At 40.3% G+C, this 278,767-nt stretch overlaps 1 protein-coding gene, 1 long non-coding RNA gene and 1 pseudogene across 2 annotated transcripts; 2 read left to right on the top strand and 1 right to left on the bottom strand.

The window, feature by feature from the left end:
• Window positions 1–70,469: 70,469 nt before the first annotated feature.
• On the bottom strand, window positions 70,470–179,125 carry KLHL14 (kelch like family member 14). Its single transcript, XM_055559418.1, has 8 exons — window positions 178,185–179,125; window positions 146,264–146,385; window positions 92,093–92,182; window positions 85,528–85,606; window positions 75,958–76,148; window positions 75,718–75,876; window positions 72,471–72,628; window positions 70,470–70,610 (listed from the first exon to the last, which is right to left on the bottom strand). Exons 1-8 carry the CDS (start codon window positions 179,123–179,125, stop codon window positions 70,470–70,472), a joined length of 1,881 nt encoding a protein of 626 aa, XP_055415393.1.
• Window positions 122,105–147,616, top strand: LOC129636142 (uncharacterized). Its single transcript, XR_008706684.1, has 3 exons — window positions 122,105–122,226; window positions 122,752–123,377; window positions 147,184–147,616. It is a non-coding gene; the product is annotated as an uncharacterized LOC129636142 (long non-coding RNA).
• Window positions 179,126–268,806: 89,681 nt separating the features above from the next.
• LOC129636226 (60S acidic ribosomal protein P1-like) lies at window positions 268,807–269,141 on the top strand (annotated as a pseudogene).
• Window positions 269,142–278,767: the final 9,626 nt, after the last annotated feature.

Below are 278,767 nucleotides of genomic sequence, written 5' to 3'. Positions count from 1 at the left end.
TCCCAGCCCAGGGATCGAAACTGTATCCCCTGAATTGGCAGGTGGGTTCTTTACCACTGAGCCACCTAGGAAGCCCATCTTAAAATGTGCATAGCATAAAATTTACCATTGTAACCATTTGTGAGTCTATCATTGTGAGTTCAGTGCATTAAGTACATTTGCATTGTGCAATCATCACCACTATCTATTGCCAGAACATTTTCCCATTCAAGACTGTTACTCTACCCATTAAACACCACTTCCTCATTTTGTCCTAACCTGATCATTGATAATGACTGTTTTACTTTCTGTCTCTACGAATTTGACTATTCTAGCCACTTCTCAGACTTTCCTGTAGCTCAAATGATAAAGAATCTGCCTGCGATGCAGGAGTCCAGGGTTTGATCCCTGGATTGGGAAGTTCCTCTGGAGAAGGGAATGGCAATCCACTCCAGTATTCTTGCCTGCAGAATTCCATGGACAGAGAAGTCTGGCAGGCTACAGACCATGGCATCACAAAGAGTTGGACACGACTGAGCGACTAACACACACACACATAACAGTCACTTCTTATAAGTGAATAATCTAGCCCCCAGTTTAAGAAATTAGAAAAGAAAAGCAAAATAAATTCAAAGCAAATAGAAAGAAGGAAGTAACAAATATAGGAGAAAAAATTTCAATGAAATTGAAAACAGAAAACAATAGCAAAAAAAATCAGTGAAACAAAATTCTTATTCTCTGAACGATCAGGAAAAGAAAAATTCCTAGCAAGTTTGACAGAAAAAAAAAAGACATAAATTGCTAATATCAGGCATGAAACCATGGAAATCACTAAAGACTCTGAAAATATCAAAAGGATAACAGGAACATTGCAAACAACACAACACATATAAACTCGATAACTTACATGAAATGGAACAATTCCTTGAAAGCACAAACTACCATAATCACCTAATGTGAAATAGATAATTTAAATAGCCCTATAACTACTGCAGAAATAGAATTTGTAGCTAAAAATCTCTGGAAAAAGAAATCTAAAAGTCTAGAAGGAAATTTTTATTAACTATTTAAAGACAAATTAAATGGCAAATAGATGGGGAAACAATGAAAACAGTGACAGACTTTATTTTCTTGGGCTCCAAAATCACTGCAGATGGTGACAAAAATCCTTAAAATATTAGCAAATGGATTCTACAGTATAAAGCAAATTATACACTGCAACCAAATGGAGTTTATTTTAGGGATGTCATATTGGTTTAACATTAAAAAATCAATTAATGTAATTAATGTACCATATTAGCAAGGTAAAAAATAAAAATCACACAATCATATACATGAATGTAGAAAAAGTACTTGACAAAATTCAACCTCTATTCAGGAAAAAACTCTTAGAAAAATAGAACTAGTCAGAACTTCTTCAATTCGATAAACAGCAACAACAAAAAAACCTACAGACAAAATTATACTTAATGGTAAGATATTGAATGCTTTCTCCATAAGACTGGGAAAAAGGCAAGGATGTTTGTTTTTATCACTCTTGCCCAACATAATACTGGAATTTCTAGCAATACAATAAGCAATACAATACAATAAGTCAAGAAAAGGGAATAAAAGGTACACAGTTCAGAAAGGAAGAAATAAAACTAGCTCTATTTGCACCTCACATGGTTGTCTTGGTAGAAAATCCAAAGAAGTCTAAAACATAGTTATAAATAATTAGTGAGGTCATGGGACATAGCATGAAGATACAAAAGTCAGTTGCTTTTCTTTGTATTAACAATGAGCATACAGACACGTAAATTTAAAATATAATACCATTTACAATCACTGAAAAAAAAAACCCACATGAAATAAGTGCACCTCTTTTAAAACATGAACAAGATTTGTCTCCTAAAAAGTACAAAATGCTGATAAAGTATTTCAAAGATTTAAATAAATGGCGAGACTGATTGTGTTCACAGATTGGGAGACTCAACATAATAAAGATGTCAATTCTCCCCAAATTGATAGACATGTTTTAGGCAATTCCTTTTAAAATTCCAGCAAGATTTTTTTTGTAGATATAGGCAAGATTATTCTAATCTTTATATGGATAGGCAAAGGAACCAGGGAAACTAAAACAATTTTGGAAAAGAAGAATGAAGTAAGAGGAATCATTTTAAATAATTTCAAAACTAACTATAGAGCTATAGTAATAAAGACTATATTGATAGAGGCATAGACACCTAGACCTATTGAACAGATTAGAAAATCCAGAAATATACCCACACAAACATGCCCATCTGATTTCTGACAAAGCAAAAGCAATTTCATGGTGCTGATACTCTTGTACATCTATAGGTGAAAAAAAGACTCGACCTAAATCTCACACCTCATACAAAAGATAACTTATAGTGCATAACTGACTTAAACATAAGACACGAAACTTTTGGAAAAATCTGAAAAGAAAATCTTCAGCATCTTTAGGAAAAGAGTTGTTAGATTTGACACCCAAAGCAGAACCTATAAAAGGAAAAAATGAGAAATTGGACTTCTTCAAAAGGAAAATCTTTTGTTCTGTTAGGAGAATGAAAAAGCAAGATACAAACTGGGGGAAATGTTTTGCAAACTATACTACTGACAAAGAATTAGTATCCACAGTATATAAAAAATTCTCAAAACTCATCAGTTAAGTAAACGATGATCCCCAAAACTGAATACAATAAAATAGGAAAAATATCTGAAGAGACAGTGTCCTGGAGAGGATATATAGAGGTAAAGTAAGTACATGAAAAAATATTCAACACCATTAGCCATTAAGAACATTAAATTAAAACCACAGTGAGACCTCACTAATCATCTATCTCAGTGGCTAGAATTAAAAAATAGTGACAACACCAAGTGCTGTCAAGCGTGTGGAGAAACTGGATCACACACATTGTTGGTGGGAACATAAAGTGATGCAGCCTCAGGATTTCCCTGGTGGTCCAATGATTAAGAATCTGCCTTCCATTGCAGGGGGTGCAGGTTGGATCTCTTGTCAGGGGACTAAGATCCCACATGCCTCAGGGCACATGAGCCTGTGATCCACAGCTAGAGAGAAGCCTGCGTGCCTCAGTGAAGATACCGTGTGCCACAGTTAAGACTTGACTCAGCGCCCCCCCCCCCCCCCAAAAAAAAATGGTATAGCCTCTCTGGCAAACAGTTTAGCAGTTTCTTAAACTAAGCATGCAACTACCATAGGACCCAGCAATTGCGCTTCGGGTGTTTATCCCAAGAAATAGATGGACGTGTGCGAAGCTGCTTCAGTCACGTCTGACTCTTTGCGACCCTATGGACTGTAGCCTGCCAGGCTCCTCTGCCCAGGGGATTCTCCTGGCATGAATACTGGATGGGGCTGCGATGCCCTCCTCCAAAATGGGATACATACACACAAAAACCTGTATACAGATATGGTAGCTTCATTCATAATAGGCTCGAACTGGAAACAACCCAGATGTCTTTCAATGGGTGAATTTAAACACTTTATAGAACATTCATGTGTAGATACTACTCAACAGTAAAAAGGAATGAACTATAGGTACATAGAGCAACTTGATAAATCTCCAAAGAATTATGCTAAACGGAAAAAGCTCATCCTCAAAGGGCTACATACTGTATGAAGTTGTTTATATAGCATTCTTGAAATGGCAAAATTATAGAAATGGAAAACAGGACGAGTTGCCAGTGGTAAGAAACGGGTGGAGCTGAGGGAGGAGGGAAGAAGAGAGGAGGGAAGTGCGTGTGGCCCATGGGATCCTCTTGACTATGTCAATGTCAGTGTCCTGGTTTTGATAATGTTCTATAGTTTTGCAAATATTACCATTGAGGGAAACTGGATAAAGCGTACATGGGATCTCTATAATTTCTTACAGCTGTGTGTGTGATTGTACAATTATCTCAATATAAAAAGTTTAAAAGTTTATATTTGCAGATCTTACTTCCAGAGACTTTTTTATTTTTAAAAATCTTACATATATATATATTTTAATTCATCTATTTGATTAAGTAACTGTCAAGGGACCTAGGAATCTGCACTTTCAAAATACTGTATATGATTACAATGTAGAGAGACCATGGGACTCACTCTGTGAAACCCTATTCTATTCCATTTCAATAGAAATAGCTAAAAAATGTTTCTCTAATATTTCCAATTCAAATTAAAAAAATAACATATTTCTTTGTTTGGTTGCGCTTGGTCTTCATTGTGTGGGCTTTTCTCTAGTTGTGTCAGCTGGGAGCTACTCTTCACTGAGGTGCTGGGGTTCTCATGTTGGTGGCTTCTCTAGAGCACGGGCGCTAAGTTCACAGGCTTCCGTAGTTGCTGCATTCAGGCTCAGTAATTGTGGCCTGCTGGCTTAGCTGCTCCCTGGTTTTCGCAATCTTCCCTGACCAGGGATCAAACCAGTGGTAAGTGGGTTTTTATGCATTGCACTGCCAGGGAAGTCCATCCAATTCAAATTTAACACCACAGCATCACTTTCTTTGCCATCCTTTAGTTTATGTTTGTTTTTTTCCTTGCATATGCTTTTTCCCCTTACAGTGAAAATCTGTGTTCCTAATAACATTAATGGATTTCCTTAATTATTTTATTCTAAAATAGATGTAAAACAATTAGAAAAATTATAATACCAATATGACTCTAGCAATGAGTCCACTAAATAATAGGTTATTTTGTAATTCTTTGTCTTTAGAATATATTGTATAAAAGTTTTTGATTAAAATACTATATTCAAAATTTACTTGAATTGACTCTTTCCTCTCCTTTAGTTTTCTTGACATTCATTTGTATCTTGCTTTTTAAGTTAAAAAAAAAAACTTGAAATATATCAGCTTGTAGAAAACATGCATTCTTAATAAATATTTGATGATTGAAATCTGATTGAATATCCTCTCTCAGGGACTTAATGAAAAAATACAGAAAGATGAAATCCAAACATCTTGCACTGGAACACTGAAGAGTATTACTTTATTCTCTGCTCTATTCCATAAAAACTTCAAGGCAGCTAACACTGTGGGATAAATTTTAAGGGCAAGGTAGTGTCCCCTAAGCTATCAGGTACCCTTTTCTGGGAAAAGGTTTCATTTTGAAGCAAATGAATTTTACACTGTTGGGGCTTCATTATTTTTTAATAATCCTAGGTTTTTTCCTTCAAAATATTAAGGCAAATTCTTCAAAATAATTTGTAGGCTACTATATATAGCTTCAGGCTTGTGTTTAACTTGCATCTTTGCAAGTATCTACCCCCTGAGCAGTGACATCTTTCCTCTTGTCATGAACTTCAGGGCAATCTCAAAACTCTTTTCATGGCTGACTTGCCTACTCCGGGGACTCTATAGGCAGAATTGCTTCACAAGAGCCTCTTCAAGTAGCATTATCTTCTGGAAAAACTTGTACCACTCACAGTTGGGGTGCTTAGAAAAGTAGTGGTAAAACTTGAATCAGTTTTGGATGTGCTTGTTTTCCTTTAGCTTTCAAAGCAAAAGAAGGTGATCTTATCAGTTGCATGCAAAATGTGTGTTGACTAACAGGAATGGACAACTGATCACAGTTACTTTAAAACCCTTGTACAGAGCAAGGAACATCACCATAAGTTCTATAATTGCATCTTAATTAACTTTAGATAGATGAACATAAAGAATTTTAAAGGGTAGTGAAGATCAGGGATGTTACCCCATCTTGAACATCACTTGGTCACTCACAGGACATTGGTATTCACGTAATATGAGGATTCCTTTATGCTTGCATAGTCCAAATGCAATACTGAAAATTTTCTCTGTGAGATATTCATAAACAAATAGAGTAGTTTAACAATCATAATCAGGCAACAAAATCATGATGGTAGCTATTTTATATTGATGATCAATACAATCTTCGTTTTATCTCATATTTTTTCTCTGAAATTTTAGGACTTCAGTCCTTTCCCACACTAGTATATTTTGGTTTCACATACGCTTTGGAAATAAAATCTATAGCACCACTTTTAAGTTGTACAAATTTGTTCAACTACAGTCAGAATAAAGATATTTATTTGCTAGGCATTTATCAAAGTTAACCTATAAAGCAGCAGTGTGTGAGTGTGTGTGCTTTGCCATGGGCTTTATATTCATCTCATTTACTCTCAAGCTCATTCTCAGATGAGCAAATAGCCTTGGAGAGGTGAAATAACTTGTCCAAGAAGGTTGGACACATATTAACACAACTCATAAGAGGCTGTATGAAAACAGTGGCAGATTTTATTTTCTTGGGCTCCAAAATCACTGCTGATGGTGACTGCAGCCAAGAAATTAAAAGATGCTTGCCCCCTGGAAGAAAAGCTATGACAAATCTAGGTAGCATATTAAAAAACAGAGATGTCACTTTGCAGGCAAAGGTCTGTATAGTCAAAGCCATGGTTTTTCTAGTATGGGTGTGAGAGTTGGACCATAAAGAAGGCTGAGCGTTGAAGAATTAATGCTTTCGAAATGTGGTGCTAGAGAAGACTCTTGAGACTCCCTTGGACTGCAAGGAGATCAAATCAGTCAATCAAAAGGAAATCAACCCTGAATCTTCACTGGAAGGACTGCTACTGAAACTCCAATATTTTGGCCACCTGATGCAAAGAGCTGATTCATTGGAAAAGACCCTGATGCCGGGAAAGACTGAAGACAGAAGGAGAAGGAAGAGACAGAGGATGATGGTTGGATGGCATCGCAAATCAATGGACAGGAGTTTGAGAAAACTCTGAAAGATAGTGGAGGACAGGAGAGCCTGGTGTGCTGCAATCTGTGGGGTCACAAAGAGTTCCACATGACTGAGGGATAGAACAACAGCAATGAAGATTCCAAAGGCCAGAAGACAGCAACCTGATAGCCCCAGGCAGGTCAAGTTGTCATATTCTTTAGAATGGCTATTTTCTGCTCATTATCATTATGCAGGTCAAAGGGTAAGTGTCTTTCAAATGTTTATATGTAAATATAGCTAGTCCTCCAACAAAAGTCCTAGTAAAAGCTACGGTTTTTCCAGTAGTCATGTATGGATATGAGAGTTGGACTATAAAGAAAACTAAGCGCCAAGAACTGATACTTTTGAACTGTGGTGTTAGAGAATACTCTTGAGAGTCTCTTGGGCTGCAAGGAGATCAAACCAGTCAATCCTAAAGGAAATCAATCCTGAATATTCATTGGAAGGACTGATGCTGAAGCTGAAACTCTAATACTTTGGCCATCTGATGTGAAGAACTGATTTATTGGAAAAGACCCTGATGATTGAAAGATTGAAGGCAGGAGGAGAAGGGGATGACAGAGGATGAGATGGTTGGATGGCATCACTGACTCAATGGACATGAGTTTGAGCAAGTTCCAGGAGTTGGTGATGGACAGGGAAGTCTGGCGTGCTGCAGTCCATAGGGTCGCAAAGAGTCAGACACAACTGAGCAACTGAACTGAACTGAACTGAACTGAAGGGGTAAGCTGTGGGAAACTCAATCTCAATCAATAGATCATGCAGCTCAGTTTCCTTGACCAAGCATGGAAGAAGAGACCAGTGAAATAACCTAGTTGACGGAAAAGCTGATGGACAAGAAACAGAGGTGATTCTCTTCCATCTTTTCTTACTAGAAAAGTTTTCTGATGTGTAATATATATATATTCCAAGCAGGATGGAGTCATTTCCCGTACTATAGTTACACTGCTCCTATTACACTTAAACAGCCATATTACAATAACCACCACAAGTCGTCATGGTAGTTGTTCATCACTTCTCTTTCTTTTGTTGTGACATTATTTGCTGGAGATAATGAGAGAATAAGAACCAGAAGCTAGCACCAATTGCAGTAAAAAGCAGAAAGAAGAATGAGTTTTTCTCTTTTCCTTTCCTGAGAACAAAGAACATAAAGAGAACAGTGAGCAGGCCTGAACATTCTCAGATTTTTTACTTTAACTGCTCCTAACTCTGCATGTCTGTAACTAAGTTTGCTTTTCTGCCCCCTAACTCTACGGAAGCTACAATTCCCATTTTTTTCCTTTGACTCTATGCTTAATACATCCTATATCTGGTGTTTACCCTTACAACACCCTTCCCTTTACATATCAGAAACTTACAGATCAGAAAGAAGGCTGCAGAGCCCCCAACTGCCAGACTCAATCACTGGCTTACTGACACCAGTCCATGACTGTCTCTGAGACAATGCAAGAGGAAGACATCATGACCCTATCACCTTTGTTCCTCATCACTGACTCCTGACTGCAAGCCCTTGCCTTAAATCAGCCCCTAGATTCATGGAGGGGGTGCACAGTTCTTGAGGCATGAGCTTATTGTCTTCCCCTCTCCACTGGCTGAGAATTAAAGCCACCTTTCTGTTTCCCCCAAACTCGCTTTATTTTTTTATTTGACTTCGGTGGGCCGAAAAGGCCAAGATTTTGGCCAGCAACATACCTAATACAATGTCTGAGACACACACCTAAAAAGCTAGCTTCATCGAGGTGGAGCAAGTGCTTGGGGCAATGGAAAGATGGTATTCAACATCGGATAGCAGGAAATCCAGCCAGGTAGATTTAGTTCTTTAAGGAGTGTAGTGACGGGCAGCAACGAGCAATCCTGGCAGTTGGTCTCTTTCAAGAATTCAAAGTAGGATTGTGGTTTCTTTGAAGGAATGGTGGTAGATTAGCTATCAAATGAAAGACAGTTTGCAGTTAAGAGGAACGGAGGAGGTGGGAAGGCTATAGGGAAAGGAATTCAGACACAGGATAAAAAAATGGAGACTCAGTAGTAGAGCTTGGTTCTTTTCAAAGCAGAAGTCCAGGGAGACAGGGAGATAGGGAGACAGGTCCTAGAAAAAGTAGCAGTTAGGCTGTGTTAATGCTGAAACGACTGAGGACACATGACAAGAAATCCAGTATTGTCATAAAATGCCCTAGATAAAGATAAGATTGCCCCCAAAGTCCAGGGCATATTCAAGCCTGCGATTTGGGGGAGTATGTGCAAGCTAAGTTGCTTCGGTCCTGTTCGACTCTTTGCAACCATATGGATCGTAGCCCACCAGGCTCCTTTGTCCATGGGTTTCTCCAGGTGAGAAGCCTGGAGTGGATTGCCTTGCCCTCCTGCAGGGGATCTTCCCCACCTAGGGATCGACCCCCTTCTCTTATCTTCTCCTGCATTAGCAGGCAGGTTCTTTACCACTTGTGGCTCAGCTAATAAAAGAATCCGCCTGCAATACGGGAGACCTGGGTTCGATCCCTGGGTTGGGAAGATCCCCTGGAGAAGGAAAAGGCTACCCACTCCAGAATTGTGGCCTGGAGAATTCCGTGGGCTGTATAGTTCATGGGGTTGCAAAGAGGCCGACACAACTGAGTGACTTTCACTCACTCACTCTTTACCACTAGCGCCACCTGGAGCAAGATTGCTTAACAACACGTCAGACAAGATGAAAGGATCAGGAAATGAGAGATACCCAGAAAGAAGAATTTATGGTGGGGGAAGGGATGGGAGACAGCCCCTTCTGCCTCCAGGCTCTGGAATCTGAAGTCAGTTCAGTTCAGTTCAGTTCAGTCGCTCAGTCGTGTCCGACTCTTTGCGACCCCATGAATTGCAGCATGCCAGGCCTCCCTGTCCATCACCAACTCCCGGAGTTCACTCAGACTCATGTCCATCGAGTCGGTGATGCCATCCAGCCATCTCATCCTCTGTTGTCCCCTTCTCCTCCTGCCCCCAATCCCTCCCAGCACTTCCTAAACTCAGAGGGGAAATTCAGGCCCATTGACCCTTGTATACTTCTATCAACAGTACCGAGTGGTCTTTTGAACTGATCATGTCAATTTCTAAATGTCATGTCTAATGTTTCAAAGACGAAAAACTGGAGATTCTGCTATAGATTCCTAAGGGGAATCAAGAAAGACATAGTATTGGTTTGGGGACTATCCACTAAAGTATCCCAGCAGCAAAACCCAAAAGAAACACAGCTGGAATCGTTTTGTGAATTGCAGGCAAATTGTAAGATTGAATTCAGTCAGGATAACTGGTTTTTAAGTATGTCCTTTTCTCTTTCTCCTATTTGATATTACCAACATGAAGTCTTTTGAAATGTCAATAATTTAATTGTAATTTAATTTCTTTAATGAAATTGTTTAATATTTTGAGAATATAAGAATAGCTTTTGAGCAGTGGGAGAGGCTGGTGGAGGCAGGAGGATGCTCGGCCTCCAAGGGGAATGAAGGTGCCTTCCATCTCTCCAGGGTGACTCTGGCTGATGCCACTGGAGTCTCTTTGAAAGGCTTTCTGTTTCAAGTTCCCCCAGTTGAATGCAAGGGGTGTGTGTGTGTGTTTGTGTCAGTCATGTCCAACTCTTTGCGACCCCATGGACTGTAGCTCACCAGGCTTCTCTGTCCATGGAATTCTCCAGGCATGAACACTGGAGTGGGTAGACATTCCTCTCTCTAGGGGACCTTCCCTGCCCAGGGATTGAATGCAAAAGGTACTGTATGCCAAATGCCATTCAGGAAATATAAACTGTATTAAAATAGACAGAAATCAAATAGTATTAAATATGGTCCCCTTGCCCTCAAAATGCTAGGATTTAAGTAAAGTTGGAATCTGGAAAACAGATTCAGTTCAGTTCAGTTCAGTCGCTCAGTCGTGTCCCACTCTTTGCGACCCCATGAATCGCAGCAGGCCAGGTCTCCCTGTCCATCACCAACTCCCGGAGTTCACTCAAACTCAACGTCCATCGAGTCGGTGATGCCATCCAGCCATCTCATCCTCTGATGTCCCCTTCTCCTCCTGCCCCCAATCCCTCCCAGCATCAGGGTCTCTTCCAATGAGTCTACTCTTCGCATGAGGTGGCCAAAGTACTGGAGTTTCAGCCTCAGCATCAGTCCTTCCAATGAACACCCAGGACTGATCTCCTTTAGGATAGACTGGTTGGATCTCTTTGCAGTCCAAGGGACTCTCAAGAGTCTTCTCCAACACCACAGAATGGACAGTCATAACTCCATAGCTTGGTATTTAAAGACCTCCACAGCTTACTTTTTTCAAAAACCTTGAATCAGATTCTACTCTGAATCATTTTCAACTTAAAAAAAAAACAAGGAAAACCAAGTCTTTCTCTTTCATGTAGTTTATGAAGTTAAACTTTTGGAACATAGAGCCAAATAGAAGACTTTAAATTTATTCCTATTTAATGTGATCTTGTGATTTTGAACTAGACCAACTTTCCAGGCTGTTCAAAATTTTTTGAATACTGATTCAACCATCTAGTATATTCTCTGTTTCTCCCAGCTCTGTGCCATTGGCAAATATAACAATTGTGTTGTTGACACCTTTATTCAGATAATTGATCAAAAGTGTGGAGAGGACAGAGTTTGAAGACAAATCTCTCCAAGCCTTCATTTTCTGTGGGTTGACATCAATTAATTAACAGGGAGTTGGGAGGAAAACAACTTTTATGGAATATCCACCATGTATGTGATACTATAAATGATTCCTTGACTATATTAGCACATTTAATCTTTAATTCTAGTAACACAGCTAGACTGTACAAAAGTTGATTTTTGACTCTACATCTAACTCCATGCTCTTACTAGTAAACCTTCTTGCCTCCAGTTAATCAAAGTTTTTACTTGCTTGTAAAACTTCTTGCCAATTTGCCAAACTGCATTTTCTTCCAGCCCACATTTTGTATCTTGTCCACAGAATACCACAATGGGCCTTATTAAACATGTGGCTGAAATTAAAATACTCTATGTGAATTTCCCTCAGTCATATCGAGAATAAGATAGTATTAGGTGTGGTGGTAAATTAGCTAAAAGAGTTTGATTTTTTACAAAAGGTGGTACTTATATTTGGTTAGTTCCTTTTTGATAAGAAACATATTGCATATGACACAAATATTAGAGTAAATAGAATGTGGTTTTTCATAATTTTTGTAGTATCGTGTATCTATGATTTATTTCTCCAGTTGCTTTCTTTTTCAGAGTTTGGGAGGGGGTGGTCCTAAGATGGCGGAGGAGTAAGACAGGGAGACCACTTTCTCCCCCCAAAATTTATCAAAAGATCATTTGAATGCTGAGCAACTTCCACAAAACAACTTCTGAATGCTGGCGGAGGACACCAGGCACCCAGAAAGGCAGCCCATTCTCTTGGAAAGGAGGTAGGACAAAATATAAAAGACAAAAAGAGAGACAAAAGAGTTAGGGATGGAGACCCGTCCAGGGGAGGGAGTCGTGAAGGAGAAGTTTCCAAAGAGCAGGAAACCCTCTCACCGGCGGGTCTGTGGGGAGTTTTGGAATCTCAGAGGGCAACATAACCGGAAGGAAAAAAAACAACCACAGAATAGAGTTTGGAAATTAAGGATCGAGTTGTAATGGAATTCTGTGACATCTGAGCATGTTCTCCTCAATACTGCTAGCTGTAGTGCTAACAGGAAAACTAATAATCACATTTAAATACTTATTCTCTATCGGATGTTGTGTAAAGTGCTTTACGTGTATTAGGTATCATCTCTCTTAAACACAACTCTTTGAAATGCTTCCTATTATTACCTTCATTTTAGAAATTAGAAAACAGACAAAGATGTTATGTGATCGAGAACTGTGGGTTGAACCCAGGGAGATGGGCCCCTCCAGTGCCCGTGGCTTCAGCCACTGCTGGGAGAGAATTCTCTAAGGATCTCTTGTATTTCTGTTTGTATTGTGAACAGAGGAACTGACTGCCCTATTCTGAATGATCTTTACAAGGAGTTTAAATAATAAATAACCTTAGAAGATGCTGTCCAGTATAATAATAATATGGGTTTCCCTGGTGGCTCAGACTGTAAAGGATCTGCCTATAATGCAGGAGACCTGGGTTCAATCCCTGGATTGGGAAGATACCCTGGAGAAGGGAATGGCTACCCACTCCAGTACTCTTGCCTGGAGAATTCCACGGACAGAGGAGCTTGGTAGGCTTTAGTCCATGGGGTCACAAGAGTTGGACACAATTTAGAAACTAAGCTACCAGATAATAAGATAATGTCTCATAATAATTTATCTTATATTTTATAATAAGAAGATAATGTCTCTCTCTGGGCCAGAGGTTAAAAAGGCTTACTGTCCACTATAGAAGATGCAGGTTCCCTAACCTCAGGATTCCTCTCCTGTAATGCAACTCACTGTGTGTGTAGACATCACCTGGCCCTCATTAATCACCTTCTGGGAATGATGGTAGGGTAACTGGTACAAATGCTGATCCTCTGGCTACTGCTATTGCAGACAAAATTCTTTGTCTTTCTCCCAAGGTGTTCATGTCTTTTTCTATGAATCTGTGGTGGGCTCACTTGTTGTCTTGTGATTAGGATAAAAATCTCAGACCCTTCATGGTTCTTGACTGTCTCTACTCAAGACTATGCGATTATCTCCTCCATAGCCCAGCAACACTATCCACCACCCCCCCACAAAAAAAGTGACCTTATAAGAGAGGACTCATTGATTTGCAATGATCCAAACATCTTTGACGATGTATTGGATTGGTCAAAAATTTGTTCAGGCTTTTCCATAACATCTTCCAGAAAATTCTGAGTGAACTTTTTGGCCAACTCAATACTTCTGGGTAATAAATCCCAGGTAGTGGCTTCTCTTCTCCCTTTCTTAGATAACAAATCAAGCATATGAGAATCTGACTCTCCTTTGTTGTTGTTCAGTCACCCAATCATGTCTGACTCTTTGCCACCCCATGGACTGCAGCATGCCAGGCTTCACTGTCCTTCACTATCTCCTAGAGTTGGCTTAAACTCATGTCTATTGAGCCAATGATGCCACTCAACCATCTCATTCTCTGTCACCTGCTTCTCCTCTCCTTAGGTAACCTAAAAGTGTAGCTCAGATTAAGAATATCTTGAAGCAGAGCTTCCAATTTAAGATGGCAGAATAGAAGGATAGTTTCCTGGGTTGCCTTGCTTGGTGCCCTTAAGGAATATGAACTCATTTTGATCGGAAAAAAAAAAAAAAACACGGAGAAAAATCATTCAGTCTGGGTTTGTTGTCATTGTAGAGCTTGATATGCCTCTATCAACAGCAGACTGATCTAGTGTCAAGAGGTACAGGATTTCAGGAAAAGAGCTGTTCTGGAATGAATAACACTTACTTGAAAAAATCTTAGAGATTTATTGCTGAAGCTATGCTTTTAGTTTGTTCAGAAAAAGTGATCAGTAGAGTGTACAAAGGATGATAATTTTATTTTTACATAATGACTAAAATACTGTGCATTTTCAAGTTTGGGGTAGAAGAATTTGGGTTTTCAGTAGTTTTCAGTAGATTTTAGGAGTGTTTTCCTAAGTTGCATGCAAGAGATATAACTCTTGAAAGGTTGAACCCAAAGGTTTTATTCAAACTATTTAAAATTTCATGCACATATCTAATCTCTCCCAAATTTTCTGCTTAGCTTACTTGGGACACTGTGTAAAAAATAGCCAAAGTATGCAGGCTCCCAGGCAGGGTCTGGTCAGTGTCACGTTGGAGCACAGATTTCAAATATGGGTGCATGAATTTCCTTCTTTCTAATTTTGCAATCAAATTAATGGTGATGGATGCAGAGAACAAGCTGGTAGATGGCTAGGAATAATGGAAATATTGGCTGCAGCTGGGCTGTCCTGGCCAATTTGCTATAGAACCACAGACCAGTGAGCTTCAGAATTTCCAGAGAGCTTGCTGTTTTTGTCTCACACCCCACCTCTAGAGTGTCTGGGGTGGGCCTGAGAACTTCATTGGTGTTAGTAGTAATTAGTTCCTAGATAGTGCTGATATTGCTGGTTTGAGGAACACACTTTGAGAACAATTGTCTTACACATTTTCTGAGGGACAAACAGCGCCTCTGGTCTAAGATGGAGGAGGGGAGAACTCATTAGAAAGATTAGTCTTACAGAAAAACCTGAATGAATATTTTGGCCAATGCAATATTTAGTTTTTTTTCATATTTGCCTTGTCCTTGCGTGCCTGCTTAGTCAGGTCCAACTGTTTGCAACCCCAAAGACTATAGCCCACCAGGCTCCTCTGTCCATGGAATTCTCCAGGCAAGAATACTGGGGTGGGTTGCCATTCCCTTCTGCAGAGGGTCTTCCTGACCCAGGATTCAAACATGCATCTTCTGCATTGGTAGGCGGATTCTTTACCAACCGCGCCACCTGGGGACATATATTTGCCTGAGGAAAGATAGCAAGTGTAGTTTCCCAGGGGACTCTCCTTCTGCTTCACGCTGATTTTTGTTTTCCTTTATATTTCTCGAAATGAAAATGAAATCCTGCATAACATATTCTGACTTTAGTTGCAACTGTTCATTCCTTTTTTCTGCTTTTCTTCCGTCACCTTTTTCCTTCACATGTGAAACCATACACATTCATCATTAGGTGATTTTTCTGGACAAAATAAATGCCTATGATGCAGAACTATTCTGAACTGCAAACAAGTGACCACTTGAATTTCTTATGGAGAAGGAAGGAAACTGTCTCCCGTTGCTCTTAGTTTTTATTTGTTGGATTTCTGAGTGTTGTTCACCAACAAATTGCGTGGTATTTAAGGCCAAGCCCCCATCTCGATTCATACTTCTAGTAAGTGTTTGCTTTTTCTATAATAACAGTCTACTTGGCTGTTGTATGTTTTTCTCATCATGTTGAGAAAAGTTTTCATCCCAGTGTAGCCATATTTGTCACATTTGAAATTTGTCATATGAGGCTCAGTATACTGTAAGTCCCCTACATACGAATAAGTTCCATTCTGAAAACACATTTGTAAGTACAATTTGTTTGTAAGTCCAACAAAGTTAGCCTAGGTACGCTACTAACACAATTGGCTATATAGTATAACAATAGGTTTATAATGTATTTTTTCTACAAATAATACATAAAAACAAACAAAAAATAAAGAAAACATTTTTGATCTTATAGTACAGTACCTTGAAAAGTACAGTAATATAGTACAACAGCTGGCATACAGGGAGGGGCTGGCATCAAGAACCAGCCAAGAAGAGTTACTGACTGGAGGAGAGTGAGGAGGTGGGAGATGGTAGAGCTGAAGAATTGTCAGCAATGGGCGATGGAGGGCAAACTGCAATTTCACTCTTGCCTGATGTTGATGGGACAAGTTCTGGTTCCTTGTTGGAACCAGGTGCATGTTCCCATCTTTGAAAGTTTGCAACTTGAAGGTTCATATGTAGGGGACTTATTGTATTCTTATTTATTTTTTATTGAAGTACAGTTGATTTACCATGCTGTGTTACTTTCTGTTGTACAGCAAGGAGATTCAGTTTTATATAGATATATATAAGCCCACCTTTTCACTTAACTATCCTGTATGCTTAATCTTGCTGAGTTTTATTTTCCTAATCTATAAAATAGTCATGAAATGTCTATTTCACAGGGTTTTGATAATTAAATGAGTTAATAGATATAAAGAACATGGCTTATGATAGGTATTCAATAAAGGAGGCCATTATAAATGAATTACTGGTATTTAGGATGGGATATTTGGAAGAACCATTGTTAAAGATATTTGAAATTGGATGAGTGAAGATTTTGTGTGTGATGAGTGAATTGGGGCCAAAGGATGAAAATTATACCAGGGAGAATTACAGTCAGTGAATATAAGGATGAACCCTCCAAGAACCAAATCTAGGCAAGCAATGGGATGGGCTTCCGCATGAGGCAGTGAGTTACCTAACCCAGAAAATATTCAGAGAGAGGCTGCAGAATTTGGATCAGATTGTGCAAAATGATTCCCACTTTAGACAGGAGGTTGAAGTCTATAATATGAGAAATTCCTCAAATTCACTTATACTGTAAATTCACCCCAGTTTCTTTTGGAAAAGCACCCTCTGTGCTCCTATTTCATTTACATTACCGCCAGTGATGACTCTGGGATTCCAAAGAATTTAGATTTCCACAAAGATCCAAGGGGTTTCAGAGATTACCAGAAGAAAACTCATCAATGTCAGTGTTTAAAAGCCAACACACAAAATGAGACAACAGGTATCCATTTCTTTTCTTTGCTTTAAAAAGAGTAATAGGTGCTTTGCTTACCCAGGGGCCCAAGCGTTGAACACACCCAGTTAAGCAGTCTAAGGTTGACAGTGCTAACAAGAGCACTTTTTCTGAAAAAGCACATCAGGACACGGCAACTGAGTCCGGCAGCCCCGGGAAGACGCACATTACTGTGGCTGGAGGTTTCTGGTACAGTGATCAGCAGTGAAATGATTAACAGTGTTGGCATTTAAGTGATCATAATTAGGTTTCAAAGTTAACAGCCCATTGAGATAAATAGTGGAAGTTCACACCTCTCTCAGTGCTATTGTTTATCAGGCTGTCAAGTTGCAGATTCAGGAAGACAACATTAATGTGGCTTTGGACACTAATTGCCCAAAGCCAAGTTACATCCACCTGGGAGGGTCCTTTGGGCATTTGTTCAACTAAAATGTCAGGCAATATGCAGTGCTGGGGTTTTGCACTGCCTACCAGCGTACAACATCTCATGGATATTTTGATGCATAGAGGGCAAATGATATGAAAATATGTTGTAATGTTTGAGAGGAATCTCCTTGTTTCCTGGTATATTTTCCTCTGTTTCTCCTCTCCAATAATAGTGAAACTACTCACTTAGACAAAATGGTTTCTGAGAGAAATTTAATGATTTAAGCAACAACGGCAAAATCCTTTACTCACATGAATTAGATTTCTTAACCCATGTTATTGTCCACAGGGAGTCATAGGCATATTCCATCAATACAAAGACATGGTGAGCATAATTAAATGAATTTTCATAAAATTCTGAACTATTTGTTCACAATTCAGTTTCCACGCATGATTGCATGCTGCCCAAGTCTCAATAAGGTGGAGATTGTACAGTTTCAGTTTGCAAAGGACTGATTTTCTTTTTTCAAAAGAGCTTCAGTAATTAAAGACAGAAAAACTGGGGAAAAAGAACCCCTAAGGCTTAAAAAAGAATAGCATTGGTTGTCTTTAAACTTTCTTAAAAGATCAAAGTCATTGGTAGTTCATTATCATCGTCAACATGAAATAATTATTGAACTAGTTAAAAAATTACACCATCAAATAAGCCAAAGGAAAACTGAAGTTTAAAACTTCCTACTTCTTACCGTTTCACCTTGAACAGAGTTTTCCTTTTTTTTTTTTTTGCCTCTTTTCCCCATCCCTCTACTGACAAGTTAGAAAATGGATCACAGCATGCCCTTTAGCTGAGGCTGCCATGGGACTTGACAGTGACCAAAGACATGAGGACGGGGGTCCCAGGCTTAACAAGGCAGAAGAAAAGGAAAAAGAAGAGAGGAAAAGAGAGGTAGAGGGACTTCCCTGGCAGTCCAGTGGTTACGATTTCACCTTCCAATGCAGGGTGTGCAAGTTTGATCCCTGGCCAGGGAACTAAAATCCCACATGCTTCATGGCCAAAAAACCAAATATAAAATAGAAACAATGTTGTAAGAAATTCAGTAAGGACTTTAAAAATGGTCCACATCAAAAGAAAAAGAGAGAGAGAGAGGTAGAAAAGCAGAGTGGAAGAGAAGCTCAGGAGAAAGAATATAGAAGAAGGGATTAAAAGCAGTTACACTGGAGGACAAGGAGGGATCATGCTTTAGCTCAGGTGCTGGGCCTCTTGTTTTCTTATGTCTCAGAAACAGTTGTCTCACTTCTGCTGCTTTCAAGGAGCTCTTCTTTGGGAAGTGTTTCTTGAAAAGAATTACACCAAATGGCTCTACTCTTTCTGAAAGAATAGGAGGTGTTTTCATGTCTTACTATTTTCCAACTGTTACACCCTGCTCTGAAGTTGGTCAGTAGAGGCAATTTACACAGACAATTGAACCAGGGTGGGCTGTCCGGGATGCTCAGATTCACACTGGCGTCTCTCGTCTTGTGACTGGGGGAGAATCATGTTTTCTTGTTTGTGGAAATAGGAGTAGACTATGAACTCCCTGAGGCCAGGTGTTGCGCCTTATTAATTTTAATATCCTCCATCTAAGCTCAATGCCTTGTACATGAATTCTTTTAAAGGGTAAATGCAGAGTGTTAGTCTCCATCGCTGCCTCTGCTTGCTGCCTTCCAGGGCTGTGCCTATTTTGTATGTATCTACTAAAGTAGTTGCTTGTCATCTGGCTCTTCCCAGAGAGCATGACTCCCCTGGGGAGGGTGAGTCCCCAGGCCTCCTGCAGGGCGGGCAAGGGACCGCCAGGAAGATGTCTGTGGAGCCAGCAGCCATGGGCAGAGGAGCGAGATGTCTGTGGAGCTGAGGCCGGTGGAGGGCTCCTCCCAGTGGCCTTGTTTCTCAGAGCTTCCTTTCTGTGGTGAGGCTGGCTGGACCCCAGTCACCTTCATTCAGACTCTCATTCATGGTCCCCTGGACCCCTGGCCCACACGGGGCTGCTGCCCTCCCCTCCCCTTTCTTGGGGCAGGATTACCTCTAGAATTCCCTCAGGCCGTCTTGCGTGGGGCAGCTAGGTGGCCCCAGGGATGTGGCATGCTGAGCCCTACACTGTACCTGGTCTTAAGAGGCTCCTGGTCTAGTAAGAGGGTCTTCACCCCGACTTCGTTCCTTCTGAGGAAAGAAATCTCTTCTCAGGAGCATGTGTTTGTTCCTCCCTTTGCAGTTTCTTGGTGGTGAGGTCTGGGTGCAGTTGTTTAGCTGCTGCTCTGTGAAGTGGGGAGCACAGGGCCTGCCTTTTGGTGCTGCCGTGAGGGTCAGGTGGGGTGCAGTCCTGGGGGATGGGCCAAGTCTGGAGCACTGCCTCTGCTGTTTCCCACAGGGGGTGGGGATGGGAACTGTGTTTAACATCTGTGACCCCCACTTTCCTCCTCTGTAAAATGGAGCCAGAAGCAGTCCTCACCTCCCAGGGTTGCTGTGAAGATGAAGCCAGACAGTGCTTATGAAGGGGTCAGTCCTGTGGGGCTCCAGAATAAGTGCTCAGTAAATGCCAGGTATCTACCCCACACCTGACACATAGCAGGCTTGCTATTCATGTCATCTGCTTCCTTCATGAGCCAAGAAGATGGATGCCATTCACACGTGTGCCCCTGGGGTGTAAGACTGTGGTGACGAAGGGTTTGTCACCCCCACCCTCTACCCTGCTCAGTGTTTCGTCTGACAATCCAAAGCACCACCAGAGGACCCCAGGAAAAAGATAAAGCCAGCCCGATGGAGCCATCAAAATTATGGAATGTCTACTTTGGAAGCTGTGAAACTTAATTTATGCTTCTGTTACTTCTGCTACTGTCACATCAGGATATTACATCAAGACGGAGAAGAAAACAGAAAAATAACCAGTGTAAGTCACGGAGAGACCCACCATTTGAATACTCGTGAACTCTGTGCTTGGCCAAGCATGAGTCGGCCCCCCTTGTGAACCAAGTTTCCTTTATCAGGAAGTCTTTGACTAGAGGTCAGAGCAAGTATTTGAAATGACCTGGAGGCAGATCCTAGGAGAGGAGGTGTCCCGGAGCCATAATATCTCAAGAGACTAACTAAATGGCAGCCGTTTGTGATACAGTCTCCCCAGATCTGTCTCAAACATTTTGGAAACCATTTCTGCTTGCTCTCATGCCCTCTCTTGGGAGTTATTAGTGCCTTATGTCTATTAACCATTGTGTGATGTGGCTTTTCTCTCCACACTGTGGCGAGGCAGCCATGAAACCCCTCCCTTCCCAGGGGAAGCAGAGACTCTGGCTTTGTGAGGAGGCCAGAGTGAGGCATCTAGGGAGGTGAGGGCAGCTTCTTGTTAGGGGCTAAGAATGAGAGTGTCTGGTGAGTTCCCTGTCCTCAGAGGGTGTGTGCTGTCAGGGGCAAGGTAATCCCTAGTGGGAGGCGGAGGGGCCTGGAGACCAGGAGATTCGGGAATGGAGCAAAGCCACTCCACCTCTACTGGTGATCAAAGAAGAGGTTGAACTGGTGCAGTTGAACCTGAAGGAAGATGGGATTTAGACCTATATTAATTCAGTTCAGTTCAGTCGCTCAGTTGTGTCCAACTCTTTGCGACCCCATGAACTGCAGCACACCAGGCCTCCCTGTCCATCACCAACTCCCGGAGTTCACTGAGACTCACGTCCATCGAGTCAGTGATGCCATCCAGCCATCTCAACCTCTGTCGTCCCCTTCTCCTCCTGCCCCCAATCCCTCCTAAAGACTTTTTTTGGCGGGGGCATGTGGGATCTTAGTTCCCAACCGGGGATTGAACCTGCACCCCCAGTGCACAGCGCTTTAACCACTGGACTGCCAGGGAAGTCCCAGGAAGGACTTTTTGAGTCAGTGGATTTACTCAAGGAAGAGATGGACTAATGGGCTATCTTGATAAATTGATGGGTCAGAGAACTCATAACTTTACCAGGACAGCTAACAGACTGAACGACAGCTTGACAAGTCCCTTCCAGCCCTTAGGTCCTGTGAGCTTTATCTCACACCTCATGTTCTCACCCCAACCTGTCCCTGACCCCTAGCCCTTATTTGATGCTAATTTGGCCCAAAGGCAGAGCTCAGAGGTGAGCATTTGGGAAACATGTTTTGGAACATTGAAAATCAAGCTCGTATGTTTCTGTGATGAGCATACAACTTTTGTTTCATTGACCGAATTTGATTCTGAGAGGTAATAAACAATTAGTGAAGAACTGCTTATAATTGTCGTCAAATCAATTTTTAAAAAATACATGTATTTTAAAATTAAAAAAAAAAATAAAGGGTAAATGCAGAATTTATGACAGATTTTCCTGGTGGCTCAGATGGTAAAGAATCTGCCTGCAATGTGGGAGACCTGGGTTTGGTGTCTGGATTGGGGAAGATTCTCTGGAGAAAGAAATGGCAACCCACTCCAGTATTCTTGCCTGGAGAATTCCATAGACAGAGGAGCCTAGCGTGCTTCAGTCCATTGGGTTGCAAAGAGTTGAACATGACTGAAGTGACTGACACTTTCTCTTTTTCACTTTAAAATATTTACATTAATCCTCATCTTTCATTAGGAGAGATGAAAAGCCACTGGATAATTATTATATTAATACTTATACATGTCACTGTGTAGTCTGAGGGGTCGCCAAGAGTCGGACGTGGCTGAAAGAGTTTCCCTAGTAGCTCAGCTGGTAAAGAATTTGCCTGCAATGCAGGAGACCCCAGGTCAATTCCTGGGTCAAGAAGATCCCCTGGAGAACAGATAGGCTACTCACTCCAGTGTTCTTGGGCTTCCCTGGTAGCTCAGCTGGTAAAGAATCAGTCTGCAAGGCAGGAGACCTGGGTTTGATTCCTGAGTTGGGAAGATCCCCTGGAGAAGGGAAAGGCAGCCCACTCTAGTACTCTGGCCTGGAGAATTTAATGGACTATAGTCCATGGGGTCACAAAGTTGTACACGACTAAGCACCTTTCACTTTTACTTTTCATACATTTCATACCACACGTTATATATAAAAAAAATTTAATTTTTTTTCCAAAATGCTTCCACAGTACTTTGGGACGCTATTGAATGTCTTGTGATCTGAATGCATGTCTGTATCTAGAATAGGAAGAAGGTGCACCCACAACATAAGCCATGATGTGATGGTCAGTTTTGTGTGTCAGCTTGCCTAGGATACGGCCAGTTATCCAATCAAGCACTAATTTGTGTTGCAGTAAGGGTATCTTGTAGCTGTGACTAAAATATATCATCAGTTATTTCAAGTATGAAAGATTATTTTAAATATTCTGGGCAGGCCTAATTCAATCTGGCTGTTTTTTTTTAATTGGAGTATAATTGCTTTATAATGTTGTGTTAGTTCCTGCTATACAACGAAGTGAATCAGATGTGTGTGTGTGTATATATATATATATACACACATATCTCCCCTCCTTCTTGGACCTCCCTCCCACCCACCGCCCCCTGCCCCACTATCCCATTCATCTAGGTCATCACAGAGCAGCAAGCTGAGCTCCCTGTGCTATACAGCAGCTTCCTACTAGCTATCTTTTACACATAGTAGTGTATATATGTCTAACCTAATCTCCCAATTCATCCCACCCTGCCATTCCCCCATAGCTGGCTGTACCCTAACCAAGTTGACACATAAAATTGACCATCACATCATGGCTTATGCTATAGGTATCCACACATCTATGTCTCTATTCATACCCAGAACTAGGCTCATCAGTGCCATTTTTCTAGATTCCACATATTGTGTTAATATACGACATTAGTTTTTCTCTTTCTGACTTACTTCACTCTGTGTGACAGACTCCAGGTCCATCCACATCTCTGCAAATGACCCAATTTCATTCCTTTTATGGCCGAGTAATATTCCATTGTACCACAACTTCTTTCTCCATTCATCTGTCGATGGACATTTAGGTTGTTTGTAACTTGTAAATAGTGCTGCAATGAACACTGGGGTACCTGTGTCTTTTTGAATGATGGTTTGCTCAGGGCATATTCTCAGTAGTGGGATTTCTGGGTCATATGGTAGTATCATTTTTAGTTTTTTTAAGGAACTTTCATACAGTTCTCCATAGTGGCTGAGTCAATTTACATTCCTCCCAGTCAGGCTTTAAATGTGAAACAGGCTTCCCTGAGGGAGAGGAAATTCCCCTTGAGGATGCGGTTTCAGCTCCTGCCTGATGGTTCCAGCCTGCCCTTCTTGGTGGTCTGCCCCAGAGATGTCCAATTTGCCTAGTCAGCCTCCATAAATGCATAAGCCAATTGCTTTTGATACATTTCTTTCTTAAAAAAAAAAACCCATTATTGAGATATCATTTACATACCATATAATTAACCCATTTAAAATATTCAGTTCAATGGGCTTTGATTATTACATTATTAACTTTTGAAAATTGTGGCTGAGTATATATAACATGAAATTTGCTGTTTTAACCATTTTTAAGTAAACATTTTAGCGCCGTTAATTCCATTCACAATGCCATGCAGCCATCATCACTATTTTCAAAATTTTTCATCACCCAAACAGAGATTCTAAACATTATGCAGTTACTTCTCTTTCCCTTCTCCTTCCCAACTCCTGGTAACCTCTAATCTACTTTCTGTCTCTATGAATTTGTCTATTCCAGATATTTTATATAGTGGAATTATACAAAATTTGTCATTTTTTGTCTGGCTTATTTCACTTAGCATTAATTTTCAAAGTTCATCCTTGCTGTAGCATGTATCAGTACTTCCTTCCTTCTAATGGCTGAATTATATTCCATTGTGTGTATGTATATATTGCATTTTGTTTTTCTTTTCATCAGTTGATGGACACTTGGGTTGTTTCCTTCTTTTGGCTGTTGTGAATAATGCTGCCATGAATATCAACACTCGAATATCTGTTCAAAAGTCCTTACTTTCAATTCCTTTGGGTCTGTACTGAGGGTCATATGGTATTTCTATACAATAAATCTATATATCTATATCCATCTCCTCTATCTATCAATATTTATCTCTTCTAGTTTTCCTCCTCTAATTGAATCTTGGCTGATACAAAGGTATGTGAATGGGGGAAAGGAGAGAAAGAACACAACACATTTGCAGAACTGAAATTAATCTATGGGCATGTTTACTATATTTGCTCCAGTTAAAATATGTTTTCAGATATAACAGGTACAGTTAAAGCTCTTACAATCCCATCCTTCATTCTCTCACTCCCCACCTTTCCTCTCCCAGGGTAAAGAACATTCTACAGCTGGTGTGTACCCTTCTCTGCATGGATACATTTTCAGATACATGTAGATGAAACATAAACTGCTGAGTATTATATTTTGAGTTTTAGAAATTTACATAAATTCCATAGTACTTTATCTTTTTAAAAATTTATTTTTAAATGGAGGATAATTGCTTTATGATATTGTGTTGGTTTCTGATGTAACTTACATTTTGTGCTACTATAATGTATTAAACATTCATACAAATTTATATATATATAAATCTAGTTCATTTATTTTAACTTCTGAGTAACATCCTATTGTAAAAATGCACCATTATTTTTCATACCCTTGCTTACTAGTTCTAATTTTTCACTATTTCATATGATGCTAAATGGATCCTTTTGCATGTTTTCTTATAAACCTGTGCAAAAATTTAGCATACAATGAAAGATGGAATCCTGATCTTTTATCTATGTCTAATCTAAGTTTCAGAGAAGGCAATGGCAACCCACTCTGGTACTCTTGCCTCGAAACTCCCATGGACGGAGGAGCCTGGTAGGCTGCAGTCCATGGGGTCGCTAGGAGTTGGACACAACTGAAGCAACTTAGCAGCAGCAGCAATCTGAAGTTTGAGCTTCCCCAGTGCCTCAGCTGTAAAGAAGCCACCTGCAATGCAGGAGATGCAGGTTCAATCCCTGGGTTGGGAAGATCCCCTGGAGAAGGAAATGCAGCCCACTCCTGTATTCTCACCTGGGAAATCCCACAGACAGAGGAGCCTGGCAGGCTACAGTCCATGGGGTCACAGTTGGATGCAACACTAAACAATTTGATGTTTAGGATATCTGTTGAGTTAATTCTAAAACTACTTTTTTTGGAAAAGTTTTATTTGGCTCCTTTTTCAAATTCACCTTTCTTTATTTTATAGATTTTCCTGTTCTATTATTATGCTGTTTCCTCCATTCTGGGCAAAGGCAATTGTATGAAAAAAGAGCATAATATATGAAAAGAAAGTTGTATTGGAGGACTTGGTAACTGACTAAACATAGGAAGTAAAGAAGAAAGAAAAATACACGTAAAACAATGAACATTTACTGAGCACTTAGCATGCGTTGGGCTCTGGGCCAAACATATCACATGCATGAACTCATTCATACTTCATGCAGTAAAAGATTTGACCCTTGACAGATGACAGATTTAAGGATGATAAGAGTGTATGTTTACTGGGAGACCTTGGGTTATGCCAGATAGTCTATGCTAACATGTGACTTAGGGTCAGGGTTTGGGCTATGTAGTATCAGCGTGGGGGCTTCCCTAGTGGCTCAGATGGTAAAGAATCTGCCTGTAATGCAGGAGACCCAGGTTCAATCCCTGGGTTGGGAAGATCCCCTGGAGAAGGGCAATGGCAACCCACTTCAGTATTCATGCCTGGAGAATCCCATGGACAGAGGAGCCTGGCAGGCTACAGTCTATGTGGTCGCAAAGAGTTGGACACAACTAAGCAACTAACACTTTCACTTTCTTTCACTTGACATTACAAGAATGAATGTCATCACCAAGGTTGAGAATATAGGGAGAAAAGATAGAGGCTGAGAACAGAATCCAAGATCTACTGATGTGAATAGACGAGATTGAAAAAAGGAGCCAGTTAAGGATACTGAAAAAGAATAGTCAGCAGGAAAGGAGGAAAACCAAAGAATTATGCCAAGAACACCAAGGGTGAAGAGTCTTTCAAGGAGGAAGGCATGGATAATAGTGTCAAACTTAAAAGATATCACAAAAGTTTATAAGTAAATAGCATCTATTGGATTTGGGAACCAAGAGGCTGTGGCAAGAGCCGTTTTTTGTTTTGCTTTGCTTGTTTGTTTCATTTTGTTTTGGTTGGCTGTGGCGCATGCAGGATCTGAGTTCCCCAACCAGGGATCGAACCCTTGCAGTGGAAGCGAGGAGTCTTAACCATTGGACCTCCAGGGATGTGCCAGGAGCAGTTTTGGATGAGTGGTGGGGGCAGAAGCAAGGCTGCAGTGAATGGAGTAGAAGGGAGAGATGAGTGTGGCAGTGGGGAGGTAGACAGTTCTTTCTTTGTCATCTGCATTGTCACTTGTCATTTTCTTGATTGCTTGGAATGTGAGTTTTTGTCTCCCGGGGGACTGTTGCCTTCATCGGGATCCACAGTCTGCCACTGATCCCTGGGACTGGCTCAGGAATGAGCCCAATGCAGATGCAAGTTCCTATTTCGTAAGAGTTGGTGTGCTGAGGAGCAGAATCATGGTGGGGGTGGGTGGGGCAGCTATACCATATACCATATACCATACCAACGTCGTATAGGATTGACGTTTCTGCTGGGGTTCAGAGCAACCTGGCTAGGCAAGGTTCATGGGATACAATCGTGCTTGGCAGTTAAGCTCTGAGTTAGACAGACCTAGTCTCAAATCTTGGCTCTGGTATTTTCTGTGTGCATGCGTGCGTGCTAAGTCACTTCAGTTGTGTCTGATTCTTTGCAACCTCATGGACTGTATACCTCCAGGCCCCTCTCTGACCATGTGATTCTCCAGGCAAGAATACTGCAGTGGGTTGCCATGCCCTTCTCCAGGGGATCTTCCTGACCCAGGGATTGAACCTGCGGCTCCTGCGTCTCCTGCACTGGCAGGCAGGTTGGTTCTGTACCACTAGTGCCACCTGGGAAGCCCTTTCTGTGTAACTTTGAGCAACTAAGTTTCCACTTTCTTATCTATACAAAAGGTGTATTAGTTAGCCAGGTGGTCATAACAAAATCCCCACAGTCTGGGTGACTTAGACATAATTGTTTATTTTCTCACAGTTCTAGAAGCTAGAAGTCCACGATCAACGTGCAGGCAGGTTTGCCTCCTGAGGTCTCTGCCTCCTCTGCTTGCGGATGGCCGCCTTCTCGCTACATCCTTGCATAGTCCTCCCTCTGTCTGTGTTGCCTTCTGTTCTAATCACCTCTTCTTATAAGATACCAGAGACATTGGATTAGGGCCCACCCTAATGACCCCATTATAACTTAATCACCTCTTCAAAGTCCCTATCTCTAAATATAGTCTCATTCTGAGGTATTGCGGATATTGATTTCAATATATGAATTTGGGTGGGGGACACAATTCGTAACAAAGAGGATAATCTTACAACCTACTGCATATAGTTTGAGGAAGAATAATTGAGAAAATATATAGGATATATTTAGTACAGTATCAAGGGCTTGTGCTCAGTCACTCAGTCATGTCTGACTCTTTACAACCCCATGGAGTGTAGCCCGCTAGGTTCCTCTGTCTATGGAATTTCCCAGGCAAGAATACTGCAGTGGGTTGCCATTTCCTACTTCAAGGGATCTTCCCCACTCAGGGATCAAACCTGGGTCTCTTGCATCTCCTGCTTTGGCAGGCAAATTCTTTACCACTGTGCCACTTGGGAAGCCACTGCTGCGGCTGCTAAGTCGCTTCAGTCGTGTCCGACTCTGTGCGACCCCATAGACGGCAGCCCACCAGGCTCCCCCGTCCCTGGGATTCTCCAGGCAAGAACACTGGAGTGGGCTGCCATTTCCTTCTCCAATGCAGGAAAGTGAAAAGTGAAAGTGAAGTTGCTCAGTCGTGTCCAACTCTTAGCAACCCCATGGACTGCAGCCTACCAGGCTCCTCCATCCATGGGATTTTCCAGGCAAGAGTATTGGAGTGGGGTGCCATTGCCTTCTCTGTGGGAAGCCACAGTGACTAATAAATAAATGACCTAGGTGAAAATAAAACATGCAGACTTATCAAGGATGTGCTTGCCTAGCTCCAGAAAAAAGTAGAGAGGAAAATCCAAAGTTCACATTCTGAGTCATTTTTCCTGCTATACAGCCCCCTAGTCCTCTTGTCTCAGAGAAGGCAATGGCACCCCACTCCAGTACTCTTGCCTGGAAAATCCCATGGATGGAGGAGCCTGGTACGCTGCAGTCCATGGGGTCGATAAGAGTTGGACACGACTGAGCAACTTCACTTTCACTTTTCACTTTCCTGCATTGGAGAAGGAAATGGCAACCCACTCCAGTGTTCTTGCCTGGAGAATCCCAGGGACGGGGGCAGCCTGGTGGGCTGCCGTCTATGGGGTCACACAGAGTTGGACACGATTGAAGTGACTTAACAGCAGCAGCAGCAGTCCTCTTATCTGTAGGTGGGTCTCCTCTCAGCTCTGGTCCTGTCTGCCTGCTTCCATTATGTCCCTCCTGTCATGACTGTTTTCCCCCTTGATGATGATTTCTTCAAAGGCAGAGATAAAGTCTATCTTGTCTATATCATTAGTATAGAAGCAAGACAACCTGCACAAACATATTTATTGAATAAATGAATGACAACATTTTTCTGAGATAATGCAATGACTCACCTCCCACCCCCACCCCTGCCCCCGCCCTGACCATCTTTACAGCAAAGCAGTACATTAAAAAAGCGAAGATTTAAAAAGAGTAAAAACATTGCTTTGATTCATGGGTGTTTTGAATCTCTTTTATTGAGTAAAGTTGCTGTTTAAGTTTCCCCCTTGGAATAAAGGAAACCCTGATACATTTGCTGGGCACGCAATCCAATCATGGTTATGCTTTCTTAATATTTAGCTAGCTTTCTGTCTTTCTCGCCACCTCACTGGAGCCAAGGCTGAATTTTAATTTTGTCATTTTAGACCTAAATTTTAGCTATAGCCTTTACACAATTATAAGTATGTAGAACCACCCCCCACCCCACCACCACCAAAAAAAAGAGAAACATCAAAACTCAAAAAATGCTCTATGTAAATTTGCCTTCTCCACTTCGGCACCTGAGCTCAATGAGGCTCAGAAGAATGGTTGCAATTTGGTTAATGTTTTCCTTCTGACATAGAATTTTAATTTGGAATTGTATTTCTGGAAAGGTGGTACAGTTTAGGAGGCTGACAGTTTAGGAGGCCATTTACGATGATGCCTTCTCTATTAAGGGTCGTAGGAGGGCTTCTTCTCAGGGATTAACTGGGCCGAAAGTTCACCAGGGTCAGAGAGCAACAAATGTCCTTGACATTGAGAAGGTCTGTTTGGAAATGTGAGAGAGATTCAGAGCCCCAGTTGTTGTTTTTAATGCTGTTAATGGGAGACAGAATGCTAATTAGTCAGATTCACTAAGTGGCTGAGTCATGCTGTAACCCTTCTTAAAAAAGAAGTGCCCATTTTGAGATGCTAAATGAGGCCATAAAGGCAGCCAACCATACTGTTCCTAAAACAGAAGAGAGTACCAATGAGGCTGTTAATGTAGCCAGTGAATTGAGTTTTTTGTGTATATCTGCACCTATATGCATCTCTATCTATCTCTGGGTCAGTTTTCACATCTAGGGTCAACTCTAATAAACACTTAAATAAATCCTGTAGTAAACTTGGGTTTCCAAGACATTTAATCAGAATCAATTTATTCTTAAAGAAAATCTACTCACAGTTTTTATTTGAAAAAAAATCCTAAAGCTTAAGAATTTAACCATTTTCTTCAAATATGAACACATATACATGGAATCTAGAAAAACAGTACTGGTGAAGCAATTCGCGGGGCAGGAAAAGAGAGGCAGATGTCGAGAATGGACTTGTGGACACAGAGCGGGAAGGGAAGGGTGGGATGAGCTGGGAGAGTAGCGTTGACATATATGCACTGCTATGGGTGAAACAGACAGCTGGGGGAAGCTGCTGCATAGCACAGGGAGCTCAGCTCTGTGCTCTGTGACGACCCAGAGTGAGGGACGGGGTGGTGGGAGGGAGGCTCAAGAGGCATACATGTGGCTGATGCACCTCATCGTGCAGCAGAAATGAACACAACACTGTAAAGCAATTATAATCCAATTAAAAATAAATTAATTAAAAAGGAACTGAACAATTTTATTGAAAATTGTGGGTTTGGGGTTATCCAAAGAGGGGTCAGAAGGGTAGAGACAGAACATTCTGAGGCAGACAAAGGAATGAGACATGGGACTTTCAGGAATCAGCCACAGTTTCTTGGGAAGGATTTCTTAGATGGGCTTTTTTTTTTTTTTACTTCCTTCAGGAGAATCAAATTTCCAAGCTAATTATTTGCTTTTTTTTTTTTTAACAGCCTCTTGCTCTCTCTCTTGGTCGGTTCAGAGGTTACCAAGATAAAGTATTTGAACTAGAATTCTTCCTAGAGGTGTTGATAGGCAACCTGAGTGGTGTTTGTTTTTCACAACCGAGACTATGTTTTAGTGTCTCCTATTCCTGGTGCCGCAAGATTGTTAACAGGAAAACCAATCCAGGGTTACCAGTGCTTGCTAACCAGAAACAAAATACACTGGAGAACTTGCAAAAGTGTAGCTCTGAGGAGACAAGCAGATCATCAGGGGTTGTCATTTCTCCCAGCACACTGATTAGCGCCACTGAGAAAACAATGGCTTTTGCTTGGGATGATCTAGGCGAAGGGTATGATTAAGAAATACCATCTCACACTGGCCAGAGTGGCCATCATCACAAAACTACAAACGATAAATGCTGGAGAGGGTGTAGAGAAAAGGGAGTCCTCTTGCACTGTTGGTGGGAATGTAAATTGCTACAGCCACTGTGGACAACAGTATGGAGGTCCCTTAAAAACTGAACACAGAACTTCCGTATGACCCAGCAGTCCCACTATTGGGCATATCCCCTGAGAAAACCATAACTCAGAAAGACACATGTACCCCAGTGTTTGTTGCAGCACTACCTATTAATACAAAGCCAGGACATGGAAGCAACCCGGATGTCCTAGACGAATGGATCAAGATGTGGTACACATATACAATGAAATATTAGTCATAAAAAGGAATGAAATTGAGTCAGTTATAGTGATGTAGATGAACCTAGAGCCTGTCTTACAGACTGAAGCAAGTCAGAATATGGAATCTAGAAAGATGGTACTGATGAACCTATTTGCAGGGCTGGAGTGAGGCGCAGACATAGAGAATGGACTTTTGGACACAGAAGGGGAATGAGTGGGGGATGAATTGAGAGAGTAGGACTCACATACATACACTACCATGTGTAAAGCAGATAGCTAGTGGGAACCTGCTGTGCAGCACAGGGAGCTCAGCTCTGTGATGGCCTAGAGGGGTGGGCTGAGGTGGGAGGGAGGCTCTAGAGGGAAGGGATGTATGTATTCATATGGCTGATTCACAGTGTTGTACATTGACAGTGTTGTACAGGAACAAACACAACATTGTGAAGCAATTATATTCCAATAAACATATTTTTTTTTTTCTTTCTCCCTCTGTATCTTTAATGCTCTCTTGGGAAAGGATATACATTCGTTTTATCAAAAGCAAGAGAAGATAAAAATATGGAGCTGGGACAAGCTAGCTTTGGTAACAATAGATGGGGGCCTGTGCCGTGGGGAGCTGATTTCAGGAAATCACCCAGGAGAGAGCCTCCCGCTGGTGTCACCACGCTGACCTCCTGCACCGACCACCACTTGGTGTGGTCCTGAGCATCTTCAAGTTTCCTCTGATGGGAAAAGAATGCCTGGAGAGATGAACCTGCACTGGCACAACTGGGGATGAAGAAACAAAGCAAAACACATTGGGCCTATTATACTCTGTCCTTGTATAAACCATTTGGGTTCTGTTTAGAGTTAACTGAGGTTCACAGTCAACATTATTCTGAGTAAAGAGTGATACACTAAAGTTTCAGAAACATCATTTAGCAGCCAGCAGAGGAAGGAGGCTGAGGAGGGAACACAGGGAGAGAGACTGGAACAGAGCAGGACCCCATGGTCCTTCCCCTCCCATGTCCTCTGCCTGCCTCTTGTCTGTGGAAAAATTTTAGCCAAAGAATAAATTTCATCAGAGAAGTGAGAACATGCAGAAACAAAGAAAAACAGTCAAAGGAGAGCAAATTGTCAAGGACCTTTGGTTCCTCCTTAAGGGATGTTGAAGCTGAAGTTCCAATACTTTGGCCTCCTGATGTGAAGAGCTGACTCATTGGAAAATACCCTGGTGCTGGGAAAGATTGAGGGCAGGAAGAGAAGGGGGAGACAGAGGATGAGATGGCTGGATGGCATCAGTGACTCGATGGACATGGGTTTGGGTGGACTCCGGGAGTTGGTGATGGGCAGGGAGGCCGGGCGTGCTGTGGTTCATGGGGTCGCAGAGAGTTGGACACGACTGAGCGACTAGGCACGCAGCACACACACACAGGCCCTGCCTGACTAGCGCATCCAAATCTCTGGGGGTGGGGTCCAGGAAACTCTTCACATGCTTGCTAGTAGATTCTTTTGCTTTGTTTTTTTTTAAACTTTTCCATTATATGTATTTACATTGATACATCTATCACATACAAAGATGAAAATTATCCTCCACTGTCATCTTTTCTATACGTTCAAAATACAAAGAAAAGGACTACTTCAAAATAAAACAAAGCAAAACTTAAGTAAATTATGTCTGTTTTAGCATTTAAGAGGTCAACCTTTCCTCTCTAGCTTAGCAAGTTCATGGTTAAGCTTGGGCATGGAGTTCTTCCACAGTGGATTATGGTTCTTAATAAGTCCTCCACCACGTGCCGATGGACTGCAACCCTCCACAGACATATGAGCAATTTGTGATTCAGGAGTGAAATGAGTCTGGGTTAAAATCTCTAGTAGATTCTGAGGATGCTGCTGGACAAAAAACCATGGGGGAAATGCCAAGTTCTTTGGGCCCACCTGGATGCAGCCTGGCCTTCCTGCCCTGCAGACGTGTACTCTGTAGGGTTAACTTTCCATTCTAAAGCAATGAGGGAATGCCTTTCAACCATCAGGGTTCCACTTGGAAAACCACAACTTCCAGGGAATAAATCAGGCCACCTGGGAATAGTTTAGTCTCTTTACTTGAGAGGAGTGTTTCATCAGCTTCATTTCATCAGAGGATCTGGCCTGCATAGTAATAATAATCATTTTGATGACAACCAGCATTTGTTTAAGGAGGGATGGATGATGGCAGGGTATGGAGGACTTAAGTGTGGAGCAGCAATAAATCCTCTCTCTTTGTCTTTGTGGGCTAGGATAGTACTAATCATTTTCTTCTTTCCTTCCTCCCAGGGCTCTGCCTGGGTAGAAAAAAGCAGGCAGCAGCTTAATGGGGGTGATTTTGGGCATACCACAAAGACCTCCGGGAAGGCCTAATATCCTTCCTGTCTGCCAGTGTTCCCCATGTATGGGTCCCTCTGAAATTCTATTGCTTTCTTTTACCCATCGAAAGCTTAGTTGCTTAAAATATGAATTTCCTCTGAGTGGGTTGTAATTGAAGAGTATCCTTTAAATGACTTTGAAGAGGAACCCAAATATATTTATCTTAAAATATACATGTTCTATACTTGTTGTTTAACCACTAAGTTGTTGTCCTACTCTTTTGCAACCCCATAGACTGTAGCCCACCAGGCTCCTCTGTCCGTGAGATTTCCCAGGCAAGAATTCTGGGGTGGGTTGCCATTTCCTTCTCCAGGGGATCTTCTCGACCCAGAGACTGAACCCGAGTCTCCTGCATTGGCAGGAGGATTCTTTACCACTGAGCCACCAGAGAAGCCCACATGTACTATAGTACCAACATTATACATATTATACTGATGCAAAAATAACAATGAATATATAATTGCATATGAATAATACATTTCCCCCAATCTCCAACTGACCGAGTGGCAAATCTTGCTTCACAGAGTCCTGCTCTAAAACTGAAAGTCTTAATCTGAGGAAATCCATGAATGGGCTCCAAATGGTGAATCAACTACATAACACATATGCAAATCAATGGGCATTTCTTTTCTGGAGAGGGGTACCTATGGTTTTCCTAGAGGGATTTTTAAACTCAAAACATGTTATATAGTCACAGGTAAGGGAAAGAAGGATCTCCAAATAGGATTTCACATGGGGTGAGGAGGGAGAAAGACAAGAATGGAAGAAATGGAGTTATTTTTAATGAGCAGCTGCTGTAAGTTAGATACTGTCTCTGAAACCCTGACTTCCCTTCTCTCACTTGATTTTCACTTTTCTTGCTGAAGGAGTCATTGTTATCGTTATTTTATAAATAGGCAAACTAGGACTCAGGGAAATTAGATGATTTTCTCAGGTCTTAGGATGGATGTGAGATTCAAGGGGGGAGAACAATGGGTTAATGAATTCAAAGGGCTTCAAACAGGGAGATCAGGGATCTCAAAGAGATGCATCCCTTCTTCTGGCCTCTGAGACAGATGGAGCACTCCCCTTATCTGGGGCCAACCCTTCCAGATACGCTGAGGGTTCTTCCCCCTCCTGTCTCTTCTGGGACTATCTCTATCAAATGTTTTCTCTCCCTTGTATACCTTCAGTCTCTCCTGCTGCCTTGAGGATCCTCAATAAGAATAGAAGCACAGAGGTAGTGAACGGAGGGGTGGACGTGGGGTAGGGGAGGTGAGATGAACTGGGAGATTGGGATTGATGTCTGAACACTGCCATATGTAAAACAGATAACTGGTGGGGGCCTGCTATGTTGGGCAGGGAGCTCAGCTCGGTACTTTGTGGTGATCTAGAGGCGTGGAATGGGGCTGGGGTGGGAGGGAGACCCAAGAGGAAGGGGATATATGTATACACATTGCTGATTCACTTTGTTGTTCAGCAGACTCTAAAGCAACATTGTAAAGCTACTATATCCCAATGGGGGGAAAAAGTGTCAGAAAAGGGCAAGGAATGGGTAATGAAAATAAAACCAAAACCTCTCCAGGTAATTCTACCCTCTCTGTTTCACTGTCCCCTCCCCAACTAAGAACTTTACTCTCTATTTATTCTTTACCCTCCTGCATCCCTGATTACAATAACTTTCCCTTGAAACTGACATGCTTTTCCTTCTCTCAGTTTCCCTCTTCTGTCCTCTAGTACTTTTAAAGCACAGCTCTGTTCCTGTAGCTTTAGTGCATAAACACCTTCAATGAAAGTACATACGGTAAGATTCGTTGCCTACCCCTCTTTCTATCATGAAAGTCTGTAGTAGAATGTCATTTTGTCTTCCTGGGCCTGACAGAGAGCTAGGAACCACATGATAATGCAGATACGGTGAAGGAATGACTGGTTTCCATTGTCAAAATTCACAGATTAAACTCCATGCTTTATATGGTGAACGACTATGGTGGTCTTTCCAGGGCTAAGGGGTTTCTTAGGATGCAGAACTTTTTGCTCGAAAGCTGGGCCAAATTGGTTGTCCTATGCCTTGACTTGATGGTCCAGACCAACTTCATCTGGCCCCAGGAAGCTTTTCCAAGCTGAATGGCGTTAGTTCCTCACAGACATCCTGTGTTTCTAAAAAGAAAACAAAACAAAGCATATCCTTGAAGATGGATCATTTGCTAAACCTGCGCTGTGAATGCAGGGCCTCAAACCAAGTAGCTTGAGAAGCCCAGGGGTGGGGGAAGAGAGGCTATTTTGGTTGTACTTGGCTCTGTTTGCAACTAGAGGTCATGGGAATGGAACTGACCCAGAGGGATATTTGGATAGGAGTGGGGGTGGGGGAGGGATGGTGAGGAAGGAGTCTGCTGTGGTGCGGGAGTTATCCACGTGTGGTCCCTGGGACAGCAGCGACGGTCTTGCCTGAAAGTTATCAGAAATGCAAATTCTCAGCCCTGCCCCTCCCCCTGCCCTCCTGAATCAGACATTCTGGGGGTACGCCCAGCAATCTGTATTTTAACAAGTCACCCACGGCGCTGTGATGCACATGCAGATGAGACTGCCGCTGTCAGGAGAAATGAACACTTCCGGGATTCAGAAACCTGGCTGGTGGTGCCAACACTCACACAGATGATCCGTGAAACTGGGGGGCTTCCAAATCTCTCGGTATTAACTGAGGGGGTTGGCATGGATGCTCTCTAAAGTGTGAGGGAAAGTCCTACCCTGCAATAGCTCTAACTTCCTCTTTTAGCCTCTGAGCAACTATCATCCTATCACATCTCAGACTGTGTCAAACCTTGATTTAATTAACTATTGTCTGCCCACTGCTTACTGATTGTCTATTGCTACATGGGGTGCTCTCCTGGAGGAATGCTGTGAAATGACTTAAGCTGATTTGATCAACCCTATTAAGGTATTTGGGGGAAATATCGGAGGCCTGGTCGGGGTCCTAGATCTCTCTTGGATTGGGACTTTCGTGATACCACGTTCTTTTTCCGTCACGCCACACAACTTGCAGGAACTTAGCTCCCCAACCAGGAACTTAATCCATGCTTTCTGCAGTGGAACACTGAGTCCTAACTATAGGACCACCAGGGAATTCCCAACACCAAGTTTTAACACTACTGTTTGTTGTTTCTAAATCGTGTCTGACTCTTTTGTGACCCCATGGACTATAGCCCACCACGCTCCTCTGTCCATGGGATTTCTAAGGCAAGAATACCAGGGTTGCCATTTGCTACTCCAGGGGATCTTCCCCATCCAGGGACTGACCCTGCGTCTCCAGCATTGGCAGGCAGATTCTTTACCATTGAGCCACTAGGGAAGCCCCTTCGATGATAGCAAGGCTCAAATCTAATGCTGCCACACATAGAAACATTTTAAGTCAGGAGACACAAAGGAGTCACATAAGCTGTTCTATGAGCTTGAGACAGTCCCAGCTCTGGGTCCCTTTGAGTGTTCCAACAGCAATTTGCCTGGAGGGTTCACTAGAGGCAAAGAGGCAGTCATTGAGCAGCAGGGTTCAGCTAACATTCCAGCCCGATTCAGACAAGGAGACTCCTCGGAATCAGCGGCTAGACCCAGGACAATTTCCGAATCAAGCCTCAGGCTGGGCTCCTAATTGCACAGGCTATCAGGCTCAATGGCTTCTTAGCCTCGTTCACGCATGACTGGGATGCCTGTGTACTATTTCAGTCAATACACACATCTTGATCACCACTCATTTCACCAATGAAAAATCATTTCTCATATCCATTACTCTAACAAAGAAAGCCTCTGGAGTCTATCAGCCATAAAGATAGCTGAAGTGTTGCTGGAGCCTCATATGGGAGGTGAAGTTTCCATTAGAGTCTTTTAGATTCTAACCACCCCAACAGAGAGAGCCAATGAGGGGGCTGACTCTGCCTCCAGCAAGATGAAAACTACCTAACAAATACTGTTTATGGCTAAATATGCAGAGAAACACAATGTTATAAATTTCAGAACATGTGAAAATGCTATATTTTTAGGTCCACAATCGCTGTTTACTTAAGGTTAGGAATTTTCTATGATTCAACCTAAGGACAAAGTCCTGGAACACTTGAATACCTTGTTTGTCTCTTTTTGTCTCATCTGGTCTCCTTGAGTGTCCCACCTTTATCTCTTCCCAGACATTGACCTTGGTTCTCTGCCTGAGATGGTTCCATCTCAATCTTTTTTTCTGCAAAATGCCAATTTTATCTGAGATATCAACTTATAAAAGGGACACTAGACTCCTCAAATATACCAGTGTTCTCCTGGGATATCTTTTTTAAAAAATTATTTTGTTTTTTGGCTGTGCTGTATCTTCTTCGCTGAACATGGGATTTCTCTAGTTGCAATGCATGGGCTCCTCATCGCAGTGGCTTCTCTTATTGTGGAGCACAGGCTCTCGAGTGCTGGCTCAGTAGTTGTGGTGCATGGGATCAGTGATTCCACAGCATGTGGAGTCCTCCTGGACCAAGGAATCAAGCCTGCATCCCCAACATTGGCGAGCGGACTCCCAACCACTGGATCACCAGGGAAGTCCATCCTAGGATATCCTAAACATCCTGTGCTAACTGCCTTCTGAGCACCATATTGTATTAATTCCTTTTTCCTGGCCTGTATAGTCTGTATAGTCAAAGCTATGGTATTTCCAGTAGCCACGTACAGATGAGAGAGTTGGACTAAAAAAAGGCTGAGTGCCGAAGAACCGATGCTTTCAAACTGTGATGCTGGAGAAGACTCTTGAGAGTCTCATGGACAGCAAGGAGATCAAACCAGTCCTAAAGGAAATCAACCCTTAGTATTCACTGGAAGGACTGATGCTAAAGCTGAAGCTCCAATACTTGGGCCATCTGATGCAAAGAGCCAACTCATTGAAAAAAAAACCCTGATGCTAGGAAAGATTGAAGACAAAAGAAGAAGAGGGTGGCAGAGGATGAGATGGTTAGATAGCATCACTGACTCAGTGGACATGAATCTGAGCAAACTCCGGGAGATTGTGAAACCTGGTGTGCTGTAGTCTGCTGCTGCTGCTGCTAAGTCGCTTCAGTCGTGTCCGACTCTGTGCGACCCCATAGACGGCAGCCCACCAGGCCCCGCCGTCCCTGGGATTCTCCAGGCAAGAACACTGGAGTGGGTTGCCATTTCCTCCTCCAATGCATGAAAGTGAAAAGTGAACGTGAAGTCGCTCAGTCGTGTCTGACTCTTAGCGACCCCATGGACTGCAGCCTACCAGGCTCCTCCAACCATGGGATTTTCCAAGCAAGAGTACCGGAGTGGGGTGCCATTGCCTTCTCCCGTGCTGTAGTCTATGGGGTCCCAAAGAATCAGACACGACTGAGTGAGTGAACAACCTGGCCTGTAGGTGGTGTGCTCCCCGACAGCCTGAGCAGGACCCAGCTAGTTGCCAGGACAGAACAGGAAGGCAGCAAATAGTGCCTTATGTTCCACAGAAAATTGAAGAAGTTTTCTTGGGAGGAAAAATGAGCTTAACCTGAGTGACAATAATGTCCCCAGTGGACAATATAAGGCAGTTTACAGTTGGTGCTAAATGTTGAGATGTGGTCTGTAAGTGCCATAAGCAGTTAAGGATAGAAGATTGAAGGTGAGGCTGGTGGAAAGCCAATTGAAGACATTTAGGAGATGGAGATTTGAGCCCTTGTCCTAAGTTTCCTGGAGACAACACAGGCCACTCCGATATCATCCACTGGGCTCACCCTGGACCATTCGCTGTGGGGCAATGAGGCTTCCATGCACTGAGAGAGAACTCTTGGCATCACCAGATATATGCAAGGGCAACAGAGAGAGGGGGTAGGAATAGCAATAGCAGTTATACCAACAACACCAGAACTGATATCGTCTGGGATCGCTCAACCAATTAGCATACAATTTAGTGTAATAAGAAATCGGAGAGAAGAGAGAGAATGAGAACACAAACCCATGCGCCTATCAAGGATAAGCGAGGAAGCAAAAGACCGAAACTGCTGGCTTTGCGTGTGGATAGAGCTCTCTCATTTGCCAGCAAGAATTCCATCCAAGAAAGAAGATGACTGTGTCCCAGCCATTTTGGAGTCCGGTGTATTATCTGTTGCAGATTTTGATATCTTACTTAGGCTCGTGCCAGTCTGATTTTAGGAAGAGTGTACATTATTTACATGAAAACAAATATGAGCATTTGGAGGCATTTTTTCCCCTGCGTGCAATTCCTACTAAAGAATTTACATTCTTCTAATTTGCTGCTTTACTGCATCACTTAGTATCCGCCTGAGATGAGCACAATGTCCTCAGTTGGGAAGGTGCAGAAGAAATTTACCCTTTTTGCACCGAATCACTTGCTCTTCTCCTGGAAGCTACCAAACCCTTGCTCATTTGAAACGCCCTTTACTAAGCACCAGCCTCTGCAGGTATCAGCTGACCCGCAAATTACGATGTAGGCTGGGGAAGACATTTGATTTTAACATTTCATCTTGAGCGTCCTGTGCAGTATTTCTCCTCTGATTGAAAATGGTCTTCTCGATAACAATGCAGAGGCATGTGTTTTATCGACGCTGCAATTGATGGATTCATCTTGCGAATGGAGGTTCTGAATGAATTTTAGCAACACACAAAACGTGAATACCATCTGGTGGGGCTGCTTCCTGCAGAGTTAGGGTAAACATCATGAATAGCATTAATGTAAACCACATGTGTTAGTGGTACCCACCCTACCAGCTCAATAGACTTACAGACTGAAACTGAACCAGAAATGGTCTTTGGAAACCAGACACTGAACTTCTGAGTTCCTCTAGGAAAAGGAAGACGCATTTAGAATCTTGGTTTAAACACACTGGAATTCTAACACCCATGCTTTTGCTTGCTGCGTTTTGATTTTTAGGACTAAGAGGAGTCCAAGAGGCCAGTTCCGAAGGCAGCTTTTGATGTGATTGTGGAGTTCTGTCACTTACCAATTCAATTAAAATTGAAAGAAATACAGAAAATCCTTGGAAATCTTTGTGGCATCATGGCCCCAAGCATTTGCAGCTGTGCCCATCGAGCTTAAGCTGAAAGAACACTGGCTCATGACGAGTTTTTGTGTTTATTGAGAACAAATTGGTGGTGTTGATCATCACTGGGATAGAGCAAAGGCAACGGAGAGCCTGCTGGAATCGTGTTCATGGAGACTGATCTTTGTAGCAGTGCTTTATTTTCAAGTATCAGTAGGGAACAAACCTCTGCTGTGTGGTTTTTGCTCAACATTTTCTTGATATAATATAGCTTGGCCAGATTATTATAATCTCTGAGGACTGTATGAATGACTGCAACCTAGAATTTGAAGTCTTTTCCAAAGGGTTTGTTTTTACCATTGTGTCTGTCTCCTGCTGCTTAAATCCTTCACAGATGCAGGGAGATGGGAATAGGATATTCTTTGCTCTCCACTGTCTATCCCTCTCTGCCTTCTTATTTATTGTCTTTACTATATGCCTGCGATGCAGGAGACGCAAGAGATGTAGGTTCAATCCCTGCTATTTAATCCCTGGCTCAGGAAGATCCTCTGGAAGAGGAAATGGCAACCTGCTCCAGTATTCTTGACTGAAAAATCCCATGGGCAGAGGAGCCTGGTGGGAAACAGTTCATAGGGTTACAAAGAGTTGGGCACGACTGAAGTGACTTAGCACACACACAAGCACAGAGGTCAGAAACTCTGAGTTGTTGGCCCCTGCCTGACTCTCTTTCTGCAAGGCCAACATTCATGCTTTATTTCAGCACCAGATGCCTGGAATTCCATTTTTTTTCTTTCCTGAACCCCTGCAATGACCTTTGGCTAGTCTCCTTGCCACCATTTTTGCTCCTCTAGGGCTCGTTCTTCATGCAGTAGAGAGAATGAATGTATTAAAATGAAATTCAGGCTTCCTCTTTTCCTCTTTTGCCATTTCAGGGATGTTATGAATGCTTTAGTCTGAAATTTTGCTCATCTGCTTTTGGCAGAGCTAGCTTCTCATCCTTCAAATCTCATCTCAGTGGACACCTTCTCAGAGGGGTCTTCTCTGATCAGCCTAAATTGTTTACATCCTCATCTTACTGTCTGTCTCAAGCCCTGTTTTTGTCCCTTGTAGCTTTTATTGAAGTTTGTGCCTGTTCTATTTGTCTTCTCCTATAGTATTCACCTTCTACAAAAGCAGGGATCCCAGTAGTTTTTGCTTCCTCCCCATTAAATCTCTACTACTTAACATGGAATCTTGCTCGTGCTCAATCGCTTTGGGGTTGTGTCCGACTCTTTGTAACCCCATGGATTGTAGCCCACCAGGCTCCTCTGTCCGTGGGATTCTCCAGGCAAGAATGGGGTTGATTGCCATTCCCTTCTCTAGGGCATCTTCTCGACTCAAGGATTTAACCTGAGTCTCCTGCATCGCAAGCAGATTCTTTACCATCTGAGCCACCTGGGAAGTCCTAGGGAGATGATCTAAATGAGAAGCAAAGGGAGAACTGCCCTTCTCCAGGGACTGCACACAAACCCAGGATTTGGAGCTGCATCTGGCTGCTCTATCTCTGACTTATATGTGAGAGGGGTGGAACCACTAAGCGTTCAGGTCCGCAGACCCAAGATCACAAAATACTCATGAAGTCTCCCATTCTATGCACTTCTACCTTCTCTGCAAGCAGCACAGATCAGAAAACTCATCCCCTTCTTATACCCAGAGAACAGAACAGATGTAGAGAGAGATGAAATTGTTTGCCAAAGGTCACAGAGTTCATCATGCTTGAGGACAAGGACCAGGAACTCAAACATTTTTTTATTCCAAATTCAGAGCTTTCTCTAGCAGATGCTTCCGCCTGAAAAGCTGGTGTTTCAGTTCTTGTATGCTAAGCTCTGTTGCAGCATTTCTTCTGATGTATGGCCCAAATTCTGCTTCAGTGGGTCTTGCTCAAAACTCATTTCTTTGGTGAACCATCTTCTAATCTCAAATGACCACAGGCTCTCCTTAGATGGAAGCTCCCAGACATGGTCTTTGAAAAATTACATCATAATCCTAAAAAGAAATGAAGGAAATTGAAACCAATCTTTGTGACGTACTGTTTTTATTTGGTTGCTTGTGCTATTTAGATGAAGGGGTTACAGGATAAGGACTATATCTTTTCCATGTTTTATACCATGCTTAATAAGTTCTCAGAATATAATAAATGTTTCACAGGCCAATGAAAGATTCCAATGCACATAACCTACCAGAGAGGTTATAAAATTATTCATGGCTGACATTGATGAGAGGATCAGAGCTTTTACCCTACAGGGAGAAGACTGTGACTGAGAATCCAGGAGTTATTCTCAGGAAAACCAGATATAGTGTATTTCAATAAAACCAATTTCCAGCATGAGTTTATTAAGACATATAGAAATGTATATAATAATAAAGTGCTAATTTATGTTACTCTATGAGAAAAATAATAATTGGTGCTGGTTATTTATCACATGATGCACTCATTTTGGAGAAGGAAATGGTGACCCACTCTGGCATTCTTGATTGAAAAATACCAGAGAGGAACCTGGTGGGCAACAGTCCATGAGGTCAAAAGAGTCAGACACAACTGAATGGCTAAGTACACAAACACACACACACACACACACTAATTTTAATATGATTTTCAAAAGAGGATAGATATTACTGATTGAGCAAGGTAACACATGGGGAGGAGAGCACGTATATAGTAAATATCACATATATGTAAATGGTTATCTTGATGGAATTATTTCAGATGTCTGAACAACCGAATAAGCATTGTGAAATTACTGGAAAATAAAATTTCAAAGATGTTGGACAAATAAAATTTGAAATGGAACCATCTACCCTGTATGACAGTTGCATGGAATGTCAGAGAAAATATTACCTGGATTGAGAGGTAGGAGAAAAGATTATCTGGAATAGGAGGGAGGAGAAAATCCTTTAGTAATTTCTGAACATTTGCTTCCTTATTAGTTGTATTTTCCAGAAGTCAATTTTCATTGCAAATAAAACCATTTACTAATGTGCATGTTACTGAAAGGCTTATGTGCTTATGTGTCCTGTAATAGTTCAAGAATACTATAGAAGGTGAATACAAAGAAACTTGGGGGTCAGGGAATGAGTATATAGAACCACTGGGAAGCAGAGGCTGTGAGGGACTGAAGGTGAGGTCAATGGTCAAGGCGGGTACGAGTGGGTGAGAGCAGACTGACCTGGAGGAAGATGTCCTCAAGTAAGAGCGAGGTAGGGGCATGGACTCTCTCAGTTTTGTGAGAGAGACTGCTAAGTTAATAAATGTAAGGTGCTAGAGGGATGATTGACTTGTTTGATCATATATTAGGTATCAGGTATATATTTCACCTTGGGGCTTCCCAGGTGGCTCAGTGGTAAAGAATCTGCCTGCCAATGCAGGAGAAGCAGGAAAAGCAGGGGAGTTTGGTTTGGAGTTTGGTTTGATCCTTGGGTCGGAAAGATCCCCTGGAGGATGAAATGGCAATCCACTCCCGTATTCTTGCCTAGAGAATCCCACGGACAGAGGAGCCTGGTGGGTTACAGTCCATAGGGTCACACAGAGTCGGACATGACTGAATGAGCATACACACACACACACATTTTACCTGCATTTCTGTGTATCAAAACACCTTATGTGAACACTCTAACAGACAGGAGCAATTATAAGGTGCTCTGAAATCACATTATGAGGGATCTCTAACCTAGTCCAAGAGGATTAGGTTAGGTTTCCAGGAGAAGGTGAATGTCTTAAATCAGAGTGGAGGGGAGGTGGGGAGTAGGCTGGAGAGAGGAGGGCATTCAGAGGGCCCATCAGAATGGCAGAGAAATAAGGTGAATCCCTCTCCTTCAGACCTTAGTCCTTCTCATTAGGGTTATCTTCAAAGTAATTGCCAGCGAAAGAGTCATCCCATACTTAACCAGAAAAATTGAGTGTCCCCTCCAAAGTTTATGGTACCTATTGTTCTTGGTCGTCAATATATCTGGTCTCCTCTCCAGCCACAGAGAAGGCTAAATTTCCCTTATCCCCAAGACATAGCCATGGAATTTGCTTTGGCCAATGACATATGTGCAGAACTCAGCTAGGTGGAGGCACATAAATGCTAGTGTGCTGTTCTCTCTAATTCTCCTTGTGTCACCAAACCAGGAGATCATGCGCTCCAGACAGTACAGTGACAGGAGGGCAGAGCCTCTGTCCCTCTGGATCGTCACTCAGTGTCTCAGAGAGGCTCTGGGGGGTCCCCTTGACCCACAGCAAGTTTTGAGTGAGAAATAAATTTCTGTTCTGCTAAGCTGCTAAACTTTTTTTTTGGAGAGGGAATGTTCATGACTGCAACATAACACTGTCTGTACTGTTTGACTTTATCTCTGTTGAAAACTTTTTTGTTTTTAGATTTGTGTCTTGTTTTCATATTCTTTGACTCAGTTTTTACCTTAAAGTATTGTCTAAGGGCTCTTCACGGCATCTAGATTTTTGCTGGAATGAAATGGCTTTTGAAAATAGCATATTATTATTTACAAATCTTATGGTAAATTTGAGATGAATGTGGAAGTGTCAGTTGCTCAGTTGTGTCTGACTGGACACCATGGACTGTAGCTCACCAGACTCCTCTGTCCGTGGAATTCTCCAGGCAAGAATACTGGAGTGGGTTGCCATTGCCTTCTCCAGGGGATCATCCCAACTCAGGGATTGAATCTGGGTGTCCTGCATTGCAAGCAGATTCTTTACCAACTGAGTCACCAGGAAAGTACAAATTTCAGATGGGAAATGCTTCTATTAAAATCCTAAATGGGGGCTTCCCTGGCAGTCCAGTGGCTATTTGACTCTGCAGTCCCAGTGCAGGGGGCAGAGGTTTGATCCCTGCTCAGGGAACTAGACCCCCACATCCTGCAACTAAGAGTTCACATGCTGCAACTAAAGATCCTGCATACCACGACCAATACCTGGTGGAGCAAAAAAAAAAAAAAATCCTATATGGATAATATACTGCAAAAATACTCAAAACTATACTGTTACTTTCTATGTTTTCATGCTTGTTTTTTAGTTTTTGATTTTGTTTTACTGGTATAACACATTCTACATTTTTCCTATTGTCACTAATTAAAAAAGAACTTAATTTTCAAGTAACATGACAGTCATATTTATTAGGAAACTTGAGTTAAGTCCATATATCCTTCTGGAACTATTTTTCTTTTTATAGAGAATGTTTCCACTACATTGCTAGATCTCACAGTCTGCATTAATTAAAAATATGCATTCATACACTTCACCGAAGCCAGAATTTCAATGTTAGGCTCTTTTGGATGGTGTGAGAAGGTTGGACCCAAACTTGCAAATTTGGCCCAGCTTATTACCTGGAATCTACTATCAGTTTTGTTTCTCAAAGTAATTCAAATGCAAAGTTAAAAACAGGTTAATGAAAATTCAGGTGCAACTACATCAGTAAACTAGATGATTAAGATGGGTTGTTGACCTGAAACAAGGGCAAAATTTTCAGTGAAATTCTGTTTATTATGTAATTTGAGAAGGATAAAGGGAGCATAATCTTTTCTGGGGTGTTTTAATTTGGAGACCCAGAGAAAGAGAGTAGGAAATTAGAAGATTTCCTCCTTCCTCTGTCCAAGGGATTCTCCAGGCAAGAATACTAGAGTGGGTTGCCATGACCTCCTCCAGGGGATCTTCTCATCCCAGGGATCAAACCCACATCTCTAATGTCTCTTGCATTGGCAGTAGGGTTCTTTACCACTAGAGCCACTTGGGAAGCCCATAGAAGAGCTTGCTCGCCACCAAACATAGAACAGATTGCTCATTCGACTTTTTCTTTCTTCTTTCCCTTCTTTTTTTTTAAAGGAAAAATAAAACTACTTTTTATTGTAATATTTGATGGTTTCTTATTGTAATTTGAAACATATCATGGGATTTATAAAGTGAGCTGCAACCCCTGATAACTTTTAGGAACCTAAAGGACTTGTTTGAGATATCTTCAAACCTTTCTGTGACAGCATTTACGTAAGAGCTGTATTTCTTATTATAATGTGTTTATCCTCCTGGGCCCAGAGAGTTTACTTACTAAGAGATGAAGTGATTTATGTGCTTTATTGATGAGACTCATCTTATCTATGTTCTATGATGATTCAAGGACAGTATTCAAAATAAATTTCCAGTGTACCTTTTTTTTAGTACTTGTTTATGCCTTTCTGTACCATTTATTTGTGGGCTCACTTTCTAATTTTAAGAAATCCATTCCTTCCTTTTTTGGATCCCCTGTCCTATGATTAAGCACAATGCTATGTTCTACAGGAAACAGTGGAGATAAATGTTGAGATGACCGAGATGGCGAAGAAATTGGCTGTGTATCATAAACTGGAAAAAACAGTCTTTGTCCTGAGTCTGTCTACACTTTTTCTTCCAGATTCTGTCACATTTCTGCACGTTAGTTCTTCACCTTTCTCTCCCACCCCTATTCCTGCCCTTCCCTCCTTACTTCTCCCTCCTGATACAGCCCTACCTGACGTCCACTATCATGCTCTTAGCTTCTTGAGGGAAATAAGATGAGATGTTTTAAACTTCTTTTGACAGAAAGAGGCATACTGATCATCCTTTCCCAACTCTTTGTCATGCAGGTTACATCATTACTTCTCCACGTCAGGCGCTGACCGAAGAGAAACAGAAAATGGGAATGATAAGATCTACTCTGGCAAAACAGTTTAGCACCAGACTGTTTCACGTAGCACATATAGCTTACTGCTATATACAAAGGTCTAAATTACGTGGTGAGAGAACTAGAGATTAAAAATTGTGCCTCAGAGATAATAAGTGCAAAATAAAGTAGAATGAAGAAAGAGTCACTTGAGAGCAGAATTGCGCCATTACCAGAAAAATTAAATTCTGTATCTTGAGATTCAGCTTTCCCTTGTGGGGTTCATCCTGAGCGCACTTGTTTCTCTTTCGTTCGGTTTCTCTTTCCTGGTCTGTGTCCTCTGAGAAATCAGTGTCTTCAGGTAGCTTGCTAGCAGAGCCACTGGGACTCTGAGCAGGAAATCAAAGTCAAGCACACAGACTGGATTGTCGAAGATGGAGTTTGTGGGTGGTCTCTGCAGTTCTCCTCCAGTGATCATTTCCAATGCATCCTGTGGTCTGTAATAGCTACTTGGTGGAATAGAATCAAAAGCTTCAAATGCATATATTCAGTTACTTCAGGGTCTATGCATGTTTACTTTTTTGATTCACACATATATATAAATAAACTCACACACATATGTATGTAAACACACGCACAGTACCCTGTTATCAGGATACCATACAGGGCATGCTTGAATTAAACAGCGAAACAGATGGTACTAGTGACAATGAACACTACTTTCAAAACATGGGCAACTCACTTACCATTAACATGGTTGATAGAAATTACTCAACTATTGGGTTAAGTCCCCAAATAAGGACACCTTGTATGTTTTCACCTTTGCATACGAGTTGTTTCAATATGCACCAGGACAACAGAGCCATGAATCCTCTCAAACAAGTTATATTGGGATTTTTATGGTGATGGGGTTTTTGTGCTCGAAACGATTCTTCCGCTGCGCTGTCCTATATTGGGGTTTAGAATGTACTATAAAAGTGTACTTATTTGTAAATACTGCTGCTGCTGCTAAGTCGCTTCAGTCATGTCCGACTCAGTGAGACCCCATAAATGGACTCCCACCAGTCTCCCCCGTCCCTGGGAGTAGTGTATTTCCTATTCTAGTTATAGTTTTACTATCACTGATGGTGAAAATTTATATTTCCTGACCACAGCTGAAGTTGGAGAAAGGTAAGGCTTCCCAGGTAGCTTAGATGGTAAAGAATATGCCCACAGTGCAGGAGACCTGGGTTTGATCCCTGGGTCAGGAAGAGTCCCTGGAGAAGGGAGTGGCAACCCACTCCAGTATTCTTGTCTGGAGAATCCCATGGACGGAGGAGCCTGGTGGGCTACAGTCCATGGGTTGCCAAGAGCTGGACACAGCTGAGTGACTAACACACATACATTGAGTGCAAAGGGAAAATGAGGTGGAGAAAAATTTGCTTTGGACAGAAATTTCCATTTTTTTGGTGATAGTAGAAAGGAGAGCAAGAAGGATTATGAGCACATGGATAACTTACATTTTTTATTATGAACATGAACTTATCCACCTTATTTTTTTTATAGGAACATTTGGGACTTATTTTTTATTAGGGGAGTAAAATATGTTTTATAGGAAAAAAATACAAATCAGCACATCCAAAAATTCACCTCAGTTTAAAAATACATCGGGATTAGATCTGCACTAAAAGATCTGTGCCACATATTAAGAGTTATCCCTGAGGAAAGATTGTTAGTTCAGTCATTTCATTTTTATGATTCCTTTGGAGAGAACTAGAGATGTGCTTTAAAAAGTTGTATTAGACTTGTGTCAGAGATAACTGTAAATTGCTTGAAAAAGAAGAAAAACAACAACAAAAAATTTCTATAAACTTTTCTTCCCTTTAAAGAACCACACTGGAATGGTAGACAGCACGACATGGGTGTGTGTAGATACACCCAGCTCTACTGATATTTGATTCTCAAAGAAGAGCCTATAGCATCAGATTAGCAAATAAATGTGCATTTGTATATTTTAAATTACAATAAAATCTTTAAGGTACTTTGTGTCTTTTTTCTTTTTAACTTTAATTGACTGGGACAACTTGTCCTAATCTTCTTTCTATCTTTCATTCGGTGCATGATCAGTGGCTCAGTCATGTCTGGCTCATTATGACCCTATGGACTGTAGCTCAGCAGGCTTTTTTTTTCCCTTCTGGTCCATAAACACGCTACAGCTTGCTATGTATTTAGAACGTCGATATCTTTTATCAGTGTTTTTTAGTTTTCAGGTATGTTTTGTTAGATTTAATACCTAGTGTTTTATCTTTTTTGAGTGACTGAAAAAGTATTATGTATTTTTTTTCTGTGTCCATGTGCTCACTGATAGTACAGTGGGGTAGTGTGTGCTCAGTCCTGTTTGACTGTCCTGTTTACAACTCCATGGACTGTAGCCCACCAGGCTCCTCTGTCCATGGGATTTCCCAGGGAAGAATACTGGAGTGCTTTGCCATTTCCTCCTGCAGGAGATCTTCCTGGCCCTGGGATTGAACTTGCGTCTCTTGAGTCGCCTGTGTTGGCAGGTGTGTTCTTTACCATTAGTGCCTCTTGGGAAGGTATATAGAAAAACAGTTGTTTTTTGTATGTTTATCTTTTCCTGTTATCTTGCAAAATACACTTATATGTTCCAAAATTTTTGGGGGTAGATTTTTGGAATTTTATCCATAGACAATCATGTTTGGTACAAACAAGGACAAATCTATTTCTTCTTCCTATCTTTGTCTTTTCCCCTCCTTACTTGCTTTACTGCACTAGTTACCATTTTCAGCACTATAATGAGAATGGTGAGAGCTGATATCCTTGCATTGTTCTTGCCTTAGGAGAGAAACATTCAGTTTTTCATCATTAAATACAATGTTAATGGTAAGTTGTTGGTGGGTTTTTTTTTTTTTGGTAGCTGTTCCTTCTTAAACTGCAGTGTTACTATTTCTATTTTTCTGAGAGTTTTTATTATTAATGAGTGGTAAATTTTGTCAAATCCCTTTTCAGTCTCAGTTGATATGATCACACGAAGTATGATTAGTTGTTTTTCACCCTCAACTACTGGGAGGGAATTCGTTCTTTAGGACCATGGCATATATATGGCTATTGCTGTCTGCCGTAAAGCTGACAGTCTTGCAATAATGTCTGGTCATCAGGTCCTTGCAACTAATTCTGTATCTTTCTTAGGACATTTTCTAATGATGTTCTTTCAGCTCCTTTTGCTTTTTAAGCTCTCTTGGGAGTATAGAAAAATCTAGAGGCTCTTCTATATGAGTCTTGGGTGTTTATTGTGGTAGCATAATAAGGGTGGAGAAACCAAAATTATATTGACAAGTCTCAATTCAGGCCTGTTCTTGACATATGTGGGACATGAGGTGTCTTAAGTCCAATTATAAAAAAGCTAATAAAGAAACTAGCAAACTCTTAAAGATATGTCCAAACTCTTACCTTAATAAAATAGCTCTATAGTGACAAAAAATGAATACAAATGTGGTTTGTATATGACTGAAAGTCAGAAAAGTATCTAAGGTCATTGAATTTAATTATTATTTTGCATTTACATGTGTGTGTGTGTGAAGTTGCCTCAGTCATGTCCGACTCTGAGACCCTATGGACCATAGCCCATCCAACTCCTCGGTCCAGGGATTCTCCAGGCAAGAATACTGGAATGGGTTGCTATTTCCTTCTCCAATTTTGCATGTATGTGCATTTTATTGATAGGCTAGTGAGGTTTACATAAGTAAAGATAAAAGCATACATATTTATATATTCAGTTCAGTTCAGTTCAGTCGCTCAGCTGTGTCTGACTCTTTGCGACCCCATGAATCGCAGCACGCCAGGCCTCCCTGTCCATCACCAACTCCAGGAGTTCACTCAGACTCACGTCTATCGAGTCAGTGATGCCATCCAGCCATCTCATCCTCTGTCGTCCCCTTTTCCTCCTGCCCCCAATCCCTCCCAGCATCAGAGTCTTTTCCAATGAGTCAACTCTTCACATGAGGTGGCCAAAGTATTGGAGTTTCAGCTTTAGCATCATTCCTTTCAAAGTATATGTTTATTTCATAAAACTTACTTTTTGTATGTTCATTTCAGTAAAGTCACTAGTTATGTTGCTATTATCAAGATTTTCACGTAACTTGTATTCTGTTGATAACAAGGATAAATTTTACAGCCTTTGCAAATGCGTAGTGCTTCTTATGTAGTTTTTTATTAATTTCAATTTGTATAAACTTCTGTGAGACAATAGTAAATAAAATCAATAAAATTTTTAAGGATATATCTATATTTCTACTTCTGTATTTTGGTGTAACCCTACCTTTTATGCTGACAAAAATAACAAATTGTAATATGCAATGTTATTGCCATATTTAAAGGTGGTTATTTCCATCTTTAAATTTGTGTCTACTGCCTAATTGGATTGTTTTACCCCTTGAAGTTTTGCCCCTTTGAAATATGCCTTCAAAGGGGCAAAACTTCAAGACTCGGGTGTCAATGCTTTTTACTCTAAGGGGAAAATATATCACGAAGGGCTATTTTTGAAACAGTGGAGTTTACTAGCAAGTGAAATCCATACACAGGTGGTCAAGAAGGGCAGGCTGGAACTGTCCAGCATTAGCTGAAGATGAAAACCACAGGTGGAATTTCTTATTTTTCTTCTTCCTCCTTTTTTTAAAAAGCTTTTTTTCTTTTTTCTTTTTTTTGATGTGGACCATTTTTAAAGTCTTTATTGAATTTGTTACAATATTTCTTCTGTTTTACGTTTCTGGGTTGTTGGCCATGAGGCTTATGGGATCTTAGCTCCCTGACCAGAGATTGGACCTGCACCTCCCTGCATTGGAACTCTTAACCACTGGATGCCAGGGAAGTCCTTCTCCTTTTCTTATGGTATTTCAACTGATTGAATCAAGTCCAGTCCCATAACTAGAATAATATTTCTTACCTAAAATAACCTGACTATAGACTTTAATCACATCTACAAGATACCTTCACACAACATGCAGATTAGCGGTCGGGTAACTGGAGTCTTCTTGACCTCCATAATTGTACGAGCCACATCCTGTAATAAGTCATCTCGTAATAACTCTTCCTGTAATATATATAATATATATATATTATATATATATGAGAAGAGTATATATATATTTTTTTCCTCTTGACATATATATATATATATTTCTCCTCTTGGATCTGTTTCTCTGGCGAGTTCTGACTAATACAGCAGTTTTTAGAAAGTATATATATTACATTTACTCTATAAAGATTCCATGAAAATACAGAGTACATCACACCAAAACCCAACTTTGGGAGTGAATTCAGTGAGTCTCATTTGTGCATGTTTTCTGCTAATCTCTGCACTCTACAAGGGAGACCCTGAGTCTTGTTCACCTTTGTACTCGAAAGTTCAGCACAGTCTTGCTGACAGAGAATGAATTCAAATGTCAATAAAAGAAAATGACAATAGTTAACATTAACTGAATGCCTAAAATGTTCTAGGCAAATGTACTAGGAACTTCATATGTAGCCGACTCATGCGGATTTGCTTGGGACTGAGGGGTTTCTGAGATATGACACTTTGAGTGGTAAAACTGTAAAGATCCTAGTCAAATTGGGATAGTTCATCATTCTGCCACATGTATTAACTTGAAGCAAACTGTAGAGTAATGAAGAGCCATTAAACAATAAAACATTGTGCACTTATGAAAGTATTGTCCTTAAAGCACTAGAGTACTGAGAAAAGTTCACTAGCTGTCTTTAGTCCCACTAAAGACAGGTCTTCAGTGAATTCCTTATAAGCTACAAGTTCTTTACAAATGGCTTTTATAGGCTTCCCTTGTGGCTCAGCTGGTAAGAATCTGCCTGCAATGCAGGAGACCTGGGTTTGATCCCTGGGTTGGGAAGATTCCCTGGAGAAGGGAAAGGCTACCCACTCCAGTATTCTGGCCTGGACAATTCCATGGACTGTATAGTCCATGGGGTCGCAAATAGTCAGTCATGACTGAGCGACTTTCACTTTTAAAAAACAAACTTTTTATTTTATATTGGAGTATAGAAGAATTGATGCTTTTGAACTGTGGTGTTGGAGAAGACTCCTGAGAGTCCCTTGGACTGCAAGGAGATCCAACCAGTCAATTCTGAAGGAGATCAGCCCTGGATTTCTTTGGAAGGAATGATGCTAAAGCTGAAACTCCAGTATTTTGGCTACCTCATGTGAAGAGTTGACTCATTGGAAAAGACTCTGATGCTGGGAGGGATTGGGGGCAGGAGGAAAAGGGGACGACAGAGGATGAGATGGCTGGACGGCATCACCGACTCGATGAACGTGAGTCTGAGTGAACTCTGGGAGTTGGTGATGGACAGGGAGGCCTTGCGTGCTGCAATTCATGGGGTCGCAAAAGAGTCAGACATGACTGAGAGACTGAACTGAACTGAACTGATAGTTTATTAACAGTGATGTGTTAGTTTCAGTTGTACAACAAAGTGATTCAGCTATACATGTATACATATTTATTCCTTTTCAAATTCTTTTCCCAATTAGGTTGTTACAAAATATTGAGCAGAGTTCCCTGTGCTTACTTGTGGAATCTAAAAAAAAAATGGTAAAAATGAATTTATTTGCAAAACAGAAACAGACTCACAGACTTAGCAAATCCAGCGTTATCACTGGGAAGAAGAGTAGGGGGGACAGTTAGGGAGTTTGGGATAGACATGTACACATTGCTGTATTTAAAATGGATAACCAGTAGGGATCTACTGCAAAAGTGCTTTTTTAACATTACAAAATCTGTGTTTCCTCAAAATGTACAATAGGACAAGATTACAGAGCACTCACTTTATTTCATTATTTGGAAATATAGTTACTATTGGTAGAGGCTTCTCAAGCTGTTACATTATCTCATTTAACTCTGACAACAAACTTTTGGGGTAGAAATTACTATTCTCTTTTATAGATGAGGAAATGGAGGCTTGGAAGAGTGAGATAATCTGCTTCAAGTCACAGACAAATAACAAAGCAATGAACAGTACAATTGTAGCCTTTGCTCTTTCTAAGGGCTTGCCTGATGGCTCAGCAGTGAAGAAGCTGCCTGCAATGAATGAGACTCAGGTTCAATCCCTGGGTCAGGAAGATCCCCTGGAGAAGGAAAGGGCTACTCACTCCAGTATTCTTGCCTGGGAAATCCCATGGACAGAGGAGCCTGGTGGGCTGCAGTCCATGGGGTCGCAAAGAGTTGGACACGACTTAGCGATTAAACAACAACAAAGGCTGCACAAACTGGATCTCAAATAATAAATCTGATGTGAAGAGGGAATGCCCAAAATGTATATGCCAATGGTTCTCCAACCAGAATCCCACCTCCTGGCTCTGTCAGCATAAAGGAAGGCGCTGTCTGCTCCCTGGTCCCTAATCAATGGGAACACATATTAGGTTCTCCAAAGGGTGCTCTGGATTGTGCTTTGGAAGCAGGACAGAGCAGGCTCAGTGTTCTAGAGCAGGAAGGTATCTTTGCTAGTTAGCAGAGATCTTAGCTTCTACTCAGTCAAATAGCTTTGATTTCCATGAGTGTCTGGAGAGTAGTAAAATGCCCCAGCACTCTTGAATTCTACAAATTCCCTTTGAAAATCTCTAATAAATTTACAGTCTTTGCTTCAGAAGTGTTGGAAGGTTTTAAGTTACTGGACCTTTTTACCACTTCAGCAAGTCCTCTGGGAATATGACCCTCACATAAGAAGACATGCACATCCACTGCTCAGATTTCCTGCTGCAGGGAGCTCGCTTGACTGACAGCCCCAGTGGCTGAGCTCTGAATTGGTCACTGTGTCAAAGCCACTGTCCTCATGGATTCTGCCAACCAACGACCAAGTGGGTCACGCGTACTGATACAGACCTGTTCCCTTCAAGTAGGGGATTTTTCTGATGAGTGATGTTGGTTTTAGAATTTCTGACTGACCTCCTTCAAGCTTTAGAGGCTAAATGGAGGCTAAGAATCTCCATGTCCACTCTCCTTTCTTCCCTTCCTTCTTCACTATGGTCAGACCTGAATTGCACTTTTTTTTTTTTGGCCACGTTGCGTGGCATGTGGGATCTTCATTCCCTGGCCAGGGATTGAACCCCCACCCTTGCATTGGAAGCTTAGAATCTTAGCCACTGACCACCATGGAAGTCCCCCTGAATTATATTCTCAAAGTTCTTCCTGTGTCTGCTATTGCCTCCCCCATCTCCCAAATAGGCCTTTTCTTCAATACATGTTTTTTCACATCTACACCTATCATGGTGTTTGCCTCTCAGAGGACCTAAACTAACACATATTGATACTGAATACCCACTGTCTTCAGTTTTGAAAACTTAGCCAAAGTTCTAACCTGAGACAATAGGAAAAATTGCATTTAATATCCTGCTATGTATGCCATGAGTTCAAATTTTAGAGTATTGGATTTCATACCAGATATCTGAAATCAAAGCATTTTGGGAGGAGGTAAGAGAGTAGACTTGTGTCAATGGAGCACTTGAAGACCAATCATTTAGTCTGGATAATTCCCCAGGCTTCCGGCTCAGTTTACTTGTATAAATGGAAATCATACCAGCCATAAAGAAAAGGGAGTAATGCTAGAGGATGGTTGACTTGGGACACTGAAGCGAGTTATGTGGCTTCTGAATTTCTCCTTCTCTTACTAATAATGGTCTTGAGTACAACCCTTCTGCATTATGCTGTCTTCACTTGAAATGTGTAAAATTTTTTCATTCTACTCAAGAGAAAAATATCTTCACTCCCATTTTGCAGATAACGAAACTAAGGCTGAGAGAGAAGACTGTAACTTGCCCAAATCACCCCAGCTAGGAAAGAATCGGATCAAAGTTTGGATAGGAGGATCGGTGGCTACAGTCTTTACTCTTTTCATCCATTTAAAACCCTACTCAGTAATCTTTAAGGTGTTTCTAGTTATTAATTTTATGGATTTGTGCACCTGAAATTAAAAGGTAACACTTTGCCTAAAAGCACATTTTAACTGTGCATGGGTTTTTTTTTTTTTTGTCAGTGAAGGGAACTACCTTATTGGACAATTGTAGTTTATTTTTCATTGGCTGCTTTACTGAGCCTCATCAAATGTATTTGCTTTGCAGAGCTGCAGTGGATTAATCTTGAATAAGTAATTTGGAAATGTTTTTATTCATTTCTATGGAAACCATCTATCTGGATTTTCATATATCAAGATCATAGAGATTTGTCCCAGTCCAATTGCAATCTTAGTTACAGCAGGGTCGGCTTACATATTAAGGGCATAGTTTTGCTCTGATGGCCCTTCAGAAATCTGTAATTGGTGTGGAACACAAACACGAACAGAATGTGTCTTAGGAGGTCCTGTGAGTTAGGCTTCAGCAGATTAGCTGAGTCTTTCTTGATGGAACAAGCCCTTTGGAATTTATTAACACTCTGCTTCGTCCATTAACTACTCATGTCTTAAAATCCACTTGGTCTGCGTTTGCTAGCGTTTTAAAGAGTCAAACCTGAATCTGAGACTTAATTGACATCCATAGTGATATACACCAGACAAATTCCTTCACTTTTTATCCCCAAACAGGACATTTTTTTTTTCCCACTTTGGGATAACAATACTACTTTTATATATTTTCCTTCAGCAGAGAAAGCATTTTTTTTTTTTTTTTTTCGTTCTTAGAATACATCATCCTGCTTCTAGTTTGACTTTACTCCCTACCCCTCAGTGGTTTTAGGGCTTTTGGAGCCATATTATCTTTTTTCTTCTGAAGATTACTGAGAGAGTTGTGTATTTGTGTGGGGGTGGAGATTGGGGGCTGTGAAGGGCAGCCTGCCTGGAGATTATGAACCATGTTTAAAGAATCATTACTGTGAGAGAGGGCCTATAAAGCTACGAAGTATGGTAGAAATTCAAGCCAAAGATGTTAATCCTGGGAGAGTGTGTAACAAATATGCAAAAAGATATGTCTCTTATCTATTTGCTATCTATATGTTATCTACCTATTAATCATTTTATCTACCATCTATCATGTCCATTTGCCTATTTATCTTCTTTTTCTCTCTGTTTTTTCTTTTTCCTTTCATGTCCAATAATTTCTTAAATTTCTTAAAATATTGATTAGCTACAACTGATTTATAATATGTAAAGCAGCACCTAGTATGCAAAAGTATTATCAACCTAGAAATGCTAGGCTTTTAACGTAGGAAGAAGTCATACTCATTTTCATGAACTCTGTTTATATACATATTTTTAAATTTTTACCATACTTACTGCTATGGTAGCTACATCAGCTTTCTTTTGGTATGTCCTTGTATTTAAATTTTGTCTCCTGTTAGGATCATATCGGAGAAGGCAATGGCACCCCACTCCAGTACTCTTGCCTGGCAAATCCCATGGACAGAGGAGCCTGGTAGGCTGCAGTCCATGGAGTCGCTAGGAGTCAGACACGACTGAGCGACTTCACTTTCACTTTTCACTTTCATGCATTGGAGAAGGAAATGGCAACCCACTCCAGTGTTCTTGCCTGGAGAATCCCAGGGACAGGAGAGCCTGGTGGGCTGCCGTCTATGGGGTCGCCCAGAGTCAGACACGACTGAAGTGACTTAGCAGTAGCAGTAGCAGGATCATATAATGAGCTGTTTTTAAGCCAGTCTGATAATCTTATTCTTTTATTTGGAATATTTAGTCCATTTATTTTTAGGTGTGTGCGTGCTCAGGCATGTTTGATTCTTTGTGACTCCATGGACTGCAGCCCAACAAGTTCCTCTGTCCATGGAACTTTTCAGGCAAGAATACTGGAGTGGGTTGCCATGCCCTCCTCCAGGGGATCTTCCCAACCCAGGGACTGAACCCACATCTCCTGTGTCTCCTGTATTGGCAGATGGATTCTTTATCTCTGTGCCACCTGAGAAGCCCCATTTATCTTTACTGAACTTACTAATATATTTAGTTTTATATCTCTCATCTTATTTGCTTTTAATTTGGTCTGTTTTACATTTTCTTTTCTCTTCCTTGCTTTTTATACAATTATTTCCATTATTCTACTTTCCTCCTATTTATTTGTTAATTTTGCATTTATTTTTTAAAATTTATTTATTTTTAGTTGAAGCATAATTGCTTTACACTGTTATGTTTGTTTCTGCCATACTACATTTATGGTCGGTGCGTGCTAAGTCTCTCCAGTCGTGTCCGACTGTTTGCGATCCTATGGATGGTAGCCCGCCAGGCTTCTCTGTCCATGGGATTCTCCAGATAAGAATACCTGAGTGGGTTGCCATGCCCTCCTCCAGAGGATCATCCTGATCCAGGGACTGAACCTTGAGTCTCCTGCATTGGCAGGAGGGTTCTTTATCACCAGTCTTCCCTGGTGGCTCAGTAAACTGTAAAACTGTTTGATTAAACTGTTTGATTAAACTGTTTGAAAAACTGTTTGATTAGTAAAAATCAGTAAAACTGACTGATCTGCCTGCAATGTGGGAGACCTGGGTTTGATCCCAGGGTCATGAAGATCCCCTGGAGAAGGAAATGGCAGCCCACTCCAGTACTCTTGCCTGGAGAATTCCGTGGACAGAGGAGCCTGGTGGGTTACAGTCCACGGGGTCACAAAGAGTCAGACACGACTGAGTGACTAACGCTTTCACTTTCTTTATCACTACTGCCACCTGCTAAGCCTGTTATTATTATTAGCAGCAGTAGTTTAATGGTTAACCTAGAGATCACAACCAGACATGACTTATTAAAATTATTTTTTATCTCTTCCCTAATACTGCTAGAAACTTAAAACATTAAACTCTGCTCCATCCCTGGGTCGGGAAGATCCCCTGGAGAAGGAAATGTCAACTCACTTCAGTAATCTTGCCTGGAGAACCCCGTGGACAGAGGAGCCTGGCAGGCTACAGTCCACGGGGTCTCACAGAGTCAGACACGACTGAGTGACTAAACCACCACCACCTGTCTTTCGAATTATTCTTGTTACACATTTTAATTATCTCTACATTTTAAATTTCACAATAATTCCCAATTAATTTTGTATGGCCAATGTTTATTTATAGTTACCCACATATGTATCATCTTCTGTCTTCTTCATTGTTTTTTCCATGTTTCCAACTGTGATCGTCTTCTTTTTCCTGAAAATCTCTCTTTGGCATTTCTTTTAGTGTAGGCCTACTAATGATAAACTTCTTCAGTTTTTATTAGTCTGAAATTCTCTACTGTTATTTTCAATTTTGAGAGGATTTTTAAAATCAGATATAGAAATCTGAGTTGGCTTTTATTTTCTTTCAATTATTTTAAAAATAACATTTTTAAAATGTTATTATAAATTCCTTGGGCTCCTATCATTTCTGTTGAGAACTAAGTTGAAAATCTCTTTGTTGCTCTTTTGAAAACAATATAACTCATCTCTAGCTGTTTTTAAGATTTTTTGGTATAAAATAGATAACCAACAGGACTTATTATATAGCACAGGGAACTATATTCAATATTTTAAAATATCCTATAAGGGAAAAGAATCTGAACAATATTCTGTGATAAACCATAATAGAAAATAATATAAAAAAGAATATATATATATGTATAACTGAATCACTTTGCTTAAACTAATGCAACATTATAAATTATACTTCAATTTAAAAAGAAAAGAAAAGCATACAATGACAAAATATTTTTGGTTTTCAGGAATTTTACTCTAATGTACCACGTGTGTTGCTTTGTATTTATCCTGCTTGGGGTTTGCTGAGCTTCTTGTAACTGTGGGTTGATGTTCTTTAACAGCTTTGGAAAATTCTTGGCCAATATACCTTAACATATGGCTTTTATGTCATCTCTCTTTTTTCTTTCTAGAACTTAGTGATACATATGTTAAACATTGTAAGTGCTTACCAGAAGTCTCTTTCTCTTTGTCCTTCCTATTCTTTTTTCTCTTTATGCTTCCTTTTGCATGTTTTCTATTAATCTTTCTTCAAAGTTTATTAATTTGTGTTCTGCTGTGTCTAATTTTCAGTCAACTCCATTGACTGAGTTCTTAATGTAAGATATTAATTTGTTTTAGTTTTAGAATAACCATTTGATTCTTTTTAAATTTTTATTTTATATTGGAATAGTTGATTTACAATGTTGTGTTAGTTTCAGGTGTAGAGAAAAGTGGTTTCGTTATACGTATACCTATATCTATTCTTTTTCAGATTCTTTTCCAATGTAGGTTATTACAAAGTATTGAGTAGAGTTCCCTGTGCTATACAGTAGGTCTTTGTTGATTATGTAGTGTATATATTTTAATCCCAACCTTCTAATTTATCCTTCTCTCTAACCTTTTCCCTTTTGTAACCATAAGTTAAAAAACAAAATAGATCCTGGTACTCTGGTGAAATTCTTCATCCTTTCATTTATTTTGTTCACTTTTCCTATATTTTATTTAACACATTGATTATAGCTATTCCCTTGCTAACTCAAAAATCTGGATCAGCAAGTCCATTTCTATTCTGTTTTATTCTGTTGGTTATAAAGCATATGGAGCTGTACTTTTCTCAAGTCTAGGAATTTTTGACTAAATGCACTGTTTTGTGTATTAAATAATGTATGATAGTGGCTGGATATAATTTTATCTTCCATTGGAGCATGTGTCCTCTTTTTCTGTTATGCAGATGGAATGAGGAGGTGGCTATCTCAATTCAGTCATGGATATAGCTTGGCTAGGGTCCCTCTTCCTAAGACAGGCTCTCCCAGGCTTTTGCTTGAGAGCCTGTTCTTTGTGTCCTCAACCTTGAAGTCCAAAGAAAATCCAGCTCTTCCCTTTAGCCATTTTCCATGTAACTATTCTTCCTACTCATAAAACTTTAAAATTTGCAAATGTCCTAAGGGAGTGAGCAGTCATGTATTTGAAGCAATTCTTTTCATCTGGCAAGTCTTGAGATTGTGGGAACTTTTTCCTGCTTTCTAGAAGTTTTGACCTAGTTCCCCATCTTCCTGTACAACACCAGAACTCCAGAAATTTCCTTCCTGGCAAAGTTGGCTGTGTGTTTAGGGCTCCTCAGGTTTTTCATTCTGTCACTTCAGTTCTGTGTGACAGCTAACGTTGGCTGGTTTCTCTTTCCATTGGATTGATCCTCTGCCTGGGCTAAGGTTGATCAACATGTGGCCAGGGCTTGAAAACATCCCTAGCGAAAAGATACTGGCCATCATAAGCTCACCTCAGAACACGTTTCCCTCCCTAGAACTTGAGTTCATTTAGTCCTAGTTGCTTTTATAGCTCTCTAATGCCTTGAAAAATATGGAAGTCTTGGCCTGCTGTGGCTTAATTGGCTCTATCTAAACATGAAAATTCCTTGACCTCACACTATTACATTTTCTTCATCAATTATGTATTTATCTAGTAGTTTTCTATATGAAACTTGCTTAGTTGTTATTTATTGTATTTTCAGAGATTGTCTTTACAAACATTAACTGAGAAAAGAGCCATTCATTTTCTACTTAGTACTGACTTCGTATACTTCCTCTGACCCAGCCTGACTCCCTGGTTCTCCTAGTTGGACATCAACTCTTTTCTGGAATTCCCACTTTGCCTTATGTGTATATCTTTAGAGGACGAGATGGTTGGATGGTATCATTGACTTAATGGACATGAATTTGAGCAAACTCTGGGAGATAGTGAAGGACAGGAAAGACCGGCATTCTGCAGTCCATGGGGTTGCAGAGTCAGACACAACCAAGTGACTGAACAACGACATTGCATGTATACTTTGCATTGTAGTTACTTCAGCTCAGTTCAGTTTAGTTGCTCAGTCGTGTTTGACTCTTTGCAACCCCATGAATCGCAGCACGCCAGGCCTCCCTGTCCATCACCAACTCCCGGAGTTCACTCAGACTCACGTCCATGCCAGGCCTCCCTGTCCATCACCAACTCCTGGAGTCCACTCAGACTCATGCCCATCGGGTCAGTGATGCCATCCAGCCATCTCATCCTCTGTCGTTCCCTTCTCCTCCTGCCCCCAATCCCTCCCAGCATCACAGTCTTTTCCAATGAGTCAACTCTTCGCATGAGGTGGCCAAAGTACTGGAGTTTCAGCTTTAGCATCATTCCTTCCAAAGAAATCCCAGGGCTGATCTCCTTCAGAATGGACTGGTTGGATCTCCTTTCAGTCCAAAGGACTCTCAAGAGTCTTCTCCAACACCACAGTTCAAAAGCATCAATTCTTCCGCACTCAGCCTTCTTCACAGTCCAACTCTCACATCCATACATGACCACTGGAAAAACCATAGCCTTGATTAGATGGACCTTTGTTGGCAAAGTAATGTCTCTGCTTTTCAATATGCTATCTAGGTTGGTCATAACTTTTCTTCCAAGGAGTAAGCATCTTTTAATTTCATGGCTGCAGTCACCATCTGCAGTGATTTTGGAGCCCAAAAAAATAAAGTCTGACACTGTTTCCACTGTTTTCCCATCTATTTCCCATGAAGTGATGGGACCAGATGCCATGATCTTCGTTTTCTGAATGTTGAGCTTTAAGCCAACTTTTTCACTCTCCACTTTCACTTTCATCAAGAGGCTTTTTAGTAGTCACTTAGGGATATGTATATCCTATGCAGGGACCATCATAGAGCTTTGCCCATAGTGGAAGGAATACATGAACAAAACACCAACAGCATAAAACATAAAAATGCTCTAGGGATACCAAGAGAATTCTTACATACTCATCCTTGCCACTGGTGAAGAGATCACCCAAGAAGCAGTATTTGTGTTGTTTTCTGAGCTGGGGGCCAGAATTACACCAGTACCATCCCATTTGTGTACTGGGGCAAAGAATTTCATAATAATAGGATGTTTATACGAATAAACAAGAGTTTCTGCATACAAATTCTGGCTTTCACAGTCATTAAATAGGGGGGACATGGTTAAAATGACAAAGGAAACTAGCTTGCACACACTTAGACCAAGGCTATTTGCAGGGTTTCATATTAGCAACAGTTAGATTGTCTTTAAAAAAATCCATGTACAACTTACATTTTCAATATGAGGTGGAAATAACTCCACTACTCCAGGGATTCTTATACTTCTAAAGTCAACCACTGCTCATTCATGGAGCACATTGGGAAAAGCATTGTGGAGAAACATACCATTTCAGGCATTGTCCATTGTCCACCAAGGGAATTAGTTAAAACAAGCCACAAGTACATCATAATACATCATCAATATAATAAGATATGTGGTAGGTAAACTATGTGAAAAATATAGATAGTCAATATTATAATAAATATTGTAAGGATTTAGAAAAGAAGATGACCACCCTAGTGATGATCTAGGGAGTCTTGGATTATATTTTCTCATCAGACACATAGCCTTAAGGCCTTTGGCTTTAAACTTCTTTCTTTCCTTAGAGTTGGTTTAACATGGCCAATCATGTTGGAAAAGAAATGAATAAATTTGACATGGCATCCCATCCCAGCTGGTTTTAATAATCTGAATTGCTTTTAAGACAAACTTGTGAGAACAAGTAAAGAACTTTCTGCCAAACTATATGAATGTCATCTGGCCTGAAGTGAGAGCTTGGTGGTGGTCTAAATCCATTCACAAGGAGGGTACAATTTACCACAACTATTCTGGCAGAGCTTGGAGGTGGGGGAGTTGCAGCTTTTCTCATTACATGTTAATTGAGGACAGGGATCAGAGATGGCTGAATAAACAACATCTCTGGAGAGCTAGAAACTTTCATGTATTTCAAAGAGTATGTTTCACCATATTAGTAGTTGAGAAGAACATGAATTGTGGAGTAAAACTGGTTTGAGGAATCAGAAAGAACACAAAGGAATGTTGTTACATGTGACACCAGTATATAAATTGAAATTTGCCAGTGTTTGAATGTTTGTTCAGCATACTATGATTATTAAAAATTAGTATAGAGACCACCTTGTCACATGGAAACATGTTTATGAAATGTTGAAGATTTAAGAGATCAAGATATAAATTCAGGGACGTTCCTGGCAGTCCAGTGATCAAGACTTCGCCTTCCAGTATAGGGAGTGTAGGTTTGATCCCTAGTCAGGGAGCCAAGATCCCACATGCCTTGTGATCAAAGCCCCAAAACGTAAGCCAGAAACAATATTGCAACAAATTCAATAAAGACTTAAAAGAAAGATATAAATCCAGTTGTACAGAATGCAAAAGTGCAAATGAAAAAGATGGGGAAGAGTCTGGAGCCCAAGAGACAAGTCATTGTGTTAAACGTAATTTTCTTTCATCCCTCCGTATTTCCCAAAATGTCTATAACTCGATTATATTAATCATTCAAAAACACAGGACTTTTATTCGAGAAATATTTCATGACTTCATGGTTTTTTTCAAAGACATATTGCTTATTATCTCTACCCTCAAGGAACGCTGAATCTAGTAAGGGGGTAAGACATAAAATCTTATAAATAGTATGGAGTATAGAAAGTAAGAGAGCCAAGGGAAGTCAGATGAAAACCATCACACAGGACTGTTGTGATCACGAAGGCTTAATGAAGGCAGTGAAGTTTGAACATGACCTTTAAAGACAGGATTTTAATAGATTGTGTTGAGCATGAAATGGCATTCTCTGTGGAGAAATTGCACAAGCAAAAAGGCAAAGATGGAAAAGCATAGCTGTTTATGTGGAAAAGCAAGGATTCACAATGCTCAATGAGCAGAACAGCAAAGAAAAATGTGACTTGAAAGCGAGACTGAGGCCAAATTTTAAGGTATCATTGCCAGGCTAGAAGTTGGATTTAGTCATTGCATCGTAATAGCTGATTTGTGTATTTTTCTTCAGGGTTTACAAGGTGCAAACTGTTTTCACATTCTTTACATATGATTTTTTCAATAATGTTCTGAAGATGAGATTATCACTCTATCTGCAGATGACAAAACTGAAGTTGGAGGAACTGGAGGATGCCCCAAGTTCACAGAGCAAGTTCCTTCTGCTCATTCTTCCCAGTGGTTCATTCACAACAACCATATAGCATTTGCCATAATGCACTATTGTTAGTTCTTCATTTTCCCCTCCAGCACATCCTAGTCACTTATGGAAAAAGCAGCCAGTTCACCAGGATTTCCTACATGATTTCAAATGATTGATCTAAGAAATTAACTTTGTTAGCAGGAAAATAAGATGGTTGGAGGTTGGGCTTAGATTAAAGCCTTAGGTTGAATCCTAGTTCTGCTGCCTATGAGCTGTATATCAAATAGTTTATCCCCTCTGAGCGTGTGTCCTTACTTTTCATATATGATTAACATTTGCTTTATAGAGCTGTTTAGAGGAGTAAATAGGAAAACACATGAAATGCCCAGTAGTGTGCCTGATCCATAACAAACACGAAGTCAGTGGAAGTGTTATGTTGTTATAATATTGCTCATATAACTTTGAATCAGTAACTAAATCCTATTCCTTTATTCTACTTTCCTAATTTAGTTCGATCAGTTTCCAGATGACCCAGATTTGAGGGTCTTGACTGGGAGTCAGGAGCCTGCCATCTCTCTAAATGTAGGGTGACTTCATCCTGTAGCCAAATGTTCCCCTTCCCCCTTGCCTTTTCCCATATGTCACTTTGTTGTACAAAGGGGATTTGGAAGGTCAGAGAGAAAGAGTCAACCTAATAAGTGAAAAATGGAAGAAGAGATCACAATCAAGGACCACTTTACCTGAAGTGATATAATTATTCTGAGCCTGAGTAGACAGTCCTAAATGTCAAGTCACTCAAGTATTGAAACCATCTTGTTTTCAATAATATCAGTGAGCTAAAAACATTAAGGTAATGCTACTTCTGCTAATGTTAAGAATTGACATTTACTGAGTCTTTAATATATGCTAGGCAACAGCCTCGGAGAAGGTGATGGCGCCCCACTCCAGTACTCTAGCCTGGAAAATCCCATGGGCGGAGGAGCCTGGTAGGCTGCAGTCCATGGGGTGGCTAAGAGTCGGACACGACTGAGCGACTTCACTTTCACTTTTCACTTTCATGCATTGGAGAAGGAAATGGCAACCCATTCCAGTGTTCTTGCCTGGAGAATCCCAGGGACGGGGGAGCCTGGTGGGCTGCCGTCTATAGGGTCACACAGAGTCGGACATGACTGAAGCAACTTAGCAGCAGCAGCAGCAGCAGACAACAGCCTAGAATAGAATAGGCCACTCAAGCTTCAATTTGTAGACGACTTTTTCCTTAGTCCTACCCCATTGTGTTGTATTCTTGACACACATTCTCAGTCTGCATCTCTAGATAGAACTGAACATTTTGTTTATGCACCAAACCTGAGAGTCAGCCAGTGTAGGAAAACTTTATTAAGAAACCCAACCCAATATATGGCTTCTCAAGTGGTGCGAGTAGTAAAGAATCTGCCCGCCCATGCAGGAGGCATAAGAGATGTGGCTTCGAACCCCTGGAGAAGGAAATGGCAACCCACTCCAGTATTCTTGCCTGGAGAATCCCAAGGACAGAGGAGCCTGGCGGGCTACAGTTTGTGGGGTCACAAAGAGTTGGACACAACTGAGTGACTTCACATGTGCATACAACCCAATATAAGGCCCGTATCTAATGCACAAGGCAGAGTAGTGCTCTACCATTGTACCACACATACTAAGTATTTGGATATTTTCTCCTCATATTGACCTTTCTTATTTTTTCTCACTGCCATTTTATTTTCCACCAAAATTTCAGCATTCTCTAGGTCAGGTGCTTCTATGGAAGTCAGGCTTGATCAGTCATGGTCTTCCTTCTACCTCATCCACAGGAACTCAGTCTATTAAGATACTCACCAGTGTGTATTAATTGGCTTTGCTATGCTTTACCAATCCAATTTTAGCTGGTTTGCTTGTTCATTTAAAAATATTTTGACCTAGAGAACCAAGTTTAATCAGGATCCTGGAATTTATAGTGATGCCTTTGAGGATATGCTCAATAAATACTTGATACTTACCATGTTGATAGTGATAAGTGATATGTCAGGCAGCTGGGAAATTGGAAATTTGGCCCTCAAAGGGGAGAACAAACACAGATACTAATTTTAAGACCACAGACACAGCCTAATTAATTTTTAAAATCTGGTCCTTATGTTTTCTCTTCCAGTTTTAGTCTAGTCATGGACTTAAGGAGAAGGAAATGGCAACCCACTTTAGTATTCTTGCTGGGAAAATTCCATAGGCAGAGGAGCCTGGTGGACTATCGTCCATGGGGTTGCAAAGAGTTGGATATGACTGAGCACACACACACATGGTCTTAAAGTAGGTGGACCCTGGGATTAGCAGAAAGCCAAGTATAATTGCTTAACTGATCATGATAACTGGTCAGCTCTAGAGCTTTTGAGGCTTCAGACTATTGGAAAGAAGTTCTGCAACAACTGGCCATTGGCTCAGGAGGAGAGGAGGCTGCTATAGAGAAGGGCCTTTCCTGCTGCCACAGTAGCATGGTGAGCTGAAGATTCAGTGGGTAAAAGAAACCCTATTGCTCTCGCTTCTGTGGAATACTGGGGAGAGTCAAATGACCCTTTAATTACCACCTTAGTCATCAATAATGGAAGATTTGCCAGGGGAGGATTAAATACTTTCTAGTTTGCAGGCTCTTTGCCTGGAAGTTTGCCCAAAGCTGCAATCACATGCCTCAGTTTCTCCTGCTGTCTTCCAGAGCCCCATCCTTTCCTTGCCCTGCATGACTTCCCCCCCCCCCCCCAGATTTCTAAAAATAAAATGAACCACTGTATATTTAGAGAGTTGACTTAATTAAATATGTGATTCATTTAGGGTTAGGGTTTAGGGTTAGGGTTAGGGTTTCTAAGGGGTTACCCTTTAGAAAGTGTGCAAGTATTGTTTCATGCATAAGGTGCTTCGAATAATTTCTATAAGTACTGTTATTAGATCTTGGATAAGTATGCCTTATTGTAACATTTTTACAATGGAAAAACCAGATTCAATTCATGATTTATAACTCACAACACTTTTTCTAAAACATTCTGTAGTTTTTAGCATTAATACTACATACATATATGTAGGGCCAGGAAGCTAAATAAATTGATAAAGTGTATCTGCAGAATAAAAATATTTATGCATTTACAAATTACAAACCCTCAAATAACTTAGTGGGTAGATTTATACACATGCTTTATAAGTCAGAATATGAGAGACAGTTGAATTAGTACATAAAGTTTTTATTTAAAGTTTTCCCCTTCCAAGCAAGCTTCATTTACACATTCTAATACTGTACAAAATTTACATTTTCTGTGATTTATTTATTTATTCACTCTTCACTTTCTAATAGCTTACGCCTTTCTGAAATACAGAAAGCTTTGCTTATAGTTCTCATAAATGCTTTTATTTATTTTGGCTAGAAATAAAAAATAAATGAAGAACAAGTCCAAGGAAAGCAAATACCCTTGTATAAACTGACTTTTGGAAGAGATGGGGACTATTGACGATAAAAGGTTTTGAAGGAGACCTTGAATTCTTCATGACATCAGCTGGGAATTCTATCACAAAGTACTGTAACCTTTCTTTCTATGTATTCATATGTGATCAAGGAAAAAGAAATGAAAAGCTGATTCCACTGGATATATATATTTATATATATATATTTTTACAACGGATCCTTTGGATCTGAACATACAAATAAATACAAAAACAACAAGGATTGCACTTTACTGTAGAAATGGCATTGGATTCCAGTACACCCATCCATCTTGACATGCTCCACAGTGAAACCTTGTCACCAGGGCAATTTTAATTGGTGGCTTCCCTATGTGGTTATTTCTGAACGACATACTTGTTGAGGGATTTGAAAACATCTCTGGGTGATTCACAAAATATTTTAGGCTTTGATTTGTTCCTAATTATTGTTGTGGCAGCTCTGAAGAGCTTGAGAATCAAATCCACGTTTCTGCTAGTTTTTCTCTATTGTAGGTCACACTGATATTGTCTCATGCTTTTCTGACCTTCTGCTCCTAAATTCCTTGTGCTTCTCAAGACAGCTAGTGATGGCTCGCTTCACTGAGCCCAGGCATCTCTGCTGACAACAAAGAAATGTAATGAGTTGAGGGGAAGGAGGGTTCATCAGGTGCTTTTCTAGAGCCACATCTAGAGTCTTTTCTAGAGCCAAAGGTGTGGAAGAGGGAGAGGTATTGTTTGAGGAGTTACAGTTAGCTCCTTAGGCTCTTTGTGGCCGCATGGACTGTAGCCTGCCAGGCTCCTCTGTCCATGGGATTCCCCAGGCAAGAATACTGGAGTGGGTTGCCATGCCCTCCTCCAGGGGATTGTCCCAATCCAGGGATTGAACTCATGTCTCTTAAGCCTCCTGCATTGGCAGGCGGGTTCTTTACCACTAGCTCCACCTGGGAGGCCCTGTTCGTTCCTTATATGCTGCCCCAAATGAGAAAGCCTGAGCCTCTATAAACTGAATAGTGCATTTTGTTTTAATCTTTTGGATAAAACTGAGGACACAGAATTTATGACTCTGGCTAGCCTAGAACTGACAGGGCAGAAAGAAGTTGCTACAAGAGCCAATATCTTTTTCTTCTCTGTTCCCACGAGGTGCTATAAGGGGCAGAAGGTATATAAAATGAAGTTCTATGGAAGCAAAAACATTCCTCTTCAGTCTTACATGATTTTCTATAACTGTATTGCCTACAGAATCTGTGAAGCTGCCACAGGTTAGGAATATAGAATCAGTGGCCATTTCTGTAATGTAGTATGAGTGTTTGGGTGGGTCAAATTTGGAATCATTCATGAACACAATATCCCCAAAACTTCAACATAGATCACATGCAGGTAAACTACAATGCACAATACTGATCTCAGGTCTCTCGGGGGGCACTCCTCTGTATCTTCTTTCTCCTGTTGAAAGTCGAGATCCACGTGAGGGATTTCGTAAAGCTGAGACAAGTTAAAACCAGTCTGCAATGGAAGAGTCTGTCACCACAGGAAGTTTGATGTGATGCGAGTTACAGACAGAGTTTCCGTTCAAGAACAGGTCTTTTCCTTTTGTAGCTTCTTGTAAATCACCAGACACTAAAGTGGGTTTTGGCAGATGTACCATTAGAATGCATTGTTCTGGCTACAATAGGGATGTCACTTGTCACTGCTTCCTAGAATGTGTCGTTCTGGGGTTTCCTGGTGTTATTTGTTGTAAGGTACACAGGCAGGCAGGATAACTGTTGCACAGGCTGGCCCTGCCAGCGGTTCTGCCACATCTCCTTCGAGTTCTGTCCAGCTGCCTTTTTCTGGACAATAGCATATTGTGGATGACTTGTAGGCTCCCTGGAATGGAGAGCAGAGAGCCTTAGGGAAGGCTATTCAGAGAAGCACTATGGCAACCTTATTTATCACATCTACATTGGGATGGTTTACAAATCCTTTATGATAACTTAGCCCATGTTGGAAATTATCCTTGTTTAAGTTTAAAAAAAGAAATAATTATCTTAAATATTCAAATAATTGAAGTAAATTGGATTTTAGATTATCACCTCACTTTTCCATTTCTTATCTTACTACTATAGAGAATCAGAGACAGAGGGTTCAAAACCAGTTTAAAATAAACTGGAAATGAAGGTTTGTCAACTTCTTCACATGTTGATTTATTTGTTTTCAAGGGGCCACACGAGAAATAAAAAAGTCTTTGATCCTCTTTCCTTTGTCAACCTCAGCGGCTAGTGCTTGTATAGTTCCCTTTATTAACCAAAGCAGCCTTGTTTTTTACCATAGGCAAGGAAAAAAACCCCAAAATCCCAACCAACATAATCATTTTCTGGTTCCAAACATACATACGTTTGCAGCTAGCAATGTACACCAGCAAATAAGGATGTAGATGAATATCTAGTGATATATGTCAATACAGTTCGCTTCCACAAGACTATAACTTTTTAAGGCTCTTCAAAACTTTAAATAACAATCTTGTTGGATGCAAAAGAAATGAGGCCAATTAATATTATTAAACCCCCAAATTAATCTTATAAAACCAACACACATATATATAGGAAAATACAGTCATCATTTCAAAGGTGGCTGTGTAGACCATTGGACTTATGTGCCTTCTGATATGTCATTTGAATTACACAGCCCCCTTTCTGTATGTTCTTGCTATTAATAAAATAAATAAATTAAAAAAATTTTTTTTAAAGCTGAACTCAGGTCCTTACCAATAACAGTATATAGGAACTATGGAGACAGAGGACTATTTTTAAATGTCAACACAAGGAAATCATTAGCCAATACCAGAATGTCGGATATTCTATAAGATAACTGACCTTGCTGTTTCAACAAGTCAATGATACGGGACAGAACGAGGGGCAGGCGTAATTCTCCAGATTGTGGGGGATGTATGAGATATAATAGCAAAATATAAGTGAGGCCTTTTGAATCCTAATTTGAACACGTCAATTTGAAAAGCAGATTTTTTTTTTTCCAGATCAATGGGATAAACTTTAAAATGGATAGGATATAAAGGAATTACTGTTGATTTTATTGGGTATAATAATGATAATGTGTTTATATAAACAAGTGTTTTTTTTTTAAAAGAAATACTGGAGCATTTAGGTTGAAATAATATGTCTAGAATTTGCTTCAAATTGCTTCAACCAAATATTTTTAGAAGCAGGAGAGATAAAGTAAGTATTGCAAAGCACTGATAGATGTCGAAGTTGGATGGTGCACTAACAAGGGCCCACTGAGCTCTCAGTTCTTGTGTATGTTTGGAATTTTTATGGTAAAGAGGGGGGCAAAGTGGAAAGCAATGGCAAATTACATAATCCTAAATAGAATCTGTGGATAACTGAACAATTATTTTCCATTTTCTACGCTTTGCTGGTCAGAAACTTTTCAGACTCTCCTAAACAGATTTAACAGACATCTGTAAAACCACTTCAGCCCTACTTTTAACTGGAAAGCATGAGGACGGGAGAGAAGCAGAGACCTACCGCATTTTGTGATACAACTGACCAGATAGCAAGCCAGTTCTACAGCAACCACACTGATTCTACTTTACTGCTTAAAGTAATTTACTGTGTGCATATAAACATGATACTCTTAAAAGGTATTTGTGTGGGTGGTAACACATTTGGAGGGACATGAAAAGTAAGCACAAGCAAAAAGGAGGAAGAGGAGGTAAATGTAGACGCGTACCATACTCCAGCTGTAGCCTCCCACCAGGTAAATGCTGTCATCAAGCGCTGCACAGCCAGGACCACTGCGACCCTCTAAAATGGGTGTCTGGAGAATATTCCACTGGTCACCTTTTGGGTCATAGCATTCCACCAGCATTACATCGAGATGGGAGAAACCTAAGTGACATAGCAAAATGGAATCATCAAAGAATAAGCTCTTGGGGTTCCATTTTAAGGCTAGGGCTTCTTTTAAAATAAATGACCAGAGCCAAGAAATAGAGAGCTATACCTTTGAAGACGTATGTATAAATTTGCGGGTGAAATCAGGAGTTGTCAGAAAGACCTAATAAGCAAACAAATAAAAAATCCTCCCAAACCCCAACCCTTGATGTTTTGGATTAATTTAAAGCAAAAATGCCTGGCTAGATGTCATTGGCAAAGGTTGATTTACCTTGGAGTATCAGTAAAGATTTATTTAAATCTTATTAAAAAGCTTTAGCAATATGTGAACTGTGAACTTCCAGATGTTCAAGCTGGTTTTAGAAAAGGCAGAGGAACCAGAGATCAAATTGCAACATCTGCTGGATTATTGAAAAGCAAGAGTTCCAGAAAAACATCTATTTCTGCTTTATTGACTATCAAAGCCTTTGACTCGGTGGATCACAATAAACTGGAAAATTCTGAAAGAGATGGGAATACCAGACCACCTGACCTGCCTCTTGAGAAACCTGTATGCACGTCAGGAAGCAACAGTTACAACTGGACATGGAACAACAGACTGGTTCCAAATAGGAAAAGGAGTACATCAAGGCTGTATATTGTCACCCTGCTTATTTAACTTATATGCAGAGTACATCATGAGAAACGCTGGGCTGCAGGAAACACTGGCTGGAATCAAGATTGCCGGGAGAAATATCAATAACCTCAGATATGCAGATGACACCACCCTTATGGCAGAAAGTGAAGAGGAACTAAAGAGCCTCTTGATGAAGGTGAAAGTGGAGAGTGAAAAAGTTGGCTTAAAGCTCAACATTTAGAAAACTAAGATCATGGCATCCGGTCCTATCACTTCATGGCAGATAGATGGGGAAACAGTGGCTGATTTTATTTTTCTGGGCTCCAAAAGCACTGCAGATGGTGATTGCAGCCATGAAATTAAAATATGCTTACTCCTTGGAAGGAAAGTTATGACCAAACTAGACAGCATATTGAAAAACAGAGACATTACTTTGCCAACAAAGGTCTGTCTAGTCAAGGTTATGGTTTTTCCAGCTGTCATGTATGGATGTGAGAGTTGGACTATAAAGAAAGCTGAGTGCAGAAGAATTGATGCTTTTGAACTGTGGTGTTAGAGAAGACTCTTGAGAGCCCCTTGGACTGCAAGGACATCCAACCAGTCCATCCATAAAGGAAATCAGTCCTGAATATTCATTGGAAGGACTGATGCTGAAGCTGAAGCTCCATTACTTTGGACACCTGATGTGAAGAGCTGACTCATTAGAAAAGACCCTGATGCTGGGAAAGATTGAGGGCAGGAGGAGAAGGGGACGATAGAGGATGAGATGGCTGGATGGCATCACCAACTCGATGGACATGGGTTTGGGTGGACTCCGGGAGTTGGTGATGGACAGGGAGGCCTGGCGTGCTGCGATTCATGGGGTCGCAGGGTCAGACACAACTGAGCGACTGAACTGAACTGAAAAAGCTTTAAAATAGTAATAGTTAAAGCAAGCATTTTATAGACTGCTTATAATCTGGTTCTTTCCTAAGTGTTTTATATGAAGGAACTCATTTAATCCTCTCAACCACCCTTAGATATTTCTACATTATATTCATTTTATAGATGAGAAACTGAGGAACAGATGGAATTTTAACCTAAATAAGTCACATAGCCTGTAGCTAGGCTGAGATTTGAAACCAAATGAATAGGCTTCAAAAGTCACTTTTACAGACTAAACTTTATTGCTTTGCTTAAGTGAATATTCAATTCTCTCAAAATCTTTTACTTTTTTTAACAGTCTGATTATGTAAACACCTGTGATGATGTGCTTTAACTATTATAAACTTGAAAATACTTAAAAATGACACTTATCCAGTACTTATTACATTTAGGGGTAGATATGTATTACTAAATAACAGAAAAAATGTCCATATATAACCTGTGGTTTAAGAAGGGTATATGATTGGAAAATAAATTCATGAACAAAGGTGAAGTTGCTTAGTCATGTCCAACTCTTTGTGACCCTATGGACTGTAGCCCACCAGGCTCCTCCATCCATGGGATTTTCCAGGCAAGAGTACTGGAGTGGGTTGCCATTCCCATCTCCAGGGGATCTTTCTGATCCAGGGATCAAACTCGGGTCTCCCGCATTGCAGGCAGACTCTTTACCATCTGAACCACCGAGGAATCCCATATATGGGTATATGATTGGAAAATAAATGCATAGAATGGCCTTATGTGCCATGCCCAGATGGCCTGTATTTCATTTCATTCAGTTTCAATAATCATGGAAAGTCAGAGTTGAGGAGATTTGAGAGACCAACTTGACCGGCTTCTTCATTTACAGATGAGAAAACTGAAGCTCAAAGTGATTCCACAGTGTTCTCAATATCACAGCTCTCTCTGCTTCCCTGTAAAATTTAGTGCTACACACATGCACACGAACTACAAAAAACTTGCTGCCATATACATAATAAGGAGGGAAAAGAGCCATATATGGTTCCAAAAATACTATGTTACTTATTAAATAAGCAAATGGAAAGAATTTGAGAATCATAGATGGTTTGATATTCAACTCTTCAAAGAAGTAATTCTAAATTTAGACATGAAATTCTGTTTTCTTTAAGAAAAATCACATTCATTTCTTTGTGCAGCTCTAAATTAAAAAAAAAAAGTTCTTTACGATGATTACAAAAACAATTTTCTGGAAAAAATCCATTACTATAATTTGGTGATAAGGGATAATTTATTTTACTGAATTCATTGTTACAACCAATTGTTTGTGCTTTTCAGTTATTAATGCTCTTGTTTTTTATTTTCTGTAGACATCATTATTCACTTATTTAATGTGTGTGGTAACTTCAAAATAATCCTATCTGCAGGAGAGCCAAAATAAGTGCTTGCCCAAGGGTACTGCTAATTTGCAAAGAGTAGATTTTATTTGGTCAACATGTTTTATACTTGGTTAACTATGATTATCTAACGAGAAACCCCCTTAGCAAGAAACATGAGATGCAAATGTTATTGTGATTTAAAAAAAGAGGACCTTTCAAATGATTTCCTCCAATTGCATATAAGCGATCATTCATTACAGCCAAAGTGTGGATAGCGCGTTTTGTGTTCATATCTTGTTTTCGAGCCCAGACATCCATGACGGGGTCATAGCAATATAGCCATGGGACATACTCTCCATTGTGTACACCCCCTGTGAATTAAACATAGACACACAAGTCAAGAAAGTGCCTTGGAACTGAACTTTGCAGCAGAAAGTGGAGGAATGACTTGCCTGAAATGTATATTTTCCCATTGTGCACTGCTCCTGCATGAGCTGCCAGAGGCTGTGGCAAAGAAGACACGTAACGCCATTCATTTGTTTCCAGGTTATAGCACTCCACGCTGGACAAGTAACCGGTTTCATTCCGTCCACCAATCACATATAAATGTTTGTCCAACCGGCATGCATAGAAACTGGCTCTTCTACAATGAAAACAACAACAACAACACCCCTCTGTAAATACAAAGTAGCCCAATCAGTCAGGGAAAGTGGGGGCATCCTGCTTCAGAAAGGGGTGCTGTGTGTGCTCAGTCACTCAGTCGTGTCTGACTCTTTGTGACCCTTTGGACTGTAGCCCACCAGGCTCCTCTGTCCATGGGATTCTCCAGGCAAGAATACTGGAGTGGGTTGCCATGACCATCTCCAGGGGATCTTTCTGACTCAGGGATCGAACCCTTATCTCCTGTGTCTTGTGCATTACAGGAAGATTTGTTACCTGCTGAGCCATCAGGGAAGCCCCAGAAAGGGTACAGAGCTTTGGACATTACACATATGACTCCTTGCTAAATCAGAGACCTTGAATAGTAATCATCCGTAATCCCCATCCTGGTTAACATTATTGACACTAAACTCACAGTAGAGGGGAAATTTACAACTCTTTGTTTCAGCTCTTTTTATCTTGCTTTTATACACTATTCAAGTGTTCACTAATGTTTGGGATATTTGGTACCTTGTAAAGATATCACAGCTCAGTAAGACAAAGTGAAAAATGAGGTAGATAATGTAACAATAATAAATTATCTTGACATTCACTTTCTTTATGGCCCTTCAAGGGTCATTGTTCCCAATTTATAAGAGAACTACATCATCAAAATTTTTCTTCAATTATCTTTTTTTTTTCTTTTTTCCCCCAGTATGACTGCAAGTAGAGAAACTTTTCGGACTTAATATAGTGTTGAAATTTTGCTCTTAGGAATTTCATCCGTGTAGCTTTTGATGTTCTTACAAAGCCATAGGATATTTTTAAATCTCTTTTCAAGAAAGACTATTTATTAAATTACCCCACCTTCCCTCAAAGGCAAAAGACATGCAAGTTGTATTGAAAGGACTGGAGACAGGAAGGCCTTTCTGGGGAGAACACAATCTAGGAGTCAGAGATTGAGGACCTGAAGTAGAGTTCTAGCAGAAGACACAGAAAGTGGGGATGCGAGATATAGGAGAGGAAGATGTAAAGCTTAGCAACTAATAACATATAAGAGCTGAGGGAGAAAAGAAATTAGAAGAGGACTCAAAAAGTTAGAGTTAGGATGACAAGGTCGCAATCTTAAGCGACACTTTAATCTTTAGCTTCTTTTTTTCTAATTGATGCTCCTGGGATAATGTACTTCACAAGGATAATATGTGGGTCAATACTGGAAAAGAATAATTGTGAAGTGCCAAGCCCTTCAGAGGCTTCCCAGGTGGCTCTTCCCAGGAGGCTTCCCAGCGGTAAAGAATCTGCCTACCAATGCAGGAGACTCAGGAGACACAAGTTTGATCTCTGGGTCGGGAAGATCTCCTGGGGGAGGAAATGGCAACCTGCTCCAGTATTCTTGCCTAGGAAATCTCATGAACACAGGAGCCTGCAAGGTTATGTATGGGGTTGCAAAGAGTTGGACACAATTGAGCATGCGTGCACAAGCCTCTCAGAGAACATAACTTATGTTTGATGAATTAATGGTCTTTATAAAATTTTATAAACATTGATGCCAAGACTCTTGGGCAAAGTCAATAGCAAAATAAAGAGTCCTAGAGGTTTTGAATCAGGTAAACCTATATTGTTTGAAGATTTTCCAAGCTGTGTTTATAAAGTGTCAAGACCTCTGAGAAGCAGTATATAGCCTCTTGATGAACAGTTAGGACTCTGGATCAGATTGCCTGGCCATATGACATACTGTAAAGTGCTTGTCATAGTGTCAACATTTTGTTCACTCTCATGAACTGTCAGCTGACATTATCCGGATAAAAATTTTTAAAAAATCAGCCATTGTGATGTTTGCATATAAACTTCTAACAGCATTTTCAGTGATGACTAAATTCTTTAATTTTTAAACACAATTTAGTACCATATACATGCACACTTAGTTGTGAGGTCATGTCCAACTCTTTGCCACCCTATGAATGCTGCCAGGCTGTAGTTCATGGATTTTTCTGGCAAGAATACTGGAGTGGGTTGCCATTGCCTCCTCCAGGGTATCTTCCTAAGCCAGGGATCAAATTTGCATCTCTTGTGTCTCCTGCATTGCAAGAGGATTCTTTACCACTGAGCCACTGGGAAAGCCCATATACATATGGCATATGTTATAGATGGTGATGTATTCAGTTTTTTTTTCCAGTTTTATTGAGGTATAATTGACAAAACTATAATAAAGGGAACAGTGTGATGATTTGGTACATGCATACATTGTAAAATGACTTGCACAATCAAATTAATTAACACTTCATCAGCTCACATATTAACCTCTATTTTTGTTTGGTGAGAACACTTAAGATCTACTCTCTTACCAAATTTCAGGTAAACAATAAGTATTATTAACTATAGTTATCATGCTGTAATTAGATCCTCAAAACTTACTCATCTTGCAATTGAAAGTTTGCATCCTTTCATCAGTCTCTCCCTATTTCCCTCACCCCTATCCCCCGGAAGCCACCATTTTAATCTCTATTTCTTTACTTTTGACTTTTAAAATACGATTCTACATATAAGTGATATACAGTATTTGTCTTTCTCAGTCTGGCTTATTTCACTTGGTGTAATCACCTTCAGTCTCATCTATGTTTGTCATGTAAATGGCAGAATTTCCTTCTTTTCTGTGGCAGAATAATATCCCAGTATATATATGTGTGTGTGCAGGCTTCCCAGGTAGCACAGTGGTAAAGAATCTGCCTGCCAATGCAGGAGATGCAAGAGACATGGGTTTGATCCTTAGGTTGGGAAGATCCCCTGAAGGAGGAAATGGAAACCCACTTTGGTATTATTGCCAGGAAAATTCCATAGACAGAGGAGCTTGGAGGGCTACAGTCCATGGGATCACAAAGAGTTGGACATGACTGAGCAACGAGCACATACTTGCATATTTATATACACACCACATTTTCTTTATTTGTGTGTCAACAGACACTTAGTTTGTTTCCATATCTTGGCATTTGTGAGTAATGCTGCCATGAACATGGGAGTGAAGGTGTCTCTTTAAGATCTTGATTTTGGTTCCTTTGGATACACTGTATATGCAAGAATGGGATTGCTGGAATATCAAGTTCAATTTTTCTGGATAGTCCTGGACTTGTTAGCGTCATTGTTTATTTGAGAGTAGTATTTTGGCTATTTTTTTCCTATATTTTCTTGACAGAAATTTGTGCTGTAGAAAACTCAGAAAGATGATGAAGAGAGCAATAATGGAAAAATAGAGAATGTTACAAAGGAGAATGAAGAACAGGTGAGATAGATTTCACTAAATAAAATTTGCTGCTAACCTGGGCCATGTCTTCTGAGGGGTATGTGAAGCTCTGAAATTGTAAAAAAGTCTTTTAAATAAAATTATATATATATATATATATATATATATATATATAGTGAATATGCACACACACACATAATGCTTTTGTTTAGTTGTAAGTCATGTCAGACTCTTTGTGACCCCATGGACTGTAGCCCACCAGTCTCCTCTGTCCATGGGATTTCGCAGGGAACCATACTGGAGTGGGTTGCCATTTCCTTCTCCAATATATTATAAATATGTGTACATATATGTTGTGAATGTGCATTTTTTTGGAGGCATATGTTTGGAGAAAAAGATTTTGAGGGGAATTTTTAATCAGATTATTAAGGGAATTGAAAACCTGAAAATTTGAAATTTCTTGGTATAAGGATATAAAAACTCATCTAAACATAAAATTAGGTTTAAAAACAATAGCAAAATTAAGTGCACATAGGTAGACCCCTAGTTCCTTCCCTTTCTCTAACCAGATTTCAATTGCTCTTATTGAATATGATGGGTCAAGGTTGCTTTATTAGTGCTTTTACCTTCTCAAGTTAAAATATTTCATTGAGAAGACTGACATGTCTATGAAAATTTGTACTAAAGTAACAGATATTTCTTTGCATCATTGACACAGGGTAGGTCAATATCCCTCTTCTGTATGAATCTATTACAAGTTTTGGAGCCTCTGAAACAATTAAGTTAGTAATTTTACTAACAAACCATCTTTAGTGGGCCAATTCCATAATTTGGACCATGTTAGTTGCAATATACTATATTCTAAGTTCTTCTGTGTATTATATGTACTATATTCTGGTCTAGAAGAGAAAAAATGCTAGTCATAACAAGCATGAAACTCTCTATTAAATTAAGTTTAGGTAGTGGAAAATCAGAGATAGATCTTCTTCTGGCAGTGTCTGGCAGTGTGAACTCCTTTTATCTTGTCTACAGTTTAATTTTCTCCCTCTTTTTGATCTTGCTCCTTCCTTCCTCTCTTCACCCGAGGGAGCTGTCAGAACTGTCTTTCTATCCCCGGCATTCCTAATGTGATGTTCCGTGTGTACTCCTAGCTTTATCCACACAGTGTCACTGTTAGGTTCTGAATGGGGGAAAAAAAAATCAGTAGGTTTCATTTCCTGATGAAAAGTGCATTTTTATGTAGAAATTTTAATAGCTAAGGTTCTGAGTCTCTGACTTATTCCCTTGCATGCCCAAAGTGAGAATTCATGAAATGCATTATAGAAGCACTGGATAGTTAATGGTCTATCAGCAACTGTGAACACTTGCTTGAGGCTAAAATTTTACCACACCAGGTCTCTCCTGGGAATGCTTCCTGCCCCTCCTCCCCACATGAAGAGCACACCTGATTAGGCTACTTTATTTGGGGGCAAAAGGAAGCTTATTGAAGATTTTTTAATGGAACGACACTATCTGTATTTCAAGTTGTTGCTCTGTCCCTCCTCCACCCCTCCACCTCCTGTCCCAATGCCAGAGACAATATTCAATGAATTGAGATAATTTTAAAATGACTATCGATGCCCTCTACAAATACACTTTGAACCTGTGTATAGTACAGATTTTTACAAGCCTTTTCTGAAGCTTGAAGTGGTCAGTTCATATCCTCAAGAGTCATACTGAGAGGGCTTCCCTGATGGTTCACTGGGTAAAGGATCCATTGGCAGTGCAGGAGACATAGGAGATGTGGGTTTGATCCCTCAGTCGGGAAGATCTCCTGGAGTAGGCAGTGGCAACCCACTCCAGTATTTTTGTCTGGAGAATCCCTTGGGCAGAGGAGCCTGGCAGGCTTTAGTCCATGGGGTCGCAGAGTCCAACATGACTGAGCCACTAACACTGTCTTTCACTACCTCTGTTTCAACTTTTGAATTTTACCATCAGGTTAAAAATTACAGATTTTGTCAAACAGAATATTGTTTCTCATTGTTTCCTGTAAGGCTGCTAGAAACAAAGTATTTAAATTTGGAAACTTCTTTGATGTACATGCTTCCTGCTTTTCACTTACTCTGTGAAACTTAAGCTTTGTTACTGGTGCTTCCCAAGTGGTTTTCCTTTCTCCCGCCCTCCCTCTATCCTTCCTTCCCTCCCCTCCCTCTCTTTTTTCTTTTTCTGTTTCCTAGACTAGCTGCTGCTGCTGCTGCTAAGTTGCTTCCATTGTGTCCGACTCTGTGCGACCCCATAGACAGAAGCCCACCAGGCTCCCCCGTCCCTGGGATTCTCCAGGCAAGAACACTGGAGTGGGTTGCCATGGCCTTCTCCAATGCATGAAAGGAAAAGGGGAAAGGGAAGTCGCTCAGTTGTGTTCAACTCTTCCCGACCCCATGGACTGCAGCCCACCAGGCTCCTCAGCCCATGGGATTTTCCAGGCGAGAGGACTGGAGTGGGTTGCCATTGCCTTCTCTGCCTAGACTAGCTAGCAGGTAATATTTCCATAAGAATAACACCTAAAATGTCTACTTTGTTTTGAAAACAAAATTGAAATCACCAAAGCATTTTTATTGATCCAATCATTCATTTTTGCCCTCTTCTTACTGAAGAATCAAATCCTAAACCTGAGACCAAAACAACTCTTGAGCTTTACATTTATCTTTGTACTTTTGTCTAACCCCTTCTGTCGACAACCTCTTGGTAGCACACATACAATTCATGAGTTGACCTATGGTTGAGTAAGCCTGGAGGTCATGTGCCCATTTCCTTGATGAACTGGGAGGGTGTTCTGCACGTTCATTATACTCCTTTGGAAGCTCTAATTAGGCAAGATATCTGAGGAATTTGCCCAGCCAGCTCTGTAAGAGTGGGTGACCCTAGAGGTGACTTTCAATGTGTTTCCATTATTCTTAATCTGTTTGGTAACTTCTCAGCATAGTAACAACTTCTCAGCAGTTTGGCAGCAGCTGAGGGTATGAGGGGGATTCCCTGGTGGCTCAGCAGTAAAGAATCCGCCTGCAATGTAGGAGATACAGGAGATACAGGAGACACAGTTTCAACCCCTGGGTTGGGAAGATATCCTGGAGGAGAGCTTAGCAGTGCACTTCAGTATCCTTGCTGGGAAAATCTCATGGACAGAGGAGCCTGGCGGGCTACGATCCATGGGGCTGCAAAGAGCCAGAGATGATTGAAAGGACTGAGCACACAAGCAGAAGGGAAGGAGGGAGGTGGGGAACTTCCGGTGAGTCTGATTCATGATCTATACAATGCAGAGCTAACTCAATTAAATATCTCAAGAAATCTCTTTTCTAATCTGAAGAGTATCTCATATATTTTCAATTTTTTTCCTTCTTTGTTTAATCACCAATTAAACCACACTGGTAGCTAACTGTACTTGCTCGGGTGAATGGAAGCTTGGCAATGACAGAAGAATTTCATTTTAAGTTATGGATTGCTGCCCAGGTCAACCAACCCATAGGAGATATGGAGCTAGAAGATTGACTGGGCATTTGTGAGATCTGCCTTTTCCCATTCAGCTCGGGAAGGAGCTCTTTATTTGGTCTATCGAGTTGATTGTTCAAAATCTAAAAAAAAACTTCTTTTACTAGGGACCTGACATGATATACCATAATGACTTGGAAAGAAACGTTAAACAGTCCATCCTGTCAACGGTGGCTGCCGGGCGCCGACAGACCATGGCAGGTCTTTTTATCAGGTCAATGAGCTGCTAAAAATTGTCTAAGTAGGACCCTGCCCTGATAGGCTATAGTGCCTCCGAGGAAGTCATTATAGAATATCAAGTAAACAATACACATTTAAAAAAATTACTAATTAGGTTTTGCAGCAATACTTCTCATCCTTAGGGGCTCTACAGTGAGATAATTGACCGCGACGTGAGTTATGCCTCCCAAACCCAAGGCATGAAGGTTAATTATTGTGGTGAACAGCCCCCAGCAAAGGAGACCATGGTGATGAGATGCTGACATCTCAAACATGTTTTGATGTATATTTAATTTTTTTTTAAATAAAACTTTTGGAATAGTTTAGATCAAAGGTTAAAGTGATACAGCTAACAATAACAGCAACCAGAAAATAACCCCAAAAGGAGAGAAATAAGGTATGTTGGAGAAAGAAGCTTTCTCCAGGAAAGAAGCTCTTCTCTTAGGAAGCTTTTATATATACATGTATACACAACAGGAGGATTGAGAAATTTGTCTAGATATTAAATGAGCCAGAATAATCCCTTGAGGTACCTTTGAATTAGACAGTCCTCTCTGTGGTCCTTAGACTATATTGTGCCTTGAAAATGACTAAAATGTCGTTTTCAGTGTATAACTTTTAGTCCCTTGAAAGAGAGTTTCCATATCCTTATATGGAATGGGACATTAGATACTAAGTTTATAGCAGAAATTCTTACTCTCTTTTGGCAGTAATGTACCTTTTTGAGTGAATGGTATGATTTGAATTTTTTTTAACTTGGAATTTAAGATTAAGGATTTAACTTGATCTCAGTGTAATCTGTGGTGCTGGAGAAGACTCCTGAGGGTCCCTTGGAATGCAAGGAGATCAAGCCAGTCCATCCTAAAGGAAATCAGTCTTGAATATTCATTGGAAGCACTGATGCTGAAGTGGAACTCCAATACTTTGCCCACCTGATGCGAAGAGCTGACTCACTGAAAAAGACTCTGATTCTGGGAAGACTGAAGGCAAAAGGAGAAGCGGGTGGCAGAGGATGAGATGGTTAGAGAGCATCATTGACTCAATGGGCATGAATTTGAGAAAATTCAAAGACAGTGGAGATAGTGAAAGACAGAAGAACTGGTGTGCTCCAGCCCATGGGGTTGCAAAGAGTTGAACATGACTTAGTGACAGAACAACAGTGTAATCTGACTGAATGTTTAAAAAAGGGGATGTTAAGGTTATGAAGGAATAAGAACAAAAATTATTTCTTAGTTCAATTGAGAAGAGAAAATACATTGCAGCTTATTGTCACTATTATATCAGAGAATTTGCTCATGAGGATGTTGAGATATTATTTGAAAAGAACCAAGTGTTCAAGATTTAGTATGTGAATTTGCATGTATATATTACGACATGGCCTCCTGCCTAAGTAATAGTCAGGAGAACTGAATATGTACAAACACAGTTGCCTTATTGTCCTTCGATGTTAGAAAACTTTGGTGAGATAAACACTGCATACATTAGAAATGAGAAGACATCTTGCAAAACTGACTTTTCATTAGATAGCAAATCACCTGTTTTTAAACGTCTGATGGGGAGATGCTTGAGGAAGTAGACATAAGGAATTTGAGGTAGTGAGACTTGGAAACTTTAATATGGAAATATCTGCATCAAAATACATACATTGTGAGAATGGTGTTCTATATTTCAGTGATAAGATTTGAATAAATTTCAACTGTGAAGAGTGGAATAGCCATGAAATTGTAGCTCTGCTTGTCAAAAAAACTAGCGCAACATGGAAAAGGAAGACAAGCCATGGATGGGCATTATGCTAAGTGAATAAGTCAGACAAAGATAAATGCCATATGATATCACGTACGTGTGGAATACGAAAAATGCAACAGACTAGTGGATATAACAAAAAAGCAGCAGACTCACAGATACAGAGAACAAACTAGTGGTTACCAATTGGCAGAGGGAAGTGGGGAGGGGCAAGATAGGGATAGGGTATTAAGAAGTACAAATTATTAAGTATAAAATAAGTTACAAAGATCTATTATACAACACAGGGAACATAGCCAATATAAAACTACAAATGGAGTGTAACCTTTAAAAATTGTGACTTTTTATATTGTGCACTTATATAATACTACACAGCAACTATACTTCAATAAAAAAGTAAACTTTAATGTGAAAAAAAAACAAGGAAGACAAGTTATATAAATTCTTTCTTCCTACATTGGAACAAATACTTGACCTATTATTTTTCTCCATCGAGTTAATGAGGCAGTTAATCACAGTTGGCCAGGCCAGTTTTGTATTTTGCCTCCGGTGTCATTCATTGGCTTTCTTAGCATACCTTATCATGGAAAATCATTCAGTATCCTTCCTTCAGGTAAAGCGGCCACAAATGTTTCAGACACGAGAGATAAACACTTACCGTTCTTGCATAGGCGGAAGTTGTATCCAGCTATTAAACCGGGGGTCATATCGGCTGACAAAATTTGTACTGTGTTTTCCTGTAAAGATATATTTGAGACACTTAAAACTTAGATTCCTTTGTTGTTTTGCACATTGAATAGTGTTTTATAAGATGCCCCTGTTCTCTGGTTTAACAAACAGATGAAAGTTAGGGGGACTATCTAACCTGGTATGAAAATGAGGAGTCAGAACAAAAATCTATGTGCCACTTTAAATATTTTTCTCCTTTTTCTTCTTTTCTCCTCTACTTTTTTTGGGGGGGATGAGTTAGAATAAAAATAGTGAAGTGAAAGTAATAATAAACATAATTCAACCATAATAATAAAAGCAGATATATTTATCAAACTAGTTTTATCCCAAAGTTAGGGTAAAATTTCTGTGTTTCTGTATTTGTGTTTTAAAAACATGAAGTTATTATCTAATCATAGATAATCATTATCTAATCATTTATTCCAGAGACTACCTTGAGTGATATCTCTGGTTAAAGTCTTTTTGATTTTTTTATGTGATTCAAGAATTCTAGTGGTGGTGGAGACCACTCTGTCTCCATGGAAATGATAGCTTTCACTACAATAAGAGTTTGCATATGAAACCAGATGTAGCCTATGTCTGTCAAGTAAGTTCTGCTTTTGCATTTGGGGAGCACACAGTTGCTGTAGCAGGTAGGTTTGCTGAAATGTGAAACATGAGTCCTCAGAGCTGGTTATTTAATAACCAGGTTATTTCCTCTGTTGAGCCTAAGAAGCATAGTAATGTCTCCAATGTGTCAAAATGAACCTTATTGTACATACAGATTGACACCAAAGCAAGAAATACAAGCAAAGAGTGTGTTACATTTTCTTTGTACCATTTGAGATGATAATCATCTAAAATACCTGAGGTCTTAACTCTAAAAGTCTGTTTTTTGTTAATATATGTAGAACTAACCATTGAAATATAGGTACTAAAATTCACTGCAGGAATAAACAGATAGGAGTGTGTGTGTGCGTGTGTGTGTACATGCACTCACACAGGCATGAATACACCACACAATTATTAATTGCACAAATACACACTGAGCACCCACTATGTGTCTTACCTATTCTAGGTCTGGGACTATATTGGTAAACAAAAAAGACAAAGTTCCAGTACTTACAAAGGAAATAAATACAAACTTGTAAATTCATCAAGTGAAGATGAATGTTATAAAGAAAAATGAAGGGGGGATTGATAAAGGGAAGCTCCGTTTCAGTATTATGGGCACCTGTTCACAGATACACTCTGAAAGTCATGCAAATATCTGCAGAATTAGAGTTTCAGACAGTAGGGAAAGTGAGCATAACCTCTCCCTGGGCTGGCCACGGGTTCAAAACCAGCAAGACTGCTGGGGCTACTTGGACAGAAGTCAGAGGTATATGAGGGTCTGGACACAGTGTGCCTTGTGGACTGATGCTGATTTTTGTCGTTTCTTCTAAGAACATCAGGAAGTCACTGGAAGGTTTTGAGCCAACGAGGAACGTGGCCTCACTTCTCTGTTAGCGTGACCACTCTGGCTGCTGTGTAACAGATAGACTGTAGAAGGGCTGCTCTGGAAGAGGGGGACCTGTCAGGATGCCGTCACAACAATCAAGGCAAGAGCTGGCTTGAATGAAGGTGGAGGCAAGATATTGCCATATTGGGATCTACTGTTTGGGCACAGCCAATACAATTTTCTGATAGACTGAGCATTGGTGTAAGAAAAGGTAAATAATTAAAGATGACTGCCAGAATTTTAGCCATAGTAACTGGTCAGAGGGGCTTCTCTGGTGGCTCAGTGGTAAAGAATCTGCCTGCCAATGTAGAAGACGTAGGTTTGATCACTGATCTGGGACTATCCCCTGGGAAGGAAATGGCAATCAACTCCAGTATTCTTGCCTGGGAAATCCCATGGACAGAAGAGCCTGGCAGGCTGTAGCCCATGGGTTTGCAAAAGAGTTGGATGTGGCTTAGCAACTAAAACAACAACAATAACAACAACAACTGGTTGGAAAGTGATGCAGTTTGCTGAGGTGGGGAAGACCAGGCAGGAATAGTTGAGGGTTAGGGAGAGAAGCCATGAATTTTGTTTTGGACTTAATCTGCAGAATCCTACGGGATCTCAAAGTGAAAGTGGCTCATAGGCCACTGGCTAACTGAGACTGAGTTATTGTTTAAAATCATAGAACAGGATGAAAATCTTTAGTGAGAGGGTATGGAAATGGAAGCTAAAGAGTCCTGAAATGAGCTCTGGGGGAGAAGAAGAAAAATCAGCAAAGGAAAGGAACTGTCAGAAGTAGGAAGGAAAGTATGGTGGGAGTTTGGAAGCCATGTCAGCTAGAGGAGTGAGGAAGGGAGAACTGACCACGGGATTTGGAAACTTGGCAGTAACCATGACAAGCCTTGTTTACACAGTGGACAGGAGGGGATGAAAGCCTAAGTGGGGACTCAGGAGAGACTAAGATATAAGAAAGCAGAGGCAAGAGGACAGGCAAAGCTTTTAGGGCTTTTGGCATAGAAAGATGAAGATGATAGCTGGAAGATGCAGCATCAGGAGAAATTTTTATTTGGTTGTTGGTTATGTTTTTAAATTCAGAAGTACTCCAAAGTCCTTGAGAAGGCAAAAGAGAATGAGAAGTAGACTTTAGTTCGGAGCAGAAATAATAATAGGAGGGATTGGTGCTGCTGCTGTGCTAAGTCGTGTCTGACTGTTTGCAACTTCATGGACACCAGGCTCCTCTGTCCATGGTGTTATCCAAGCAAGAATACTGGAGTGGGTTGCCATTTCCTTCTCCAGAGAATCTTTCCAACCCAGGGATCGAACCCAGGTCTCCCACATTGCAGGCTGATTCTTTTACCATCTGAGCCACCAGGGAAGCCCAATAAGAGGGATATATTTATCTAAAACATATGGGTAGTGGGACTTCTCTGGTGGTCCCATGGTTAAGATTCGTCTTTGCATGCAGGGGGTGGTGGGTCGATTCCTGGTTGGGGAGCTGGGACCCCACATGACTCGAGGTCAAAGAATCAAAACATAAAACAGAAGCAGTATTGTAACAAATCCAATAAAGACTTTTAAGATAGTTCACATCCAAAAATCTTAAAAAAAAAATATCTGGGTAGCAATGGATTTGGTAGTAGCAAGATGAAGATTTTACTGTTTAATTGCTTCTATTCTCATTGGACTATGAAGCAAGGCTATCAGCTGAGAGTGAGGAGGGAGATTTTGGAGAAAGAAGTATCCGAGGAAAGAGAAGGTGTCAAATAATTAACCCAGAGGATAGAAGAGTGTATTGACCAGGGAAATTTAGTAGTGTTGGCTAGTAGCCAGCATGGCTGTATGATTTTCTATGTCTCCATTTAGTTGCTCAAGGGGAGGAGAGAGATGGAAAGAGTTGGGCTGAACCAGGACCAGGGCTTTACCAGGCAAGAATAATAGGAGAGATGGACACAAGGGCCGCAGGTTTGTGCACTAATGTGACTATAAGGGTGGGCGATAGACTATAAACTCAGTGAGGAGGGAAGTATGGGCACGAGGAGCTTCCCTGGTGGCTCAGATGGTAAAGAATCTGCTTGCCATTTAGGAGACCTGGGTTTGATCCCTAGGTCGGGAAGATCCCCTGGAGAAGGGATTGGCTACCCACTCCAGTATTCTTGCCTGGAGAATTCCATGGACAGAGAAGCCTGGCAGGCTACAGTCCATGGGGTCACAAAGAGTTGGACATGGCTGAAGTGACTTAGCACACATGGACATGAAGGGATGATGGACAATTGAAAATGTGAAGGAGGTGGCATCTCCATAATAATACTGGGGAGCTGCTACATACAAGGGCAGCAGAAAGTAAAATCTGAAGACACCCTTTAAAGTGGTGAGTTTAAAGCATGCGAGAGTGAATAGAGAAATAGAAAAGCTACCTGCCTCCAATAATATGGAGCATAAGAACAAAGGTGGGGGACAGAACACAGTTCCCATTGGACAGAGTGGCTGGACTAATAGTCCTCCCAGAGAACAGTCAGACTTTGATTAGAAAAGAAGCTGAAGGGACATTTAGGGGAGAGTTTAAGGATTATAGGGATATTGTTGATATGCAATCATGAGTTCCAAGGATTGCATGGGAGGATTTGGATCACCTGGTTGGGTGTCAAATCAAGTTTTATTTGGGGATTACAGAAAGAGTTGGGGATTACAGAAAGAGCTAAGAGTGCCAGAAGAAGTATAATTCCAAAGACATGGATTTCACAAAGGGAGGCTCCAAATCAAGGAAGGATTATGTCTAGAGTTGGTTTGTAATCAAGTTTTTGTAGAATTTACAATCATTTCCCTGTAGAAAAAGTCATTCTTGATAGTCATGTTCCAAGATTAATTCCCAAATATATCCAGAGATGAATGTTTTTAAGAGGAATGTAGAATACACCCACCACGAATAAGAATGTTTCTCTGTGATGCTTGGTTTAGAATTTCCATTTGGAGGAAGACATGTGCCTCCTTTCAGCAACGGGGTGTAGGACCTGCACATGCTGAGCACTGGTGGTAGAAATCAGCAATCGGCTTTGCTTATTGGTGGTAAATGGTAGTGACCATTACTCAGAGAAAAGGCTGAGCTAACCATTCGTGTGATGTTGATGGGAACTGAAGAAAGAGCTTTCAGAGGCAAAGTCAGTGGTACGGAAAAGAGGCTAGGATGAAGGATGAGGAGATAAAAAGAAGAAAGATGTTCTGAAGTTGGCAAAGGATGTCCAGAGGGGATAATAAATCTCAGAAGGAATGAGTGAGGTAGAGTGAGGACAGTGGGATAAAATGAAGACGGTTATTTCCTCCTGTGCCTTTCATTGACCCTACTTAGAGGCCTGAGAGGGTGGCCACAGGCAATGGAATTCTGGATTACTCTTCACTTCTTTAGTTTCTTCTCGTCTTTTCCATTTTCTTGTAACTCTTCCATTTCTCTCTCTTTTTTTCTTATGATGTCCAGTCACCAGACATGATTGTTGTCTATCTCTTGAGTGATAAAGTGCGGGCAAGGAGTGGCAGTTTTTAGCCAGTGGTAGAGGGGAAGGAAGAAGAAAGGAAAGGAAATCTCCCATGGGCAGTTTTTCTGGGGGAGTTAATATTGGTAAGTGGCAAATGTAAACTGTTTCTCTGTAAGTTGGGGCATGACAGAATATAGGCATTTATATTAGAATATTACAAAGCAGTCTATCACTAACGTCATTAGGAACAAGACCTTCCAGCCTTCCCCTGTCATGTGTTACTTTTCATCTGGCTTTCAAAAAACAATTCTGCACGTTCTTTCCTAGATAAACCTGCTGGCTTTGCACTCCTTTCTCTTACAAATGTTCCACTCTGTTCAAAACACTTCCAGGGAAGAAGAGGTTAAACAGGAGAGTTCATCGTGGATTATATATCTACCAGGGCTTTTTTGTTTGTTTGTTTGTTTTTGGTAACATATGGAATCCGTCATTGCAAAGAGAAGTTAGAAAAGACATAATAAATAAATTTTTGTTCCTGATCCAAATCTGTTTCTCCTCAAAGCCCAGAAACTGTCTTTCTAACACTGAAAGATATGAGCCAACAAGGCAGATCTTGGGAAAGACTGTCCCTTTCTCTTCAAAGAAATATTCTTGGAGGGTAGCCTGGGCAGTTTTCCTTTAAGATTTTCTAGAATGAACAGATGTAACAATTTTCTATAATTTGCCTTGGTGCAGATGCTGAAAGAGAACATTCACCATAAAATATATGCAGTATATGTAATTTCAGCTGGCTGTTCTGGGGTTTTAAAGTAAAAATGTGTACCTGCAAGCTGTTTTATGGTTTCTCAGTCATAATGATCTCTGTTACAGAGAAGGCTACAACGGCAACCCCTCCTTCACTTGCAAGGTTTCCAAAAACATCTTGATACTTTTGAGTGTTCTGCAAGGCACAGTGTTCTCCCCGTGTTGGGTTTGGGAAGAGTATTCAAATGTTTAGTTTCTCTTTTTGACACAACTACAGAGTAATTGCATCAATAGGGAAGATGGTGGATAATCTGTGGATGAAGCCCTTGCAAAAGATGCTGTAGCCCGAATAGGCTTTAAGTAATAAAGGCTGCAGAGGAACTTCAGCTAAGGTTACCTTCAGCACAATGGCAGATGATGTTTACTTATTGAAACTGTGTGTTATTATCCTGATAAAACGGGAGAAAATTGGTGGAGAAGGTGGTGAGCATTCTTCATAGCTGCCACTTGCTACCTGCCTCCAGGGAGTCTGGGCTTATGCTGGGGGCATTCCTCAGGGGATGGATAAGGAGAGGGGGCTGGGCATCACGGCGAAGCCAAATCCCCAGACAGTCCATGAGTGAACGCACTGCTGCGTACCGTCCTCTGCCAGCTCAACGGTTGACCCTCCCTCCAATCGTCAGCCCCCATCACCGATTACTTCATTTGTCCCTGCTGCACAGAAATATGTTTTCCACGATAATTACAAGATGGATTGCCACCAGCGCCTCTCATCACATACTTGTTGAGCATCTACTACTAAGTGGTTCAATAGTTACCATTAGGGTTCCATTGGTCCTCTCCACCCAACACAAACAGGAAGTTTTCCACCTCCACGACGCAGTGATGGGCACTGTTGTAGGGCATGACTAGAATTGAGAAGGGAAAAAAAAAGGACATATGAAAATTTTCATCTTAGGACTTGGTACCCTGGTTCACGAGTTATGTGCTTTCACCAAAATGCACAAAACATGAGACTAAGTCGGAAGGGAGAAGAGCACACACACAGCAGAGCGGGGCACCCCCAGTCCACAGGGCTCAGCAGTGTGTTTCCAGCAACTGCCAACCCCACCCCTTTGGGTGAATTTTACATAATATTATTCCGCAGATCAGTCAAGAACAACGTGTCAGGCTGCTTTCGATTCTTAAGTTCTCCTCACCTGCCTGCTGATGGGGATCGCAGTCTAAAACCATGAATGACACTCCCTAATGGTCAGGGCTGGGGGTTCCGTCTTGGAAGAAATCCCCCAGCATCCACTCGGAGCCATTAAGCTGCTCTGCCCAAACTTGGCTTGCTGGCAATCTTTCCATAAACAGACTCAGGGTGCTTGGCTGTTTTCTATTCCACAGCAATGAGCAAGCTGAATTTCCATACAGTTTTAAGTTTTTAAATTAAGGTCCTGCTGATTTAATGCCTTCTCCAAATGTATACGCTTAATTTCCTGTACAATGTCATTAGCAGCACAATCACACATTTTCTATCTATCTGCTTAAGAGCTCTTCTGGAACAAAGATAAAAACTGTCAGGAATGTCACAGATATCCATTCCCCTCGTCTTGCCCTGCTCTGCCCCAAATGCAGTGCCTATGAAGAGGGGCAGTGTGATTCAGAAAACCCACCAAAGCCAGGTTGCTCTGGATCTGTTCTCATGCACATGCTCGTTGGGGAGACACACAGGACCAGAATGGGACACCCCTGTTAGCCCGTGTGTGCAGTGCTGTGTTCGTCTCTGCTATTATTATATCACATGGTGAATGTAAACGTGCATGGCATTAGCTGTCACACCACGGGCAGTGTGGTTTGGGCCCAGTGACACCAGTAGGAAAAATGATGTCCTTGTTCAGCTCATCATATGGGCACCTTAAATCTAGGTGAGGACAAATGGGGAGGTGATATGCATGTTCAGCCAGGAAACTTATTGCTTGACACGGATCAACAGAGCACTTAAGAAACCAGTGCAGTGGGAAATCAATATGAGTCAGGGCCAGCTCGTACTCTGTACTCTTTTGCCAGTGGTGGGAGAAAGATAGGGAGACAGAGAGAGACAGACAGAGAGAGAGAGAGAGACGGAGGGAGAGAGATAGGGAGACAGAGAGAGAACGAGCCTATGTTATAACCCAGTTTATCTGAGATGATACATATCTCTCATTTCACTTTGTTTTTAATATCTTCTATTTTACTTAGAATGTACTTATGCTGGGTAAGATATGTATACAAAAATAAGGAGAAACTGGCAGAGCTTTGAATCCTTATAACAACAGCTCCAGAAAGAGCAAATGAGATAGCTTAAGCCTCTTATTAAAGGATTTTAGGAGTTTTTCATTATTTTTATTAGGTATTCACTTTTACTGTGAATATTTACTGTTTCTGAACTAACAGCCACAAGGGAGATGGCATTGGTATGGAAATCCTGGATTTCTGGGATTGAGTAAAAATTGGGTGTGCCCTGGATTTTCGTGGCCCATGAATTAAGTCAAATGATTTAGGGAGTTATCTAGGGAATGTCCTTCTGTCCCTCAACCTTCAGTTATCTCATTGGAAAACACTTTCAACCACACAGCTCCTGCAGGCTCCACTCCTCAGAGTCCATCGGGGCAAAGTATATGTTGAGTTTGTGGAGCAACTAAAATTGGGTGACTGGTTATACATTGAACACCTTTTCTTCTTTTCTTAAATTAATTCATCATTGTTTTCATTATGATGCTGGTTCCAAAATACCAAGCACAAAACTATGCTACTCATATATCATGTATACCATGTGTATTGTGAACAACCTGGTTCTACTCTGGTTTATCATAACGTCATCTGCTCAGGGTGAACTCAGCACAGGTTGTTTCACCTGGATGCATCTATTCATATGAAACATAAGTGTAAGAACAGAGGCCACTGGGAACTCCCTGGTGGTCCAGTGATTAAGACTCCGCACTCCCAATGCCGGGGATCTGGGTTTGCTCTCTGGTTAGGGAACTAGATCCCGTATGCTCGCATGTTGCAACTAAGACCCTGAGCAGCCAAGGGAAAAAAAACAATAAGAACTGACTATAACCAACTTACTTACAACAATATTTATTTTACAGTTTTGGTCAATTCAATGCCCACATTTTATAAATAATAAAAATTGTATTATTTTCTTTTTAACTGGAAGTCCAGCTTTATATTAATAATAAAGCACAGACTCTGAAAATAGAACACTAGTTGTGTTTTGTTCTTGTCATTTACTTGCTCCCATTCAGGCAGAAATTAAGTGAAGGAAATAATACGTGATTTATTCTTAAGCCTCTTTCTCATTTGATTACCTCTATTGTTAAGCTTTGTGCAAACAAATGAAATTATTGCACTAAACTATTGAATCCCTCAAAATAAGAGAAGACAAGGTCTTTGAAATGCTCATATAAAGGCTACTTGAAGATATTCTCATTTATCTACCCATTTTTTTACTCTTGTTTTAAAACCTTGCATGCTATATTTCTTGGTTCTTTCAGCATCTTCATTCCTGAATTATTGTTGTGAATCAAGAAACTATACATACACACAGAAAATCCTTTGAGATGATTATCAATGTAAAACTCCAAATCTATTAGAAAAATGTTGCCATGAAATCAGTGTTTGAGTTTTGCAGAAGATCTCATTGCTTTGACTTCTGATTAAGCCCAAAGGAAAGCAAAATAAAGAAAGCAGTGAGCAAGACAAAACATCTGTTTAAAATGACACGGGGTATGGCAATTATTGATTATCTTAAATTACAAGAAAGACGTGCCCACTCCCTTCCACATTTCTCTAGGGGTGGACACGGGCCTCGCCCTGCCAAGCAGGTATCATAAGAGAAGTTTGTACTCCCTGTTCATATACAGCCCGGTGTGAGTTTTTAGCGTGTCAGTCAGTGAGTTAGAGGGAAAGGGTAAAGAGAAGCTAATCAGGATGAAATGAGATTAAAGGCTGTCTAATTTTACAGCGACTGTGATCCATCAGCCACTGTGAAAGTGACAGTGGAAATGAATGATGGAGACAGACAGGTGGGGCTGTACATTTCACTGATTTATCCTCAAATGCACTGGGCCTTATTTTATTGAGTGAACATGACCGCATTTATCATTACTGTCATCTAAACCCACTTCCCTCCATTTAAAAAGGTCACTTTACTCACAGGGAGTAGGAGAGAGGCACTTTCAAATCAGATTTAAAATCTAATAACACGTGTTTATAAGGCCCTTTGTGAGAAGTCTCAACTTCATTAAACAAACTCAAAATGCTATAAGGAAGGAGAAAAACAGCCAGAAAACTGAAAAAGAAGAAACCTCTGGTCATCTGAGGGGTTCATTCAGTCTCTAAATGTGAAGCAGTTTGTATCATTTTTGTTTTCTCACTCCAAACCCCTGCTATTCTATTCTAGTTTGGGAAATTTCATAAACCATTTGCATTTAATATTTTTTAATTAAGAAAGTAGGAAGCAGGTGATTCTATAAAATAAACTTGGAGAGGATATTAAGTCAGACTGTTTACTCTGCAGAATGACTGCTCAGCACACACTGAATAGATGTTAGTCATTGTTACAAGTTGAATCCTTGCCACAATTCACTTACATACCTGCTAATTATTTTCTCATAATTTTAAGGCCATAACAATCTCAGTAACACAAATTCTTTTACCCTTTTCTGTGCAGTGCAATGAAATGTCCTGGGATGTTATTCACAGAATTGGTCTTTGTGGATATGAAAACGAAGAGTCAAACTCTCAAGAGTATTTTGTGTTACTTTTCACAGCAGGAACCACCATTAACCAAACTTTGCGATGTGCCAGGCATTGTTCGGGTTCTCTATACGTATATGTATATATAATTATATTTATATATATGTGTGTGTTTGTGCTCAGTCATGTCCGACTCTGCAGCCCCATGGACTGTAGCCCACCAGACTCCTCTGTCCACAGGATTTTTCTGGCAAGATTACTGGAGTGGGTTGCTATTTCCTCCTCCGGGGATCTTCCCAATCCAAGGATTGAACCCACATCTCCTGCGTTGACAAGCAGATTCTTTACCACTAAGCCTCTGGGGAAGCCAATATTTGTATATAGTTACCTATATTATATTTCTGAAAACATAGCAAAACTTGTGTTTTGTTATTACTGGCTCTTATTCAGGCAGAAATTACATGAAGGAAATAATACATATTATAATACACGATAAAATATAAGACATGATAAAATATATATTTTATTTGCCTATAGCTTTCATTTAATACAGCTAACTACAAGGGTTGCATTAGTGATTCACTTTATTTCTGTAAGAAATACTGAGGCCTTGAGAGGTTAAGTCACTTGTTGAAGGTCAGACTCAGCTAATGAATGGCAGAGATAGAATCCCAACACAGGGCTATCTGGATCCCAACCCACGCTCTCATCCATTTCACTCTACTGATTTTCAATAGGTATGTTCATCCAACCAGCAAGTAATTACCGAGTACCTGTGTGTTCAATGATGGTGTTCCTGAAAGTTCTGTATAATTTTTTGGTATCGAATCGTATTTTAAATATTTATTCTTTTCATATTTAAAAGGATCCTTAATTAAAGTAAGTTGACACTCCGTTATATTTTTTCCCTATAAATCCACGTATTCAAAGAGTGGATTTTCTGAAAGTAAGATACATGTTTTTGATGGAGCCAGAAAAACACTGACCGAATCAGCCAGGCAAGGATGGGGAGAATCTATTGGCAGAGGGTTTTTATCTTTTGAACAAAAAGGGCATATTTCAACCTTGCAAGCAGATTCAAAGTACCTTGGGCCCAGAGGCCCTTTTCCTGGCATATAAAATGTACAGGGGTCTTGCTGCCTTTATGAAGATCTTAATCTGCTAGAGATCCACATCTCTGTTTTCTCTCATATTTTATATCTTAGGAACATATGCCTCTTCGAACAGTAGGTATCCTTTGCAACCACGGATTTGCACGAACATCCAAACAAAAGACTGCATAGGGCTATGCCAAGTTTATAGGATGACTAAAGATGTGGTTATTGAATGTTTATCATTTCAAGTAACATTTATGAGCACTTTGATTTCCTTTTGGCCTCAAATACATAAACTTGCAAAACTGTCAAATATGACATAATTTTTGGAAAAAGTAATTATTGGCCGTGTTTTTGTAAAAGTACAGTCTTGTAAAAAATAGTGATCTGCAGGAAGAATAAGTTTTCCTCAAATCCCTCTCAACCTTTCAGTTCCCTACTGCAGAGGCCAGCCCTGTTGTTTTCTTGGATTTTTCTTCCAGAGAAGTTATATATATGGGTCATTTTCTTTAATACAATCGGCATAGCATTCTATGGGCATACTATTCAGTACTTTGCTTTTTTTGAACTCAAGAAAACATTCATTTATTCATTCCCCACCAATCAAAGATCTGTTTGGCTGCTACCCTATGCCAGGCAATGCTCTACTTGTTGGGGAGGTCATGACAAACAGGATCAAGGAATATTGTGGTCAGGGAAAGCATGTAACTAACATGGACACAAATAATAAACAGGCACTTCTATTTCAAAAGATAAGTGCGTTGAATGAAGGTGGGTTTCCCTGGTGGCTCAGATGGTAAATAATCCGCTGCAAATGCAGGAGACGAGGGTTCTATCCCTGGGTTGGGGAGATCCCCTGGAGGAGGAAATGGCAACTGACTCCAGTATTCTTGCTGGGAAATCCCATGGATAGAGGAGCCTGGCAGGCTACAGTCCATGGGGTCGCAAGAGTCAGACAGGACCTAGCGACTAAACAACAATGACAACAAGGAAGAAGAATAAAGCGGGGTCCATGGAGAGGGAGAGTGAGGAATTTTGACAGTGGTCAGAGAGGCTCTTTCTGAGCAGATGACTTCTGAGCAGAGACCTGACAGAGTGAGCAAGGCAGCCACATGGGGTGGATGCAGGTATAGAGGCAGGAATAACAAATACCTTGGCCCTGGAGGCACAGGTGTGGCGTACAGCAAGTACAGCAAGAAGCCCAAGGACAGAGGATCTGAGATAAGGTCTGGGAGGGAGACCGAGGCCAGATCTGTGCGACGGTGCAGCCTTGGTCAGAGGATAACCCCTGGATTGCCTACCATCCCATTCTTTTCAACAGCCACGCTGTGCTCCATCTGAGGGGAATCCTGGGATATGTTCCATCCCCTTCTGATTCACTCACTCAATGAATATTTACTAAACATTTTTTATGTGCAGGCACTTCTCTGGTTGCTGATAATATAGCAACGAATGAAGCTGACAGTACCCCTGCTCTCCGAAACTTCACTGACAGGAGCAGAAGAATCTGCACAAATACACGATGGAACGCACAGGAACACAGCCAGGTGAGGATGGACAGTGTAAAGAGGAAAACTAAAGGGACCAAGTGTTAGAAAGCGAGTGCCTGGCTGGGCTCGACCTGGGGTCATCACCACTTGAGACTGTCACGGAAGGTGAATTTTGAAGGGTGAAAAGGGGTCATTGTGAGAAATCTAAGGGGAAGGGGTCCAGGCAGAGATTCTAGAGCATTAATGAGCTGGATGTGCCTGAGTAACCTTGAGAAAGCCTCCGTGTCTAAATACACCAAGGGTGAGGGCCAGAGAAGCATGGGAGATGTCAGGGGCAGGCAGAGGCGGGGTAGGTGGGTCTTTACGAGCCAGATTAGTGGTGTTGATTTTATTTTTAGCATGACAGAAAGGCACTGGAGAGGTTTTAGCAGCAGCAGGACGTTATCTATGTTTTAAAAACATTGCTCTGGCTCTTATGATGTTGTGAGAGTGAACGAGGGAAAAGAAGATGAGGCAGGATGCTCCTTCTGTGGTCCAGGTGAGAGAAGATGGAGGCTGGGTGAGAGAGGGGTGAGAGGGCTGGAGAGTAGGGGCGTGGTGAAGTTTGCCGCTACTATTACAAGCAGTTCTCTGCTGAGTGTCCATGTGGGTACACATGGGTTTATCTGTAGGATTAAGTCTTCCAAGTGAAATTTCTGAGCCAAAGGATGGGTGTCTTACTTGTTATGGATGTCATTATATGGTACTCCTTTTAACATCTGTACCTTTGCCAACATGGTAGGTGAACAAATTGCTGTCCAGTTAAAATTTAAATTTCCATTTTTTTAAATATGAAAGAGCATTTTCCATATATTTCAAATCCATTTGTATTTTATACATTTCTCTATTGGTTTTTTATTTCTTGATATCATAAGTTGCCTCTAAGTATGTGATTTCTGTTCTTAAAGTAGTCTATGGGATTGTCTAAATTGGCAAAACAAATGATATTTTAGAAGTATGGCATTGCTAGGATATATATTTGTGCAATATTTACTCCTTGAAGCAAATTCACATAGCAGTTACATGCTGTTGATAAAAAATATAACCTGAAAGAAAGATGCCTCATTTTAATGATACTGAATGAGTATTTCTTGCCATTGGATCGTAGAAATTTTTTTTTTTTTACATTTTCTTCATTTTTATAGTAAGTATAATCAAGAAACATAAATCTTTTAAAATTTACTAGTTTAATCCTACCATCCTGTCTTTCTGCAAAGATCTAGCAACTTAGCCAGTGCTTCTCTGGAGACAGAATCAGACACACAGTCAAACTCTTGCATTAAATGGAGCACATGCCTGATAGATATTATTGAATAAATAACACATGAAAAAGGCTCTGTTCCTTTTTTCTATTGTATTTGGATTGTATTATCTCTGCTTTATTGTTTAGTCCCTAAGTTGTGTCTGACTCTTTGCGACCCCATGGACCACAGCCCACTAAGCTCCTCTGTCCATGGGATTGCCCAGGCAAGAATACTGGAGTGGGTTGCCATTTCTTTCTCCAGGGGATCTTCCTGATCCAGGGATCGAACCCACATCTCCTGCATTGGCAGGTGGATTCTTTACCACTGAGCCCGGCAAACTATCAATAAATGGACATGTTTTGTGTATTGGGGGATGATTTAATTATGGATGGTCTGTCTGGAAAATTAAATCCCGTAAGAAATTCACATGGTCTGAATCCTGTGATGAGTTGGTGGAGGTTCTGAATTAACCCAAAGATGGCCAACACTTTCTCCCTCACTCCCAATCTGTTCTGCACACACAGATTCAGGTTTCCATAGTCTCACTGGAGACAAACTTGTTGACGTGAGCTCGAGATATATCAATCTGAAAATAAGGGCCCACGTGTTAGACTTTGGAGACTATGCAAGAACCAAAAGAGTCTGTTTCTCTTTCATAATTCAAAAGTGTATCTGAGGGAGAGTTGTCCTGAGTGTTACTTTGTGACCCTCTCCTCTGTACCACTGTTGAAAATGCATGACTTTATCCTACACTTGCCGAGTCATGAAACACTGTATTAGAGACATGGATGGACCTAGAGTCTGTTATACAGAGTGAAGTCAGAAAGAGAAAAAAAAATCATATATTAACACATATATGTGGAATCTAAAAAATGAAACAGATGAACTTATTTGCAAAACAGAAATAGAAACAGACATGGAGAATAAAGGTATGGACACAAAGAGGGTAAAGGGAGGGTGAGAGATTGGGAATTGGGAGATTGGGATTGACATATACACACCATTGATACTATATATAAATAGATCACTAACGAGAACCTACTGAATAGTACAGGGAGCTCTACTCAGTGCTCTGTGGTGACCGATGGGGAGGAAATCCAAAAGAGGGGGAATATCTGTATACATATAGCCAGTTCACTTCACTGTACAGTAGAAAGTAACACAACACTATAAAGCAACTATACTCCAATAAAAATTAATATATAAGAATAAAAATAATTTTTAAAAATGTCTTTTGTGTGCCACTCAGATCTGTGAGCTCCTTGAGGCTAGACTGTGACATCCCTATAGTTTTATGGCCACCCCAGTGTCCAGTACATGGGATAATACAGCCTCAAGCATTGCTAGAGCTTTTATGTCTATTGCAGAAATTAGAAATATTAGTGAATCAATAAACGTTAGTAGCACAAAAGATTGAATATTATGAGAGAATGTGGCAATTACTTCTCTGGCAGGTGTAAAAAATGTATGAATGCCAGAAGATGTGCAGGAGGGAGGAAGTGAAAGAATTAAAAGGAAGAAAAGGAGAAAGATACATGCCTTAGATCAGGATTTTACATTGTCTAGGAGGATGTCACCCTACACGCAATACACATGTTAAACAAAGGAAGTTTGTAAGTACTTCAAAGACTGTGACATATTTCTTTAGGAACTATCATAAGCCTAATTGTGCCAAGGTCAAAGGTTTTTCAATAAATGTTCATTTACAGTTTTAGTTCTGAGTGCTTTAATGGAGGGGAGTGCTAATAACCAGCAAGACTGAGGAGTCTGAAAAAATCAGGCTTCTCTTAGCTATTCAACCAAAACTAACTTTTCAAATTGTGACTCTATCATTACAATATTAACTACTGTATTTTGAATAGTTCTTGATATGTTAGTTAGAACTTAGAATAGTTTTATTTTTACTTTTGGAAGGTAAAACATCTTTGGGAATGAGCTCTGTGTGCATATGTGTGCAGTCACTCACTTATGTTTGACTCTTTGCAAGCCCATGGACTGTATCCTGACAGATTCCTCTATCCATGGGATTTCCCAGGCAAGAACACTGGAGTGGGTTGCCATTTCCTCCTCCAGGGGATCTTCCCAATCCAGGGATCGAACCTGAGTCTCCTATGTCTTCTGCATTGGCAGGCCTACTCTTTACCATTGAGCCACATGTGAAGACCTGGGAATGAGCACTGCAATATCTTCAAAATATTAGAGTTTTTTCCCCCTGCATTTCTAAAGTGTGTTTTCAGAGGCATGCTAATGAAACATGCTAGTGCTTTGACGTCTCCCTTTTCCTAAGTGCCAATAAGTGTCTTCCTGATTTTGTCTTTCTGGAGGACTGAGAAATTGCACTTTTCATCGGTCTATACCCAAAAAGACTCATTAAAAATATAGTCAACTATATAAATGAATTAAAGCCATAGAGCAGCTTATATTATTTAAACTTGTGCAAATACTTGATGAAGGTCAAAGGAGCCAGGGCTATTTATACTGTGAATGATATGGCAACAGGACAGCAAAAATGACTGTGCAGCAGCTTAAATTCTCTTAGGTGATGGCTCTATCATTGTCCCAAGTTATTGACGGCAAGAGGAAGGGAATGGATATGGTACCTATAATGAGAATTTCTAAGGACGTATTTTCTGATGTGGATCATACACACTCATTATTGGAAAGTGAACTCTGGTAGTTCACTATAAAACTTAGGAGATAGCAGCTCACTTATTTCATTCAAGAATACGTATTGAGGAATTAGTTATTCTGCTACACTCTGGGACGCCATTTCTGTATTTCAGAGCTCACAGTGCAGAGAAAAAGAGAATGTGTAAATAGAGAAGTAAGACACATGTGTTCTAGGAAAAGAGCAATGGAAGAAGTGGAATGGAAATAACTATAACCTCAGGGAGAAAGTGAGACTTCAGAGAAATCATAAACCAGGACTGTTGGGGTAAATTATTTTCTTCCCTTTCTGTGCAAAGCAGCACTTTGTAGGTCAGTGTCTGGCAGACAGTTGTTGTTCGATAAATGACAGCTTTGTGTTAAAAAAATAAAAGACCTATCTCAGGCCATCGATGCAAGAGTTTCTAAAAGTGGTTCCTAAGCTAGGTCCTGGTGGTGGTATGATTTTGTGCACATACATACATTTTGCCTATGTATACACAATGACATGGAAGACTATTAGTGAGTTGGGATTTTTTTAAACAGAGTGGTTGTGGAACCATTGGGCATTTTCCATCCACAGAACAGAAATCTCCCATCTGACTCCCCAAAGACAAAGCAAAGGCTGGTGGAAGTACTTTGGGCTAGTTGTTCCTGTGTCTCTTAGGGATTTCTGGGGACAAGGAGAAGTCTGGAGATACAAAGCTGGCAGAAGCTGTCAGTGCTCGGAATGTTGAGGAAGAGAGTGGAGGCAGGAGGAGCCCGTATTTCTGGATTTGGTGGAAAAAAGAGCACCCAGTACCTCCCTGTGGGCTGAGCTGTGGGCCTGCTTGGCTAGAACTGCCATGAAAGGTTTTCCAACCAAGAAGATTAATTGCTAGTGCAAGGTGACCCTAACAGAAGCCATGTGGTGGACAGTGGGACGCCTTCAACAGGTTCATAACTGGGACTTCCCTGCAGGTCCACTGGTTAAGACTCTGCACCTCCAACATAGCGAGGCGGTTCCATCCCTGGTCAGGGAAATAAGATCCTGCATGCTGCATGGCATTACTGCCAGAAAGTAATAATGATCGTAATAAAAGAAAAATAAATAAAAGTTTTTTAAATTAAAAAAAAATTAAAAAATAAGAAAGAGGTGTACAACAATATCTATAAAGACAGCTCATGAGAAAACAAAGTCAGCTTTGCAGCATTTACCTCTTGAAAGTCAGGTTCTAAAAACACCAGGCAAATAAGAGCTTTCCTCTGTCTTCTTCCCCTTCTGCTCTATCTCTGGTTGAACCAGACTACTTGCATGGTTGATTTCCATCCAAGGGTGAGTCAGTCTTTCTCACCTTCATGTCAGCCTCAGTGTGCAGGAAAGATTTAACACAGCAGGCCTGAAACTGCTATCCTTGGAAAAGTCTGGCCTTTCCTAGAAAGATTGGACTTCGGCTAATGTTAGGGAACTTAGATTTCAAGAGCAGTTCACTACCTTAGCTAAGACTGGCTGTCTGTGCCCAAATTGTACAAAGAGATTTAGGCTGTTTTTCTTCTGGGAGTATGGAATTTTGGTGTGTGCTAGGCATATGTCTACCTGACCAGCCCCAGTGAAAGCTTTGGGCACTCAGCCTCTAATGAGCTTCTCTGGTAGACAACGTTTCATAGGTGTTGTCATGATTGTATGCTGGAAAGAATGGGTGCAACTCGTGTGTCTCCACTGCGAAAAGCCTGGTTTCCTCTGGACTTTGCCCCATGCATCGTTTCTTATTGCTGATCCTGCCTTCTATTTCCCCCCTGCAATAACTCATAGCTATAATTAAGACTATATGTTGATTCTGTTAGTCCTCCCAATAAATCACTGAACTTGGGGACCCACAGGAGACAGAGAAACTTTAAGTATATTTAGAGAACAAGGTTTTGATTGACTATCCCAAGACACCTGGGGTTGCTTTAAGAACTTTTCCTATAGCCACAGGGAGAGATGAGACATCCAATACAGAGGTTTTACAAAATCAGTGGTTGGGGAAAAAAGTTGTTTTTGGTTAGTCCCATATGTGAAGTTCTCTCAATAAACTGCAGATATAGGTATGTATGACACGACTGCTTCTGGGCTCTGGGGAAGTGTGGTCAAAATCAATGTGCAAACGCAGCACAGTCTCATTATAGGTACTAGATTTATCAGAGCTTTTTACATTATGGCCCTTTTTATTTTCTTGGGAAGCTTGAAGTTGCTATATTATTTGAAACACTAATGCAGAGACATAGGAGACCATCTGTAAGGAGTACACGGTGGTCCAGGAGCTTTGTGGCAGAGAAATCCAGAGAAGGGAGAAGTCCCTGGGGCTTGCCTCTATCAGGTAGTGATACACCATCTTTAATCTCTCCCTAGCCATTCCATCCTTCTGCTGTGTTCACAGGGTGCTTTGCCTTATCTTAAAAAATAAAAAAAGTGACAGAAAAGGAATACTTCTTTATCCTGCTGCTCCTTCCAGGTATCCTTAGAGCACCCCATGCCCTGGGCCATAAGCACAGAGGTGGACACAGTGAGTGACTGGTCAGTCTCAAGATGGCCCCATGGTCCAGCCAGGCCCCTCAGCGGGAATTTCATCCTGGCTCTAACAAGAAGAAATCTTTCCTTTCTGGCCACAGATCCTGGAGTTTCTTGTGAAAATGGAGAAGCAAACCTGAGTAAGGAGAAATGAGAGGAGAACAGGAGCCAGGAGAAATGAGACCAAACTTTGACATTTTGTTTCTGAGTTATCCATAAGGTCAGAGCAGCTCTCCTCTCCTGTTTAGATGGTCTATAAATCCCTTTCCCCACTGGCCTTTTAAAAAGCCTTCTAACAGTCTCCTTTACCCCTTTTGGTTTAACCTTCACAGGGCTCTCAGAATGATCCTCCAAAAACCAAGTCAGATGATGACATTTATTTCTGGTCAGTCTTTTCCTTACTTGCCATTGACCTCAGTAAAGTTTGAAGTTTTTGAAATGACCTACAAGAACCATAAGGCCAGGCTGTTGGCCACCTTCAACCAACTTTTCTACCACTGTCTCCTTCCCCAGTGGTGCTCCAGCCACACTGATCTCCTTGGGGATTTCCCCTATGCCCCCAACACATTCCTGGTTGAGGACTTTGCTCTTGCTGTTTGCTCTGCCTTATATGTTTTCCCTTCATGTATTCCCATGGCTCACTCCTTCACTTCATTCAGTGTCCCTAGAAAGTGAGACCTTCCCAGGTAACCATTAAAAAAGGCCTCCTCTGTTATTCATCACTCTTTTACCCTCTTGTAGTATTCTCAATAGCTCTTGGAAATGTTTATCATTAGACAGATCTTTTGTTTATAAAGTATTTCCATACTAAATATATTAGCTGCATAGACAGAAAACATACTAAAATGTTAGGCTCCTGGCTGCATTAATGCCTTGCTCATCACTGAATCCCTAGTGCCTTGAAAAAATATCTTGCACACAGAGAACACCTGATAAACATTTGTTAACTCGATGACAAATCATTAAGTTATATTGAATTGGATTTCTGTAACTTTCAACCGATACTTTTACATTTCAGATGAAGAAAGTAAAGCAATTTAGTTAAGGTAGACTAACAATGCAAAATGCATGTGGCTTTAGCTCCTAGGTTCAGTCTTGGAGACTTATGTGCAATCTGCCTTTTAAAATGGAAGGCAGTAAACTGTCATACAGATCTAGGTTTGATATCATTTAACTGTGTGAGTTTAGAAGTTGTGGTTTTCTTCATCAGTAAGATGTGAATTATAATATCTACCTTATAGGGCTATTGTAAGAATTCAATTAAATTGGATAACTTACAGAATGCACCAGGCTCATTACAGACAAACTATAAAAGTTAGTTCTTTTATTGTCCCCTTTCCTTAGTTCTTCCTTCAAATATTCTTACCTTGTTTAATTTTATGAAGGACACAAAACCCCAAAGAAGCAAAATTCCTTCACTTGTGATAACTAGTTGACAAAAGCATGAAACTGTTAGAGCACGAAATTGATAGAGAATGGACTTTAAAACACAGTTTTGGTTTATTGGGGGTAGAAATGTATGGTCCCCAAAAGATTCACATTTGGCTGTGACTAGGATGAAGTGACACAGGTCCCCATATTATCAAGAGGTATGCTGATGATCCTTGTGTGGTTTAAACTAGCTTAACATGTGTTCCGTGAGGATAAGAGATTTCATTTAATTTTTGCCTAACATATATCACACATGGACATCACCAGATGGTCAATACTGAAATCAGACTGATTATATTCTTTGCAGCCAAAGATGGGGAAGCACGATACAGTCAGCAAAAACAAGACCAGGAGCTGACTGTGGCTCAGATCATCAGCTCCTCATTGCCAAATTCAGGCTTAAATTGAAGAAAGTAGGGAAAACCACCATGTCATTCAGATATGACCTAAATCAAATCCCTTTATGATTATACAGTGGAGTTGACAAATAGATTCTAGGGATTAGATCTGATAGAGTGCCTGAAGAACTATAGATGGAGGTTCCTAACATTGTACAAGAGGCAGTGACCAAAACTATCCCCCCAAAAAGAAATGCAAGAAGGCAAAGTGGTTGTCTGAGGAGGCCTTACAAATACTGAGAAACAAGAGAAGCAAAAGCCAAAGGAGAAAGGGAAAGACATACCCAACTGAATGTAGAGTCCCAGAGAAGAGCAAGGAGAGACAAGAAAGGCTTTTTAAGTGCACTATGCAAAGAAATAGAGGAAAATAATAGAATGGGAAAGACTAAAGATCTCTTCAAGAAAATTAGGGATCTCAAGGGAACATTTAATGCAAAGATGGGCTAAATAAAGGACAGAAATGGCAAGGTCCTAACAGAAGCAGAAGAGACGGCAAGAATACACAGAAGAACTGTACAAAAAAAGTTCTTAATGACCCAGATAACCACGATGGTGTGGCCACTCACCTAGAGACAGACATCCTGGAGTGTGAAGTCAAGTGGGCCTCAGGAAGCATTCCTAAGAGCAAAGCTAGTGGAGATGATGGAATTCCAGCTGAACTATTTCAAATCCTAAAAGATGATGCTGTGAAAGTGTTGCACCCAACATGCCAGCAAATTTGGAAAGCTCAGCAGTGGCCACAGGACTGGAAAAGATGTGTTTTCATTCCAATTACAAAGAAAGGCAATGCCAAAGGATGTTCAAACTAGCATACAGTTGTGCTCATTTCACATGCTAGCAAGGAAATACTCAAAACCCTCCATGCTAAGCTTCAGCAGTATGTGACTGAGAACTTTCACATGTCTAAGCTGGATTTAGAAAAGGCAGAGGAACCAGAGATAAATTGCCAACATCATAGAAAAAGCAAGGGAATTCCAGAAAAACATCTATTTCTCTTTCATTGACCACGTTAGAGCCTTTGACTATGTGGATCACAACAAACTGTGGAAAATTCTTAAACAGATGGGAATACCAGACCACCTCACCTGTCTCCTGAGAAACCTGTATGCAGATCAAGAAGCAACAGTTAGAAGTGGACATGGAAAAATGAACTGGTTCAAAATTGACAAGAGAGTACATCAAGGCTGTATATTGTCACCCTGTTTATTTAACTTACATACAAAGTACATCATGTGAAATGCTGGGCTGGATGAATCACAAGCTGGAATAAAGATAGCCAGGATAAATATCAACAACCTCAGATATGTAGATGATACCATTCTGATGGCAGCCAGAGAAGAGGAACTAAAGAGCCTCTTGATAAGGGTGAAAAAGGAGAGTGAAAAAACCTGGCTTAAAATTCAATATTCATAAACTAAGATCATGGCATCCAGTCCCATCACTTCATGGCAAATATATGGGAAAAAAGTGGAAACAGTAACAAATTTTATTTTCCTGGGCTCCAAAATCACTGTTGATGGTGACTGCAGCCATGAAATTAAAAGAGGTTTGCTTCTTGGAAGAAAAGCTACGGCTAACCTAGACAGTGTATTAAAAAGCAGAGACATCACTTTGTTGACAAAGGTTCGTATATTCAGAGTTATGGTTTTTCCAGTAGTCATGTACAGATATGAGTTGAGCACCGAAGAATTGATGCTTTCAAATTGTGGTGCTGGAGAAGACTCTTGAGAGTCCTTTGGACAGCAAGGAGATCAAATCAGTCAATCCGAAAGGAAATCAACCCTAAATATTCATTGGAAGGACTTATGCTAAAGCTGAAGCTCCACTACTTTGGCCACCTGATGTGAAGAGCCAACTCACTGGAAAGGACTCTGATACTGGGAAAGACTGAAGGTAGAAGGAGGAGGAGGTGACCAAGGATGAGATGGTTGGCTAGCACCATCGACAAATGGCCATGAGTTTGAGCAAACTCTGGAAGATAGTAAAGGACAGGGAAGCCTGGCGTGCTGCAGTCCAAGAGGTTGCAAAGAGTTGGACAGGACTTAATGACTGAACAACAACAACAACAACATATATTAGACACTTACTGCGTGCTATGTATAAAACAGAGAAGAATGCAGTGGCTTATGTCCAATGAAGGAAAAATCTATGTCACATGAAAATATAATGCAAAGTAGAATATCAGTTCAGTTCAGTTCAGTCACTCAGTCGTGTCCGACTCTTTGTGACCCCATGAATTGCAGCACGCCAGGCCTCCGTGTCCATCACCAACTCCCGGAGTTCACCCAAGCTCATGTCCATCAAGTCGGTGATGCCATCCAGCCATCCCATCCTCTGTTGTCCCTTTTCCTCCTGCCCCCAATCCCTCCCAGTAGCAGAGTCTTTTCCAATGAGTCAACTCTTTGCATGAGGTGGCCAAAGTACAGCTTTAGCATCGATAAAGGACAGAAAAAGTAGAGGATAGGTAATGACATAAGTCCAAAGTACAGTGAAGGATGAGGCAAATGAGTAATTTTTTTTTAAGTTGTCTTGTAAAATAAGAGCTAAAAGGAGATTTGTGATGGGTCTTTGAAGGAAGGATGGGAAATGGAGCGATGCTGAGGAGCTCAGGGAATTCCAGTCAATGCCATGTATGCAGAAAGGCATGGTGGCTGGGGAACTGTTAGGGAGCTTGGTTGGGTTAGAGTGTAAAGCAAGGTTTGAGAAGCAATGGGATGTCAAGTTGGGAAAGTAGAGCGAGACAAGGTCATGGAGGTGCCCAAATACCAAAGAGTCAACTACTCTCAGTAGAGAGGCTGTGAAGATTTCAGGAAGAGAGTAAAGCCTTAACCAAGTGAACAGGGAAAGGATCTTGTCCTTAGATCATGTTAACATTCTTTCATCACCTGGGCATGTTTCTGCTAAAATAATAGTAAGTCCCTTACACTCGAACCTTCAAGTTGTGAGCTTTCAAAGATGCGAATGTGTATCTGGTTCCACCAAGGAACCAGATGCTGATGTTGTGCCAACAACATCAGGCTTGAGTGAAACTGCAGCTTGTCTCCATTTCTTATTGCTGATAATCTTTCAGCTCTACCATTACCTACCTCCTCTAATTCTTCTCGTCAGTAACTCTTTTTGCCTGTTCACTCAATGCCAGCCCCTATATGCCAGCTATTAAAATGAAAGTACTATTGTACTTTTCAAGGTACTGTGCTGTAATATTAAAAATGTTTTATCTTGGGGATTTTTTTATGTATCATTTGTGTGAAAGGTAAGTACTATAAACTTATTACAGTACAGTACTATATAGACAATTGTGTTAGTTGGGTGCTTGGGCTAACAGGTACCCAACTTATGAATGCACTCTTGGTACAGAACTTGTTTGTATGTAGTGGACTTACTGTAATTAAAAAAAGTAGCCATCATCTTAAAGATCATAAATGCATCAAAAGAGATAAAGGTCTAAAGGGAGCAAAAAAGAAGAGTGTAAGCATCTTCAAGTGTCAACCCAGAAAATGTAAAACATAACCAAGTGTAAAGGCTTAAGAGCTGAAGACCAAGAAAAAGGGAGAAATCAAGAGAGGGAAAAAAGACCATTAACTCAAACATGACAATGGGTGTCTGTATTATTTGTGGACAGGGAATAGGCAAGAACATTTTTCATAATAACAGAGGAAGAAAAGAGAGAGAGTAGTCCTCATAACTAAAAAATAGTTATTACTGTAAGCAAGACTGTCCTTCAAGCATTCAACTTACTGTGGCTTCTCCTTCAAGTTGATAAAATGGGAAGCAGCATTATATCTCTTTGGTAGAATGATAACTACTCTAAGCATCGTCACTCTATAGTATGAACCACAGTTTAGTTCTTACTCTCCAATAAAATAGCTAATGAATCGCCTTCGTCCCTCAGGAAAAGCATCTGAGCATCTAAGGCTAGTGGTGAGGCCTAAAGCCATTAAGCCTTTCTCTTTTCCACTACCCACTAGCTGTCAAGTCCTTGCTTCCCTCCTGACTCAGCTTAGATACCAATGCTGCTGCCGCTGCTAAGTCGCTTCAGTCGTGTCCGACTCTGTGCAACCCCATAGACGGAAGCCCACCAGGCTCCCCCGTCCCTGGGATTCTCCAGGCAAGAACACTGGAACGGGTTGCCATTTCCTTCTCCAATGCATGAAAGTGAAAAGTGAAAGTGAAGTCACTCAGTCGTGTCCGACTCTTAGCGACCCCATGGACTACAGCCTACCAGGCTCCTCCATCCATGGGATTTTCCAGGCAAGAGTACTGGAGTGGGGTGCCATTGCCTTCTCCATAGATACCAATACTTGCCTTTTAATAATTTCCTGGCACACACACACTCAACTCTCTTGTTCCTTTCTCCATTCTTCATACTTGTGTAGAAAACCCAAATCTTGGTTATATCCAGCCCCACACAACTCCAGCATGTGGCTGGAGATATATTTTTATGACATCATTTAAAATTCATGTTATTGTTGCCTGAAATTCCTACTGTGTTCCCCTACACCATTTATTATCAAACTAAGGTCTAGGACCAAGCTGGGCCCACCACCTAACGTTTTGGTAAACAAAGTTTTATTTAAACACAACCATAGCCACCAGTTAATATATGGTCTGTTGCTGCTTTCTTGTTACCATGGCAGAGTTAAAGAACTGCAACAGATACCTAATGGCCTGCAAAGGAGGAAATATTTATAACCTTGCCCTTTAAAGAAAAACTTTTCTGACCTTTGTCCTAAATGACTATTTTGTAGTTTGCTCTCTCTCAACTCTCTAACATCTGCTCCCTGATTTACTTTTAGCTGATAACATTGCTTTCTATTTCACTGAGAAAATGGAAACATTTAGAAAAGAACTCCCACAGGCTTCCAGCATCGTACCTACCAAATTACCTGCATCAGTATTATCTATACCCTACCTTTCCTTTTGCTTCCTTTTGTTATTAAGGGTGGATGGACCATCCACACTCATTTCTAAAGTCAGGCCCTGCATTTGCGTCCCATTCCCTCTCAACTATTCAAGGATATTTTCTGAGCAATTTTATCACGCCTTGTGTCTTTCATTGCCCTCCCTCCACCCCTGACCCCCGCCCCCGGCTCTTTATCAGATCTCTCCTACCAACAGAGAAACAAGGGCTGCTTTGCCACCTTAAAAAACATTCTTGGATCAATATCCTTGTCTTCCTCCCTATCCCATTCCTCTGTTTTCCTTTATATAAATAATTCTTGAAAGAGTTGCCTTTACTCCAGGTTTCCAATTGTTCCCCTTCCATCGTCACTTGAGCCTTTTCAATGAGGCTTTTATGAATAGTTTCATCATTTCACTGAAGCAGCTGTTGTCAAAGCCCATGTTGATCAGTGAAATGTCATTTCCCATCGCTCGTCTCATGAGATCTAGCTGCGTCACTTTGCATCGACCACTCTCTCCTATACCTGTGTCCTTCCTGGAGACCATTCTCTCTGGATCCTCCTTCAACCTGAGCAGCTGCTTTCTAGTTTGACTCACGACTGGTTGCTGCTCATCAACTCAATCTGTTAACGTTGACATGCCCCAAGAGCATGACCTTGAAATCTCTTCTCACATCCATCCACCTCACTGTCTTGGTGATCTTCCAGCCACATGATTTTATTCACGTCAATACAGCTCCACTTGGGTACCAAATGTGCTCTCAAACTTAACATGCCTCCAAATAAACCCTGACTTTCCGCTCCAAATGTTTCCATCGAAGTCAGTGTCAATTCCATCTTTCTACTTGCTCGGGACAAAAACTTCAGAGGCATCCTTGACGCTTTTCTTTCTCTTGTAATAAGCTTGGTAAAAATAAATTATTCATTTCTCATGGGATAAAAGGTATCCTTTTAGACTTTTTCTTTGCCTTCTCACAAACACATAAAAATGGTATGCATATGATATATCTGCTTTTCTAATCTTCTCCTGTCACCTTAAATGTATGGTATTTTCATTAAGAAAAATATAGATTTTTCCTTAGTAGTTTTAAACAGTGGTATGTATATATTTTATTTTATATTATTTATATATATATAAATTATATATATATATATATTTTTTTTTTTCCAGTATGGATAAACTAAAACTCACTCAACATCCCCTAATTGTCAAACACCTGAGTTTGGTTCTTATTAATTGCTCTTATAAACAACACCGATGTGAATATCTTTGAATGTGATATGTGAATGATTATTTCCTCAGAACAAATTTTAGAAGCAGCTTTGCAGACGTCAGGACCATTCTGTTTCTTAAATGTTTATTTTTTGTAATTTATATATAACTGTATAAAAATAAAGAAATAAATTTTCTGGATTTCTAGATGAGCATAATGTACTAAGATATAGTGATGAAAATTACCCACCAAACTATGGATGATATAATAATGTTCTTTCACTGACTACATTTGAATTGCAGTTGTGAATCCAGTGCATGTAGAAGACGTTATATATTTGATTTCTAGAAAATGTGCCTTGTGGCTGTGGATTCAAGGTCGTTGTGGTAGCTCCGTGGCTCCCTAGGAGTTCAAAGACCGGCAAACCCAGCTTTGGTTAGTGATTTAGAGAAGCAATTCTCTTAGCATGTGATCATAAATGGAACCTATTTCCTCTCCCATCCAAGTTGCTCACTTCTTGACATAACAAACTGTTACAGTAGGAATATTAATTCTGGTACTAAGCAGGCAAGTAAAAAGAGTTCTCATTAAAGCAGAGTAATTATACCTACGTAGTCAGAATAAAGTAGGATTTTAACTGAGGGCTGTTTAAATTAACTTCCTCGATCGAATCTTTTTATGTGCGGTGAGGGTTTCCCTCTGGAATTCATGGCAATCGCTTTAGCATTCCTCAGGCATTTGAAGACATGTGGAAGGAGTATCTGTGGACTGCCATGGCGGCAAACGCCCACCGCCGCACTCTGCTCAAACGCTTCTTGCACTGTTGCAGTTCTGAACTCAGCCACTAGATGGTGTACACTGTTCTCTGCTGGCCCCCCAGAAAAGCATCAAGAACTCTGCTCAACATGGGGCTCTAAGTAAAGCCAACAAAAACAAAGAGGAAAACCAACATCCATACAACAAGATTTGGGGGATCTCTTTAAAACTCTGGTGTCCTTTCCCCACCCCACCCCCCGCCCCCCGCCGCCCGATGCAGGCCATGCTGAGTTAGAGAATAATATCAGTGTTATTTTCTTTACTTCATTTCTCCTAAGTAATTCCAAATATCTGAATTGGACAGAATCTATCTCTGATTCTCTAGCTATTTGTGGAAACCTCCTTTTGAACTTCATACTTCAGTGCTGAAGGCAATCTAAATAGTTTATTTCCTCTTTTAGAAACTCATATGGACCAATACTTAGCAGAGACATCCTATGCTGTTATTATCAAAGACAGATTTTTTTTCACATAGATCAGATTTTTCAGTAACTTAAAAGATCTTCAGGTTAAGTCCTGTGGTGTTTATGTGGCAGAGATGTAATAAACTAGAATTTACTGCTGTTCTTTTGTCTATAGGAAATTTTGACCCATGCATCAACATAAACTTGCATTTCTATTCATAGTATACACACAATTGGAAAAATGATTTGGCTTCCTTTGCTTTTTAGGGAATAATTCCATACAAGAGGCAAACATTTTTAACCGGTAAATTGCTTTAAGAAGCGAACATTTTAAAGAAGCTGAAAGAATAAATAAAATCCTCTTCCTTAAATTTCTGCCAGGTTTTTACAAATACATAGGCATTTAACTATTGATGATATTTTTTTAGTAGCTTCAACTTCTCTTTTATTCTTTGGTGACTTCATCTTGAGTGGCCTTTGAGCTGTGGGTTGGGATCCCAACTCTACTGTACACTGTGAACGTGCTCATTGGCTCAGTCGTGTCTGAGTTTTTGCAACCCCATAGCTTCTCTGTTCACAGGATTTTCCAGGCAAGAAAACTGGATTGGGTGGCCATTTCCTTCTCCAAGGAATCTACCCAACCCAGGGATTGAACTCAAATCTCCTGCATCTCTTTCACTGGCAGGCAGATTCTTTACCACTAAGCCACCGGGGAAGCAATGAATTCATCTTCAATACAGTAAGTTGCCTTCCGTTAAGAAAGCAAATATTTTAGTGAAGAAGTTGATGGAATAAAAAAGTCTTACCTTAAAGTATTCCCCCAGATTTTGTAAATAACACATGCATTTAAACTATGGATGATCATTTTAAAAAGATTTTTATTGGAGTATAGTTGCTCTAAAATGCTGTGTTACTTTCTGCTGTACAGCAAAATGCATCAGCTAAACATATATTTATCTCCTCTCTTTTTTGGATTATGTTCCTATTTAGGTCACCACAGAGCACTGAGTAGAATTCCCTTTGCTATACAGAAGGTTCTCATTAGTCATCTATTTTATACATATTAATAGTAGTGTATATAAGTTAAGCCCAATCTTCCAGTTCATCCCATCCCCACTTCCCCTTGGAATCCATGTTTGTTCTCTATATCTATGTCTCTTGGATGACTCTTTATGGATTAAGTAATTTCAACATATCTTATACTCTTTCTTGTCTTATTAACCTGGGTCCTGTGAATCATAGCTCCTCATCTCAAGTGGAATTTAGCTTTCCGAATCCTTAATAGTCAAAGATGCCTGTAGCAAATCAATATTATTATCCTTTGTGGGGAAATACCATTCAAACCAACTGGGGCCTCTGAGCTGACAAAAACTGCTCCAAGTTCATGTCCACTAGCCAATAACAAGGAGAAAAAATGTCCATAGGTGTAACTTCAGTTGGAAAATCTAAAAAGTCAGTGAAATTACAAGGCTTTAATGGTGCTTCTAAAAACAGTTCTAATTTTATATTCTCATTTTTTGAATTATATTCACTTGACATTTAGAAGCAATTTTAACAGAAATTTTTTTATTAACTGAGAAACAAGAATTCTTGGGCTCTAATGATAAATGATGACTGTTTTAAAAATACAGTCAACTCTTGATTACTCAGTGATCTGGTTCATATATTATTTTAGTATTATTATTTCTTCTGTTACGTTACCTCCTTTAATCCTGCTCTTTGGTTATTTAATTCTTCAGGGAGTAGGTGAAGCCAAAGGACAGTGGTAAATGCAAGTAAATTGGTCATGTATCAGCTATGAAAAAAACTGATTTGTGTGCGTGTGTGTGTGCTTGTGCGGAAAGGGATGATAAGGCTAAAATTTTATAAACTGTCAGGTATGTAGTTTGCTTGAATTCTAACAATCAGTTTTACCCCTTTACTCATACAATTTAAACTTCCCCAGTGGTTCAGATGGTAAAGTGTCTGCCTGCAATGCAGGAGACCCAGGTTCGATCCCTGGGTCGGGAAGATACCCTGGAGAAGGAAATGGCAACCCACTCCAGTATTCTTGCCTGGAAAATCCCATAGACAGAGGAGCCTGGTAGGCTACAGTCCATGGTGTCACAAAGAGTTGGACACGACTGAGTGACTTCACTTTCACTCATACAATTAATATTTAGAATTTGGTTTTTGCTTTACATTATATTTTAAAATTTACTTTTTATTGGAGTACAGTTGCTTTACAATGTTGTGTTAGTTTCTGCTGTACAGCACAGTGAGTCAGCTCTATGTAGACACATAGCCCCTCTTTTTGTGAATTCTTTCCCATCTAGGTCACCACAGTACATTGTATTTTGTATCTAGTTTATATTTTTAATATTTTTCAGATATCGCTTTTGTAGATATGAACCATTTACACTAAGACTCCTAAAGTGTTAGGTTTAATTTCTTTTTATTTCCATATTCTTATTCACTCTGCCGTCCTCATTTGCTAGTCTAGGCTGGGCCTATAAGAGCAAGGCCCACTCTGATTGAAATGAAGGGCCCTCTCTCTCCACATTGGCTTTCCTAATTAATGATGGTCAGTGGGTTAGACCAGCAGCTCCAAAACCTCTCAGGCAACATGTTGTGTATATGGGTCACAATTTATCAAGTGAATGCACTAAATATTTTGGTTCTGTTCGGCACACTTTTAGTCCATGAAAAGTATTATCTGTTCCTATATTGTTGTATTATGGGAAGTCTTAAGGAAAAAATAATGGTATTTTTAATTTAATGGTACAACTACAGTTTGATGATAGATTTAAGTCATAAATTGAAATGGAAAAAAAAAGTATGGAAGTGAGAAGGCCAAGCTGCTAACACTTTTACTTTTTTCACTTTCTTCTTCCTTTCGGATCTCAATTTGCTTACACGCTGACTTTAGAATTTGTACTTCTAGCCGTTTCTCCTCTGTCATATAGACCAATATTTTCCAGTCCTTTCTGGGTAACTTCCCTTAAGTCTCTCCTAGTCTTTAATTCTTTCTTCTTTCATTGATACAGTCACCAAATATTCACTGATCACCTACAACGTGATGAATATCAGAAAGCTGAATATGATGAATATAGACACTACAATTCAATGTTTAAGACTAAACTTATCCCTTCCTTCTGTAAGCTTGCTCTTCTTAGTTTCTTCTTTTGAGCAAAAAGGGATTAGTTCAGTTTAGCCAATCAAGCCAGACTATCTCTTACCTCCTACTGTCCAGCACGACAAATGAAGTTTAAATTCTACTTATGAAATGAGATTTAATTTTGCCATTCTTTCACTGTTTTCATAGCCGTTGCAGTAAATCAGGCTCTAATTATCCCCTGCGTGGGTTATGTAATAAATGGTTACCCTGTCTCCAGTCTCTCCTTTTCTAATTCACCCTAAATTAACTTTTAAAACACAGATTTAATTATGTTATTTCCCCGCTCAAAGATTTTTGGTGACTCCCCACTGACTACAGAATAAGATCTAAACGGTTTTCACCTGATCCTTTACACCAGCTCTCAACCCACTTTTCAGCAGTTCCCTACTCTTTGCAATTTCCCAAGTTTAAAATGTTTCGTTACGTTCTGCTTTTGTTACGCTGTCCTCTCTCTGCCTGGAGTAATAACTCATCATATTTGTGTGTCATTTTCCAGTTTACAAGGGACTTTTTCCCAAGCACCTTCCATTAGGTGGGTGGGATCATATCCCAGAATTTAAAACTGAAACAGCCCGGGCTCTGAAGATGTAAATAATTTGACGAGGGCCTCATGATTAGTAAGAGAGCCCAGATACTAAACGTCAAGGGGACCCAGCACCAAAAAGCAAACTAGATTGAGGCGCAGCATTTTTACTGAATAACATGAATTTGAGACCTAGATTGCCCTTGGTATTTGGTGCATATATTTTATCTAAGAGCTTCATTTACACAGAAAGCCAATTCTTCCTTTCTTCCTTTCTCCCTTCCGTCCTTTCTTTCTCTGGCTGCTTCGGGTCTTAGTTGTGGTACAGGGGCTCAGCAGTTGTGTTCAGGCTTAGCTGCTCCAGGGCATGTAAAATCTTCTTGGACCAGGGATTGAACCCGTGTCGCCTGCAATAGCAGGTAGATTCTTATCCACTGGACCACCAAGGAAGTCCCAGAAAGCCAATTCTTAATGGCCATACATCTTTGGATTTATTATACTCTAACAGAGTTTAAAAACAATTTTAACTTTAATTTTATAGTCACTATGGTAAAACTCTATCCTATTTTCAATCTTTGTGTATCTTTATAGTGATATAAATAAACTCACAAGATTGGTACTGCCTAGCTTTCATGAACATTTTGTAAAAAGGCAATGGCACCCCACTCCAGTACTCTTGCCTGGAAAATCCCATGGATGGAGGAGTCTGGTGGGCTGCAGTCCATGGGGTCACTAAAAGTCGGACACAACTGAGCGACTTCACTTTCACTTTTCACTTTCATGCATTGGAGAAGGAAATGGCAACCCACTCCAGTGTTCTTGCCTGGAGAATCCCAGGGACGGGGGAGCCTGGTGGGCTGCCATCTATGGGGTCGCACAGAGTCGGACACGACTGAAGCGACTTAGCAGTAGCAGCAGCAGCTTTCATGAACATTTTGTAAAAATAGCACCTGCTAGTTTCATCAAAATGTATAACACACTGTGCTACAATTTGATGGGGTTGCAAAGAGTCAGACATGACTGAGAAAGTACCTGTTTCATGCCACTATGGTAGTCCCTTGATAAACAGTCCATACAAAAGAATACATTTTAAAAGCTTGCCACAATATTTGAATGTGAACTATAAGATATGAGTCTAACCCAGAAGTCCACTATTCAAAGACCTGAATGAATTGGAATTTCTCTCATCATCAACAAAGATAAGTACCTTGAAGCCTCACCATATAACATTTTATGTATATCTCAAACAGCTTGAAGTGACTTTTATTCAAATTGATCACTGTAGGAATAAGATGTAAAGGTAAACTGGCTTTGCTGACTGTCTGCTTATTGATTTCCAGGGCTCCTTAAGCTGCTATTGTAGTTTAGGTACCACTCAATCATTTCTTCAATAATTATTACATGTACTTGACACAGTGGCTATAAAGATACATGAGGGACAGACGCTTTCAGTCTAGGAAGATAGACTAGACTAGGTATTTATTTATTTTTGTTTCATATTTGTACCTTTTAATTTTGTATAAAATATGTTAATACAAATAATTCTTTAAAAAGTGCAGTATATTTTACTTTTATAGATATTATTGACTTTGTTGCTTTTAGAAGAAACTTCATATTAAAATAAGTATATTTGGGAAATGTTAGAAAACATGAAATACACACACACACACACACACACCCTACAGCTTAGTCTCATGACTGGGTTTTCTCTTCTTTTTTTCAAAGTTTATTTTATTTTATATTGGAGTATAGTTGATTTACAATGTTGTATTAGTTTCTGATATACAGCAAAGTGATTCATTTATACATGTACATATATCTATTCTTTTTAAAATTCATTTCACATTTAGGTTATTATAGAATATTGAGGACAGTTTCCTGTACTATACAGTAGGTCTTTGCTGATCATCTACTTTATTTACATGTAGGAAATGGCAACCCACTCCAGTGTTCTTGCCTGGAGAATCCCAGGGATGGGGGAGCCTGGTGGGCTGCTGTCTCTGGGGTCGCACAGAGTCGGACACGATGGAAGCGACTTAGCAGCAGCAGCAGCAGTGTGTATATGTCATCCTAAACTCCTAATTTAACCCCCCCCACTCCAGAAGACAGACATTTAAGCAATTATAACATAAACAAACAAAAAGCTTTCGGAAGGTAGGTCTGGGCAGGGAACTGTGACAACACAGAGGAGAAACCAGTTATTTGTTAGAGGGGGGTCAGGAGGTACCTTGGCACTTGGTCAGAAGGACATTTATGGCCATGTGGGTGTAACACTATGTGCTCTTGTAGTAATCAGTCGCTCAGTCGTGTCTGACTCTTTGTGACTCCATGGACTGCAGCATGCCAGGATTCCCTGTCCTGCACCGTCTCCTTGAGCTTGCTCAAACTCACATCCATTGAAACGATGGTGCCATCCAACCATCTCATCCTCTGTTGGTGCCTTCTCCTCTTGCCCTCAGGGTCTTTTCCAATGAGTTGGCTCTTTACATCAGGTGACCAAAGTATTACCTAATTTTATCTTGACCTAGCATATTATATAGAACTGATTCCTGTATGTTTCCTGGGAAAACTGTGGTGACCTTAATAAGGGCAATGTCCTATTTGTATACTAAATTCTAAGCACAAAGCTTTAAACAGAGCAAGTGTTGCATAAAGTGAAAGCTGCTCAGTTGTGTTCAACTCTTTGCTACCCCATGGGCTATACAGTCCATGAAATTCTCCAGGCCAGAATACTGGAGTGGGTAGCCTTTCCCTTCTCCAGGGGATCTTCCCAACCCAGGGATCGAACCCAGGTCTCCTGCATTGCAGGCGGATTCTTTACCAGCTGAGCCACAAGGGAAGCCCAAGTGTTGCATAACTTACATGGAATTAGAACCAAGAGCATTCTGTACAAGCAATGGCCTAGCGTCAGAAGGGCTGCATCTCAGGGATCTGAGTGTAGTTTGGAGAAGCTGGAGGAAAGGAGAGGGATGGGAGAACGAACATATAGTGGGTTGAAGCTCACCTTCGGGGAATCTTGTTTTGGGAATTTGCTGAAGGTTTTGTGCTAGGGATCCACAATGTGAATGGAGATTAAGAAATGGATTAAAGTGGATACAGAAGATAAAAGTGACAACACGCTGGTAAGATGAGGAAGGGATTGGAGGAGAGGGACACTTAGGGATGTCTCTTAGGTTCCCAGGTTGGGGAGATGCAGATGTCATTCACTGCGATGGAGAACAGCGAAGGCAATGGGTGTGAAGGCAAGATAACAATGTTAAGGCTAAGTGGAGATGTTCAGGAAGCACTTGGAAATACAATTATTGGTTGCAATAGAGAAGTCTGGGAAGGAAATGCAGATTAAGGTTAAGGGTAGGGTCAAGGTCAGGGTTAATGGTCTATCATGAGCTGTTATGGATGCCATGCTGCAGGAAAGGTATTCAGGATGAGAAGAGGGCTCAGGATGATAGTCTGGCAAACATGAGTGCTTACAGAGTAACTAGAAAAAGTGGCATCCAGGATTACCTGAGAAAGCACATTTTTTTGCAAAGTTACATTTTTGGAGTCAGAAGATGACTTAACCAGATGGATACAGTTTTCATTTGAGATGAAGGACATATTAGAGGCACTAGGAAAGTGGTACCAATGAACCTATTTGCAGGGCAGGGAGAGGAACGCAGACATAAACAGACATGAGGACACGGAGGGGAGCGGGGACAGGGGGCTGAATTGGGAGGTTGGCATCGACACGTATACACTACGATGCATTAACTAGATAGCTGGGGGGAAGCTGCTGTACAGCACAGAGTGCTTAGCTCGGGGCTCTGTGATGACCTCAGGGGTGGGATGGGGGAATGGCAGGGAGGTCAAAGAGGGAGGGGATACATGTACACACAAAGCTGATTCACTTTGTTGCACAGCAGAAACTCGCATACCACTGTAAAGCAATTTTTAATTGGATTAAAATTATATTAAAATGAAATTAATTTTTAAATTAAATTAAAAAAATTAAAAAAAAATCCTGCCAGGAGGAAACCTGGGCATTTCTTAGTATAGCTGGCCCCTGAGCAATGCGGAGTGTTAATCCAAGAGTAATTTACAGTTGGCCCTTTGTGCCAAGATTACTCCACACCCAGGAGTTCAACCAAACACCAAGGTGTAGTACTGTAATATTAGTATTTACTACTGAAAAATATCTGAGTATAAGTGTTTCCATGCAGTTTGAACCCACATTGTTCAAAGATCAACTGTAAGTGTGCAGAGTAACACACCCCTTGGGAAGTTTTCAAGAGGCAAAGGGATGCCCCAGGTGTCTGCCAACCCTGATGCCCTGTTACCACAGATCATATGAACCTGCACAGGTAAGAGATCAGAAGCAAGCCATGCATTTAAGGGATAAAAGAGAGGGGGAAAATGGCTTTCAAACTAGATTTATATTGGGGTTAATAATACTCATTATAAGTGATGCATTATTGACATCTACATTCCCTGAGCATCGGTTAGGGCTTGATGTTCACAAAATTTACAATTTTACCTGCTTTTCAATGAGTCGGCTCTTGCCCACCTGATGAGAAGAGCAAACTCATTGGAAAAGACCCTGATGCTGGGAAAGATTGAAGACAGGAGGAGAAGGGAATGACAGAGGATGAGATGGTTGGATGGAATCACTGACTTAGTGGATATGAGTTAGAGGAAATTCTGGGAGATGGTGAAGGACAAGGAAGCCTGGCATGCTGCAGTCCATGGGGTCACAAAGAGTCAGACATGCCTTAGCGACTGAACAATAATTCACTGCAATAAGGGCTCCTCTTCTCCTACCCTGGGACATTTGTTTTAAGTGAATTATTAATCAAACTCCACTTTTTCGCATGACTGGTCTTCCTCAGTTGCCAACCTGCACATCGCTGTGTGAAGATAATGTTAAAACACCTAATGCCCCAGTGGAGACAAGTTTGGGGACACCTTCTCCAGAAGTCTCTTTCTGCCTTCAGATCTCAAAAACAGTGAACCCACTCGCCTGATTCACCCATTTTAAATCTGCAAACACCCATCTGACCTTGAAAACCAGATAGTGTGACTCACACAGGGCCCTCCTGGGAAGGCATTTTCTTTTATCATTTAGTGCCCATCAGAGGCCCCAGCTCAAACCAATGTCATCCCACAGATACGTAGCACCTTTTCTTTATCAGCAATGAGCCTCAAGTCTAATGCAACATGGACAACAAAGACGAAAAAGAGAGAGAAATGTAACTAAAAGGAACTTGGAAAAAGGGAGAGGAGCAGTACAGTAAATGGGTAGACACGCACAGAGCCCGACAAGGATCTACACCATTGAAGACAGTGGTCTCAGTTCTCATCTCAAACACACTTGTGCTTTCTGCCAATGGTGAACCAAACCATGAATTTTCACTTTGTCACATAATGTGTGCAAAGCACAAGACTGTACCATGGAGATTGTCTTCAACATGGCAAAGAGAATCACAGGGAAGACAAGACATCCATCTTCAAAAAGGTAAACAAATCCTCACGGTCATTCTTACTATGGGGGATGGACTTAGGATAACACTGGCTTCAGGCTTGGCCTGTACCTGGTGGGCAGGTTCAGGGGGCATCTTGTCACTGTCTCCTTGTTACCAGCCTCCACTTCAGTTTGTTTACTTGATAGTGGGCCAGTTTGACTCAGAAGAAAATATAATATAGCTCAGGTTGTAAGGAACTCTGGTAAGCCAAACTAGGTATTACAGTTACAAAGAACTGAAAAAATGTATCTGTATTTTCACACTGTCAGTTGAAGAGCTTGGTGTCTACTTAAAGGGGGCTTCATGAATGCTGGGCATCTCTTGACTGCCCTGCAGATCCACTCTCCACGTCTGGGGACCCTCTTGGTTCTTTCGAGTGCTGATGCCCCTGACCACATCTCGGGGCTCCCTTTCCTCTGGCTTCTGACTGGATTTGGTTTCAGAAGACTGAGGGAGGAAGAAGAGAAAGGTCAGGGTATTTCTTCCCCTAGCTTCCTTCTTCTGGGTCAGTGTGGGCTACCTTCCTTGTTGGAACGAAGCTTCTACTGAGGTTGTTTCAACATCGCCCTCTGTCTCTGGTTCTGGAAAGTTCTCCCTCCCTTTGCCTTTCGGCCCTAAGGCTGGTGTTGGTGTCCCACTGTCTTAGCACTGGCAAACAAGGAAAGGGGGTACACTACTCCTTGAGATGCTTTTAGCCCTTGCCTACATGTCTCTAAGTAGCTCTCATAATTAAACATCTTCTGTTTCCTGGTACTCACCAAATATGCCTTAGCTTTAATATGGCACCTGTGAGTTCTCACCTCTGCATTGTTTGCAAACAAGGAATTCATTATTTTCCATTCAAAATGGCTTGAGTGAATGAAAAGCTTCTGACATGTACTTTTCTAAATAATCCAGCTGAAAAAAAAAATACCATGTTAAAAAGAGTTCGAATAATGTCAGTTACAGGTCAGAGAACTCCTAATAAGGTTTCATGGAACATGGCTTAATAGAAAGAGCACTAAACTAAATTAGGTCAGAAGCCACGGGTCTGAGTCACAGATTCATCAATTATTGCATGACCTTGACAAGTAACTTAACCACTCTGAACTTTAGTTTTCTCATATATCAACCAGTGATAATAATGTCTGTCCTGTTTATCACACAGGGTTATTGTGGGGAATCCAATGACTGACCGATGTGAAAATGCTTTCCAATTGTGAGGACTAGATAGGGATATAACTCAGAATGTTTCTGAGGATAAAATTTATCCAATAAAAAAATTTATTCAATAAAGAAACACATAAAGTTCCATTACACTAGAAAGTCCACAATACCTGTCTATTTTTATCCTTAAAATCACAGTGACAAGATAAAAGCACTGTCCAGTTTAAGAGGCAGGTTCTGAAGCTAACTGGTCCCTAATTTGATCCCATCATGAATAACCTTGGACATACTCCTCGCATATAAGTTAAATAAGCAGGGTGACAATATATAGCCTTGACGTACTCCTTTTCCTGTTTGGAACCAGTCTGTTGTTCCATGTCCAGTTCTAACTGTTGCTTCCTGACCTGCATACAGATTTCTCAAGAGGCAGGTCAGGTGGTCTGGTATTTCCATCTCTTTCAGAATTTTCCACAGTTTATTGTGATCCACACAGTCAAAGGCTTTGGCATAGTCAATAAAGCAGAAAGAGATGTTTTTTTGGAACTCTCTTGCTTTTTCAATGATACAGCAGATGTTGGCAGTTTGATCTCTGGTTCTTCTGCCTTTTCTAAAACCAGCTTGAACATTTGAAAGTTCATGGTTCACGTATTGCTGAAGCCTGTCTTAGAGAATTTTGAGCATTACTTTACTAGCGTGTGAGATGAGTGCACATCATGAGAAACGCTGGGCTGGAAGAAGCACAAGCTGGAATCGAGATTGCCGGGAGAAATATCAATAACCTCAGATATGCAGATGATATCACCCTTATGGCAGAGAGTGAAGAAGCACTAAGGAGCCTCTTGATTAAAGTGAAAGAGGACAGTGAAAAGGTTGGCTTAAAGCTCAACATTCAGAAAACTAAGATCATGGCATCCAGTCCCATCACTTCATGACAAATAAATGGGGAAACAGTGGAAACAGTGGCTGACTCTATTCTTTTGGGCTCCAAAATCACTGCAGATGGTGATTGCAGCCATGAAATTAGAAGACGCTTACTCCTTGGAAGGAAAGTTATGACCAACCTAGATAGCATATTCAAAAGCAGAGATATTACTTTGTCAACAAAGGTCCATCTAGTCAAGGCTATGGTTTTTCCAGTGATCATGTGCGGATGTGACAGTTGGACTATAAAGAAAGCTGAGCACAGAAGAATTGATGTTTTGAATTGTGGTGTTGGAAAAGACTCTTGAGAGTCCCTTGGACTGCAAGGAGATCCAACCAGTTCATCCTAAGGGAGATCAGTCCTGGGTGTTGATTGGAAGGACTGATGTTGAAGATGAAACTCCAGTACTCTGGCCACCTGATGTGAAGGGCTGGCTCATTTGAAAAGACCCAGATGCTGGGAAAGATTGAGGGCAGGAGGAGAAGGGGATGAGAGGATGAGATGGTTGGATGGCATCACCGACTCAATGGACATGAGTTTGGGTGGACTCTGGGAGTTGGTGACAGACGGGGAGGCCTGGCGTGCTGTGGTTTGTGGGGTCACAAAGAGTCGGACACAACTGAGTGACTGAACTGAGCTAAACTGAATACTCCTCAACTTGGTTGTATCATCAATAAAATTGGATGATAAGGATCTCAGCCTCACATTGCTACTGCAAGTATTGAATGAGATCATCGTGAGAGCATGGAGCACAGTGTCTCTCACAGAGAATTCCTTCATCTATGTTAGCTTCAGCCACGAGATGGAGAAAGAGTCCCTCAGTAGAGACAGGATGAGACAAGGCACAGAATCCAGCTTCTGAAGTCAAAATTTCATGTCTTGGAATATTATCTCATATATTTATTAACTGTAACTTTGAACAAGTTATTTAGTCTTTCTAAGCTCTAGGTTTACATATATATATATATATATATATATATATGTACACACACACACACACACATATTCAACAGGCTAATTCTATCTGCCTTAAAATGGACCTTGTGAACACCAAATAATAGATATGTAATGTGCTTAACTGGTGGCTCAGACAGTTAAGAATCTGCCCACAAAAAGGAGACTTGGGTTCAATCCCTGGGTCGGGAAGATACCGCTGGAGAAGGGAATGGCTAACCACTCCAGTATTCTTGCCTGGAGAATTCCATGGCTAGAGTAGCCTGTCGGGCCACAGTCCATGGGACTGCAAAGAGCTGGACATGACTGAGTGACTTACACACACAGTGTGCTTAACACAGTGCTGGATACATAATAAAATGCTCAATTAAAACTGTCATTACCATTTTGGTGTTGCTAAACTCAAAGCCCCTCCTTGTCTTTTTAGCTCTTACTTCTTTTGGATGAATAGTCTGCAAAGAGGCTGGTTTACATAATAGGTATTTGCAAGTTCAAAGATAGAACTGAGATAAGCAGAGAAACCTAACTACACGTATTTAAGGGCTGGACATGTCTTTGAAAGGCTGATGTCTTGGCACAAGCAGTATATGACCTCCTGGAGAAGGGAATGGCTACCCACTCCAGTAATGAGCCAGTGTTTAGCCGCTTTTGGTACTTGTCTGCGGCCCTGGAAAATGAGAGTTAATCCCCTGATTCAGGATTTGCCCAGTGTCTGTGGGGTGTACCTGTGAACGAGGCGGGGAAGTGGAGGTAATTAAGAAGGCAAATATAACATCTGCCTCCATGTTGCTGCCTGAGAAAGTGTTTCATTTATTTTCAGAACACAGTCTGTCTTGACATTAAAAATGAAGGTCACAAATATTCCCTTTGGGAGTGTATGGCTTGCGACTTAAGAGTGCGATCTCTGGAGTTTGAACTTTGGCTTTGTTTTTTATTCATGCTGTTGGACAAGTTATTTTACCTGTTTATTCCATGGTTCCTCCTCTATAAAACAGGAGTTCATAGTAGAACTTGCATCATTGGATTGATTGTTGAGAGGATTAAATGAGCTAATACATGTATAAATGTCTTAGGACAATAAATGTTAGTTATGCTTACCAAGATAAGTATTGCTTTATTACAAAGTGGTGTGGTTTGTGAATAAAATAGAAATGTCCTTAGATCAGAGTGCAAGAGCTAGAAAATTATGATTTGCAGGTCATATCCACCCCTCCACCTTTTAATTTTTTTTCCTGTAAACCTAACCTCATTGGAAACCAAGTGAAAAAATTATTTGTTTGGCTCTGCTGGTCTTAGTGCGGCATGCAGGATCTTGGGTCTTTGATGTAGCATGTGGTACCTAGTTTCCTGATCAGGGATTGAACCCAGGACCCCTGCATTGACAGCGTGGGAGGCTTAACCACTGGATGACCAGGAAGTCCCTCTCCACTTATTTTTAGAAATAAAATTTTATTGGAACACAGTTGCAGTTATTCATTTACTTACTGTCTATGGCTGCATTCATGCTACATTGGTAGCTGAATATACCTGTGATGGAGATCTTATGGCTACAGGCCCTGAATATTTACTATCTGGCTTTTGATGGAAAAATTTTGCTGACTCCTGGACAGACAGCTACTACTAACATATTCTTCTCAAAGGGAAAAGTTGGCATAGAAATTATTTATTCTGTGGAAATATGTTTATATTCACGCATTTGCACTCTGTCAAGTGACATATTATGCACTGCGAACAAGCAGCTCGGAAGACCTTGGAAGGTCCGCTTTGTGCCCTCCCTGCCCCCACCAGTTCTGCTTAAGGAAGCAACGTGCATGAGGTGATGCTACTAACCTACTTTCAGCAGAATAAATATCCTGTTATTTTCCAGTAATGTTATGAGTGTTCGCGCTTCCAGCCACAATTAGGGAATTGAACTCTCTCTCATCCTTGACTTTTCTCAGACCATGATAGAATCAGGCATTGGCTATCATTTCTGTAAATAACTGAACTTTATTTGGTAAAAGGAACAAAGTTGTTCTTAAAAAAAGAGATATGTATTTCATGTTTCTGTTCCTTTTAAAAAAAAAAAAAAACAAAAAAGAATCCATCAACATATAATAAACGCTGGAGAGGATGTGGAGAAAAAGGACCACCCTCCACTGTTGGTGGGAATATAAATTGGTGCAGCCACAATGGAGAACAGTATGGAGGTTCTTTAAAAAACTAAACGTATAGTTACTCTATAATCCAGCAATCCCACTCCTGGGCATGTATCCAGAGAAAACTCTAATTCAAAAAGATACATGTACCCCCAGTGTTCATAGCAGCACCGTTTACAGTAGCCAAGACATGGAAGAACCCCAAAAGTTCACTGATAGATGAATGGATAAAGAGGAGGTAGTATATATACACAATGGAATATTGCTTAGCCATAAAAAAGAAGGAAATAATTTCATTTGCAGCAATATGGATGGACCTGGAGAGTATCATTCTAAATGAAGTAAGCCAGTCAAAGACAAATACTATCTGATGTTGCTTATATGTGGAATCTAAACAAATGATCCAAGCGAACTTATTTACAAAACAGAAATAGACTCACAGACATAGCAAATAAACTTATGACTACCAAAGGGGGCAAGGGGAAGGGATAAATCAGGAGTTTCAGATTAGAATATACAGACTACTATATATAAAATAGATTACAACAAGGAAATACTGCATAGCACAGGGTACTATACTCAATACCTTATAATAACCTATAGTGGAAAATAATCTAAAAAAGAATATATATATATATATATATATAACTGAATCACTTTGCTGTCCTCTTGAAACCAACACAGCATTATAAATCAACTATGTTAGTCACTAAGTCGTGTCTGACTCAGAGACCCCATGGACTGTAGCGCGTCAGGCTTCCCTGTCCTTTACTATCTCCTGGAGTTTGCTCAAACTCATGTCCATTGAGTTGGTGATGCTATCCAACCATCTCATCCTCTATAGACACCTTCTCCTCCTGCCCTCAATCTTTCCCAGCATCCGGGTCTTTTCCAATAAGTCAGTTCCTCACATATTTTAATAAAAATTTAAAAAACCGACAAAAACATTTCTCCTAGGGAACAGAAATCATTAACAAATGTTTCATGTTCAAAAGGATGTCGATCTCAGAAAAGGTAATATGGTTAACTCCATGGAAAAAAAGGCAAAATAAAAAGTTTCAGTTAAAAGATAAAATAATAAAACAGAATGTGGAAAATTTTAAAATTTTCCAGAGGTTAAGAAAGGTTATTCCCGCCAGTGAAAGTGCTGGATACTGCCACACTTCTGGCTTCATCTTTTTTTTTTCTGGCTTCATCTTGTACCCACGTTCACTCAAGCTTTTCAGTTCAGAGCTGAAACCAGCTGGAACAAGGCATGGAAGATGAATGCCCAATGCTGAGATTAGCAAGTGAACTGGATGTTAAAGATACATATAAATTATGAGAACTATTGTTGATTACTTTCTGAATTAGATCAAGAAGTCTATTTACATGTATTTGTAACAAACACAATATAGGATATCAAACCTTGCAAATTGACTAATAAGATTGAAAGCAAATAACCATTACAAGTCTCCTTAATTCATCTGCACATGTATCTTTTGGTTATCATGCAGGTGGGGAAAATGATTTGGGTTTTTGACAATAATAAAGACAAAAAATGATGCCTTATCATTTTGTTTTTTAAATGCAAGCTGTAACATGGAAGAAGTAATTTAATCCTAGGAAATTTTATGCACAGACAAGAACAGCTACTGATATTTGGTAAAGTTAATGATTTCGGTAATGAAAAACTTCAAGCAAATTTATGAATGAACAGGAAACAAAGATCTGAGATTTACCAATGCAGCCAGGCTGAGGAATACCTTAGCGTCATTAGTACAAGATAAATCAGACGACCACGCTGACAGAGCAAAATGCACAGCCTTCCCCTCTTTAGGAAACTGTATTTTGACACACAGGCCTTATAATTTTTGCAAGTGAAGGAATTGCAAGACCCCAGGAAGTATAAATCACCTCTTTCTAAAGTAATTTTCACCTAAAAATAACCCAATATGTATCATATTCTTTCTTCAATCTTCAATTAACAACAAAGGGGGCAGTGGAAATCTCAAGAAACAAACATATGTATTTAGGATATTAATATATTCTGCTTGGGCAGAGAATATCCCATTTTATTCTGTATAAAATGCAGAAGTCTAGTCTTGCTTCACCTTTAACTCTTTTTCCAGTTTGCACTCGGTCATTACTACTGTAATAAGGAAGAGAAAAGTGTACAGGCTCTGGAGCTTTATTTGGGTACACATTTTGGCTCTGCCATTTACCATCTGCATGACCTTGAGCAAATGGCTTAATGTCTCTGTACCTCCATTTCTTCTTCTGAAGTAGAAATAATCACAGCGCCTAAAACCATAAAGTGCTGTTGTGAGACTCAAACAAATAATGCAAGTGAAGTGCCTAGAATGTGTGCCTTGCACACAGCAAGTGTTTAACAGTCCTTTGTTTTCGTATGTGCTCTCCTGATATGTATCACTTGTCAACCACAGTGAGCTGAACTGTGTCTCCCCAAAAGATATGCTTAAATTCTAACCTTATTTGGAAATACAGTTTTGGCAGATGTAATCAAGTTAAGATGAGGTCATACCAGATTAGGGTGAACCCTAAAGCCAGTGACAGATGTCTTTATAAGAGAAAGGAGAGGAAGATTTAGACACAGATGTGGAGGAGTGGCATGGGGGAGAAGTCCAGGGAAAGACCGAGCACAGACAGAAGTGATGAAGCTGCGAACCAAAGAATACCAAGGACTGCCAGGAGCCACCAGAAACTGAGAAAATGCAAGGAAGCATTTCCCCCTAGCATGTCTTGACACTTAGATTTTGGACTTCTCATCTCCAGACCTGTGAGAGAATAAGTGTTTATTATTTTAAGCCATCCAGTTTTGGGTTCTTTGTTACGGCGGCCCCAGGAAATGAATGCAGCAGGTAACCTCTATGAAAAAGTAGGGACTCGTAGGAGAGAATGAGGTGAAGTCACGGCACCTAGAAGAGAACCCACAGGTGGCTCACTGGGTGTCCTTTGAATTGAGTTATTTCATGGAGTCACCTCTCTTTAACCTTGCTTAGAGGGGAACAGCTTTGGGCCGGTAGAGCTGGGGTGGCAGACAGCTCTCCTAAGTGACGGTGACCACATCATACAACTTTATCTAGAGTTGTGCTGTTGATACAGAAGCCATTCGTCACAAAGGGCTATCTAAATTTAAATTCATCAAAATGAAATAAAATGAGAAATTCAGTTTCTCAGTTGTATCAGCCACGGTTAACATGCTCCATAGCCACACAGGGCTCCTGGCTGCCATATTGGATTGTGCAGTTACTGAACATTTCCATCACTGCATAAACTTGCATTACCCAGCACTGGATGACATGGGCACTATAATAGGATTTATTTAGGAGGCAAATACAACAAGCAGACAGGTTGTGTAGAAAAAAGAAAGTGTCATACTCTTGTAATAGAGGTAGGCAACCCCATCATTTATGAAGGACAAAAGGAGAAGTGAAGATTGTAGAACTGATACCCGGACAACTGCTCACAGGATCTCTCTCTTGTTGAATGGTGTATTGTTTTCTTCTTAAAGTCACCTACATCCCTGATTTTCTGTAATGTGGACAAAGGATATTTTATTCAATTTTTGTAGACTGAAAATTAGTACCATACAAAACTAGCCTATATCCAATGCCAAACATCACTATAGAAGAGTATGGCTTACTTTACCTGCATCTGGTTGAGATACACCTCACACAGAATTGGTTAATTTTTTGGTCCCTCGACACTGTGAAGGAGGTAAATGCTACAAAGGGACAAATGAGATCAAGAAATACGTGAGCTACACAATCTCTCTCCTCCTCTTCTGATCTAATCATACAGATGAATAAATTGCTATAAAAATACCAAAAATAAAACTAAAAACAATGACTGAATCATTTTTTTTAAATCTCATGTATTCCGTGTTCAAGTAGCAAGAAATTTAATTCCAGTCCAACCAGTCTCCTGTGATTTTTTTTTCCCTTTCATCTAAGATATTTTTAATGCTCAGAGGTGTTATAATAGAAAAGCATGTATTTTTGCCTGGTTTATACCCATCATCCTTACCATTACAACAAGACAAAAGCATTAAAGTAAAATTAATCATGTCAAAAGATTTTAGCAAAAACAAGTGAGACCATGCATAAAGCATCGCTTTGTCTAGTGTGAAGTCACGCTCTGATTAAAAACATATAATGAAAGTGAAAGTGATACATCATTGCCTTAGCAGTAGGATTTTCTGAAAGTGCTTTGCAGTTCTCAACATAAAAATGTGGCAAGATTTTTGTCTTTGAAACTCACAATGATTATTGTTCTAGCTAAATAACTGGAATTCAATCTTAAAATCTTTTCTTTAAAGAAATTAAGACTTAATGACCAAAATACGGCCTGTCAGTAGGATTAATAGTTAGTACACACTGAAAGGAGTAGTAGTTTGCCTTGACATCCAGACACAGAGATCAGAAAGTATCTGCTCAATATTCCTGTTTTACAAAGCCATCTTTAATGCCAGCTAATATGGTCAGGCCTTTAAGATATCGTCTGTGAAGCACAACTGTTTGCTTCATCAAAAGCAATCTCACTAATAAGTATTAAAGCATGGTCACAGAGTGATCATTCCCCTGTAATGGAGTCGTTTTCTGTACGCCACACAAAGCCAAAAATTCTAACTGACCAGATATTCACAAAATATAGATTTAGCTCCTTGATGCCACCAGGGTTATGTTGTGAGTGTGCTTATTTGCCCTTTCCTTAGTTACTTGTTTATTCTGACAGAGTTACTTGCATATAATAACACTCCCCCCAGCTTTCTTTTCATTGTTTTGCTGTAAGTTTAAAAGTCATTTCAATTCCTTTTTATCATCTCTATTGATGATAAAAACCATTCTGTCCTATGGGAATTATGTGTATCTCTATGATTTATATTTATATCTGTTTTGTATAAACTATATAGATGTATACTAGGTGGCATATAATAAACAGAAAAAATAGTAAAAATTACATAAACTCAGACATACTTAAACTGTTTGTGGGAAGTCAAAATTAGAAAAATTCCCTTTCAAATGCCTTATACTAATATTTGGAGTATACTTTAAATTTTTTCCTTTAATATACAGGTTTGTAATCTTCTATGAATAAAGATCTGTCCCAACAATAAAAGTCACACTGATGCAGGAAGAGATAGAAAGATGCATGGAGCAGCTGTGACTTCTGACAGATAACTGCTCATAAGAGAAATGAGAATACTTTGATTGAAGAAGACGGAACCAAATATTTGTTGAACATAAGGATGCACTGTTGTAACCATTCAGGCTATTAAACAAGTTTTTGGTTATTCTTTATTTGAGAGCTTGGGAGAATTTCGCTTCTCCACCTACTTTGAAGTAAGGCATGGCCAGGTGATTTGTTTTTGCCAATAAAATGTGTTAACTCTTAAAGAGTCAGTGTGACTTAAAAAGCTTAAGGAGTCAGTATGAAATTTTTCTCTCCCTTGCCTTGGCAACCATAATAAGCCAAATAGTAGTAGAATTTCCGTCAACATGAGTACCAGAATGAGAAGAAATGGAACAGAGACCTTGGTAACTTATCACAGACATGTGATATGGAAAGAAATAAATCTTTACTTATAGAAGCCACTAGGATTTAGGGATCGTTGTTACTGTCTAACCTAGCCTAGCCTCTAAAAGATACAGGCATTGGTACTAAGAGGACGCAGGAGCTGATGACAAGGAAACTGACCCTGGAAGGTGGAAAGATGGAAATGCATGTTATGATATGGAAAACCACTTTGTGGGCACTCAAAGCCAGTGCTCTGGGACAACCCAGAGGGATGGGGTGGGGAGAGAGATGGGTGGGGTTCAGGATGCAGGGGCACAAGCGCACCTGTGGCTGATTCATGTCGATGCACGGCACAAACCACCACAATATTGTACAGCAATTATCCTCCGGTTAAAATAAATTAATTTTAAAAATTTTAATAAAATATAACATATCAAAAAAATTGTTGTTTGCTTTCACTTGGGTGGCTCATGTGTTACTTAATAAAGATCCACCTCCAAGAGAAGAGGTTAGAAAACAGATATGAGAGATATCAAAAATGTTGATAGTGTGTATTGGTTGCTGTTGGTTGCACTTGGCTAGATCTACAAAGAAGAGATGATCTCACAAAAAAAGTCTGCATATTTATAAGTAGGATTGAAAGAAATAGTCTCGAAAAACAGGCGTGTGCAACGTTAGAAGAAGCAATGCTTTCCAGACCCATCTGGGAAAAGGTGAAATTGGAAAGAATTTTGAGCAAAAGACATAAATTCAAACTCAGCTTCTGTCTATCAGTAGAGGAATGGATAAGGAAGATGTGGTACATATATACAACAGAGTACCACTCAGCCATGAAAAAAAAGAGAACAAAATAATGCCATTTGCAGCAACTGGATGGATCTAGAGATTGCCATACTGAGACACGTAAGCAGACAGAAAAAAACAAATATCATATGATATCATTTATATGTGGAATCTAAAAAAAAGGTACAAATGAACTTATCTACAAAATATAAATAGAGTTACAGATATAGAAAACAAATTTGTGGTAAGGGGAGGAGGTAAAAACTGAGAGATTAACATATACACAGTACTATAGATAAAATAGCTAACTAAAAAGAACCTACAGGGAACTCTGTAATGGCCTCCATGGGAAAAGAATCTAAAAAAGAGTAGATATAGGTATATGTATAACTGACATGCTTTACTGTACCCCAACTATACTACAATAAAAATTTTTAAAAAGCCCAGTTACTGACAAAAAAAATTAAAAGTATGGCTTTAGAGTTTAGGGTTTCTGAGCCCAAACCACCCATTTTCTTTGCTTGGCCTTGCAATAAACCTTCCTCTGCTCCAAACTGAAAAAAAAAAAAAAAAAAAAGTGTGGCTTTCACTATAATTTTACTACTTTAGAGTATCTTAGAAGAAAGTTTCAATGAAGGGTAAGACATCCAGTAGACTCTTCTAACTCAGGGAAAAGAGTAAAAAGGGAACTTCCCCAGTAAAGCCAGGTAGATATCCAAACATATAGAGTATTAGGAAGAGAAAAGAAAGAGAGAGATGAGAGAGAGAAATGGGGATAAGGAAAAAAAGGAAAAAGCAATATAAGAAGTATATCAGAAAAGTGCATATGGTCATTGGCCACGGAGCAGATGGAAATATAAGAAGAAGACAGCCAAGTTTATTTAGAGGATGAATTACCCAAAGACTCACCAGTTTGGACTACAAGAGGCTGTGACCATTAGTGACTTAAAATAATCATCATCTGCTACATATCTTAGACATGAAATATACTTAGAAAACTCTTCCACTCTTAGGAAGTGCAGAACCCTCAGGTTGACTTCAGATAAGGAAGAACCTCCCATAAGGTGGAGCCATGGCCACAGAGAGCAAAGGACGGTGAGCAGAATTAGGGAGGACTCTCATCAAGAACATACATTTGGATAGTCAACTTTCCAAATGCCTATTTGGTGGGCTTGCTAAAGTGCTATGCTCTTTCTAAATTAAAGAGTTTGTTGTGCTCAACTTGTGCCTAATCCATCACTGTGCATTATGTGCGAGGGAGCCAGAAAATTTGTCTCTTTATTTGGTTTCCAGATCAAGTGAAAGTGTGAAAGTGTTAGTCGCTCAGTCGGGTCCGACTCTTTGTGACTCCATGGACTATAAGCCGCCAGGCTCCTCGGTTCATGGGATTCTCCAGACAAGAATACTGGCATGGGTTTCCATTCCCTTCTCCAGGGAATCTTTCTGACCCAGGGATCGAACCCAGGTCTCCTGCTTTGCAGGTGGATTCTTTACCATCTGAGCCACCAGGGAAGATCAAGAGGTGTCTCAAATAAACCCTGTGACTGAGCTGAAATGACAAATGTCATTTTTAATTGCCAGTGCAAGATGCTTGCAGCTCATTCTTGGCCCTGCTTCACTGATGGTTGTTACATGTTAAGATGGAGCCCTGTAAGCCTGGATCCCTGAATGACGCCCTCTGCCAACATGTGCTGGCATGTAGCATGAGTGAGAAATAACTTTTTTGCTGCTTTAAGATTTTAGGGTTGTTTGTTACCACAGCATAATCTAGCCTGTCCTGATTGACACACAGATCTTCAGGCTAGAAATAGAAATTTCATTGTGAATCAAAAGTGTGTCTTCTTCAAATGGCCAATAGATATATGAAAAGATGTTCAAAAACCACTAATTATCAGAGAAATGCAAATCAAAACTACATCACACTGCTCTGAATGGCCATGATTAAAACGTCTACAAAGAATAAATGCTGGGGAGAACATGAAGAAAAGAGAAATTTCCTACACTGCGGGTGAGAATTTGGTAGCTGCAGCCACTTTGGAAAACAGCATGGAGGCTCCTAAAAACTAAAAGTAGAGTTTCCATATGATTCAGCAATCCCACTCTGAACATATATCCAGAAAAACTATAATTAAAAAAGACATGTGCACCTCTATGTTCATAGCAGTACTATTTACAATACCCAAGACATGGAATCAACCTAAATGTCCAACAGATGAATGAATAAAGATGTGGTATATATACAAGGGAATATTACTTAGCCATGAAAAGGAATGAAATAATGTCATTTGTAGCAATATGGATGGACCTAGAAATTATACTAAGCGAAGTAAGTCAGAAAGAGAAAGCAAATACCATATGATATCATTTATATGTGGAGTCTAAAATATGACACAAATTAACAGATCTACCAAACAGAAATCAGACTCAACAAAAGTAGAGAAAGTAGAGAACTGACTTGTGGTTGCTAAGGAGGAGGAGAGTGGTGGGTTGGGGGCGGGGTGGGGGGGGATTATGAGTTTGCAGTTAGCAGATGCAAACTATTATAAATAGGATGGCCGAAAAACAAAGCCCTAGTGTATAGCCCAGGGAACTATATTCAATATCCCATAATAAACCATAATGGAAAATGATCTACATGTATATTATATATACAATATAACAAAGGTATTTTGCTATACAGCAGAAATTAACATTGTAAATCAACTATATTTCAAAAAAATTAAGAAAGATATGTAATTAGATTAAAAAATAAAAGAAAATGTATAACTGTTACAAAAAGAAAAAAAATCATGTCTTCTTTCTCAAATCTTGGATAATAAGAGCAGAAGATTCACTTCTGTCTAGTTGTAAAACAATGCAAAGTGGAGTCAAATAGAATAAAAATGTATCTGGGGACAACTATATTCCAGATACTGAGCCCAGAGCTTATTATATTATTTTTATTTAACTCTCACAATAAATCTAAGGAGTGAGTATAATTATTTCTACATTGTGGGTGACAAGGATCAGAGAGGAAGCAGGGGGTGCATTTCAATTTAGATCTGTCTGTCCTGAAAGATGTGGCTCTGCATGTGTGCGCTTGTGTGTGTGTGTGTGTGTGTGTGTGTGTGTGTGGTTTCATTTTTGATACTGCTACCAAGACAGATTTAAGCTGTCAAGAAATCTTCATAGAATTATGGCTTGTCAGTAACCTTACATGTTAATTTCGTCACTTGCACCTCCTAATTTGCAGATTAATCCACAAACCAAGATTATATTCTCGACCTCTAGGAGTATGGGATTCATTCAATTAACCTGCAACAGTTCTACTCTCTGAACATGGAACTAATCCCAGGGCCTCGGATCCATTTAGACTGTCATGGGTACGATGGGTCAGCACAGATTAAATCCCATTCGTCTGCTTGGAGTCTTGACTAATAGCACCTGTTGGTGAGATAGATCGGTGTGGGCCTGAGGCAGCCCCGTCTGATGAAAACCCAGACCAGTATTCTGTTCCTCATCCTACCACTAAATCATCGTGTGACTCTGGGTGCAACACCTGTGCTCCGTCAGTCATTTAAAGTGAAAGCCAACGTCGTGAACATGCTGTAGAAAGTGCCTACAGGATCTGGTTTCTGCTAATCTCTTTAGCCCCATGACATGTGTTTCTTTCCCTCACTCTTTGAGTTTAGCCAAGCACCTTCTTTCTTCAAGGTCTTAAGTGTTTTAGTGGCTAACTTGTGTCTGACTTTTTGTGACTCCATGGACTGTACCCTGCCAGACTCCTCTGTCTCTGGGATTTTCTTAACTAACCTGGGGGAATTGTCTCTCACATCTTTACCTGGGCAGCTGACTACCAAATTCTCACCAACAGTGTAGGAAATTTCTCTTTTCTTCATGTTCTCCCCAGTGTTTATTCTTTGTAGACATTTTAATCATGGCCATTCTGACCAGTGTCGGAGAAGGAAATGGCACCCCACTCCAGTACTCTTGCCTGGAAAATCCCATGGATGGAGGAGTCTGGTAGGCTGCAGTCCATGGAGTCGCGAAGAGTCGGACATGACTGAGCGACTTCACTTCACTTTCTGACCAGTGTGATGTAGTTTTGATTTGCATTTCTCTGATAATTAGTGGTTTTTGAACATCTTTTCATATGTCTATTGGCCATTTGAAGAAGACACACGTTTGATTCAGCATGAAATTTCTTCTGTTCTCAGCTCACGTGTCACCTTCTTTGGTGATATCATTCATGACTCCTACACTAGATCTGATCTCTCCATTCCATGATCTTATATATTTTATACCCTTCCTTTGGAGCACCATCACATTTGGTTATTATATACTGCTATCTGAGATTATTTATCTAGTTTACTTTTTGTTTTATATTGGAGTATAGCCGGCTGACAATGTTGTGACAGTTTCAGGTGAATAGCAAAATGGCTCAGCCATACATATACATGTATCCATTCTCCTCCAAACCCCCCTCCCATCCAGGCTGCCACATAACACTGAGCAGAGTTCCCTGTGCTACACAGTAGGTCCATGTTGGTTATCCATTTTAAATATAGCAGTGTGTACCTGTCGATCTCCAGCACCCAAATGGGATTATTTATTAATGCTAATTCCTCCAGTAAACTCTAGGTTTGGTGAAGACATGATGCTATTTGCTTTGACTCAGCCCTGTTTTTTCTGCATCTAGAGCAATGCCTGCTACACAGAAGGTATCAACTATATTTGCTGAATGAATGAAATTAATGTGCAAAATGAGAGGGTTGAGTGAGAAGATCATTTAATTTTTCAGGGCTCACATTCAGTGGTTTGCTAGACTTTGTCTGCAATTTGCCTGGGATTGACACAGAGCAAATCTGAGCAGCCTGTATCACTCATACCTCCTTCACGCCAGATTCAGTAGCAAATACCGCAGCTGGTGTGTAAAGATGGCATCATCGGAATTATTGGTACCCATTCTGTCCTCTGGAGAAAAAGCAATTGCTATATTCAAGGGAGGTATATATAAACCAGAAATAAAGCCAACTGGTTTTTCTAGGCACCCAACTTACTTGAAATACAGTATTTGGAGTGACCACAACACATATTTTTTTAAAAAAATCTATGAAAAATCCACTAATGCACTGGTGCATGAATACACAGTAGCAAATAATTCAAGATATATAGCAATGTGCAGCCATGGATCCCAAATTAGAATTGAGCTCATTGAAGATAAAATTAGATGCTAACATATTTTAAAAGTCCAAACAGAACCCTTTCTCCTTTTTCTTTGTCCAAAGTCCTAGAAACCGTTATTCAATGAACTGAAATTCAAAATTCCAAGCTAATAGAGAACAACTGCCATGCTACTTTTTTAAAGTAGCACTTTAAATTACTGTGTTTCGATCACTGTGTTTTCACTAACAACAAAAACAAAAATGAGAGGCGTATCTCTCCTCTCGGTTCTTATTCTTGAGCCTATCTTAGCAATTCTTTGAAATGGTTCTGTATAATATGGTTCTTGGTTAACTCTCCAGTCCCACCACATAATTCCTCGACCTCAGGCTCTCCTATAGATACACAAATTCATTTCAGTTTCTAGAAGGTACCAACTCTCTCTTGCTGTTTGGCATTCCCAGTATGAGGCCCTCTTATTAAAATACTTTATCATTCATCTCTTGTTAAAAATATTTGTTTATTCATTTATTTATTCGGTCTTAGTGCAGTACTGGGGGGTCTTTAGTCATAGCATGCAGGATCTTTTTAGTTGCCACATATGGGGTCTAGTTCCCTGACCTGGGATTGAACCTGAGCCCTCTGCATTGGGAGCTCTGAGTCTTAGCCACTGGACCACCAGGGAAGTCCTGATCATCCACCTCTTTGCATCAATAATTCCTATGCATTTTTCTCAGTTTTACAGAAGGTCACTTTTACGGAAGCCTTCCTAACCTCCCATGTTTAGATGAAGGGTACTTTCTGGGCTCCCATGTAAGCCCAGCTTCTCCTGTTTATTCCTCAGCACAATCTTGCTTTCATTGCCTCCTTGGGTTCTTGAGAGGAGATTTGATCACCTTCTACCTTACCACCTAGCACAGAGTGGGTATTCAATAATTGCTTGCTTCATAAAGGAATAAGGTCTGTAGTTAAGTTTAAATGCTTCCCAGGCATTTAGAGTAGTTCTGGAAGTACCTAGTTCTTTTCTGAGGTTCTCTTGCAATGCAAAACACACTATCCACAGACTCTACCTACCTGTCTAGAAATTAAGCTAAACAAGTTGTGGGTTTTGGTTATGGGTAATAAAGATAACACGAATAAAGGAAACATAAAGGTATAGAACCCTCAATTAATTTTACTTTTTATTTCTTTCAAAGCAAATCATCATAAGAAGTGATTGTTTTCCACTAACTTGCCATCTCCACCTCTCCAATATATCCTCAAAGAACAGAAATGAACTGAAATCAAGAAACAGAAGCCCAAGAAAGGAGTCCAATTAAACTGTCAATGTGCAGGTTTATTATTCCCTGAATAACCAGCAATTAAACCATTCCCCGCTGCTCAAATATTGGCTAAATATCAAATCTACATTTATCTTTTGGAATTGAAGTTCAATGTCTGATGCAAGATGTGTTTTCTCAGTATTCTTTCTTCAACATTTATGGAAAATATGTTTTTAAAAAAAAAAATCAAGCATCCACCAGCCTCTCATCTCTGCGACTCTCCTAAAAGAAATTGATGAAACCCAGCCCCCAAACTATTCCTGCATGGTAGGATCAAGTTCAAGGTCCTCCACAAACCATACAGGAAGCCCAAGAAACCTTGTACAATGGTTCCCTTTATTTTCTATGACTGAAAAAATACAAATTCCCAAATCCTTGCACTTCCAAGTAGAGGGCAGAGTTGTAAATTGAGAGGAAGAGGAACAAAGGCGGTTCTCCGCCTGCTAACAGAGGCATCTGAAAGTGGCCAAAAGGAGGAACACACCTTTCTAACTCAGCTTTTCTAATTTTCCTTCTAACCTTACGGAAGGGAAATCATTATTGGCACGTGGAGAGGGAAATCTATATTTTGAAATCCCTTTTCCTGGAATTGCTCAAGAAAAACAATAAGAAGCCCCAAATAAGTAGAATCTCTTATCTAGAATGTCAGCAAAACAAGGTCAATTTCAGGGAAACACTTTACCCACCAGTAAAGACAATGGTCAGTGGGGAACCCAAAGAATTGACAGCCCCTCAGTACCATCTCGTGAGATGGAAGGCAAGCTGCTTCCACACGAGGACTTCGTGAAAACTTTGATATGTCAGTCATACCTTACAGCAGTTCACAGCAGCCGCAGGGACCATTTTCCTTGATCTTTACAGGAAGGATTTAAGGCCTGCAAAGTGCAAGAGGCATGCTTTTTGCATTGGCCATTTTAGTATTCATGTCTCCTGTACCGCTTCCTAATAAGTTAAGAATGAAACGGGAGACTGCGTGCAGGAGTGAGAAATGCAAGAAAAGCAGTACTGTAAAATAAAAATGAACAAAAGTGCATTTCAACTTCCCTTTCATTATTAACAGTCAAGAGAAACAACAATGCCAATTTTCTTGTTAATACTTAACATTTCACACTTACAAAAGGACTTAACCTTCATTTTTTACAGGGTATTTCTTAGAATGTTGCTGATAGAGGCTGGGGAGCTCTGTTACAATTCGTAATGTTAATTTTATAATGTTATATAAGTGATTTTTTTCCCAAAGAGAAAGATAAAAATGAAGGCTGTGTTAGCATGTTACCAAAACAATTTTTTTTTAGAAAGATAAAAATGAAGGCTGTGTTAGCATGTTACCAAAACAATCTTTTCAGAGAGAGTAAGTGTTCCCTTTGCTGTTTGGGTAGACCAAGCCACTGGTTAGCTAGACTGTTGAATTTTGTTTTCTTTATGTTAGGTAGAACCACCTTTTCACTTCTACTGACCTCCACCATATACAATTTATTGTTATTTGTGGACCCCTTCAGATAGTGTTTCTAAAACATAAATAACATAACAGAATAAGAGGTAAAGAAAGTTGTGACTGACTTTCCTCTTAATTCTTCTTTTTCTTCTTATTATACATGTGTAAGGGGTATGACTCCCATAAGTAGGCATCTGTGCACCCACCTGGGGATGACATCCTTCTAAAAGAAAGCATGCTTGTGAGACAGGCTAAAAATGCTCAAGTCAAGTGGGCAAAGGATTCTACGATTCACAGGCTCTAGGTAATCTCAGATTTTAGGTTTCCGCTGGTTAATTTGTTAGTTCTTATGAAGACAGTCATTCAATACATAAGCAGACTCCACACCAGGAACTGTCTGCAAGCATTAATTGGCATCTTCAACTCCCTGTCAACTGTCTTAGCAGTTCTTTGGGGTCAAAATAAATGACCATGAGCAGTTCTGCAATCCCTAATATTTCATTAGATTTGGATACCTTCTTATCCACTAAGAAACACTTTTTCACTTATTATTGGGGACTTCCCTGGTGGCTCAGCAGTAAAGAATCTGCCTGCAATGCAGGAAATGCAGGTTCAATCCCTGGATCAGGAAGATCCCGTGGAGGAGGAAATGGCAACCCACTCTAGTATTCTTACCTGGAGAAGTCCATGAAATGAGAGCCTGGAGGGCTACAGTCCCATGGGGTTAGATGGCCCAACAGTGTGGAAATTGATCAGTTAACTGACGTATTTATTCAATTTAGCCAAATAAGATGCCTTAATTAAAAAATACAAACCAGCAGCAGAAATTATCCAAATAGACTGTCTATATTTCTTCCATAAACCTGAAAAATATGCTTTCACATGGGACCATGTAGTCACAGCCCAGAAGGTAATAAACTTGATTTCTTAAAGTGCAAGCCCAGTGAAATGGAGAGTATCAGTAGAGTAGACATTTATTTTAGAGTTATGAGCCTTCCTAAGTATAGGAAAAAAGATCCAAGAGTTTTGAACATGTTTCTATCAGAGCTTTTCTATACATTAATGTCTTTATTTCCTTCCAATTTCAAATCTGATGAAGTCAACAGAACCCATTTGTCTTTACTTCTTAGTCTGAAGACATCTACATTCAATGCATGAAAACTAGAGAAAATGGTCTCCCTACTCCAGAATGGTGGATTTAGTACTGCATCTGTTACAGTGTAATTTGTCTCCCCTCTGCTTGGAGAGCTTGAGTTGACTGATACCTCGAAAATACAAAGGTACATACAGTCCTTGTGCCAATATTGGTGGTACTGTTATAACAATAGCAATAACATTTGCAATTTTTTGAGTTCCTGCTGTGTGCTTGATGGTTTATCAACACAATTTTATTTTAAAAATACTGAAAGGATGTTGACAGAATGATAAGCCATGATTCAAGACATTTACATGACTTGCTCAAGGTCACAGACATGGGTTCAAACCTAGGTCTGACCAACTCAAGTTCATGCTTTCTTACTGCACTTCACTAAGTAAAGAGTTAATCAGGCAATAAGAGGAACTGAAGTAGGGTGACCCTATGTTCTGGTCCTACCTGTTGTCCCAGAAGAATTAACAGATCCCCATTTCAGACTCTAAGCTTCTTAGGTTGAACAATAAATTGGATGAGCACTCTCTTTCTGAACAAGGCTTGAAAGGAACATAAGACTTTTCATGAGTTGTTCATAATGTTTTAATTAATCTTTTTGCCTTTAATGAGGCCTTCAAACCACTATATAATTGGACCCTGCCTGATGTACCTGGGAAAAGAGATGTATTTGTGAGTGAATATCATTTATTGTTTGGGTCTAATATCTCTCTGTCCCCTGGCCTCTGTTTCTGTCCTCTTTCATCAAGAATCTCTTGTCCTTCCTCTTCCCTCTCACCTCCTCTGGGTATCCACATCTCATTCTGTGTTGACCTCCTCTATTGATCAAGTATCAGAAAATTGATCCTTTGGTTTTACTTTAGCTTGAGTTTCTGATGCATCTTGAAAAACACAGCTTGGGCACTCATTGTGGTTGTTCAAGTCATGTCCAATTCTTTGCGACCCCATGAACTGCAGCACGCCAGGCTTCCCTGTCCTTCACTATCTCCCAAGTCTGCTCAAACTCATGTCCATTGAGTTGATAATGCCATTCAACCATCCCCGGTCACCCCCTTCTCCTGCCCTCAATCTTTCCCAGCATCAGGGTCACTCATTCAGATGTTTCAACTACTATGAACAGTATTTTGTCAAAAAGAGAATGAATATCATTTGAGGGTATCTCTAACTTACTTTTGTTTTTTCCTTCCTAATCTGGCAGCTACCCTCCACTACTTCGTTACTACAGCCAGAGTGTGTAGGTGTCCAGGGAGCCTTCCCACTGCAGTTTCTGGACAATGCTACTACAGGTCTGCAGGTTTGCTGGAGTAAGCCAGCTGCGAAATGTATTATTCCAAGCACCACCTCATATGCCTCTACTCATCTCTTGCATTTGTGAGCAAACTGTTGTCCTCTTTCTATTATTTTAAAGGGCTTTCTGTAAGAGAAGGGGAAATGACTTTTTAAAAAATCTGCTAAAACATATAACTGCTTCAAAAGACACATGCAACAAGGAAATCTAACTTTCACTTTGGCGGGTTTTAAATGTATGGCTTTGATTTATGGATCAAAATTGCTCATTTATTATTTTATCTATACAGCTCTGGGCAATTTTGACAGTTAAAATTTAGTTTTATTGACCAGTGCAGCCACTGTGCCCACGAGGGGACTGGTGCACACAGCCTGCTGCACTCAAGAAACGATGATTTTTGATTCCATGACCGAGTCAGATTGGGAATCATAACCGATGTAACAATAAGTTCCAAATCTCAGTGCCCAAGGCAAGAGGTTTGCTGTAAAACACAATCACCCTTTAAGGAAGGGAGGAGAAAAATCTTGGGTGGAAGTCTGCAAGCACAATTTAATGCAGTCGGGCTAGGACTGGGGTATCTCTGTCCATTTGAACAGTGGACATGGGAGCAGTGGAGCATGGGAAGGGGGTGGTTTTCTAAAGACTGGAGACCACAGCCTAAAGGTTAACGAGCAAAGACACCTCTAAAGCAAACCGAATGTTAATTACAGAGACAATGAACTCAGTAACCATTTGGACCTGAGGAAATTTACTAGCTGACTGCTGTTCAGCAAGCTTTCCCTTTTCAAAGAGCAAAAACATAACTGAAGAATTTCTCTTGAAAGAAACACAAGCAGACACACCAACTTGGTGCAGTGATTTTAGGCCAGTTTTTCGTTTAAGCGTCTTCCCACTACCCAAGTGGCCACCTCTGCAATGTCAATTTAATCTTTCACTCTAGACCTCTCGTAATACATTCACAGACTTCCAAAGGGTAACAAATCAATAAAATGTCTAATTTGATTAACCATGTTTTCGAATTCATGGAGATAGCTCTATGTTGAAATAAATAGGTGGGTAAATAAAGAAAGAAAGGCACTCACTTGTGAGGATTTTCCAGGTCTTCTTTTCATCATCGTAGTACTGAACCAGATTGCTGGGGAGCCGGTCCGGCCCAGGAGGCAATCCACCAACCAATAACAGCATTTTCTTGTTAGAGCGAATTCTTCACCCAAAACAAAAGAGGAGATGAATAACCACATTATTGTAGAGCCTTTTTAGTGGCAACAAAATCATAACCATCAAAAGAATGTTCCCTGCTTGCAGATTTCCATTTCATTTTTTTCCTGTTTCTTTTCCCATTCATTCTCAACAAAAAAATTTTTTTTTGAACCAAGCAAAGAAATGATCAGAAGCACGGCATATCCCCATACTCAAGGAATAATAAGCTCCTTTTATGCAATTTGTTAGAGGTTCATTCTAGAACGACCTTTTTCTTATATTATCCCTTTAAATCATCACTCTTTACAGCTGAGTACACATGAAATGCTCTGGAGTTGTACTAAGGTTAAGCATTAAAGTTGCATGTCAAAAATCGTATTAGTCAAAATCATTATTATAAACCATTCTCCACTCAAAGAACCTTGAAAAAATTAAGGTTATGCAGAGAGTTTGTGAGCCAACTCTTTAATCACCCGGCGAACTTCAAATACCAGTTTGGTACAATTAATAGCACAGGGGCTAACTGGGGTGGGTTCACCAGCGCCAACAGGACTTTTTGTTTAATTTAGCTGAGACTTCTGCCTTCATGCTCTTCCCAGCTCCTCCTCCCCCTTCCCCCATCCCTGGGCACCACTGGCAACACAGCAGCACCAATTGGTAAAAATGAGACTGTGAGGTTGTTCTGAGCCTCCCCAGAGCGGAGCCCTGCCAATGCTTGCCACTGATCCAGCGGCATGAACTTGCTCAACTGTGCAAAGTCACTCTAATTCCCTCCCTCTGTTTTTCTACCTTCTCCCCCCAGGGGGCAACCACTGAAAGGAGTGACTACCCACCCATCAAGAGCTGGCAATTCGCTGCTATTAACCGTGACTGTGATTCCCAGGCTGCCTGGCAGTTCCTGAGAACAGGCCTGCAACATCTCATATGCAGTAAAAGCTATAAGATGCACCCTGCCCTGCACACTTGACCTGATGGATGTACGATCCTGGGAACAGTAATGGATTGAGCTCACTTGCGATTGGAGGGAGAAGGGGAGGCCCAGACCCCCACAAGGGCCCTGCTGATTTAACGGTCGCTTTACATATAATTGAACTTCTCATTTACCTGAAAGGCTGAAGGTGGTGGTGGAAGAAATGCAACAACCATGATGGAGGGAGTAAGTCAATAAATGTAAACGGGTTCCTCTTAAATATGATCACCACCCACTGTGTGGCTCCGATTCTATGCGTACATGTTCATCACGGTTGTTCTGATTCAAGGATGCTTGGCGAAGTATGCCCTTGTGGAGAAGTGCTGTTTGTTGGTTAAGAACCTAACATTCAGAGAGTTAACTTAATACAGTTAATGACATTTCCATGGGAAGGAAGGGAACAAGAGAATTCCTTTAATGAAACTCTGGTGCCATTGAATGCTTCATGTATGGCTCATCAGAAAAAAACTCTTTCTGGAGAAACTCGTATCAGGGACTCATGCCTGGGGGCAGCTGTATTTGTAGAATATTTAATGTGACATCAGCTTATGATATTAATTTTGTCACAAACAAAAATAAACTCAACTATTTTGAAGTTGAAGTACTTTGGAACTATACTCATATATCTTATAGATCAGTAGTGAAAGTGAAAGTTGTGTCTGACTCTTTGCAACCGCATGTACTATGCAGTCCATGGAATTCTTCAGGCCAGAACACTGGAGTGGGTAGCCGTTCCCTTCCCCAGGGGATCTTTCCAACCCAGGGATTGAACCCAGGGCTCCCACAGGGCAGGCAGATTCTTTACCAGCTGAGCCACAAGGGAAGCCCATCATACAGGCTATACGTATATGAAGGTGATCATATAGATCAGTAGTTGGAAAACAGAAACAATATAATAGTAAAAAGCTCCATATTTTGAGGATTTCAGTCATTAGGGAAGTTTGTTGAGAAGGGTTAAGGAAACTCAGTGCAGTACATATCTCTCTTTTACTTGCAAATAATACATAACTCAAGTGCCATATCATCTCCAAAATATCTGGTTGCAGAACTAATATAAGACTATTTTTTGTTGTTGTTCTGTAGTTTTAGGCGAAATAATCAACCACTCTGTGAGTACAAGATGACAGCAGCTGTATTTTTAGACTGCTGTCAGCTTCCTTGTGTAGACACACCTGTTCAAGCAGAAGCCGCGATTCTGTGGCTGTCGCGATCTGACGCATGGACATGCTCTAGACTGAACGTAGGGGTGGCTGTGCTTTGCTGCTCAGTCGTGGCCGACTCTTTGAGACCCCATGGACTGTAGACCGTCAGGCTCCGCTGTCCAGGAGGATTCTCCAGGCAAGAATACTGGAGTGGGTTGCCGTGCCCTCCTCCAGGGGATCTTCCCAACCCAGGGATCAAACCTAGGTCTCCCGCATTGCAGGCAGATTCTTCACCGTCTAAGTCTGCAGGGAAGCCCAAACGTGGGGGTAGATGGACCAATGTCTACCCATTAGACATAGAGGCAAGGACTCATTGGAATGGTATGACCAAAGTCAATTACCAAACGGTAATTGGGTCTCTGTTTTAATATTTAAATAAATGTACAGCTTTAAAAAATGTGTTTCAGGAGCAACAAAGGGAGATAAATGCATGGCTCAAATGATGCTCAAGTAAGGGTGTTTCATTCACTGATAAGGCCAGTTTCCCTGGACCAGTCCCACTGGTGATTTTCAATATCTCCGGAGATGGACCATCTCTCCAGATGAGGAGAGGATCAAGGGTCTTTGTCATTTCTGCCCAAAGAGCCAAAGAAGATGCCCAAAGAAGATGCCCAAAGAAGATGGAGAGTCTTCGTCCTTTCTGTCCCCTACAAACTGGACTGGGATTATCAATATATAAGCCACTGATCAGCTGGCAAACGGTAACAACTGCCATCCTGGCAGCAAAGACACGACTCAAAGGGTTAGCTGGCAAAGCAGCTAGGAGAGACTCTGCATCAACTAGGACATGTCTCTGAACCAGCCAGGCCTCCTGAAGAATTACATGGAAGGAAAGGAAATCCCCCATTGGCTGCGTATTTTCTGTAAGAGAACAGTGCTCTGAGGTCATTACGATGACTTCCCTGGTGAGTGAAGACACATTCTAAAGCTTTTGCATTGTTACATTTATATCATCATCCATTCAACTTATGGCATTCTTACTTAGAGTATTTTGTTCCTAAAGCTTATGTTACTCCATGTTCCAACCTGATATTAATGCTATTCAATTCTAAATAAAGTTTAATACTCTACCTTGTGAAGGTGAATCATACAGAAAGCAAAAATGGGATAAAACATGTGAGAAGTAGCACAGCACAGAATAAAGAACACATAAAACAACAAAATGCATTTGAGTGGTTTTCTTGCAATTTCTCCATCGATTCTCAAAACGACACTGTCATAGGTAAAGTTCACTCAACAGGGGAGTAAGAAAGTTTTTAGAGTCAAATAAAGTGGCAGAAACAGTGTTCAGACCTAGGTCTTCTAAATACCAAGTCACTGATCTTTTTAAAATTCAAATCACTTAAAAATTTTTTATTTTAACATAAATTCTGGTTAAGACCCAGGTGACCCGGATTCTAGGACTAATTTTGTGATTTAGCAGAGTGACTTTGTATAAATTACTTGGCTTCTTAGAGACTATGTTTTCTTATCTTTAAATAGAGGAGTAATATCTGATCTGCATGAGGATTATATGAAACAATGAAGTGAAATGTTCTATGTAAACTCTAAGGTAAATGATTTTTAAATCAATCTTTAGTATTCACAGTACAATGTGGGCTTTATTTCATTATGCCAAACCTGATTAGTTAAAATAGAAAAGTGGTATTTTTCACTGAGATTCTTGTTGAGTTCATATATATAAATACAAGCTAATTAAGAGGATTTCACTACCTAGCTGTTATCTTATAATTGTATGTCCTTAGAAAATTATCAATTAGATTATAATGGGTGTCTTTGAGCCTTGTTATAAGAAAATATACTTTGGACATGACATAAAACTGTGAACCTTTAAATAAAGAGCCAAATAAAGAGACCTAATAGAGATTACTCTACATTTCTTATTTCTTAAGAATAAAACAAATGAGAAAAACCAACACATATTTTACTTTGATATAAATGCAATGTCAACTATTCAATTACTCCTAGAAACTAATACACGTGAATAATTCCTGTGGAAAAGCTCCCATTCTTTTTACATGTGCAATTATAATAGTGACAATCACAGTAATGACAGATAATAATGAATGCAGATCAGATATTGAAACCTCTGATTATCATGCCATTTATTTGATGTGTGTGAACTTCAATTTGAAAACACCATGAAAAAAGATACCTTGTGAACTAGAAAAGTAAAATTAGAAGGATCTGAATTAACTTGCTGAGGGGGCTTTCCATTATTCTCCTCTAAACAATTCCAGTAGAGCTTTACAGGTTTAATTTTAGATTAGACAAAATCTACAATATTGCAATAGAGTTCCTTTATTTGGTAACATAGTATACTTTTTAGAAGCTCTTACATAGGAAAGTAATTTAGCCAAACTTAATCTATTCTCTTTAAGTCCGTTAATATTTTAAAAATATTTATTTTCACTCATCTTTGCACTTCCTAGACCAAAGTAATACATTTAAAAGGTAAGTAATTAGAGAAACTTAAAGAGCTGAGAATGTCATGATTAATAATACAATTTGCATGCCTTTGGGCTCTTAGAGTCCTGCTTAGAAAAATATAAGGTTAAAAAGGCAACGGAATTTGAAGGTCTCCTTTGTTCCAGCTCAGTAATCACCCAACATTTACCATGTGTCACATTTGCGCGTGTGTGTGCGTATGTATGCGTGTGTGCTCGTGCGCATGGGTACTTTGGTTCCGGGGATGAATGATTGAAGAATAACCTAAAATCTCCTGGTATAAACAAATTTTTCATCATACTGGTGTTCTAAGTATGGTAAAGTCTCATTTATTTATATTTCAGTGATTTGGAACTTTAATAATTGGGAAACAGGCCAGGTAAAGTTTTCCTTCGCAGGATACATATAAAAAGTTTTTATTAACTAGGTTGCAAGAAGAGTTTTAACCAATTTAAGAAGTCAGTTGGTCTGCTGGCACTTTAGAGCCACCCACCTACATTTAGGCTAAGTTTTTTTACAGATAACAAATTATTCTCAACTATTTATTAAAGAAAATGTTCTGCAGTATTCTGAAAAATCATTAAGTCAGAGAATTAAAAGAGAAGTTTAAATTTGTCTTCTTCAGCAATTCCCAAGCCTGGAAAATCATCAGAATCACCTGAGGGGATTAAAATACTCAGATTTTTGAGATTAAATTCTTAGGTCTCAATTTCCAGAGGTTATGTTTCAGTGGGATGAGGTCTTAAAAATCAATAATGTTACAGTTTTCTGGTTGATTCTGACACACAGGCAGACTTCAGGCCACTCATTTGGTTCAGTTCTCCATATAATGTAGAAATCCTTTCAATAGTTTTTTTTTTTTTTTAAATAAGTAAACATTATTATTAACTTGGAAATTTATAAGGAAATGGATCTTGGTTTTTCAAATGCACTCTACTGTGGAAAGCTATTGGACACTTGTGTTAAATCTATTTTTTCTTCTCCTGATGCTGAGCTGAAAAGTCTTTCAGAGAAAAAGAACAAGTGCCCGGCTCTTTGTCATGGCACTTCTCCAATACTGGAAGATAGCTGCTATGTGTCTTCTCTTTTCCATGTTAAAAATTTCCCTTTCTTTCGGAAAAAGTTTTAATTTTCTTTACTATGCTGTTCACCTTCTTGAGTGTATTCTAGACAATCACTGTCCCTTTCAAAAATGTGAAGGTCAGAACTGTACACATATAACAAAGACAATATGTGATGGACATACTTTTTTTTAAGGTTTTCCAAAATGACAATGGTCTTTCAGCTGGCATGGCACAGTGTTGGTTCCTGTACAGCTTCCAGCTGACTACAAATACAGATTTTTTTTTAAAGCAAGACAAGCCAGCTATTCAAGTCAGTTTTTCCCCTATCCTGTATTTCTTTTAGTTAAGTATTTTAAACATCAATGCATGACTCTTTTTAAATGCTTGTATGTCCTCTACTGATTGAGACTTTGTTTCTTCTGTCATTTAACAATTACTGAGTTTCTACTATGTTCCAGTTTCTACTGTGTTTTAAACACTAAAAATCATAGTATGAACAAGAAGAAAAAATTCCCTATTCCTCATGGTAGTTACTTCCATCCTAGTGGGGACATCTATCGGAAACATCATGATTCTCCAAGCAGGACAGCCTGGTTGTTAAGGGTGTAGGTCTCACGATTAGTGAGACGTTTGGCTTCCACTATTCTGAGATGGGGCTTCCCAGGTGGTGCTAGTGGTAAAGAGCCCAGCTGCCAATGCAGGAGACTTAAGAGAAGCCAGTTGGACCTCTGGGTTGGGAAGATTCCCTGGAGGAGGGCATGGCAACCCACTCCGGTATTCTTGCCTAGAGAATCTCATGGACAGACGAGCCTGGAGGGCTACAGTTCATAGGGTTGCAAAGAATTGAACACGACTGAAGCAACTTAGCATACACACATTCTGAAATGAGTGACCTTGGGCTAGCCTCTTTGCCCTCTTGAATCTCGTTTGTAAAATTGGATAAGAATAGATCTAAAGCATAGGTTTGTTTAATGCTCCGGGCTAAACACACACACACACACACACACACACACACACACACATACACACACACACATACATGTAAACCATTTATAACAGTGCTAATCAAATGCTATCTATCACCATCACTTTTCTCTTTGTCCTCCTCCTTCCCATCATTGCCGTATCATCGATGTAGCTATTCTTTTGTGTAATTTGCAGGTAGATAAGTGAGTATCCCATATCCCCATCAAAATTTTATTACTTAAAAATAATAGCATCACATTTCCATTGTTTACATATTTTAATTATCCCAACTCATTCTCTCTGAAATGATACATAAATATTTGGATTTTTACTCTGTAATTCCCCATATACGGTCTTTAGAAGTGTGTGTGTGTGTGTTTAAACAAATGTATAATGGAAAAACTAAGCAGTTTTGAAGTGGCAGTGTAAATGGGGGTAAGTATGTGCATGCTCAGTCATGTCTGACTCTTTGCAACCCCATGGACTGCAGCCTGCCAGGCTCCTCTGTCCATGGGATTCTCCAGGCAAGAATACTGGAGTGGGTTGCCATTTCCTTTTCCAGGGGGTCTTCCCGACCCAGGGATGGAACCTGTGTCTCCTGCGTCTCTGGCTTTGGCAAGCAGATTCTTTACCTGTAGATAAATATTACCTGAGCCACCTGTAGATAATAATTATTCCATCCTTCAAAAGCCAATTTTAATATTTTTAAGATTTGTTTATTTTTGGCTGCATTGAGTCTTCGTTGCTGCATGCATGCTACTCTCTAGTTGCAATAAGCGGGCTTCTCAATGTGGTGGCTTCTCTTGTTGCGGAGCATGGGCTCCATGTGGGCAGGCTCAATAGCTGTGGCTTGAGGGTTTAGTTGCCCCGAGGCTTGTGGGAGCCTTCCAAATATCGTACATGTGTCCCCTGCTTTAGCAGGCAGATTCCCAACCACTAGACCACCAAGGAAGCTCCAGGCTAAGTTAATAAGAGTCAGCCAGATCTGGATTTAAGTTCTCTTTTTTACCACTTCATATATTTTCTATCCTTAGGCTGGTATTCAACACCTTGAAGCCTCAGTTGCCTCATCTGTAAAGTGGGAATGTTTTGAGTGTTAAAGTCATCTAAGTGTAATGTTTGAAAAGAAATGGCTGCAACTCATAAATAGAGTCACCTTCTACAGCAGTCTCTTAAGCAAAGGAAAGGCATTTTGTGCTGCTTTTGCCTTTAAAGACGATGCCTCTGCACAGTGAGGGGAGACAAAATTGATGCCCCCAACATAATCCAGTAGAGAGAGGCTGGAGAAGACAGGAAGAAGTTTTAACTGTTCCCATGACTTTCCAACTTCAGTGAACTTTGCTAACCCTAGTATTAGGCTTAGTATTTTATACAAGCATTGAGTCAAGGAGGCATTTCGTATCTAGTGATACAGTAGTGATGTATGGTAGTGACCTGAGAGGCAGGGAAAACTGGGAAGATGTAAACACCACCTCTGCGCCCCCAGGATTCACAGAAACAGACAGGTTTTGAATTTCCACAGGCCGTGGGATTGGAGGGGTTTGTAACAAATTTACCAGATCTTTAGCAGATCTGAAAAGCCACCAGATGACATCTGAGTTGCATATGGAAAATATTTATATAGTCCCATAGTAATCAGGGTTTCCCAGGTAGTGCTAGTGGTAAAGAATACTCCTGTCAATGCAGGAGACTCAGGAGACATGGGTTCGATCCCTGGGTCAGGAAGATTCCCTGGAGTAGGAAATGACCCCACTCCAGTACTCTTATCTGGAAAATTCCATAGAGGAGCCTGGCGGGCTACAGTCTATGAGGCTGCAAAGAATAGGACACGAATGAGTGACTGAGCACTGAACACATAGTAATCAATCGATAAATGGCAGCTATTATTATTATGCATCATTTATTAACCTTTGGCATTTTGTTTTATTGCTTAGAAGTCTTTTCAGATACCACAGGTGCATTGTTTATAAGCAGTCAGAATATTTACTAAGCAAGTTTAACAAAAATATAAAAAACCACTGGGCTTCCTGCAATGGTATTGGTCTAGATCTCATTCATAAATTCAACCTACTCACTCACTCCTGGCTGGGAGCTCCTCGTTAAGGAAGTCTCCAAACCTTATGATATCCAAGTCACCACATTTTACAGTAATCCTGACTCTTCTCTCATTTTCCTGTTATAGTCAATGTTCTATCAAGTTCAATGCTCTATGGATTCTGGAGCTGTAACACGTATAGACCACTATATTTAAAATGAATAACCAATAAGGACTACTGTAGAGCACAGGGAACTCTGCTCAGTATTCTGTAGCAACCTAATTAGGAAAAGAATTTGAAAAAGAATAGATACATGTATTATGTATAACTTAATCACTTTGTTGTACACATGAAACTAACATAACATTGTTAATCAACCAATATAAAAATATGTATCTCTTCATTTCAACCAAACTGCCAGTAACCTGATTCAGCTGGGTTGGCTTTCTCTGGAGCTGTTTTAACTGTGATGTCCTTGCTTTGTGAGCTTCTGCTCCCCTCTAATCTAACCTACATGCTTTGTCAAATGAATTTCAGCAAAGCCTGACATTAATGATCAATTACATTAGTCCTCTTTTTTATAAATAATCAAGGAATTCCCCATCGCTTATCCTCTGTAAAATACACATATCCTCCACGTTATAACCTCCCTTTTTCTATCTTTGTCTCTCTCTTTTTCTCATAGGTAAGTGCCTTGCTTGAGATTCTTTTCAGGAATAAAAGTATTTCTGAGTTAAGATCTGAAAAAAACATGAAAGACAAATTTAAGGAGGAAACTGCTTAGACTACGGGGAAAAGTAAACAGAAGAAGATCCTGTATCAATGGCCAGAAGGAGACTTTTTTGCAAATCAGCTAGCCTTCCCTAAACTTCCAGCTAGAAGGGTACTCAAAAGTCCCCAGAGGAGAGCTGCTACCTTTTCTTAAATTTTTCCAGAGAAGTAAACTCCCCGGAGAACGTGTTCCAGCTGATTTGATGTTGTATTTAGGTTTCTTTATCATAGCTGTTCTTGGTAATTACACAGCAGCTTTCCTGAGAAGAGCCTTTAAATAGACCTGCTAATGCCTCTCTGAGGCAGGAAAACACAGAGAACCATTATCCCCATTTAACAGATGAAAGAATAGAGGAAAAGGGGCTTGGACACCTTTTCCAGTGCCTCAGGATGGGCTTTATTTCCTCCGTTTCACAGAGGAAATATCTCCAGGGCTTTCTCACACAACCCTTCTGTGATTTTCAGGTCTGGCTGAAAATGCCTTCACTTCTCAACTTCTGACACCAGGGTCACCCCTTTTCCCCACCAGCTACATGGTGACTGAAGAATGTCAGCCATGTACAGTACTTTCTGTGCTTAGTCGTTCAGTCATGTCCGACTCTTTGATGCCCTGTGTAGGGACTGTAGCCCGCCAGCCTCCTCTGTCCATGGAATCTTTCAGGCAAGAACACTGGAGTGGGTTGCCATTTCCTACTCCAGGAGATCTTCTCGACACAGGGATGGAACCTGCGGTTCTTGTGTCTCCGCATTAGCAGGCAGATTCTTTACCACTAGCTACCTGGGAGGACTATACAGTATTTGTTGTCCTTGTTCAGTTGTTGTGTCCGACTTTTTGCAACCCCATGGATGCCAGGCTTCCCTGTCCTTCACTATCTCCCGGAGTTCACTCCAACTCACGTCCAGTGAGTCAGTGATGTTATCTAACCATCTCATCCTCCAACACCCCCTTCTCCTCTTGCCCTCAATCTTTCCCTTGCTGCTGCTGCTGCTAAGTCGCTTCAGTCGTGTCCGACTCTGTGCGACCCCAGAGATGGCAGCCTACCAGGCTCCCCCATCCCTGGGATTCTCCAGGCAAGAACACTGGAGTGGGTTGCCATTTCCTTCTCCAATGCATGAAAGTGAAAAGTGAAAATGAAGTCGCTCAGTTGTGTCTGACTCCTAGCGACCCCATGGACTGCAGCCCGCCAGGCTCCTCCATCCCTGGGATTTTCCAGGCAAGAGTACTGGAGTGGGGTGCCATTGCCTTCTCGAATCTTTCCCTTAGTTTTCCTAAAATGGAAGTGACTTTAAAATTTGTTTGATCATAAAGACAACACATGCTTATTGAGAAAAATTCTAAGTTTACTTAAACACACAAAGGACTTAGTAGTATACAGTAGGTACTCAATAAATACTTGTAGGAATGAAAAGATGATGAAGAAAAGAACGAACTGGTGAAAGGAGTCAAAGTCACTTGCAATCCCACTATCTAGTAACATGTCATTGTAGGTTCTTATCATCCTTTTTCCCCTCATCTGTTTTAAGGTCCAATAAGGTGGGTGTGTTGATGGGCGTGCCAAGAGGCAAAAGGGAAAGAAGAAAAGTTAACACTTCTGAACCAAAACATGGAAGAGTCAGAGGGTGACATATTGGAAAACAGACAGTCTTATTGACTAGCCCCCAAATCTAATGTGCTACCTAGGATCAGTGTTGCCTCCCAGAATGAGAGCTACCCATGACAGAGATAAGTTACTGAACTCCAGTTATTAGCACAATATAGTATCTTCATGGTCTCTGCCATATCTGTATATTATTTACTTAATACTTTATTTAAAACTGATCACTTTGAAATGCTTAATTCTAGTCTATTCAAGCCATTCCCAATGGTGGCTGCTCTTTAAAATCACCTGGGAGAGCTTTCATGAAATATTTAGGGTGGGAGCACCTCTCAGAGATTCCAATTTCATGATCCACTGTGGCACCAGAATTGGTGTTTTTTTTAAAAATCTTAAGCATTCTGTATGATTCTAATATGCAACCAGTATTGAGAATCATGGTTCTAGCAATTACATTTATGAATCATGGGCTTCATGGGTTGCTTTTCTCTAATACATGTTAAGATATAGTGATATCTAATGATTAAAATAAATTAAAAAATGATTTCTCACGTACCCTCTGAAATGTCTCACATCCTACCAGGGGCAGGCAAACTGTAGTTGAGAACATACCATAATAAACAGAAGAAATTAGGACTTTAAAATCTGAACTTCTGAAAAACTAGTCACATTCCAACTCAGCTACTTCTTATATGTTTGACCATGAGAAGCTCGATATATTTAATGACTGGAGTTTTGCATGTTATAATTGTAATGAACCATCTTCCCATCCATTTACTTCTTACTCCTGCCCCTGTAGCACACTAGTGAATTCTTCCTCAAATCTTCACTGATACATACTGATCTCAGAATGTCACCATTATTTTTCCTAACAATTAAAATAAATTAAAAAATGGTTTCTTATGTGCCATTTGAAATGTTTCACATCCTACCAGAGGCAGGTAAACCATAGTTGAGGACACATTGTAATAAACAGAAGAAACCAGAACCGCATCCTCTGACAGGCAGGGTGGGGTAGTTTGCTAATGTTTTTGCCACTTTTCTCCGGATACTAAAGCTGTAGACTGGTTCATGGTGGCAGAGGCAGGTATGACAAAAGTGTCTTAAGGTCTTCATCTGAATCCATGAATAGTAAGTCTCCCCAAGGCTTAGTTCATAAGCCAGATGGGTTTATCTTTATACCGTACACAGCATTTCACACTGTACTCCTGGACCTTGGCATCATGAGGGACATCGGCTTTCACCCAACTTCATATTTAACACTCAGCATTTTCCCCCCTTCTCCCCCACCTCCCACCCCCAGATTAAAGTTTCCTTTAGTAACTAGAAACAGGTGAATATCTTCTTTGCTTGATTACCTATATAATCCCTATCTCTAATACCAAGTATTTAGTGACTTTCTTCTAAAGAGCATGAATTGCAATGGGAATAGCATCTCATTAATCCTCCCCATTCCTGGGTGGAAGTTTCGTGGCAAGTATGACCTCTGAGACTAATCTGTCTGCCTCCAAGTGAGTGGTGGGGATCTCCCTGCTCACTATCACAGATGCCACCAACACGTTGGGAGGGACACCAGTGTTTGTATAACAGGAGAAAATTCTTCTTCTTGCCAAAGAGAGATGTGGTTCTGTGCAACCTGTCACCAAGGAGAGATTCAAGCTCTTAGTGACAAAGGCAGATAAAGCATCCTTCTCATGCCAGGGACAGACACGTAAGTAATGCCTATGTCTAAACCTCTAATGGAGCTTCCCAAGTGGCACTAATGGTAAACAATCCACCTGCCCATGTAGGTTAGACATAAGAGATGAGGGTTCGATCCCTGGGTTGGGAAGATTCCCCGGAGGAGGGCACAACAACCCACTCCAGTATTCTGACCTGGAGAATTCTATGGACAGTGGAGCCTGGTGGGCTATAGTCCATGGGGTAGGACATGACTGAAGGGACTTAGCATGCAAACCCCTGCTGCTGCTGCTAAGTGGCTTCAGTAGTGTCTGACTCTGTACAACCCCATAGACGGCAGCCCACCAGGCTCCCCCGTCCCTGGGATTCTCCAGGCAAGAACACTGGAGTGGGTTGCCATTTCCTTCTCCAATGTATGAAAGTGAAAAGTGAAAGTGAAGTCGCTCAGTTGTGTCCGATTCTTCGAGACCCCAAGAACTATACCCCACCAGGCTCCTCCGTGCATGGGATTTTCCAGGCAAGAGTACTGGAGTGGGGTGCCATTGCCTTCTCCATGCAAACTCCTGATAAAGGCCAATTATTAGACTATGCTGCCTCTTGAAAGCCAATCTCATTATTGAGACTTCTCTCCCTCTTTTCCATCTGGTTGCCATTTTGAAGAGAAAAGAATGACTTCCTTTTCTTCTAAGAGTTCTTTCTTGGAAGAGTTCTTTCAAGAAAAAGTACAGAAAGACCCAAAATCAGAGAATGACGTTGAAAATAAAAGTTCAGGATGTTACAAATCTCCCACTGAAGTCATTTGTATCTGACTGTCAAAGACCTAACAGTAAAGATGAATATTTTAACAAAATCATGTTTCTCCAAACAGAAGTTCAATCATTTAGGATAAGAGGACAACGGCCTGATCCCACATCAAGGGTCTAGAGACTGATTTTATCCATTCCTCTGACTCCAGGGAGAGACTTCTTGTGGGGAAAGTAGGAGGCTCATTCTGAGAACGGGAGCCAGCCTCCTGCCAGGCAGGCTGTTTCCGGTTGGAAAGTCACTGCAGGAGTGGTCATGCAGGGAGACGGGGAGAAAAGTTAGTTAGTAACTGAATATATTACTCCAGGCTTCTCTTGGAATATTCACGGCAACAAAGAGGTATCCCTCTTGGAGATAAGAGATTCGCAGCTGACATCTTTCACATGGGCTCAGAATTTATTTTTAGAGGAACAATAGTGTTATGAAATCATCCTGGGGTTAAGAGAAATGAAGAAGGTTATCCTTACTTCAGGGTAGATAAGCAGCAAGGGACAGAGGCAGGCCTGGGGGCTGGGTGCTGTGGAGACAATGAGGTGTGGCTTGTGGGAACCAGCTTAGGGACACCCTGCTGTGGTGGGTGAAATAGGAATTTCTTATCCTTCTCTTCTTTTCCTCTCCCTCCCTGTAGGGAGCCAGTTCTTTCTGTTCTTTGCTGCTTCACCGCGCCTGGAGGGGCTAAATGCTAAAGAAAACCCTAGATCAAGGGCCCGGTGGGGTCTAAGAGGTCTTCCAAAGGCCCCAGAGGCAAGCGCATGCGCAGAAGCCTCCTCTTCGATCCCCGGATCAGCCAATCCCCCACAGTATCCTTCTCAATCATCAGATCTCTGATTGGCAGAAGCAAATTATTCTGGGAAAAGTCACCACATTCCTGAAGCTGCATTGTGGACTCGATACTGTGTGGCTTTAAATTATTCTGAAAATTCTCTAGAGCACCAAAGTACCCAAATTTTATCACCAGGAAACAAATCCCATAGAGTCAGGTCATTCCAATAACTTGCCCTATGACTTATATCCTTTTTACTCATGTCAGTGAATCAGATTTCTTTTAACGCAACAAATTTTCCTTAACTTTATCTTCCAGTAAATGACGACCCTATTTTCTCCCATTGTCTATGGAGCAAACAGGAAAACAGAAGTGTCTGTTTGGTTGCCCGATTTTCACATGAAAGCACGCTAAGTTGCTTCATTCGTGTCTAACTCTTTGATACCCCATGGACTGTAGCCTGCCAGGCTCCTCTGTCCTTGGAAAATTTTCAGGCAAGAATATTGGAGTGGGTTGCCATGCCTTCCTCCAGGGGATCGTCACGATCTGGGAATCAAACCCGTGTCTCTTAGGTCTCCTGCATGGGCAGGCAGGTTCTTTACCACTAGTGCCAGCTGGGAAGCCAACCACTGGTACCAAAACAGCCTGGGGTGTTGCTGAAAATGCAGATTCCTCAGTCCACACTCCAGATCAATTTAGAATCTCCGGAGTAGGACTGGGGAAGACTTGTGTTAGAACAAAGTTCTATGGTTGGTTCTTCAAAGAACTATTGATTTAGGCATGATTTTTTGGGGTGGAGGAAAGCAGGCCTACATTTTCTTTCTCTTTTAGGTTTGTCTTATTGAAAGATCTATCTATCTATCTATCTAACTATCTGACTTGGATAATTGCTCAGCTGCCTAGATAATTTTACCTGTACAGATCTAGTTGAAAAGTAACATTTCAATTAGTTTCTTGAACCTGTTTTATAAGTCCTTCTGTCCTATTCTTGACCCCTGTTATGGACTGAATGGTGTTGTCTGCAAGTTTATATGTTGAAGCCCTAACTCAGTATGATCATGTTTGGTGATGAGGCTTTTAGGAGATAGTTACAGGTAAATGAGGTCATAAGGGTAGGGCCCTTGTCCAATAGAACTGGTGTCTTATGAGAGAGCTTCCCAGGTGGTGCAGTTGGTAAAGTCTCTGCCTGCCAATGCAGGAGACACATGAGATGCAGGTTTGATCCCTGAGTTGGGAAGATCCCCTGGAAGAAGAAATGGCAACCTGCTCCAGTATACTTGCCTGGAAAGTTCCATGGACAGAGGAGCCTGGCGGGTTACGGTCCATGGGGAAGAAGAGGAAGAGACCCCAGAGCTTCCCTTCCCCCTCTCCTCCTCCCACCCCCCAGCTCTACACACACAGGAAAGACGACGTGAGCAGACACTGAGAAAGCGACTGTCTGCACACCAGGAAGAGAGCCTTCACCTGCATCAGGCCCTGCCGGACCTTAATCTTGGATTTCCAGCCTCTAGAACTGTGAGAAAACAATTTTCAATTGTTTAAGTTCCCTGGTCCCTGTTATTCTGCTATGACAGCTCAAGCGAACTAATGCAGTCCTCATTAACACAACTTCTTGGAGGAAGGATCTTCCAATTTCACCACACAAGAGCTACACTTTGTAGCAGCCTACCACCCGCACACCGTGTGGGGAATTTGGAATATGGGATAACACTCCTCATCTCCTCCTCTGCTTGGTGCTCAGCTACTTACGTGCATGCATGCTAAAACGCTTCAGTCACGTTGGACCATATGGACTGTAGCCTGCCAGGCTCCTCTGTCCATGGGATTTTCCAGGCAAGAATACTGGAGTGGGTTGCCATGCCCTCCTCCAGGGGATCCTCCCAACGTCTCTTAATTCTTCTGCATTGTCAGGTAGGTTCTTTACCAGTAGAGCCACCTGGGAAGCCCATGCGGTAAATATTAATAGTTAACCATGTTCCACAGAGAAGGCAGTGGCACCCCACTCCAGTACTCTTGCCTGGAAAATCCTATGGACGGAGGAGCCTGGTAGGCTGCAGTCCATGGGGTCGCTAAGAGTCGGACACGACTAAGCGGCTTCACTTTCACTTTTCACTTTCATACATTGGAGAAGGAAATGGCAACCCACTCCAGTGTTCTTGCCTGGAGAATCCCGGGGACAGGGGAGCCTGGTGGGCTTCCGTCTATGGGGTCCCACAGAGTTGGACATGACTGAAATGACTTAGCAGAACCATGTTCCAATGAACAAGAGCAGCTAGGAGGGATAATAACAGATACAGAGAGTGGGGAGCCATGATTCCCATCACCGTTTGTGGCACTCTAATTAATGTATATAAAGCCATAGACAAATTTCTTTGTGCTTTCAGAAATTTTAAATGTTTCTCATGCTCTCAGATTCTAAAGTTTCCTTGCTGTAAAAAACAAAAAAAATGGGAAGGATTCTCCAGAAAAATCTTTCTCAGGTGAGATCATGCTTTCTAGGTCAAAAAGACTGTTGTGTCTGGAACCTGAGCTCTCAGTTTGATGAGGCTGCTGCGAAGCTTGAGGGGCTCTTTCCTATACAGGGGGTGCCCCTTTCTTGGAATGGGTTTTTACTTGCTGCTGGTTTTGTTGGCTGCTTCCTAACTCTGGAGCAATCACAAATCTTCAGTTTATGTGAGTGCAACAAAGTGCTGTTTATTTCAGTTTTCCTTTGTCTGCTTTCTCTTTCTAAAATTTTGAGTATAAGAATGTCTGGGTGACAGCTGAAATTTGCCAGGTTTCTCAGGGTTCTGAAGGGCTTCCCTAGGGCTCAGTCAGTAGAGAATCTGCCTAAATGCAGAAGACCTGGGTTCAATCCCTAGGTTGGAAAGATCCCCTGGAGAAGGGAATGGCAACCCACTCCAATATTCTTGCTTCAGAAATTCCATGGACAAAGGAGCCTGATGGGCAATAGTCCATGGGGTCTCAAGAGTTGGACATGCATGACCTAGCAACTAAAGCACCGCCACCACTCAGGGTTCTGAAGTGACTACTTTGAATTAGGTATCTACTCTATACTTCTGCCGAGGAAAGGACGTGTCTGCCTTCTTGATACACAAAGTGACTAATTTAGGTGATGCTCTGCATTCCTGAGATCTGTTGGTAGTGCTACTAAAAACTATAAAGTTGTAAGTTTGATAACACTTCGTCCCTTTGAATAACTAGATAAGATATCTATGTTAATATTTCTACTGCTTTGCACTCAGATCTATGACGGTGGTCTGGAGTCTCTTTGTTGTGTAGTAGTCATGTAAATCTTTTAACAGAAAGCAAGAAGTTGATTGTTCGAAGAGATTGATAATCAAAATAGAAACTGTTCCATCCAGAAGCATAAACATGAAGCTTAGGAAACAATTTGCTGAACATTCCGCCATATCCATACACTCAAAGCAAGAGTTAGTGAAGTAACCTATGGGAATTGCCTGGTGGTCCAGTGCTTAGGGATCCACTCTTCCATTGTTGTGGGCCTGGGTCTGATCCCTGATCAAGGAACTAAGATCCCATATGCCTCCAGGCATGGCCAAAAATTAAATGAATGATTTTTTTTTAAAAAAAGAGTGAAGTAACCTAACCTACCAGAGTAGCAAAAGTAATTTCTTGTTAAGAGCAGTAGATATTTTTTGTCCCTAAAGAAAACTGCAAGGACACTGTAGCAAAGGAAGATAAAACAGGACAAGTTATTCTCCTGATAAACTTAGCTTTTCCATGTCAGAAACTGCCTTGGTGATATGAGGAGGTAAGCCTGAAGGTGTATGTCAGCCATGACTGAGGATTCTGGACTCTGCTGTTTCCTGCTGATCCCCACAAGGAACACTTCTGAATCCCCTTTCAAATGAAAGCATCTGTTTTTCAAAGGTTTTTTTTTTTTTTTTTTTTTTAATTTCTCCTTCTTCTGCAGCAGTTCTAATGAATTATCACTGTCTTGGCAGTCGAAGAATTTTACCTCATTTCCTTAAAATACTTATTGTATAAACACAGTTTGAATAAAAATTCTCATCTGCCTTTTAGATAATGTAAATTAATACTTGAGTAATAAACGTTTTTTCTTTGAATAAAAGATTTGCTACACCAAGGAATCTTCCTACACTTGAGGAATATAATGCCTGAATCAACACAAAGCCAAAATAATCACATGAAGAAGAAAACAAACAGCACCAAAGTCAACCACAGACACTGTCCTCTGCCACACTAAACACCCAGAATTTTACACACTAGACATATGTGCTACATAAAAGTACTCGTAGAATTTTCCACTGTACATCTGCATGCATTTGTTTTAATTTTTGTCAAATAGGACACCCAATTCCTGCAGAAGGTGGCCCCAGCTTGACCAAGGAACCATAAGAAGCCCTCCTAAAAAGGTCAAAAAGACTTCATCAACTCAGTAAGAAAAAGAAAATAGCGCAACTAGAAAGTGGCCAAAGGAGTTGATAAACCTTTTTTTCCAAAAAATATACAAGTGGCCTATAAGCACATGAAAAGATGCTCAACATCATTAGCCATTGCTGCTGCTGCTGCTAAGTCACTTCAGTCGTGTCTGACTCTGTGCGACCCCAGAGACGGCAGCCCACCAGGCTCCCCCGTCCCTGGGATTCTCCAGGCAAGAACACTGGAGTGGGTTGCCATTTCCTTCTCCAATGCAGGAAAGTGAAAAGTGAAAGTGAAGTCGCTCAGTCGTGTCCGACTCCTAGCGACCCCATGGACTGCAGCCTACCAGGCCCCTCCGTCCATGGGATTTTCCAGGCAAGAGTACTGGAGTGGGGTGCCATTGCCTTCTCCGCATTAGCCATTAAGGAAATGCAAATCACAGTGAGATAGCACTTCACATCAATCAGGACAGCTATAGTCAAAAAGACGGGTGTTAAGTGTGGGTGGGGATGTGGAGAAATTGGAACTGTAGTGAAAAATGGTGCGGCTGCTTTGGAAAATAATCTGATGGTTCCTCTTGTTCAGTGTTAATTGTGATACAATATGACCCTGCAATTCCACTCCTAGGTATATATATCTAAGAGAAATGAGAAACATATGGTCACATAGAAACTTACACATAAATGCTCACAGCAGCATTATTCACAGTAGCAAAAAATGGAAACAAATCAAATGTCCATCCACTAATGGATCAAGTGTGGTTTATCTATACAATGGAATACTATTTAACCATAAAAAGGAATGAAGTATTGTTACATGCTACAGCATAGATAGACTTTGAAGACATGCTACATGAGAGAAGCCAGCACCAAACACCACATGTTGCATGATTCCATTTGTTTGAAATGTTCAGAATAAGAAAATCTATGGATTTATGGAGACAGAAAGTAGATAACTGGTTGCCTAGGGCTGCAAAAGGCAGGGCCAAGTCGGGGCTGATTGCTAATAGGTCTTTAGGGCTTCCTTTGGTGGCTCAGCTGCTAAAGAATCTGCCTGCAATGTGGGAGACCTGAGTTCAATCCCTGGGTTGGGAAGATCCCCTGAAGAAGGAAAAGGCTACCTACTCCAGTATTCTGGCCTGGAGAATTCCATGGACTGTATAGTCCATGGGGTTGCAAAGAGTCAGACAGGACTGATCGACTTTCATGGGGTCTTTTAGGGAAGGAGTGATTAAAAAATGTTCTAGGTGAAAGGCTTGTCTTTGTTTTTAACCTTAGTACCCCTGAACTTGGTGATGGACAGGGAGGCCTGGCGTGCTGCGATTCATGGGGTCACAAAGAGTCGGACACGACTGAGCTGTGTCAGTTCATGAACTGAACTGAACCCCTGAACTTGCAGTTAGTCTCAGAAGTGAAGGTGGTCTTGGGGAATCCAGGACACACAAAAATAAATAAATAAATAATAAAATTAATTGTGGTGATGACTGTCAACACCACAAATATACTAAAAATCATTGAATTGTACACTTTTTAAAATGGGTGAGTTGTGCTGGATGTAAATTACATCTCAGAAAAGCTGTTCAACCTGAATCCACAAAGGCTTTTCTAACTTTTTTCCGTTGCTGACATGGATATATCAAAAGGATGGACCAGACTCAGGACGGGCCTCAGCTCTGCAGTCTACTCAGAGGTGGATAAAACAAACACTGTCAAGCTAAACCTCATCACTGTGAGAGCAGCACTTGGAACTCAGGCTGTGAGAATCCGGTTCTAGAATAAACATCCTGTATGGAGTTAGGAGTCCTAACGAGTGAACAGAAGGGCAAATTGATATAAACAGAATTATGTCTATAAAAATAAAAGCTATCAACAATTATGCATTGTCTGTCAGGGACTATGTCAAGTTCAGTACATGTTTTCACCCAACATTCAGGATTGCCCTGAGGAGGTGGGTATCATTACTGACATTTCAGAGATAAGCAATCTGAAAACAAGTTAAGTCAACTGCCCAAGGAGAGCCAGCTTATATGTGGTCAAGGTGGGATTTAACCTGAATCTGTCTGACTTTTAGGTCTTAATTACTATGCAATAGAACTGTTTAAGATATTTGCACTATAGCATAACATTTTAATCTGTATCTCCTATTATGTCATATTCTCTTTCTCTCCATACACGTATCTCCTAGCTTTACTCTGTAGTCCGTGTCTACGGATGTCATTTTGGAGAGAACCCTTGTGAAAACCTTAAGACAGGGAGTTTATAGGAATTGCCACTGACAGTAGCGATACTGTTGTCATAGTAACCAATCCACCAAACTGGTCCCTGCAAGGAGCCGCACACTTCTCTATAAGGCACCAATACTGGCTGAACTCCCTCACAGTATCAAGGACCCTCTGTTTATGCATATGGGGTAGAAAGTGCTGAGGTCCTGGTGTGCATCTTAAAGCATGAAAGTTCTTTCTTCTAAGTTTCGCTCTCTGACTCAGACATTTTCCATTCCCTCTTCTAATCCTTTCCATTTACTCAGGATGTTCCAGGGACGCTGGTTCTGAGGGGTGTGAAAAATCAGGGCCAGTCAGTATCCACAGCTTTGTTCTAAGCAGGAGTTACAAATATGACTACTTTCTGTTTGGTGAAAAAGGCACACTCCCAACCCAGTAATTCTTCACTCAGTGCTGACTCTGAATCTTTGTCCCTGCCCCAAACCTACACACAAGACCCTTAGCTGATTAAAAAATAAGAAACAACAAAACCTCTCAGGAGCCACTGTACAGAAAATTTCAAGTTGACGGCCGACGGTGCACACTATGTCGGGGGGCTATGCACACAAGACATCCACACGCATGCAACCATCTGCATTTTTCAACAATGCCCCTACATTTTCAATAACTCTTTTCTTCTCTAACCTGGGTCTTTCTCTCTTCCTTTTCCTCTCCATTTCACTGGCCTCGCCTGTCTTCAGAGGCACCTGAAGGCACATAAGGCAGGGAAGTGAAACTGACTGTAATTCTTCAGTTCACTTCCCTGCAGCCTCCAGTGAGCCAGTCTCCATACGGTGGCCCAGCTGAGCTTGGAGGAAGCCCGGGTCCCCACGTAGGTGCAACCCACCAGCCCGCTGGCAGGCGCCCTGGGAGAAGAGAGCCAGTAAGGGACACCAGAGGCCCTGCGAGCCGCAGAAAACCAAGCTTTACATCGAATATATAAGATTAAAAAGAAGAGGGCCTCTCCTCTGTGAAAGAAAGAATAGGAGACTCTTGTAGTATCTAAAAAGGCCATCATTTTCCCTTTGAGAAATTAAACATAAATTGCTGGGAGCAATCAGAAATTCTGATTTCCCCATTTTCTTCTGATGCCCTTGTGATCACCTTCGGATCCCTCCAACTTCACTCTTAAGTCCTTACAAGTCTATTTCTGTGCTATCAGTGAAATCACAAATCTGTTCAAGAGTGTTCTTGATGGGCAAAAATGTATTCAGGTAAATCTGCTTAGTGTATCTTTTAAAATTAAAAATCAATTACAAATAGCACTTTCTGTTCATAAGTTTGTTGTTTCTTTTTTCCATGTTCTCAGCTGATCCTTACCAAAACCCTGGGAATCTGAACTATATAATTCTTAACCCATTTTACTCAGCTAAAGTGGAGCCAAGATACACACTTAGGTTTATGAATTCAAAGGTGGCAGTGTTTCCAGTATACTGCTGTTCATTTAGTCAGTTCAAACATAAAAGCCATGTATACCTGTGGCGGATTCATTTTGATATTTGGCAAAACTAATACAGTTATGAAAAGTTTAAAAATAAAATAAAATTAAAAAAAATAAAATAAAAAAAAAAACAAAAAACAAACATAAAAGCCTGCTGATTTTTTCATATGGGATTCATCCATGTAGTGGTTAATCCTTAGCACGGCTGACAACTTCCTCTATGATTTTGACAACACTTCTTCCATAGTCTCTAGCCACTCATTCGTTTTTCCAGCTCCTGGAAGGTACCAAAAACTCTTTGCTGCCTAGTATTCTCTCAGGTTGTAACTCCCCGCTTCCAGATCCTGCCTTCCTCCAGACCCATTACCCTGGCCATCTCAATTCTCAAAGCTCATCTTTCTTTCTCTTTTTTGGAATGTAATTTCTTTACAATATTGTATTGTTTCAACTGTACAATGAAGCGCATCAGCTACATGTATACACATATCCCCTCCTTTCCAATCTCCCATCCCACTCATCTAGGTCATCACAGAGCACCGAGCTGAGCTCCCTGTGTTATACAGCAGCTTCCCACTAGCTATCTGTTTTGTACATGCGGTGGTAGTGGTATAGTTGCTTAGTCGTGTCCAACTCTTGTGAACTCGTGGGCGGTAGCCCGCCAGGCTCCTCTGTCCATGGGATTTCGCAGGCAAGAATACTGGAGTGGGTTGCCATTTCCTTCTCCATTTTACACGTGGTAGAGTATATATGTTAACGCTACTCTCCCAATTTGTCCTAGCCTCCCCTTCCCTCCCTGCGTCCACATATCCATTCTTTACATCTGCATCTCTATTCCTACTCTGGAAATAGGTTCATCTTAAACTTCTGTAGAGGAAGAATTCTTTGGCCACTGTAACAAGGTTACAGTACCTTGTTATACCAGCTCTCAGAACATAGCACTTTTCTAATCTATAGCATGTATTATCAGTGTGATTAACTTGTATCATTGTTTACTCTTTTTTCTTATATGCAAACTACATGAAGTCATGACTGCGTCCATGTTCTTTACCCTATATCTCAGAGCATAGCAGACTTTGGTGTGTTATACCTGTTTGACACAAGTTTGGGGGCTATTCCACAACAGAGGTTCTTGTTAGCAGTCAATTCGATGCATCACCCCAAATTCCCACCGTGTGCATGGCACAGTCATTGGCTTAGTTTAGAAAAGCTATCCAAGGTCATGGAAGTCCCCCTGATTCTCAGGACTGCTACCAGCACCAATTATAGTGGGAATTAAGATTCATGATGGAGAAGGAAATGGCAGCCCACTCCAGTGTTCTTGCCTGGAAAATCCCAGGGACAGGGGAGCCTGATGGGCTGCTGTCTATGGGGTCACATAGAGTCGGACATGACTGAAGCGACTTAGCAGCAGCAGCAAGATTCATGAAGAACACACTCAGATTTTCTTCTCCTCCTGTTGGCATAACCTTGAAACCCACACTTCTGAAAGTACTACATTATCTAGCAAAGAACAAAGAGTTATTTATAAACATTTTAACTAGATTACAAATATATAATTATTGAACTGGATCAAGTTATAGGAGTGAAGGTTCCATGACTGACCATTGTCTTCTTGCTGAATTTTTTTTCTTTTGAGGAATGAGGTTATTTTCCCTTTTAGTGGAACACTGTAATTCTTTAAATTATATGTTCACTATGTAGTGACTTAAATGCTTCTTAATTTGTGCTTATGAGTCCAACAAATATTGAATGTGTCCACTCTCCAAACTTTAGAATTTTCTTGCTTATCCTCCCTTACTATTAGTTCTCTTTTTGTTTCTTTTTTAGATGGTTTATTTCTTAATACTTTCTTTGATTTACTGTATTTCCATGTACTTTTGTTACTGCTGTTTTTTTTCTTTTACTTTCCTATGATTTATTTTTTTTCTTTTACTTTCCTATGATTTATTTTCTTTCTATCACAAATATTTGCTATTTCCATTCCCCAACTACTGTAGGTTTTCTCTAGTACCTTTCTGCTTTACTTCTAATGTTGCAAATAGTTCTAACATGATTGTCATTCACATTTGTGAATAAATAAGCCCTTTTGATATTTACAGCAAAATAGACATATTTACTATATACTACAACTGAAAGTCCTTCCTCTGGTTAACTTACTCTCCTGTCCATATCAAAATAGTGGTTATTTGGTATTTTATTAAAGAGAAATCATCATTAGTAATCCATGCATCATGAGTTACCTTGGATGTTAATGGAAAGGACACAGCACTGAATATATTTTCTGGAATTCTAAATGAATGAAAGAAGGCACAAACACTATGGTGTAACAATTCTTAAGATGATTTTTTTTTTAATTGTCAAGGATTTTTTTGTTTTAATTATTTTTTTATTGAAGGATAATTGATTTACTTGAAACAAAATGTAAACAGAATAAAATCTCAATTAGCATAATCTTATTTTTTGTTAATGAAACATACAGGTATTTTTATAATTTGGGCTTCTACCTGTTGTATTTATCAACTGTAAATATTATCAACATGTGCTTTCTATTGTTTTCACAGAAACAAAGCTGATAGTTCTCCAGGACTCCAGTGCACACAGAGGAGGAAAATCTCTTGGTTCCAATTCCAGCTTCAAGGCTTTGTTTCGGTTTGTTTTATTTTCACAATTAGTTTTCATAGTTAAACTGTAAAGTTCTTTGTTTTTTTTTTTTTAGATTTTTTTGGATGTGGACCATTTTAAAGTCTTTATTCAATTTGTTACAATACTGCTTCTGCTTTTTTTATGGTTTGGTTCCTTGGTCATGAGGCATGTGGGATCTTAGTGCCCTGACCAGGGATCGAACCTGCATCCCCTGCCTTGGAAGGCGAACTTTTAACTATCAGACCCCTAGGGAAATCACTTTTATCAATTTATTTAAAATATATCAGCTCACCTTACTTTTAGAGTCAATAATCATAGCACTAAATCTCAGCAAACTCATTATTTAGCCCCTTAGTCTCAGAACTAGTTAATTGAGTATGTAGACCAGTAGGAAAGAATCTGAGTTTTCTACTCTCTTCCTCTCACTTGGTGGTTTGAAGATGAGTTAGAAAATTGCAAGTTTTAATCACTTCTGTGCTGTGGTAAAACAAAGATGTGGAGGTGTTGATTGGAGTTTCCTTTTCCTAGAAGTCATATGTACAATATTCACTCATATTCATTACAATATTCACTCAAGAGGCTATACTTCAAAGGATGACAATTACTTCAACTCACCATTATTCAGATAATTGGACAACTTACTTATTTTCTCTGAGCCTCAATTGTCTAACGTTTTAAAAGACTGAAAGGACTAGAAAGAATGTAAGTAATATATTAAGCACACTCATGCTCAACTAGTCAGTGCTCAACTAGTGATAGGTATCATTATTAAACAGCCGTTGTGTGCAGGTGTGTGTGTGTGAGCATCTTTAAAATCATCTCCACTTTTATCTTCTGTTGGCTTTGTCAATTCATATGAAACTGAAACAAATCCTAAGTGTCTACCCACAATTATGTTTAAGACCGATACCAATTCATATTGAACTCGTATTTTGGGGTCAAGGCTGATCTAGTTGGGAGATAAACACATAAGCCAAACCCACACCAGCACACGTGCTCTGCTAGGGGTTACCCACCTTGGAGAAGGCAAAGAGGTTCTATAGACATACTCAGTCCAGCTGATTCACTTAGAAATCAGAAGTCCTGACAACAGTGCCCTTTGATCACAGCAGCTGGAGATACAGGTTGACATTTATAAAAGTAATTGTTCACGTGTTCATTTATATGCCTAGATTAGTTCATTCAATATGTGCATGTCAATCTCAGAAAGCAGTGCGTTAAATGTACCTGGCTCTTCTAATTTCCTACCAGAAATCATTAAAATACCATATCAATGATATTAAAGCCTATCCTGAATAATGATCAGTCTATGTTAGCTGGGTCTATATCCAGTATGTTTGTGAAAGTGAGCAGCTCATTCACTGTTTTAATTAATCACCATTTACCTTCCTGGGATCACTGTTTAAATTTTTAAGTCTTACTATGGAAAGCTGAAATTTTAACTTGGCAGGGTAGAATAATTTAGATGTGAACTCTTTCCAAACAGAAGCAAGAAGACCAGTGGGATTCTCTCTACTAGAATAAGGATAAAGTGTTGTGTCCATTCTGTTCACTGATGCAGTCCAAGTGCCTAAAATGGGTTTTGGAAAACTATGACTCACAAAGCAAACCCAGCTTGCCTCTTGTTTTTATATAGTCCCCCCTGCCACCCCTAGAATGGTTGTTACATTTTCAAAGGGTTGAAAAGAATCAAAAGAAGAAGAATATTTCATAACATGCGAAAATCACATGAAATGTTGATGCTCACAAATGTTTTATTGTAACACAGCCATGCTCGTTTATTTATGTATTATTTTTGTGTTACTATGGCTGTTTCTGTGCTACCAAGGAAGAGTGACGTAGTTGCAATAGAGTTAATATGACCCTGAAGTCAAGTATAATTACTATTTGATCTTTAACAGAAAAAAAAAAAGCTGACCTCTAGTCCAGAGTAATATCCCTCCTTAACTTCTTTTAAAATCAGATACATTAAAATTTAACCCTTACTATATAGCACAAGGAACTCTGCTCAATATTCTGAAACAACCTAATTGAAAAAAGAACTCGAAAAAGAAGAGATACGTGTATACGTATAACTGAATCACTTTGTCATACATCTGAAACTAACACAACATTGTAAGTCAACTGTACTCCAACGTAAAATAAAAAGTTAAAAAATAAAATAAAATTTAACCCTCACAAATGTCTTTCCAAAAGAGAAGTCTTAACTTTACATATAACTCTAAGGCTAATCAGCAGATTATATGATAGGATAGAGAGGCTCACAGTAATAAGTAGAAACATCATCGATGAGAACACAGGCTCAAGAGCCACCGGCTTGGCTGACTTTGGCTCTACCACTTACTAGCTGTGCCGCTGTGGGCAAAATGCTTAACTGCCCTGTGCACCAGTTTTTCCATCTATAAAACGAGGCAAATGATGGTATCCATCCTAACTTAGGGCTATTATGAGCATTAAATAAGTTTGTGTCTGTAAAATGCTTAGAACATTATCTGGTATGAAGTAACTACTGTAACATATTTTTCACTGAATTTTTAAGGTAGAAAGTTGAGATAACTTAGAAATTAGCTAAGGTAATGAGCGAGCCCAATGTGTTCAAAATGGGGAAAAAGACAAAGGTGAGTTGAAATTTGAACATGTCCACTGTGGTCAGTAAGTACTCTGAACCAGCGCAATGCACTAATATCTACTCTAACTGCCTTTTGATTGTAGGATATAACTATTTGTCTCCCACACCTGTGACACAATTCTGTCATCAACGGTCCTGTTTGAGATAATAAACAAATTGTATTCTGAATGGCTGAGTGACTTCTGATATGAAACTCTAACTACCTAGCAAGTTCTTATCTGAGGGTACCAAATTGACATAAAGGGAAACAATGATTTAAAGGATTCATGGATACAAGATTAGTTTGCTTTGTTGAGATTTTATTCAGGTCTTAGGAAGGGAACCAATGGAAAATATTATCCTACATTTAAAGAAACACTTTCTAAGCATCAAAACCAGGAGGCAAAACTATGCCTTAAGGAATTCTAATGGCTTTTTAATCATTGCAAGTCATTTTAGCAAATAGATAATTAGTACTCCTGATGTTTAAATAGATTTTTATATCAATTTATGTGAAATCTTTAAAAAGACTGAAGAAAGTGAATTCTTTATAAAGTAAACTTTTATCTTCTATAAAATATAATCTCTTGAAAACTGTACTTCAATACAGGACTGTATATGGGACTGCAATGGCTTGTAATTAAATATTAAAAAATATAATTATTTTTACAAATGCTTTTCTGTCACAGGTGTTTTCCTGGAGGAGGTTCAATGAATTTTTGCTATGTGCAAGAGGAATCAAGATTAAAGAACATATTGGGAAAACGTAATATTTTACTCACTGAGGCTTTCTTATTTTATAATTTCCATTCCTTCAACTTTCAGTAAATGTTTATATAACTGTTACATTGTGGGAGGTGCAATGAAAATGTAAGAGATCCAGTCCAATTTGATTTACTTGGGCCAATAACTAAATTATGCATAACAACTTAAAAAATACAAATAAAAAACTTTTGGGGGTTTCTTGCACTGAACTTGCACTCTAAGTTTTTGATATTTACTTTTTAATGCACTAAATGTTGCAAGTCATGCCACTTTATTAAATCTTTGTGCTTTAGAAGCCTTTAATAATAGGTATTCTAGAAACTTTTCCAAAAATTTCTGTGTCCCATTTCTTGCAATAAAGCGAAATAAAAATAACTAAGGAATAAGATTTCAAAATATTTTAATTTTTGTTCAATCATGTCCTGTGATCTTAAATTAGTTATGTGTATATTTGAATATAAGATAATAAGTCTTATTTTTTAATATCCTCAGTGCTCAGTTCGCTAAAATAAAATAGAATCTGAGTATAAATGGTATAATAAGAAAAACTAACATCTAAGACAAAATTAAATTAATTTGCATATTTATAAAGTCTTTATGCTTGGCTTGCTTTATTTTTTAGACTTAAAAAATTCCAAATTACTCAATAATTTAAAAATTTTAAAACATATATAATTATTATATTAATATTCCTACATTCTATAGAAAACATGTACTCTTAAACAAGTAAATTCCTTTGAAGTTATTCTATTTGCTTGAATTTTGAACTTATTCCAATAGATTGGCCAGTTTTAATTTTTCAGCTCCTTCTCTGAATTTGAGGAGCTCTTTCATACTTAAGACTTTAGAAACTAAAGGTGGATAAAAAGTAGTAAATACAATGCCCTTCCATCCAATTGCCTTCAATAAAACTGATGCAATTTCAAAAATAATTGTTTAACACATTTATCCCTCTGTTAAACTACATGTAAAGCTGAGAGAACATTTTTATATTATGCTGACACTGTAATAAATGGGCTGATATCATACTATTGGTTGCAACTTACAGCATTTTTGTCTACATTAAAGCTAAGGTCTTGGTGATTATTCTTGCATTCTTTCTGTGAATTAAAATTAGAATAACGTAATTAGTCCCCCAAATTAAAATGCTACAGTTCCTAATAATGGAACAAAGTCCAAAATTATATTACTTTGAGATCAACAATAGGTTCACATAAACTGTTTTCCAGATCTGCTTTTTAAGGAAAATACAGTCTCCTTCTTATTGCGGAAGTATCAGATTCTTGCAGCATCCATGACACTTGTAAGCATTCAGTGGTCAGACGGCACTACATATCCTTCAAATGATATGGCCCAGTGAAGCTGGACTGTGTGGTCACGGAGCCAGGCAGCCTGGTATCTCAGCCATCCACCACGACAGAGCCAGAAGGCCCCAGCTGGCGTGCTGAATCCAGACTAAGGTGAGAAATGGATTTTTCATTTTGAAAGTCAACTCTTCTAACACTGAAACCTAGGACGTATTTATCAGGTAAAAGTGCATTGAGGACTTTAGGCTTATTTATTGGATCAAATGTATAATTCTCATTTCCCCCAGTTACGCTTAGGACAAGTTAAATCTTATTTTCCTTCTAGGTTTCTGAATTTACACTAGATAGTACATTTTAAAACATATGAATACATGTGTGCTCAGGACTATAACTTAATATGTAAGATATATGCTAAATTAAGTATACCTTTAAGTTGTTTAAAAGTCATAAAAGTTAAAATAACAGAATATTGATCACCAATGTTCCTTGGTGTGGTGACATTTGCCCGCCACATTAAATTTACCAACTTGATCTTTAGACAAATGGGAACTCTTACAAAATAAAAATACATTTCAAGTCCTAGTTGTCATTTGGACTTCTGTATTCACTATTCAAGCACAAGAGTTTGGATTCTTGCTTGTGTTATTGTCTTTCTTGTGTTATTTTCTGACACTACAGGTTATTAATTCATTTCTTACCAACATTAGAAAAAGCAACTTACAAGATTTCTAAGTTCAAGATTTCCCATGCCTCCCGTGGGCCTCACATGACCACCAGTGCTCCCTAAACAACAGTTGAGAATATCTTCCAGTTTCCTAAACTTCAGTTACCCAGGTCTGGTAGAAACATCATGATGGAAAAAATAAACCTTTAATTCCATAAGGGTGCAGAAAGTGGACACCATCTTCCAGACATCCTTCTGAGTGGGAAAAGGCCATGATGGATTCTTAAACCATGTACTTTCTAACACAGCACTTAGTGGATAAGACTGGGGTACTTGGCATCAGGACTCATGATGTTTTATCCTGAGAAACAGAGAAGACACTGCTTCTTTTCTAAAAAGAAAAAGCAACCCTCTGCGAGGGCTCATTAAAAAGGGTTTTAAAATTGGAGCCAATAAAACAGGATTGTCAATTCTTACAGTCTTTTTTTTTTTTTTAATCTCAGCAGCATTTTAAAAAGGCATTGTTTTTCTCTCTCCCCTTGGACAGGAAATCCCACTTTCAATACACATATGGGACACATTCCAAATAGCAACAACAACAATTCTCCAACTCCTTTGTGACTTTAGAGCAGGCGCACAGACCTAACTGCAGCTAGATTAACTACTCCTCTTCTCAGATTTCCACTGTGCTCCCCTTTGACATGGGAGCTACTAGGCAGGATTCACTCTGCCTCCTGGAAATCTCTTGCTCGGCTCTCCTTTAAAAGTGAAAAGGATAAGGTCTTCTTTTTTACAACACAGAAAAGTTTGTGTGGGTGATGCCAGAATTTCCAACAGCGACCCTAAAAGACAAAGCCTTTTAGAACTCAAACCTCCAACGGGAGCAAACCTCAAACAAACAAACAAACAAATAACTTGAGTTGTTGGAATGAATGAAAAGCTTGTCTTCTGGAGTTGTCCCCTGGCACTTCTGCTCGCCGAAGCAGGAAAGGGGTGGAGTGGGCGGGGGTACTTCTCATCACAGGAACCTTTCCTTAAGCCAAGCCTATTTTGAGAGGTAGAGGAGGACTGGGTAGGAAGACTTCTCAAGCTGTACTTCCAATGGCCCGGACCTTTGGTCCCACCTGCCTGTCAATTTCAGCCCAGGAGCCCATTTTCCTCTCTGCAGATACTGAGAACGTGGACTTTCTAGCAGTCGGGGATGCACGGAGGCCAGTTTCCCGTTGACCTTTCAGGGACTCTGAAATCAACTTTCCCCCTCACAGTCTGAATTGTTTGTTTTCGGTTGTTTTCAGCCTGCAGGAACCTCCTGTTCAGCACACCCCTCTCCCCTCTCCTCTGCCCTCTCCCCTCCCTCCGGCCTCTCGGGCTCCCCCCCCCCCCAACCCCCCACCTTTGTTGTCTCATACCTGCTGGCCAGGCTCTGCCTGCAGTGCTGCCTGAAGGGCATCAGGTGGTAGTTCATGGCGTCCAGCAGCAGCTTCTGGCAGACCGGGTCGGTGCGCATGAAATCCACCGACTGGACCCGCTCCACCAGCTCGGGGGCCGGGATGAGCGCGAAGCGGAGGCGCTTCATGAGGTCGGGCGCGTACTGCATGCGGGTCTCGCGGTCATGCTCCAGCCAGAGCACGGACATCTGGAAGAGCGCCAGCTCCGACTCCACGGGGGGCGGCAGCGAATCCAGCAGGGCGCGCATCTCCTCGAAGTTGAGCAGCAGCACATCCTCCACCAGGTACTTGTTGGCCAGCTTCTTGGTCTCCTCCAGGCCGTGTAGCGCGGCGATCTTGCACACCTGCTTGTAGTTCTGCACCGAGATCTGGTCGTTGAGGAACTGCACACAGAGCTTGGTGACCTGGGGGATGTGCAAAATCTTGCTGACCGACAGCACCTCCTCCACCGTGTCCAGGGAGAGGGTCACGTTGGCCGTGTAGAGGTACTCCAGCACCAGGCGCAGCCCGATGGACGAGCAGCCCTGGAGCACCAGGTTGTTGATGGCCCGGGGACTGGTCAGCAGCTTGTCGTCGGGGGAGGAGGATGGAGTGCCGGGGTCCTCCTGCGCTGGCGGCGGCGGCGGCTGCTGCTGCGGCGGCTGCTGCGGTGGGTCCTTGGGGGCCCCCAGGCCGTCCTGGCCGCCGACCCCTCCCCCGAGAGGGGGGTGACTGGAGAAGAGCGATCGGAAATACTGCGAGCAGGAGGCCAGCACGGCCTTGTGGCAGTGGAACTGCTGGCCCTGGGCCGTCAGGGTCACGTCGCAAAACAGCTGCTTCCTCCACAGCAGGTTGAGGCCGTGCAGCAGGTTGTCGCTGTGGCTGGGGTCGAAGGTGGAGGTCCGGTCCCCGGATCTGGACATGGCGAGCTGCCTCGGCGCACCTGGCTTTAAACCCGCCTCCGACCTGGCAGACAGGGGTGGGGGATGGGAGGAAGGTGAGCACGGTGGTGGGGGTGGGGTGGGGTGGGGTGTGATCGGGGTGGGGCAGGGTATGGAGGGGAGGGGAGGGCGAAGAACCACGGTCAGTGCTCAGCTCAGGTCTCCGGACGGACCCGACCCTAGGAGGCAAGTCTGAATGTGCTGGATCCGTGAGCGCCACTCCCCCCCGCCCCCCGGGGCCCTGTCTGGGGGTCCGGGCGCCCGCTGCTCTTCTCTCCGAGACCCCCACACTTGGTCCCTCACTTTTCCTAAAACCACCCGGGCTCGGCTCTCGGCGGCGACAGCGATGGCAGCAGCGACGGCAAAGTGGCGGCTGAGGCCGAGACACCTCGTGGGCTCGTGTCCATGCCGGGCCGGGGCGGGAAGAGGCCGGGGCGTGGGGAGCCCGGGGGGCCCCCCCAAGAGCGCAGAGGCGACCGTCGACGGAGCTTCCAGGTCACCTCGGCGCCCGCAGCTTTGCGTTTCGCAGTTGGTCCAGTTTTGGGGGGTGGGTGGGTGGGCAAGGGGGCCCGACAAGCGTGCGGGAAGGGGGGTGATCCTTAGCCCTCCAAACGCTGGGAACCCCTTCGATTATCCGCGCTGCCCCGAGAAACTCCCGGGCTAATCGTCTGCGGGAGCAGATAAAGCCCTTTCTTCTCCCGGGAAAGTGCAGCGGAGCGCGGTGAGGACCAGCTCAGTGGACTCGGCAGAGGCGGGAGCTGTCCTTATCAATTCTAGCTCATTTCCCTCACCCCGGCCCTGCCTGCTTCTCTGCTTTCGCAAACTGTTGGCTTTCCCCGTCACCACTCAGTTTTGCTGATTTTTCAGAGACGGCTTTAAACCTGGCAGGAGAATCCCTTCAGCCCCCCACCCCCGAGATCCCCCCAAACCCCCTGGCATTTTTAAGCGCGCAAGTTCGGGCGTGTGTCTCCCTTTCTCCGCCTGGGCGGCCCCGAGGAAGATGAGGAGGGAGGAAGTGGGACCACTGGGATGGATTAAGAGCCAGAGCCCGCAGGCCCGGTGGGATTCGCGTGGACGGTTCTCCCTCCCGGGCACGAGGCGCAGTGGCTTTAACTCCTGGAACTACGAGAAGTTCAAGTGTACGGGCAGGTGCTGGGGGAGGGGTGGGGGCTGTCCGATGGTGGGGGGGCGGGGTCTCTGCCTCCCACCCAGCATCGCCGCCCGAAGCCGCAGCTTCCTTCTGAGTCCCTGGGTGCAGCCCCCGGCGGGCCCCCACTCGAGCACCCCCCACTCCCCGCCCCCCCCCCACCCCCAACCCGGCCCTGGAACTACTTCTGTAAAAAGTCTGAGCTGCCCGCATCTCGGCGGAGGAGGGCAGGAGGTGGGGGAGGCGAGGCGAAGTCGATACGCCGGGTCCTTAACCTGTAATTGCACCTTCTAGGGCTGAGCAGAAAGGGCTCCTCTCTGCCCACATCCCGCCCGCGCGCCCGGGAGACCCGCCGCCGCCGCCGCCGCCCGGCTCCGAGGGATCCCGCCGGACCGGCCCCTTCCACTGCGGCTCACTCTGCCCTGCCTGGTGCCAGTCCTGGATCGCCGGCTTCCTATTTCCACCGGACTGGGCTGCTCTCCACTCACTTTATCATCCCGTTCCAGGTGGACCCTAACCTCCAGCGAGCTCCCTCTCCCAGCAGCACCCGCCCCCCACCAACGATGCGCCCCCCCAAAGCTCAGGCTCTCCGAAACACCTCCCAGAGTCTCTCCCTTGAAGTGGACCCGGTCATACCTCCCTCTCGCTCTCCCCGCTTCGTTGTCTCCCCCCCCCCACCCCCCCACCGCCACATCTTTTCCTGTTCCCCTTCCTTCTTGCTCTCCTCCTTTGCCTTTCCCCCTCATCTGCTTATTTCTTGCAATTGGAGTTTTATTCTTTATGAGCGTTTGCCACACAGCCATCCCCCCCACCCCTCTGAAAGACTCCCTCCCCGGCCCTCCCCCTCGCCAACAACCCAAAAGACAGAACAAAATACACACAAGGCAGACACAAGGCCAGAAACTTACCTGCTTTCAACCAGCTGCAAAGTCAAGGCTCACTTAAGCTCCCCCCCAAAAATCAATTGTCCTTCCTTTTTAAAGGTTTGTTCTCTCCTTGGGAGGGGGGTGGGAAACACCTTCTGGTTCCCAACTCCAGGCAGTCACTCTTTACAATTTATTTTGTCGTACATCATTTGATCACCATGAATTAGCAACAGCAAGAAAATGTAGGAGAGGGAGAAAAGAGAGAAAGAGAGAGGGAGAGAGAGAGGGAGAGAGAGGGAGAGTGAGAGAGGGAGCAGAGCTTTCTGCAAGAGAAGAAGAAGAAAAAATGTACGTGTGACAAATTATGCTACCAAGAAACAACACATCATTATCCTTGGGCCTGGGGCTCAGTGAGTCGTAACGAGAGTAATAGGAAATCCACGGTTGGGGAGAGAAACGGTCGTGCTTGGCCAGTAGAGAGAGACCATACAGGGGGATGGATGCTGGAGAGACTCGCAAAATTATGGCTCAAGGCTATTGTAAAAATTGTCGAGCGTAAATGACTGCGATTTCAAACATCTTTGGAAGAAAGAAGGGGAAAAAGCGAGCCCCCCCTCCCTCCGGCTCCCTCTCTCTCCCTCTCTCTTCTCTCTCTCTATAAAGAACCGTCAAGTTTTAGTGCGCATTGCTAATTAGTCAATTTCTCTCTGCCTTCACAGGCTGGCGACTTCGCTGCTGAGCTGAAACTGCTAATTTCTGTGACCAGCTTTTTTCTTAGCTGTGATCTGGATGAATGAGTAGCTGTCTCACAGAGATGACAAAAATAAACTCTAATCCCCCCCAAAATTTCCACTACATCTTTCTCATGCATAGATTTATGATCTTCAAGCGCTCTGTGCAATATGCAAACTTTTTGTGTCTGTAGATGAGCTGTTTGTTTCCAGATTTCTCTACATTCCTGCTTTTCCCTTTCACTCTGCTCCCCCCCCCCCACAACCCCCCTACACTGGGAAATGCAGAAACCGTCTCATCTCAAAGTCTGCCAAGATGCCACTTTATAGTATCTTGGTGTTTGGGGTTTGGGTCTGACTTGGAAGTCAGGAGTCCTTGCCTAAGAACTGAGTGGCTGAGTGTACAGCAGGGGTGGGGGAAGTAGACAGAATAGAGGACAGCTCTTCGCTTTACATTTGCTTCCCTGCATTATTCAAGCTTTATGATCTTGTTGGAAAACATATTTTCTCCATCATTTTGTCGGGTTATACAACCATCTCGGAACCTCTCTGTCAGCTCTTCAGCAGGAAGGGTTCAAAAGTCACTTTATTTTTTTAATTGGAAAATTATCCTATTGTCAGATTTGCCTTTCAATTAGGAGTCTTTGATTTGCAGGAGCTAGAATCAAGTGCTAGGAGAGCCAGCTGCAATTTCACAAATGTAACCTTTAAACTTTGGAGCTCATCTGATATATAAGGTCGATCTCAGAGAGCTCACATTTTTGACCCTGCTTAGCATGCAAAATGAACCCCAGCATGACTCTGGAATTTCAGCTGTACCAAAGATTCATGTGCATTTTGGTAGAGGACGTGTTCTCTTAGACTTATCTCATGATGTATTGCGCCCTTACATTTATAGCCCTGCATTTTGGTTGTCAATGGGGGCTGGAGGTGTCCAAGAAAGAAAGGGGAAAAAAAAGAAGAAGCAGGAAAAGGAAGGTAGGTATGCCCTTGAAGAAAATGAACATGGAAGAAAGCTGGATCTGAGTTAAATTGAGTTTTGCTGGCTATTAAATATATGAACATGATTCATTCTGACTGATATGTGCTCTGATTAGTAAACATATTAAAATACACATCAGGGTACCACTGAAATCCTGCCTTTTAACCTTCCCCTTTGATTGGTAAAAGATGAAAGACACCTGCTTAAGGGAGGGGAAAACCTGAAAATTCTTTGGTTCAGAATTCAGGAGTTTCCCACTTACAATGATCAACATTAATATGCATATGGGATATTTACTCTTAAATAGACTAGGCAGGATCCAACCCAAGCGTTTATCCCTCACAATGGTCTTTCTTTATCAATATCCTAGGTTATTTGAGAGCAAGACTACTTTATTCAATCTTGCTGAGATGCTGTGTTCTCATAGTCATATTTATAATAAAAAAGCCCAAATACATGATAAGATAATAGAAAAGGATTTTTTTTTTATTAGAGCAGGGAAAGGAAAGAACAGATTATCCAAATCTTCTGGCCTTACTATTAGTTTTTTAATTTCTCTTATTTAGTAGATCTTGAACAGGAAGACTGTGTAACTGTAATATAGTGCCTTTTGGGGGTTCTGTTTCATTAGCAGTTGAAGTTATCAAGTGTGTGAAGTGTCACCCAACTCTCAAACACTAAAAGTACAATTTTTATGGTATGCTTTTGATGTTGATCTTTTATGAGCTTCCAATGACATATTTGGAACTAAACCCAAAAGCAAATTAAGAGTATTGATCACTTAAATTATTGCCATCTTTCCATTTTATCATAAGGGAATTAGAAATTAAGGTATGTTTTCTAGACCCTGCAGTATCTTAATTTTGAATTTCTACATATATGTATATATATTTACTGGTGGGATATATTGATCACTAATTGTGATTACTAGGACTTCTGCCATTTCCAAACAATAGAAAAGTAACATTTCAAAAATTTTAACTACCTATAATTTCAATGCTTATTTAACAACTTGGGTAGAAGGGAAAGGGGTGGTTAGAGATTGCAATTCTTAAACAGCTGTTGAAGTGGTTAGGCTGCTTTCTTCTGGATTTTGAAGTTACACTATTTGAGAATGTTTTAAATTCAGAGAAAAATGACAATTATGGCTCTTTTGTAAGCAATTAAAAAAAAGAATATTGATAATAATAAAATCCATTCACAATCTGTATGTAAACTAGTGTTTCTATCGTGTACATTACACACATCCAATATCTTGCCCTGGCTTTGACTGAAATTATTGCAGAACTCACAAATGATATGACACTATTTACAATAAATCCCGTTATGAGAGATTCAATTTGCAGCAATCAGATGCTAGCTACTAAGCGATTGTAAGTATTTGAATTTTATCCTACTTCACTGTTCAACGTACAGAAATTGCATCTGTGTGTTTGATCTGTCCTGCTGAGCACTACCAGCAGCTTGCATCTCTGCCACTATTGTTTTTAAAATGGCAGGAAGGACGTGACTAGTCAAGAGCACTCAGCGGGATGGATTCCACATGGCTTAAGAGGAGCCAGAATTGTCTTACAAAAAAAATTAAATATGATCATGTAGTCATCTAATTCAAGCAGTCTTCATACTTCAACAGAATTATCAAATTTATTCATCAGTGAATCTGCATTTAAACTATGTACAGTGGAAAGATGCTGAGACTGCTGGCACTGAGCAGTCTAACGAGAGCTACCACCAGCTCTGTGCAGGCTGGTCAGCCTTTATGGTAGCAGGGACCCAGGTGACTCTGTGGTTCCTGTTGCTCAGGGTCATTTCACCTCACTGGGTGAACTCAAGTTTCTCTTCAGAGCAGCTCAAGAAGTATTTTGCTGCCTAACAGGAGGGGACATCCACATTGAAACTTTCTCTCCTTGACTTTTTTGCTTAAGATGTGTATGAGTCATCTTCCAATTATTTAAACACCAAAATCTGGCCTCTCTGGTGTATCTTTTGGTTAATAAATACTACTTCCTGTGACCTGACCTTTCAGACTACCACCATGGGAAGACAAGTAGAGATACTATTCCATTTTATAATAAAACTGAGGAGGGAAGGACCTCTTGATTCCCCAAAGTCAAGGAGTGGGAAAACCCAGACAAAACTCATAGGTTTCTATTATTTTGTTTTAAATCTCTGGTAGATGTGGCCAGAGATGTCACAAAACCATCAGCATCAAGAAGCTTATTGAAAAACAAAAACTGAAATGACAAAAAATAATGCTATGGACTAGCACTTAGTCAAAAGCCAATGGTTTACTATGGCCCCACGGTCAAACCCAGCTCCTTGGCCAGCATCCTGAGATCCAGAATCTAGTTCTAGGACTGCTGAGAAGTCTGCTAGCTGTTCTGAACATGACCTGCTTTCAACCATAGTGCCCATACTTAGGTTGTGTCCTTAAAAGAGACCTTGCATGCTAAGTTGCCTCAGTCATGTTCGACTTTTTGTGATCCTATGGACTGAAGCCCGCCAGGCTCCTCTGTCCGTGGGATTCTGCAGGCAAGAATACTGGAGTGGGTGGCCATTTCTTTCTCCAGGGGATCTTCCTGACCCAGGGACTGAGCCCATGTCCACCTGGGAAGCCCTTGGTTCTCTACATACAGAAATTCTGCCTAGTTCTCAAAATTAAACTCAGATTTCTGTCTGAGGCGGAACTTTTCTTGGCAACCTCAAGCAGAATAATAATAGCTAATACTTACTGAGCTTATTAGGGGCTTCCCTGGTGGCTCAGTGGTAAAGAATCTGCCTGCCAATGCAGGAGATGCAGGTTTGATCCCTGAGTCAAGAAGATCCCCTGGAGAAGGAAATGGCAACCCACTCCCGTATTCTTGCCTGGGAAATTCCATGGACAGAGGAGCCTGGCAGGCTAGAATCCAAAGGGGTGCAAAGAGTCGGACACGACTTAGTGGCCAAGCACAAATACACACATTGAGCTTATTACTTGTGTAGTGGACACGAGTCTAGTCTGAATCCTTTAGATGTTTTATTTTCTTAATTCTCTTGCTAATCCTAGGACAGTATGGTAGATTATAAGATTGGCCCCAATCTCCATCCTTCCCTGTATAAACACCCCATAAGAATGTGGCTTGGCTGATCTTCCCATCAAGAGTGGAGTTTATTTCCCCACAGTTTGAATATGAGTTGGACCTGTGACTTGCTTCAACCAATAGAATCCGCCAGGAATGACTTTGTGCCAGCTCCAAATCTGAGCCTCAAGAAGCCTTGTATTTATATATATATATATATATATATATATATATATATATATAATTGGAGAATAATTGCTTTACAGTGTTGTGTTAGTTTCTGCTGTACAGCAAAGTGAATCAGCCATATGTATAGATGTATCACGTCCCTCTTGAGTCTCCCTCTCACCAGCCCCCATCCTACCCTTCTAGGGCATCACGGAGCACCTAGCTGAATTCCCTGTGATACAGCAACTTTCCACTAGCCATCTATTTCACTCATGATAGTAAGTATGTGTCAATGCTACTCTCCCAGTTCGTCCCACCCTCCCATTTCCCTCAGCGTCAACAAGTTCGTTCTCTACATCTGCATCTCTATTCTTGCCCGGCAAATAGGTTCATCTGTACCATTTAGAGACCCTGTATATTTCAACTTTCCCTCTCTGAACCCTGACAGCTGCCATGTGCAAAAGCCCAGGTTAGCCCATGGCTGATGAGATACCACATGGATGGAGCCATTCCCAGCTGACCTGATGACCCAGCTTAGCTGTGTGGCTGAACTCAGCCGAGACGGAAGAACTAACATAACCCAAATTACTGACCCACACAACGCTGAACTAAATGAATGACTGCTGTTCAAGCCATTAGTTTTGGGGGTGATATACTCCATAGCAAAATTAGCTGATAAAGAAAGTTTCTATTACCACAATTTTACCAATGAACAAATGAATTGCAGAGAAATCAAGTGAAGTTTTCAGGCTCATAGAACATTTCAAAGGTAGTGCTGCAATTCAGACCCCACAATCTAACTCCAGAGATGAACCAACCCACGTGGAGTGTTAGTGACCTGGTTGTATCCGACTCTGCAACCCCGGCCACAAAAGAGGTGCCTGACTCTTGTGACCTACATTTATTCATTCATTCATCAATATGTTAAGTATTTATTATACACCAAAAAATGTGGTAAACATTGAAGGTACAATGATGAATAAAACTGAATCCTTGCCCTCAAGGGGCTGATGATCTAATGCAGGAGACAGGCAGGTAAATTACTCACAGCAAGTGAATAATTACAATGTGATAATTGCTCTAATAAGGGTATGTAATGAACTACTGGAGCAGAAAGGAGCAGGCTCCTAACTTCCTTATAATACATGTCATCTGTAATATTCTTTTGACATTTATTATTTACTTCTTTGTGTTCTTAGTTGCTAATTTAGGAAAACATATTTTATGATCTCAGCTAGATTATAAGTTTCTAGGGTAGAAATAGCCTAGTGCCTGACAAAATCTCCCATGGTGCATGGCTCTGTATCTTGCCCATAGTAGATATTCAATAAATATATTGACGGACTACGAAAGGTAAATTTTCAAATTTATCAGGGTAACAGAAGAAAGAACAAGGAGGTATTTCATAATCAAAGACCGTGTTGAGCATTTAACTGAAGTGGTGCCTCTCAATCTCTTGATTATACTGATCTGTTGTCTAAATATTAATAAAATCTTTATAATATTGTGAAATAAACAATTTTCTCAGCACATAGATAAGCACTTGATGTGACCTTAGTGAGTGCTTCTCTCAAATCCTTCACCTGTGGCAACCATCACTCAACAAATTGCTCTAAATACTTGAAGAGAGTTGTTACTTGCATGAAAATATCTAACTACTAAACATAGGTAGGGGCTGCCCTGGTAACTCAGCTAGTAAAGAATCTGCCTGCAATGCAGCAGACCCTGGTTCGACTTCTGGGTCAGGAAGTTCCCCCGGAGAAGGGGTAGGCTACCCACTCCAGTATTCATGGGCTTCCCTGGTCGTTCAGATGGTGAAGAATCTGCCTGCAATGTGGAAGACCTGGGTTCGACCCCTGGGTTGGGAACATCCCCTGGAGAAGGGATAGGCTACCCACTCCAGTATTCTTGGGCTTCGCTGGTTGTTCAGATGGTGAAGAGTCTGCCCGCAGTGTGGGAGGCCTGGGTTCGACCCCTGGGTTGGGAAGATCCCCTGGAGAAGGGAAAGGTTATCCACTCCAGTATTCTAACCTGGAGAATCTCCATGGACAAAGGAGCCTGGTGGGCTACAGTCCACAGGGTTGAAAAGAGTCGGACATGACTGACTAAGCACAGCACAGCACAGCAAACACAGGTAGAAGAACACCTACCTTTAGGAAAACACCATTTTCCTAAGCCTAGATTCTGGAAGCAAATCACCTGTGTTTGAACCCTAGCTCTGTCTCTTTCCATGTGTACCACTTTGGGCAAATAACCTCCCTCTGCCCAGTTTTCTTATCTTGAAAATGGGGATAATCTATGCAGCACTTCCCTTCTAGGGTTTTATGATGCTTAACTTTTTGTAAATATTTGTGAAAATGCTCACTTAGACACATAGTGTCATGTGAATGTTTGTTAAATAAAAATAAGCATATGTAGCTAGAGACTTTTTTCATTTCTTTTATTCCTTTATTTTTCCTTTTTATGTTTTCTCTTCTGCATACTATGTCCAGTGTTCCACAAATACTGGATGGAAGAAGGAGTAGGAAAAGATCAACTTTTCTAAGGCAACGATTGCAATGATTCATGATGCTATTCAAGAAGCTTTAATGAAAGAACTACTATTTTTGACTTTTCATTTTAAATATTTTATGTAACAGTTTGTTTACCTGTAGTTTTCAAAGTCATCATTCTTTTATCTTTGGGGACGTTTGTCATTTCATGTACATGTTTTGAGTAATTGAGATTCTAAAAAACTAAGGATATTCACTATTTTTAGTTGTTCAGTCACTAAGGTGTGTCCATCTCTTTGTGACCCCATGGACTGCTGCATGCCAAGTTCTTTTGTCCTCCACTATTTAATGATTGGTGGCAGAATATATTCCTGATTCTGAAAAGTAGCTTTCTGGTGATAGGTTTTTATGCCAGTGACTGAGATGAGAGAGGATGTTATTGCACTTCAGGCTCTGTGTTAGATGTTACCTGTGACTCTGGACAAATCACTTTTCTTCTCTAAGTCTTAGTTTTCTCATATTTGGAGAGAGATAGCATTTCCTGCATTTAATTACTGTGTAGGTTTGTAGTGAGGGGAAATAACTAGAGTGAATGGTCCCCAAAGAACAATAGGGAATGTTCCTAGTGGCTTGTGGAATAAGATGAAGATTTAGATAATAGGAGAAGAAAAAATTCTTCACCCCCTCAAAATTACCCAAAGGCCTGGAACCAGAGGCATGTACTCACTCATCTTTGTGGAAGTAGTCTGATGAAGACAAGTCAAAAATTGAATGTATTTTGAGTGTATGAACAGAAATCATATTAGGTACATTCACAAATAAATTCTTTTGTATGCATCCAAAGTTTTCAAAGAGTTGGAGTTTATGAACAAGTATTTATTTTTCTGTAGAAATGTTGTATTCTGAATGTTCATTAAGGAAAAGCATGGAACACTTTCTTTATAAGCAAAACAATGCATCTTTATCATAAAGAGTTATCATGCAAATTTGCAAGTTATTCTAATCACCTTTTCCACCCTCGTTTTTCTTTTACTTGTGGCAATATTTTATTTTCTTTCTCTTATTAATTCTTAAAAACACAGGTATGTATTGCTGTGTTGGAATATTTACCAGCCCACTGAAATTTTTTGTAGTTAATAGAGAAAAATGACCTAAGTTTCTTAATCAAATACCTTTATGCCTAATCATTAATTATTAGTGTATCATTTCAAGGACATACTATCTTGACTGAGTCCAGGTTTTCCTAAGAGATGAGCTGTTTATATCTTGAAATATTTATTCTGCTCTCAGCTTCTTTGATATCAGTGTAAATTCCCCCAGTTTTCCATTTTCAGTATAATATTTCTCTATTGCTTTGTCTAACCCTTTTCTCTACACACTCCTGATTCCTCCATCCCACCCTAGTATACCCAAACCTATTTCTAATTATATTATGTTTGTTTTATAATAAAGCATTTCATAGTATTTCAGTAAAACTGTTCAAATTCTATGAATTAATATTGTTTTGTTGTTGAAGAACTGTCTGACAGTTTGGATAAACTTAGGGAGTCTGTTGGCTTAGGTGACAAATAAAGAATTCTGCTGGGTATTTCATTTTATTTGTTAAAGAAGCTGACTAACTAAAGGATATGTTTTCTCAAAATCTGATAAAAACATTCAGCCATTGCTAATAAAGCCCAATAAATCTGAATTGGGATTCACTGGTGGCTCAGTGGTAAAGAATTTGCCTGCAATGTAGGAGATGTGATTTGGATCCCTGGGTGAGGAAGATCCCACAGAGAAGGAAATGGCAACCTACTCCAGTATTCTTGCTTGGGAAATCTCATGGACAGAGGAACCTGGCGGGTTACTGTCTATGGGGTTGCGAAAGAGTTGGATATGACTTGATGAGGAAGCAACAGCAACAAATCTGAATTACAGTCTTTTCATTTTGCCTTTACATCTTATTGAGCTCAACAATAGAACTAATTTAAATTCTCTGCGGGGATTTAAATCCCACCTGCAAGAATATTTTGTCCAGTTTTATCATGTTTTATGTGAACGAAGTCCACAGTTAGTTCAAAGTTCCTTAGTTTTACCTAATGTCCTTTGTCCGTTCCAGGATCCTATGTAGGATACCACATTACATTTAGCTGTCATATTTCCTTTAGTTCTTTTTGGCTGATTGTTTCTCACATTTTCCTTTTTTTTGATGACCTTGAAAATTTTTCAGAACACTCATCAAATAATTTGTAGAATGCTTCTCAAGTGGGAGCTGTCTGATATTCTTCCTGTGATAATACTGGGGTTGTGGGTTTAGGGGAGGAGGACCACAGAGGTAAAGCCCCAGTTACTCACAGGATACCTAGTTGATGTTAAACTTGATCACTTGGCTAAGGTGGTATTTACCAGGTTTCTGCCCTCTAAGCTGCTAAGTCGCTTCAGTCGTGTCCAACTCTGTGACCCCATAGACAGCAGCCCACCAGGCTCCCCCGTCCCTGGGAGTCTCCAGGCAAGAACAGTGGAGTGGGTTGCCATTTCCTTTTCCAATGCATGAAAGTGAGAAGTGAAAGTGAAGTCGCTCAGTCGTGTCCTACTGTTAGCGACCCCATGGACTGCAGCCCACCAGGCTCCTCCGATCATGGGATTTTCCAGTCGAGAGTACTGGAGTGGGGTGCCATTGCCTTCTCCTAAAGATACTCTTTATTATTTACTCCTCTTCCCATACTGCACTTCTTGGATATGTTTTTGTTCACAGTCACACTTAAGGGGTGAAGAGTTATGCTTCAGGTTCTTTAGAGTGGAGACAAATCTTAAGTCACACAAATGATTTGAGCTTTGTCTGCAAGGGAGATTTGTGTATTCTCCTCTATCTATTTACTTAATCACTTATTTACATCAGTATGGCCTCATGGATATTTATTCTGTACTTCAGGTTATAATCCGATACTACTTTATTTTGCTGCTCAAACTGTTCCAGTCTTGACCATTGGGAAGTCTTTCAGTTGGCTTCTGTATTCCTTGACATACTCCCAGCATTATCTCCCTTCTTTCCTGGCATGGCAGAATACTGCCTGCTCATCTTGTTTCTTTCTTTCCATAATGCTAGAATCAACCATTTTCCCCAGGAATGCTGCTTGCCTTTTTGAAGAATGGTGTTAGGAGCAAAGATCTGAACATTAGATTGCTAGTTGATACAGGGTTTTTCACTAAGCATCCTCAGCTGACACAGCAAGCTGTATGTACACATCTATACATATTTCTATGTATAACCATCTGTATCTATAGTAAGCTAAACATGAGTTTACACTGATGTCTAATCCACTCCAAGCCACTACCAACCAACTTAATTTTAACTAAGATAGTTTACATGGGAGAAACAGGAGAAGCAAAAGCAAGCCAAACAGTGTCCCTCCTTTGGGGTAGGTGAGACCAGAGATTACACTGAGCTCCTAGAGGATGTAAACAAGGGCTCTACTGGGGGAAGAAACTACCACCTTTAGTAACAATGTTCAGATTTACTATTAATAGTGTCAAAGTTCAAACATTTTTAGGGTAACATGCAGCAAATGAATACTTTGCAATTGAACTCCAGTATCTTTTTCAGCTGGACTTTTGAAAGTCTAGTATCTTTTCAATATTTTTCCAATAGGAGATGTGTCAGGATTCTGTAACCTGAAGGGAGACCCCAAGCACAGTTCTATTGAGAAGAGGCTATAAGAAAAACCATCCCAACCCAGCCCTATCTGGCTTCTAGAGGGCAATGATCCTGCTGATGAGAAAGTTCCTATATGAGGGATGGTTGTAGCTACAATTCACCTAATAATTTAATGCACAGAGGGAGTAAAAGGAAGGAGCATAGGATAGCATTTGGATAGAAAGGAATGGATTTGAGGATCACTTCCACCATTAATAATATAAATATCCTAGTATCTCTAAGCCTTAGCTTTCTCATTTGTAAAATAGGAGAAAAATAATTCCTGCAATATTTCTTTTTTAGGGGCAATGTAGGGGCTTCCCAGGTGGCTCAGTGGTAAAGAATCCACCTGCCAATGCAGGAGAGGCAGGAGAGGCCTGGGTTTGATCCCTGGCTCGGGAAGATCCCCTGGAGGAGATGGCAACCCACTTCAGTATTCTTGCTTGAAAAATCTCATGGACAGAGGAGCCTGATGGGCTGCAGTCCAGGGAGGCACAGAGTCTGACACAACTGAGCATGTGTGCATGCACACGGGGGAATGTAATGAGCAAGAAAACGAACACATCTGAAAGCAACTTGTGAACTGATAAAAAAAAAAAAGCCAAAGTTTTGTTACTTAAATTGTCTTTAAGGAGGATTGTAGGAGGACATCATATTGAGTTGACCAAAAATTTCATTTGGGTTTTTCATAACATCGTGCAGAAAATCCAAACAAACTTTTTGGCCAACCCAGTAGGTAGCTGGAGATGATATAGCATGGCAGTCAAGTGAATTCTGGAAGGAAATTGCTTAGGTTAAAATTTCAATGACACAATTTACTAATTGTTTAAAAGTCAAGAAACTTAATTTCTCTGAAATTTCAGTTTTTGCCTAGGTAAATGAGATTCATCTATCCCATAGATCAGATCAGATCAGTCACTCAGTCGTGTCCGACTCTTTAGATATCCCATAAATTTAATCTATTTACATTGATCTATCCCATAAATTTAAATCTCGTTGTGAGAATTTGGTGGGAGAATGCCTTGTACACAGAAAACACTCAATATCAGTTTGGTGAATCCCAAATAATTAATTCACGAGAGAGCTGAGAAATAAATCTATCCCCTATTAACATCTCTTGGATTTTAGTTTGATTATCTATGGAGTGGGGAGGGGAATATGCAATTGCTAACTTTCTTTTTTAGCTCTAAACCTCAAATTCTGAATCTCTATTTCCTTAACTTGCTGATTGAGTCATGGGAAATGGGCTCTCAGCTCATAATGCAGGACTGGGTAAATTTCTTTAAATAAGCCAGAGGGATGGGCCCCTCAACTTAGCTATGAGGCATCTTCCTCAATTCAGTAATCAGAGAAGGCTACAGTTGGAAGGGCCCTCACTTACACAGGCCCTTTCCAAGTCTCTGGAAGGGGTGCTTTAAATGTGTAACATTTGTGAAAGTAAGACATTTTAATTGCAATTATTGTTGATGTTTGGCAGAAACCAACACAAACCAAAGCAATTATCCTTCAATTAAATAAATAAATAAATTTAAAATTAATTGTAGTCAGTTGTTTATTATTTCCTTGTTGGCTTTTGCTCATGTCAGATGGTGTTGGAGGGACCATGAATACTTACTTTTGAGAGATGGTGAAAGAGAAGGTGATCCAGGAATTTAGTGCGGATTGAGGTAAAAGGATGTATTTATGTGTTCACAATTACAGAACTTCCTCCACTTACACTGGGGCTGTGTCCCAATAAATCCACCATAAATTGAAAATACCTTAAGTTGAAAATACATTTAATACACGGAACCTACCTCATAACACAGCTTAGGTTGGTCTACCTTAGCTGTGTTTGGAACACTTACATCAGTCAACAGTTGGGCAAAATCATTTAACACAAAGCCTATGTTATAATAAGGCATTGATTCTCATGTAATGTACTGAGTGCTGTGCTGAAAGGAAAAACCAGAAGAGTCGTTTGGAACCAGCGTGGTTCTAAGTGTGTTGCTTGGTTACCCTCATGGTCACCGGGTTGACTGGGAACTGCAGCTCATTGCCTTTGCTCAAAGTCACCAGAGAGTATCCTACCAAACAGCACTAGCCTAGAAAAAGATGCACGTTCAAAATTTGAAGTAAGGTTTCTCCCGAATGCATATTGCTTTTGTATCACTGTAAGGTTGAAAAACTGTAAGTCGAATCAGCGTAAGTCAGGGATTGTCTGTACCTCCAAGCAGAGCTGAATTGTTGCCAGCCATGCTCACCCCGTGACCTCCAGAAATATTCTGACTTCCCACCATTCTGACTCATACAAAATAGAGATAAGAAAGTGTAGGAGTGGAAGTTATATTGTCATATGAATGTGTACTATTTCAACAGTCCCTGAAGAATGGGGGCGGGGGATGAAATTTAAATGGTTTTCTGCACAAGAAAACTTGAAATCTTACAGCTCATATATGAATGAACTCATAGAGTTTCTCCCAAATATGTCATATTACCCATACATACCAGTTGGGAAGCTGAAAAAAATTTTCCATGCTAAAAGAATAAAAATAAAAATAAAAAATTTTGATCCATCATGATAAAAGAAAGACTGACTGGAATAAACAAGTCCAAGTCTCCTAGCTCTGGTGGTGACAAGTCAATTGCCTGAGTGGCTCCAGGTAGCAAGTTGAGCCCTTGGAAGCCACAGGATTCTTCTAGGGCAGTACAGAAGGAAACTCTAAGAGGTTCAGCTCTTCATTTCACAGGAGAAGATGACTGAAATACAAAAAAATCTAAAATGAAATCTAGGGACTTTCCTACAGGCCCAGTGGTTAAAACTCCAGGCTTCCAAGGCAGGGGGTGCAGGTTTGATTCCTAATCAGGGTATGAAGATCCTACCTGCTGCATGGCGCGAGCAAACAAAATAAATAATAAAAAAGTTTTGATAATAAATAAGAGGAAATCTAAATTCAGTTCTGCATTTCTGTGCATCAGAGAAATCCATCTACTCCCACAGCTCCTTCTAACAGGCTAGGCAGGACCGTCAAAGAAGCAAATGTGGGGTATACACAGGAGCAGATACACATTCTCTGGTGCATAAAATTATAAATTTTAAAAAGCTATCAATACCACAAACATAAATAATCCACCAAAATCACATTTTTGTTGCTGTTTGATAGCACAGTCATGTCTCTTCCCTGTCCTTCACTGTCTCCCAGAGCTTGCTCAAACTCATGTCCATTGAGTTGGTGATGCCATCCAACCATCTCATCCTCTGTTGCCCCCCTTTCTCCTCCTGCTCTAAATCTTTCTCAGCATCAGGGTCTTTTCATCTCTTTGCATCAGCTCTTTGCATTAGGTGGCCAAAATACTTGAGCTTCAGCATCAGTCCTTCTAATGAATATTCAGGGTTGATTTCACATAATTTTAACTAAGTAACTGACAAGTGCACACCTCTCTAATACTCTTTTTCCCTGAAATTTTGACTTCATGGTCTTAAATTTGCATAATGGCAAAGATTTTGCAATACTCTTTTCTAGAGAGAAAAATACATATATATCAATTAGAATTCTACTCTTTCTTTTGGGCTTCCCTGATAGCTTATTTGGTGGGAAAGATTGAGAGCAGGAGGAGACGGGAGGTGACAGAGGATGAGATGGTTGGATGGCATCATTGACTCAATGGACATGAGTTTGAGCATGCTCCAGGAGACAGTGAAGGACAGCCTGGTGTGCTGCAGTCCATGGGGTCACAGTTGGATACTACTGTGCTACGGAACAGCAACAAAATTGTGATTTTTGTGGATTATTTATGTTTGTGGTATTGATAGCTTTTTAAAATTTGTAACTTTATGCACCAGAGAATGTGTATCTGCTCCTGTGTATACCCCACATTTGCTTCTTTGACGGTCCTGCCTAGCCTGTTAGAAGGAGCTGTGGGAGTAGATGGATTTCTCTGATGCACAGAGATGCAGAACTGAATTTATATTTCTTCTTATTTATTATCAAAACTTTTTTATTATTTATTTTGTTTGCTCACACCATGCAACATGTAGGATCTTCGTTCCCTGATCAGGGATCAAACCTGTGCCCCGTGCATTGAAAGCCTGGAGTCTTAACCACTGGACCTGTAGGAAAGTCCCTAGATTTCATTTTAGATCCTTTGTATTTCAGTCATCTTCTCCTGTGAAATGAAGAGCTGAACCTCTTAGAGTTTCCTTCTGTATGTACAGCTCCTTCCCTTCTGGCCTAGAAGAATCCCATGGCTTCCAAGGGCTCAACTTGCTACCTGGAGCCACTCAGGCAATTGACTTGTCACCACCAGAGCTAGGAGACTTGGACTTGTTTATTCCAGTTTTGCTGATGAATTCCATTGTGGATTCATTATTCATTCATTCATCAACAAAATGTTTATTGCTATGTGGAAGGGGACATCTGCACTCATATATTATGTACTCAGAACAAATGCATTGAGGTTTGTACAACAGAAGGACTGGCATTGTATGACAATTTGATCATTTAAGCACATTATCACTTATCAATATGGTTCTGAATCTGCAGACACTTAGAAACTTTTCTTGTGTCTTACCACCTAACCTGACTTTTATTGAAATCATACAGAGCCACGATCACTGTTTACCAACCTCCACCCCCAATTTTTATTCCAGTGACAGAATCTGATGGTGTATTTGTGCTAAATGAATCTCCTAATAAAAATGCATTTCATTAAAGTGATTTTAAAACTGCCAAATTATTTTGGAAAATAATATATTGCTGATCAAAACATCTGAACAACAATTTAAGTGGCCAAGTTCTCTGTTCCAAGGTAGACATTGCAATTTTGTATGTATGCATGCATGAAGCTGAAGCTCCAATACTTTGGCCACCTGATGCAAAGAGCTGACTCATTTGAAAAGACCCTGATGATGGGAAAGATTGAGGGCAGGAGGAGAAGGGGACGACAGAGGATAAGATGGCTGACTCAATGGACGTGGGTTTGGGTAGACTCCAGGAGTTGGTGATGGATGGGGAGGCCTGGCATGCTGCGGTTCATGAGGTCGCAAAGAGTCATACACGACTGAGCGACTGAACTGAACTGAACTGATGCATGTACATATGTATGTGCACACATATATGTATTCATGTACACTTGTTACTATTTATATACATACACATCTATATACATAGGTATATATATGAAAGTGGAAGTATTAGTTGTTCAGTCATGTCCAACTCTTTGTGACCCCATGGACTGCAGCCTGCCAGGCTTTGCTGTCCATGGAATTCTCCAGGCAAGAATACTGGAATGGGTAGCCATTCTCTTCTCTAGGTGATCTTCCGGACCCAGGGATCGAACCTGGGTATCCTGCATTGCAGGAAGATTCTTTACTGTCTGAGGCACCAGAGAAGCCCAGATGCTGCTAAGTCGCTTCAGTCATGTCCAACTCTATGCAACCCCATAGACGGCAGCCCACCAGGCTCCCCCGTCCCTGGGATTCTTCAGGCAAGAACACTGGAGTGGGTTGCCATTTCCTTCTCCAATGCATGAAAGTGAAAAGTGAAAGTGAAGTCGCTCAGTCGTGTCCTACTCTTAGCGACCCCATGGACTGCAGCCTACCAGGCTCCTCCTTCCATGGGATTCTCCAGGCAAGAGTACTGGAGTGGGGTGCCATTGCCTTCTCCACCAGAGAAGCCCAGATATACATATATAGTATATCTAATTACTCTATATATACACTTTGTATAACTTAAGAACTACTGGACCCATCCTTAGAGTGAATATTAAAGCATCATTTTAGGACCAAAGTAATAGCTATAGAAGAGAAGGAAATATTACCTGTGTCCCATGACCCACGTGGGGCTTCCCTGGTGAGTCATTTGCCTGCCAGTGCATGAGATGCGGGTTCAATTCCTGGGTTGGGAAGATCCCCTGGAGAAGGAAATGGCAACCCACTCCAGTATTCTTGCCTGGAGAATCCCCACGGACAGAGGAACATGTCAGGCTACAGTCCATGGGGTCACGAAGAATCAGACACAACTTAGCGACTTGGCAACAACAACAACAATGACAGACACCTCTGTGGTCTTCACTACTTAAGAATACATGCACTTGTTTGCTCAGTGGCTCTGTATAATTCCCCAAAGTAGGGCATCAGGTGGCAGATGCCAACAGTAAGCAAAACTTTGTTCTCCTCTGTAAATGTTTCAAAGGGGACAGCATCAGTTCCCACTCTTCAAATTCTTGTCCAGTTCCACCCCTGAGCAGGGAATGAATGGAAAACATGTGCTTTAGGTAAAAGCTATCAGGGCCCTTCTCTGGCATCCAGGCAGCAAATGGCGGCAAATGAGTCTGAACAGTAGATCAGTTAGATCAGCAGTAGTTGATGATTCTACCCTCTGACCACTGCAGGACATCAACCTGCAGTTATCACAATAGCCTGGTCAGAAATAAATGGAAGCTGGTGCCTGTCTCCCAGAATCCCCTACACATTGGAGATGCCCTGAGGTTTGCTCTTCCATATACCCTACTGAGAAGATACGCAGTTCTCCTATGAAGGCCCAAGGGTAACTTAAATAATTTCTGAAGTTATAGCTTACTGTAAGCTTTCATGCACTTACTCTGCTGAAGAAAATGAATTTACTACATGGAATCACACTCCTCTTAAAATATCCGTGGCTCTCCACAACCTACATATATATAACAAGACAAAAACTACTAATAGACACTGATCTATTAAAGCAGTTTCCTAAAACACTTATAGTCTTTTCCTATGAAACAGAAAAAAAATCATTAAAGCTATGGTTTGCCAGACAATTACTTTGTCAAATCTCAAGAAATTGCATAATAAATTGTATACATGCATCAAACATGAACAGCAGAGTATAACAAGCTATGTCTTTCCAGTCCACTTGCTCTTTCATCCAAACAGTAGCTTTTGTTTTCAAGAACAATTCTATATCCTTTTTGAAGGCTTTCATAAAATATGGCTATACATTTATCTATCAAACTAAGTAGAAATAATTGAAACACTTAATATGCACAGTAATAGGGAAATGCACGAATAACTTCATTATTAATGTCTATTGATTATTTATGTTTTCAAATCAGCAAATGTAGCTGCCAGTATTTTGATCATGTAAATCTCTATGTGTATTTTGGTTTTACCTGTTTATTGGCAAATTTACAATCCACGTTATGGGCATTTTTATTGCTTTACACACTCATCTGACGTGTGTATGACCCAGGTTAGTTTACCAACGACTAGTGTTTACTCAATTTGATTCCTATGTTACATTTCTGAGCTTATTTCCCATTTAGAAAATTAACTGTACAAGGAAGCCCAGTAAATCTTTACTTAAAAATTCCAAACTTTAGATTGATTTCAGCAGTGAGTTTGTATTGATCTCAAAAGCTTTGCGTTCCTAACTAAAAACTAATCTTTATTTCACCCTTTAGTGACTGCAGTCATAAATATGCTCACTCCTACCCAGGAAGAGTGGATTAATGGTTATTGGAGATTGGGGGCTTCCCACTGAGTCTGGGAAACCTTAACCTTTGGAGGACAACATGAAAGCACTTACCCCTTGTCAGCTATAATCCCTAGGTCCATTTTTGACATTTACCTGAGTGTTAAACAGGAAGCTGAGCAGGGACTGGGGAATAAAGCTCTAGAGATCGTACTTGGCTATTAATCACTCACAGTTAGATTGACTGCCGTGCCTGATCCAACTGCATCCGGGCGCTAGAGTCACCCAAAGGCATGGCCCTGCCCCTCCACTTTGGGACCCAGGTTAACTCTTCCTGGGGGAGACTTTTACCACCTGCCTTTGAAGAGGGGTTCTGCATTGTTAAAAACCCATCTGTTAATATCCTTCCAACTTTGCTGCACTGTTGGATGAAATATTTGGGGGAGTGTGTCTAACCTATTTGTAAGGGCTAATTATAGGGAATAAAACAGTTAAAAGGGAACAGAACAGAATTTGTTATCAAGGGATGGTCAATAAGATTCCAGACAGTAGTGGACAGATGGCTGACGAACGGTAAGGAGCTAGAAGGCAGGGTTTCTCCAAGTGTGCTCCTTGATACCTCTTGAATCACAATAACCAAATCAGAGGGCGAACTTAAAGAGTCTCCTGGGTGCCAGCACCTGAATTTCAGCAAGTACTCTAAGGAGCATTTATGTTCCAGAAGTGTGAGACTCACAGTTGTAAGGTGGGTGTGTGGCGTGGGTGTGTGGCTGTGCTCAGTTGCTCAGTTGTGTCTGACTCTTTGCGACAGACCCATGAACTGTAGCCCACCAGGGTCCTCTAATCATGGGATTTCCCAGGCAAGGATACTGGAGTGGGTTGCATTTCCTTCTCCAGGGGATCTTCCCGACTTATAGATCAAACCCACATCCCTTTTATCTCATGCATTGGCAGGTGGATTCTTTACCACTGAGCCACCTGGGAAGCCCCAGTGTGGTATGTTTTATCCCTTTACCACTTTCTGTGGTGGGAAATAGGAATTTTGATTTTCTGGTACTTGATGGCAAAAATTACTATGAGCTAACCCAATATCCATATTTTTCTTTCTTTTTAATGATGAAGCCTTAATTTTCACCCATGCTCCTTGCTGCCCAGTTATCATTTCCCAGCCTTCCTCAAGCTAGGTGCAAGAGGGGCTTTTGTGTAGGGCTTATAATCCTTTAAAAGATGGGAATATGCCGTTTTTCTTCCTTTTCTCCATCAGCTGCCTGAAATGTGCCTGTATTTGCTGGAGCCTCAGCAGCACAACCTGGCCCCTGATGACAAGGCAGGTGGGATTGGTAAATCAGATAGCTTGTCAGAGCCTGCATCTTTGATGGTTTTATGAAGTCAGCACACTGGTTCAGGACTATCTGTGATGAGATCCCTTTTATATGATACTGAGTTGACCAAAAAGGTTTGCTCAGTTTTTTCTGTACTATCTTGATCTCTCAGCAGAATAAAGCCTGCATGTTCAATCCCTCACTGTAATTAGTAGCTGAATGAGATTACTAACTGAAACAGACCCCATTTAGGATTATGGGTTAACTTCAGGCAGAGTCTTCCCACTTGCAATGACTCCAACTTCCCCCCTAAGCATGACTTTTGACTGTGAGGGTAAAAGTTGTGTCTGAATATTAACAGTGACTTTGTTATGTTTGTATGAGTTCAGGAGTGAAAGGAGATACCCCTAGTCCTGCTTAGAATTTCATAAAGGTATGGGTATTCCTGCTTCTTGTCCACAGAAAGGGGAGAGGTTTGCAGTGGCTAGTTGGCCACAGGGGTTCTAAGGAGGGTGGCGGCCCCAAGGACAGATGTGTGTGCAAGAAGCCAGATTGTCTGTTAAAGCAATTGATCACTTAGTGGTGCCCTCCATGCTCCATGAAGCTAACCTTTATCAGACTTAAGGCTAGGACTGTTACATATGGATGAAATGCAGTGTCTTAAAGACATTCAAAGCTTACTTCAAGTGTCCCTTTTACCTTGAGGAAGAAGCGATTGTATTTCTTTCCTCCTGTTAATGTTTTTATTTTTTTCTGTTTCCAAATCTGATGCTATCAAGTCATTGTCTTTGAGTAGGGATGGCATTTCCAACACTTACTCTCATGAGTCTTCAGACAATATGCAAATACTGCAGGCAACGTAAGATTCTCTTTCACTGATGCTGGCTCAGCTACTGAAATGATTTTTACAGGGTTTTCCCTGTTTTCCTTTTCTCTCTCATTCTGCTACAAATTCAGCTGCAACTTTTAACACTATTACTTTTATAGATACATTGATTAATGGGATGGCTACAGATTCACTTGGGCTTCCCTGGTAGCTCAGCAGTAAAGAATCCACCAGCAATGCAGGAGACTCAGGAGACCCAGGTTTGATCCCTGGCTTGGAAAGATCCCCTGGAGAAGGAAATGGCAACCCACTCCAGTATTGTGGCCTGGGAAATCCCACGGACAGAGGAGCCTAGTGGGCTACAGTCCGTGGGGTTGCAAAGAGTTAGATGCAACTTAGTGACTAAACAACAACAGGAACAGATTTACTTGCAAGATCATTTGTTGTTAAGTTTTACACCTAACATCCAGTGTGACGCTGGTTGTGTTAGGACAGGGATTCTCAGAGTGCAGTCCTTGGGCCAGCAGCATCACGTGGGAACTCGTTAGAAATGCAAATTATTGGACTTCAACCCAGATCCACTGAATCAGAAACCCTGGAGGTGGGCTTGGCAACTGGCATTTTTATAAGCCTTCTAGATGATTCTGATGCTCATTCAAGTTTGAGAATCATGTTTCAGAGTGAGCTGTCATGTCTTCAAATGCATACACCAAGAATGCTTAGAAGTTAATATTCCTTATTATTTCCTCACAAGTGAAATCAGAGGGACTCCTATGTGTTGACTGGTGAATGTTTAATTATGTTTCTTTTATCTCATCTATCTTCAGTCTACAGACAACTGGGCCAGGCAATAAAGTGACTCAATTTTGTACTAAAATAGCACTAATAATAACACCTTACATTGCATAATACTTTTTTAGTCTTCAGAGTGCTGACATAAAATATGATTTGAGTATGCAATGGATTCAAATATACCATACCATTCAAATATACTATATACCATGGTACCAAATATACCATCTGAGTCGATGCAATTTAATTGCAGGAAAAAAAGAATAAACATAAATTATTGCAGGACTACATTTTATTTTTTTCTCTGTCTCTACAGCTTTGGTTCTCTAGCATTAGAAACTATACTGGAAAACAATATTATCTAATGAATTAACATCTAAGTGAACAATATTTAAGTATGATTAGCTAAAGAATTAGGAGGGGAAATCTATGGAGTTTTAGGGTAAATTCACTTGAATGAAGAGGGAACTTTATGAAAAACATTTCCATTTTCTGATTATTTATTAAATGCTAATAAATAAACCTTTGACAACGGTTAATACCCACTGACTTACAGATGTGCTCCAGAGATTGACTTACTGTCTTCATTTTAAGAGAAGACACAAACTTAACATAGTCATTGGGTCGAAGTCATGAGGCCAATCTTCCTGTGTTATTATTAACTACTATTAGATGGGAGAATATAATTTTTTAAGGATGTAAATAGAATATTTAGGAGTTATTTAAATAATTCTTAATTCCATTTTAAAATTATACCTATAATCCAAGTAAAGATATTGTGCTTCATTAATTTACTGAATATAGCTTAAATAGTATATTTTAAATTATATTAAAAATTAAATAAAAATTATCCTTAGAAAATGAGAGAAAATAAAGAACGTCTAAAAAAACCCTAGCACCTATATAAGTATTAAGTTTATTAAAGGCATTAGCCAAATACTTTTACTAATATTACAGGATTGTCATCCTAAGCAAATATTTCAGGCTTTGATAATATTCTCTCTCAGCTCTGAGACTTTTAAAAAATAGCATCAATCTTAAGACTCTTAATCTTTTCATAAGCTTTCCAAAAAAAGAAAATCCGAAACTACAGTGTTTTCAAGCAAACTTCTGATAAAGAATTTGGAGTATTTTCAATAAGAATAACTTAAAATTAAATTTCCAGGAGTGTGCTTTAGTGGATAGGACTCTGAAGCTTTGGAGTCAGAAAATCGGGCTCAAGTTCTACCTCTGTTATTTATCCCAATGAATCTCAGTTTCCTCATCTGTAAGTTGGGAGTGATTTTAATACTTGCTTCATAGAGTTTTTGTTAACATCAAACAGAACTATGTGTGTTGATTTTCCAGCCTGTGCACATGCTAAGTTGCTTGTTATATCTGACTCTTTACGACCCCATGGACTATGGACTGCCAGGCTCCTCTGTCCATAGGATTCTCACGGCAAGAAAACTGCAGTGGATTGCCATGCCCTCCTCCAGAAGATCTTCCTGACCCAGGGTTTGAACCTGAATCTCTTATGTCTCCTACATTGGCAGGTGGGTTCTTTACCACTAGTGCCACCTTGGAAACCCTTATATAGCTTATCTTTCATTATTATGAAAGAAAATGCAAATGTCCAAGAAATAGCTTGCAAAACATAGTATAATGGATATATGTTGGTTGATATATTAGCTTTTGCCAGAAATAAAGTAAAACAATATTAGTTAGAGGAACACTCTTTTCAAGGACAAGAGTGGAATTCAATTCCACTCTTTTGGGAATTCTTTTGGGGAATTCAAACCAGTTTGATTACGTGACTTTCCTCAGTTAGTGCACTAAAGACTCACACCAAATCTGAGGAAATACCAAGGTCCTATATCACCTGGTAAGAGAAAGTAATTCGTTATACAATTCCCTAGTGATTCAAAGGAAAGCTGTTCTTGAATTCTGGTATGCTATAAGACAAGTAACTAGACAGGTACATTCAGACAGCCTGTAAGCTCAGCAACATGAATGTGGCATTGAGGTTTTTAAGAGAAAAATAAAGATGACAAAAAAAGTGCATGACAGGGTCCAAAACTGATCCTGCCTTAATTTCCACATCACCATCCACTACTTCCCCTAAAGAAACAATAATAAAATAAGAATAAATCAATATCACCCTGGGAGACAACTGCCCTGTCATCCTTCAATTCATCAAACCTTCCCTGAACACTTCCAAAGTATAGTATGCTAGGAATTTGAAGATGAAAAAAAAAAAAAACATCTGCTCTGGAATTGTTTAGCAATCCAACCTGCAGGACTTAAGAGAAGGAGGGAAAGTTTTTGAATTGAGTAATCATTAAATACAGAGCCCAAAATGAGGTGAGTTAAAATAGCCAGCAGACAAAGCGCTAACTGAAACACACTCACCATGAAGAACTTTCATGACAAACTCATACAGTTATGCATACCTTATAGCACCATCACAGGCAAGCCATCAGAGAAGGCTTGAAGGCAAGCATGCAGAGTTCCTAACGCCGTCAAGGTCCTCAAGTTTTTTGTAGTTGTAAGCACAAGAGATTAACTATGAAGAGTAGCAGTTCTTAAAATGTGATTCATAGATGCATGGGGGTGCCTGAAGACCTTTCAGAAAGCTCATGAGGTCAAAACTAATTTTATAATAATAAAAAAAATGTTATCTGCATTTTTCTGTGTTAATATTTGTACTGATGGTTAAAAGCAATGTGGGTAAATTTGTTGGTGTCTTGAACCAAGGCAGTGACATCAAACTGAACTAGCAATTATTATATTCTTTCTTTTTTTTTTTTTTTTGCCACACCATGTGTGGCTTGTAGGATCTTAGTTCCCTGACCAGGGATCAAACCTGTGCCCCTTGCATTGGAAGTGTGGAGTCTTAACCACTGGACTGCCAGGGAAGTCTCAGTTATTATATTCTTAAATGCCATGTCCTTCCAGCTTAAAAGTATTGTCAGTTTCACTTCACATATTTGATGAAGCAATAAAAATATTAATTGTATTACATCTTCACCTTGTGTACATATCTAAGATAATATATGTGACAAAATGGGAATTTCTCCTGTATAAAGTATAGTGGTTGTCTTAAGGAAACATTCTTGTGCAACTGTTTGAGTTACAAGCTAAACTAGCCTTTTCTTTTTCATGAAACATGATTTGATTTGACAGAATGACTGACAGGTATTTTCAGACTTGGATATATAGCAAAAATTCTCTAGATAATTAACAACATAAACCTGTCACTTCAAGAAAAGCAGCTGACTACTTATTGCCAAGGGTGAAATTTGAGCTTTTCAGTGAAATAATTTTGGAAAACCTGTATCGACCATTATAAATTTAATTTAAACATGTACCTAATGCAATTGATTGTACTATTAATGGATAGTATTTTTAAAAATGTTGTATAATAATATGTGTCAACATTTAGAAATTTTGTATAATTCAGTGAGGCAATATTTACCCAATACTAATATTTGATGATACAGAATCATACATGGGTAAAAGATTCATGAAAAATTTGAGGCTGGCCAATAGATTTTAATGTAACAGAATACAAAAGTTAATCAGTATAACTTCATATACTGCAACTGATTACAGGGAACTATCACTTGTTGAGTTTTGATGTAATATCAAAAAAGAATATTCAGGGCTTCCCTGGTGGCTCAGTGATAAAGAATCTGCCTGCCAATGCAGGAGACACAGGTTCGATCCCTAAACTAGGAAGATCCCACATGCTGTGGAGCAAGTAGGCCCTGTGTGCTGCAACTACTGAGCCCATTTTCTAAGGCCAGGGAACCACAACTACTGAGCACATGTGCCTCAACTACCGCAGCCTGCACACCCTACAGCCTTTATTCCAGGACAAGAGAAGCTACCAACAATGAGGAACTGGTGCACGGAGACTAGAGAAAAGCCCGTGCAGCAACAAAGATCCAGCACAGCTAAAAATAAAAATAAAAAAACAAAATTATTTTAAAGAAAGAATATCTAAAATTAGCTGAAATGGCCACAAAAATGCACTCTCTTTTTTAACTATGTGTCTGTGTAGGTCTGGATTTTCATATGTTCCTATCAGAGCAACACATTATAGCAAGTTGAACGCAGAAGCAGTCATGAGTCCGGTTGTCATCTATTAAGCCAGACATTTGTATATGATTTGCAAACATATACAAAAATACCACAATTCTAATTTTTGTTTTTGATAATACAATTACTTCTCCTAAATTGTGATTTATTCTAACATGTAGCAGGCTTATCTTTTTGAATGAATTAACAGATAATATTTTTAAGTGTCTGCTTTTTCATTTCTAATTATCAATAGGTATAAGCCATGTAACTAAAATCTCTTTGGAGTATTTAATATTTTTTTAAGAGTGTAAAAGTCTCCTGAAGCAAAATGTGTGAGAATCACTATTGTGGAGTATAAGAAAATGACTCTTGGTAACATTTTAATTTCTCACATTGGAGCAGAAAAGACAAAGGTTAACCTTGCTGTGTTGAATGTCCCTGGGAATCCCTGTGGATGATGGTGGGGATCATTAATGGACTTCCTGGAGATCCACAGGAAGTCCTCTGGTAAAATTCTCAGGGCATTTATTTTCTGAAGGCCTAAATAGTTCTAGAACTGGAGCATAAGTTACTTTGATTTTGTAATACTCCAGGATGTCAAAAAATGTCTCAATGGATGATTATTAACAAATGAGCTTTTTATCCATTAATTTACTTCAATTTTTCAGAAGTTTATAAATAGTGAACTCATGATTCCTTTTTTAGAGATGTGTGTGTATGAGTACATATATGTATGTGTATAAATGTGTCTAAAATTTACTAGCTGAGGAGTATGAACCTTTAAAACATTAAAAGGCCTTCCAGGAAAAAAAACAAAACAAACCTTCCCTGGCTATAGGGACAATGCTTATGATAGGAACTAATATAATCATTACTGAAGCACACCTGTTACACTTTCCCTTCAGTTCTACCACTTTATTCTTTTGTTTTTCCTCTTCCTTCTCAGTGAGGTTCTAGCTCAGTACTCTTATTGTAATTGACCTCTTCAGGCTCTGTCCATTTTTATTATGCGCCAAAATGTCAGCTAGTTAGCCAAAAGATGTTGCTGAACTCTGCATGGAGCATTGCACACACATGTAAAGGTATTCAGGAGGAAGGGAAGCCTCATACTGAGCCAGGAGCAAGTAACAAGGAGTCAGAAAGCCTCTTTTCGTCACTCCCTGAAGACTCCTTCATTTCCTTTTAGAAAAAATGCCTTCGGTTTCAGGCTGAAAACAAGGGAGGGTGGAGAGTGGAGATCCAAATACCTTCCATGTGATACTAGAGCGTTGGGATCTTACTGTGAATGAAGAAATCCAGGATCAGTTCAGTAGGGATCAGGGAGAGGCTGCCAGAGGCCCCTTCCGTGGAGAAGGGAGGTGAAGGATTCAAGGGCCAGAGACACCAACATCAGTTTGCCCAGGCATCCGTGTACGGTGGAGGCAAGTGTGGTGCCAGTTAGCAGTGGGTTTGAATCCCCAGTCTCCCACTCACTTACCAACCGGGTGACTCGAGGCGATCTACCTAATCTCATGAAGCATCAACCTGCTCATGTAGTAAATGAGGACAGTCGTACCTCCCTCGCAGGGTTGAGTGAAGATTCAGTGAGAGCAAGTGTGTGACATGCCTGGAACACAAGCGGTGTCCAGTAAGTGCCAATTTCCTTTCTCTATTTTAGTGGTTTTCACGTATGTTTTCATATAAGTAAACTTTTGAATGGACAAATGGACCCATTTTAAAATTTTTTATTAAACTTTTTACAAGATCCTCTGGAGAAGGGCATGGCAACCCATTCCGATATTCTTGCCTGGAGAATCCCATGGACAGAGGGGTCACAAAAAGTCGGATATGACTTAGTGACTAAGAAACAGTAACAACATAGCTGATTAACAATGTTGTTAATAGTTTCAGGTGAACAGGGAAGGGACTCAGCCATACCTATACATGTATCCATTCTCCCCCAGACTCCCTTCCCATCCAGGCTGCCACATAACATTGAGCCGGGTTCCTTGTGCTATACAGTAGGTCCCTGTTGGTTATTCACTTTAAATATAGCAACGTGCACATGTCTATCCCAAACTCCCTAACTCTCCCTTCCCCCGGCAACCGTAAGTTCCTTCTCTAAGTCTGTGAGTCTGTTTCTGTCTTGTAAGTAAGTTCATTTGTATCATGTCTTTTTAGGTTCCATGTATAAGAGATGTCATATGATGTTTTGCTTCTTTGTCTGACTTACTTCACTCAGTGTGACCACTTCTAGGGCCCATTTTATCAGGGAATAATGGGACATTTTCTAAACTCTTCCCCACATCCTAATGAATTTACCTGTTTGAAGACGTTTCATAGTGTCAAACAGAGACCACTATGAAAAGCTTTCTTTAAACGGGTAAAGAATAGAGCGTTCATTCTCTTCTCCTGTCTTCACGGTCAGTTGTGTCTTCCAGAAATTCCAACAAGTTAGTGAGGCTTGACCTTCCTCTTTTTCTTCTTCCCTCTCTGTAAAGCATGCCAGCAATCTTTAATCATGCTGTGATTTCTAAATGCCACCCAGGTTCGCTTCAGAAGCAGTTTCAAACAAAGATTTAACCCACAGACACACAAATGGCTGATCTGTGTGTTCCAGAGACTCAGAAGCTTTTTGTTTTTTAAACATTAATATGTTTCAGTTTTCTCTTTTTACTTTCATATTCATTTCCAGAGAGAGAGAGAGAGAAGCGTTTTCTTTTGTTAAAGACTTTCCTAAAAATTCAGTGCTAATTATAGGGGGTTTTTGGTACTGACTCTTTGTTGAGGTGATTAACATGCCAAGCATTTTATAACATTGTTTTCTTCTAAAAGAAGAAGCGAGGATATGTAAAGTAAACATTGTTGACCACTTAGCTCCTTCCTAGGTCACCCAGTTTTCCCCTGATTAAAACTAATTTTCTGGAAAAGTTCACTGTTGGAAATGAGATTTGGAAAGGAAGAGTAGTAAAGAGAAAAGGAGCTGAAATATTGCTCTAAATACTGTTAGCGATCTTGCTGTTGACTCACCTTCTTCCCACATGCTGAAAGTTAGACATCCAGTCACTTTTGTTAGAAGACGAGGACAGTTAAGAGAGTTAGAACCAGTCAAATGCACGCGGACACAGCCAAGACGAAAACATCCAACAATCAATCACCAAAAAGTCTAGAGGAAGCGCTTTCAGAAGAAACAGGAGGAGACCTTAGAAAAGCAAAGTGCCCATTAGATTGTGTCTGTCAACATTTCTCTGCCCTACCTGCTTTGATGTGACGATGATGATACCAGAAGTGATGGTGAGGAAAGACCACAGCACTGTGAACCCATCAGGTAGAGATGGTGCCAGTCTTAGGATGAGTAATATAGTAAATTGAGCTGCAGAATAAATACAGCAACCCCAGAGATGTATAGGAAGTAAAAAATGGTTCTCTATTTTTGAATGGTATTTGTTGACTAAAAAAAAAAACCCCAAAAGCAAAAACCAAAACTGGATCCTTTTATTTGATGAAATATTTGCAACGAGAAGCTCTTTATCATTGAGACCCAAGGGTGGCTAGTCCATTTTGCTTTACACACTGCCATCCCCCACCCCGCAAACCCCCAGCACTTTCCTGAGCAATGGTCAGATGGAAATGCTGGAGTGAACTGAAAAGTACAGTGTACAATAAGACAAAAACATTCAACGTAGCATTTGATGATGACGGCATAATCAGCTGGACTTGGTGCCTAATGTGGCCAATTTGCTTTTCCTTTCTTTTCAGATCCCCAGTGCTTGCAGTGGAAATACCCCTCAAGCATTCCTCTCTCGTTCTCTTTTTTCCCTCCCAGTAGGTTGCATGCCTCTTTCACCTTGGGAGAAAAAGGTCTGTCTGCTTTGATGTGGCTTCCCAAAGTGTAGTGGGAATATCCTTTTATTTGTTGAACTTTCAGGGTTTCTTCTTCATCCCGCCCAATACGCTGTGTGAAAAAATATCGTGCAAATAGCCATCCATCACTTTACCTCGTCATATCATTGTGTCTTGTTTCTTGTCCTCTAGGTCAGTGAAAATGATAATCTGACTGAGACCATAATCATTGCTGATCAGTACTTGGCCTCCTGCAGAGGTCCATGCAAGCGCATGGGCTTTTTCTAAGACGCCACTGAGCAGATATCAGATGGAGCTCCCTCCCCCATCACCTTCTCGCTGCTGAAAAACTTAATAACTTGGTATTGTTCAGTGAGTCATTCAAGCGAGCAGAGTGGAATTCTACCTGTTCCTCAAGGTAAAATATCGGCTAGGCTGCTGCAAAGACTGTTAGCCATTCACAGCTCTTGCTGTGTGTAAAACTCACATGGTTAGGTGAATGCAAACCTTGAGTGAAAGCTTGGTAACTTCCTGTGTTTGTCTGAAATCAAGCACTAATGAAGCCAGTGTACAAAGCAGAGCTCAGAAAATACACTCCTCTTTTCAGTGGCCATTTTCTAATGCTATTTTTTTTTCCCCCACCAGGAGAGAAATGATTAGAACAGATTAGAAACACAAAGAGCTGAAAACTTTAAAGGAAACTTTCCCAGATGCTACACAGTTTCATAAATGATCACAGAAGGGTTTTTTTTTTTTTTGCAAACATTGGTTGTAATTTCTACCAGGTGTCACAACCCAGTGAACCATTAAAAGTGAACCGGCTCACTGAACCGAACTGAACAGATGGAATTCCACCCTTGCTCTGCTTGAAAGGCTCTACGAACAATACAAAGTCTTCTTTTAAGTCCCCTCCTCTTAGCCCACCTCACCCATGAGAACATGTGGGGAGCGCTCAGGATGGGACACAGCCTCTGGGCTCTTAGTTCAAGCAGAAGGGAAAGCAGTCCATTTTGAAACCCTCAGGGCCACCCCCATCATTTTCAAAATCCCAATGCTCCTTTCCATTTGTCCCCAAATATATGTTAGTAGCTGAATGTTTTGTTCTCTTTTAATTCTGCCCTGAGTTGTCATTTACTTTCCTCTGTCCAGATATAGATATACCTTGAAAGACTGTGTGTGTGTGTGTGTGTGTGTGTGAGAGAGAGAGAGAGAGAGAAAGAGAGAGAGATAGGTCTGAACAACATGGACTAGTGTGTTATTCTCTTTGCCTGACTTTATTATTTAATTTTCATTTCTTTTCAGGAAGTGAAGATGCATTCCAGACCGCAAAACAGATTTCAGTCCTTTCTTGGCTTCTCGAATCCTGACAGCACAGGCAAAGGAAATTGATATAGATGGTTATAGACATGCCCTGCTAGTCAAAATGCCAAAGATCTTCTTAAGGGACCAAGAGATCAAAAGACTATTTGCAGTCAATTCATTAAGCATTAGTCAATCAATTAGTTAATTCAATATATATGTATGAGGACTAACTGCTGTCAGACATTATATTGCATGTTGTGTGGGATCCAAATTGGAATGAAGTGTCTGCTTTCCAGAAGATGGTAATTTAGAAGTGATAAGCTAGTCAGAGACCCTTATGCATTTGAAAATACATGCCATCCAAGTGGCTCCTTGATTTCTGTACTCCTCCTTACTGTTCTCTTTTAACTCATAACTGATGCCATGATCTGTTGACACGTGATCAGCAAGTCAATATCTTTAGTACTGGGATTTCATAGTTAACACTGTTTTTCAAGGCTTGTGTTTTGTAAAGCTTTGAACTGATTTTGCTTCTTTGAAAATCAGACCATTTCTTCAAAGCATGTTCTAATAGGGTTGAGGAGACAATGGACCAGAGATAAAGCCAGAGGGGCCAGGACTGGGAGTTTGGGTAAGCACAAAAGGTACTGGCAGGTGGATTGTTGATTAATTCCAGAGAGGTCAGTTGAGGGAGAGATTTGCAAGTAAGAGGACCAGAAACCAGGGAGATAGGCATTAGCGATCAGAAACTGAGGTTAGGATTCCGGAACACACAAGGTCAGGGGGTGAAAAAGAAGTTTTTGGCAACATGGGGTCATGAGTCCAGGTCAAAAACCCCCAACAACAACAGATTAGGAGCCATTCAAAAGGTCTGAATAATAGGCATAGGATGTAAACAGAAAGCATGAGTGTGATGCTGAATGAGTCTGTAGCTCTCTGCCCTTTGCATGGCTCTGAACTAAGGCTAGAGTTGGTTAGAGGGATAAGCATGTCTGAGATGAAGATAAAGAGGAGAGCTGAGAATTAAGTATTTTGTGAGAGCATTAAAACCCAGTGTTGGGAAGCCATTGGCAAAACTGAATTTCTGAGTTTACATATTCCTAGAGATTAAATTTGCCGTTTAATGTTTATATAGTAAAACACAGTACCGAAGTACAGTCTTTAGCATTTGCATATTTGAGTTTCAGTCTCTTGTGCTACTTATTAGCTACATGAACTTGTACGAAGTACTGAACCTCTCAAAGCCATGGTTTCTTCAGGTGTAAAATGAGAATGACTCCTATTTTGAGTGTAAAATATTCAACACTGAGAAATAACAGATGCAAAATGATTACTTGTAGACATTATTTTTATTATCACAATCCTCATTAGTATGGACCTGGATTTTTTACCCAGGAATTTAATCCTTTACCCTTTCAGAATGCAATATTATATTCTATAAAGTTAATAGTTTGACTATTCCTGTTGATTTTTTATTCCCAGTGACGCGATCTTCTTCAGAAAGTCTTTGGTTGTTTTGTCTATTAGGCCTGAGAAACAGCAATAATACTTATGAGGAAATATATTTAAATGTCCTATATAAAATGTATAATATACTTTAAAAACTCTATGTAAAATGTTTCTAAGTTCACACTGACAGGTGCCCATCTAGTAACATTGACTAAAACACCAGGAGTTGGATAGTAAGTCTAGGGATAAGAAAATCTAAATCTTTCTCTATCTTATTCTAAGTATGACTCATTGTGAGGCAAGCATTTTACATTGTCACTACCCCAACACCACACAAAAAGCCTTATATTATTCTGTGGATTTCCTATGTGGAAACAAAATTAATTAGGTTTTCTTCTGTGTATGTACATGGTCTGGACTTAAAACGAAGGGATGCTCAACTGTGGAATAGTTCAGAATGTATTCTGATTTAAATCCTATTTTAACTATCCCCATGAATTATTATGTGCTTAGTCATTCAGTCGTGTCTGACTCTTTGTGACCCCATGGACTTGTAGCCTGCTAGGCTTCTCTGTCCATGGGGATTCTCCAGGCTAGAATACTGGAGTGGGTTGCCATGCCCTCCTCCTGGGGATCTACCCAACCCAGGGATCGAACCCAGGTCTCTCACATTGCAGGCAGATTCTTTACCGCCTGAACCACCAGAGAAGCCCATGAATGCTGGAGTGAGTAGCCTAGCCCTTCTCCAGAGATTCTTCCTGACCCAGGAATCGAAAGAGAGTCTCCTGAATTGCAGGCGGATTCTTTACCAGCCGAGCTTCCCTGGTAAATTGATTTGTTACAGAAAACACACACCACACACACACACACACACAAAACAGCCCAAAGTGGAAGACTCCTGAGGCAGAAACTGATGGATACCATTATAAAGAAGAAAACAATCAGTTTTCTTCCCTCTTGTTATTGAGCTTCCATAATACTCTATTTAAAACATTAAAACCACAACCAATAAAGGGAAAAATCCTTGATTTCTAGCCTAGATCTGAGCCTTCATTTCTTGAGAAAAAAAAAATGGTTTTTTGGCTGCACTAATTCCTCCTTGTGGCTCACGAGCTTTCTCTGGTTGCAGCTCACGGGATTAGTTGCCCCACAATATGTGGGGATCTTAGTTTCCCGACTGGAGATCAAACCCGAGTTACCTGCATTGGAAGGTGGATTGATAACCACTGGACCACCAGGAAAATCCCCTTGAGAAATGTTTTTGAATGAAACTTTCTCTTTTTCTATCATATTTGCTTGCATTCTCATTCTTGCTACTTATCCACTCCCACTGCCAGATCTTCAAGAGCATTATTCAAACCCAATTCGGAAATACATTTCTTATTTGTATTGCCTAGAAGTTGATGTTACATGGCATGTGAGATTAACTTGGATGCTGGTGACCACTGTCCTGAAAGGCCATTGTCATGAAAGTTACCATTGGTCTGTGATTGGCCCCACAATCAGACAGAGTTACAAAATCCACTCATCTATTGATTAACTAAGGTGATCTCAGAATTTTCTACCTGGAGCACAAGGGAGCTGTAGTAAACTTGTTGCATGGGTTTTTGCTCAGTGCTTGAGTCGGCAATATTTTGGCAGCTATAGATTTTCCCCACCCCATGGACTTGGGACTGAAGGGCAGAATAGTGAGAAGTCTCGCATCTACATTCAGGTTTGGTGCGGTTACTGCAAGGTCTAAGGGTGGATGGCCATCTATGAGGGAAGGAGCCAGTTGTACTGTGCCCAAGCCACACTCTACACATCTTACCGATGCAACAGTATGCTAGACCCATGGTATTGTTTCTGAAATCTCTACTTCTTTTTAAAATTTTTTATTTATTTAATTTCTAGCTGCGCTGGGTGTCCATTGCTGTGCGACTTTTTTTTCTCTAGTTGCGGCAAGTGGGGGTTACTCTGTAGTTGCGGTGTGTGGGCTTCTCACTATGATGGCTTCTCTTGTTGGGGAGCACAGGCTCTAAAGTACAAGCACAATAGTTGTGGCACGTGGGCTTAGTTGCTCTGCAGCATGTGGGATCGTCCCAGATCAGGGATTGAACCCATGTCTCCTGCACTGGCAGGTGGATTCTTCACCACTGAGCTACCAGGGAAGCCCCTAGAACCTTTACTTCTAATCCCTCATTTGCTTCCTTCAAGTTCAGATATTGTCTCTCTTAAAAGACTTTCTCATGCACCCATTTGCTTCAGCTCTGAACAAATTTAATTGCACGTTTCTCTGTACTTTCATAGCAGTTATTTATGAATCTTTCTCCTCCACTCATCCGTGAACCTCTTCACAAAAGGTTCTATCTAATCTTATTCATCTTTGGAAGGCAGAGTAACTTAGTGGTTAAGAATATGGACTCTGGAGTTACAAGGTTTGGGTAAAACTTCTGCTTCCTCCACTTACCATGTGATCTTGAAAAAGATGTTACAGCAACTCTGAGCGATAGTTTTATTACCTGTAAAATGGCTGTTTGTTACCCTATAGAAATTGCTTTCATAATTTAAAGAAATCCACATAAAGCAGCTGGCGCATAATGGCTCAACAACCATGAGCCCTGATCCACCATATTGTTCTGCATACTTAGTGCTCAGCCATGTCTGGCTTTCAGCAAGGCTGTCATGCATGTTTGTTTCCCTTAGCTTGTATCATCCTTAAACCACATGCGAAAAACATATGACTTCAAGAGGCAGCTTAGAACTTCCCTGGTGGTGCAGTAGATGAGAATCAGCCTGCCCCTGTGGGGGACATGGGTTCGATTCCTGATATGGGAAGATTCCACATGCCACGAAGCTGCTAAGCCAGTGTGCCATAGCTACTGAGCCTGCACTCTAGAGCCAGGGAGTCACAACTACTGAGCCCATGTGCTGCTACTACTGAAGCCTGAAAACCTAAAGTCTGTGCTCTGCAGCAAGAGAAGCCACTGCAGTGAGAAGCCTGCACACTGCAATGAAGAGTAAACCCCACTTGTTGCAACTAGAGAAAGCCCAAGCATAGCGATGAAGACCCAGCACAGCCAAAAATAAATAAATATTTTAAAAAAGTGGCAGCTTATGTATTTCTTTCACCAAAGGATGGGAAGGACTGAGGACAGAACCTTTCTGTGAAAGATAGTGGAAAGGAAGTGAAAACTGAGCACTAAAATTGAACTCATATTTAATACTGCCATGAATATTACCAACCTTAGAGATCAGGAAGTTATAGGCCCTCAGTTCCAACTTTTGGATGGCTTCTCATTAACTATAGGAATCTAGAATCATCTTTTGACTTTTTTTTTTTGGTATCTCAGTTTTAATACACACAAAAACAGACAGTGAGTGCTAACCTGCCTTCTCTAGATGTAAGAAAACAGAGCACCACACTCAGCCACCTTTATTATCAGGGCATTCTTGCTCCTGCAACAGGGAAACTGAGATACAAGTCTGGGGACTTGATCAAGGTCACAGTCAGTGGCAGAGCCAAATTAAAATTCATGTTCTCAGAGTCCTTTCCATGCCATTGCTTCACCTACTGACCCATGGTGCTCCAGCAAGAAGTACTTCTGATTAAGTGAACTTTCAGGTTTCAATAACACAAAACCTTGGCAAGGACTTTGGGTAAAAAGCTCATATCATAGACTCCGGTTACTTTTTGGCAAGAACTGGCTGTCTCACATATATGTTGACTTGATTGCCTCATACAGGCCAACACAAGAAAGTGGTGTGTTTTCAGTGTTGAACCAAGACTGCTGCTGCTGCTGTTGCTGCTGCTAAGTCGCTTCAGTCGTGTTCGACTCTGTGCAACCCCATAGATGGCAGCCCACCAGGCTCCTCCATCCCTGGGATTCTCCAGGCAAGAACACTGGAGTGGGTTGCCATTGCCTTCTCCGGAACCAAGACTGTAAGAGCTTAATAAAATCTTTCTTTGAAAAATAAAGAGGGCAAGTGAAAATGGGGACAGATGACTTCCTTATCAACTGTACCATCCACTATGAGGGACATAACTCTTTTTGGTCATTGCTATGGTTTCAGAGCCTAGCACAGTGCCCATGTATGATAATTCAATTGATATGGAATAAATGAATGAATACATGGCAACCTCAATACTTCAGATATCGTTAAATAACTTCCAATACTCTAGTGCAACATTACTCTAATGCTAATATGGTGGATTTTCCTGTATCCAATGTTTTCCAAAAAATTTGGTGTGTTTATATGTAATAGGGTGTTAAACTTTAAGTTTTGAACAAGGCTCCACAAGACAATAGATGTGGCATAGAAGTGAGGTGCTGGATCAAAATGTGTATGTATTAAAGCAGGAGGTTAAGAGCTGGTTTCACAAATTTGTAACCTGGGCCTAGGGGGACACTGACCCATATGGAAGATGTAACAATCTTAGGAGAGAGGACAGGAGAAAGTATTTTGAGGACCGTTTCTCAGGCAACGCTGCAATGACAGCCTCATCTTTCCCTAAGGGAAGGTGGTTGGAGACACACCTGTCCTCATGCAGACAGAGTAAGGGAGGATGTCCAAGAATTACTTGGAGAGCTTGCTGTGCTTCCTCTGGGTTTGAGCTCAGAGTGGACAGAATCTGACTTCAGCCCAGGAAATTGGAGCGCAAACAAGATGTGTCAGAGAGATGGGTTGGCAACTGAGCAGAGGTGTCTCTGCCACCTCCCGAAAGTAACTTCTTTCTCTTGCCAGAAGTTCTAAGAGGCAAACCCCAGGGTCCAGAGAGGAATTAGATGTAGGAATGACCTGAAGCCATTTTATGTCTTGGCAAAAAAGCTGGCTTATAAGAGGCAATGGGACTCCAGCAGAGAAAAACCTTCTCTTTAGAATGGACCTTCTGAGAACTGGGCCCAGGAGGGGCACTGAGGGAAAAGAGTTCAAGGCAAAGCATAAAGCAGAGTTAGAGCTGGAGGGGATTAGCTGGGGACTTTCCAAATTCAGTTACCATTGCCTCCATGAGAGAAAGGATTTGCTTAGACATCTTCCAGACAAAGGTAGCATGAAGTCAGATTTATAGCAACTCCCATGCATGTAACAAACTTCCCTACTACTTTTCTGCTTTTAACCCCCGATGTTTCAATCCAAGAGGAGTTAGAAACCATGGCTAATGAGCAGGTATACAAGGAGCAGAAGAGCTATTCTGGACAAGGAAGAAGAGTGTCCTGCCCTCCAGGTGGAGCTGGGGCGCTAGTGGTAAAGAATTCTCCTGCCAATGCAGGAGACACAAGAGACTCAGGTTTGATCCCCAGGTTGGCAACCCACTCCAGTATCCTTGCCTCCATAGAGGGGCCTAAGGGCTACAGTCCATAAGGTCGCACAGAGTCAGATATGACTCAAACAATTCAGCACACATGCCCTCCAGGTGCAGGCAGCTCTCCTAAGACTGGTGGATGGGAGAGAATTTAATTCTAAATCAAGCTCAGAATTTTTCTAACTACCACCGATGGGCATCTGACTGTTGTTTTGAGACTGTGTTTTGAACCTAAGGTGCTGCTAAGTCTCTTCAGTCTTGTCCGACTCTGTGCGACCCCAGAGATGGCAGCCCACCAGGCTCCCCCATCCCTGGGATTCTCCAGGCAAGAACACTGGAGTGGGCTGGTGCATCTAGAAGCATCTATTTCTAAACAGCAAACACAAAAGTAAAGGGAGGTGTTGAAGACAGAATTTAATGGCCAGGGGAACCTCCCTACTTCAAGTATATTTTAAAGAAGGAGGGAAGATCAAAATAAAATTACTCTTCGGTTATACGTCATAAGCTGAGCATGGTAAAAAATAGCAGGTAGAGTTCTCTTCATTTCATTTTGTATATCCTTGTGTAAGCTTGGACAGACCCTTCACATTAAAAATACACAATTTTAGTAGCGCCCATGGGGGTGCTGCCTACCTTTTGAGGGCACAAATCTGAGGAGGCTGCCATGGTTCACCCATGGTGTATCTGGATGCTAGATTAGTAAGAGCATGTCAGTTTGGCTAGAATCAGAAGAAAGGCTTAGAAGAGAGTTAGAACTCATTTGGTCTTACCCATATGATATTATATACTGGAAAAAAGAGAGCTGGTACCATTCTTGGACACAAATAAATATCAAGATGAAACTACTTTTGTATGAGTATTCCTTGAAATAAATCAAAGGGATTTAATTTTTAAAAATCTTTTTTGCTCGTATTTCTATTTTACAAAGTCAGTACTCCTTTTGAATGGTGACTTATTTTTTTTTTTTAGACCCTGAAACATGACAGTCTTTTTTTTTCCCACACTGATTGAATTATGCTATTTTATTTTTTCCTTAACTTTGTCACTTTCATCATCATGAATTAAGAAAATACTTATATCAAAATGATTTTTTATTTATGTTAATGTACTAATTTGCTTTAACAAGTATTTCTTACTGTAAAAACTTTCTTTCCAGTTATTGTAGAATGAACGACCAAAAGATAATTTGGTTCATAAAAAGGTCTACATTAAAAAATCACCTTTATCATTTTAATAAAATGAAAAACATGTATTAAGGAAACTCGCTGAATATTTCTAACTTAGTGTTCACTATGTTTTCCACTGGCTAGAATAAATTATCAAAAATCTTAATGTTTGCACTGTTCATATTTGTATTACACTTTTTTCTTTGTAGTTGTACTTAAAATTAGTGCTATATTAAAGGTATATATGTTTAAAATGAGACTTCGCTGGTGGCTCAGAGGGTAAAGTGTCTGCCTACAATGTGGGAGACCCGGGTTCAATCCCTGGGAGGAAGATCTCCTGGAGAAGGAAATGGCTGCCCACTCCAGTATTCTTGCCTGGAAAATCCCATGGTCAGAGGAGCCTGGTAGACTACAGTCCATGGGGTCACAAAGAGTTGGACACGACTGAGCAACTTTCTTTCTTTTTCTTCCTTTCTATGTTTAAAATTCATGTAAAAAAGTGGCCAATCTGCAGCTGATCCTATTTAGTATTTAAGAGGTACCCTAAGCCAAATCAATGCTTATCAGTTGGTGAGAAGCACTTCCTATGATGCAGTTTATGATATGTCTTATTCACTCAAGATTTCTCAAGTCCATTTCTATTCCTCCATCTTTCCCACTGGCCTATCAGACTTTAAGAGTTGATCTGTCAATGGGGATACTGTCATCTTGGTAGAAGTAAGAAGAAGGTGAGAAGGGAGAACTAACATCTGATACACCATTGGTCATGGAAATGAAGGGGGATCAAGGGGGTGGAGGTGATGTTTACTGAGCACCTACCCAATGACATGCAGCATGCAAGTGCTTTCACGACGGATCTGACTTCCTATGAACAACAGTTCCATGAAACTACGTATTCTCATACCTACTTTAGATAGGAAACTAGAGAAGTGACTTGCTTAGCACTGTGAATTCAAGACAGACCCAAAATTCCTATGCTTTCTGCAATCCAATACATCTTCCATTGATACTACATTTTAAAATACATTTTGAAATTGGCTTGTGACTTTCTCACTCTTTTTAATCTCCACAATCTAATCCCATATCAAAGCTGATAGTATTTTTAAATAAAGGAATTGTTTTTGATTTCCATTACTACATTTTTTGAGACTACATTGACTTCTGTTATTAGAATTGAATTTCAGGATAGCTAATGTCATATGTTCTTTCTCAGCACTGTATACCTTTCCATTATAGTGCACAACCGTTGATTCCAATCAACTTTTTTAAAAGCTCATTCCACATTTCCAATATTTTTAGACTTCTATTACCATTCACAAACATCCTCAAAACTGTGTTCCAATCTTGTGTGTGTTTCGATATTATGATAACTTTCCCCTAGGGGTTTATTAACTTCCATGTTGCAGTGTTCATTTTACCTATTTTCATTTCCTTGGACTAAGTCCAGAATAGCCCCTGGTCCTGTTGATTGCTTCACGAGCTATGTGAGGGAACATTTTTGCAATGTACTCGGAGACAAGCAACCATCTGATTCCATTTCTGTGATCTATCAGTCATTGTCAGGGGATTGAAATCATATCACGTTGAGTACTTTTATTTCTCTAACACCTCCCCATTCTTTTTCCTGTTCATTGCCTAGCTTTCTGTTATAGGAAAACATCTCCTCTCATTAGTATCTGTTTTTATGAATTTGATTCTTTTTAGAAAAGTGGCCTTTTTAAAGTGGAATGACGTCTTTTTTTTTAACCAACTGAAACCTCAACTAAACTCCACAAGTGTTTACCAAGATTTTGACATGCCTCTGGGGATGTCAAGGGCTTCCCTTGTAGCTCAGTTGGAAAAGAATCTGCCTGCGATGCAGGCGATACAGGTTCGATTCCTGGGTTGGGAAGATCCGCTGGAGAAGGAAATGGCAACCACTACAGTATTCTTGCCTGGAGAATCCCATGGACACTGGAGCCTGGCAGGCTATAGTGCATGGGGTCACAAGAGTCAGACACTACTTAGCGACTAAGCCACTGGGGATGGAGCTGCCAAAACTTGGGCTATTGGCTTCTAGGACAAAGTAATTCTCAGGGGAGACTTCTTGAGGAAATTCAATGGCAAGAGGTAAATTTCAAGTCAGAAGAGAAAATCTGAATATGGCAATGCTGTCTGTCATGTGAAAGGTTCAATAGGCTAGCTAGGGACATAAATTTGAGTCCTTAAGATGAGGGACATGAAAAAAGAAGACCAAGGGAAAATAAAACATGTAATCTGTGTCCTTCCAAGGGATAGTAAGAACACAGGCTGTAAGCAGCATGGACATCGGCGGCCATGGTGTGGATAGCCATGTGTTGAAGGAGGAGAAGCCGTACTGTCCTAGGGGAGACAGCGCTGGGGACGGTAGTTCTTTGGAGCTGGCAGTCGTGGCTGTGACAACAGCCGTCACAGTGTCCTTCTAGAGTTCTCGAAATTGGATACTGGAAACACTGCCACACACACAGGCATCAGTGAGGGCAGAGCTTCTGACGCGCAGCAGGGAACCCGGAGGTGATGCTGTTAGCATATTAAAACCTTGAGAAAGGGAGAGCGTTGGATATCCTGATAACTCAATGAGAGTACCTGGCAATTTCCACAACTATTTGGCAGCTTGAACAGAGGGTAAAATTCCGGAAAAGCAGGTGGGGTAGAGTCAGAGAAGCACTGTTTTGTAGGTTTTATGGCCATTTTCTTAGCCCCAGGCTTACATGGTTTAAGAAACACAAGAAAGAATAAGAGTAACCCCAAGAAGAAGTAACACTTTGTTTCAGGTGCTGTTTGACTCCTCACAACAATACTTCAGGGTGATACTATTATTGCCCCCATTTTAGAGATGATACATTTGAGGAACTGAGAAATCAAGTAATTCCAACCCTATACAAAGAGTAATTGCTGAGCTTCAACAGGACTTAGGATATGTAGTTCCCGGATGGCTATCAGTTCAGTTCAATTCAGTCTCTCAGTCGTATCGGACTCTTTGCGACCCCATGGACCGCAGCATGCCAGGCTTCCCTGTCCATCACCAACTCCCAGAGCCTACTCAAACTCATGTCCATAGAGTCAGTGATGCCATCCAACCATCTCATCCTCCAGGATGGCTACACGTTTAGCCATTTTACGACACTGTGTGACCTTATTATTTTAGTCTCAAGATTTAAATACAATTTGAAATATGATTTTTTGAAGACTTTCTTGAGGGCTAGTGAAATTCCTTTCAGAAAAACCACTGATGCAAGAAAAAAACTGATTCAAGGTTGGAAAAGGAATATTAAACTTAAGAAATATTGCATTTAATAACTAAAATATCTTTATTATAAAATAAGATTCTTTTTCCTCCTATTTATCTTAGCCTTCCAATTATCTTGCCTTTTCTTTTTTTCTTGAATTTCTGTTAGATTTTTCTTTTTATTACTGTTGCTGCTGCCCTAGACCAGACCCTCATCACACCATGTCTGGACAATTATAATGATGCCCCAATGAGATGCCCTGACTCTTGTGTCTCACTTCTCCAGTTTATTTAATACTACATTAGATAAATGTTAATAAAACAGCAACCACATATACCCTGTTCAGAAATATTTGTTGACTCTGTGTACGTGCATGCTAAATCGCTACAGTCATGTCTGACTCTTGGCGACCTCATGGACTGCAGCCTGCCAGACTCCTCTGATGGGATTCTCAGGCAAGAATAATGAAGCAGGTTGCCATGCCCTCCTCCAGAGGATCTTCCTGACCCAGGGGTCTAACATGCATCTCTTAAGTCTCCTGCACTGGCCAGTGGGTTCTTTATCACTAGTACCACCTGGGAAGCCCATTTGTTGACTCTGCTGCTGCTGCTGCTAAGTCGCTTCAGTCGTGTCCGACTCTGTGCGACCCAATAGACGGCAGCCCACCAGGCTCCCCCGTCCCTGGGATTCTCCAGGCAAGAACACCGGAGTGGGTTGCCATTTCCTCCTCCAATGCATGAAAGTGAAAAGTGAAAGTGAAGTCGCTCAGTCGTGTCCAACTCCTAGCGACCCCATGGACTGCAGCCTGCCAGGTTCCTCCATCCATGGGATTTTCCAGGCAAGAGTACTGGAGTGGGGTGCCATTGCCTTCTCCATTGTTGACTCTACATAGCTATAAAATAAATCCTATACTTTTTAGTCCAAGTACAAGACTATTCATGTATACATCTTCCCTATATGCTTTCTTGGCTCAAAATACTGCCCCCACACTAGTCGTCCCCAAACCTAGCCTTGGTACATTTCATCGGCAGAATTACAGAAATTATGGTCAGACTCCAAGACTTTATTCAAATCTTACATCTTTATAAAATGCCACTCAGTTAGAGCCTCTTGACACTTACTATATATCTGTGTGAATTATAAATAAGCCTCTCCTCTGGTCTGAAGCAGGCTGCATGAGGGCGGAGGGCTTGGTGAGTGGAGCTGGGTCGGATTTCCGCTGCCCCGCCCCTACTCCACCTGGGCTTTTTGAGCAGAACACAAATGTCCTTCCCCTAGTGGTGGCCCTATCGCTTCCCCTCCTTCCCAGGCTCACCCTGGCTCCAATTCCTAAGGCAGTGACTGCCACTACAATTCATTAGGCAATTAACCATGTATTATTTGGTGACATCTCTTCAATTGCAGTTTTTAAAATTCCTTTACCAATATTTTAATGTTTAATGTGTTACCGTCTTAACTCTTCAGAATATTCCCTCTTGAGGGCAGGATTCATATATTTCTTTGTGGTTCTCAGAATATACAGCACAGTGTCTGACACTGTAGGAACTCAAACATGATGCTTGTTGATTTTACTTGAATTATTTTTATGCAAATACACACAGCTAATTACAAATGAAGCATGAATTTGTTGGAATTAATGATCAACAATTGGCTGTCCATTTTTAGCTGAAAAGGGTTATATTTCCAGCAACACACACACACACCCCATAATTGTAGTGATTATAATTCACCCTTATTTTTATTATTTATCTTTTAAATTTTGGTATATTAAACTATCCACAACTACAAGTGGAGAGAATTATTCTTGTTCTTTGATTTACATTGAATGCCATATGGCCGTTCATTATAGTTAGGCTTTTCAACATAATTATTTCGCCAACAACTATTTATAAACTCAAAGTACTTCAGGGGAAACAAAGATGAAAACATTTCTGTCTCTGCCATCAATGAGATTTAATTCCGAGTGGGAGAAAACATTTATTAAAAAGTACAATGTTCGTAAAACAGATGCAAGTTTCATAAAAAGCGGTACCAAAAATGTGAATTAAGGGCTTAGAGAAACCAAGCAGCTCTAGAATTTCCATTTAAACTGACCCTTGCAGTAGGGCAGACAGGTTAAGCACTCCAGCCAGAGGCAAGGTTTGGAAAAAGGTAAATTGAAAAAGTGTCCCTGGAATCACAAAACTTTTTGTTTGGTGTAAAGTATCATTGCATACCACTTACACAATGCCATCTATAGTCCCCAATTCCTACATCTCAAATTTTTGAGGTCTGCCTGAAGTGGATTATCACAGAAATACCTATTTCAATTTTCAGAAATGATTCCTATAGAGTTAGAAGCATTATATACTAGTTACATGTTTTCTAAAACTCATTATTCTCTAGAAGCAAAATCTCCAGATGGAAAGAGATGTCTATGACATCAATACTTAAGTTTCACTTAAGAGATTCCTTTTTAGTTTTTCTCACTTGGACAGAATTTTTCATCACCTTAGCCAGATTTTCTGCAATACTATTGAAAAAAAAAAAGTTGTATTTTCCACTCACTTTAGCACAGCTAAAGGAGTCTGGAATTTTCTGAAGGAATGTTATTTCAAAAGGGTGTGAGTGGTATTTCTGCCTCTGGTTATAACAGACTGCCTTGTATTAAAATAGCCCTCTCACCAGGTACAAATAGAAAAGTTGGAAGGGGCTTTAAAAAAATCTCTGGTCGGAGGCAGTAATCTGCCAATTGGAAGGTAAGAGTTAGTGTCTGGTGTTCAACAACAAGAATGACAAATGACCAAGAAGGAAAAAAGCAGGAGGCAATACCAAATTGCAGAAAACCAAGAGAAAAGAAGAAACAAAATAGGGAGACTGACAGGCAATTTAGATAATGAGAATTCAGGACATGGACTTTAAAATAAATGTGATTATTATACCATGCCAGTTAATCAAAAAACAAATAAAAAGAAAGCTACAGTGTCTATATTAATATAAGCTGAAGTGGACTTTAGGATAAATGTACTAGGGAGACTTCACAATCAGGATCAATTCACCAGGAAGAAATAAGAGTTCCAATATGTATGTGTTGGATAGCAAAGCCTCAAATTATATAAAGCCAATTTCACAAAATTAAAAGGAGAAATTGATACTTCTGTAATCACAATGATAGATTAAAACACCTTCTTTTAATAACTGAGAGAGCAAGCATAAAGAAAACTTAGTGAAGATATAGAAATTTTGAATGACATAATTAGCACTCTTAAACCTTATGGCAGAAAGCAAAGAACTAAAGAGCTTCTTCATGAAAGTGAAAGAGGAAAGTGAAAAAGTTGGCTTAAAACTCAACATTCAGAAAACTAAGATCAAGGCATCTGGTACCATCACTTCATGGCAAATAGATGGGGAAACAGTGGAAATAGTGACAGACTTAATTTTGGGGGCTCAAAAGTCTCTGCAGATGGTGACTGCAGCCATGAAATTAAAAGACGCTTGCTCCTTGGACGTTGTACAGGAGACAGGGGTCAAGACCATCCCCAAGAAAAAGAAATGCAAAAAGGCAAAATGGCTGTCTGAAGAGGCCTTAAAAATAGCTGTGAGAAGAAGAGAAGTGAAAAGCAAAGGAGAAAAGGAAAGATATAAGCATCTGAATGCAGAGTTCCAAAGAATAGCAAGAAGAGATAAGAAAGCCTTCCTCAGTGATCAATGCAAAGAAATAGAGGAAAACAATAGAATGGGAAAGACTAGAGATCTCTTCAAGAAAATTAGAGATACCAAGGGAACATTTCATGCAATGATGGGCTCAATAAAGGACAGAAATGGCAGGGACCTAACAGAAGCAGAAGATATTAAGAAGAGGTGGCAAGAATACACAGAACTGTACAAAAAAGATCTTCACAACCCAGATAATCACAATGGTGTGATCACTCACCGAGAGCGAGACATCCTGGAATGTGAAGTCAAGTGGGCCTTAGGAAGCATCACTACGAACAAAGCCAGTGGAGGTGATGGAATTCCAGTTGAGTTATTTCAAATCCTAAAAGATGATGCTGTGAAAGTGCTGCACTCAATATGCCAGCAAATTTGGAAAACTCAGCAGTGGCCACAGGACTGGAAAAGGTCCGTTTTCATTCCAATCCCAAAGAAAGAAAATGCCAAAGAATGCTCAAGCTACCGCACAATTGCACTCATCTCACACGCTAGTAAAGTAATGCTCAAAATTCTCCAAGCCAGGCTTCAGCAATATGTGAACCGTGAACTTCCAGATGTTCAAGCTGGTTTTAGAAAAGGCAGAGGAACCAGAGATCAAATTACCAACATCCACTGGATCATTGAAAAAGCAAGAAAGTTCCAGGAAAACATCTATTTCTGCTTTATTGACTATGCCAAAGCCTGTGACTGTGTGGATCACAATAAACTGTGGAAAATTCTGAAAGAGATGGGAATACCCGACCACCTGACCTGCCTCTTGAGAAATCTGTATGCAGGTCAGGAAGCAACAGTTAGAACTGGACATGGAACAACAGACTGGTTCCAAATAGGAAAAGGAGTACGTCAAGGCTGTATATTGTCACCCTGCTTATTTAACTTATATGCAGAGTACATCATGAGAAACGCTGGGCTGGAGGAAGCACAGGCTGGTATCAAGATTGCTGGGAGAAATATCAGTAACCTCAGATATGCAGATGACACCACCCTTATGGCAGAAAGTGAAGAAGAACTAAAGAGCCTCTTGATGAAAGTGAAAGAAGAGAGTGAAAAAGTTGGCTTAAAACTCAACATTCAGAAAACTAAGATTACGGCATCCGGTCCCATCATTTCATGGCAAATAGATGGGGAAACAGTGGAAACAGTGGCTGACTTTATTTTTTTGGGCTCCAAAATCACTGCAGATGGTGATTGCAGCCATGAAATTAAAAGACGCTTGCTCCTTGGAAGGAAAGTTATGACCAACCTGGACAACATATTAAAAAGCAGAGACATTACTTTGTCAACAAAGGTCTATCTAGTCAAGGCTATGGTTTTTCCAGTAGTCATGTATGGATGTGAGAGTTGGACTGTGAAGAAGGCTGAGCACTGAAGAATTGATGCTTTTGAACTCTGGTGTTGGAGAAGACTCTTGAGAGTCCCTTGGGCAGCGAGGAGATCCAACTGTCAATCCTAAAGGAAATCAGTCCTGAATATTCATTGGAAGAACTGATGTTGAAGCTGAAACTCCAATACTTTGGCCACCTGATGCAAAGAGCTGACTCATTTGTAAAGACTCTGATGCTTGGAAAGATTGAGGGCAGGAGGAGAAGGAGACAATGCAGGATGAGATAGTTGGATGGCATTACTGACTCAATGGACATGGGTTTGGGTGAACTCCGGGAATTGGTGATGGACAGGGAGGCCTGTCATGCTGCAGTTCATGGGATCACAGAGAGTCAGACACAACTGAGTGACTGAACTGAACCAAACTGAACTACTCCTTGGAAGAAAAGTTATGACCAACCTAGACAGCATATTAAAAAGCAGAGACATTACTTTGCCAACAAAAGTCCATCTAGTCAAAGCTATGGTTCTTCCAGTGGTCATGTATGGATGTGAGAGTTGGACTATAAAGAAATCTGAGCACTAAAGAACTGATGCTTTTGAACTGTGGTGTTGGAGAAGACTCTTGAGAGTCCCTTGTACTGCAAGGAGATTCAACCAGTCCATCCTAAAGGAAATCAGTCCTGAATATTCACTGGAAGGACTAATGCTGAAGCTGAAACTCCAATACTTTGGCCACCTGATGCAAAGAACTGGACTCATTGGAAAAGAAAAGACTCATTGGGAGTTGGTGATGGATAGGGAGGCCTGGCTTGCTGCAGTCCATGGGGTTGCAGAGAATCAGACACAACTGAGCGACTGAACTGAAATGAACCTAGCTGACATAAATAAAACACAGCTCAAAGCAACTGCAGAATATGTCTTTTTTTTTTTTTTAAGTTCATGTAGAGCATTTACCAAAATGGAACATATGTTGGGCCTTAAAGCAAAACTCAATTAAACTGAAAAGTCTGAAAATATATAGAATATATTCTATGGTTAACATTTAAGTATTAAAGACATATTTGTTAAGAGCGTAGATCATTGCTAAGTGTTATTACTACAAAAACAAACAAAAAAAGAAAGGCTAGCAAGAACTTTTGGAGGTGGTAGATTATATTTATAACCTTGATTATGATGATGACTTTATGGATGGATGTTAGAGATCCAAATTCAGTCATTTGTTTACATTAAATATGCCCTTTTCTGTATATCAAGTGTCAGTTCAGTTCAGTTGCTCAGTTGTGTCTGACCCCTTGCGACCCCATGGACTGCAGCACACCAGGATTCCCTGTCCATCATCAACTCTCAGAGCTTGCTCAGAATCATGTCTATTGAGTCAGTGATGCCATTCAATCATCTCACCCTCTGTCATCCCATTCTTCTCCTGCCTTCAATCTTTCTCAGCATCAGGGTCTTTTTCCAATGAGTCAGTATACCAAATATACCTCAATAATATTTCAGTAATGGTTTTTGGAAAGAAAACCTCCAATTGTTCAGAAATTTAAAAATTTCTTCGAGAATTACAAGGAAATACTAAAGTGGAAATTAGAAAGTATTTTTAATTAGTGATAATACAAATATGATATATTAAGATATGGATTGCAGCTAAAGCTGTGATGATGAGAGGGAAATATTAGTCTTAAATGCGTGTTATAGAAAAGAAAAGGTTACAAATTAATGATCTGAGCATCTATTTCAAAAGTTAAAAGACTGGCAAATAAAACATAAATAATACAGAAAAGATAAAGATGAGAGACAGTAACAAAGGTACAAATAGAGAAATCAAAGAAGTGAAAGGTTGGCTATTTGAAAGACTAGTAAAATTGATAAAAATCTAGCAAGACTGATCAAAAGAAAAAAATGGAGAATAAATTCAATCTATCAAAATAGCATTACAGATATTAATGCATCACCTTCAGACATTAAAAAAATAATAAAAATATATTATGTAAAGTTTAAAGCAATGAATTTGAATATTCAGATAAAATGGACAGAACCTTTGAGGAACACATTTTAATAAACCTGATGTAAGAAGAAATAGAAAAGCTAAACAGTCCTACATTTACTAAGGCTGATAAATCTACAAAAATTATCTTTTCATAAAGAAATGTCAGAACAAGATGACTTTGTCAGTAAATTCTTTCATACATTTATAGAAGAAATAGGATGACTTTTATTCAAAAAAGAAAAACTCTCTCAATTACTTTTTACTAAAAAGCAATAATTCCAGCAGATATTTAAGACAGCTGTATGTGAGACAGGAATTTCTCAAAAGTCTTTTTTCAAGAACAAAGGATCCTCTTGCGTTTTCTTTTATGTTTTTCTCAATATAATCTTTTTCTTTTTCTGAAAAACTAGTTTTTTTTGTGATGGAAGCAAGAGTAAATCTTCTCTGGAAGAAAATAACACTCAAAACTTCAAACTATCTGTATTATAGGCCAGGGTAATCTTGATACCAAAACTTGACAAAATCTTTACAAGAAAGGAAAATTGCAGACTCATCTTTTTCATAGTCAGAGGTGCAAAGATCCTAAAGAAATGATTGACAATTTAAATTTTATGACACTTAGTAATACATCAACAGAAATTAGTGTATTCCTGGCATACAAGATTGGTTTAATGTTTTTAAATTGAATTTAACAATAATAAATAAAATTATATTATCATTGCAAGGGATATTAAAAAAAGATCTGACAAAATTCAATATCATTTATGACAAAAATTCATATCAAACCAAGAATAAAATGAAATTTTCTTATTTTGATACAGGATACAAATAAAAATCTACATTAAATATCATAGTTTAAAATGAAATGCTTTCCCTGCTGAGATCAGAATAACACTGCACATTACTATCATATCTGTTCAACTTTCTACCAGAAGTTTTAGCCAACGTAAATGGGAAAAAATAAATAGCATTAACACTGAATAAAAAAAAATAAAATTGCCATTACTTACAGGACACTGTAAGCATTCAGAAAATATAAAATACTTTTCAAAAAGTATTAGAATAATAAGTGAATTTATCTAGGTAAATAGTATAAGCTCAATATAAAAAAAAATTAGCTGAATTCCTGTATACTAGAAACTACTTAAAAAAAAACAGTTTTAAAGGAAAGATATTGTTTACAATAACATCAAGTCAAATACCTTTAATTAAATCTAAGATGTAAAAAAGACTACACTAAAAATCATAAAACATTGAGAGAAATTAAAGACTTAACCACATGTATTCACATAATATAGTTAAGAATTAGAAGACTAAATATTACTAAATTTTCAGTATTTTCCAAATTGGTTTATAGACTTAATGTGATCCCAATCAAAATTCCAGTGGGTTTTTTTAGATTGGGTGAAAATCAGCAAACAGATTCTGAAATGTGTACAAAAGTTCAGAAACAGTAAAAAAATATCATGAAAAAGAACAAAATTGGAATACATATCAAGACTTTATTACAGTAGCTTTGTAACAAGAAAGTGTGGAATTGACATAAAGATGGACTCAAACCAACAGAACAGAAGAGAGTCCAGAAAACTCTACATTCTCTTGACAACATATGGCCTCTTCATTCATGACATTTGATGACACCGAGACTATGGAGAAAGAATGTTTTTCTGATAATAGTGCTGGGCTGACCGGGTATCATCTTGATCCCCATTTAATACCGTAAATCAGCACTTCTTGGTGGGAGTGACTTTTGACCTCTCTGTGGTACCCAAGGACATCCAGAAATGTCTGGAGACATTATTGTCATGAGTGAGTTGGGGAGTGCTACTGGCATCTAGTGGGTACAGATTAAGGATGCTGCTAAACATTCTGTAATGCATAGTAGAGTCTTAAACAGCAAGGAATTATTTTGTTCAAAATGTCAATAGTGCCAAAATTGAGAAACTCTGTCTTAAACAAACAAAAATCAACCTCCAGAGTATTGCAAGCTTAAATATGAAAGAATAATAAAGTTTCTTAGAGGTAAGAAGACAGAAGATACTCATGACCTTGGCATTGGTAAAGATTTCTTTAACGTGACACACAAAAAGCAGTAAGCAAAAATAAAAATACTGATAAACGAGATTACAATTTACCAAAACATATCACCAACACAGTAAAATGTTAAGCCAGAGAAAAGAAGAAATTTGAAATATATGTAACCAGCAAAGCACTTATATCAAGAATATATAAACATTGCCTATGAATCAAGAAGAAGGAAAGAGACAACCCGGGGAGGGGGGATGAGGAATGGGCAAAAGAATCAAACTTGTGCTTCATAGTAGAAAATACCCATTTGATACTACATGTATAAGAAAGTGTCCAACATCACTAGTCATGAAGGAAATTAAAATTAAAACTACAATGAATTAACTCCACATACTCGCCAGAAAGGTGAAAATTTAAGAGACTGAGAAATGAAATGCTGATTAAACTGTGGAGCCACTGGAATTTTCATACACCGCAGATGGGAAAGTAAATGGGGACAATCTCTTTGGAATACTATTGTGAATATCAACTAAAATTGAGTATATTCATAACCATATGACTTAGCAATTCCATTCCAACAGAAATGTGTATATATATATATTCAGTAAAAGATATGTATATACACACAGATACTTATATATCCACATACAAGTATAGGATCTATGTATCCATATATGTATGAATGCTTACTGCAGCATTATTAATAACAGTTCATAACAATTCAAAACCAGTTACAACCTAATTGTCCATCAAAAAAAAATAAGTAAATAAACTCTTGTATATTCAAACAATGGAATTCTTCACAGCAATGAAAATCATTGCTATATGCAACTATGTGAATAAATCTCATAAACAATGTTGAATGAAAGAAGTCAGACATGGAGGGAACATGCCATATCATTTCATGTATATAAAATTGCAAATCAGGTGAAACTAACATATGGCTTCTAGGTCAGGATCAGGCTTCCCTGGTAGCCTAGCTGGTAAAGAATCCGCCTGCAATGTAGGAGACTCTGGTTTGATTCCTGGGTCAGGAAGATCTGCTGGAGAAGGGATAGGCTACCCGCTCCAGCATCCTTGGGCTTCTCTGGTGGCTCAGATGGTAAAGAATCCACCTGCAATGTGGGAGACCTGAGTTCAGGCCCTGAGTTGGGAAGATCTCCTAGAGAAGGGAATGGCTACCCACTCCAGTATTCTCCAGTATCCAGTACCTAGACAGCATATTAAAAATCAGAGACAATACTTTGCACACAAAGGTTCATATACTCAAAGCTATGGTTTTTCCAGTAGTTATATATGGATGTGTGAGTTGGACCCTAAAGAAGGCTGAATGCCAAAGAATTGATGCTTTTGAGCTGTGGTGTTGGAGAAGACTCTTGAGAGTCCCCTGGACTGCAAGTAGATCAAATCAGTCAATTGTAAAGGAAATCAATACTGAATATTCATTGGAAGGATTGGTGCTGAAGCTGAAGCTCCAATATTTTGGCCACCTGATGCGAGGAGCCAAATAATTCAAGACCTTGAGGCTGGGAAAGATTGAAGGCAGGAGGAGAAGGGCCCTACAGAGGATAAGATGGTTGGATGGCATCACCGACTCAATGGACATGAGTTTGAGTAAGCTCCAGGAGGTGAAGGACAGGGAAGCCTGGCGTGCTGCAGCCCATGGGGTTGCAAAGAGTCGGACACAACTGAGCGACTGAACAACAAAAGGTCAGTATGGTGGTAACTCTGAAAGAGAAGTAGGGATGGGGATGAAGAAAAGGTTCACGGCAGGCTTCTCGAGTTCGGTGATATTTATTTCTCTATCTCGTGGTGTGTTCATTGTATAAAAATCCATTGAGCTCCACACTTAAGATTTGTGCACTCTTCTGACATCTGCGTTGATTAAATATTTACTTAAATATGTATAAGAGTGGGGTGGCGTGAAGGTAAAATTGATGTAGAAATAAACAAAATATACTTTTTAAAACCCACATTAGCATATGAGCTCTCAAGATAAAGATTTTGGCTCCTAAGTTTTCAGTACAAAATATTAGAGAATTGTAGTGGTTTCCTCAAATTCTCTTATTATAAAATAAGTTGGCCCCAACTGTTAGGTGTTCTTTTCTTGCCAGGTTTGCCTAGTTATTTGTTGTTTTTTTTTTTTTTTCAGTGTGTGTTTGTTTTTAAAATATGAATATGGGCCTGAATTGGCTTCCCAGGTGGTGCTAGTGGTAAAGAACCTGCCAGCCAATGCAGAAAACAGAAGAGACATGGGCTCGATCCCTGGGTTGGGAAGATCCCCTGGAGGAGGGCATGGCAACCCACTCCAGTATTCTCGCCTAGAGAATCTCATGGACAGAGGAGCCTGGCAGGCTACAGTCCATAGCGTCTGACATGAAAGAGTTGGACATGACTAAAGTGACTTACCATCAGCACCATGGACCTGAATTAGACAAACTTTCTTTCTCTTTTCCCTCCCTCAGATTTTTCCATTCTGCCCTCAGAGCTGAGTCAGAGCTGTTGAACCAGAGTCTTGAGAGATCCGTCATGTCTTCAGCAATGTTTTCCTCCTGAGAGAACCACTGGCAGAGCAGGGAACTTAGCAGAGATTACACACCTGAGTGGCAAAGGAAAGTTACATTCGCATTTTTTAGGGTACAACTTGGCACTTATCAGTTATTCTTGGTGCCTAACAATAGATGATTTCCAATATATACTGTTTCTGCTTAACAGCTGTATTAATTTCTTTTGTCAGTGCCCATCTAAGTGACTTTCACAAAGTAAATTTTCTGTTACATCTGTAACCTGTTCATCAAGAATCATTATTGTACTGGGTTTCTTTCTTTTATGCAATAATCACATTATTTCAAGATAAGTTCAACACAGTACTTCTAATTCACTAAAGGAATTCACTATCTTAGAGAATATAACAATCTGAAATTAACAAGGATTCTAATAATACACTCAAGTTAAAGTCTATGCATTTTCTTGAACTGTTGGATGGCAAAATTTAGGGTCTTTAGGGTCTGTTGTAGTCATCTATAGGCTAAAATTTAGTTTTCAAAACTATACTACAAATTTTTATATAAATATAAAATATTTAACTTTATATATATGTTTACATATGAGATATAAATACTTTATATGTTTACATATATTAGAGAGTGTCTCAAGAAGAATAAGTGGTATCTTTTTGAGACACTGCAGTTTATTTTTTAAAAAGGGAGTCTAGAGATAAAAATGGAAAGGAGATCATGGGAGGAGCCTTTGTACCTTAAAAGAGCCTTTTGAGAAACTCCTGTCTCGAGATGACATACTGTTGTTTTAAACAAGTCCTGCTGGAATTATTGCTGCTAGTCCAGACGGCAGAGAAGGACTGTCCCTGAGGATGAAATAGTGCTCACAATTCTGCACTGCAGATGGAGTTGTGAACGCTGTGGGGAACCAGGGCAGAGGCGACGAGGAGGAGCGAGGCGCAGAGAAATGAGCGGAAATGAATATTTAACTTTTTTATAAGGTTGTACACTGTATTTGCACTCTATTTCTTGCACATTGTACTTTAATTGCGGAAGGACTCCAGAAAAAAATAGTATTTCATTATATGAATGTATTACTCTGCCTACATGGAAGACCTTGGAAATAAGGTAAATCAGACCACTCTCTGAGAATCAAGCTGAAAAATCAGTGCACATGGAATGAAGCACATTCCATCACCTGAAAGAGACTGGTTCTTGTATCCGAGGGGGCGTCCCAAGATGCTGCTTTATCTGTTCTCTGTATGCCTGTCTCTCATATTCCTCTACCCCGGCCTTCTCATTGCTGCTGCTGCTGCTAACTCGCGTCAGTCGTGTCCGACTCTGTGCGACTCCATAGATGGCAGCCCAACAGGGTCCTCTGTCCCTGGGATTCTCCAGGCAAGAATACTGGAGTGGGGCGGGAGTGGGGGAGAGGAGCATTGCCTTCTCCGGGCACTACCTCTTCCATGACGGTCTCTCATTGGACAGTGCATCCGCTAATGACTGCTAACTTCACTGGAGGCTACTGCACCCATCCTCAGGGGAGGATCATGGTTTTATTCTGCACCACACTGGGTATTGGCTTCCTATACTTCCTATAGTATTGTTGTTCAGTCGCTCAGTCGTGTCCAACTCTTTGCCACCCCATGGTGGCACTGTACATGGCCACCCTGCAGCACGCCAGGCTTCCCCGTCCTTCACCATCTCCCAGAGTTTGCTCAACCTCATGTCCATTGAGTCAGTGATGACATCCAACCATCTCATCCTCTGTCATCCCATTCTCTTTCTGCCTTCACTCTTTCCCAGCATCTGGGTCTTCTCTAATGAGTCAGCTCTTTTCATCACGTGACCAAAGTTTTGGAGCTTCAGCTTCAGCATCAGCCCTTCCAACGAATATTCAGGACTGGTTTCCTTTAGGATTGACTGGTTGAATCTCTTTGCAGTCCAAGAGACTCTCAATGGTTTTCTCCAACACCACAGTTCGAAAGCATCCATTCTTCGGCACTCAACCTTTTTTTTGGTTCAACTCTCACATCCATACATGACTACTGGAAAAGCCATAGCTTTGACTATATGAACCTTTATGGGAAAAGTAATGTCTCTGCTTTTTAATATGCTGTCTAGGTTTGTCATAGATTTTCTTCCAAGGAGCAAGTGGGTCTTTTAATTTCATGGCTTCAGTCACCATCTGCAGTGATTTTTGAGCTCAAGAAAATAAAGTCTGTCACTGTTTGCATTGTTTCCCCATCTGTTTGCCATGAAGTGATGGGACCAGATGCCATGATCTTCATTTTTTGTATGTTGAGTTTTAAGCCACCATGTTGGAAATTGAATGAGGTTATACTAAAGGTTTGGGAATAAAGGAATGGGGGTAAAATAAGGGGAAGAATTCATAACTTGTTCCTAAACCCAGACTCACTCCAGGTAAAGCTTAGGTGTGATCCCCCTTTCTCTCTCAGGCTACTTCAGGGGGTAGGGGTCACTAATGTCCACTCACCCCCTGGCTGACCATTCTGGGTACTCACCCTGACACTTCTCATATCGGCATTTCTTCTGTAATTTGTTTCTTTGCATTTTTAAGAAACATTGGGTGTGAAAGACTGGGCTTAAAAACAGTCACCTTCCACATGGCTCTCTTTTCTAGATCTTTCCTGGAAGATTGCAGAATAGCATTTTCAGTACATTTTCATGTTCTTTTTCAAACATGTCCATACTACTCCTGACAGTTTCCAGTCATGTTTATTTTATGTCTGTTGCTTTTAATGGGCTTCCAATTCTGTAATATTTAAAAATTTCTCTTTGATTTCTTATTTTTCTGCCAGCTCAGTTTTAGTTGATCTTTCTCTTAATAATCTCTTATTTGAATGCCTGTACCTTTTTCCCCAATTTTTTAAAATATATAATGATATCTCTAATTTTATTTAGCTTGTGGTCTTAGTTCTTCCATTTCCTTGATTGATTCATTTTTCAAGGTTATTCTTTGTATGCCCTTTGCTGATATTCTGCCTTTTTTTTTTTTTTGGCAGTGTCTATGCTTACATTCCATACTGTCTCTTGTCTGATTCTTAGCTCATATTTTAATGGAGTCTAATATTTATTATAAAATATTATAAGGAGGGCAGAGACTGAGGATGGAATAAAGGCAGGGGGACAGGGGAGCATGAGGTGGGATAACTCAAAAGTTCAGTTCAGACTTCCTTTTACACATAACCTTTCACCAAATCAGTTATGTCCTTTTCCTGATGGCTTGTTTCTTATCTGAATTTTAGCATCCATGAGGTTGCTTCCTCATGTTTCACCTCACACTGTCCCCTGGATAGGAGTCCAAGCTGTCAACAATCAAAGGGATGGGTAGGATAAATCCCCCTTCATGATGGCCTTCCTCGGCTCCCCGACTCAACTATGGAATGTGCACTGATTCTCCTAGCTCATACCTCCCTATTCATACACCCATTTTATTGGTATTTGAGGGTGTGATTATTCTTGATCAATTGATTTATTTAATAGAACTCAACTGACACAGTATTGACAGGGACATTTTGTACTTTGGGCTTTGGCACTGGGACTATTTCCTTGTTTCAATGAAGATTAATTTCTCCCTTTTTATTATTTAGTAGCTTTTGATAGGTGTCTTTACTCTGGCATCTCTTCCCATATCCCCTGACTATGCTTTTTTTTTTTTTTTTTTAAAGAGGTTTCAATGGTGCTTTAGAGGAAAATCAAACAGTAGATCAACATGGAGAATAAGATTCACCTCCTCAACTTGGATCATCCCTCGTGTCTTGTGGCTGGCTGCCCTGTCCCTCACTCCCAGCCTATCTTTCAGACAGCACGTGCCAACCACTGAAAAGAAGTCACTCTGTCCTTCCAAACTCCACCCTGCTCTCAACCAAACATTGTTGTCAACCTCTCCAGGATCATATTTAGGATGAATAGACAAGAAGAATCCATTCCTTTCAGAGACCAATCTTGCTCAGACATGTAGGTTTATGGTTTAGCCTGAAAGTTCAATGAGGCAAACATAAAATAGTGTAATGTTGATACATCTCCAAATTTCTTGCTTATCCATTTGCTTCCAAATTTCCATACTGCGTAAAGAAAACATAGAAGGAATACCTTTCCAGCAATAGAAGGACAAAGAGAAGACAGAAAGAAAGCTTTTGTTTTTGGCCATGCCCTCTGCTCTCAGGATCTTAGTTCTGGGACCAGGGATTGAATGTGAGCCCCAGAAGTGAAAATGCTGAGTTCTAACCACTGGACTGCTAGAGAATTCCTGGAAGGGCCGTTTTGTTAGGGTACTTTGGGCCCTGCCCATGGGAGGTGCCCCCTTTGATTAAGTAGCTACTTTGTCCCTCCCTCAAATAGCCATCTGCAACCCCCAGAACAGATGCTATTAAAAATTAGAATCATATAATCCCCTTATTCTGATTCCATTCCAAGTTTTTCACAATTCGATTTCTTTTTTTTTTAAATATATTTTATTTTATTTTTTAACTTTACAATATTGTATTGGTTTTGCCATATATCAAAATGAATCTGCCACAGGTATACATATGTTCCCCATCCTGAACCCTTCTCCCTCCTCCCTCCCCATACCATCCCTCTGGGTTGTCCCAGTGCACCAGCCCCAAGCATCCAGTATCGTGCATCAAACCTGGACTGGCGACTCGCTTCATATATGATATTATACATGTTTCAATGCCGTTCTCCCAAATCATCCCACCCTCTCCCTCTCCCACAGAGTCCAAAAGACTGTTCTATACATCAGTGTCTCTTTTGCTGTCTTGTATACAGGGTTATTATTACCATCTTTCTATGTGCTTTGTCTATAGGGAAAAACATGTGCTTGGTTAGCACTATTGATATTAAAATTTTCCTTGACAGTTAACTTTTAAATTAAAAATAAAAATTTGGATTTTTACAAGTGAATCTGTTAGAAGCTTTGATGCATGGTTTAGTGTTCCAAAGAATAAATATAAGATGGAATTTTCAGGCATGCAAGGCTGATGACAGCCCCTGGACTGTGGTCAGTGCACAAGAACATGTATCTGAAGGGGGTCAGTCTTGGAGGTGAGACTTGCTTCCCCAGAGAGGCTGGTTCAGAGGACACGGGGTTTTCATTTGAACCCCCAAAGTGTGCACATTGCTGACCAAGAGGAAATCTCAATCTGACAAATCCAAACACTGGTAAAATTAGACACATTTAATGAATTTATTGTTACAACTCAGCCTTACAAACAACTCCAAGAAGGTTCCACACCTCAAATAATTCTAACCAATATACCATCACTTGTAGAGGTCAAACTTTGAAAAATTACATCACAGTTCACCAAGCAGAAATAATTTCTCATCCTGGGAAGGTGAGTAAGTGTTTATATACAAGATTACTTTCACCTATATAAGTGAGTCAGTTTTCATTCCAATCCCAAAGAAAGGCAATGCCAAAGAATGCTCAAACTACCACACAATTGCACTCATCTCACACACTTGTAAAGTAATGCTCAAAATTCTCCAAGCCAGGCTTCAGCAATATGTGAACCGTGAACTTCCTGATGTTCAAGCTGGTTTTAGAAAAGGCAGAGGAACCAGAGATCAAATTGCCAACATCCACTGGATCATGGAAAAAGCAAGAGAGTTCCAGAGAAACATCTATTTCTGCTTTATTGACTATGCCAAAGCCTTTGACTGTGTGGATCACAATCAACTGTGGAAAATTCTGAAAGAGATGGGAATACCAGACCACCTGATCTGCCTCTTGAGAACTCTGTATGCAGGTCAGGAAGCAACAGTTAGAACTGGACATGGAACAACAGACTGGTTCCAAATAGGAAAAGGAGTACGTCAAGGCTGTATATTGTCACCCTGCTTATTTAACTTATATGCAGAGTACATCATGAGAAACACTGGACTGGAAGAAACACAAACTGGAATCAAGGTTGCCGGGAGAAATACCAATAACCTGAGATATGCAGATGACACCACCCTTATGGCAGAGAGTGAAGAGGAACTCAAAAGCCTCTTGATGAAAGTGCAAGAGGAGAGTGAAAAAGTTGGCTTAAAGCTCAACATTTAGAAAACTAAGATCATGGCATCCGGTCCCATCACTTCATGGGAAATAGATGGGGAAACAGTGGAAACAGTGTCAGACTTTACTTCTCTGGGCTCCAAAATCACTACTGATGGTGACTGCAGCCATGAAATTAAGACACTTACTCCTTGGAAGGAAAGTTATGACCAACCTAGATAGCATATTCAAAAGCAGAGACATTACTTTGCCAACAAAGGTTCGTCTAGTCAAGGCTATGGTTTTTCCTGTGGTCATGTATGGATGTGAGAGTTGGACTGTGAAGAAGGCTGAGCGCCAAAGAATTGATGCTTTTGAACTGTGGTGTTGGAGAAGACTCTGAGAGTCCCTTGGACTGCAAGGAGATCCAACCAGTCCATTCTGAAGGAGATCAGCCCTGGGATTTCTTTGGAAGGAATGATGCTCAAGCTGAAACTCCAGTACTTTGGCCACCTCATGCGAAGAGTTGACTCATTGGAAAAGACTCTGATGCTGGGAGGGATTGGGGGCAAGAGGAGAAGGGGACGACAGAGGATGAGATGGCTGGATGGCATCACTGACTCAATGGACATGAGTCTGAGTGAACTCCGGGAGTTGGTGATGGACAGGGAGGCCTGGCGTGCTGTGATTCATGGGGTCACAAAGAGTTGGACACAACTGAGCGGCTGATCTGATCTGATCTGATTTAAGTGAGTGTCAAGTGTAAGATACTCAGGAATATCTTAAATTTTAGCAAAACTTGAAATAATTTACCAGCCTTTGTAAAAATAATCTTTTTACCCTCTCTTATTGAAATAAGAAGGAAACACATATAATGAGCATTTTCTATGTGCAAGGGAGTATGATCAGTGATTAATATACATTATCTCATTTAATTCTTACCACTGCCAGATAAGTTATGCTATTGTCCCATTTCACAGATGAGGAGATTGAGGCATTGAAATCTTGCTGTTTAACGAGTCATAGAAGTAATATTAATACATTTCAGAGCCAGAATTATAATAACCTAGGCCTGTGTCCACTCTGGAGAACAAATCAATGATAATTATTATTATGCTAATGCTTTTCAGCCAAAGACCAGCAGGAATATACCTGTAGTTGAAGTCTGGGTTTATTACTTCTAGCATGAAGGGAGAACACATACTATGGGGGACTGTAGGGTGTCTCAATAAGAGGGATTAGAAAGAGATTATTGGAAGATCTGGAATTTGGTTGGGGGATTTGGGCTTCCCTGGTTGCTTGGACAGTAAAGAATCTGCCTACAATGCGACCTGGGTTCAATCCCATGGAGAAGGGAATGGCAACCCATTTCAGTATTCTTGCCTGGAGAATTCCATGGACAGAGGAGCCTGGTGGGCCTACAGTCCATGGGGTCACAAAGAGTTGGACACAACTGAGTGACTAACACTTTCACTGGGTGATTTGGGGAGGGGTCCAAAGTAAGGCAAGTTCCCTCGGGACTGGATAGAAAGCAGGACTCATTCTATAATTGGGCAACTCAATCTTACCTACAAGAAGGGTACCCTGAGTCAGGATAAATCCATAACGGTTGGTAAAGAAAGAATAGTCATTCATATTAGCCTATAGAGGGTTTGTCTGGTATTTCATGGGTGGCACAGTGACCTTGCTTTTATCTGTGTTTAGACAAAATTATGCAGTGGTCTTGTTTTATCTAAGTAACCTTGTCAGATGTTGGTGTTCTACAAGATAGTCTATATTTAATAGAAGAATATACATGATCTGGCTATGAGCACCAAGCCAGCTTCAAACAATGCTGAGTACTTGCTGTTAGAAGAAAAGGAAAGATATACCCATTTGAATGCAGAGTTCCAAAGAATAGCAAGGAGAGATAAGAAAGCCTTCCTCAGTGATCAATGCAAAGAAATAGAGGAAAACAACAGAATGGGAAAGACTAGAGATCTTTTTAAGAAAGAGATACCAAGGAAATATTTCATGCAAAGATGGGCACAATAAAGGACAGAAATCGTATGGACCTAACAGAAGCAAAAGATATCAAGAGGCAGCAAGAATACACAAACTGTACAAAAAGATCTTCATGACCCAGATAACCATGATGGTGTGATCACTCACCGAGAGCCAGACATCCTGTAATGTGAAGTCAAGTGGGCCTCAGGAAGCATCACTACAAACAAAACTAGTGGAGGTGATAGAATTCCACTTGAACTATTTCAAATTCTAAAAGATGATGCTGTGAAAGTGCTGTACTCAATATGCCAGCAAATCTGGAAGACTCAGCAGTGGCCACAGGACTGGAAAAGGTCAGTTTTCATTCCAATCCCAAAGAAAGGCAATGTCAAAGAATGTTCAAACTACTGCACAATTGTTCTCATCTCACACACTAGCAAAGTAATGCTCAAAATTCTCCAAGCCAGGCTTCAACAGTTTGTGAACTGTGAACTTCCAGATGTTCAAGCTGGCTTTAGAAAAGGCAGAGGAACCACAGATCGAATTGCCAACATCCACTGGATCATAGGAAAAGCAAGAGAGTTCCAGAAAAACATCTACTTTTGCTTTATTAACTACGTCAAAGCCTTTGACTTTGTAGATCACAACAAACTGTGGAAAATTCTTCAAGAGATCACTTTACCTGCCTCCTGAGAAATCTGTATGCAGGTCAAGAAGCAACAGTTAGAACCGGACATGGAACAACAGACTGGTTCCAAATTGGGAAAGGAATATGTCAAGGCTGTATATTGTCACCCTGCTTATTTAACTTATATGCAGAGTACATCATGCAAAATACTGGGCTGGATGAAGCACAAGCTGGAATCAAGATTGCCGGGAGAAATATCAGTAACTTCAGATATGCAGATGACACCACCCTATGGCAGAAAGTGAAGAAGAACTAAAAGAGCCTCTTGATTAAAGTGAAAGAGGAGAGTGAAAAAGCTGGCTTAAAATTCAGCATTCAAAAAACAAAGATCATGGCACCCAGTCCTATCTCTTCATGGCAAATATATGGGGAAACAATGGAAACAGCGACAGACTTAATTTTTTGGGCTTCAGAATCACTGCGGATGGTGACTGCAGCCATGAAATTAAAAGACACTTGCTCCTTGGAAGAAAAGCTATGACCAAAGTAGACAGCATATTAAAAAGCAGAGACATTACTTTGCCAACAAAGGTCCATCTAGTCAAAACTATGGTTTTTCCAGTGGTCATGCATGTGAGAGTTGGACTGTGAAGAAAGCTGAGTGCCTAAGAATTGATGCTTTTGAACTGTGGTGTTGGAGAAAACCCTTGAGACTCCCTTGGACTTCAAGGAGATCCAACCAGTCCATCCTAATGGAAATCAGTCCTGAATATTCATTGTAAGGACTGATGCTAAAGCTGAAGCTCCAATACTTTGGCCACCTGATATGAAGAACTAACTCATTGGAAAAGACCCTGATGCTAGGAAAGACTGAAGGCAGGAGGAGAAGAGGACAACAGAGGATGAGATGGTTGGATGGTATCACTGACCCGAAGGATATGAGTTTGAGCAAGCTCCGGGAGTTGGTGATGGACAGGGAAGCCTGGCGTGCTGCAGTCCACGGGGTCTCAAGAGCTGGATATGACTGAGTGACTGAACTAAACATGCTGTTAAGTTTCAGACCAGTTCCTGGATGTCAGGGCACTCTTTGTCTTCTAAAACCATGATATCACAGCAGAGTGGTAACAGTGGCTGAGGTGTGAAATTATGAAACCAAAGATTCTCTGGCTATTGGCTAGAAGGATTTTTAGGCTTTGGGAGGCTCAAAATGGGAAGGTAAGGCAGAGGCAATATAATTTTGATAGGGCTGCTCATGGGACATGGTTTCCGAGAAAGACGTGAGAAAAAGAGAGAGAGAGATCATTTTCAAGATGGAAACTGCAATCTGCCAAAAGCTCATCTCATCATATTTACCATATGCTATTTATTAGAAATGTGTTGCTAAGTTCAGCCAACACATCAAAGGGAAGGGAATTAACCTTCAACTCCTGAAAGGAGGACTATGAAAGAACTTGTGAACATATTGTTTAAAACCCCCAATGTATATTTATTGTTTTAATCATTATTGTTCCACGAAATTTTATACTATGTTTTATTGACACATATATCATGGTCTTTTTATTATCATTAAGACAAATTGCATATTACACATTTTAACTTAATGAAGTTTACTTAAGTGCACTTAATATGAGACAGAGAGAGAGAGGAAAGAGAAATAATACCTATCTAAATAGTGTAGGGGAAAGAAAATACAATGCATGCTGCTTAATTGGATTCAAGTTCAAGTTAACTAGCTATGGAAGATCTTTTGAGGAATAAGTACTACAGGAAATTTGAATATGGACTGGATGTTAGATGATATTAAGAAGTTATAACTTCTGCTGGTGTGATGATAAAATTGGGCTATGAAAGAACATTTCCTTTTTCAAAAGGGATATAAGTTTGGGGGAAAATATAGCTTCTGTCATTTGCTTTGCATTTTCAATCCCCACTGCAAAAAGGTGAAGCAGATATGCCAAGATTAATGTTTTTCACAACTTAGTAAATCTCATGGATGTTCAGTATACTATCATTTCTACTCTATGTGTTTGAATTTTTTGATAATAACAAGTAAAAATAAAGCCAAAAATCCACCTAAAACACCAGTGCAGATGAGCCTGGCTCCACTCAGACCACAGGTAGAGAATGAGGATTAGAGTGTGGGCTTTCTATTTGGTCGTCTTGTCTGTTGAGAGAAATTCTATTACAAAATGATATTGTATCAAAATGAATCCAGGTATATATGTGTTCCCCATCATTTGGCAAAACCAATACAATATTGTAAAGTTTAAAAATAAAATAAAATTAAAAAAACAAAACAAACAAAAAAACAAAAACAAAAAATGATATTGTATGTGGAAATGATATAATATTCTGTTATATGTTTGTATGTACAAAGTTGGGCTTCCCAGGTGTCACAACAGACACAAGAGATACAGGTTCAATCCCTGTGTGGGGAAAATCCCCTGGAGGCATGCCTGGCAACCCACTCCAGTATTCTCACCTGGAGAATAGGAGTCTAGTGGGATACAGTTCTTAGGGTTTCAAAGAGTCGGACACGACTGAAGCGACTTAGCATGCATGCATGTGTGTACAAAATTACCTGTATTTTGCTTATGGGCTATTTTAGGGATTTAGGGAAATTACTTGGACTTCACTGAATTTTGCCCCTTTTGATGCTATCAGAACCCAGCCTGAGGTGCCTGTCCTCATAGGGGTGTTTGTGAATGCCATTCAAACTTGCGTGGTTTTTGTTGTACATTGCAGGCAACAGCAGCCCAGGATACCCTCTGGTTTTTCACACATGTGATCCAGTCTGGTGTAGGGGGGTTAGAATGTGTGCAAAAGGACAGCATCCAAGTTGGGACAGTGTCAAAGTAATAGTTTGGGCTTCACAACGTTCTGAGCTTAAATCTCCCACATTGGAGATTTATCACTGAGTCCTTCCAGCGAAGGGAGCAGATTTGCCAGGTAACTGGATTTGACACTGACAGTTTCAGTTTGGGTTGGGAAGGCTGAGGACTGTGGAAGAGGAGAGCCTGTTAGAAAAAAGTGTGTCGGGGGGAGCCGCAGGGGGGAGACTGGGCTAGAAAGGAGCAGAGAAGGAAAGGGGATGGCAATTGAGGGTGGAGCCAGAGACCGTCGATGAATTTAGGGTCAGAAAAATCTGTCGTCTAGATAAAGAATTAAATAGAGCAAAGACAATGATTGCCCCAACTCCAGGTTTCACTCATAAAACTACGTGAGGTAGGTCTGCAGTTACCGAGTGAAGGAAGCTTTGTGTCTAATTGATCCTTTTGAACATTTACCTGTAATGATGGAATTAAAACATGATCTGTACAGCACTCCTGCTGAAATGCTTCGAGCGTGCAGTGCATGGAGTGGGTGGGGGGTGGTTGTCGGATCCCATGCCCCCTCCAGCCAAGGCAACATTCAAATCCGTCATAACCACCCTCTGAATTCCATTGTGGAGGGAACCCGTTCCATCTGTTGGTCAGGATGGCCCATTTGCAGCCAAGTGGATTTAAGCCCTCTAAACATGGTTTCCCCTCAAAAGCCCTGCCTTTGTGTGTGCTTGTGTGTGATTTCCCTGCAAGTCTCAGATGGAAGTTCACCTTGCCAACATTGCCACTTACTAATGAACGCTGTGCTTAAATTATGCGTCAAAATGCTGCTTGTGACAAAGCTGATTTGCATTCACTTTCCAAAACGCAGGAAAAGTCACCAGAACCTTGCCGTGGCCTTGCCCCCTCTGCAGCGCTCGCCTCAGATTTTTTATCAGTGTCTGCCGGAGACCCAGGGTTCAAACTACTGGAGGTCCAGATGACATCTGGCTTCCCAGCTCCCCCGGAATACTGGCTGCAGTGTTTATCAGTGCATTATTCATCAAAACTGATGATGCAAGGTACAGCATGCTGTCTGCCGTTCAGTGTGTGAGCGGAAGAGAGTTGGCAGAAACGCCTGGTGTTCTGTGAGCAGCATGTAATCAATAGTCTGGGTGCTTGTTCACTTCGTGTTGATGACTATTCCCTCTGGTACATCTCTGTATATTTTTGGGTTCACTGTACTACCAGCTGTGCAATTTTTCTTTCTCCTCCAATCAGCCCTGATAGACGGAGCAGAAGGAACCACCTTGATGTGGGTTGGGTTTCAAATCCAATCATCTAATGACCAAAAACAGGGCAGCAGACATGGGCAAGAAGAGACTGAGCTAATAATATCCAAGTGGACTCGGTAATGAACTCAAAGGAGCTGCATTTAAATTCAGACTTTCTGCTACTTGACTCAGATGAAACAATACCAGTCATCCCACGTGCTCCATTTCAAATGGTAAACAGATCATTAGTGCCCCCTCCCACATTCCCTTCTAAATGTGTGTACATGTGTGCTACAGCTTGGAAATCCTGTTCTCTCTGCGTAGAGGAACTTTGTTCCCTCTGTTAATGACAAATGCTCAACATGGTCACTGAATTGAGGAATCTGAGAGGTAACACCTCCACCCCTCCTCCACTGACGATGTTACTAGAAATTGTAGGGCATGTGCTCGAATCAGTATTGAAATCCATCCAGTTATATCTGAGATGAAGAAATTAATTTCCACTTGCAAGTTAAGAAGCAGTTACCCATCTTGTATAGCTTTTAAAATGTGATTATTTATTATTATCAAGAGAAAAGGTATCTATCTTTTTGAAGCTATAGAAAAAATATAGACATCCAAATGGAAAAAAAAAGAGCTAGTTTTAAATGTTCATATCAGTCTCAAGTTTTTGTCAACTTCTCAGCAATTGCCTTAGAAGCTCTTTAAGATATGATACTTGTAAGTTCAGGTTCTTAAGAGATCCCGTTTTATGGAGCAGTGAAATCTGTTGTATGGTAGGTGATTTGAAGACTGGATGGCCATGGCCGATATGCACTGTGGTGGTGGTCCATGTCTAAGATTTGATAGCTACGTCTATCACTTGAGAAGGGAAAGGCTACCCACTCCAGTATTCTGTCCTGGAGTTGGATTAGACTGAGCAACTTTCACTTTCACTTCCATCAATTTTAATGACCCCTGTGGGCCAAAACCATGGTCACTAAGAGTTTAACTGGTCACCTGACTCTCCACACATCTTCAGCATTTAGAAAAAAGAATTCTTAACTTTAGGATGAGGAAGTCTGGTTAGATTGATTCCTAGTGGTCAGTGGTATTATGTAGATGCAGTGAAGACCACAAATGGAAATTTCAAATTCTGGGACTTGGTTTAGATGTAGACCTGTGGCCCACACTGCACACATATAACATCCACCTCTTGACAAAAAGAACCTCTCTGGCTTCTAGGTCCTGCCCTGAAAGAGAAAGTGTTAGTCATTCAGTCATGTCTGACTCTTTGCAACCCCATGGATTGTAGCCCACCAAGTTCCTCCATCCACAGAATTCTCCAGGCGAGAATACTGGAGCGGGTTGCCATTCATTCTCCAGGGGATCTTCTTGACCCAGGGATCGAACCCAGGTCTCTTGCATTGCAAGTACAGCTTAAAAATAGGCAAGAACACAGACAATACAGCATCATGTAACACAGCGGTGGGCAGGATTGGAATAAGAGCAATGGTGACAAAATTTACAGTGGTCACAAAATTCAATGTTGGATAGTGTGATGGTTCACTCATGGGGCTGTGTCAATTCAGATGGCCCGGGTTCAAATTCTGTTATTTTCTAGGGCTGTTCAGTTCGGTCCAGTTGCTCAGTCATGTGAGACTCTTTGCAACCCTATGGACTGCAGCACGCCAGGCCTCCCTGTCCATCACCAACTCCTGGACCTAGCTCAAACTCATGTCCATCAAGTCAGTGATGCCATTCAACCATCTCATCCTCTGTCATCTCCTTCTCCTCCTGCCTTCAGTCTTTCCCCAGCATTAGGGTCTTTTCCAATGAGTCAGTTCTTTGCATCAGATGGCCAAAGTACTGGAGTTTCAGCTTCAACATCAGTCCTTCCAATGAATATCCAGGACTGATTTCCTTTAGGATTGACTGGTTGGAGCTCCTTGCTGCCCAAGGGACTCTCAAGAGTCTTCTCTAACACCACAGTTCAAAAGCATCAATTCTTCGGCACTCAGCTTTCTTTATAGCCCAACTCTCACATCCATACATGGCTACTGGAAAAACTATAGGTGTGACTAGACAGACCTTTGTTAGCAAAGTAATGTCTCTGCATTTTAATATGCTGTCTAGGTTGGTCACAACTTTTCTTCCAAGGAACAAGCATCTTTTAATTTCATGGCTGCAGTCATCATCTGCAGTGATTTTGGAGCCCAAGAATATAAAGTCTCTCACTGATTCCATTGTGTCCCCATGTATTTGCCATGAAGTGATGGGACTGGATGCCATGATCTTCATTTTTTGAATGTTGAGTTTTAAGTCAACTTTTTCACTCTCCTCTTTCACTTTTATCAAATGGCTCTTCAGTTCCTCTTTACTTTCTGCCATAAGGGCGGTGTCATACGGGTATCCGAGGTTGTTGATATTTCTCCCAGTTAGCTTGATTCCAGGTTGTGCTTCATCCAGCCCAGCATTTCTCATGATGTACTCTGCATATGAGTTAAATCAGCAGGATGAAAATATACAGCCTTGACACACTCCTTTCCCAATTTGGAACCAATCTGTTGTTCCATGTCCAGTTCTAACTGTTGCTTCTTGACCTGAATACAGATTTCTCAGGAAGGAGGTCAGGTGGTCTGGTTCCTAGGGCCAAGGGCACTGATAAAGTAACCTCCCTGCTGTTGAGGTCCATTCCATGTTAGATGTGAATAATAATGTTTCCCAGGTCATAGGTTTCTTGTGAGGAATAGATTGAGATAGATCATATAAAGGATTAGCAAGCACCTGGCACCTAGTGATCAATGAAAGTTAGTTATTACCAATGACTAGAAGACAAAGACCTGGTAGCATTATTTCCATTGAAGTCTCTTCAACAGCAACAACATTGGTGAACATCTAACATGTGCAAAGCACTGTTCTGTGTGTTGAGGGGTAAACATATGATGAAAATATGGCCCTGAACTCCAGTTTCTTAGAATCGATGGGGTAAACTTAGATACCTGTTAATATAGCAGCAATGAGGGTACAACAGGCACACAAGCCACATCCACAAACCTTGAGGGTGAGGAGGAAAGTCTCTCATCTTTACTTGAGATGGGGAGGAGGGTGGCCCAGGAAAGCCAGGCCATCATTGGAGCTGGTCGTGGAAGTATAAGTCAGAATTTAAGAAGAGATTGGAAGGGTGAGGGAATATTCTGACGGAATATCTTAAACAGAGAGGTGGGGAGTGGTGGGGATGGAAGCAAATGGTCTCATTTACTTGGGAGATGCATGACAGGAAGAGGAACACATGAATTCTGAAAGTGGCTCAACCTCTGCTTGGTTCTGCCCTTATTCCATGGCTGTGTGACATGGAATCTCACCAGAGGTGAGACACGTGAACACTGTTTATATGTACACCATTGACGATGATAGTCATGTATACCCTGTGGTATTGTTGTGGGGACTTAGAAAAATAAGTTATGTAAAGCACTTGGTTTGCGGAAGCCAACAGTAAATATTTCCTTTGAGGGGCAGAGAGTGGGAGGTTTATTCACTGTTGTTTAGTATAGCTCAGCTGGCAGAGGGAGCTCCCCAGTGCTTTGAGGCTTTGGGAAAGTTGACTCAAGCCCCAAGTTCACTTTCCATGGTGTTTGTGCATCACTATGTTCCTCCTGGCTCTGCTGCTGCTGCTGCTGTTAAGTTGTTTCAGTTGTGTCCGACTCTGTGTGACCCCATAGATGGCAGCCCACCAGGCTCCTCCGTCCCTGGGATTCTCTGGGCAAGAATACTGGAGTGGGTTGCCATTTCCTTCTCCAATGCATGAAAGTGAAAAGTGAAAGCTCTGAGCTTCCTCTAATTATCTGTCCTGTTCTTTCGTCTCTTCCAGAAGCAGCATTTGTCCTTCCAAGAACGGCTGGATGGATTGGTCCATGTAGAAGGAAGAGCAGATGCAAAGACCCTGATGTAAGAGTGAACCTGACTTACTCAAAGAAGAACAGGGAAATCCTAGGGCTGAAACAGAGTGAGGGGGAGGGGGGAGAGACAGTGACCAGAGATGCAGTCAGAGCATGCGTCAGGGCACAGATAATGGAAAGCACCATAGACCATGGCAGAGAATTCAGATCCAGAATGAGAAGACAAGTCTTTGAAGAGTTTTGGTAAAGGAAAGTGAAAGTTGCTCAGACTCTTTGTGACCCCATGGACTACACAGTCCATGGAATTCTCCAGGCCAGAATACTGGAATGGGTAACCTTTCCCTTCTTCAGGGGATCTTCCCAACCTAGGGATTAAACCCAGGGCTCCCACATTGCAGGCAGATTCTTTACCAGCTGAGCCACCAAGGGAAGCCCTTGGTAAGGGAAGTGAGATGATATATCTTATGTTGAGAAGGACCACTCTGGCAGCAGAAAAGGAAAACTGTCTGAAAAGGTAAAAGAAGCACAGAGACCACTCAGGAGCCTCTTGAAATAATGCAGGTGAAAGCTGGTGGTGGTCTGGGTGAGAACTGTAATGGCGGATTTGGCTGGAAATGTTCTAGGGAGAGGGGAGATGATTCATTCATGGATGGGATACAAAGACGCCAAAGAAGAGTCAAGGGTGAGTCCAGAGTTTCTTTTTTTCTTTTTTTTTACCAGAGCCACTAGAGGTTAGAGGTAGTTTACCAAGTGGGAAAGGACTGAAGGGACTTCACTTCCCTCAATGGTGAACCCCAACTGCCAATGCAAGAGACACAAGGGATGTGGGTTTGAGCTCTGGGTTGGGAAGATCCTCTGGAGGAGTAAATGGCAACCCACTCCAGTATTCTTGCCTGGAAGGTCTCATGGACAGAGGAGCCTGGCAGGCGACAGTTCATCAGGTCACAAAGAGTTGGATATGACCAATGTACAAAGTACACATACAGAGGACTTAAGGAAGAGCAGATTTGGGGAGGGAAAATTGAGAGTTCTGCTTTGGACATGTTAAGTCTGAGATGTCTTTTTCTATTAATCACCCATCAATTGGAAATGGTGATCAAATACTTGAATACATGATTTTTGGAATTCAGGGGTGGGCAAGCTTAGGACTCAAGATTCAATTTGGAAATGCTTCATCCTCCACTGTTACATGAACACATTACATTTATGGCTCAAAACTATGGCAATAACGTGGATTTTAATTTGACCAAAAGAAAAAAGTTTCACTTTGAGTCAGTTTGCCTTTAACACCATCAACTTCCCAGTGGTGAGGGCTGACATGAGTGAATGTCGAGCACACAGGCCCAGCCCAACAAGAGGAACACAGAAATGAAGCTGCTCAAGAACATACCAGAGTAACAAGCAAAACGCATCTTCCTTGATTTTCTGTTTTATATCACTGAGCAATTTGATTAAAACAAATCAGCAGGACAAAAAATGAAGTTGCTTTTCTGTAGGGAGACAAAATCAATGAGAAGAATCAAGGTTGAGTAAATGTCCTATGGATACTCAGGGGAGAGAATTCATTTTCCAGAATAAGAAGGGAACATGTTAGAATTAGAATTAGTTGTTTTCTAAAAAGCAAAGTTACTTTCAGTTAGTGCTTCCATTGGGGTTGGAGTCAAGTTGGGGGGTGGTGTCAGGTCACAACTAAGGAGAAATAGTCCATGATCTGAGAGGGTTTCATAAGTGTTCATGATATATTAAAAAAAATTTTTTTATTGAAGGATAATTTCTTTACAGAATTTTGTTGTTTTCTGTCAAACCTCAACATGAATCAGCCACAGGTATATATATATCCCCTCCCTTTTGAACCTCCCTCCCATCTCCCGGCCCATCCCACCCCTCTAGATTGATATAGAGTCCCTGTTTGAGTTTCCTGAGCCATACAGCAAATTCCCATTGGCTATCTATTTTATATATGGTAATGTAAGTTTCCATGTTACTCTTTCAATACATCTCACCCTCTCTTCCCATGTCTATAAGTCTATCCTCTATGTCTGTTTCCCCATTGCTGCCCTGAAAATAAATTCTTCAGTACCATTTTTCTAGATTCCATATATATGCATTATAATATATTTATCTTTCTCTTTCTGACTCACTTCACTCTGAATAATAGCTTCTAGGTTCATTCACCTCATCAGAACTGACTTAAATGTGTTCTTTTTTGGATGCAATCTCAAAAACGACAGAATGATCTCTGTTTGTTTCCAAGGCAAACCATTCAATATCACAGTAATCCAAGTCTATGCCCCAACCAGTAACGCTGAAGAAGCTGAAGTTGAACCGTTCTAGAGAAATTTGTATGCAGGTCAGGAAGCAACAGTTAGAACTGGACATGGAACAACAGACTGGTTCCAAATAGGAAAAGGAGTTCGTCAAGGCTGTATATTGTCACCCTGTTTATTTAACTTCTACGCAGAGTACATCATGAGAAACGCTGGACTGGAAGAAACACAAACTGGAATCAAGATTGCCGGGAGAAATCTCAATAACCTCAGATATGCAGATGACACCACCCTTATGGCAGAAAGTGAAGAGGAACTCAAAAGCCTCTTGATGAAAGTGAAAGTGGAGAGTGAAAAAGTTGGCTTAAAGCTCAACATTCAGAAAACGAAGATCATGGCATCCGGTCCCATCACTTCATGGGAAATAGATGGGGAAACAGTGGAAACAGCGTCAGACTTTATTTTTCTGGGCTCCAAAATCACTGCAGATGGTGACTGCAGCCATGAAATTAAAAGACGCTCACTCCTTGGAAGGAAAGTTATGACCAACCTAGATAGCATATTCAAAAGCAGAGACATTACTTTGCCAACAAAGGTTCGTCTAGTCAAGGCTATGGTTTTTCCTGTGGTCATGTATGGATGTGAGAGTTGGACTGGAAGGCTGAGCGCCAAAGAATTGATGCTTTTGAACTGTGGTGTTGGAGAAGACTCTTGAGAGTCCTTTGGACTGCAAGGAGATCCAACCAGTCCATTCTAAAGGAGATCTGCCCTGGGATTTCTTTGGAAGGAATGATGCTAAAGCTGAAACTCCAGTACTTTGGCCACCTCATGTGAAGAGTTGACTCATTGGAAAAGACTCTGATGCTGGGAGGGATTGAGGGCAAGAGGAGAAGGGGACGACAGAGGATGAGATGGCTGGATGGCATCACTGACTTGATGGACGTGAGTCTGAGTGAACTCCGGGAGTTGGTGATGGACAGGGAAGCCTGGCGTGCTGTGATTCATGGGGTCGCAAAGAGTCGGACACGACTGAGCGACTGAACTGACTGAACTGAACCGAATATTCCATTGTGCATATGTGCACAACATCTTTATCCATTCATCTGTTGATGGACATCTAGGTTGCTTCCATGTGCTAGCTATTGTAAATAGTGCTGCAATGAAGAATGGGATACATGTGTCTTTTTCAATTTTGGTTTCCTCAGGGTATATGCTTAAAAGTAGGATTGCTGGGTCATATGGTGGTTTTATTCCTAGTTTTTTAAGGAATTTCCATATCATCTTCCATAGTGGCTGTATCAATTTATATTCCCACCAACAGTGCAAGAGCATTCCCTTTTCTCCACACCCTCTTCCATCATTTATTATTTGTAGACTTTTTGATGATGACCATTTTGACTGGTGTGAGGTGGTATCTCATTGTAGATTTGATTTACATTTCCCTAATAATGAGCAGTGTTTGTTAGCCATCTGTATGTCTTCTTTGGAGAAATGTCTGTTTGAGTCCCACTTTTTGATTGGGTTGTTTGTTTTGCTAGTATTGAGTTGTATGAGCAGCTTGTATATTTTGGAAATTAATCCTTTGTCAGTTGTTTCATTTGCTATTATTTTCTCCCATTCTGAGGGTTGTCTTTTCACCTTGCTTATAGTTTTCTTTGCTGTGCAAAAGCTTTTAAGTTTGATCATGTCCCACTTATTTACTTTTATTTTTATTTCCATTACACTAGGAGGTGGGTCATAAAGGATCTTGCTTTGATTTATGTCATCGAGTATTCTGCCTATGTTTTCCTCTAAGAGTTTTATAGTTTCTTGTCTTACATTTAGGTCTTTAATCCATTTTGAGGTTATCTTTGTGTATGGTGTTAGGAAGTGTTCTAATTTCATTCTTTTACATGTAGCTGTCCAGTTTTTCCTGCACCATTTATTGAAGAGGCTATCTTTGCCCCATTGTATATTCTTGCTCCTTTGTCAAAAAATAAGGTACCCATAGGTCCATCGGTTTATTTCTGGGCTTTCTATCTTGTTCCATTGGTTTATATTTCTGTTTTTTTGTGCCAGTACCATACTGTCTTGATGACTGTAGCTTTGCAGTATAATCTGAAGCCAGGAAGGTTGATTTCTTCAGCTCCATTCCTTCTCGACTGCTTTGGCTATTCAGGGTCTTCTGTGTTTTCATATGAATTGTGAAATTTTTTGTTCTAGTTCTGTGAAAAAATGCCATTGATAATTTGATAGGGGTCACATTGAATCTGTATATTGCATTTGGTATTATAGTTATTTTCACAATATTGATTCTTCCTACCCAGGAACATGGAATATCTCTTCATCTGTTTATATCATCTTTGATTTCTTTCATTAGGGTCTTATAATTTTCTGTGTACAGTTCTTTTGTCTCCTTTGGTAAGTTTATTCCTAGATATTTAATTCCTTTTGTTGCAATGGTGAATGGGATTGATTTATTAATTTCTCTTTCTGATTTTTTATTGTTAGTATATAGAAATGCAAGTGATTTCTGTGTATTGATTTTGTATCCTAGAACTTTGCTAAATTCACTGATTAGTTCTAGTAATTTTCTGATACTATGTTTAGAGTTTTCTATGTAAAGTATCATGTCCTTTGCAAACAGTGAGAGATTTACTTCTTTTCTGATCTGGATTCCTTTTATTTCTTTTTTTTTCTCTGATTGTTTTAGCTAGGACTTCCAGAACTATGTTGAATAATAGTGGTGAAAGTGGGCATCCTTGTCTTGTTTCTAATCTTAGGGAAGTGCTTTCAGTTTTTCACCATTGAGAATAATGTTTGCTGTAGGCTTATCATGTATGGCCTTTATTATGTTGAGGTAGGTTCCTTCTATGCCCATTTTTTGAAGAGTTTTAATCATAAATGGGTGCTGAATTTTGTCAAAGGCTTTTTCTGCATCTATTGAAATTATATGGTTTTTATCTTTCAATTTGTTAATATAGCGTGTCACATGGATTGATTTGTGTATATTGAAGAATCATTGCATTCCTGGAATAAACCCAACTTGATCATAGTGCATGAGCTTTTTGATGTGTTGCTGAATTCTGTTTGCTAAAACTTTGTTGAGGATTTTTGCATCTATGTTCATCAGTGATATTGGCCTGTAGTTTTCTTTTTTTGTGTTATCTTTGGTTTTGGTATCAGGGTGATGGTGGCCTCATAGAATGAGTTTGGAAGTGTTCCTTCCCCTGCAATTTTTTGAAAGAGTTTTAGAAGGATGGGCATTAGCTCTTCTCTAAATGTTTGATAGAATTCTCCTGTGAAGCCATCTGGTCCCGGGCTTTTGTTTTTTGGGAGATTTTTGATCACAGCTTCAATTTCAGTGGTTGTAATTGGGTTGTTCATAATTTCTATTTCTTCCTGGTTCAGTTGGAAGATTGAACTTTTCTAAAAATCTGTCCATTTCTTCCAGGTTATCCATTTTATTGCCATATAGTTAGTTGTTCATAAGTCTCTTATAATCCTTTGTATTTCTGCATTGTCTGTTGTAACCTCTCCTTTTTCATTTCTAATTTTGTTAATTTGATTCTTCTGTATTTTTTTCTTGATGAGTCTGGGTAAAGGCTTATCAATTTTGTTTATCTTCTCAAAGAACCAGCTTTTAGTTTTATTAATCTTTGCTAATGTTTCTTTCATTTCTTTTTCATTTATTTCTGCTCAGATCTTTATGATTTCTTTCCTTCTACTAAGTTTAGGGCTTTTTTGTTCTTCCTTTTTCCAGTTGTTTTAGGTGTAAAGTTTGGTTTTCTATTCAATGTTTTTCTTGTTTCTTGAGGTAGAATTGTATTGCTATAAACTTCCCTCTTAGAACTGCTTTCGCTGCATCCCATAGGTCTTGAGTTGTTGTGTTTCCATTGTCGTTTGTTTCTAGAAATTTTTTGATTTCCCTTTTGATTTCTTCAGTAACCTATTGGTTATTTAGAAATGTGTTGTTTAATATCCATGTGTTTGTGTTTCTTACAGTTTTTTCTTGTGACTGATATCTAATCTCATAGCATTGTGGTTGGAGAAGATGCTTGATACAATTTCAATTTTCATATATTTACTGAGGTTTGATTTGTGGCCCAACATTCTGGAGAATGTTCCATGTGCACTTGAGAAGAAGGTGTTTTCTTCTGCATTTTGATGAAATGTCCTGAAGATATCAATGCAATCCCATTGCATTGATAGTGTCAATTAGATGTGTCATTAGATGACACATTTCATCTAATGTGTCATTTAAGATCTGTGTTTCTTTATTAATTTTCTGTTTTGATGATCTGTCCTTTGGTGTGAGTGGGGTGTTAAAGTCTCCTACTATTATTGTGTCACTGTCAATTTCTCCTTTTATGTCTGTTAGTGTTTGTCTTATGTATTGAGGTGCTCCTATGTTGGGTGCATAGATATTTATAATTGTTATGTCTTCCTCTTGGATTGATCCCTTGATCATTATGTAGTGTCCTTCCTTATCTCTTGTAATCTTCTTTAAGGTCTATTTTGTCTGATATGAAGACTGCTATTCTGGCTTTCTTTTGTTTCCCATTTGCATGGAATATATTTTTCCATCCTCTCACTTTCAGTTTATATGTGTCTTCAGGTCTGAAGTGGGCTTCTTGTAGACAGCTTATATATGGATCTTGTTTTTATATCCACTCAGCCAGTCTCTGCCTCTTGGTTGGAGCATTTAATACATTTACATTTAAAGTAATTATTGATATATATGTTCCTATTGCCATTTTCTTAACTGTTTGGGGTTGATTTTGTAGATCTTTTTTCTTCTCTTGTATTTCTTGACTATATAAGTCCCTTCAACATTTGTTGTAAAGTTGGTTTGGTGGTGCTGAATTCTCTTAACTTTTCCTTGTCTGAAAAGCTTTTTATTTCTCCATCAGTTTTGAATAAGATCCTTGCCAGGTACTGTAATCTTGGTTGTAGATTTTTCCCTTTCAATACCTTAAATATATCCTGCCATTCCCTTCTGGCCTTCAGTGTTTCTGCTGAAAGATCAGCTGTTAAGCATATGGGATTTCCTTTGTATGTTACTTGTTGCTTCTCCCTTACTGCTTTTAATATTCTTTCTTTGTGTTTAGTCTTTGTTAGTTAGATTAGTATGCGTCTTGGCATGTTTCTTCGGGTTTATCTTGTATGGGACTCTTTGTGCCTCCTGGACTTAACTATTTCCTTTTCCATGTTGCAGAAATTTTCAACTATAATCTCTTCAAAAATTTTCTCATGCCCTTTATTTTTCTCTTCTTCTTCTGGGACCTCTATAATTCAAATTGGTGCGTTTGATATTGTCCCAGAAGTCTCTGAGACTATCCTCAGTTCTTTTCATTCTTTTTACTTTAATCTGCTCTTCAGAAGTTATTCCCACCATTTTATCTTCCAGCTCACTGATTCATTTTTCTGCTTCAGATATTCTGCTATTGATTCCTTCTAGAGTAATTTCAGTAATTGTGTTGTTTGTCTCTGTATGTTTATTCTTTAGTTCTTCTAGGTCTTTGTTAACTGATTCTTGCATTTTCTCCATTTTGTTTTCAAGGGTTTTGATCATGTTTACTATCATTATTCTGAATTCTTTTTCAGGTAGTTTGCCTATTTCCTCTTCATTTATTTGGACTTCTGTGTTTCTAGTTTGTTCCTTCATTTGTGTAGTATTTCTCTGCCTATTCATTATTTTTTTAAAACTTATTGTATCTGAGGTCTCGTTTTCCCAGGCTTCAAGGTTGAATTCTTTCTTCCTTTTGGTTTCTGCCCTCCTAAGGTTGGTCCAGTAGTTTGTGTAAGCTTCTTATAGGGTGAGATTTGTGCTGAGTTTTTGTTTGTTTGTTTTTCCTCTGATGGGCAAGGCTGAGTGAGGTGGTAATCCTGTCTACTGATGATTGGGTTTGTATTTTTGTTTTGTTTGTTGTTTAGATGAGACATCTTGCACAGGGTGCTACTGGTGGTTGGGTAATGCCAGATCTTGTATTCAAATAGTTTCCTTTGTGTGAGTTCTCACTATTTAATACTCCCTAGGGTTCATTCTCTGGTTGTCTAGGATCTTGGGTCAGTGCTCCCACTCCAAAGTCTCAGGGCTTGATCTCTCTCCAAAGACCAGCCTAGGTGCAGTCTACCAAGAGGAATTTCACCTGAAATGAAAGGGCCTTTACTTGAGTTCCAAAAGCCAGTGCACAAGAACACAATGGAGATCTCTGACTCAGTGGAAACTGCTGCCCTGCCCACAGCCTGAGCCATGAGCCCTTAGAAATAAACAGAAACGCTGAGAATGAGGAGTCTTGGAAGAGCTTGGAAACTCTATGATATGTTTTTTGACTTGCTAAGATATGGAAATTTTTCACAAAGAGATTCCTTTATGAATGTAATTGGGTAAGTCCTTGGGAAAGAGTGTGTATCTAAATTCAAGTTGGCAACACCTGATTGGCTGCTGTCAATTTCAGCCCATCATACCACACTGGAAAGAAATCAATCAATGCCTGTAAGTGGAAGCCATGCTGGTACCACTCAACCATCAGTTCAAGGGAAGACCTGCTTCCAGAAGTGTGTGTGGCCAACAGTCTCTAAGTGTAAGTGACTTTGGGGTCTGCCTTAGTTTTTGAGTTAATGCCAAGTACTTCCCTGGCAGCCCCCAGCAGACCACTGAGCAAAGCAGTGTGAGGGGACTTTCAACCTCTGGACAGTAGCAACTGGTCCCTGGAAGCTCATCATCTTGCTGCCCACCATTGGCTGACCAAGCTTCCTCAGAACTGCCCCACAGGCTGAAGTTTGCCCCCCTGTCCCCCCAACCCTGACTCTCCTTTCTTCTCTCCTACTTCCTCAGTCACCACACCTCTACATCAGAGTCTGAAAGTTTTCTGGAACTGCTCTTGCTTCTTTCCGCCTTTATCTGTCACAGCCATTATCCCCAATTAATATCTTCCACTGCTAGCTCTGGTCAAGGCATCTGTTTCTGGGAAGACTCACCTGACACATAACACCATTTACTTCATTATATCAGGAGCTTTTGGAAAATATATGGGAAACCAATGAAAAAAAAGCCTACTTGTATTTTTTTTATTTACTCATATATTCCTCATTTACAGCAATTTTCCCCTTATATAAAGGTATGACAAGACTTCCCTCATGGTCCAGTGGTTAAGAACCTGCCTGACAATGCAGGGGACATGGGTTGGATCCCTGGTCCGGGAAGATCCCACATGCCACAGGGCAACTAGGCCCAAGCACCGCAACTACTGAAGCTCATGTGCCTAGAGCCCACACTCTGTAACAGGAAAAGACATTGAATGAGATGCCTGTGCCCCACAACTAGAGAGTATCCTCTCCTCACTGCAACTAGAGAAAGCCCACAAGCAACAACAAAGATCCAGCTCAGCCAAAAATTAATCAATTAAAAATGAAATTTAGAAAAAATTAAACATATGACATACTCTGGGATATTCCTTGTCTCTGATCCCTGATTTCCAGGTCTCTGCTCTGGTTGGGTCACATGGACTCTTTCTGAGATAGAATTTAGCATTTTTTGAAAGAATGCTAATATTTTGGAAGAATCAACATTAGCAAATATGTACATTATTTAAAAGATAAATTTTTCTCGGACAACTAAAACATTGTAAACTGTTATCAACTATTTTGCAATTTTCCTTGCAGCTGGTTGGCACAGAATTGTTCTATCAAATCTAAATGCTCTCTAATTGTAACAGATTTGGGGACGGATGACTTTGATGGCAGATCTGAAAACAACTGGGACCAAGTTGAGATGGGCTGAATCAAACCCAAAGCTCCCTCAAATGAACACTCTGGTGTGTTTCTAGCAAAGTGTTCATTTTCAATGCACGCTCACCATTCCTAACTCCTTAGTGTCATGTGTGCTTTTGGTGTGAGAAAGTCTGTGAGATCAGTTATCCATCTTTCTTATTTTACTGCCAAACTGGACCCTGATATGTGTTTTGGATCAGATGCCCATGACCATGTGTGACCTTGGCCAATTCACCCAAGCTTCCAGAATTTTTTTTTAGGGTCCTTTCACATGTATGGAAGGAGGGGCCTGAACCAGAAATTCACTATAATCACTTTCAGTTCCTAATGTCTATAATCTTACAAAATGAAAAAGGAATAAAATATGCAAAAAAAACCTTCCTGTATTACTTCTTCTCTAAAATACAAAATGCTATGTTAAGTTTTTAAAAACATGTTAAGTTTTTCAAAAACATTCTGCTTTTTTCAATCCTCTTTCCCTGCTTTGCAGGATGATCTCAATGAATTTCAGAGGAATTGAGAGCACCAATTTCCAGATCATCTGGCGTAATTAATTCCAGTGGTTGGAGTTAATTATGATGAGGCAATTCATAAAGTATACAGTAGAAAAAAAGCAGCAATTGATGAGACAGTGGGATTTTTTTTCCAAAGGCATTCTTCTGACAAAACATTTCAAAGTTAAACATATGTGTGCTTCAATGGTGGGAAAACAGTTTATGATGTTATCATTAGGTTTGGGTGTGAATTATGTATAAATGGCCCTATGTATATTTTTGCAGATATGATTCAGGCCTAATTGATGTATTACATGGGAGAATTAATGACTATAACAGAGATCTCAGCTCCATCACACTTTTTATGTAGAAACTATGGTATATATTTACCAAAAAATCCATTAGTAAAAGTGACACGATATTGTGAAATAATATAAATATCAACATGAAAAATCAACGGGAATTTATTGAGTATAAAAATAATGATTTGGGAAGCACTCTCAAATCTGTATTATAAAAATGAAGAATTTGCAATAATGCAATAACAGACTGTATTTCTATTTTATGATTCTGAAAATAAAACACTTAGATTCCACTTTCCTGGTTTATGCTGTTATCAAACCCCCCTGATATAATTAGATAGCCTTGAGATAATTATTTAGATTTTATTATTGCATAGCAAAAATCCCTCTTGTTAAAAAAAAAACTTCAATATCTTAAATCTAAGAGCTATGTTGCTGAAATAAGCCTTGAGAACCCCAAATCAAGTTCCTTCAAAATAAAAGAGCCAGGGATTTCTGTAAACTGATTAATAATGATAATACCACTACCTTGCATTTTCAATTATTTTAATAGTTAACAAATCAATTTCACTTTCATAATCTCTCTCATTTTATTCTCTGAATGCCCCTGTGAGGTAGGTTCTATTGTTCCCATTTTGCAGATGGAGAAATTTATAGTTGTATTAAATGGCAAAGCAGAGACTAGACTGGCTATCATGTTATTCAACAATTCCATTCTGCTCAAAACCCTGCAAATTACAAGCAAAACCATCTAGCTAAGAAACATCATGTGTGCGAGGTGCTTTGCAATATTGTGTTTTAAAGCTGATTATTAAAACCTGTTCCAGACCCTTTCTCAGAAACACCAATGTTTCACTTTCTACCTTAAAGCTGGGCACCTGAGTTTTAAGCCAGGTTTTTGTTGTTAAGTGGCTTTGACTCCTTAGCTAGACAGCTTGCCATCTCTGAAAGGAGAGGGCGAAGTCTTCTAGATCTAAAGCACTTGTTTCAAAATTTTTAAAACTAAAATAAACCTTTTCCTGATTGATTGACCATGTCATTATCACTTATGTCACCATATTGTAATGGTTGTAGGATGAAATCAATGGCTCAGAAAGTTTTGCTTCTGTAAGAACAAGCTTAAATAAGCTTGCATAAGATATTTTCCTTGAAAGTGATTATACTTGAAAAGGTTTTTCTCTAAAATATCTTATATGAATAAGGCAAAAACCTACTTTGTTGAGGTAAGAAGAAAAAAAAGAAAAATTCACAAATGGAGATTAGCTTAACAGTATCTTAATAATTTTCCATTCTTTACTGATTTAGGTTCTAGACTACAGAAATGTTTTAGTTGTTGTGAGGAGGAAAACAATCTCACCAGTCTTTTGATATTAAGATAAGCATGCTGGGTCATATATGCTATGTTAAATTTATAGAGTTGTCTAAAAATGGAACAAATATACTTGCCATTGAGAATGTGAGAAGAGTAAAATATCAGATTGTTAAAATTCTGGCCACACCAGATGAAAATATGAACTTGAAATGAATTTTCAACTTGATTATAAATAGAAGTATCTAAATTTTGTTTTGGATTTTTGTGGCATTTCAGATAAGAAGTTGTCACCTAAAACATTGCTATTGTAGCCAAAATGTGGGAGCAACGAAAGTGTCCATTGACATATGAATGTGTTAAGAAGATATATAATGGAGTGTTACTCAGCTATAAAAAAGAATGAAATAAGCCATTACTGTAGTAACTGTAGTAACATGGATGGGTAACTAAGTTACTGTAGTAACATGGATGGGTAACTAAGTTACTGTAGTAACATGGATGGGTAACTAAGTTACTGTAGTAACATGGATGGGTCTAGAGATGATCACACTAAGTGAAGTCAGAAAGAGAAAGACAAGTATCATATGATATCACATACGTGGAATCTAAAAAAATCACACAAATGAACTAATTAACAGAACAGAAATAGACTCATAGACATAGAAAACAAACTTATGGCTACCAAAAGGGAAAGAATGGATGGGATAAAATAGGAGTTTGGGATTAAAATATATGCACTGCTGCTACTGCTGCTGCTAAGTTGCTTCAGTCGTGTCCAACTCTCTGCGACCCCAGAGACGGCAGCCCACCAGGCTCCCCCATCCCTGGGATTCTCCAGGCAAGAACACTGGAGTGGGTTGCCATTTCCTTCTCCAATGCATAAAAGTTAAAAGTGAAAGTGAAGTTGCTTAGTTGTGCCCTACTCCTAGCTACCCCATGGACTGCAGCCCACCAGGCTCCTCCATCCATGGGATTTTCCAGGCAAGAGTACTATGCACTACTATATATAAAATAGGTAACGGGTACTTGCTGTATAGCACAGGGAACTATACTCAATATCGTGCAATAACCTATAGTGGAAGAGAATGTAAAACTAACATATATATTTATATATATGTTTAATGGAAACACTTTATTGTAAATCAACTGTATTTCAGTAAAAAGTTTGAAAACCACTGCCAGTGTATTGATGTACTTCAGTTCAAGTTACATATGCCGTTGATCTTTGAACATTGCAGAGGTTAGGGGCAATGATCCTCCATGAAGTGGAACATCGACATGTATCACTTAGGATTGACCCTTGCATCCACAATTCCACATCTGTGGATTCAACCAACCATGCACCTGTGTAGTACTGCGGTACTTACTATTGAAAAAAAAAATTCCTTGTATAAGTGGACCTGCATAGTTCAAACCCATGTTGTTAAAGGAGCGACTGTATTGTTGTCTTACACATTTCCAAGTCCTCCCCAACTTCCCCCTCAAATCATGCCTCAACAGTAGATATTGTTTATTATGGACTAGGCATTTATGAGTATTGTTTATTTTTATCTTGTAAACAACTGTGTAAGTGAGGTATTGTTATCTCAATTTTGCACGTTAGGAAAATGAGTGCAGTGGTAAATCCAGGTATACCTGCTTCTCAAGGCAAGTTGGTTTCATTAACCACAAAACTTTCCATCCAGTTTGTAGCCAATTGCTGTAGCATTCTATACACCCATGAGTTAGGAAATATGAATACTAGCGTGGTGGAAATTTCTATGTAGTGGTTTTTCTGGAACATAGAAAAATTCTGGGAGTGTTAATGTGCAGTCGTCGGAAATAACAAATTTCCCCCTAAGAAGACAACTCCGAGTTTTTAAAAAAACTTTTATTGGAGTATTGGTGCTTTTAAATGTTGTGTTATTTAGTTTCTACTGTACAGCACAGTGAATCAGCTATATATATATATATATATATATATATATATATCTCCTCTTTTTTGGATTTCCTTCTCTTTTAGGTCACTAGACGGTACTGAGTGGAGTTCCTTGTGCTGTACAGCCTATATAAGATCAGTCGCTCAGTTGTGTCCGATTCTTTGTGACCCCATGAATCGCAGCACGCCAGGCCTCCCTGTCCATCACCAACTCCCGGAATTCACTCAGACTCACGTCCATCGAGTCTGTGATGCCATCCAGCCATCTCATCCTCTGTCGTCCCCTTCTCCTCCTGCCCCCAATCCCTCCCAGCATCAGAGTCTTTTCCAATGAGTCAATTCTTCACATGAGGTGGCCAAAGCACTGGAATTTCAGCCTTAGCATCATTCCTTCCAAAGAAATCCCAGGGCTGATCTCCTTCAGAATGGACTGGTTGGATCTTCTTGCAGTCCAAGGGACTCTCAAGAGTCTTCTCCAACACCACAGTTCAAAAGCATCAATTCTTCAGCACTCTGCCTTCTTCACAGTCCAACTCTCACATCCATACATGACCACAGGAAAAACCATAGCCTTGACTAGACGAATCTTTGTTGGCAAAGTAATGTCTCTGCTTTTGAATATGCTATCTAGGTTGGTCATAACTTTCCTTCCAAGGAGTGAGCGTCTTTTAATTTCATGGCTGCAGTCACCATCTGCAGTGATTTTGGAGCCCAGAAAAATAAAGTCTGACGCTGTTTCCACTGTTTCCCCATCTATTTCCCATGAAGTGATGGAACCAGATGCCATGATCTTCGTTTTCTGAATGTTGAGCTTTAAGCCAACTTTTTCACTCTCCACTTTCACTTTCATCAAGAGGCTTTTGAGTTCCTCTTCACTTTCTGCCATAAGGGTGGTGTCATCTGCATATCTGAGGTTATTGAGATTTCTCCCGGCAATCTTGATTCCAGCTTGTATTTCTTCCAGTCCAGCGTTTCTCATGATGTACTCTGCATATAAGTTAAATAAACAGGTGACAATATACAGCCTTGATGTACTCCTTTTCCTGTTTGGAACCAGTCCATTGTTCCATGTCCAGTTCTAACTGTTGCTTCCTGACCTGCATACAAATTTCTCAAGAGGCAGATGAGGTGGTCTGGTAGTCCCATCTCTTGAAGAATTTTCCACAGTTTATTGTGATTCACACAGTCAAAGGCTTTGGCATAGTCAATATCAATAATATATATATGTGTTAGTCCCAAATGGGATGAAGAGGACAATTCCTTGATGGCTGGGGAAAGGCATCAGTTTTCCAAACGTATGGGCTTTTGTGTTGTGTTATGTCTCTATATCTCTGTCCATTAGCAGACTTTTCCAGGCTTCCTTTCGCTTACTAGCACGTAATCAATTTTTCCTGGGAAGAGGCATGACCTAGGACACTTGCCTATTTTATATATAGAACTATAAAGATAACGATACCCTCCAGCAAATGAGGAAACCTGTGAGCAGTAAATGCCTGTGTCTCCAACTAATTCACAGAATTCCCTCCAAGAGAGGGACTTATTTTGCATTTGAACTCCAAAACACCTTTCAAGATTGTTAAACTTAACACCAGCTTGAAAATCCCAGTCATGCTGGAGATCAATTAACTGCCTCCAGGGTTCTGCAGGCTCCCCTTCAAGGTGTCTGCATTTGAGAGTAATTTGGCCATTACCACATTTGCACCAAATAAAAACACATTATTATTTTGTATGATATCAAGTTGACTTAATAATACTCAAATGCATTCAAAGTTTGCTCCTTGAATTTCTTATCTGAACTAATAGTCAATGCCATCCTTGTCCCTCTGTAGCGGTTTTAAATCTCAGCTTGTCTTCCTCTGCACACTTGTTTTATCTGAAATCCTTCTTTCCATGACACAACTGCTTTCCTCGTTCTCAGCTTGGGATTTCAATGCACCGATACTCCCCTCATACATATTTCAAACCAACTTTCTCATATGGCATCAAAATTCATTCCTGTACTACTTAACTACCTATTTGCCTTTAGCTTTAATATTTTAAAATAATAATCTCTTAAGACAGCAATCACTGTTCACTGTAGAAGATTTATATGATTATAAATAGACAAGGGATAACGAGAAAATATAAACACTGCAGGACTGTCAATCAGAAATAACCTCGGTTGTAGTTTTTCTTTATTTCCACGTATATTCTTATTTTAAAATGTTACAATCATGAATCATACCTTATAAACTATTTTGTAAGCTTTGCCCACAATAAAACATGACCATATCTCTTTTCCTAGATATTATTTTTCAATCTTATTCAAAAAGGTTTCATAATTTCCCATTACATGGGCATACAGAGTTTATTCAACCAATTCCCAAATGATAGGCTTAAAGTTATTTCCATGTTTTTGGCTATTTTAAACAAGTGTATTGATAAATAACTTTGGTAAATAAATCTTTGTTACATTCTATAATCATTTTCTTAGGGTGAATTCTTAGAGGAAGAATTATTGTCTGTGCACAATTTTAGGATTAAAAAATGAATATATTTTTCCTAAGTTACATTCAGCATAGCTGTACCAATTTATACTAAGATTGTTGATGACTGCTAGTACCCAAGTACTATCAATTTTAAAGTAAAATTTCTAGGTAACAACTCTGATTCAACCAGCTTTTATTTGACCAGCTAAAGGAATTGAACTTAAAATTTTCCTGGTCTATATTTGGTTACGTGTGTGCACGTGTGTATATCTGTGTTTTATTGCCAGTTCATGTTCTTGGTTCATTTGTTTACTAGACTACATACTCTTTTAAAAATATTAATTTGTAAGAACTCGCCATGTATTTAAAATAGTAAAACTTGAATGTCTTATATATTATAAATATTTTTCCAGGTTTTTAAAGTCTTTCAATTAATTTGCTTCAGACATTTAAAAAATGTGTAGAGTTCATTTTTTTCCTTTAAAGTGTTTTTTGCTTTGATATTATCATATACATTTTCAGTTATAGCACAGTTGCTAGTATTTTTATGATTTTAGTTTAAAATTTAGATTTGCACTACTTAAAATTACTTTGCCAACAAAAGTCTGTCTAGTCAAGGCTATGGTTTTTCCAGTGGTCATGTGTGGATGTGAGAGTTGGACTGTGAAGAAGGCTGAGTGCCAAAGAATTGATGCTTTTGAACTGTGGTGTTGGAGAAGACTCTTGAGAGTCCCTTGGACTGCAAGGAGATCCAACCAGTCCATTCTGAAGGAGATCAGCCCTGGGATTTCTTTGGAAGGAATGATGCTAAGGCTGAAACTCCAGTGCTTTGGCCACCTCATGCAAAGAGTTGACTCATTGGAAAGGACTCTGATGCTGGGAGGGATTGGAGGCAAGAGGAGAAGGGGACGACAGAGGATGAGATGGCTGGATGGCATCACTGACTTGATGGACGTGAGTCTGAGTGAACTCCAGGAGTTGTTGATGGACAGGGAGGCCTGGCGTGCTGCGATTCATGGGGTCTCGAAGAGTCGGACACAACTGAGCGACTGATCTGATCTGAAAACATAAATAAAAATAAAAAAATAAAAAACTTACCTTTTCTCAGCTGCCCTAAGATGCTTAGTCCTTCCAAGGAAGCAAGACCACATTGGGGTGAGGCCCCCACTTCATCCAAAGACTAGCACCACACCATAGCCCTCGCCTAGCACTCCAAGATGGCCTCCGTCTCGGAGCTCACCTGCATCTATTCAGCCCTCATTCCACACGGTGAGGCTCACGGAGGACAAGATCAACGCCTTCCTTAAAGCAGCTGGCATAAACATTGGCTCCTTCTGGCAGGTTGGTTTGCACAGGCTCTGGCCAGTGTCAACACCGGGAGCCTCATCTGCCATGTGGGGGTTGGTGGACCTGCCCCAGCCGCTGGTAGTCTCTCCGCAGGAGTCCGGCCCCCTCCACCACTGCTGTCCCAGCTGAGCAGAAGAACACAGAAGTAAAGAAAGAAGAATCTCAAGAGTCTGATGATGACATGGGCTTAGGTCTTTTTGACTAAGCCTTTTAAGTAATACATTCAATAGAAAGCTAAGCGTGTTGCTGCAAATGGCTTGTATGTGAAATCTACAAAATGATATAAATGAACTTATTTACAAAACAGAAACGGAATCACACATGTAGAAAACTAACTTATGGTTCAGTTCAGTCGCTCAGTCGTGTCTGACTCTTTGCGACCCCATGAATTGCAGCACGCCAGGCCTCCCTGTCCATCACCATCTCCCGGAGTTCACTCAAACTCATGTCCATCGAGTCAGTGATGCCATCCAGCCATCTTCTACTTATGGTTACCAGGGGGGAAAGGAAGGGTGGGATGAATTGGAAGATTGGGATTGACATAATTACACTATTATATATTAGTTAAGTATATATAAAATAGATAACTATAGATAAACTAATAAGCACCTAGGGTATAGCGCAGGAAACTCTACTAAATACTCTGTAATGACCTACAGGGAAAAGAAGTTTAAAAAGAGTGGATATATGTATGTGTATAAGTGATTCAGTTTGCTGAACACCTGAAACTAACACAACATTATAAAGCAACCATACTCCAATAAAAAATAATCAGAACAAACAAACAGATGACTGAGCTCTTTGCTGCTATTGGTTTTACTGATAATAAATAAATAAGCTTACTCAGAATTCCTACCAGCAAATTTCTGTTTATATATGATTGGTCAGCAGTAGGAACATCTCTTACTACTAGAGAGGATGGAAATGCAGGTTTTTAGGTGGGCACTTGGGCACCCATAATCCAATTAGCATTCTCTTCATAAAGAAAGAAGGAGAGACACACTGGATGAAAAATAACAGTCTCTGTTATTCATGGGGGAGAATTTGACAAACATAATTCAAATAAAATGGGAAATTTCTAAATAACAAAATATTGATTAGAATATCAGTTATTGACTTCATTACTTCATAGGGTTATTGTCAGCATTAAATGAGAAAAGGCTCAAGAATTCTTAGCCATGCTTTTTACATTTAAATTGAATGAGGTAATGCCTGTAAAGTGCTGGACAGAGCAAAGTCTTGGGAAATATTAGCCATGATTCTTTGCTGTTACAAAAACATTTCATTCTCCGTGATTCTTTATTTCTGCTTCATAAATGATATGAAAAATGATATGAATACAATTCTATGCAGAGGTTTTTATTTCCTATGTATATACATGAGGATCACAAGTTTAACCTTAAGGGAGATGGCAGTGCTTTCTAATCACGTTGCATAAAACATCACTTATGAAGAATGTTTTGGGAAGCTGTAGCAGATGATATTATTTATCTACCGTACTGGAATGCTCTATTTTGTAACAGGTTGATTCATGAAGGTTTGTTGGAGTCAGGCTTGCTGTAATGAACATCCAGTGTTTGTGAGACTATTTGAGTATACTTGGTTAATAGCAACTGTCATATTCTGAATGACATAACAAGAATAATGAATATAAAAGAAAGAGTATTTTCAAAAAACTGCATAAACCAATACAGTTCTGTAAAGCAATTATTCTTCAATTAAAAAATAAATAAATTTAAAATAAACTGCAGTGACTTAGACTTACAGGCTCATTGAATTTTAGAGCTGGGAAGATTTTAAAAGGGAAACTGAGACTGGGAGTGTGTAGAGTGAATAAGGGGATTGCAGAAGTTCACAGATAGGTAATAAAATCTATTATGTCTTGTCTCATGAAGTCATATCAAGTAGAACATAAAAAATCCCCTTTACAAGAGATAGTGCTTATGCTTTATTTTTCTAATGCATCAGTATTATAACAGTTTAGTTGTGATCTCCACTACAGCAATGAAAATATATAGTTTTTGTTGGTGAATTGATAAAAATAATGATATGAAAATGGCTGTCTGGGGAGGCCTTACAAATAGCTGTGAAAAGAAGAGAAGCAAAAAGCAAAGGAGAAAAGGAAAGATATAAACATCTGAATGCAGAGTTCAAAAGAATAGCAAGAAGAGATAAGAAAGCCTTCTTCAGCAATCAATGCAAAGAAATAGAGGAAAACAACAGAATGGGAAAGACTAGGGATCTCTTCAAGAAAATCAGATACCAAAGGAACATTTCATGCAAAGATGAGCTTGATAAAGGACAGAAATGGTATGGACCTAACAGAAGCAGAAGATATTAAGAAGAGATGGCAAGAATACACAGAAGAACTGTACAAAAAAGATCTTTACAACCCAGATAATCACGATGGTGTGATCACTGACCTAGAGCCAGACATCCTGGAATGTGAAGTCAAGTGGGCCTTAGAAGCATCACTACGAACAAAGCTAGTGGAGGTGATGGAATTCCAGTTGAGCTATTCCAAATGCTGAAAGATGATGCTGTGATAGTGCTGCACTCAATATGCCAGCAAATTTGGAAAACTCAGCAGTGGCCACAGGACTGGAAAAGGTCCATTTTCATTCCAATCCCAAAGAAAGGCAATGCCAAAGAATGCTCAAACTACCACACAATTGCACTCATCTCACACGCTAGTAAAGTAATGCTCAAAATTCTCCAAGCCAGGCTTCAGCAATATGTGAACCGTGAACTTCCTGATGTTCAAGCTGGTTTTAGAAAAGGCAGAGGAACCAGAGATCAAATTGCCAACATCCACTGGATCATGGAAAAAGCAAGAGAGTTCCAGAGAAACATCTATTTCTGCTTTATTGACTATGCCAAAGCCTTTGACTGTGTGGATCACAATAAACAGTGGAAAATTCTTCAAGAGATGGGACTACCAGACCACCTGATCTGCCTCTTGAGAAATTTGTATGCAGGTCAGGAAGCAAGAGTTAGAACTGGACATGGAACAACAGACTGGTTCTAAATAGGAAAGGGAGTTCGTCAAGGCTGTATATTGTCACCCTGTTTATTTAACTTATATGCAGAGTACATCATGAGAAACACTGGACTGGAAGAAACACAAACTGGAATCAAGGTTGCCGGGAGAAATATCAATAACCTCAGATATGCAGATGACACCACTCTTATGGCAGAAAGTGAAGAGGAACTCAAAAGCCTCTTGATGAAAGTGAAAGTGGAGAGTGAAAAAGTTGGCTTAAAGCTCAACATTCAGAAAACGAAGATCATGGCATCCGGTCCCACCACTTCATGGGAAATAGATGGGGAAACAGTGGAAACAGTGTCAGACTTTATTTTTCTGGGCTCCAAAATCACTGCAGATGGTGACTGCAGCCATGAAATTAAAAGACGCTCACTCCTTGGAAGGAAAGTTATGACCAACCTAGATAGCATATTCAAAAGCAGAGACATTACTTTTCCAACAAAGGTTCGTCTAGTCAAGGCTATGGTTTTTCCTGTGGTCATGTATGGATGTGAGAGTTGGACTGTGAAGAAGGCTGAGTGCCAAAGAATTGATGCTTTTGAACTGTGGTGTTGGAGAAGACTCTTGAGAGTCCCTTGCACTGCAAGGAGATCCAACCAGTCCATTTTGAAGATCAGCCCTGGGATTTCTTTGGAAGGAATGATGCTAAAGCTGAAACTCCAGTACTTTGGCCACCTCATGCAAAGAGTTGACTCATTGGAAAAGACTCTGATGCTGGGAGCGATTGGGGGCAGGAGGAGAAGGGGACGACAGAGGATGAGATGGCTGGATGGCATCACAGACTCGATGGACGTGAGTCTGAGTCAACTCCGGGAGTTGGTGATGGACAGGGAGGCCTGGCGTGCTGCGATTCATGGGGTTGCAAAGAGTTGGACACTACTGAGCGACTGAGCTGATCTGATCAATAGCTAGGATAAGGGCTGATTTTGTATTTGTATTTTGTTTTTGTCTCATCTCTGACCTATGAGATTCCACTCCTTACTTTCCTTTCAACCAAAGTGATAGAAGGGCTTCCCAGGTGGCTTGGAGGTTAAAGCATCTGCCTGCAATGCGGGAGACCTGGGTTTGATCCCAGGGTCAGGAAGATTCCCTGGAGAAGGGAATGGCAACCCACTCCAGTATTCTTGCCTGGAGAATCCCATGGATGGAGGAACGTGATGGGCTACAGTCCACGGGATTGCAAAGAGTCGGACATGACTGAGTGACTTCACTTTCACTTTCAAACTGATAGAAGACCATTTGTGTGTGTGTGTGTGTGTGTGTGCGCGCGCAGTAAGTCACATCCAATCCCTCACAACCCTATGGACTATAGCCTGCCAGGCTTCTCTGTCCATGGGATTTCCCAGGCAGAAATACTGGAGTTGGTTGCCATTACCTTCTCCCGGGGTTCTTCCTGACCCAGGGATTGAACTGGCATCTCCTGCATTGGCAGGTGGATTCTTTACCTCTGGGCCTCTTGGGAAGCCCAGAAGAGTGTTTACTTTCCCTTGTTTCTTGGACTTATAATCTAGAAATAAGACTCTGAGAAGTAGTGACTAAAGAATGATTTCATTGTGACTTCAATTTAGACCCAAAGCACTTTGCAAATGGCTATGACACTAGCAGATAATTTAACCAACTGAAACTTTGGTTGTGTTATCCTTCAGTCAGTTCAGTTCAGTCACTCAGCCATGTACCACTCTTTGAGACCCCATTGCAGTATGCCAGGCTTCCCTGTCCATCACCAATTCCTGGGGCTTACTCAAACTCATGTCCATCTAGTTGGTGTTATCCTTACAGGGGAATAAAAGCAGTACCCACCTCATCATGTTGCTGAGCTTTAAATGTGGTAGTATGTTCAAAAAATATTACAGAATGCACACATTGTATGCATTCACTATTATTATTATAAGTAGGATTATGGGTATAATAAATGGCACCTGCCTGAAACTTACAAGAGATTTTGTTGAGTTGAAAAACAATGGATTTGCCACAGAAGTGCTCATGTTCTGGGGAAGTAGCTGTTTTATTATTGTCTAATCTTTCAAACATCTTACTGGCTTCAGGCACAATCTCTCTCTCAAATCCTTTTTTACGTGGAGAGTCTCAATATACGAGCGATAGTAGTAGAACACACTCTCATGGCATCTATAAGAGTACAACTTACAGAGGACCACCTTAGCCTGCAGATCACTGATAAAAACAGCTGGAGCTAACATCTGTGCCTTACAAATCTTTTCAAGTCATAACAAAACCGGCCTGATTTCATAGCCACAGTATGAATTTCAACACTAGTATAGAAAAGATGCCTGGGAAACCTGATAATGCTGGGCACCTAAGATAAAGCCCTTGTCCTTCAATTCCACACTGAGAAGCACCGATGAATGGACATAAAATGTGTACTTGACACTTTCCTAAGTGAGCATGGATTTCACAGTTCTAGGTTGATTGTAATTTGGTGACTTCATGAGCTTTTAATGATTCTCGCCACTTTCAAATCACGTTAAAAGTATGTTTGAAATTGATCACTCTGATTTATAGTCATAAAGGCACAAGGATAAGTCAGAAGACATAAGGCAGGACTCTTTCTAAAATGTATTTTGTCTCTAGTTCCTTTGGCCAACCTGTAATTGTTAATGAGCTCTTCTGCCAGTTGCAAGTCACAGGTCTCATGATAGATTTTCCTATATGACTTTCATTAAATGCTTTGGAATCCTGGGGTAGAAAGAAATTATGTAAATATAAGTTTTTATTACTGTTTTGTTTTTATTACTTTTCTCCTCTGGTTTTTATTGCCTCATATAATACAGGTAAATATGGTGATCCCACATGGAGATGGGGTTTCTCATGCCTTTGCTTTCATGGTTTGCATTCAATCCATGTTAATTTAATTATCCATGATTTCTTAGGCAAAGAGAGGAATGTAGACTCCATGCTGTCTGCAACTACTTCAGTCATTCCTTTACTGCCCGTGACACCATGTGAGACCTGCAGATGCTAAAGGATCTCTCCCTGCACCAGCTCAAACAAAAAATGTTAACCATATGCAACTTCAACCTGTTTATCCTTAAGCAATGCAAAGCCATGCAGCGATACAGACGGGCAGTGGGGGAGAGCATAGAGCTGACACTTCACACACAGTTGTTTTGTGAAACAGAAGAGCTCAGAATCACAAGAATTTAGGGCAGAAATAGTTGAGTTGGGCTCTTTCTTCCAACTTTTCTCACTGATAAAGACAAGGGCTCCTCAGAAATTCTGTTCATCCTAGTAGAATTGATCAACAGCTACTTAAGTATTAGCTCCTGGAGTTCAGGAGCTGTTAAGAACTGAGATATTCACCAGGAAAAAAATAAGGAGTTTTAATTAGTGTTAGCTCATTTTGTTTAATTTGAATGATAATTTTCTGTAGTATATTATTTTTTTGGTGTAGATATTTTCAAAGCTCTCTTCAACTTGGCAGCTAAAATTTCTTCATACTTTCTAAAATAACCCCAGAAGACTATTAAATACAAAAATGTAAAGGGCATTGGGAAATATAAATCAGGAAATAGAAAAAAAGATTCAAAATGGTATTTGAATATAAGTTACAATTTCAGTCTCTTTTTTCTTTGAAATAAGCTTACTTATTCACTTATTTAATGTTTCTCCTTCCATGAATTGTAAAACAATATGATCACACTAAAGAGTATTTTGGAAAAAGAAAACCATGTTCCATCAATCCAACATATTATTTCATTTATCTTTATGGCTATACACATCTTGCATATTTTCTTTAAGACTTTGTTCCTCTGAAAACTCCTCATTATTAATACATCTGTTACCTGAGAAACTCAAACATATCTGGCAAGACAACCTTAGAGAAGTCTTTCTAAACATCCTGACCAAATAATCATACAAATATTAAAGACAGTAAGTTAGGTCTTAGTTCTACATTTTAGAGAAAAGAGATTGGACATTTTCTAGTCAAGTCCAGTGTGCATTTGTGATCTAGTTTCAGTTATCCCACATACTCTCATCCCTTATAGATTATGGTTCGTGGGTACCAAACTGAATCTAAATTAAATGAACCTCTGCCCCAGAAACAACTTTGTCAGTCAGCACTATTAATTCATCTTTAATGACTGAAACTGGAGAAGGCAATGGCACCCCACTCCGGTACTCTTGCCTGGAAAATCCCATGGGTGGAGGGGCCTGGTAGGCTGCAGTCCATGGGGTCGCTAAGAGTCGGACACGACTGAGCAACTTCACTTTCACTTTTCACTTTCATGCATTGAAGAAAGAAATGGCAACCCACTCCAGTGTTCTTGCCTGGAGAGTCCTAGGGACGGGGGAGCCTGGTAGGCTGCCATCTATGGGGACGCGCAGAGTCAGACACAACTGAAGCGACTTAGCAGCAGCAGCAGCAGCAGCAATGACTCAAACCCTGAACACAACAGACAATGGAAGTGAAAATCCAAGGAAAGATACAGTTCTTACTTTAGGAAAGAGTCTGCTTACTTCACCCGGAGGAGGAAATGGCAACCCACTTCAGTATACTTGTCTGGAGAATCCCATGGACGGAGGAGCCTGGCAGGCTACAGTTCATAGGGTCATAAAGAATCAGACATGACTGAAGCAACTTAATACACACACACACACACACACACACACACAGGCATTCATACTCCTGGAATGGGTGGCCAAAAACTCAGTAATGGAGTCAAACTGTCTAGTTTAGAACATCAGCATCTCTACTCACTAGAACTATGATCTTGGGTAGGTTACATAACTTCTCTGGGAATCAGGTTTATAGTCTGTAAAATTAGGACAATATTAAGATCCAATTCATTGGGGGTGATATGAAGACCAAATGAGTCAATGGATGTAAAAATGTCCAACACAGAGCCAAGCAAGCATATTATTATTGCTGCCATATTTAGTGTTTCACATTAGTGAAGTGAAAGTCTCTTAGTCATGTCCGACTCTTTGTGACCCCATGGACTATACAGTCCATGGAATTCTCCAGGCCAGAATACTGGCGTGGGTAGCTGTTTGCTTCTCCAGGGGATCTTCCTAATCCAGGGATCAAACCCAAGTCTCCTGCATTGCAGGTGAATTCTTTACCAGCTGAGCCACCAGTGAAGCCCTTCGGTCACCATTTTTCAAATAGTGTGCAGAGTACTGATAAGAACTAAAGTCAAATTTGTAGTCAGCAATGTACAAAAAAGATTATACACGATGGCCAAATGGAGTTCAACCCAGGAATGCAAGGTTGGCATAGCATCTGAAAATCAATCAGCGTAACACATCATGTTCATAGAATATAGAACAAAAATCAACGTGATTATCACCATGCATGTGAGTATGCATGCTCAATGGTAAGTCGTGTCCCACTTTTAGTGACCCCATGAACCATAGCCTGCCAAGCTCCTCCGTCCACGAGATTTCCCAGGCAAGAATACTGGAGTGGGTTGCCATTTCCTTCTCCAGATTACCTCAATAGATCCAGTCAGTCAGTTCAGTTGCTCAGCTGTGTTTGACTCTTTGCAACCCCATGGACTCCAGCATGCCAGGCTTCCCTGTCCATCACCAACGCCCAGAGCTTTCTCAAACTCATGTCCTTCGAGTTAGTGATGCCATCCAACCATCTCATCCTCTGTCGTCCCCTTCTCCTCCTGCCTTCAATCTTTTCCAGCATCAGGGTCTTTTCTAATGAGTCAGTTCTTCACATTAGGTAGCCAAGTATTGGAGTTTCAGCTCAGCATCAGTCCTTCCAATGAATATTCAGGACTGATTTCCTTTAGGATGGACTGGTCGGATCTCCTTGAAGTCCAAGGGACTCTCACGAGTCTTCTCCAAACCACAGTTCAAAAGCATCAATTCTTCAGTGCTCAGCTTTCTTTATAGTCCAATTCTCACATCCGTACATGACTACTGGATCAGGGAAATCATTTAAAAAATCCAACACCCTTTCATGATAAAAAAACTCAACCAATAGCAATAGAAAAGAACTTCTTCAACCTGATTTAAAAAAGCATCCAGGAAAAAATGTGCAGCTAATGTACCCCTGGTAAATGACAATATGCTTTTCTCTAAAATTAAGAATAAGAATTAAGAATAAGACAAGGACGTTTGGTCTCACCACTTCAACTTAACATTGTTGTAGAGGTCCTGGACAGGGCAATTAGTCAAGAATAAGACATAAAAGGCATATAGACTCTAAAGGAAGAAGCAAAATTATCCCTCTTCATAGATGACATGAGCTTATAGAAAAAATCCTGGGGATACATAACAAAAATATTAGAACTAATAAATGAGTTCAGCAAGATTGTGGGACAAAAGATAACTATACAAAAATCAATTTTTTCTATATATTAGCAAGGAACAATCTGAAATGAAGTTAAGGAAACAATTCCTTCTAATGGTATCATAAATAATAAAATGCTGCTGCTAAGTCACTTCAGTCGTGTCCAACTCTGTGCGACCTCATAGACGGCAGCCCACCAGGCTCGGCCATCCCTGGGATTCTCCAGGCAAGAACACTGGAGTGGGTTGCCATTTCCTTCTCCAAAATAATAAAATACTTAGGAATAAATTTAATGAAAGTGCAAGATGTGTACCCTGAAAACTGAAAAGTATTGCTGAAAGAAATAAAAGCAGACCTCAATAAACGGAAAGAAAACCTACGTTTTGTGAATTGGAAGACTTAACGTTGTTAAGATGGCAACACTCCCCAAACCCATCTACATATTCCACACAATCCCCCTCAAAATCTCAGCTGTGTTTTCTGCAGTATTTGAGAAGTGGATCTTAAGATTCATATGAAA

Source organism: Bubalus kerabau, chromosome 21 (genome assembly GCF_029407905.1).
Source record: "Bubalus kerabau isolate K-KA32 ecotype Philippines breed swamp buffalo chromosome 21, PCC_UOA_SB_1v2, whole genome shotgun sequence".
Classification (NCBI taxonomy): domain Eukaryota; kingdom Metazoa; phylum Chordata; class Mammalia; order Artiodactyla; family Bovidae; genus Bubalus; species Bubalus kerabau.
The sequence above is the reverse complement of the archived record's forward strand: the minus strand, read 5'-3'. Positions and strand labels throughout refer to the sequence as shown.

Excerpts from the sequence above, each read along its gene's own strand:
- KLHL14 (XM_055559418.1), bottom strand. The coding sequence starts at position 179,125 with ATGTCCAGATCCGGGGACCGGACCTCCACCTTCGACCCCAGCCACAGC. Across the intron at positions 72,629-75,717 it reads TGGAGGAAATCATTTGAAAG|GTTTCTCCCATCTCGATGTA; the intron begins GTCCTCTTTTTT and ends TATGTCACTTAG. Across the intron at positions 70,611-72,470 it reads GAGGCTACAGCTGGAGTATG|GGAGCCTACAAGTCATCCAC; the intron begins GTACGCGTCTAC and ends TCTCCATTCCAG.